The sequence below is a fragment of the Coenobita brevimanus genome, chromosome 23, assembly GCF_032717465.1.
Source record: "Coenobita brevimanus isolate Jiangsu-jjx chromosome 23, ASM3271746v2, whole genome shotgun sequence".
NCBI lineage: Eukaryota > Metazoa > Arthropoda > Malacostraca > Decapoda > Coenobitidae > Coenobita > Coenobita brevimanus.
This window is the reverse complement of record NC_136976.1, coordinates 48,611,927-48,900,284: the sequence shown is the minus strand read 5'-3', so window position 1 is coordinate 48,900,284 and position 288,358 is coordinate 48,611,927. Positions and strand designations below refer to the sequence as shown.

The window sequence follows — 288,358 nt, the reverse complement described above, 5'->3', positions numbered from 1 at the left end:
ATTGGAGGAGAATGTCAGAGAAAAGAGTTCTGCTTCCTAAGTAGAAAAAACAGTTACAGGGCTATCAGAGCGGAAAAGAGGAGGGAAGGAGGATGAAGTAAGTTGTTAGAGAGATTTTTGGCAAGGTGGCAGAAGGACTGGGAAGAATCTGAGTCGGAGAGTTCACTGCATTTGGTAAGAATTAAATTATTCTTAGAAGAGCTGAGAACAAACTAGCACAGTTTCGAGCAGAGACAATAGAGATGAGATGTAGGGGTGGGTTGGTTCTGCTAACATTCGTAGGCCCTCTTGGTGTGGACAGCATTAGAACAAGAGTGATTAAACTTTTTTTTTTTTCCCCATTAGTCACAGGATAAAAGAAAGGTATGTATGCTTCCATGTCCAAAAGAATAACCTCCGTAATACGCAAGGTACACTCAGATTGCTCTCGGCCATGGAAGCAATAATCATTTCAGGAGAAATCAAAGAAGTACTGCCTGAGGGCCTCTCAATCAGTAGCTCCAAAAGGGCCGAAGCCACAGCTTCTTTGGAGGGTCCACAGGCCTTAGTGGAGCAATACGACAGGTTACGGTGATAAGGTTGTGATCGGAGGAGCTCAACAGAGAGCAAAGATTAAGACAGTAAGCAGAAGGAGTTGTAAGAAAGAGGTCAAGTATACTGGACTAACTCTAAGGCGGTCAGGGATATGGGTAGGATGCTGTACAAGCTGCACTAGGTCATTAAGGATAGAAAAGATGTAGGCTTGTTCACCTGTTGGATCAGTGAAAGTAGAGGAGAGCCAAAGGTGGTGGTGAACATTGAAATCTCCTAGAGTGGAGAGTTTAGAGAAAGGAGAAATAGATATGATGTGTCCCATCTTAGAAGTAAGACTGTCAAAGTATTCTTCAATGTCAGTAGAATTAGAGGATAAGTACACAGCACAGATATATTAGAATGAGAATGACAGGAAAGCAGAAGTCTGAGAGTAGAAAATTCAGAAGATTCAAGTTCTGGAACACGAGAGCAAGATATGTCGTTGCATACATACACACAACAGCCACCTTTGGCTTTGAAGTGAGCATACAGAAAGTAGGATAGTACAAAGCAGGGTTTGCTATTAGTCGCCTCAGACAGCTGAATCTAAGTGAGGAAGAGAATGTGAGGTTTACAGGAGTGGTGGTGTTCAACAGAAAGAAAATTTGAGGAATGGCCACGAATGTTTCAAAAATGAATAAGGAATGAGTCAGACAATGGTTTCATGCATATCACTTGGTCGTCACCGGGAGAGGAGTGGATTGTGTGTGTGTGTGTGTGTGTGTGTGTGTGTGTGTGTGTGTGTGTGTGTGTGTGTGCACGCGCGCTTTCTCTACCCCATATCAAATCTACCCTCCCAAGAATCGCAGAAAGTGAAAGTGTAGAGAGGACAAACCCTCCAGAAAACACACCAACACACGGTCGTAAAACCCAGTCCTGCTCTCACCGCCAGCACGACACCCCAGCCTTCCCGCCCCTCCGACACCCACACTGTGTCAATCCAAGGCTCGCATTCTAGCTGCCACGGGAAGCTTCGAAGCACTTGTTCCTTAGCTACTTATTTTGCATATTATAGCATCATTTTATCCTCTCGCAAGTTACTAAGGGAATTATGTCGACACCAAAGACAAATAAATAACATCAAAGGGAATATCAAGGTGTAATTTGCATAATAAATCAGTAAGAAAAGTTTGCTACGAACCCTGCAGTGTTCACGGATATTCGATGCCAAGACCTGGGTAACTGTGTATCCAGTGACCTTCCCTCCCCACACGCCACCACCACCACCACCACCGCACCTCGCCTATCATCAATAATTATGTGTTCATTATATCAAATTACACCCGCGGCCCTGCTTAGCGTCCTCATTATGCATGGGTTGTGTGTAACCCTAAATTCCGCGTAGACAGTTTTCGCTAATACGTTCTGTTGGAAGTAGTAGTAGTAGTTGTAGCTGTTGTTGTTGTTATTGCTGCTGTTGCAGCAGTATTATTATTATTACTATTATTATTATTATTATTATTATTATTATTGGAGCGAAAAGCCTCTTTGACGTCTGGCTGTCTTTAAAACTGACCCACGATACAAACGAGACGAGGTTCTGTACCATATTAATTGACTGGGTGGTCCGTGTGAACCAAAGGATGAGCGATCACTGCCATGAACTAAGCATATCACGAGCTTAAAGCATATCACGAGATTAAAAACATATGTGAGGAGACCAGTACTTTCATCATGAGTTTGTATTGCATGTAATCTAATGTTTCGAACTCGTACACTGAGTTATGAATTTATCCGTACAAACGACAGAACTCATGATTCACACGCTTGTAGCTGCTGATATTACGTGATGTTTTAAGAAAACAATCCAGATTAAACGCCAGGAATCCAGCTGTCTTATCTAGACAACTGGTGCAACACAGTGTAATTACGTCTGCCAAGGAAGTTGTACAAAGTTAGGTATTCACACTTATTTATTCCATGCTGGAATTGAAAGATTCGGCAAGCATGCTGGTCAGTTCCGAGTGTTTGTCTGTCTGTCTGTCTACAGGTCGCAATTTTGCGCCAATCGTTCCGAAAAAAAGAAAAAATCAGAAGGCAGATATTCATAAACCTTGGAAGCCTATTGTTTTTTATGAAAATTGGTCAAAGGCCCTAGGCTGGGTGGGGGGCTGAAACCCCTCAATGGCCGTGGGTCCGGAAATCGTTGGGACCCACTGGCAGGCCCCAGCATCATTTTTTTTTTTTTTTAATTTAAAAACATTTTTTTCTTCTTACCAAATTGAAGAGAAACGTCTGGCGCACCTGGCAGTGCAGTTTTAAGCTTCCTAAACCCATCCTGTGCTTCGCAATGAAGCGCGAAAAAATATCGCCAAATGACTGCCTACACGCCGGTGAAAACTAAGCAGACAAACTCGGATCCATCCGGCAAGCCCTCTGCCTATTGCAGTTTCATGTTTGTTTATTTATTTGTTTGTCCATATCTCAAAAATTTATTGATTGATTTCAATTAAATTTTGTGGATGTGTGGGTCATGGACCAAGGGAGAGATGATTCAATTTTGGTGGTGATCTGAGTTCGAGTCCCGGGTCAGGACTTTGTGTGTGTGTGTGTGTGTGTGTGTGTGTGTGTGTGTGTGTGTGTGTGTGTGTGTGTGTGTACAAAATATATCCTAAAAAGTTACTGATGGATTTCAATGACTTTATTTTTTTCTTTGCATATGTGGGTCACGGGCGAGAGAAGAGCTGATTACATTCTGGTGGTTATGTGAGTTGTCTGGTTCAAGAGTTGTCGGAGGTATGTCCCCTATGAGTGCACTGAACTTGTATTAGTACTGCTATGAATCTGTACTGTTCAGCATAGCTATAGTCTGAAAGTAAATGTAGACAAGAGTAAAGTGATGGTAATCGAGAGAAAGGGTGACTCCCAGTGCGATGTTAGAGTGAATGGAGGGAGACTGGAATTAGTGCGAGAGTTCAAATGATTGAGTACAGATACAATGATAGGAAAGCGAGGAAATTGTGTAAACAAACTGGAAAGTAGAGCGACACAAAGAAGGGAAGTAGCTGGTGCTATGAAGGCCTTGATAAGAAACAGAGACTTGAGAGTTGCAGCTGCACGATTCTTACATGAAGGAGTGTTAGCGCCAACTGTAACATATGGATGTGAGACAATGGTGTGGCATGAAAATGAAGAGTCAAGAGTGAGAGCAGTAATGGGACTGCCGAGGAATGTATGTGGAGTACAGAGAGTGGATAGGATATGAAATAATGTGATTCGTGAAAGATGTGGAGCGAGGAAGTCTGTGGACACCAGAATCGAAGAGGGTGTACTGAGATGGTATGGTCATGTGGAGAGAATGGATAACAATAGAGTGGTGAAAAAGTTATATCTGATCGTATTTGAAGGAGTGAGGAGGCGAGGTAGGCCAAGAAGAAGGTGGAGGGATATGGTGGAGAAGTGTGTGAGGAAGAGAGGTATGGAAGTCGGTGAGGCCAGGGACTGACAAGAGATCAAGCAGGTGGGATGAATGTTGTTAGAAGTGCATGATCAGGGACTTGACACCCCTTTTTAACGTGACAGTGTTAGGACTGACTATTGGATACGTTTGTGAAGCTACAGAATGTGGTGAAAGTTTTTTGGAGTATTAGAGTTCGGATTCCGGGGGTTTGATTGATGAGGGCATGGAAGCGTGGCCCATTGGATTGGGCAAACTTGGGCTGTCTGGACACACACACACACACACACACATATATATATATATATATATATATACCAGATGAGCCACATTGTTTGTCCTTTAATCACGCCCAAACCAAGGGCCAGAGACCCCCAGACCCATATATATTCTGAATCAGGGTGACCAAGGATGGCTTTAGGGGGGTCAAAATTCAGATCTGGGTAATTTGAGGTCACCGGTAGTGGTTGCCCTTTTGGCCCAGGCAACGTCGGGTACCCCTGCAGCTCAATTTTTAACATGGAGACTGATATTACTTCCAGTTCGGATATAGGCTATGTGAGGTTGACCTCCGCGGTCATTTGAGGTCACTGGTCGGAGGTCATTTGAGGTCACCGGCAATACACGCTCGAACGACTGGACCCAGCAGCCCAATTTTTGGCATGGAGACTCACATGACCTCCAGTTTGGACACAGGCTATGTGAGGCTGACCTCCGAGGTCATGTACGGACACCGGTCGGAGGTCATTTGAGGTCACTGGTAATGGTAAACAAGTGCGCACAAATACTGTGCGTTAGTCTGCTAATGCTGAAACAGAAAGTTCCTGGACCTCTTATAATCCCTCTTCAAAAACACAAGAGGTACTTGGTCTTTCTAGAGTGGAAAGAAAGATTGAACTAGAACAAATAGAATTAGAGTGTTCGCCTTTTTGGCCCGGGCAACGCTGGCTACCCCTGCTGGTACATATAAAACAACTTGCTGTCTTGGCGCTGGGGTATTAATGCCCATAATTACAAGGCAAGACCCTAGTTCCGGCTCCGGCAGGTAGACTAGAGAAATCTGGCTCATGTGTCTACCTGGCAGGATGGCACACACACACACACACACACACACACACACACACACACACACACACACACACACACACCATTCACTACAGCCGGGCCTCTCACACGCTCGCAATTTCTTTAGTAAGTTAATGAAAGATCATATCAGAATTTAGTCACGAAATTATGCGTGGTATTGCTAAGCGTTATGGGAAGAAATCTCTAGGGTGGCGCATGCAATAGTTTCAATTTCATTATAGTTCTTTCACCTTAGTTTGGCGGAGATTTACATCCTTTTGCAGCTTATTTCCCGCAGCTTAGTGAGAGAATAAGACAATACTAGGTCTATACATCCTTTCCACCGAACTTCTCTGCGATTATCAACTATTCTGATATTCATTTCTCGTTACAGCTCTACTTTCAAGACAGAGTTGGCTTTTTTTTTTTAAGTTAAACTGGACAGAGTACCGGCAGAGGTTATGAAGCGTCAAGGCTACATTGAAACAAGCAAGATACAATTACCACTTCTTCACAATGAAGTATTATTAATTTAATCAAGCTACCGACACATGACTTCATTCAAGGGAGACTTCTTGTAGTGATGGAGGTAATGGACACATATGAAAGTCTAAGGCAGCCAAATAAACCAAGATTTTTTTTTTCTTCTTTTTACTCTTGGAAGTGAAGGGGCATAGAAGCTGTGGTTATTTTGTAACCTTACAGAATACAGTATGGGAAAGAAAATTATTCACTTCTGTACCCCAGTTTACTCTTGTTTTCGCATGTGAAACTCATTTAGGCTACACAGGCTTTAAAAAATTTACAATAGTTCCACATCCAACCACACGAAAAACTCGGTAAGAACGTGTTTCAGGGAAGAGATAGACAAAAGTATCTTGAAAGTTAGCGTAACTTGGCTTAACGACACCGTAGGTTTTTAGTTACAACTATAGTCTATTTGACTGACCTGTGCACCTGAGATGTATGGGGCAAGTAGGGTGTGTTTGTTTCGCGGCTGCTGATTGGCCGCTGATGATGTCACTGAAGTAAATGCATTCATGTATTGTAGTGCAACATGCGACGTAGGTGTGAAGTAAATGCATTCATGTATTGTAGTGCAACATGCGACGTAGGTGTGCACCGTGAGTGGATGTTATAGTGCAACATGTGGACGCAGGTGTACACCGTGGGTGGATGTATGCAACATGCGGACGTGGGTGTACGCCATGGGTGGATAATTTGCTTCAAACATCACCCATCGTTTAAAAAAAAAACTTTATAATCAAGTTTAATTTTCTTTGATAACAGTAAACTTTTAAAGCTAATTTTGACCTCCAGCTTCAGAAATTATTCCATATTTAATCTGGCTGCTTGTATAGAAGGCAATTTAAATGTATAACTTTATATATATATATATATATATATATATATATATATATATATATATATATATATATATATATATATATATATGTGTGTGTGTGTGTGTGTGTGTGTGTGTTAAAATAAGAAGAGGTGTAGATTTAAATTATAGGCGACCAATCAGCAGCCGCGATTCAAACACACCCTACTCACCCCATACATCTCGGCTGCACAGGCCAAACAGGATATAGTCTGTTACTTTCTGACACATCCTCCAGCATTTTCATCGATCTTCAAATGAAAGCAACAGTCAAGCTTAGTCTGAGGCGCTGAAATGAGAAGGTAAGGAGAACGTGAGAAATAACAGCAGCCACGATGCAGGCGGGGGGGGGGGGGGGAACGAAGAGTCAGTTAATAGGCAGATTGGCGGGCGATGACGGCGATATGTGGCAGAAGGAGGAGGGAAAATAGTGCGAGAAAGGAGAATGATGATAGAATGCAGAGGAGGAAAATGGGTGATGGGAAGTAGGAAGAGAGGAAGTGCGTCAGGGGAGGAGGGAGAGTGTGTGACCTTTTCATCATCATCATTACCCCTTCAACCCTACTTCCCTCTCACTGTGCTGGGGGAGAGCCAGATACTGGTACAGGTCAGCACAAAAACAAGAACACTGAAATAATACCTCCAGTGAAATAGGTCATGTCATAGGTCATCCACAAACATATCCACACACACGCATCATTCAATCCCTCAGTGTTATCGGCTCCACCTTAAACTATTTCATTTGGCTCAATCACTGTTGTAATATTTGTGAGTTAGCCCCTTCCTCGGCCTAGCAGAAGCTGAAATAAGCGCTGTCGTACGGAATGAAAAGAGCGCCAAATACTTTTTTCCCGATGTACTAGCCTAATAATAAAGCCTATGTCTAATACCATTTTATTAGCGTCTAAAAAATAAGTCCAGAGCTATGATCTAATACCCGCTAATTCAAGTAAACTGTGAACTTACCGATGGCTGCCTCTGTGCAAACCAGAAATCCAAAGTATTGTTTGGCTGAATGTCTAGGACGAGGACTTAATATCAAGAGTGCCAGGAGTGTGGAAATGTGATGTGCAACACACCCACAGTCCTCAGTGGAAGGTAGGGACCTGCTGCATATACAGTATATATATATATATATATATATATATATATATATATATATGAAATTAACGTCACAGGTATCCTACCAGCTTCATGTAATTTACGGTAAGCATAATCCGACACACAAATAAAATGGTCGAAAAGATTGACGGTGAGGCCTTACTGCTATGGCGAATGGGTGTGGAGCGTGTGTTTTCTAATTTTATTTACATTCCTTATTTACCATTCAGTACACGCCCCAACACCGAGGAACGTGGTCGCTGAAGGCCAAACAGGAATGAGGATAAAGTAAGATATAATTGCACATACGAGAACATGGTTAAAGAAAACTAATATATATCGTTTATACAGTACAGCAAGGACAAGAAGTACATACCGTGCTATGAGGATGAGATGTGATGTGGAGGTGATGTGGAGGCGGGTGTGGGTGTGCTTGTGGGCTGGCACGGCGAGGGTCACCTGCACCCAGACGGGAGGCACCGCTAATCCTCACATGGGATTGACATATTATCGCTTTCGCCTTGATCATCCGCTGCACAGAAATGCGTTCACTCAGATAATTAATACATTAACAGTTGGCGCTTTGTCCGTTATAAATGTTACTGTTTTTTCATCATAGCAGAAGTTATGGCTACAGTAGTGTGTGGCCGTGTGGACGCATGCGAGGTGTGGTGGCTGAGAGAGGTCCTGCACCTAACCTTGCCACTGTGGCGGCTGGATAGCGACTCCTGCAGGCCCACCCGACACACCGACACCCAGTGTCACATCACCGTTTTCTCTTATACATAATCAACAGTCCGATTTTCTTTCAAGAATTTGGCGCTAATTCATAAAATCCATAGTAAACTGTCTTTACGCGCGTAAAAATTCTCCAAAATAAGTACCGGTATTTAATATCTGAACTGGTGATCAGGGTAATACATCAGTAACAACGGTGGATAGTGACTCCAGTCATTACCAAGGCATTTATATCTATATCGAAGCGAAGTAACGAGAATGACATTCTGATGCATGGCATGTAACACCAATGATTATCCTTTCCTAGATGAATCAGTTACTAGACGATGAATCACAAATTTGCTATCAACTCCCTCTTATAACTAAATCTGTTTTATGCAGGAAGGACAGGGAAGGCAGAGTGCAGAATCTTCGTCCGTCTTTTGTTCTTCCTATACATCAAAACTTTGTTACGAAAAGAATTTTTTTTTTTTTTTTTTTTTTTTTTTTTTTGTCAGCCATGCATCGCGGCCTCTCAGCTGCATGTGTCAGCAGTCAAGGAGTGTAAATTACAGCCTCTCAATAATCAGTTACGTTTCGTTTATGACAACCAAGTTCTAGAAAACATTGTGACTCCTTCATTGCAAGTGAAAACTGAAAAGACTTTCATTTTCACTGCACACACGTACCTGACTTTATTCTTGCCCTACCTGCCTACAATCCTTCCACAGCTTAACATGAAATTCAGTCATCTACAGTTATCAGTATATATATATATATATATATATATATATATATATATATATATATATATATATATATATATATATATATATACTGAATGATCTCATGTTCTGAAAATTTGCTGTATTTATTCACTGTATAATACTGAAACACGAAGCGATCAAAGGTGCACAAAATATAACGTTTCGTCAGTGTGCCAGAACATCCAATGGCAAAGCTTGGCGGGAGAAATCCTGGTGTTCTGAGTGGCCAGTCGAGCGTGACGTCACAGTGCTATTGATTACTACGCCAAGAGGTGCAAGAGAATGATCTAAAATGTGGTCTCTGAAGAACGATATTGATCTCACCCACTCCAGAAAATAAATACCAGTGTTACGAGATTTCAAACATTATTCTAATGAGTGCCTGCAATTTTATGCGAATATAAAATAAGACGGTGAACACATTAGCACCAGATTCCTCCACGAGTAGTCTACGAGGAGGTCTGGTGTGGAGAGCGACTGCGTGACTTCTCTTCCAGATCCAATAATTGCGGCCGCTGCAGAGCTGCTGCGGTAGACGGGAAAGTTGCCAAAACAGACGGTGGGACGCGGAGCCTGGGGCCGCCAGGTGGTCAGCATGAGACTAGGGGATGTGAGGCCGCTGCCGCTCCCTGTAGAAGCTGCCCACTTCCAAGGTAGTGTCCTAAGTGACAGTGCTGGCAAATTTCTTGGAAAGAAACAAGTGCTACCTGCACACTTCGGCTTAAGAGACTTTCCATTTCCCCAGTTTGAAGTTCGGTTTTGCCACTGTGTAGGCTACAATTGTGCATCATTCGGTGTGTTTAAATTAGAAAAGAAAGTGTCTTGTATATAATCTGCTCATATCAAATGATGCTATTGTGTTGCGTGCCATTTTCCAAGTACTTGAGATGTTACCTGAATCATGTCGATGACCTTTAAACATTTTAAAGCAACAGTCACTGAACACGAATTATTTCCTGGAAATGGACAGGGAATCAAAATTATCTGGCCACAGTTTCGGTGATAATAAGAAAGAAGGGTGAAGATTCGTCTGAATACCCCTTTCGTTCTCGATTGTTACTTTTCTATTTTCGCTCTGATATGCACACACTTTTTTTTTTTTTTTAAGCATTTTGTATAGTTTTATTTTTGGGAAAGATAAAAATGAATTTGTCAGGCTTAAGCTCAGTGAGTCAATGGATAGCAAAATTATGTCTGAGGGATACCAAGGTTTGTATACTGTGTAAGGTGCACCCAGTCAAAAAGTATCAGTGCATACTTCACACCAAACAATCTGACAGGACAGACGATGGGTATTACACAATGCCCAATTATTCTACCCCACGCTGATAGCTGTTTTTATAGATGCCCTATATTGCTTTCTCGTGACTTTCTGTACTCGGTACTCTTATTATATACACATTCAAATGATAATAGTAGGCATATATACTCTTTTCTTGGGACATCACAAGGATATCATCATACCCCTCCTGTTCGGTACTTTGTTTTATATATATATATATATATATATATATATATATATATATATATATATATATATATATATATATATATAGTGTTCGTTTGTACAAAGGCTGCAACGTTAGGTCCGAAGGATGGTTACATGAAGAAAGAATGACTGCAAGCTTAGGTTTCAAGGATGTCCTTTTTGGACACATTTACAGATACTGAAAATAGGATAATGCTTCCTCCAAAACAAAGATTTTACCGAAAAAATGAAACTTGGATCTGAGAACAATACATCAGAAAAAAAAATCTTTTGTGTGAAATAAGAGGGTCAATTACAACGATTACGTCCACTGCAAGCCTTTATCCTGCAGTGGGTTTACTCTTGCTGATACATACATACCGTATAGATAGACTGAGATATTGTATATACATAGTGATCAGTGGTGAAGTGTGGAGTATTTCAAATAAGATATGTACTGTCTGCTTATAGTAAACATTAGCTTCGCAATCTGGTTCAGAAATTTGTGAATTGAACGGCGTACAGGTGTTTTGAATGTGAGAGTATGTAAAAGTGAAGTAACGGTTGCTGAGAGGGAAACAGATATTCTGATAAGCTAGGAATGATTTTAAGGACATTGGTGCTGTAACAGAAAAAAAAGTAAACATACTGTAAAAGAAGTTGCTGAAACTGAAGAAAAGTGAATGATGCCACGAAGGTTGTTATGAAACAGGACTGACTTCAGGGGCTAAAAGAGACCCACAGAAAAGTATGAACGTCAGATTATGGTACGGTATGATTTGAGTGCGTAAAGTCAAGACTGAGAGCAGCGGAAATGGGATTGTTAAGGAATGTATACTGGTAACGTAGACTGTATGAGATTTAAAAAAAAAAAAAAGATTCGTCTAAGATGTGAAGCAACGATGTCTGTCGATAAAAGGTTAAAAGTGTGCTTATAAGATACTGTCAAGTACAGAAAATGGATGGTGGGTATATGTGGCCGGGTCTGACGATAGGAGGAGCATGGTAGGCCACGAAGATGATAGACTGGTAAATGTATGAGAAAAAAAAAAAAAAAAGCAAGGTATTGAAACTGAGAAAGCTACAGCCTGACGAAGAGACAAAGGATCAAAATGGATGTAAGGACGGAAAAGCACATGACAATTGTTGAACTTCTTTTTTAACTTACTGTCCCCAAAATGTACGTGAAATACATCTAAAACGGAAAAGAAAAAAGTGCAGATAACCGGTTATGCTTGTGAGGCGGAACCAAGGTTTCGAGGGTTTCGATGATGTGTGAATGAATGTATGACCCCATCTCAAGTGTTGTTTGTAGAAGGGACGTACATATGGGACGCCACAGTGCTGCAGATAGATTGCAAGATATAACTATGAGTGTGCCATACACGCGGGATATCGTGTAGTCCACCAGAGGATGGAGGATATTACAGCAGAGATACCGGCGTTTACCCCTTGCAGCCTGGGAATGTCTGATCTAAGGTGAATATACTATTCTCTGGCAGCAGTCAAAATATACTGTAGTATACAAGAAGTCCTCGAGCCGTGTGAGTCATTGCTTCTATCCCGTAAAGCCCAGGGATATCTCATCTCAGATAAATATAATCGCCGAACGTTGTCAAGAGCAAAATTAAAATGGTGTCCCATGGTTGGCTGAATAGTGTCGACAAATTTTGCTGTGACTAGCTCACGGAGTTATGTACAAACCAACTCAGCTGCAAAAATCATTGGCCAAAAGAAATTTAGAGCTGTTGCCCTACTAAGCAAGGGCTATTCTCTTTGTTTGCTGTCTATATTACATTCATTCTTATCTTTTGCTTATGTCCCCTGTGTGGAGTTGTCAAAATTAAAGTTTCTCCCAACGCGTTCTCAAACCCATCCCGTCATGAGCGTTGAGACCCGGCATCAGGCTACTTGGTCACTCCTGTTGTAAGTGCTAGCACTAAATAACCTGGTCCCGAGTACATATGCTCATGATGGGACAATAAAGGAGTGGATAATGAATCGAAGGATGAATACGTTAAGTGAAACTGTAAGTATTACCACTACACACAGAAAAGGGGCAAAAGCTAATACAGAATGTAATACAGAAGGAAAACAAACCCAATCACTCCTCGGATGTAAACTCTTATAGGACATATCTGGTTGAAATAACTTACTAGACCACCATACGTCTGTTTAATTGTATATATGGTTACCACGCAAAGCAGTAGCCTATGATTTCCAGAGTTACAAAAAACCCTTTGACTTATCACTCGATGTAGTAACCTGATTACATCAGGTGATGCAAGGTGTACCACACATCAGATCCAGCATATCACATTCCCGTAATCAGTAAACAGTACAACCCCTTTAGACCAAATACATCTTTTATTTTATGTCAGCTAAGAACAGATAATTATACTCAGCTCTGGTACGCCACCCATGGAATCTAAGGGTTATAAACAATGCTAGTAACCCGTTCAGCCAAGATATGTCTACTGTATTTTCTCATGGATAACACCGGACCGTTTCATTCAGCTTTGGAATGACGTCCCCTGGCTGTCGGGGTTAACAATATAAACAGCCAAATATACTGATAATATATAATAAAGTGACGTGCAGCTTCATCCTGCACATTCAGAGAAACCATGGAAACTGTATACCCTGTGTTAATGCCGATTTCTTTTAAATCCACATTTTTTTTCTTTTTTATATATCCGACTCTGGGCATAGGTCTCACAGCCCGTCACCAAGGCCCAGTAGTCCTCCTACGTTCATACACCTCCATATGTCACCACTTCGTCGCTAACACCCTCCGTCTATATTGAATACATGCTAGGTCTATTTCATACAGGACTGGTGCACTGGTGTTAGCGGGGGTATTTTTACATGTCGGTGGGACATCTCGTAGATCAGTAAAGTCTGCTTTAACGAAATTCAAATCCTTAAACTGTTCCCTGCCTTGGCGGGGATTCGAACCTGGGTCCAATAGGACTGCAGACCAACTCTCTACTGATTCGGCCGCCGTTATATTTCTGTGAGGTGGCTGACCCCCTAAGAATCATTGGTGGGGCCACGTTCCCCAAATATCGCACTACGGATGAAAGTCCACTGTACAGCATGTAGCCTACTAGAGGCCGCGTCACACGATCAGTGAGCAAGTGTGGTGATTCAGCATGGGAGCGGAGAATGCGTGGAAATTTATCGTGTAGACGTGCGGAAATGAAGCACCATCCTTGCTCGAGCAGGTTCGTCAGCGACACAAAACTCCAGCTGAACCACGCTCCTCGGCACCAAGCTTGGCCACCACACTTGCCCACTGACCGTGTGACGGGGCCTTAAGCTATCAAAGCCATACCTGCCCTAGTTTCACTTTTTTTTTTTTTTTTTTTTTTTTTTTTTTTTTTGTGAGGAGCTGACCCTCCTAAAATATCATGGTTGTAACATTGTATGTAGTGGAAAATCTTCCCAGTAGCCAGATGAACTCGCCTGGGAAGTTTAATATAATTCAGATCCATCAAACAGCCTTCGAGGAATTAAAGCGCGCGCGCGCACACACACACACACACACACACACACACACACACACACACACACACACACACACACACACACACACACACACAGCCTGAGTCTAGCGAAACGGTACAGGGCGCGTTGCCAAAAATTATACCATCCTAGTTTGCAGAATGATAATAATAATAATGATGATAAAAATAATAATAATAATAATAATAATAATAATAATAATAATAATAATAATAATATTATTATTATTATTACTATTATTATTATTAAAATGGCCAAATGATAATTCCATTAATTTTGGGGTACCAGTACAGTAATAGGTTCGTTTCAACTTGGGCTGTCATACTGACTGAAGACCTTTTTAATCTAACCTTTTCTTATGTCATTCCAGGCTGAGTATAATCCTCACTGGACACGTATTGGAGCTGTATGTGGGGGGGGGGCATAATGGGGTCGGGGGCACTGAGGTGACCATTTCTTGACTTAGAATTGGCCAAGTCTACATACTACATTCATCATAAAGTCTAGCTGTTTAGCACGTGTTTGATAACGCATACACGACACTATGTAGGGCACCTAGACACCAAATCTGGTAGCACGGTCACAAATGAACCATGCTAAAATTATAACAACCTTTCTTATTTCTTGCACAGCTTTAAATAACAGTGATTACTGGAGCAACGCAAGACACTGATATAGTATTACCTATGTAAGCAATTTTTTTTAGTTTTACTTTGTTGTCATGTGATGATATGACTAAATGTAATATTGCAGGTTTTGGAAGGCGGTCAGCAAAGCAGATGGTGGGTGTGTGAGCGACAAGCAGTAATGGTGTGGACGCGAGCATGGCGTCGCTGGCAACGGTGGGCGTGTGTAGGGGGGGCAGTGGTGGTGGCGGCCTGGCTACTCCTGGCTGCTCCCTGTGCCCTCCTGGCCTGCCCTCCTCAGGAGTCCAACGAGGCTCCTCTTGACCAGCCTCACCAGGAAAAAGATGCCCTTCGCTTACTGTGTGCTTCTTTATCTCTGGTGCCGACGGGCCGTCAACAGGAAGTTCAAGGCTCCCCTCAGCTGGGTGAGGTTGGACCCTACAAAGTGGTGTATGAATGGCTGCCTTCCGCCCATACCTTCACCATCAACGAATCTGTCACATATAGTACTCACACTACACCTGAGATGATAAACCATATAGGAGAACTAGCCTCTCGATGGTCAGGACCAATTTCTGTGGCTGTTTTTGTCCCACACTCAGATTTCTGTCTTGCTGCAGCCCGGATTGCTCACCTCCGTGCCTGTGGCCACCCTGCAGTACGAGAACGGGTCGCGTGGCACCTGTTCTGGCCTCAAGATGCACCGCCGGCTATAGACTGGCACTTGGCTGTGGATGAAGACAATGACTGCACTGACAGAACCACATCAGTGCGTGGTTTTAGAGCAACTGAAGGTCTCCCCTACCCAGTTAATGTAGGACGCAATGTGGCGCGATCAGCAGCTCCCACCTGGTTTATATTGCCATCAGATGTAGAACTGTATCCATCACAGGGGCTGGCTGAGCAATTCCTGGCCATGGTGCAGCAGGAAGGGTGGCAGATGGCAGCAATGTGGCCACGGGTCTTTGTGGTGCCAGTCTTTGAGGTAGCAACTCTTGTGCCTGCTAATAAGGAGGAACTGATTCGTCAGTACTTCCGTCATGAAGCCGTCTACTTTCACCGTCACGTTTGTCCGCATTGCCAGCGGTTTCCTGCCCTTGCTCAGTGGGTGCATCAACTTGGTGTGCCAGGCACCTTGCAGGTACGTCACATAACGATAACACTTTCTGCTATATTTATACTTAGGTATAGCCGGCATCATCCATTCTGTCGCCTCACCTGTTTTTCTGTCCATGAATTTTGAAAAATTTGCCAGATCAATCCACAGCAACCGACAGTAAAAACTCTGATCTGCAGTAAAGCCATCAGTACCAGTTGTCGCAGATTAACCACACTGATTTTCAATTTCATGGAGAGAAAGGCTAGACAGGCAACAGGACATGTGATGTCGACTGTACATTCAAGGCCAGTGACCTTGTTTAAGGTCATTTTTCCCTCAAGAAATTGTAAACATACCTTTATTTAATCATCACTATAAACATCATAAATTGTTTTCTTTAATGTTATACACCACCATCATGTGAAACCTTACTGCATAACTACGTTTGCTCTTGTTGTCTTTACTGGTTTCAGGTTTTCTCTGTGGTGAAGCGAGAGTTTCCATTCCATCGCTGGGAACCAATTTATATCTGCACGAAAGAAGAACCCTTGTATGATGAGCGTCTGTCATGGGAGGGTCTGCAGGACAAAATGACACAAGTAGGTTCTTCACTGGAGTCGGATAGAACAACCTGATTGATTTCTTCGTGTGCGTAGATTATAATTATTAAAGACATTATGTGTTGGGATGCGAGTGCATATCAAACAGCTGTGGCCGGTATGTTGGGTCATTATATTGTGTTAAGAATGTAACGAAATTAGCAGCACTAAGAGAAGCAAGAGGCTGGGGAAGAAATGTTGAAAGTGGGGAAACTGTGAATAATAAAGAATGACTGCGAGGTTGACGCTAGTGTACCAACATGATATGAGATATCGAGAAAAACAGCAGAGTTGAGAATTTATTAATTTTTGGAATAGGTTTAGGGAATAAAAGCGGGGCACTAAGAAAAACAATCATCTAAGGATTAACAGGGTAATGAGTGAAGTGAGGAGGATGAAAGATGAGTTCAGGAAAAAAAAAAAAAAAAAGGAAAGCAAGAGTGAAAAAAGTGGATGATATAATTATTATAGTGGTAATACGAGAAATTATCCTTTCACTGAGTAAATAACAAAAGGTCAACCAGGTAACAAAGCAACAAGAGAGACGGAATAAGAAAAAGATGTAGGCACAGAAGTAGACAGAAGGATAATATCCCTATTTTTCTGGTCTTGGAAGAAACAGATTTACAGCTGATATGTGAGGACTTGAGAGGATTGAGAAAGACAGTGTTACTGCAGTGCAGTGACACAGGATGTTAAGGATATGAATAAGGATATTCATGGTTCAAGAAAGCATCGACACGCAGCAGTGTAAATTTCGCTGTTCATTAAAAAATAAAAATAAATAAATAAAGAAAGAATAAAAAATACAATAAAAAGTCAACACTTGTGTAGTGATGCAACAGTTCTGTAGAGAGATGAATGATAGTCAGAGATTTTAGTATGAGAATTTGTGATCAGCCCATTCTGAGGCTGAAGTTCAACAGCATCTCCGACGCCTTTTTCCGTCCTGGGAACCCCCGGACAGGGAATGACCGTGACAAGTGCCTCCTGATTACATTTTCCTCACACACCTTTCTCGCCTTCTCAATCACTTCTCTTCCTACTCTTTATTTACTATTCCACTCTCTTCTTGCACACTACATAATACCTGCCTCTACCAACACTGCCCTCTTTATCATTTTCACAATTTTTCTGTTGGCACCCGATCTACATGTCCATACCACCTCAGTGTATTCCTTTTTATCCACTCGGCAGTTCCACACCTCACTCCAATACTTTTTCTTCCTTTCCATAATGCGCATATATTTCACTATTTCTTACACCCTCCATCCTCCCCATGCCTGCATTTTTTTTTTTTTTTTTTTTTCAGCTGTCACTCACTGCCCAGGTTTCGCACCCAAACATGAGTGTCGGCCGTAAGACACTTCCACACATGGGCTCTCTTAACCTCCACGCTAATTCCCCCAAACTTCAAAATACAGCAAAGCTTTCCAATTATTCATCTCCCCTAAAGACTCTCTCCTCAACTTCACCCTCCATTTTGCCATATTTACAAAATACAACTCCAAGATACTTAAAACTATCAACCTCCTCAAGTACTTCACCTCCCATCTGGACCCTGCAATTCACTGCGTTGCTTCTTTCTATCATGCACTGCCTGGCAAAATCCATTGTCACACTCTTTCCTTTCACATACCATTATTGTAATGCTAGGTGTTTTAGGGTCGGCTTCCCGTCCCTCTAACGCCTAGTGTGTAGCTGGGTTCTAGACCGGAGCTGAAACAAATAAGAGAGAGGCAAGACAAAAACTCAAGGCAACAACCTTACACGTGTATTGCTATTTTCTACAAGTGGAACGGGTAGATGTCACAAGAGTAATTATTCTGAGCAATTATAAACTTTAGGTCTAGATTGTGGGTATTAGTATCACGCAGGATAAAGTGAACAGCACGTTAACTAAGATCAGGAGTCCTAGGGCAACGAAACCAAATACTGTCACTCGAGGGAAGTTCAGGCTTTATCAGGTGGAGTTCTGTTCACTGGGGCCGCGGCACTGTTATCATTGTTGGCAGTCTACTTCGTTTGTCTGCCATGTTATTAATTATTACTATGGCACTGGGAGCCTCCGACTGATCTCAGCGTGAGGCTATGTCACCGTGATGGTGTTACGTTCACTCAGACAGACACTTTACTCACTGCCCGGCCGTGTTCACTGTCTACGATCACCTTATCTATTCCACCTTTCTTTTATACTAACACTGACGGGTTGTATCTCTAACTTCCCGTGTCTTAATAACTCACTGTTCTGCCCTCGCTTCACTGCATCACTCTTACTGTGCTTTCACTGTCACTCACTATCAGGGCTGGGTGTGGTGGCGGTCAGGTACAAGGGCGGCGGGAACGACTCAGCCTGACTACTGATGGGGCTGAGCTCCGCCAAGGGCCTCCGTGTTCAGGGGCCACGGGATCACTCGTAGGGGCGTCCTCTTTCGTCCGGGGCTGTGGGTGGCGAAGGGCCCCGAGCTCTCAGGGCTCGGGGCTGGAGTCTGGCCCACTGGGCTGGGGCCGAACAGCTGCCTGAATCGTTCACTCAGGACGAGGACGAGGGTCTCCGGCGTCGGGGTGTGGGGATGTCCCACCCGGGGGTCCTGGGGCAGGTTGCCAACTTAGCGCTTTTGGCGCTAGATTTAGTGCTTTTCATAATAATTTAGCGCAAAAAAGTGTTAGATTTTCTTCTATATCTAGCGCGTTTTGAAGTCCAATTTAGCGCGAAAATATGAACTGTTTACGTATAGTTTAGCGTTTTTTTAAATTGAGCTTAGCGCTTTTGAAGATTTCTGCTTGGCAACACTGTCCTGGGGGCGGTCTGGAGGTCCTGCAGGCTGTGGTCTCTGGTGGTCGGGGATGCCGTCAGGAGTGGGCTACAGCGTCGGCCTCCGTCGGGGTCCGTCAGGCGAGGCCTCTTGGGGACCGGCTGTAGTGAGAAGAGCCCGGTGGTGGTCACGGGGCCTCTCCAGTGGTCCTCCAGGCTGAGGCCTCCCTCTGGGTAGTCGTCTCGTGGAGGGGAGTCAGCACCTGACGGAGGAGCAGCTACCAGCCGTCTCCTCTCGTAGGGCCCGGCTACTGGCCGTGGCCTTCTAGGGGTGCGGCTACCAGCCGTCGCAAAGACCTGGCTACTGGCCATGGCCTGTGTAGGGGAGCGGCTACGGGCCGACCCAAAGGCACCTTCGGAGTGGCTGCCGGCCATCTCCTGACGAAGGCGGAAGCGGTTACCAGCCGTCTCCTGATTACCTCCAGAGCGGCTACCAGCCATCTCCTGTAGGAGGGTCAAGCGGCTACCGGCCGTCTCTAGGGCACCTTCGGAGCGGCTACTGGCCATCTCTAGGGCACCTTCGGAGTGGCTACCAGCCGTCTCCTGATTACCTCCAGAGCGGCTACCTGCCGTCTCGTGTAGGAGGGTCGAGCAGCTGCTGGCCGTCTCCTGACGAAGGCAGGAGCGCCTCCAGAGTGGCTACCAGCCGTCTCCTGTAGGAGGATCGAGCGGCTACTGGCCGTCTCTTTTAGGGCACCTTCAGAGTGGCTTCTGGCCATCTCCTGACAAAGGCGGGAATGGCTACCGGCAGTCTCCTGATTACCTCCAGAGCGGCTACAGGCCATCTCCTGTAGGAGGGTTGAGCATCTACCTGCCGTCTCAGGGGTGCTGACTGGAGACGGAGTAATAGTTCCACCCCGATCCTGTCGGTGGTCGGCTCACCCGGATGTTAGTCTCTTTTTTCTGCTATGGTGGCGGCGGGCGAGTTCTGGGTCATACGGGCGCGGCCTAGGCGGACTTACGTCCCTGTAGCCAGGAGTCAAGTCGCGCTCTATTCGCCTCTCCATAGGCTCCTTCTGGGGGTGTTGGGCTGCCCTCAGTAAGACTATTCAGCATTTTATCTTACTTTTTCAAATTCAGTTTTAATTTTCTTCTCGTGCTGATTCACTGAATGTCATTCACTACCTTTTGCCAGCGAGTCTCACTTTCTGCCATTAAAACATCATCAGCGCACAAGCAGATTACAAAGCTCCATTCACTGGCATTTAGCTTTAGTTTTGCTCCTATAGCTGCTGGCCGCATTTTAATTTCTTTCACTACTCTATCCACATAGCTATATGCTGAACAACCAACGTGACACAGCACATCCCTGTCTTACACCTACAATAATGTAGGTACCCCACATTCATAAAAGAGTTTTGCTGCCCTTAGTAAATTCCCTTCTGCATAATATATGCCTAACATTTTCCATAAACCTTCCATATTCACTCATCAAGAGCCTTTTCCAAGTTTATAAATGCAAAATACAGTCACTTATCCTTTCCAATGTTCTTCTCCACTAAATCCACCCTGTTCCTCACCTATGTTCTTTTAAGCTGTGCATCCTGTCTGTAAGTACCCTGCCATACACCTTTCCTGGTACATTCAATATACTGATCTCTCTGTGATTCCTACTCTTCCTGACTCCCCTTTCCTTTATACAATGGAACTATTATCGCTTTCCTCCAATCTTCTGGAACTTTCCCTGCCTCCCATGCCAAGTATACACACTGTACATTAAACTGACAGCCTTATCACCATCATACTTAACATTTCTCCACTGATGTCATCTACTCCTGGTACCTTTTGTAACTCCAGCGTTTTAATTGCTGCTAATTGGTCCCTGTTCTGCTGGTTTACCACCTCTCTATCTATGCCCTAACAAGTAAGAACCAAGTCTTTCTTATCTGCCACCACCAGAGAGCTAAAATACTATCTCCATCTGCTACCTATATTAACATCATCTTCCAGCACACCCCAAAGTTTGCCCCCCACTCCTCCCTTCAGCTTTAAACCTCTAGCTTCCTTGACTTTCTCATAGTTTTTCTTTTTATAATTCTTGTACTGATCACTTATCTTTCTTCCATACTCATCATCCACTCGCTTTCTGGGTTCTTTTATCATTACTTTTATTCTCTGTTTCAATCTCCTGTATTCTTGTTTCCTTCTTACTCTCGCTTCCCGAGGTACACTTCTCTGAAGCATCTTCAGTGCCTCCTTTTTTTCCTTCAAAAATACACCTATACCATTGTTAAACCAAACATTTTCCTTCTTCCTACATCTTTTCACAATGTTCTTATCACATAACACCTTCTGCTACTTAAGTCATCACCTTCACAACCTTCCACATTTGCTCCTTATCTTCCTCCTCATTTAGTCGTGCTCTCAGTGTTTCTGTTTGTCAAAGTTTGAATCTAAATCTTTCAGCCACTTCCATTTTCCTCAAGTTCTCCAGCCTTATTCTCCCTTCCAGCACTGGTTTCTTATTTCTTTCCTACCTTCCATTTATTTCTAATTCTGATTTTTGCCAGTACTAGAAAGTAATTAGTACTTGTTAACAATCCTCTGATTGATTTTACATCTACAACTCTCTTCTATAGTGGTAGGTGGTGGCGACCATCATTCACTCACTTGATGTAGTACTGCCTACTTCTTCCTTAGCCTGTATCATTCTCTTTCTGTGCCTGCCCTCCTCTCTTCCTGTTTCTCCCATCTTTCCTGTCACTTCTTATTGCTTTTCTTTCCTTTACGGGTGGCTTTACATTGAGTGACAAGCCAAATGGTTTCCTGTAAGCCAAGAAACCATTTACAACGCTGGGTGGTAACCATATGACCAAGCCATACGTGCTCCCTACGTATCAGCAATTGGGTTGGTGGGGGGTTAGTGCCCCTCCCCGTAAAACAAATAATTCAAAGTCAAATGGCCACCCCTTACGGGATTATGGCGTCTGGCAATAGATAGATAGATAGATAGAACTCTCTTCTAAACTCTTCATCTACCATTACATAGTAATGGAAAATAGATTACCTACTGAATATTACCACAGCGTAACTCCAGATGTGATCACTACTAACATGATGTAAAAGAAATGGTAGTAACAAATGAAGAGGTTTTAAACAAGGCCCCACCTAATGTCAAGAAAACATTTCCATTAACACCAATAAAATCCAAAATGAGCTAGTCCTATCACAGTAGAGATGGTGGGTAAAAGCACTCATGCAATTATGCTTGGAAGTTGATGGGAGCCGTCTGTACTATGGATAGATGACTCACTGGACCGCGGGAATGGGCCCAGTGTTAGATGCACTCCAGACTCTCAGTAAACAAACATGCACTTTGTAAGTACTCGTGTGAAATCCGGCACACAGTTTATTTAGCTCACAACAGCCCAAAAAACTGGAGCACATCCAGATTCGACCTCTGGCAGAAATGGCGGACGTATTTTAAAACGACTTACAGGCAAATTTTCAGTCTCATTTCTTTCTTCAAAGTACTGAAATAATACCCGTAGATTTTTACTTTCAGTGTTCGAAATGCAGGGGGGTCTGGGAGGATCTGACCCCCTCAATTGACCCATGGAAACTGACTATGCAGAATGACTCATCTTGGGCCTTCAGACCCTCTCGAATAAAATGTATACATTATTGTTATGAGGAATATATTTTGCATATGTATGAGCATTCAAAAACTGAACAACACGCAGTCTGTATTGTTGGGGACTTTCAGTGCCGTCTGCTACCTAGCTGGCGAGTGTAAATCAGTCCAGTGTTCTAAACAGTAACGTAACTATCGTAACTATTCAGTATGTCCGGGTAACCTTATGAGATTTGGCAAGAGCATAGGCCACCCAAGTCACTAAAATACTCATTAATAAAAAATACAACACATATAAAATTAATGAATACTTTTGACTGGCTATTTTGCATTTGTGTAAACTGATCTATCCGGCAATTCCTTTTATACTGTACAGCCTTTCATTATACTCGTATTACTGTTCAGTGGAGTTGACTTTCATATATAAATTTGTATCGTAGTTCTGAGTATGAGTATTGCTTTATTGAAGCCTGTCATTGCCTTTGTTATCTGTAATTTAATATTAACCAAATATCGCAACTTGAAATTTATTTACACACTTGGACGACCGTCCCCAGGTCAGAATAATACACAGCTCACTTTTTACTAGCTGTCGGTGTTGGTAGATCTGCCTATTGTTCATCGAGTAGGAAACCAGGCCAGTGATCAAGGTTTTTTATCTACGTACTGCCAGACGCCTTAATCTCATAAGGAGTGGCCACAAACAAATCTCCTCCAAGCCACCCTGTCCCCCGCCATTTCACTGCTCTCTCCCAGAGCTCACACACCCCTCTCTCATATACCTCTCCACTCCATCTCATCCTTGGCCTCCCCCTCCCCCCTCCACTTCACTCACATATACTCTCCACGTTAGTTTCTCTCTCCATTCTCTCCACATGGTCAAACCACCTCAGTATATTGCTCCTAACGCTTTTTACCACATCCACATCCACACCACAACGCTCCTTCACGTCCTCATTTGTCAGTCCGTTTCTCCATGTAACTCCACATGCTCCTCTCAAATAACTCATTTCCACTGCTCTCACTCTTGACTTGTGTCCTGCCAACAAAGTCCAAATTTCACTTCCATACGTTTGAGTTGGTATCACAATACAGCGACTTTCTTACTTCCATGCTCACTTCCCTATTTCTTATTAATACTTTCAAAGAACCAGCAACCTTTCATCGGTGTTGTACCCTTTCAAGCACTTCATCCTCCAAACTTCCATCCTTACTCATCACACTACCCAAGTACCTTAACACACTCACATTTTCCATTTCCTCATCATCCAACCTCACTACATTCAGTGACTTCATTTCTCTCGAAGACCATAACTTTACTCTTCCCTACTTTCACCTTTAGATTCCGTTTCTTACACACTTCCAGACTCATTCACCAAGCCTTGCTCATCCCCATCATCTTCACTTCACAATACAGTATCATCTGCAAATAACAATACAAGAAATTTCCAAACACTGCCCTTTTTCATTAGGGCCGCTCCAACATCCCATGCTGTACCTTGTATCCCTTTTATATAACCCCGTCCATATACAGATTGAACAACCATGGAAACATGACACATCCCTGTTTCAGTCCAACATTCAGACAGAAAACTTCACTATCCACCCGCACTGCAGTATTAGCACTCTCATACATACTCTTCACAGCATTCGACAACTTCCAGTTTACTCCACATATTCTTAATATTTTCCACATTCCTTGCCTGTCCATTCAGTCATATGCTTTCTCTATATCCACGAAAGCCGCATACAACTTCTTTCCCTTCTCTAGAAACTTTTCCACTAAAGACCCAAGGATGAACATCTGATCTACAGAATCTCTTCCCTTCCTAAAACGTCCCTGTTCTTCCCCAACTAATTCCTTTTATTTCCCTAACTCTGTCAGTATCGTACCATATACTTTGCCTACTACACTAAGAAGACAAATGCCCCTATGATTACCACACACTTCTTTTTCCTCTTTTTCTTTGCTGACTTCCAATCCCCCGGGACTCTACCTTCCTTCCAGGCCAATCTGCACATCCTCCATATCCATGCTACTACTGTCTCTTCCCAATGCTTCAATATTTCATCACACACTCCATCAAATCCCATTTTGACTTTCATCACTGCTTCTGCTACTTCCTTCCTACTCATCTCTTCGTCCCTTCTCACCATCCTCCTTCTCCCAGCCATTCCCCAGCCACTTGTACTCGCATTACCTTCATTCCCTATATTGAACAGTTCCTTAAAGTGTTCTCTCCATCTGCTCACTTTTTCTACCTTCTCCACTATCAATCTACCATTTTAATCTTTCACTCCCCTACCAACTTATTTATCACCCCAACTCTCTTATTTCCTTCCAAAACATTTTCTTACTTTCCACTTAACACTCAAATTCCTTCCAAATTCCTCATCCACTCTCTTCTTACTCTCTTTCTCACTAATCTTTTCACCTCTCTCTTCCTCTCTGCATATACCATAACTCTCGTTTCCATCTCTCAACTTCCTCCATGCCTATGCATCCCATCTAATACGCTGTAGCAGTAGCCGTGTGTCTGTGTGTGTATTTTGGGCAGCCAACTCTACACATTCAAATCGCACCAAAACTGGCATTAAAATCGCAAAAAATTCGCTGATGTGAAAGAACTTGGTCCCATCACGATTGAAAAACTTTTACTTTATTTAATGAGCGATAAAATTTTGACCAAAAAAACGCTGCTCCCGGCGTCTGGTCAATTGTCGCGGCCGAGTGGTTAATAATCTCGGGCTTGCATGCGGACAACTTGGGTTCCATTCCCGAAGCTGCAGATAACACAAACAATGAGTAGTTGCAAAAAAAAAACAGTGACAGTGTTAGACTGGAACAGCACATAAACGGACCATCATGGGCCCTTTGATGTTGCCTTGATGGCCGATAGTGACAACGTTAGACTAGAACAGCACATAAACGTGACTTGGATTACCTGAAATGATCGCAATGCGCATGCAAAGTGTGAGGAAACGAGTGAGAAGCACAAAAAAACGAGTGCGCAGTGTGAGAGCCCTCCACAGGAGCAAGTGCCCACGAGCACTTGTCCACTCACTATACTGGTATGCTTTCTTCTTTTGTGCCACAATTTGCCTCACCTCTTCATTCCACCATGCTATTCCTTGCACCCCCTTATGTCTTCTCTTTACCCCACACACCACTTCACATGCTACACAAATTTCTTTTGTGAAAATCTTGCACACACCTTCCATCTCTCATGTGCTCCAAATCATATTTACCCATTCGCTCCTCCACTTTTCTTTTGTATATTCTGCCTTTGTTCCATCCTCTTGCAACCTTTCTACCCTCCTTGTATGGACTATTTCCCCCTGTCCTTCCCTCCTTCTATTCCTCCACTGCACTTGAATCTTGACTTTCACCACCACCAAGTAGTGGTCAGAAAAGTCACTCTCCCAACTTCTGTATGCTCTTCCATCCGTTACATACCATCTCATTCTACCATCCACACACACGCACATAATAATCAATCATTGCCTTTCATTCATTCAGTTCACCACCCACCCTTCTCATCACTCGCCACATATACCTGTGGATCATTTTGTGCTTAAAGAGGGTATTGGCTATCACCAACCCCCTCCCCGCACAAATTTCCACTAGAGCACTGCCATTCATATCCATTTCTGTAGGCACAGCCCACTCACCAACTACTCCATCAACTTTCACATTCCTTACTTTTCAATTCATATCTACAATCAAAAACAATCTCATTCCTCTCAAACTTTTCCATGCATGCGTCCACATTTGCCCAGAACTCTTCTTTCACTCTGCTTCCACTATCTTGTGTTGATACATACACACACGATTACCCACGTTTGTATTCCCACTTTCATTCTTACCCACACAATCCTTGAACCAACTGATCCATACTCTCTTATATTCTCCTTCCATCACTTGCACACAACAATACATGCACCCTCTTTTGCCCTCTCAGTCTCACCTACTCCCACTCATATACCCCATCCATATCCCCACTCTCACATTTTCACCTCTCCATTTAGTCTCAGTTAATCCACATATGTCCACTTTTGCACCCTCAAGCACCTGGACAATCTCAATTTTTCACCTCATCATTCTCACCTCTTACATTCCATGTTGCTGTCCGTACCATGTCCTTTGTCCGGTCCTTGGTCATCATCTGTTGGTCTGACCTAATATGAGGCTTCTTGATTGTATTTTTAGTTACCGGTAGTTGTTTTCCAGGGAGGGGTACTAACCCTCCACTAACCCATTTGTTGATATTTAATATGCTGGGTTACCACCTGGCGTATTAAATGACTTCCTGATTAACATGAAATCATTTGGCATGTCACTCAATGTAGGGTTACACAAAATAGAGTACCGCAACACTGAGTGGATGTACAGTCGCGTTCATGAGTCCCGATACGCATATAATCGTGTTGTCTTTTGTTGTGTCCACCACTGGTAGGGTGTTGAACTATTTCACCTGCAACCCGGTCAAGTTAAGTTCAGTGTACCAGGCAGTAACCCAAGCGCAAAAGTTCCATATTCCAAAAGCAGTGAGCACTACAACAGACAACATGCCCGCATGTGTATCTGGACTCATGAACGCGACTGTACACAAAAAGTATCGGTGCACACTGGCCTGAAACAATTTGACACCACAGACGATGGACTCTCGAAATGTTTGATGATTTTTTCCCCCTTGTCAAACATTCTTACATAAGTATGTCAAAGTTTCTTGCGACAATTTATGGCTGATATTGTTACGGGATTCATATTCAGATGATATATAATCAATTGATTTTTCAAGTACAGTACTACACAAGCTATATTGATCATTTCAGATATCGTACCCCTCCTGCGAGATACTTTTTTTCTTTTTTTTACCGTGAGTACATTATTTATACAATGCTTGAGGGCAGAAAGTGAGACAAAAATTACAAGTTAGCCTAGAACATGGGCAGTATGAGCTTATTTTAACAACTTCCTTCAGCATGATGATGCAAATCATATTTTCTTTATCCTGACAATTCGGTTCAACTCCGGGTAGACTGACTTGGATGATGATATCGCCTTCAGTAACCTTTTCGCACGTGGATAAGTTAATAAGTTTTGTGGGACATGACGCGCCTGCTTTTCACCCTTCTTCCCTGCCCGCTCCAAATATGTGTATTCTCGGCTTATTTTCACCACTCAAACATTCAAGAGCATACATTTCACTTCCCAACATCATAAATCGAATGTTTACTATTCACTCTCCACATGTTATACAATCAATGCAAAGAGAATTTTATTAGCTTTCGAATGCCGGAGGTCCCAGTTTGATACGGGGTATCGTGTTCGAGTAATAAGCGAAAAAGTAAAACCAATTTCCGACAGACAACAGATTTTTTTTATTCGGGGAGCTCTAGTGAAAAACTTTTCGTGTCACTGTCATGTTTTTATTTTATCATCCTATGCAGAATTTAATTGGCTTTCATTTGAGCCCAAACGGTGATCCTAGGCCTCATAATTTTCGAGAAAAATGCAAAAAAATATGGTGCACCCATGCCGTGTCGTGACTGTAGGGCAGTTTCCTGCCTTCCTCTAAGCTACTGCACTATTTCACCAATTTTTTGTATACTAAATATGCATACTATAGTCACCTGATTCACTGTCACTATTATTATAGCTGAATACTCACATTTGGTGCAGGGTAGAGGCAGTGTAGTTGATTAGACACAGTAGCATAATCTTCGTTGGGCCAATGGTTGATAACGACTAGGATTGCTTCACAAACACCAAATATCCTATTGCAAATACCAAATCACAACAGTGCACAAACACTATACACAAGCACTACTAGTATAGTGAAATGTGTTGCATGGCCGGGACAGGAGTAAGAGTGGAAATTTAAAGGGACAGTGCCACGCAGTACCTTCCCCACTTACAGCTCATTTAGTACTGAATAACCTTTCTGCTCTCTTGCTGGTATCAGGACCCACAGTTGCCAACTCATTACTTTTGACAAGGAGCAGGGAAGCTATGACACCTCCAAAAATGATGCCGATCGGCCAAAAACTTTTCCTCTGACAAAAGTTTTTATGCTTTAATGACGCCAAAAGCATCAACGAGTATAGTCGCGGCCACACCCATATGACGACAAACGCTTCATCATGTATGAAGGGGTTAATCCTCGTCAATATGAGTGTTCTAAATGGAGTGAAATCCTCTGGTCGTAGCAAGAACAAAACCAAAAGTATACCATCATACTAAAAGGGTTAAGTTCTTGGCATCGCTTTCCCATTCAGAGGTGATAAAGGTTCATGATCGCTGAACACAAAGGTCGATCTGCACGCACCAGTCAAGCCTTTTCTTCCCCCCTCATTTTCAGCTATTAGAGCCCACTCACATTATTTTGACCACCCATTTTCTTTAAGACTTCAAACTTCGTAAACAAGCCAAAGGTTCCTCGGATCTTAAACTGCTAGAATCATTACATATAATGTATTGTTAAACAATTCCTATAGTATTGTATATTATTCTTACGCTTGGTTGTTCTTCCTCTAGCCTAATGATGCCAGTTGTGACTGGCGAAATGTTGCACAATACAGGAAACTCCCCTCCCCCCTTTCCAAGTCTGTGTATTGCTGCCCTGTACCATGTGCTACACGAGGTCTGTCCAAAAAGAAGCCGAACTTATTAAATAGCACACCAACCAGCCAGTATAGCGTGATTGCGGTGGGAGTTCTGTGTAGGCGACTTTGGACTTTCGTCAAACACCAGCCTATCAGGCCACGTCACTTTAGTATCGAGGCACATGCACTTGAGTGAACATGTGTTTATACTGCACGTGCATAATTTCTTCTTCTTTCGTCTAAAATCTACGACTTCTCAGGATAGAATCTTTAGGGGGGGTAGGGGGGGTCCACAGGGGCCAAATGGAGAGGGTTGCCAGCTCGGAGAGTTTTCAAAACCGGAGATTACGCATGAACCCGGGGCCTACAGACCTACTATTCCCGATTTGACATGTCCCGGAGCTGAGAGTGGGGTATAGGCCTATGTACCGTCTGTGTGTGTGTGTGTGTGTGTGTGTATATATATATACACACACAGTATATATATATATATATATATATATATATATATATATATATATATATATATATATATATATATATATATATATATATATATTTAGTATATATATATATATATATATATATAGTAGTATATATATATATATATATATATATATATATATATATATATATATATTTTATATATATATATATATATATATATATATATATATATATATATATATATATATATATATATATATATATATATATATATATATATATATATATATATATATATCTATATTTTATTCGTTTGTTTTTCCTTCCTGTGTTCTGTTATTAAATATATACAGTATATATATATATATATATATATATATATATATATATATATATCTATATATATACCGGTATATATTGCCGTACAGTGCCAAGTGGAAAGAAGTGAGAATTCCCATTCAGTGCATCAGTGACAAGCCATCTGTGATCTCTCTCTTCCTCCCCCCTTGTGATTGTGCCAATCAACCGTGCAACTTAGCTCTCCCCCCCCCGGGGACCAGACTTCAGACTCGGTAAGACTTTTAAAACGATTGTTTAACAGTGAATCAAGGAACTACCACAGAACCGGATGCCACCAAAGCAAGAGACGGTGTGCAGGGAAATATCTAGATCTAACCCCCCCCCCCAGCATACGGCACTGAGAGACAGTGAACTATCCCCACACGCACTCACCCTGATTTTCTCGTATCCCGCGCGATACGCTCAAACTGATCAGCAGTCCAAGGATTGATGTAACATAAATATTGTGACTGCCTGCCATTCCTGTAATTTAGAATTGGTGAATACACATGTAGGTTGTTGCCCGGAGTTTTTATGCCCTGTTCCTCTTATGTTTGTGTTCTAGTCCCGGTCTAGAAAAGGACCCAACTACACGCCAGCTGTTTCTAGGACGGGAAGCTGACCTAGAATCTATCTATCTATAGCCCGACGCCCTAATCCCGCAAAGGGTGGCCACAGACAAAACGCCTCCAAGTCGCTCTGTCACCCACCATTTGACTACCCTCCCCTCAACTCACCCCCCCCCCTCATATACCTCTCAACTCCATCCCTCCACCTCATCCTCGGTCTACCCCTCCCTCTCCCTCCCTCCACCTCACCTACATACACCCTCTTAGTCAGTCTTTCATTCTCCGTTCTCTTCACATGTCCAAACCACCTCAGTGTATTTCTCCTAATCTTCTCAACCACATCCACATCCACCCCACAACGTTCCTTCACTTCTTCATTCGTCAACCTGTCCCTCCACGTCACTCCACATGCTCCTCTCAAGTAACTCATTTCCACTGCTCTCACTCTTGATTTGTTCCCCTCTTGCAAGGTCCACGCCTCGCTTCCATACGTCAGGGTAGGGATCACAATACTATCATGCAATGACTTCTTAACTTCCATACTCACCTCCCTATTTCTCATCACTGCTTTCAGTGTACCAACAACCTTCCTTCCCTGCTGTACCCTTTCATGCACTTCATCCCCCAAAGTTCCATCCTTACTCATCACACTACCCAAGTACTTGAATGTACTCATATTCTCCATATCCTCACCATCCAACCTCACTGCACACTCTGTGACTTCATTCCTCTCAAACACCATAACTTTACTTTTGTTTACATTAACTTTCAGATTCCTCCTCCTACACACTGTCCCAAATTTATTCACCAAACCTTGCAACTCCCATTCATCTTCACTCAACAATACTGTATCATCAGCAAACAGCAACACCGGAATCTTCCAAATCTTACCCTCATTCATTAGAGCCACCCCCACATGCACTGCCCTACCTTGCACCTCCTTTACAACCCCATCCATGTATATATTAAACAGCCATGGAGACATCACACAACCCTGTTTCAGTCCCACATTGAGATCAAAGAACTCACTCTGCTCACCATCCACTCGCACCGGAGCTCTAGCTCCCTCGTACATACTCTTCACAGCTCTCAACAATTTCCCCTCCACTCCATATATTCTTAATACCTTCCACATACCTTGCCTATCTATTCTATCATAAGCTTTTTCCAACTCCATGAAGGCAGCATACACTTTCCTTCCCTTCTCTAGATACTTCTCCACTAAACATCTTAGAACAAATATCTGATCTACACACCCTTTTCCCTTCCTAAATCCCCCTTGTTCTTCTCCAACTAGCTCCTCTGTCATATGCCTAACCCTATCAGTGAGTATTCTACCATAAATTTTACCAGTCACACTAAGAAGGCAAATACCCCTATGGTTACCACATATTTCTCTCTCCCCTTTTCCTTTGTATAAAGAAACAATTATACCTGATTTCCAGTCCTCTGGAACCCTTCCCTCTCCCCAAGCCAATCTACACAACTTCCATATCCACTCCACAACACTCTCACCCCCACACCTAAGCATTTCACCACACACTCCATCAATTCCTGGGGCCTTTCCCAACTTAATCTTCTTCATCGCTTCCACTACTTCCGCTCTACTGATCTCTTCCTCCCTCCTCTCATCTCTTCTTCTCCCAGCCATTCCCCAACCACTTATACTCGCACTGCTCTCACTCTCTACATTCAACAAATCCTCAGAGTGCTCCTTCCATTTCCTCTATTTCTTTCTCTTCTCTACGAACAATTCTATTATTCCTATCTTTCACTCCCCTACTGTTTCCCCTTTCACACTGCCTTACTTTCTTTACCTCCTTCCAAAACAATTTCTTACGCTCCCTCCATTTCACACTCAGATCCCTTCCAAACTCTTCATCCACCTAGAAACACCCAGCATAATAAACAGGATACAAACAGCTGATGATAACCATATACTCTCACCTGCATTTATGCTAATGTTTGGGCCGGTGTTTGGCGAAGTTGTATTTTGAGTTGCTCATTGCAGCTTTCAGAAGAGAATCTTGATCTTGATCACAGAGATACTCGAAAATTGTAGAACATGTCATTCCATAGTTAACTTGGACGCACAGCTCCGACTTAACCGAGTCTAGTCTCATGCGATTTCGGCTATCAGTCCAGAGATTATTCATCAACGAAAATGTTCTCTCAACAAATGCATTGCTTACTGGAATTGCTAACATTCTCGAGACAATGCTGAGTGAATTAGATGCCTTACAGCCTGAGAGGAATGTTGCTCATTTCTCATCTAATGTTTGCTTCTCATTCAACTTTGCCATAACGCTTCTGAGTGACACAACTTCATCGTACAGAATATCCTCGTCAAGCGATGCATGAAGAACTTTGGCAGCACAAACGAAGTGTTGATAAATCAGCTCCTGATCACTCTTCAAGTCGAACACAGTGAGTTTTTCCAGGGGTGAATTTTCATAATCATATCACTGTTCCAGATACGATAATGCACGCTGGTAAACTAAAAGAGCTTCCCTCAAGAACAGATCTTTCTGTGATGAGCTCAGATGCTTCAGGCCTTTAGTTGCTTTTGCCCCAAAGAATTGAATTCTGTCTCTCAGTTTACTTCTGGTTTCAGCCATGATATCATGTGGCTACAATATGTATGCTGCCTCTCAACTTTAAGAACTGTCTTATGAAAAATGCCATAATGTGATGCACAAAATACAAATAACATTCCCCAACAGTCGCTTCTCCCCCAAGATTTTGGTCGTTATTTAGAGAATGCTCTTCATCTCGCAAAAATTTCCACACTAATTTGGAGCAGTCATCCTCTTCCAGTTTAATGAGGTGCACTTTTACAGCTGGCCAACAGTGTATCAATCTCTCACTGCTGTAAAGGGTTAACCACTGCACACATGGCGAAGGAGATTGTCATATTCTTGCTTTACAAACTCAAAGCACTGCTCCAGCTCATCTGCTTTTTTTGGCACTAGATGAAAATTCATTGAAGATTTTTATGACAAGTGTTTCTACGTCATGTGACTGTTTTGCAGGCATGTCTTGCAGCGTTATGAAGTATGTGACAGTAACAATTAGCTTTTAGGAACTGGATTATAGTCTCTAAGCTTTGTAAATGCTGAACTGTGTTTGCCATAATCAACCGAAGCATTATTACGTATCAGAACTCTAAGCCCTTGGCCACCCCATTTGGGATACATGGCGTCTGGCAATGGATGGATGGATGGGAGAACCATAAGCAACTATTATTGGCATCAAGACCAGCCATGTCGATAGTTTCCAATTTCTCAGTAATTCCATCAGCACTCTCATTACTGTCTTCATACACATTTAAAAGCTTGTTTTTAACCCCAGCTCCAGCATCAAAGTATCTAACAGCTACGGGATATATTTTTGTGTTTCCTTTGTTTATTGCATCTGTACTTATTGAAAAAGGTTTTACCCCATAATCATCATGGACACCTTGTAAGTCTTTAACCACAGATTCAATTGTGGAAGGAAGCAGCACATTTGCTTATATGGCCTCTGCCTTTGTTCTTCCACAGTGAACAAGTTTAGCAATTTTTGCGTCACTAAATTTTGGGATGAAGCTTCACTGAACAATCCAAACTTGTTTTGATGAGGTTTAACAGTATGGTAGACATGAGTTATTCCAGAAATGGCAGCCTTGCGTGAGTCTGGTGAGAATTTTTGAGGAATGTCTCGATTGTACTGCTCTGTGAACTTTCCTTTGCGCGATTAACGTGAGTTATATTGTTGTTTCCTCACAGCACTAAAACCATCATGCTTAACTGTGAAAGTACTTTGGCAGAATTTACACAGAACAGTTGACTCAACCGCTTTCTGTAGCTACCACTGAGCTCTGTAATATGTAGAGGCTTTTTCATGGCTAACACAACGTAATTGACGTAGCCGCCGCCAGGTCGGCGCTGGTGTAGCGGCAGCCATGTTACACCTCGCCCGATGCCCACGGATTTTGAACTGAGGTGTTCGTTGAGTTTTTGAAGCAGCCGATGATTCCGTAATATATAGTGCCATGGTCAGCTGTGCAGCCTCTGGATGTAAAAAATGGATACAGGAATTCATCAGAGAGAGATGGCATTACATTTCACAAGAAATATATCTTGTTGTTAAGATTATTGCCCCCTGGGGTGGGGCGGGAAGATTCTTCCCCGGTATCCCTGCATGAATGAGGCCACTAAAACGGGCCCATTTATCTCCAGTCTTTCTCTCCATGTCCTCTTCTGTTCTGTTCACACTCTCTTGTAGATATTTCCATGTTTCTTCCGGCCTTTATCAATCTAGACATTCGGTTTCATGACATGGATAGTGCCATAAAGGGTAAGTTCTGCACTGCAGCAACCTATGGCGTTGTGTTATACTCATTGGCTAAATGTACCCGATATAATTCGTTGAACTGGACAGAAAAAAAAAAAATTATAATCCATATATGTTTTTGTGTTATAAGCAAAAAGTGTCTATTAATAATCACTGCTTAGTGGAAATGAAGTATTTGAATTTGAATTTAAGTGTCGGTGTTTCAATATGGCCGTCAAAATCACACGCCCGCGGCGGAGATAGCCTCTCCATATTATAGAGCTCAGTGGTAGCCTCCCACTAAATTCCTTCTGTTTTATCCAATTTTCATTGAATTTACACAAAAAAAAAAAAAAAAAATCTGTTTTCTTTACCGGATTAGCTACCTTATCTGCCATTTCAGTGTCATACTGTAGGTGTTTAAGGGTCGGCTTCCCGTCCCTTGAACGCCTATTCTGTAGCTGGGTTCCCTTTCTACACCGGAGCTTAGGAAACTGAGAGAGACACAGGGCACAAAAACTCAGGACAACAACCTTACACGTAAGTATACTGGTAAATTCTAAATGTGGAACGGGTAGATGTCACGAACAGGAATCTAGGCAATTATATAACATGTACTGAGATCAGGAGTACTATCCCGCAGGATACAGCTGTTAGGACAATAGTTCAGGATAAAAGTGAATAGTACAATGAACAGCACTTAAGATGTTGAGCAGGGGAATCGGTCATTGTCGCTTTGAGGGAAATTTACTCTGTGGTTGGAATAGGCAGCTTGACTATAGGTCTTATGTCGCGGAAGAATTATATTACTATAGTCGCGGTGCACGACTCTGAGGTTGTCATTATCGTACCCTGGCAACCTACCATTCAAAAGTGCGTCCGATTTCGTATCATATTATACACGAATCATATTATTATGCATGGATATATTATACACGAATATTATTATACACGAACATATTACATACGAATCACTTGCGTCTTATGTTATACACGAAATGGGATACACTTTTGAATGGTAGGTTGCCAGGGTACGATAATGACAACCTCAGAGTCGTGCGCCGCGACTGTAGAGCCGAGGTATACATTCACTCAGGGGATGGCGGGAGAGCTCACAGCCTGGCTCCTGAAGGGGGGTGAGGTCCACCACGGGCCTCCATATCCTGCAGCCATGGGATCACTCATAGGGACGTCCTCTCTCGTCCAGGGCTGCGTGTGGTGAAGGCTCTGCACTGTCGGGGCTGGGAACTGGGGTCCGACCCTCGGGACTGGGGCCGAAGAGTTTCCTGAAGCACTCAGGTGCCTGACGGAGGATGAGAGTCATCTGCGTTGGGGTGGAGAGAGGTCTCGCCCAGGGAACCTGGGGGCAGCCTTGGGGGCCCATCAGCTGTGGTCTCCTGGTGTCGGGGATGCCGTCAGGGGTGGGCTGTGGCATCGGCCTCCGTAGGAGTCCGTCAGGTAGGGTCCCTCTGGAGCTGGTTGTCAGAGAATAACCCTGGGGATGTACAGGGCCTCTCCATGGATCCTCGAGGCTGAGGCCTTCCTCCCAAAGGTTGCCTCACTGGTGGTGGACAGTAGGGTTATCTGTGCCCCCACCGGTCAGCAGGTCTGATGGTAGAATGCCCTCTCGTAGTGGAGTCACGGGGTGAGGGGCTTTGGTGCTCCTCCCTGGCACGGCTGCCGGCCATTGCTGGGTTCCCATGGGCAACGAAATGAGGGCGGCTACTGGCTGTCCCTTCGTTGTAGGCGCAGCTACCGGTCATCGCCTGGGCCTGACTCCCTGATGGGGACGCAGGCGAAGTGCAACTACCAGCCGTCACTTGCCTGTCAGTTTGGCTACCAGCCATCGCTTGAGCCCCGTGTGGAGGACGATGTGCCGATGAGGAGTGGCTGCAGGCCGTCTCCTGCCAACGGGCATGGCTACAGGCCGTCACCTGTGTCTTATCCTCTGAGGCAACTACAGGAGGAGAGGGGACATACCTTTCTCTCCCCAGCGTGGCTACCGGCCATTGCTGGTTCCTGTAAGGGGGTATAGCAGCACCTGATGGGGGAACGGCTACTAGCCGTCTCCTGCTGTATGGCCATCTACAGGCCGTGGCCTTTTAAGGGCACAGCTACCGGCCGTCACCTGAGCCCAGCTACAGGCTGTGGCTATTAGGGAGGAGCGGTTACTGGCAGGGCAGTGCAGCTGCAGGCCGTCTCTGGGAAGCCTTCCAAGCGACTACCGGCTGTCTCCTGAAGGTCTGAGCAACTACTGGCTGTCTCACAAAGGGCTACTGGCCGCTGCTGGGGTGCTGCTTAGAGCTAAGGTAGTAGCTCCACCCCAATCCTGTTGAGGGTCAGCTCGTCCGCAAGGTAGTCTCCGTTTCCTGCTATGGTGGCGGCAGGCGAGTTCCGAGTCATAGGGGTGCGTGGCCCGGGCGGACTTATGTCCCTGTTGCCCGGGGTCGGGTCGTGCTCTGTCTGCCCCTCCGTAGGCTGCTCCCGCGGGTGTTGTGCTGCCCTCGGTGACTATTCCTGGCATTTTATTCAGAAAATATAACAAACAGTTTAAGCTCGATAATAGTATTTATAAACAAAGCAGAAACACTGAGAACAGATTACACCAGAACATCGCACCACACATCACCCGTGTCTCAGTAAATGATGTGTACTGGCATCTGAAGGATCACGGAACATACAACAGAATAAGCGGTCCCCACTGCTTTACAGGAATCATACGTGATCACACTGCGCAGGAGGAGTACAATGACATCTGAAATGATCAGTATAGCTTATGCAGTCCATGGGTAATAAATTAATTATTATCTGAATATGCCTTCAATAACAATATCAGCCATAAATTTTCATATGAAACCAACCTATGACTGTTATGCTAGGTGTTTTTAGGGCGGCTTCCCGCACTAGAAACGCCTATAGTAGGACTCGCGTAAATTTGTGCCTGTGGTGTGGCCTGCACCTGTGTACAGTGTTGCCACGTTTTCTATACCGTTATCTCTCTCTCTCTCTCTCTCTCTCTCTCTCTCTCCTGGCGGGAGATGTGAGCCACCCTGAGTACTTTTGATTATTTTTATAAGTTGTTTATAATTGTGCTTTCATTTGTTAATTTGGTTTTGTTATATTTAGCGATATTTATCATTTTTTGTATACGGCGACAGATGACCCGTTATTGCAGTACCATGATTGATTTTCATTCATTCATTCTCTTTCCCCTTCCTCCATCTCTCTCTCAGCCTGACAATGCCTCCACCACCACCACCCCCTGTCATGCCGACAATGCATTCAACCTTGCCCCTCTCCTGCCTGCCTGCCTCTCTCTCTCTCTCTCTCTCTCTCTCTCTCTCTCTCTTTTATTGCAAGAGACATTTTGGATATTTTCTTTTACATAATATTGTATATATTGTAAATTTGACATTATTTCCACACCATCCCTGAGATCAAGGCCACCGACTGAGTGTGGAAGTGTTGCCGCTCGCGAGTGAATAATGTTTTTTTTTTTTACTTCGGTATTGGCATATGCCTACTATTTTGTCCTACATATTAGCTTATGATTATAAATGTGATTATTCCTCGCCCTTAAAATTACGGTAAAAGCCAGTAAATGTGAGCATTCTTCCCTAGCAACACCTGTACAAGCTATGCTTGGGTCTATGGAGGGGTACGTACTTTACCTTAGGCCAGACTGGGTGTGTCAGTGTTACCACTCACAAGAATTATATGAATTATTTCTTTTACTTTGGATATTGGCATATTTCTTCTTTTTTCAGGCTCATTATCTTATATCCATAACTGTGATATTATTACTGAAATGCGTGGGTTTGAACGCATCGGTTCTCCGGAGCATTCCGGAGAATACCGCAGTCTCCCCGACATCAAGGCGGACCAGGAGCAGTGGAGTCTGCCCTCAGAAACGCCGACACCCCCACTCGGACTCCCCCCACTCGGACTCCCCGGGGTAGCCGCCGCCAGCCACCATCACTCCGGGCAACAGCGGCATACGTCAGCCCGGGCCGTGCGCCCTTGTGAAACGCAACCACCGCGCCGCCGCCACCGTAGGAAAAAGACACTACCTTCGCGTGGCGGAATTACCGAGTTAGCTAGGGGTGGAGTCAGAAATTGTACTCCAGACAGCACCCCTAAGGTAGAGACGATCTATGGTCGCTCTAGCAGTGGTAAGGTAGAGACGATCGGCGGTCGCTCCCCCCACAGCAAGGTAGAGACGATCAGTGGTCGCTCCCATAAAGAAAATACAGAGACGATCTATGGTCGCTCACAACAAAATCAGGTAGAGACGATCAGTGGTCGCTCCCTGAAAGCTAAGGTAGAGACGATCGGCGGTCGCTCCCTCAGCACACTGGTAGAGACGATCAATGGTCGCTCCCCTATAAAAAAGACAGAGACGATCTATGATCGCTCACAACAAAATCAGGTAGAGACGATCGGCGGTCGCTCCCTGACAGCTAAGGTAGAGACGATCAGCGGTCGCTCCCTCAGCACCCGGGTAGAGACGATCAACAGTCGCTCCCCTATAAAAAAGACAGAGACGATCTATGGTCGCTCACAACAAAATCAGGTAGAGACGATCAGTGGTCGCTCCCTGCAAGCTAAGGTAGAGACGATCAACGGTCGCTCCCTCAGCACCCCGGTGGAGATGATCGACGGTCGCTCCCAGGGTATAGTGAGGAGGAAAGACCTCCCTGTCTCCCCCGGCCTCTGTTCCCTGCGCGAGGCCCTTGAGAAGATCCACCTGTCGGGCCCCCGTGACAGCCGCTGCCGCAGTCCTTCCCTGCCGGCGCCCCTGTCCATAGGAGACCGCAGTCCGTCGCCTCTTCCGGCCCGCCCCAGGACACCCGGGCGAGACCTCACCACGCCCCCACGACGCCGGGACCTGACCCAGAGGTTCCTAGCCCTCTTCGGCCCCAGTCCGGAGCCCAGTCCGGAAGCCCCCGGACGCGAGAGGACGCCCTAGTGAGTCGCCCCGTGCCCTCCTGGCTCGCTCTACCCTGGCGACACCCTCAGCCGACCGGATCATCGCCGAGGTAACTGTGTCTCTCTCTACCAGAGATACGAGGATCCACAATTGTGAAGTAGGTTAAGTGTGACTCCTTTTTCTTAGAATAAGACTAGTGCAGTGATTTCATGTACTTTCCATTGGGGTAACCCAGGACATAATACTACATTAACGGGTGAGAATAGGGGTAGAGACCCCAAATGAAGATACGTGCGAGTATCATCCCGAGTTTACTATGGACTTCTCTCTAGAGCCCGAGGAAAGGATAATACATCATTAGAGTGCTATTGGTTAAACTCTGAGTAATACAGTGAAATAGAATTCACGAGTGTTCCGACTTTGTTACGCGTTGGGAAGTGCGAACCTACATAACCTACCAGAGAGATGTGTAGTATATAAGTTGTGCTGACGGAAATCTAGTGTTATCAAACTACGAGGACCGCGAGTGATAACTGTACTCTCTTGTTCCGCACGCTATCCCTGAGAACCCTCCCCACTCCTCACCCACGCTCTTGAAGTCCAAATAAGAACCAGAGTTAATTATCAAAGAATTCTTGCCAATAGAAAACACCTAAAACTCCCTTGTTAATATCGGGCCTCATTAAGTATTACCATAACTTCTCCCTCGCCGTTCTAAGTCACTCTCTGTGTCTCACTACCCCCCCCCTTTCCTGGTAGACCACAAACCCCCCCTCTCTCTCCTCCCGCGCTCCGCGCGCACGGGTATTTACTGTACTAAGATTTGTTGTATTGTCATTAATATCTAGGAAGCTAGTATCCTGCGAGATACACAATATTTTAAATAAGGTTTTGTATTGCTCTATATTGTGATGTAATGTCTGTTGAAATGTCTCGTGTCTAACTGAAATAATATACGTGTATGGTGTTGCCGAAAGTTTTTATGTCCTGCCTCTCTTCATTGCACTAGCTCCGGTCTCGAAAGAGGACCCCGCTCAGTGTTGAGTTGATTTGGAACGAGAGGTCGAGCCAAATTCTACTCAGCATTACAATTACCCACCCTAAAACTACGCTAAAAAACATTAAAAGTGACTACAATTTCTTTTAGCAACACTGTACAATATGTATGCCATGTTTCTGCGTTATTGTATAAATATTTTATGCATAATAAGATTACTGTTGATTCATCCATCAAAATACACAAGTGTAAGTTTTATTCATCTGAATTTATCGTATTTGTGTTGCCTTGTACATAAATAGCGTCCGTTTCACATCGCAAGTTGGGGAAACGTGGCACCGTTGTACACAGGTGCGGGCCACACCAAAGCCGCAAATTTACGCGAGTCCTACTATAGGATGTGGCTTTTTTCTAGACCAGAGCTTAAGTACCAATAGAGAGGCAGAGCATTAAAACTCAGGGCAACAACCTTACACGTATATCGACAAATTCTAAGCTTAGGAACAGTCAGACATCACAAACAGTAATCTAGACAATCATAGGACATGTACTGAGATACTGGGTGGCAGGATACTGATCGGACAATAATTCTGGGTCAAAGTGGACAGTGCACTGAACAGCACTTGTAATCTTGGACAGGGGGAATAGTCACTGGGACACTAGGGAAAATTAACACTTGGGTACATAACTTAGTCAGGCCCTTTTAGGCTGGGGATTTTTATTACTAGGGCTGGGGTGCGGATCTTGCTTATTCACTGAGGTCACTGTGTTCACTTCTGGGCTCTTCCTCGTGTCACTGTATTCGCTAGAGGTCTACATTTAAGTCATTGTATCACTGGAAGATCTTTTACTTGATTTCCCTTCACTTATTCATACGCTGCCCTGTCTGATAGTCACTGTTTCATTGTCATTGCACTTGCACTGTCACTCATTGTTGGGATCTGGGGAAGGTGGCGGTGATGGCAGAGGGCGGCAGGGAAGCTTACAGCCCAGATCCTGATGGGGGCTGAGCCTCGCCAAAGGCCTCTGTGTCCCACAGCCACGGGACCACTCATAGGGGCGTCCTCTCTCATTCAGGGCTGCATGTGGTGAAGGGCCCCTCACTGTCTGGGCTGAGAACTGGCGTGAGGCCCTCGGGACTGGGACCAAAGAGGTTCCTGAAGCGCTCACTCAGGCACCTGATGGAGGACAAGTGCCTCCTGCATTTTGGTGGAGAGAGGTCCTACCCAGGGGTCCTGGGGGCGGCCTGAGGGTCCCATCGGCTGCGGTCTCCTGCAGTCGGGAACGCCGTCAGGAGTGGGCTGCAATATCAGCTTCTGTTGGAGTCCATCAGGTAGGGTCCCTCCGGAGCTGGCTGCAGAGAATAGCCCTGGGGATAGGGATGGCACAGGGCCTCTCCAACAGTCCTCAGGGCTGAGACTTTCCTCCTGAAGGTTGCCTCACTTGTGGTGGACAGCAGGGTCGTCTGCGCCAAAGGCCTCTGTGTCCCGCAGCCATGGGATCACTCATAGGGGCGTCCTCTCTCGTTCGGGGCTGCATGTGGTGAAGGGCCCCTCACTGTCTGGGCTGGGAACTGGCGTGAGGCCCTTGGGACTGGGGCCAAAGAGGTTCCTGAAGCGCTCACTCAGGCACCTGACAGAGGACGAGTGTCTGCTGTGTTTTGGTGGGGAGAGGTCCCACCCAGGGGTCCTGGGGGCGGCCTCAGGGTCCCATCGGCTGCGGTCTCCTGCAGTCGGGAACGCCATCAGGAGCGGGCTGCAGTGTCAGCCTCTGTTGGAGTCTGTCAGGAAGGGTCCCTCCAGAACTGGCTGCAGAGAATAGCCCTGGGGATAGGGATAGCACAGGGCCTCTCCAACAAGCCTCAGGGCTGAGACTTTCCTCCTGAAGGTTGCCTCACTCGTGGTGGACAGCAGGGTCGTCTGTGCCCCCGCCGGTCAGCAGGTCTGATGGCAGATCGCCCTCTTGTAGTGGAGTCACAGGGGGCGAGGGGCTTTAGCGCTCCTCCCCGGTGCAGCTACCAACCGTCGCTGGGTTCCTGTGGGCAACGAAACGAGGGCAGCTACTGGCCGTCCCTTTGTCATCGGCACGGCTGCTAGCCATTGCCGGGGCCCAACTCCCTGAAGGGGATGCAGGTGAAGTGCGGCTACTGGCTGTCACTTGCCTGTCGGCACGGCTAACGACCGTCGCCGAGTTCCCATGTGGAGGACGATGTGCTGACGAGGAGCAGCTGCAGACCGTCTCCTACTGACGGGCGTGGCTACCGGCTGTTGCCTGTGTCGTGTCCTCTGAGGCAACTACAGGAGGAGAGAGGACGTACCCTTCTCCCCTCAGCGTGGCTACCGGCCGTTGCTGGTTCCTGTAGGGGGGGATAGCAGCACCTGATGGGGCAGTGGCTACCAGCCGTCTCCTACTGTGTGACCCGGCTACAGGCCGCGGCCTTTTAGGGGTGTGGCTACCGGCTGTCGCCTGATCCAAGCTACAGGCCGTGGCTGTTAGTGGGAAGTAGCTACAGGCCGTCTCCTGAAGGAAAGAGTGGCTATAGGCCGCTTTCTGAAAGCCTTCCGAGTGGCTACAGGCCGTCTCCTGAAGGGCTGAGCAGCTACTGGCCATCTCACAAAGGTTGTGGCTGCTGGGCATTGCTGGGGTGCCACTTGGAGCTGAGGAACTAGCTCCACCCTGATCCTGTCGAGGGTCAGCTCGCCCACAAGGTAGTCTCCTCTTCCTGCCATGGTGGTGGCGGGTGAGTTCCGGGTCATAGGGGCGCGCGGCTTGGGCGGACTTACGTCCATGTCACCTGGAGTCGGGCCACGCTCTGTCCGCCCCTCTGTAGGCTCCTCCTGGGGGTGTTGTGGTGCCCTCCATGACTATTCCCGGCATTTTAATGACATACTTATGCAAAATGTTTGACAACATGGGAGGACAATAATCAAACATTTCCAGAGTCCATCATCCATGGCGTCAAATTGTTTAGGGCCAAATGTGAGCAGATACTTTTTTTATCGTGTGTACGCATGATACTGTCATTACAGGCCATGTTCTAGGTCATCTGTGAAAATAGTGTGTCATATACTAAAAACCTCCAGTAGTTTCTGTGATAGTTGAAATACACGTCCTCATGGAGACACCCACCCTAGGACAGACCCACAGCCCCACACCCACCCCAGAAGGAGACCATGGAGGGGCAAGCAGAGAGAGTGCCAGGCCTGAGCAAGACTGGCCCAGGTGTACCACGGCCCTACGCCCCTCTTCTCAACACAGCCAACGACAACTAAACAGTACCGTCACACTACATCAGAGCCGGACCAACACTCACCAGCATTGGGGTGGGACTTGTCCACAGACAGTCCCAAGCAGCACCACGGTATCAGCCACTGTATGTACCAGGGAAGGGTCAGCCACTGTATGCCCTTCAGCTGTTGCCCCCTCCAGCACTGTGGTAGCAGCCACTGTACGTACCTGGGAAGAGTCGGACACTGAATGCCCTTCATTTCCAGCCACTCCTGGAACCAGCCTCGTGGTGGCGGCCACTGTATGCCCTGGGTTGGACATGACAGCCACTGGACGCAGATCGGCTGGCAAGCCAGGCAAAGGCAGTACTGTGACGTCGGCCACTGTATGTGTTGGGGAAGGGTCGGCCACTGTACGTCCTTCATCTGCCTCTTTCTCAGGGAACAGCACCGTGGTATCGGCCACTGTACGTACCAGGGAAGGGTCAGCCACTGTATGCTCTTCAGCTGTTGTCCCTAGAGCCTTGGAACCATGACGTCAGCCACTGTATGTGTCAGGGAAGGGTCAGCCACCCTTCTTCCACAGTCTCTGGGACTACCCCTTTGGAGAAGTCTCTGACTTGGCCCACCTGTCAACCCGGAGGCCAAGCGGGATGCCCCTTTCACTCCCCTCACAGGTATAGACTGCTGGAGGAGCTGCCGTTAGAGGAGTGGTGGCAGGGCCCTATCCCGGGAGAGGGGATCCATGCCCTACAGGTTGCCCCTGGACAACACCTGGTGCTAAAGGACGCCACCTGGAAGGAATGCTGCAAGCAGCTTCTGACAGCGGTCCAGCCCAGTGGTGACTGCAGACCCCAGACACCCAGGGACGTCCCCAGAACCCCGGGGTGAGACCTCCCAAGCCCGTCCCGCCGACGACCCTCCACCAGGAGCAGGCAATGACAGGCACGTCTGTTGGTTTTGTTTGGCCCCAGTCTCAAGGGCCACCTTCCAGGTCAAGGCTCCACCAGGAAAGGGCCTCCCTGTACACCAGACCGCAGCCACCCCCAGACGACCTCACCCCCTGCAGTAGTCCCGTGCCCTCTACGGGTGGGCATGCCTGACAACCAGCCTCCCACTCCCTGGCACCACTTATGATTAGCCCAGGTTTCAGCGGCCTAAGAAGCCCAGTAGTGTAATCACAGTGTCACCATATGAACCAGGGACAGACAGTGTCTGTGTCATGGTTTATTCACCTGTGGTACAGTGAAGGCTGATAGTGTCCATAGTCAACATAGTGGGACCTCTAATGTACAGTGAGAATTGCCTAAGTCTAGACCTGACGAGTGGTACACTAGGACTGTATGGTAAAGACTGTTCAGACTGTGCCTACAACCAATGTGTATTGTTGATGAATAGTCCTGGCTGACGGTGACTACACTTGTATATATTGTGTGCAGTAATTGTTGTATACCAAATCCTGACATTGTCCATATAACCTGTATTGTATATAGTTGGTGTATACTGTAAGGAAATCAAATTAAGGCAATATATGTGTAAGGGTGGTCTGCTGAATTCTATGCCCTGTTCCTCTTGTTGCGTGTTCTAGTTCCAGTCTAGAAAGAGGACCCCACTTAATAGCTAGTGTTCTTATGATAAGTCAACCTAAAACCACCTAGCATAACACTGGTGGCCAGTGGTGGTTCTTGACCCAATCAGAATACAGAGAGGAACAAAAACAGGGAAATCTAGCACAATGGTGACCAAACCCCACATCCAACTGCGAAAATTTTATCCCAAGCTATATGACATTAATGTATACCTGGCCATGGTTAAACCAATACTGGACATAGGCTTCAAAAATGACAGAAAAAAAAATAGCAGTCACTCTGCCATACCTGGGCAAGGCAGTATCAAGCATAGCCTCAAAGATCATCCTGGAACTAAAATGGGAGCAGTTTGTACAAATCGTGAAACAGGCAATCATGCCATCGCTGGGCAAAGTTGTAGTTCTATTGCAACTTGACGCGCTCACCTACGACAGAAACCTGGACGACACACTCATCCAGGCCAGGCGACTTGTCACTGCCGCCTACCCAGAGACCGGCGCAGTCACACGGGAACAACACATATTTAACACCCTGTTGAGGATCCTCTCTAGCATCATAAGGGAGCATTTCACCATCTATGATCCCTCAGGAGACCTCGACCGGGACATGCAGCTTGTGCGGCATCTCCTAGCCGCTCGCCTTACCCCCAAACCGATCAATGCTGTAAGCAGCTTCCCTACTCACAGGTCGGCTCAACATCAGAAGCAACAAACATCCCCCACCCAATCCAACCATGAACCAACACCATCTGTACCCAGAGCACACCCTATGAAGAGACGCCCCAACCCCAAAGAAAACCCAAACTTAATATCCATTAACCCATGGGAATTCACTGCCTGCAGCCGTAGCTGCCCCCTCCATGACTTAAGTGAACAACTAAAGGCTGCACGGCGCAGGGCGACCATACAGGGGCGTCACAAGGTCTTGTCTTTAGAAGACAAAGGCCCCGAGGACGATGCTTCACCCACCAACTACGCCGATCCCAGGAAAATGGAGCCTGAAGTGGAGGACACCACACAGCAAATGGATTTTTTAGGTCCACCCCCGCACCTCCCCATGGTGGCGCGGGCCATTTCTCAGAAATATCGCCCCCCAGTCTACGACAAAATGAGGCTGAACGGCGTGAAGGTGAAGCTGCTGGTCAACATGGGAGCAGCCAAATCTTGCTTGCATTTCTACTCTCGCCACACCTCCCCCTTCGGCCCGCTCCTCCCCACCTCAGCCCACCTTGTAGATGTGGGGGATGGTCCCTTGCCAATACCTGGGGAGACCCGGGCCCTATGGACCGACACCCACCAACAAGTCTCCACCAAGTACAAATTCATCGTGTTTGACTCTACCTGCCGTGCCTATGATGGCTACCTGGGGCTGGATCACTTACAGAACCTTCACGAGAACATCGACTGCCACAAGTGGCGCCTCCAATTTCAAAAACCTCCAGCCCCCCCTGCCCAGACACTCTACACTTGCACACCACCCCCCTTGCCCCCCCACCCAGTCCTTCACCCTACTCCCCATCCCTGCCCAACAACCCCCCCACCCCACCTTTCCCACAACCATTGCTTCCACCATAACCAACCCCCCCCAAACACGAGGCCTGGCTACAGCTGAACAGACCCAGTGGCACCTACGTCCTGTTCTCCCCCAGCCTACCACCAGGGGCCTTCTCCTCCTTCCTACTGTCACCCACTTTCCTCCCCCCCCCCAACCTCCAAGCAGTACGCATTGCAAATTTCACCATCATGCCGCTCACCCTCCCCCAAAGGTTAGTGGTGTGAGATATGGAGGAAGCCGAGCCTTGTGAAATCCACCCCCCCTTTCACCTGCCACCCTACCCTCCCTACCTGAACACCTCTTACCTCACCAAGCTAACAGCCTTCGATGACTTCTCCTGGACTTCTAAGACCTATTCTCCTCAGGCCCAGGAGACATTGGCCACACCACATACCTCCACCACGAAATCCACACCAAGGGACCACCTATCCGACAACCCTGACGGCGAAAAAAAAAAAAAAAAAAACAGCAGATGGAGGAAGACCGGCAGGTCCAGGACATGCTAGATGCCAGTGTTACTTCCCCCTCCACCAGCCTGTGGTCCTCACCTGTCATCCTCATCAAGAAAAAGGACGGCACCATGCGTTTCTGTGTGGACTACAGAAGACTTAAAGGTGTGACCACGAAGAACGCCACCTCACTACCAAGGATAGACGACTCCCTCAACTCCCTACACAGATCATCATGGTTCACCACCCTAGATCTCCAGTCAGGGTATTGGCAAGTCCCCGTCCACCCCAAGGACAGAGAGAAAACAGCCTTCTCCACCAGTAACGGCAAACATTACTAATTTAATGTCCTCCCCTTCAGGCTCTGCAACCCCCTGCCACATTCTCCCAACTGATGGAGTCGGCCCTCAGCGGCCTTACCTGGGAAATCTGCCTGGCGTACCTAGACAGTGTGATTGTTTTTAGCCGGACATGGGTCAACCACCTCCAACGCCTCAAGCAAGTCTTCACATGCATACACCAAGCAGGACTCAAGCTCAGACCCTCTAATGCATCCTGGCTGAATGATCTGTCTCCTTCCTACGTCACAATCTTGGCAGAGGGCATTTCTCCCGATTTTGACAAGCTGCAGGCCAACACAGACCTCCCACTACCCGAACACGTCCATGATGTGCGCATCTTCCTCGGACTAACTTCCAACTATCGGCGTTTCGTGAAGGGCTTCGCCAACATCGCTAAACCCCTCCATGACCTAACCAAGAAAGGCAGACCATTCCTCTGGACCAATGCCTGAATCACCGCCTTCAACACACTGAAGTCAAAACTCATCACTGCCCCAATCGTTGCCTTCCCAGACTACACCCTGCCTTTCTGTCTGTACACAGACGTATCTCTGGTTGCATTTGGTGCCGTGCTAGCCCAGGTACAAGAGGGGCGAGAACGTATCGTCGCCTGCACCAGCCGCACCCTCAATCAAGCTGAAAAAAACTACGCAGCCCCAAAACGTGAATGCCTTGGCATTATATGGGCATTAGAACATTTCCGAGCATACATCTCAGGCACCCACGTCACGATCATCACAGATCATCAATCCCTTCAGAGGCTACATCAGTCTAACACCAACAATGCCCAATTAATCAGATGGAGAGAGCCACTCGAGGAATCTGACTTCAAGATCGCATACAGACAGGGGAAACTACACACCAATGCCGATGCCTTGTCATGACTCCCCATCAACTCCATCCGTGCTACCCCTGACCTTATGCAAAAATGGCAGGACAGGGAACAACCACCCTGGATACCACCCCAAATATTCTCTAAGCTCTACCGGGATGGCGACCACCTGTTTACCCAGGATGGACATGTAGTCCTGGACCCTGACTCCACCCACGATGCCATGACCCACCTCCACTCCAATAACGACATCCACCACGGCACCAAATAACTCCTGCAAGTCTTTAACGACATCTGTTGGACACCTGGCCCCTCCAACCTGGCCAAAAATATTATACAAGCCTGCTGTGCCTGCTCACTGGTAAAAGACATCACCCACACACCTGGGCCATCAGGAAAAATCACCACCCACAAACCATGGCAACTGCTATCTGTCGACATAGTCGGGCCCCTACCACCCAAAGCCGGTTACAAATATATCATTTGTCGATGTATACTCAAAATAACTCATCGCCTGCCCTGCCAAGGAACACCACGCCGTGGCCGTAGCCGAAGCACTAGTCCACCACGTCTTCTCATACTTTGGAATCCCCCAGGCCCTACTGTTCACTCGGACAACGCCCCAGAATTTACCAGCAAAGTTTGGGAAGAACTAGCCACCCTGTTTGGCTACCAGATCTCACACTCCTCTCCCTATTGGCTACCAGGAAAAGGAGTATATGAGAGTAGCCATCGTTCCCTTCTCAACCAGATACGAACAAGAATACAAGAAACGGGCAACGAAGACTGGCTGGCACATATCAAAATAATACAGTGGGGCATGAACACCTGCCCGAGAGACAATGGTATCACCCCACACGAATGGGTGTTTGGAGAAGCTCCCCTCCTCCTACCCCTCAGACACCACCTCCAGCCCCCCTCCCCACCTCCCACCTCTGATCCCCTCCACCACCTTAAAAGGCAGTTGCACCACCTACAACAGCAACAGGATCTCCAACCTGACATTGCAACACCCAACCCCTACAAAGCGGGAGATTCAGTAGCGGTAGCACACCTGCCGGGTCCAAATAAGATCTCACCAGTTTGAGAGACCTTACACCGTCGTCAACGTTCCCAACCCCTACCAAGTCACTATACAGCACCACGGTAACACACGCACATATTGCAACCATCATGTGCGACCATTCCACACAACACCCAACCACACTCCCCCAGGCCGCACACTCCACCCCTAAAGCCTGTGGAACCGCAACATCGGCCACTGTACGCATCGGGGAAGGGTCAGCCACTGTACGCCCTTCATCTGCCTCCTCCTCAGGGAACAGCACCGCCATATTGGCCACTGTACATACCGGGGAAGGGTCGGCCACTGTAAGCCCCTCAGCTGTTGTCCCTAGGGTCTTGGAACCACGACATCAGCCACTGTACATGTCGGGGAAGGGTTGGCCACTGTACGTCCTTCATCCACAGTCTCTGGGACTACCCCTTTGGAGAAGTCTCTGGCTCGGCTCACCTGTCATCCGGACGCCCCTCTCACTCTCCTCACAGGTATGGTCCCCCAGAGGAGCTGCCGTTTGAGGAGTGGTGGCAGGGCCCTCTCCTGGGAGAGGGGATCCATGCCCTACAAGTTGCCCCTGGACGACGCCCGGTGCAGACGGAAGCCACCCAGAAGGAACGCCGCAGGCAGCTCCTGACGGTGGTCCAGCCCAGTGGTGACTGCAGCCCCCAGCCACCCAGGGACATCCCCAGAACCCGGGGGCGAGACCTCCCGAGCCCATCCCGCCAACGACCCTCTGCCAGGAGCAGGCAATGACAGGCGCATCTGTTGGTTTTGTTCGGCCCCAGTCCCAAGGGCCACCTCCCAGTCAAGGCCCCACCAGGAAAGGGCCTCCCTGTACACCAGATTGCAGCCACTCCCGGATGACCTCACCCCTTGCAGTAGTCCCGTGCCCCCTACGGGAGGGTATGCCTGACAACCAGCCTCCCACGCCCAGGCGCCACTTATGGTTAGCCCAGGTTTCAGCAGCCCAAGAAGCCCAGTAGTGTAATCCCAGTGTCACCATATGACCCAGGGACTGACCTTGTCTGTGTTATATGTTTTATTCATACCTGTGGTACAATGAAGGCTGATAGTGTTCATAATCAACATAATGGCACCTCTAATATACAGTGAGAATTGCCTAAGTCGGGAACTAACAAGTGAACAGGCTTAGTGGCCAGAGACAAGATGAACAGGCTTAGTGGCCAGAGACAAGATGAACAGGCTTGGTGGCCGGAGACTAGATGAACAGGCTTAGTGGCCGGAGACAAGATGAACAGGTTTAGTGGCCAGAGACAAGAAGGACAGGCTTAGTGGCCAGAGACAAGATGAACAGGCTTAGTGGCCAGAGACAAGATGAACAGGCTTAGTGGCCAGAGACAAGATGAACAGGCTTAGTGGCCGGAGACAAGAAGGACAGGTTTAGTGGCCAGAGACAAGAAGGACAGGCTTAGTGGCCAGAGACAAGATGAACAGGCTTAGTGGCCAGAGACAAGATGAACAGGTTTAGAGGCCAGAGACAAGATGAACAGGTTTAGAGGCCACAGACAAGATGAACAGGCTTAGTGGCCAGAGACAAGATGAACAGGTGTAGTGGCTGGAGACAAGATGAACAGGCTTAGTGGCCAGAGACAAGATGAACAGGTGTAGTGGCTGGAGACAAGATGAACAGGCTTAGTGGCCTGAGACAAGATGAACAGGCTTAGTGGCCAGAGACAAGATGAAGAAGTGTAGTGGCTGGAGACAAGATGAACAGGTTTAGAGGCCACTGACAAGATGAACAGGTGTAGTGGCTGGAGACAAAATGAACAGGCTTAGTGGCCAGAGACAAGATGAACAGGTGTAGTGGCTGGAGACAAGATGAACAGGCTTAGTGGCCAGAGACAAGATGAACAGGTGTAGTGGCCAGAGACAAGATGAACAGGTGTAGTGGCCAGAGACAAGATGAACAGGTGTAGTGGCCAGAGACAAGATGAACAGGTGTAGTGGCTGGAGACAAGATGAACAGGCTTGATAGCCAGAGACAAAATGCAATTATCACTCAGTTTCAACACACCATACCCCAACTCAGTACTCCTTTGTAGGGGATGGTTTTGACGGAAGTCCATGCTTTTCTGTCTTAATGTTTCTTTTTTTCAGTATAGGATGTTCTTCCAGTCAGCTTTCATATATAAACTGTTCTCTTCCATGTAGGTGGAGGTTTTCATGTTACAGCATCACAAACTAGCAACCTTTCACTACTCTCCTTACTACATTTAGTTTCCCACATTTGTCCACATGTTCATTCCACCTACGAGCATTTCAGTTAATTAATTTCCAGTTGCACACCTACTTATCTTTCTCCTTACTATATATCCACAATAATTCTAACCCATGTAGCTGTACTTTGTTCATTTAAATCCTTCATATATGACATATCTTCCTCACTCACTGTTTACATTTCATAATTGAAAATTTCTCTCATATTTCACCAGTTATGCCTCCAAATTTTTTATATTACAGCACCTAAGCACATAAAACTCATCTCCTCCTCCAACATCTCATTCTTTATTCTGATATTCTCTAATATGATTTGAAATCAGTACTTTTACTTATTTTGCCCAAATACAACAACCTCAACTCTGCAAATCCTATGAAATTTTTTTCAGCATCCCTGAAGTTGCTTCTCACTGTGCCAATAATGCAGCACCATCAACAGACAGAAAGACAAAGATTTCCCATACATTGCCACTTTGGTTCACTTCATCCCAGTACCTGGTGTCCTTGTTTGGTGTCCTTGTTTTGAATATCTCCTAAATCGCCTTCCATACAAATTAACTGTATTAACAAACAGGGTGATTAGACCTACCTTTGTTTCACACAGACTTTGTTCAGCTTTTTTTTTCAGCGTAAAGTTTATGTGATTTTTTTTTTTCTTTTTTTCCAATAATCCAAATATGGGCAAAAGTCAGTCATTTACAGTTCAAGGTTCTGGACTGTGGTAGCCATTTGTATGCCTCTTCACCTTGCAACAGTTGGCAGGACTGAATCTTTGTATTCTAATTTTCCTTGTGGCTTCCCATAATACAAAGTTGAAGAAATCTAATCTGTCCAGCACAAGTGACCCTCGGCTGAATAAACTCATCTGGCTAAGCCAGACTTTAATGCATTTTTTAGTTCCTATCCTGCAAAGTGCTAAACGATATAGTTTTGTAACACTTTATTGAGTAGGGGTATCTTTTAGCTGAATACAGTTGTTTGATAGCCAAAATAAAATCATTTTGCAATAGTCAGAATAATAATCAGTACTGTAGGTATGTGACATCTTGCCTTACAGCAGTGAAGTGCGTACAGTTATCAATGACTTCTTGTACATATATAAATACCAGCATCATCCTTTGTCACCTGCACCTGACCTTGCTTTTTACTATCTTATATATTAAAATTTTCCACTGCCCCAACAGATGCACGAGCTGTGTTTGCGGGAGTACAACCTAGCCATTCTGGACCGAGCTTTCCTTGTCCACTCACCAGGTATCAAGAGAAAAAAGACCAGCAAAGCTAAGAGTGAAGCCTGGAGGGAGCCTTTTGTTGCAAAGAATTCAAAAATATATGATCTCATTATGGATGAAATGCATAAAAAATTTGGCCCAAGTGAAAAATGCAGGCGCCATTGATGTGAAGGAGTTTCTATATATTTTCATCAGAGAAAATTACACTGACTTCAAGCTTATCGACAGTAATTACACTCTGTGAATATGTAAATGAGATTTTTTAGTACAAGGTTTTACCTGAGATGTCATTATTTTTCCAGTGATTGTGATGAAATTGATGCGGGTATCAGAGGTGCTTATCACATGGTGTTCTTCACCAAATAAGGAAACCCTTCCTAATATACTGTTAGAAATCTCAAGCAACCTCAAGTTGTTTTGATGCTGTGGTTTACATTCCTTTACTTTATATCCTTTCCTGATAAAAGGCCAAAGATCCTTCTCCACATGCAGTGGTGTTAATCAGAGAGTTTATGTACAGTACTGATATGATTCTTATTAAAACCGGTAAAAAACAGTACTAAATGAGGAAGCACTTATGTAATTCAAATGACTGTATGCAGTTCATGCACACAAGATGTGAACACTAATAAGCATCCCACAAAGAAACTATGAAACACAAAAAACATGCATCATGTCTATGCACATGTGACTGCAGCTAAGTGGCTCATTCAGTATCTCAGTCAAGATTGATTTACATGAAACAGAATTGCAAGCAAATAGTACAAGACATGAACAGAGATAAAAAATACTGTACCCCTAAGTGCTCTGGAACACTGAGCAAATCTGACGGGTTACTACAAAATGAGTAGGGCACTGCTCGTACTGAATATCATATTAGTTTTATAGTCTTCAATGTCTGAACACTCAATGCTTTGCAATGTCTTATTTCAACATCAGAAATTATAACACTGCATATGGAGAATGTACCAAAGATTTTTTTTTTTTTTAATAAGTTCATAGAACCAACTTCAACGCATAAAATACTTTACAGTAACTACAACGTATGGATGCATTAACGTTACTTTTGGCAGTTAAGTGGTTGTTAATCCTTGCAGTTTTTTTTTTTTTTTTTTTTTTTTTTTGCTACATTCAAACAATTCTATTCAGCTCAGGAAAGACCTCCAGGACAGAAGAGGTTAATGAAGGCTATATGCAATACCTTCAGTGTGACAAATCTTTCCTAAGCTGAATGAAATCATCAGAAGGTAGCAAGAATAAAATACAGTACAGTATAAAAAAAAAGAAAAAAGTAATCATGGTGAAGGTTTTTTCAAATTGATACTGAAGTTGAGAGAAGTACTGTGCAGCATCATAAGAGGCTGTACATTCCTTAAATCCATGCTCAATGTATGCTAAGTCAGTTAGGTAATCAGTCATTTAAGTACAGAGTGGCAGAAAAGTTGCACAACATAGGGATTGTGTATTAATGAGACATTTTATTTAACCCTATGGTTCACTGGTCCATAAATACTTCTGGTGATATGTGCACACTTTGGAATGCTGTACTTTAAACATTTTTTTTTTTTTTCTACAACTAAAAAAATAATAATAATTCTCCACCTATGAATTACTGTACACCCTCACCTTCAGCAATTATTGGTCTTTCTTGAAACCATGTAAATTATAAGAAAAAATGCTAGAAGATTTTTTAAAAACTACAAAAATCACATTTTACAGCTGTACAGATCACAATTTCACAAGCATTTCACCCGTGGAACTTAAGTTCTTTGGTATCAAAAGATTCAGAATTTCACTAGGTTTACAATGACAGTTTGGGAATTTTGATACCTCTAATAGTTTTTCAAGGAAGTAAAGAAAAACAGGAAAATTAGCAACATTTTGTATTTTTACTTTTTCATGATATAAATTCTTATTTGTACAGAATTATTCACAGCTGTTATAGAGATATTAATTACCCACCAGTGATTGAAAACTGAATTATCATGTAGCTGTGGAAAAAAGTATTACTTTACTTTTTTTTCCCTATTTTAGAGAGAATTTCTATACACATCTCATATATCAAGGTGTCCCAGAGGGTTAATTTATAATTATAAAATGAACGATCACAATAAACACAACATAATGAATAGTGTCATTGTTGGATATCCATTTCACACATCATCATCAGAATCAATAGATGCTGGAGCGGGAAGCCATCATGCAGTAGCACTATTATAAGTGGGTAGTTTTGCTGCCCAGTATTGCAAACGCCCCTCATGCACTGATGTGAAGCATACATGCAATGGTGCTGTGCACCCAGGGTAGAACAGCTACAGCATTCGTCCAGGAGCCAAACCTCCTCATATTTCCCAGCACCTCAACATGGGGAAGGACCCTGGCCTGACCTTAGTGAGGTTCTGCCTACCACAAGAGGGCACTGGTTCCTACATGGTTTATGTAATGTACCAAACATGTAGGACGGCCCCACTGAAGCAGTTATCTGCCTGTGATCAACAGTTTTGTTCAGCCATTTGGTCTGGGATTAACCCCTAAACTGGGGGGTTGTTTTGGCTCTCCTTGCATGTCCCGTGGGGGTTTTTGCGCTCCGACAGACTTTGTAAAAATATTTGCCAAAAATCAGTTATTAGTCCTAGAATATTATAATTATATATGCTTATGGCACATACCTTTAGCTTTCTTCTGGGATTTTTGTTGAGCCTTCGTTGAGTACCGTAGGACTTGTGGAGACTTCTGAAGTTGGGTAATGAAGTCTCCACTTTACACTTCCTGACACCCCGTAATATGATTACCACAGCCTGATATTATCACTAAAAACACAATTCTATGATTTTCAAATAGTTTGGAATCCATACTCCAAAAAAAAAAAAAAAAAAAAAACACTGTGAAAGCAATGAAAATTACGAGCACGAATGACCTTCCCACTTGCACTCGTTCGCCGCTGGTATTCTGTCATTTATTATTCATAAAAACACTCACACTTTATATTTCTATTACTATATAACACTTATATATATCTGCAGTCTTTATCCATAAGTTTCCTTCAGTAATAGTAGTTTATTGTCACTGTAGGCATTCAATTTCTCTTTCAGTAAAATACATAGCATTCACTTTCTCGTCCTGTATACTAGCGTTGAGAGCGAATCTGTCACTTTCACTTCCACTTTCATAACTCATAGTATTCATACATGCTAGAGTGAAACGTTCACTTTCATTACTCCTAATATATATACTCGTATTCTTATATTACTAATCATTTACATTTCTATTTACATTCTCTATTTTATTTACATTATTTACATTTCTATTTTATTTACACTGTGTTATGCACTGTCACTTGCAGTAACTTATAAAACTATTTTCCACTGTTCACTTATACAGTATTTACATTCATTGCTTTCACTTGCTGTTTACACATTATTTACATTTCCACTTGCGCTGTTTTACTCACCAGAAAGATCGTAGTCACTGTCCATCATTTTCATTGATAAATTAGCCAGTTCACATTCCACAGCAGTCACTTAGCCCTTTACCCCTTTCCACAAGAGGTTTAGTAGGGGTAGAGGTCACAGGGCCCTTTGGATAGAGGTCACAGGGCGGAATTAGACAGGCGCGAATCCAACGTGGTTTCACCTTGAAAGACGACAGTAAACTGAATGCTGTGGTGGTCTAGGGGGAGTGCAATGCTGCCAATGTCAGAGTGGTGACAGCTGCTAATATTTACGCTATGAAATGATTGGCAGGAAATCTAGACAATACATAAAAAATTAGGTAGTTCCAGGTGAATGTAAATATCACTTAGGCTTCTCTCTTCCTTTCTTATATATATTTTTATTATGAGAATAGATTATACAGCATATTTCAAGGGGAAATAAACAGGGAAAATTAGCGAACGAGTGCACATGAGGTGTTGTCAGGTGATAATTAGCCAATTCCAGGTATATGGCACTATCACTTACCTTATTTCTTTTTTGTATATATTATTTGGTATAAGAATAGGGCATAGGGCTTATTTCAATGGATGAAATCAGTGGAAAATTCCAGGGAAGATTTACTTAGCACAGCCTGGCCGGGCAGGCGAGAGGAGAGGATAATGGAGGGGAGGTAGGGAGGGGAGTCAAGAATGGGGAGAAATGGCTAAATTGTCAACAATGGATGGGAGTACAGATGAGATTAGGAGTGCTGACTCGTGTTGGAGATTGGCAGTACTGATAGACGATACAAGCCACCACTTGAAAGCCCGGGCGAATTCAAAATAACACAGAATCACAAAAGTGACACCCTGTGGTATGACCCCTTGCTCCCAAGCGTCACAAAAGTGACGCCCCGCGTTAAGGGGTTAAGCACCAACAAACACCCCTTAACTTCCTCCTATTCCCGAAAAGGAAGATAGTGGACTGCCTGCAGTCCACCAGGTTCATGTTTAAATGAGCCTGGAGTCACATCATCATCACCATCATTATCATCATTATCTCCAAAATCCTGCTCCCTCTAGGAATACGCTATCAGAATGGCTGTGACAGAACCACCTCCATGCTATTTCTCACTCCCAAGATCATTCCTTATCTTCTTCCTTCTCTCTCACCAGTATATTGTTTCACTCTTTCAAACTGTAGACACTCCACACTTAGTTTAAATATATCAGCTCTATTTCAGTGCATTTATTTTTTCCCCATCAGTTGTATGAATCCATTTAAAGAGTATTTATAAATTTCTTCACCCTGCAGATGTATGCAGTTGTTTCAGGAAAGGTAATTTCCCCAGCTTGTAACCTAGAAAGCTTCTCTCAGGTTTACTTTACCAGAAATAACACACTTTCATATAGGGACCTTTTCCTCTTCAAATTACCCATCTTACCCTTCAGAATACTGTCTAAGGTCTCCAACTGCTCTTCTCTGAAGTTATTTCTCAGTAACCTCGCACTCTGTTTTATTAAGTTTGCATAATATATTCAGCTAAAACATTTAAACCAATTATTGTCCCCAACCACCTGACTCCCGGTTGTTATTTTCTAAAGTTATTATGAAAATATACTCAACTTAGCCTCAGAATCCCCAGGAAACGGAACCATAAATATCCCCACTACTGGCCCTGTCGTAGTGACAATCACTCAAGATGTCATGAACCACTGTCTGTCAGTTTGTGAAAGTGCTTATAGCTTTTTTCCCATGATTTCCATTACAAAAGACATCTCCTCTAAACCTAACAGCCATTTCCTAACCAAAACTTTGCAGACTGAGTCTGCTGATAGCAGTCCTTATTCAGTATTATCCTATTTTCTTTATACTCATTCCATAGCCAAAGAGAGCTGTTATATGTATGTGCCCAACAGTATTACTTGTTCCTGAAATGAAATCTTCTGAACTTTCTACACTTGGGCTATCCTACCAGTTTTAAAATATGGTATGTCTGTCTTGTTTGCATACCAATTAACTCTACTGACAATCCAGAATTCTCTGTCCATCTTGATTCTAAAGTATAACTCATTATTTTCATTCTTCCATACTCTGAAATATCCATTTTCAGTGTTTGTCACCACCTCTGACTCTCTTCCTCATTTGACTCCATCTATTGAGCAAACCATTTTTTTTTTTTTTTTCTTTAATCTCTGTTGATCTTTAGTACTATAATTTATACAGCACCCTACACCATACCTCCCTGAAGAAAGTTAACATAATTTGACTGCTTCTTCAGCTCCTCTAATCACTGTCTTATTTCAGTAAATTGGCCGGTCACTCCAGTTAAGCCTTTAGACACTTTAAAGAGGCAGTGTCTGTGGCATGGTGTTGGAAAATAGAGACTTTCAGACAGTACTTCTTTAAATTTCCCTGGAATGATTAATGCATCTATGACCAACAGCAATCTCACCTCTTTGCCTGTTGCAAAGATTATCCTCATGGGCATGGAAGTAAATATTCCTTTTTCTTGCTTTCTAAAACAGTGCCAAAAAACCTTAATCACACTGACTGTGATGGGGAGGTGTTACTCGTGCCATCTAAACTCTGAATTGCATGTGTTCTATGTTTCTGCTTGGAATCATACTTTGTTCCTAATCCTGCCCAAAAACTTTGATCCGTTCTTATTCCAATGAACATTTACAAATTCTTCCTGCTCCTGGAACCTTGCCAAAAAGATTTCTATCATTATTCTTTCTCGTTCCTTCCTCTTTAGCACTAGGATTATTCTGTTTTTTTTTTTTTTTCTCCCCCTTGATAAAATCGAGCTCTGCTTGATTATACTTATGCCTCTGACTTCCTTTAAAAGAGTCAGGCATTGTTTCTCCATCCCCTTCCCAGTCTGGTCTTGTGATTCTTGACATTAAAATTTCTTGAAAATGTGTACTCTCTGCCCTCACTAACCTGAGTTCTTACGCATATGGCATACAATCCTGATGGGATCACTCATGTTGCTTTTAAAGAACTGTGTTCTGCTTACATCCTTTCTAGGGAAACTATTTGACTTATGTATCAACTGTTATCTTCCATTTTTGCTGGATGTTTGCTCTCACTCATCATGTCCTGAAAAAAGGTGACCACTGCCAGCCTCCTAAACTAATGCAGAATTACCTTAATCTCTCTGAGTTTATGCTCAAAGATTTTTTTTTTTTTTCTCATACACTTTTTCTTGGCGTGTTTGGCCATGTGGAGAGGATGGAGAGTGAGAGACTGATGAGGAGAGAGTATGTGAGTGAGGCGGAGGAGGGGAGAGGAAAGGGGAGGCCAAGGATGAGATGGATGGATGGAGTGGAGAGGTATATGAGAGAGGGGGGTGTGAGCTGGGAGCAGGGCAATGAAATGGTGAGGGACAAGGTGATATGGAGGCAATTTGTTTGTGGCCACCCTTTATGGGATTAAAGCATCTGGCAATAGATAGACAGACAGACTTTTTTTTTGGCTGCCAGTATGTGCGCACTGGCAATCATCTTACATGCCTTTAAGAATGCAATGCATACTTAAGGAGATAGCCTCTACAGCCATCCAAAATCATCAGCCAAAATGCATCCTTCTTGAACCACCACCAATACCCCACAGAAACTACCCTGGCCAGAGAGCCAGACTACATTGCATCTGTTATCCTACACTGCTTCACTGCCAACACAAAGTACACTTTACTAACAATACACTATGCCTTAACAGCATTGCAATCCCCCACACAACACACTCACCAAATATACCTCACTGGCACAATACAGACAATCCCTCAACATAAGTTGAACAAAAGTTTTTTCAGAGCACCCAGTTCAAGTTGAAGTTACATTCTGAGGCTCATCTAGATTTGCAGCCAGATGAGCCTCAGGATGTAACAAAAACAGATTCCTAGCCACCTTCCCTTCTGGATTTTAATGTTTTCTCATCCCTCTTTCGGGATTTCAGTGAAATATTTACTGCTGCACTACACATCTCAAAGGCAATTCACAGATTCTGGCACACATCTTATATTCCTGAACTGCTCTTCTACATTTATTATCCCACTTTCTGTGCCTTCATCCCAAGTTTCCTCTCAAGCTTTTTTTTACAAAAGCTGCTGTTGTAGGTCGTCACTTTTTTTTTTTTTTCCCCTATGAGTTCTGCCTTGTCTCTAATCATTCCTCCCCTTTATCAGTGACCTACTAAGCTGTGCATCTAACAAAACAACTCTTACAGAAATGACTTCATTGGTTCCTTATCCATCCACTTCTCACAGCCTCTATCACAACGGTTACTACAACAGTTATGACAGGAGGTTTTGCCACACCTGGCTTCTAATTTGTTCTGTATTTTTGAGATGATCAAATAACATTTTGTTTTTAATACCTCAACAACTCAATTCCACAATCTTTAAACTTTTCAGGCATTAACATGATTATACCCTTTCAGCAACACAATACTCAGTCCTTCATTCTTTTATCCCTGGTGTTTTTTTCTCATGAGCTCTCATGGAAAGTATCACATTACCTGTCTTGCAAATTCAGCTTCACAGAGTTAGGCATGCTCGCTATGCTTCTTTAACTCTTACCAGCTGCAGACTTTATATGAGAGGCCTTATTCACCAATATGTAGAATACAGCTTCCATGTGTGGGGGAACTTCAAATCATATAGCATTTCGAAACAGGATGGAGTCAAAGTTTTTTTTTTATCCTATCAATTCTCTAATTCTCTTGTCACTACTACTCAGATCAGTACTTTTCAAAGCTGTTTGCACCCCTCCCTTATTACTGTGGGCATGCATTAACAGTGAGCCTACATACTCTGATCTGTATTCTCAGTCTTTTATGTAGTTAAATGATCTGTTTTGGAAGTTTTTCCCACTACCTATGAACTCCAGTCTTTTAAATCAATTGTGTCCATGCTTCTCTAAATCAACATATCGATTTGAGGTCTCCTTTATTTAACATTCTTTGAGTGGAACAAGTGTAGCAGGTTGTCAGCCCTTACTACTGGTACTCTCTTGATAGCCTTTACTACTGGTACTATCCTTGATAATAGCCACCTTTTGGTGGCTACTATCAAGGATTAAAATTCAAAATAGTGAAGTCTGAGTGTAGAAACATACATGAGCATCGTCACCTTGGAACTGACCCAGAGACCAACATGTTCCTGCACATGCGCAGCTCTAGGAACATTTGAAAATGGACAGGTTTAGGCAGCTAGCTTGAATCTGATAAAACTTTTGATTTGTTTAAAATTTAGAAGTTCGAGTATGAGATGGTTGACTGTACTACCTTCACTGAAGAATTTTACAGCCTCCTACAATGCTCTCCTAAACCAAATGTGTCCAGCACTCCCCAGCAACACTCCCAATCCACCCTATTATCATTTTTCCAATATGATATGCTGATTCAAGTTTAGTTCTTCCCACACTATTTATTAAATACAGCTATTCCCGAACACAACAAAATGTTTATGAGATGCCATCCAGTACAATGATCACAGTATGAAATATAAATACCATTAATTCACCAAGGTTAACTTTGGTTTGTGTAAGGTGAACAATCTGTAACTGCCAAATATTTAGTGAGGTTTTATTTCATTCCTAAAGAAATGCTGAAGTACATTACTGCTATAATTTACCCGACACCTTAATTTTCTCATGTCAGTAGCACTTCCTTTCATACTTTTATATTAGCACTGTATCTAACTACAGATCTGTTAGATTATACTGTACCTTAGTCATGGTATAGTGAGGATCAAGTGGCTAAGTTTTAACTAGAGACAGATTTGACAATGCCAGAGTGCCAGGAGGGCAGCAGCATGCAGTGAGGACACTGTATTGCTACTATGGATCTCCAGGAGGTTCAGAGTAACATGAGAAAGGCAAATTTATTGATACAGGATTTAACAATACAGTGCAGTGTACAATGCTACTGTGGTTTATTTATAAAATGGCACAGTTGGCTGAGTTAATTCACGGACATGTGAGAGCATACATAAGGGACTCCATAGAGAGGCTGCTAGAGATCAAGCAGTGCGGAGAGCTTCCATTAGGTGACCATAGCTGGTGCAAGCAGGCATGTTGGAGCCTTTATAAAGAAAAGAAATGAAACAAACAGTAGGACATGTGATATGGTAATGGTGCAAAAGTCTCCTCAAAATGCATTGTTTTGGAAAGGTGATTGATGTGGCTAAATGTGCTTTACATGGGAACTCAATATGGTAAGGTCAGTAGCCCCACTTGTTACTTATTAATGTCCACAGATTCACAAAGCCAACAGTGCCAAATAAGTACACACAAAGATCATCAACACACCATGATTCAGTCTGGCTATGGCAGTCTTTGGAAGAGCATATGATGTGGATTTTCTCCCTTATAACACTGCACACTTCATTCACAGATTTTATAAAGGATGAGTACTTATACTATTAACAGTACAGTCCTCTTAAGTATTGCTGGCCCCTGCTAATACAACAAAACATAATTATGTTCAAGTGGTATTTAATGTTCTGACCATTCCCGTTAACCCTTAGAGCTTAAGTTTCCCAGCGGCAAGTAATATCACCTGGCATTAGAATGGGTTTATGTTCTTGTTGTTGTTGTTGCTCAACCCCAATCTGCTCAGCTGAACACATCTGCCCACCACAGGCAACCAACTGCTCCTGTGGGACCATCCAATAAGTAAAGTACAGTACCGTATACACATTGCACAGGGATGCAGCTCCCCTTTGTAGTAGATGGCACATCACCAGGGTTGGACTAGGGTCCTTCCTATGATGAGGTGCAGGGAAATATGAGGTTTGGCTCCCAGGTAGATGCCGCAGCTGTTCCACCCAAGGTGCACAGTGCCAACACATGTAGGATCCTTGTTCTGAGTAAAATTGATAATCATCCCTTGAGAGTTAAGAGTTTAATCATGACAGTTTCATAACCCTAAGATCTCGGAAGGTTGCACAGTGGCAACGAAATCATCCGGTGTTAGCCAGTGTAAAACAGATGTCATTCCCCAAAGTTTAAGGGTTAAATTTTTACAGTCTAATGAGACTCATTAGAATTATTATTACAGTAAATTGTATTAATCATTCCCATATTACTCCCTTCAAGATACTGTATAAAGGCTGGAGGCAAGGCTGCTGGAGCCTAAACTACTTAAAGAGCAGGAGAAAGATCTATACCCCTAGAAGCATTAGAAGATCAGAAACTTCAAAATAATCTCTGGGAGACTAAAACCCACTTGTGCAATGCAAGGTCATCACTGATTGTTGTGAAATGGTATACCGTCAGGTTCTATGCATAATAATAATAATAATAACAATAATGGTTGATCTTTTCTTTCTCAAATGTACTATACACATTATTGTAATGTTGCGGAAAACTGCAAACCATAAGATATAGAGAGCCAAAGTGATGACATCACGTTACCATAGCAATAATCTGTTGGTTCTACACAAACATCTGACATTGTGACTTTTACAATATCATCTCTTGTTTCTTTCTTCTGGGAGGAAGGAAATCAATATGTAAGTGAAAAGACACTATAAATGTATTCATTCACCAACCTTCTCTTATTCTAGTGGTGTAATATTAGGTAAAGCTAAGGCTGGCTTCAAAAACAGTCTTCAAACCTAGTATAACAACCTTCTCTTTCTCTAGTGTTGTAATATTAGGTCAAGTCAAGGCTAGCTTCAAAGTCTACAAACCTAGGGTATCTGAAATGTGTCAGGTTTGGCTGCACACTTTTTCTTAATATGTATCTTATCTCTGTTTTATGGTAATATTTATCATTGATGGCAGAAATAAAGTTTCTTTATGCAGCCATCATTTTTTCTGACTTGCAAGGAGTAGGTCGGTGAATATATTATCAGATTATAAGTACCAGCATTGTACTTTGGTTCTGTGACACATAGGTAGAACACCAGAATTCAGTACAATATAAATTTGAAAGAAAACTCTGAGTTATGCAAAATGCTTATCAATCTAGCAGATACTGTAGTTCCAATTATCTTTTCAACTGCTTAATCTGATTTTACCTTCTGCCACAGAACAGTATGTTCACTGGGTTACATTGTTGTATATATACTGTGTGCCCAGTAGCCAATTTAAGGTCCATTTGCTATTACTTCAGGTTGTATAGGTTTCTGTGGGTTTTGTTCACTGGCAAACCTACAGTAAGTTAGGTCAGGTCAATTTTTGGCATAGGTGGGTTTCATGGCAGTCTGTGTTAGTTAGGCCTAGTGGCAGTCTGTGTTAGTTAGGTCTAGTGGCAGTCTGTGTTGGTTAGGTCTAGTGGCAGTCTGTGTTGGTTAGGTCTAGTGGCAGTCTGTGTTGGTTAGGTCTAGTGGCAGTCTGTGTTGGTTAGGTCTAGTGGCAGTCTGTGTTGGTTAGGTCTAGTGGCAGTCTGTGTTGGTTAGGTCTAGTGGCAGTCTGTGTTAGTTAGGTCTAGTGGCAGTCTGTGTTAGTCTGGTCAAGTGCCAGTCTGTGCTAGTTAGGTCAAAATTTGATTTGGTTAGGTTAGCACCAGCAATAGTCTTGATTAGTCACCCAGGTTGATTTGTTTGGTTTGGTATGGTGGCAGGCTAGCAGTATGATGAAAAACTGTTTTAGCCAACGCTATCATTAGTACTGAATTCTACTTTAGAAGGTATAAAACTCTTGCATACGGTTTTACCAAGAGTTTTGCATAGCACCTGAAACATGTTGATACTGTACTTACTGTATTTCAGTATCTTACTTGTTCAAGCATGAATTTACCTATTTTGTATGTTTTCTGCACCCCGGAATTCTTTACGCCATTTTTATGTAATTGACACTAAATTGTACTTTACTGTGGAATGGAAGAACAATTTTAATGACCCTTTCAGGGATTATGCCAAATCAAGAAAAAGTATACTAAAAGGAAATCACTGCATAAAGAAACTACTTCTGCCAGCAATGATAAAGTAAATATTACCATAAAATAACAGAAAGGTATATACGGTGGATTCTCAAATTTCGACAGTTTAGAATTCGATGATTCGAATTTAGATGCATTTTGGAGTGGTCTGCCTACCTCACTTTTCGATGCAAAATCGCAAATTTCGATGCTCTCAGGGGCTTCATAAGCAGAAACAGTCAAAGCTCATGACCTTCTTCAGGCCAATTACTAGGGTGTTGCAAGATATAACTATCCAAGAGGGTGAGGAGGAAGATGTTGAAACTGCAGATGTCCAGATACTCAAGGATGATTTTCATTTTGAGGAATCTGAGTTGGATACCTCCACAGAGGAGGTTACTTGAACTAAGTGGTCCACCCCTGCCACACACCACCAACACCAGCCAGCCAAGTGATAATATTCCATAACCCAAGGTTAGCACTTTACAGGGTACAGTGTGCTATACTGTAACTACTGTAATAAAAACTGTGACAGGATACTGACAAAATGTAACAAATTTTGCTGTATTCTGAACTACAGTACAGTATGGCAATACAGTGCAAAACTACAGTTATGTAACCACATTTATAGTTCACAAAGTTTACAGGGAGTGTGGGCAAAAAATGATTTTACATAGTGAAGTTGGGAGGCCCCAGACCCAAACTAATTTTTCCCATAAGAAGTTCAGTTTAAATTTCGATGTTTTGAATTTCAGTATGTTTTTTTGGTACATATCCCCATCGAAACTTGAGAATCCACTATACTGTATAAAGAAAAAGTTTGAGGTCAAACCTGCTGACACATTCCAAACACCCTAGTTTTGTATACTTTCTTTGAGGGTAACCTTATCTATACCTAACATTAGACCACAAGAGCACGAGAACGTTGACATATAAATACATTTAAAGTGGTTTTCGCACTTGCATATTGATTTCCTTCCTCCCAGAAAGAAACGGGAGACGATATCTGCATACTGATTTCCTTCCTCCCAGAAAGAAACAAAAGACGATATTATAAAACTCGCAATTTCAGATGTTTGTTTAGAACCAGCATGATGGTAGTCATGGTTACATGACATCACACTTCGGCTCTCTACTGCATTCATGAATCTCTGAGCTGGCACTCAGTATGCTGACTGACTAAGATACATTCTCACCAACTACCTCTGTTTCTTTCACTAGAATTCTCTTAATATGCAGATCTTGAATATGGCTTTCCCTTTGATAAGTTTTCTTTGGAATGGATAAAGTTAGTAAACTTTGAACTTTGTATTCTTTCTTTTTACATTAAAAAAATGCTGAGTTACATTTGAATGTTTAAATGATGTCTTGGATATATCAGATTATTTTAGAATACACGTATAGATAAACTTAACCTGGCGAATATCCAGTCCTCCATACTCTTTATGCTGAGCTTGAGGTAGCCTGTCTTTATCAACTGAGTGCTACTTTCTGCCCCCAAAATGAAACATTAAAACCAATCCTTGCTATATCCAGACAATCAAACAGACCTGGCCCAATTTTTTAAATGAATACATCCCTCTGTGCAAGGTGGCTAATATGGCATCTGTGATTTGGAATGGGCAATTACTTTGGCATACCTTGCACTGCAACCTTCAAATAGTATCTTATAAAACATTTTAGTGAGCAGGGAAAAAAAAAATCCAGTTATTGGATATTAGTTAAAAGCATAGCATAATCCACAAAGACAAAGCTTAAAGCACAAGCCATTTGCAGCTAGGTAATTACTTATAACATTAAGAGCTAGGAGTGAAAAAAAATATGCTTGATTTAAAACCTGCCAAGCTTCATCTGCACTAGTCAGGAAAATATAATGCACACGTAGAATTCCAGTGATCCACATAAATCTCTTGAAATGTGAATAACGTCATATAGATAATAATTTTTTCCTTTTCCTCACTCTCTAGTGATGATAATATGCACAATGAATATTAAGATGTGCTCTAGTCTCCTAAATAGTACAGCCACCTCACTAATTATTCATCTGGATAAATAGAACTCTACTGTACATCGTGGTGTCCAAAACAGTGTCTATACAGCATGTTGGTATTATTTGCAAGTGACCTTAGACTCAACGCACAATCCTGAAATGTAGAATATGATGACTTTATGTATGCCAGACATAAATAAATAAATCATTATTCTACAGTCCACATTTCATCACTGTGAAATCATACCAAAGCCTTCCACTAGTGTACGGTACAACAGTAACATCACCAAACATATTTGTCTTTATTCTATAGAAAATTTCCCATAAAAAAAAAAAAATAGTAGTTTTATTATCCCACATCTCGTGTCATTTGAAGGTGAGGACAACAAGATTAGAACTGGAGTTACTGGTGACAGGTAGTACTGTATGTGGAAACTTTATGTGCTGATAAAGCAGTTTTTATGGCAGTATGTGTGATCTGCAAAAGGTATTGAATGAGTCGGAAAGAGTTAGCACATGACGAAACCAGATTCACTGCAAACAAAAGCAACTGAATAGCAGGTGAAAACAGAAAATATAACACACTGAGAGAATTCATAAATAATATGATATACAAGTTGATGTGGAAAAAAAAAAAAAAAAAAAAAAAAAAAAAAAAAACTGGGATGGGTCAGGTATATGGAGCGAATGGAAGGTGTGAGACTATTAGGAAAATGGAAGAGACAGGTGGCTTGAAGGAGGAAAAAGAGTCCAAGAAAAAGGTAGACAGATGACAAGTGTTGTTACTGAGTAATGCCTGGAGGTCATGAATTTGGAGAAAGCATATGACAGAGCTGATAGACAAGGAATGTGGAAAATATTAAGAATATATTATATAGAGCAAATAGGAAGATGATGAATGTCGTGAAGAATATATATGAGGATGCTAAGGTTGCAGTGCATGTGAATGGTGAACTGAGTGAATTTTTCTATCTGAATGTTGGACTAAAACAAGGATGTGTCATGTCTCCATGGTGGCTCAGTCTGTCTATGGATGGGGTTATACAAGAGATACAAGGTAGAGCAGTGGATGTTGCAGCGGCTCTAATGAGAGAGGGCAGCGTATACAAACTTCTTTTTATATTGTTTACAGATGATACTGTATTGTTAAGTGAAGGCGAAGGGGAACTGCAAGGCTTAGTGAATGAGTTCGGGCGAGAGTGTAAGAAACAGAATTTAAAGGTGAATGTAGGAAAGAGTAAAGTTGTGATCTTCGAGAGAAATTAAGTCACTGAATGCACAGTGAGGCTGGATGGTGAGGAAATGGAAAATGTGAGTGCATTTAAGTACTTGGATAGTGTGATGTGTAAGGATGGGAGTCTGGAGGATAAAGTGCTTGAAATAGTAAAACAGGGAAGAAAGGTTGCTGGTTCTTTGCAAGCAGTGATAAGAAACAGGGAAGTGGGCATGGAAGTAAAAAAGTCACTGCATGATTGTATTGTGATACCAACTCTAACGTATGGAAGCGAAGCTTGGACCTTGTTGGAAGGACAAAAGTCAAGAATGAGAGCACTGGAAATGAATTATTTGACAGGAGCATGTGGAGTTACATGGAGAGACAGACTGACAAATAAGGAATGGAAGGAGAGTTGTGGTGTGGATGTGAATATGATAGAAAGTGTTAGGAGAAATGCACTGGGGTGGTTTGGCCATGTGGAAATGATGGAGAGTGAGAGACTAATGAGGACAGTGTATGTGAGTGAGGTGGAGATTGAGGATGAGATGGAGGGATGGAATGGAAAGATATATTACAGAGGGGGAGGGGGAGCTGGTGGGAGAGCGGCAAAATGTCGGGGGACAGAGCAACACAGGGGCGATTTGTTCTTGGCCACCCCTTATGGGATTAAGGTGTCTTGCAATAGATAGATAGTGGTGACATGTGGAAGTGTGTGGTATGTAGGACTACTGGGCCTTGGGAGCAGGCTGCGAAGCCTATGCCCAGAGTCGGACACATTAAAAAAATAAAAAATAAAAATAAAATAATAATAAAAAATAAACCCACTAAATACATCCATAATATGATGGAAAGTATCAGACACATGCCTAAGCCTGATTAGCTTAATCAATAATGACAAAAAGGGCAAAATAAGGTAGAAATACATACCATAGAACTGATATGGGCTTGAGGTAATGGGTTTTGAGGTTAGAGAGTGGAGAGTCAGAGATACCACCTGTGACTTCCTCTTAATGTAGTGCCTCATCTTTCAATCCGTCCAAGCCATTGGAAACCACAGATTTTGCACCACCATTATTGGCAGAAACCAGCTCAGGTGCACAATAACGAAGTTTTTTCAGCCAAAAAATGCACAATAATGGCAGAAGTGCAGAGTTCATATAGCAGTAATGATCAGGGGATCACTGTACAGGACAGGTGACTGGAGAACTTAGTATTATCCAGGGTAGGATGGTTAGCATGCAGATGAAGAGAATCAAGCATGAAAATCTGTTACTAATTGCATTTTCATATGGGAGTGAAATCTGCTAAGAGAATGATGTCCCATGGTTACTTCATAAACAGACTGATATACTGTAGATAGGCAAAGACATAGGTTTAGATACAGAGACACAGGTAAACAGCACATGGCTGAAGCTGGGGTAAACTCTTGGTTTTGGAGAGAGAGAGAGAGAGAGAGAGAGAGAGAGAGAGAGAGAGAGAGAGAATGATTATATTTTATAGTAATGAATGGTGAGGGGTGAAGCACCTGAAATATGCAGATATATTCTGTACTACATGCTGACAGCGAGCAAGAGATCTGCAGGCTGGTGCAGAGTTTTGCTGATGCCTATGTGACTAACGTCTGTTACCATCATGCTTTGATAGAAAATATACTGAAGATAAGGGTAAAGTGATTGTTGAAGACAGGGGTGATTCTCAGAGTAATTCGCTGATGAATGGAAACTTAAAATCGTAAGGGAATTTTAGTACCTGGGCATAGAGATAAACATAGGTTACACAGGTAAATGTGCAAAAGAAGTGAAAAGTAAACTGGTACAGGGAAGGAAAGAGGTTTAGGTGTGGGAGTTGCAAGAGGATTGCATGAAGGAGTTTTTGTGTCCACATTAACATACAGGTGTATGAATTTTGTTACATTAAACCAAAAAGTCAAAGAATCAGAGCAGCTGAGATGGGGTTATTATGAAATGTGTGTGGAGTGCACAGCGGATAGGATCAAAAAAATAATGTGATAAAATGATTGATAAAAAGAAAGTGTGCACATATGGTAGGATCATATGGAGAGAAATAATACAGAGTGGTGTAAAGTGTATACAGTATGTGAATAAATCTGAAGATGGAACAAGGTGTAGTATGCTGAGAAGGTGGATAGATGAGGTAAATGAATGTGAGAAAGTAGGATATGGAGGATGGAAAGATGTGAAAAATGACAAGAGACTAAGGTTGTTAGATGGATATTGTATGGAAGTGTGTGTGACAGGGGTCTGACATCCCTTTTACAACTTGATGGTCAATGGGCTGACTCTGTCTGATAAGTACCGCAATATAAAGCACACGTCAATGGTTATTCCTGTGAGTTGGAGTTAGGATTCTGGAGGACTGCACTGTGAGTGAATGAATATGTGTCCCAATTCATTCAGCATGTTGTTAATTAGTTCTCACTGTCATTTTTATTTTTATTTTCTTGTTTTCTAGACCCAAACTCACCCCACTAGCAGGTGGAAAAAGAGACAGGATGATGACAGTGGGGATGATGGTGAATGATGGAGGGCATTCTACAGTATAGTGGTACAGTATGTACAGTAGCTTACAAATTGCCATTTTTGAAACAGCCACATAAATATGCAGGATATAGCCTATATTACAGAGGATTTACAAGTATTATAGAATGGAGGCAAGGGTGACAGAAGTGAGATGTGGCACTACCGAACAGACAAAAGGAAATATGCAGAGGCAGTATCGACATGTTCAAAGACAGCACAAAAGTATATTGGCAAAGAAAATCTTTGCAAGAGAGATCATGGTTAATGAGAGAAAGGAAGGCTACATGTTTCATGGAAGAAGAGAGTGGAGCAAAAACTGATGAGTGAGAAGGAAGAGGAAGATGTCTGGAAGAGTGAAAGAGGTTTGTGAGGACAGAGCAGCCTAAAGGAGGTTCCATTAAGGGGTTCCCAGAAGGGATCAAGTTACTGGAAATTATAATTACTGATGACACTGACAACACTAGTGACAGTGATGACCATGACAATGGTAACAGCGAGCGATGGCCACAGCAATGTCAATGACAACAAGTGGCAACAATGATGATCATGATCTTGATCATGAGGGGAAGTACCTCACCTAAATGAGGTCTCATCATAAACATCTAGACTCTACTGTCCCCCCAACTGGGTGGATGGCGTTCCATCAGAAGGCATAAGAAAAAGGAACTGTCTCTACAAACCACTACATCATGTTCTGTAACAGTTCAGCCCAAGAATTGTTGCGAGGACTGAAGCCAGAGAGAGGCAAGCTACACACAGTCAACATACTGTTGCCATCATTTGAAATGACAGAGTATGGACAGAAAGCAGAAGACAGTATCAGTCGTGGGGTGTGATGTCTGCAGTCAAGGAATCAGAGCTCAGAGGAGACATCCCTTCATCACAAGGTTACATTGTATCAAAAAGATACCAAGAACAGACTAGGGAGACAAACCAAGTCTATATTGCACTCCCTTAATCACATGGCAAAACCAACTAGCTAGAAACAGAGTAAGAAATTGCTGAACATAGAGACACAGAATCAGTGAATATATTACATTATTCATCCATCTCTAATCCATTTCTAACCCACAACAAGCATGGGGACTGGAGGCTAGGCTATTTGATCCTAATATTTCCGGTGTGGGTGACCAGCCTCACTCACCTGAGTGGCATTATGTGAGCAATAAACCCTAACCATCCCTCGGATGTATCCCCTGTGGACTCCGTTCAGCTGGAGTGTCTTAACTATTAGACCACCAGATGCCATTTGGTTATACAGTTACTGCCCAGCACTGTAAATGGTTTCCTGTACTATAGTGAACAGCTTAGCTTGACACTCAGTACAGAGGTAATGAGCCACCTGAAAGCATCACTGTATCTTAAACATACTTGAAAATAGGTATACTTTTCCATAGTAAATACTGTAGTGTTTTTTAAACCTCTCAAATGCCACTGTCTTATGTCTCTTTCACCTCTAAATAGTAACATATGTCTATATACAGTAAAACCTCGATATAACGGACTTCAATAGATCGGAATTCGCTTTTATCAGACTTGAGGATCTACCAGACTAAATTCCTGTATGTCGGAAAAAGTCCGATAAAGCCAGAAGCAGTAAGGACTGCCTGACCACTTCAGCTATGTTCACCACAATAAGGTAAATAAAAGATGTGTTTATCAGTGTACGGTACAGTATTATTATATGTATTATACCATTTGATTAATGTAGTGAAGTTATAACAAAGTACAGTACCTCAGTGGTAGTCAAAACAGTTTAAGAACTGTTCATGCAATCTGGATTAGTGTCTGATATATCGGAAAAAGTCCGGATTAGCAGGGGGAAGTCCGGATGTTGCTTTTGTTGGAATTTCGCATTTTTCGGAATCGTTAGGGCACCAATTAGTCTGTTATAGTGAGGTCTTACTGTAATGCATATCAATACTGTATGCAAGTTTGGCTATACAAGGAAGGAAGTGAGAGTCTGGCTACAAATGATGGTAATACATTAGGCTCTACATGAATGATGGGTTTCAACTGTCTGATTTGGGTAAATCCAACTCACGCAGAACCCTAGGTTAACACTGGGTGCAACATTCAGGGGATATCTGTACTGTACAGTGGCACCTCCAGTAACGCAATGAATTCTGCCAGGGTGCTGTGCCAAAAAAAAATGCATTATAAGTACCGTATTGGAAATCCATTATAAAGACCTAACCTGCTGTTGTACCTCTAACATATGGTTCCCAAGTGCTTTGTTAATGCACAAATGTTGTAACAATGTAACACACACACACACACACACACACACACACACACAATGAGGCAACACCAGAGGTAGCACGTCTGTCACCTTGCTTTGCGCTGCACACCCTTGGCCACAACTAAATAGTATCTTTATATGAGTCAAGCTCTGTACTAGGTTAAACTAAATGATGTTCTAATGTAGTAGAGCATGTATAAGCAAAAGTGTTGTCCAGATAATAGAATACATCCAATTAGTGCAAGAATCCGATGATCAACGCATCATCAACTGAGTGTCATCTGTCCCCAGGCGGGTAGCAGGAAGATGCAAACTTTGTAATTAGAACTGATCATTCTAAGTGAAATACCACACAAGATAAGTATCTTTAGTCAAGTGAATAAGGAAGGAGTTAAGAAAAGGGATAAAGGTAGAAAACAGGATGATGATTTCTACCAAGAACTGATTGAAATGGAAACATAATAAATTAATAGAGAAAGTGAATAACTGGAGAAAACTTTTCAAAATGAAATAGATGAAATTAAGAAGCAATTACGCATGCAGAATGAAGAAAATGAAAAATCAGTAAAGGACTTAAAGAAGACACAACAATGGATGACCTGTCAGTTGAGGTGGGTTCACTTAGAAGGAAGATTAGTGAAATGGCATGTACACTTGTCAACCATAATAGTATTTTGGAGGAGTTCAGAAATGATACAGAGACAATTAGGCAAGCAAGCAGTCTGATAGACCAAAGCAATGATAGTGAAAAGAAGATACCCACATGAACGAAGTGATGCAAAGTTACAAAGATGAAGTACAAACTACGTATGCTGAAATGGTGAAAGTAATTAAAGACTTAGAAAAGAAAGTTGAAGAAAAAAGCATTAGAAAGGAAGTGAAAGAAATCACTAAAAACAACCCAAAACTGGTCAAAGATTCAGCAGATATCAACAAATCTATGGTAACCACTGGTATAAATAAAGAAGAAATACGAAACAAAATTTCGAGAGACAAAAAGGAGACGGCAAATATAATGAACGTATTGAAGGAGGTATCACAAGAAATCTGTGATAATGACATAGAGGAACATAAAAGGCTAGGGAAATATGAGAGAAATAAGTCAAGGCCCCTGAAAGTAACCTTGCGGAGTGTGAACACTGTGGAAGAAATACTAAAAAATGCAAACAAACTCATGGAAAACGAGGAATTAAAAAAAGTATGGATAAAAAGATCCCTAACTCAAGAGGAAATGGGAATACTAAAGGAGAAGAGGGAGGAAGCAAACAAAGAACCATGGAAGATCAAAGGCAGAGAAGAGTAAATCTTTTTACAAAGTACAGGAGAAGCTTGATATATTGGAATAATAGAGCCCACCTGTTCCGTTCACACTTTCCGTTTTATCAAGCTTCTGTTAGAAAACCATAGATAAAACGGAATTTTCCCGTAAATTGCAATTTTTCCAATATTTTTCCCCTCCCTCGTGACCTAAAGCCTACACAAAGATGTTACACACAGTTGCTACTAAATACCTACTTATGCTACACACAGATGCTGCCTATGCTAGTCACAACCCATAACGATACACACAGCAGTCAGAACCCACAATACAGTAATATATAAAACAGTAGAAACATCACCTCCAAATGTGGGAGTTATGCACTTGTTTGCAGAATTGTGCCTGACACAGGTAGCCATACAGCACCCCCAAACTTGTGTCAGGTGTGATGGTTGGCTATTCACAGTCTAAGTCTCACTCCATCAGCATTAGGGGAGGCACTGGGGTGATGGTGGGGCTGGGGATCCTCAGGGATGGTGTGAATGAGGGTGTCATGGCCAGTGTCCCTTGGGAAAGATTCTGTGGAGGGAAGGCTGCTGGTGGATGGCATGGAAATATCGGAAGTCCAGCTGTTCTTCCTTTCCTTGGGTGGACGTGACGGTGGTGGTTTGAAGAATTTGTGGATCTTGGTCTGCCGTGGTTCATACAGATCCCTTTGAATCTTTTTTATTTTAGTTTGCATTTCCCTCAGGTGGGGGTAGAAGTTCTGCAGATCCTCGTAGTTGGAGTCAAGGATGTAGTCAAGCACAGCTTCTACACAGTCTGAGGCATGGGGGGCTCTTTTCTTCAGATCTGCAAACTCTGTCACATCTTCCTCAGGTGGAGGCTCCTCTGCTGTCACCTCGGCCACGATCTCATCCTCGGTCTGGGTGTGGAAGCTAGGGTCACCAGCGTCAAGATCCAGCCACTCCTGGATCTCCTCCAGCTCCACCTCAGCCTCTCCTGCTTGGTGGAAGGCCTGCCTGCAATTCTCTGCCATGAACCCTTCGTAAGGTGGCAGCCTCGTCCTCCACCCACTGAGCCACGTCCCTCTGCCCGAACATGGCATTCCACCCATGCATGATGGTCCTGTTGGCTATGGCATCCCATGCTTTCCGGATGTTAATGACTGCATCGTGCATGCTGTATTTTTTCCATGCCTCCACACTCCTGCCTCAGGCTCCATCTCCACCACCAAGATATCATCCAGCATTAACCTCCTGTAATGCCTCTTGAAGGTGTTTATGATACTCTGGTCCATGGGCCGTAGGATGGAAATGGTGCTGGCAGGGAGGAACATGGTATGAATCTGCCCGTTGTGCCAGGATCTCTGAGGGGTGAACTGGGGCCTGATCAAGGGGAAGGAAAACCTTCACCAGCCCCGGTCGCACATTATGCTCCCTCAACTGGTAGTTCTTCACTGACTCAACAAACTTTGTGAAGAACTAAGACCTGGGTATGGTGCCAGTAAACTAGGCCTTGGCATTGCTGTCACAGTCAACAGGCAGATTGTCCATAATTGGCCACATCGCATGTGGTCTCTTTGCATGTGGGCTGCGGTCTGTGGGTCGTGTCTGCATTCACACACAGCAACACAGACACTTGAGACTTGCTTTGTTTGTGGCCTGGGACACTGGACTGGCTTCTTGCTGCACGTGTGCTGTTTGGCAGTGACTGCCAAAACAGCCCAGTCTCGTCAGCATTATAAATCTGTCAGTCCTGAAGGCCTGTTTCACTCTTAATTACCCTTATTTTGTCAATGAATGGCTGCACGTTCGCAACATCAGCACTGCACCCCTCACCCACTATCTTATTATGCACGATATTGTTCCGTTTTGAAAAGTTTGAGATCCAACCATCACTCGCATGGAAATCTTTTATTTCCACTTCCGCAAACCTTAAAGCAGCATTCTTTTACTCAGGCCCATGCACTGACATACCCTGGGCTCTCTGCTGCTGGTACCACTTAAACACAGCCTCCTCAAGTTTTTCATATTAAGGCTTCTTTAGAGACCACTATTCCAAAAATGAAGGTTTTCCGAGAAAACTAGCACTCGCGTCTGGCACCACTTTCAGTTTCTTAATATCTTCCTTATGCTTTTAGATTTCATACACTTGGGTTTTCTGGACCCCATACTCGGTCACAAGCGACCCCACAGGCGTACCATGCTCTATTTTCTCGATTACTTCCAATTTCTGGGCCAGAGAAAGCCTCATGCTTTCTTTATTCTCCTGCACTTTAGGCATGGCGAACAATTGTTTTGGTTATTTTCACAAGAAAATGCACAAAAAAAATTTGTAATGGCAAGGTAATCATGCACACTCGGGGAGAAGATGCAAACAGTACGGCGATTGCTAGGAGACTGAGACTGGGTGAGTGGCCTGGGATAAAGCAGCTAGTTTCCGTTAGTGACACCCCATGCCTCGTAATTGACCAGAAAAGTTTCGGTAAATTGTGAGTACCTAACAGAAAATAATAGTTCTCCTTGGGAGAAAGCAGCTTGTTTTGTTAGTGACACTCCACGTCACATGATTGACTGGAAAAGCTCTGGTACATTGAATGTACCTAAAGGAAAAAAAATAGTTCTGCTTTTTCAAGCTTCTGCTAAATTCTGCTTCCATTAAATTGAGCTTCTACTGTAACTGGATTGCAGGTGTGAAAGTGGTACATAACCAACAGGGAATACAGAGAAGGAAGGCAGTAGACTCAAGCTATGGCAAGTATGTAAACAAGATGATTAAGTTGAAGTACTCAAATGTAGATGGAATGGTGTCTAAATTATTAGAGATGAAAGACTATACCATAGAAAAGGAACCAAATATTATCTGCTTTACTTAAATAAATTTAACCCCAAAGTTATCAAACAATAACCTAAATGCGGAGGAATACAGTAAATGGAGAAGAGACAGAAATTTAAGAAAAGGAGGAGGAATTGTAATCTTAACAAAGAAAAAACTACAAGTCAAAGAAACAGAAGTACCAGTAGATATACCCTCACATGTAGAACTGATTGTATTGGAGATTAACACACCTGAAGGGAAAGTACTTGTGGCAAATATATACATGCCACCCAAAACAAACAATTCACAGTTTAAGAACATTACTGCATAGAATGGAAGAGAAATCTGAAAGAATTATATTAACTGGAGATTTTAATACAAGTATAAATTGGAATACTCTTGATGTAAGATGCTATGAAAGCTGTTGGGATCAAAAGCTCCTAGATCTTGTGCAGAGTTTTTCCTAACACACCACGTAAAGTAAAACACCAGAAAGAGAGGACTTGGTGATCCATCAGTACTAGACCTTATACTTACTAGGCAAGAAAATGATACTGACAATATACTGTACCACCCTCCATTCGGCAAAAGCGACCATGCAGTATTAAATTGTGACTTCAGGATTGCATATGACATAGTTAACAGTAATGATAGTTACAAAAAGAGTCTAATCTACAAAAAGGGCATCTATCATGACCTGAAGAAGTACCACTTAGAAACAGACTGAGAAAAGGAGCTTAGAGGACAAGATTTAAATGTCATATAGAGAAAATTCTGTGACTTTTATGAAACAGGAGTCCAAAATTGCATTCCTCAGCACAAAGAAAGAGAAATGAAAATAAAGAAATGCTTTAATACAGAATGTAACAAACGAAAAAAGAGAATTGCTGTGGAACAGATACAGAAGACACAACAGTGAGAGGGCATATAACAACTATAAACAGGCAAGAAATGATTATACTGTACAAGGTTAATGAGGGAGGCTCAAAGACAGTTTCACGAAGACAATATCAATAAAAGTTGTGATCAACCAAAGCTATTTAGGTATTGTTTTTGTGTCCAGTGTCATTTTAACCACAGATATAATATTATGGTCAACAGACTTCCTATGTTTTAGTTCAGGTTTCTTTTCCTTTTAAGATAATGAACAGGATGTGGGGTACAACCATATTTTTGGAAAATAATTATTACAGTCTTATTTCATACCTAAAAAGGTTGAGAAATGAGTGCTAGAAGACTTATAAAGAGTCTAGGGTCATTGGGTAAAACAAACATCTGTTCATTTTTCATTACTCAGCTGATTCCGCTTATTGTATAATTTTACCTTTCTAATAGATACCAATATTAATTGGGTTTTGTTTGCCAATTTACAGCATTCATTACATTTAAAATATTATGTGCCTATCTCTAACTGTAGTACTGTGCTAGATGAAGATCCTGTATGTGTAGCAGTATTATATGTGGATTATTTATCAAACACCATGAATTTGGAAAATTTATTTTTTAACAAAAGATACAATAAAAAATAAACCATATTACAGTAGTTAATTCTCATAACACCTATATTTGTGTTAAGTGAATTTTAACAAAACCTGTAGCTTCATGAATAACACAAATATGAAAACATTTTCAACCAAACAAAATACTGCAATTTGACGAATTAGGTTACGATTCATGATAAGTGGTCCTTTGAAAACTAAATTAGATTTTTTTTTTTGGTAAACTGACTACAAGTACCTATAGTTACAGTACTGATATGAAGAGCAATGGTACATGACAAACATGTTAACTGTGATGCTCAGACTGACAAGTACAATAGAGCAGACCACTGAAATGAGTTATCAGTGCAGCTGTGACTCAGTTCTCCCACATTAGGTCAGATGTTGAACTTCTTCATCCACATCCTCAACAAGCGTCTTGAGTTTATTCCACTGTGATGCATTCAATGATATACCTGCCGACAAAGACACATTTCAGAAGGTTGCATTCAAAAATAAAAATTACATATTCTACAGACAGAAAACAGAAAAATATCCTGCACGTACAGTTACATAATGCTGAAAGTAAATACTAACTCTGTGCATACCTGACAACTTTTTTAATATGGGAGCTGGGAAAGTAAAGTTAACTTTTGCAGAATCACTGTTCCATAGTATATGCAACTCCTGGTATCTGAAGGTATTATGTCATGTAAAACTAATTCAAATAACGATAATTCTGATAGCAACGTGGCTCTACATGGGTTAAATGAGGTTTTGCCAGGTAGCCACAGAGAATTACTCTTTTGTGATTTTAGCCATCCTCCCTAAGTTCGGATCCAGTCATAATATACTAAATATACACTTACAACAGAATTTGGATAACACTAAATAACATATGGGTTAAATAGAATTATGTATTATGTCTAGTGGCCATAGAAGGTTTCTTATGTATGACTTTCATCACCCTCCCCAAAGTACAGATGCCATCATATATTTTGTGGCCTTATCTGTTTTTCCTTCCATGGACTTCATGCCACAGCAACTGGCACAGAAGGCACTGATTTGCAGCTAAATAAAGCCATCAGGATCAGATGCTGTGGATTAACCACAGTGATCTGCAAAAGTCATGGAGAGAAAAGCTGGAGGGGTGACAGGATGTTTAATGTCATCTGTACACATCCAAACATATAAAATACAGTACACAGTGCAGTCAGGCCTCATTATACGGCTTCATTTATGTGATAAATCGCTACAATGATAATTCAAAAGTTAAACTCTGTCTCAGCATAATATACAAAAATTACAGGTAATCACGATTTCTGTCTACCTTTTGCCAGACGCCTTAATCCTGTAAGGGGTAGCCACAAACAAATCGCCTCCATGTCGCCCTATCCTTCGCCATTTCACAGCCCTGCTCCCAGCTCACACCCCTCTCTCTCATATACCTCTCCACTCCATCCCACCATCTCATCCTTGGCCTCCACCTCCACCTCACTCGCATACACTCTCCTCTTCAGCCTCTCTCTCTCCATCCTCTCCACGTAGCCAAACCACCTCAATAAGTTTCTGCTAACACTTCCTATCACATCCACATCCACATCCACATCACAAAGCTCCTTCAAGTCCTCATTTGTCAGTCTGCCACTCCATGTGACTCCACAGGCTCCTCTCGAGTAACTCATTTCCACTGCTGTCACTCGACTCTGTCCCTCCAACAAGGTCCAACATTTTCACTAGAAGGATATTTTCGACAGCCACCCCCAATTATCTCGTGAGGACGTGGTTACACATGTAAGCCAAGATGGCTGCTCAATGTTTACATAGTAAAGTTGAACATCGATTTAACCTCGTCAGGTAACCCTGGGTCTCATAGACCCCAGCTCCAATTTTTTTTTTCATTTTCATATATTACCATAGCCCCAGGGATTTGTCCTCCTATCTATCTGCCTGACTAGTTAAGCAGTTTAGGGAGGTGATGGGGTCATTCCTGGATCTGGCTCTATTTTTGGTCTATAGAGCTGATGGGGTCCTATACACCCCAGGTTACCTGACGTGTGACATCATCACAGTCTTGTCAGACCCCAGATTACCTGACTTGTGATATCATCAGGGTATGTCAGACCCCGGGTTACATGACGTGTATGTGTATGTGTATTTGTCTATATATATGTATGTATATATATATATATATGTATGTGTATATATATATATATAAATATACATCCATTCATACATATATACAGTGCCTGGAACCACTGTCTGACTCTCTTCTTCTTCATTTCTGCAACATTCGCGGCCTTTCATCTAACTTTCGCTCTGTTGAGCACCACCTCTCCTCCTCTAAACCTCACCTTCTTTTTCTGACGGAGACTCAGCTGTCTGAGGCAACCGACAGCAAACCCTTTTCTGTATCCTCCTACTTTCTCTATACTCATTTCAAAGCCAAAGGTGGCTGTTGTGTATACATACGCAACGACTTATCTTGCTCTCGTGTTCCTGAACTTGATTCTTCTGAATTCTCCACACTCTGGCTTCGGCTTTCCTGTCATTCTCTGACTAAATATATCTGTGCTGTTTACTTATCCCCTAATTCTACTGACTATCAAAAATTCTTTGACTATCTTACTTCTACGATGGAACACATTCTGTCCATTTCTCCTTTCTCTGAAATCTCCATTCTTGGAGATTTCAATGTTCACCACCACCTTTGGCTCTCCTCTCCTTTCACGGATCCACCTGGTGAACAAGCCTACATCTTTTCTATCCTTAATGACCTAGAGCAGCTTGTACAGCACCCTACCCGTATCCCTGACCGCCTTGGAGAGAGCCCCAACATACTTGACCTCTTCCTCACAACTAATCCTTCTGCTTACTCTGTTAATCTTTTCTCTCCGTTGGGCTCCTCCGATCACAACCTTATTACCTTAACCTGTCCTATCACTCCGGTACGGCCTGTGGACCCTCCAGGGAAACGTCGTCTGTGGCACTTTGGAGCCGCGAACTGGGAGGCCCTCAGGCAGTACTTCTTTGATTTTCCCTGGAATGATTATTGCTTCCATGGCCGGGAGCCATCTGAGTGTGCCTCGCGCATTACGGAGGTTATTCTCTCGGGCATGGAAGCATACATTCCTTTCTCATATCCTTTGACTAACGCAAGAAAGCCTTGGTTTAATCACGCTTGTTCTAATGCTGTCCTCAACAAGGAGAGGGCCTACAAAAGGTACCGGAGCCAACCCACACCTGAATCACATCATCTTTACGTTTCTGCCCGGAATCGTGCTAAGTCTGTTCTTCGCTCTACTAAAAATAATTTCATCCATACTAAATGCTCTCAACTCTCCAACTTGAATTCTTCCCGCTCCTTCTGGCACCTTGCCAAAAATCTTTCTAACAACTTTACCTCATCATCCTTCCCTCCTCTTTTCTACTCTGATGGTTCTGTAGCTATTTCTTCTACTGATAAAGCAGATCTCTTCGCACAGACTTTCTCCTCCAATTCCACCTTAGACGATTCCGGTGCTGTTCCTCCATCACTTCTCCCCTCTGACTTCCTCATGGCTGACATTAAAATTTCTTCAGTTGATGTATTTTCTGCCATCACTGGCCTCAGTACTAACAAGGCATATGGGCCTGATGGGGTCCCTCCTGTTGTTCTCAAGAACTGTGCTTCTGTGCTTACACCCTGCCTAGGCAAACTCTTTCGCCTTTGTCTGTCAACTTGTACCTTTCCTTCTTGCTGGAAGTTTGCTCTCATTCAGCCAGTCCCAAAGAAGGGTGACCACTCCCAACCCTCCAACTATCGTCCAATTGCTTTAACGTCCTGTATTTCAAAAGTTTTCGAGTCAATTCTTAATAGAAAAATTTTAAGGCATCTTTCCTATCACAACCTTCTTTCCGATCGTCAGTATGGGTTCCGTCAGGGACGCTCCACTGGCGATCTTCTCACCTACCTTTCAGACTCCTGGTCATCCTCCTTTCGGGACTTTGGCGAAAGCTTTGCCATTGCACTTGACATCTCAAAGGCTTTCGATCGAGTCTGGCATAAATCTTTAATTTCCAAACTGCCCTCCTACGGTTTCTATCCTTCTATCTGTGCCTTCATCGCTAGCTTCCTTTCTGGTCGTTCTATAGCCGCTGTTGTAGACGGCCATCGTTCTTCTCCTAGATCTATCAACAGTGGTGTTCCTCAGGGCTCTGTCCTATCACCAACTCTCTTCCTTTTATTCATCAATGATCTTCTAAGCTGTACATCTAACCCTATCCACTCATACGCTGATGACTCCACCCTTCACCTTTCCATTCGGTTCCCGCAACGCCCATCTCAACAGTTGCTTCAAGAAACAAGGGATGAGGCTATGGCACACCTAATGTCTGACTTGGCTCGTATCGCTGACTGGGGTAAAAATAATATGGTTGTCTTTAATGCATCTAAGACTCAGTTCTTACACCTATCAACCCGACAAAATCTTCCACAGGTATACCCATTAATGTTTAATAATATTCAGCTTAATCCTGCATCATCCTTGAACATGCTTGGGGTTTCATTTACTCGGGACTTATCTTGGAAAGATCATATTACATCTCTTGTAAAATCTGCTTCTAAGAGATTGGGTGTGCTAAGCCGACTCCGCTCTTTCTTTACCCCTGCACAATTGTTGACTCTATACAGAGGTTTTATCCGCCCCTGTGTGGAGTACAACTCTCATGTGTGGGGAGGCTCCCCACATACAGCTCTTCTCAATAGGGTGGAGTCAAAGGCTTTTCGTCTCATTAACTCTCCTCCTCTTACTGACTCCCTTCAGCCTCTGTCTCTTCGCCGCACTGTTGCATCTTTATCTCTTTTCTATCGCTACTTTAATGGTCACTGCTCCTCTGAACTGTCTGCTTGCATTCCTCCACCTCTACGACGGGCGCGTAGCACCCGTCTGGCAGCAAACTCTCATCCCTTTTCTGTCCAACTCTCTAATGCAAGAGTTAACCGTTACTCCCAGTCTTTCATTTATGCAACAGGTCAACTCTGGAACTGTCTCCCTCTGTCTGTATTTCCTGCTGCCTATGATCTCCAGTCTTTCAAACGCAGTGTGTCCAGGCATCTCAAAATGATCGGATCTTGAATTTGGCTCTCTATTGTATTTTGTTTTTCTCTTGGAGGGAACTGTTACTGCGGGCCATGGCCTTTGGTTCCTTCTTCCTCGCATAAAAAAAAAAAAAAAAAAAAAAATATATATATATATATATATATATATATATATATATATATACAGTATATACATACAGTACATCCCCACAGTATCCAAGTTCCGAGTATGCGATTCCCCTTGTATGCGAGGACCTATTTTGTGTGTGTGTGTGTGTGTGTATTTTTTATTAGTCAGCAAACTGAACCCCTTGTAAGCGAGATGGGGAGTGAATAGTGGCCTAAATCCGGGGTTACCTGGAGTACGCGACATCCCCCCCCCGAGAAGTGATAACAGTTACTTACGCTCCACCCACCTTGTGACGATGCTGCTCACTCATCACTTGATGCCCATATGCGCTGCTTGAAGGGTGGTGAGGTGAGAATCCCAACAGAGGAAACACACGCGCACAGAGGGTACACTTGCTGTTCCAGGTACGTCCCCGTGTACTCCAAAACTATTATTTCTGTGAGCCAGGATGTCTGCCCCCTCCCCAGGAAGAAGTGCATCACCCATGCCATGAGGATGCAAGTCATTAGGAAGGAGAGTGGGAAGGGTAACACAGCCATTGGCAAGGCACTAGGCTTGGCAGAATCGTCCGGGCGAACTATATGTGCTAACAGGGAGGCCAAAAAGAAGACTGTGAAGACATATGGGGCGCAGGCATTCGACAGGAGAAGCAGGCTGACCAACCAGGCTATAATTCTTATGGAGCGGTACCTGGCTACATTATCCTGAGGAAGGAGAAGGAAGGAATTCCACTAAACAGGCACTACATCAGGGACCAGGCCAAGATTTTCTACAAAGCTGCAGCTCTGAAGCTTACTGTAAAGAAACCATTCAAAGCCTCCATGGGATGGCTTTGCCGCTTTCTGAAGAGGAAGGAGCTATGTCACATTCGCCTCACAGGGGAGCGTGCATCAGCGGATGAAATGGCGGCCAGGGATTATCCAGCCATCCTAAAGGGGATAATCGAGCAGGGTGGCTACAGCAGGAATGAAATTTATAACACTGATGAAACAGCCCTATACTACAAGGCTATGCCGAAGTGTACTTATATTAGTAAGCACCAGCGCCAGGCCCAGGGCTGAAAAATCGACAAGAGCAGGATAATAGTCATGTTCGCTGTGAACTTGTCAGGCTCACACAAGATGCGGCCTGTTGTGGTGCATACCGCAGAACACCCCAGATGTTACAAGAATTTGTGTTGCATGGATGACAGCGGTCTATACTGGTACAGCAATTCCAATGGTTGGAAGACAAGTAGCATCATTTCCGAGTGGCTGTTGCGGCATTTCATCCCTAATGCCAAGGCAAAATCCCGAGAACTTGGCATCCCCTTCAAGGTGCTTCTAATCCTTGATAATGCCCTCAGTCATCCAACCTGGCTAGCAGACCTCAGCAAGGAATGCAAGATCATTTTTCTGCCCCCAAGAACGACCTCTCTCATCCAACCGCTAGACCAGGAGTTGATTGCAACGGTCAAGCAGCTATACCACCAATGCCTCTACGATCACCTCTGTAGCAAGATCGACAGCTGTGAGGAACTGCAGGCAATTCTTGACTTGAACACAGTTGGGAGTGATGTCATGGACGCCTAGGATGGTTTGGACTCGCCACCCACTTCACTCTCACCACGCACAACCAACTTCAACTCCTGAGATGACTATTATGGCTTTTTGGCAGTCATTCATCCTCAAGGATGCCATCACTCTCTTGTTGGCCTCTTGGACAGATATAACCACTGCAACAATTAACCATGCTTGGCATCTCCTCGTACCGCATTTGTGTACAATTGCACCAGGAAGCCGTTTTCAGTCCCTGGCCGCTGCCGAGGCAACCGCTCTCATAAGTGCACAAGCTGTGCCCAGGTTTCAGGCCGTCTCGCTGGAGGAGATCAGGGGTTTACATTCGGCAGCAGCAGAGCAGGATCCCCAGGAAATCGTGCAGTGAGTGGACAAGACCGACGCAGTGCAGGAGATCGCAGCAGAAAAGGCAGCAACAGCAGTGATGGAGAGTGAAGATTTGTCCATGATGGAGATCAGCCAGGTACTATGTGCCCCTGATAAATTCAAGGAAGAATTCAAGGACATCGAATGCTCTCAGTTGCGAGTGGAGGAGGTGATGTCTTCACTGGACAAAACTTTCCGCTAGTACACCGACAAGTACAACCAGGAAGTAAACTGACGGAAGCAAACACTCATCACCTGTTACCTTCGGCTTGAACAAAGTGAGGAATCACTCCCTTCAACATCAGAAAAGCCATATCCTGAGGAGGATCAAGAGACTGATTCGATGTTTGAGGTGTCAGAAATAGACTTTGAAGGGTTTATGAATGAAGCGAGTGCATTACCTAGTGAAAGAGTCGAAAGTGGTGAGGAAGGTGGTGTGGTGGGTGATGCAGGAGATGCACGCTAGGTGCCTCATCCTGCCTCGGATCCTCTTTTTACCTCCACCTCTTGGGTAAAGGTGAGCAGCCACATTCTTGTTGGTTTAGTTAAGCCATATCCTTGTTGATTTACATAGTAAAGCCATAATCTTGTTGGTTTACTTTATCTTAGGTAATATGTCTTAGATAGTTTCCCTGTATAGTACAATACTTAGGTCTGAAAGGGGTCTCAAGGGCTGCCCATGAAGGGGGCGTGCTGCCCATAAGTAATTTTTCCCATAAGTTTATGTATTCACAGTATGCGAATTCCTAGTATGCGCCGTCCTCTGCCGCCCATATACTCGCGTAGTAGGGGGATGTACTGTGTATATATGTATATATATATATATATATATATATATATATATATATATATAATATAATATATATAGTATATATATAATATATAGTATATATAGATAGTATATATATATATATATTGCCAGATACCATAATCCCGTAAGGGGTGGCCACTTGACTCTGAGTTATTTGTTTTACAAGGAGGGGCACTAACCCTCCACCAACCCACTTGTTGATACGTAGGGAGCACGTATGGTTTGGTTATATGGTTACCGCCCAGCGTTGTAAATGGTTTCTTAGCTTACAGGAAACCATTTGGCTTGTCACTCAATGTAAAGCCACCTGTAAAGGAAAGAAAAGTAATAAGAAGTGACAGGAGAGATGGGAGAAATAGGAAGAGAGGAGGGCAGGCACAGAAAATGAATGATAAAGGCTAAGGAAGAAGTAGGCAGCACTACATCAAATGAGTGGATGATGGTTGCCACCACCTACCACTATATATATATATATATATATATATAAGGGGATAAACATGACAATGCTTTTTTTTCTTTTTCTTTTCCCTGGTGCTTCTACATCTGCTGCCAACCACTTGATCAAGCTGCTGTATTGGGAGGCCTGAATGTATACTGACATTATGTAAGAAGTACTTGATGTATGTCTTTCTGAGAATGCTGAAAAAAACTCCAAAGTTATTGTGTCATTTTCATTGTCTATGCCTACAATTGTTTTTATTTGCTGTGGTTCTACTTTTTCTTACTGATAGTTGGGGCATTGTCTACCGCAAATGATGATGCAAAACAGGTTCATGATTATTAATTTTAGTCAGACAACTGCTATAATCAGTATACCATAAATTTTCATATTTTTTCAAAAATTCATCTTTCTTTCCATTATGGTCTCACATTTTGCATTAGCTGTGTTTCAGTGCAGATTTCAATAAATATACCACAAGCATTTTTTCTGTACTTTTTTTAACCCTGGGGTCTATCAGACCCCGGTTTATCTGACTCCAAAGTTATTGTGTCATTTTCATCATCTATGCCTACAGTTGTTATTTATTTGCTGTTGTTCTACTTTTTCTTACAGACAGTTGGGGCATAGGTCTACTGCAGATGATGATACAAAACAGATTCATGATTATCAGCTTTAGCAGGCAAATGCTATTATCAGTATACTATAAAATTTCATTTTTTTTTTTTTTCTTCTTCAAAAATTCATAAAAAATATATACAGTAATCCCTCCACTATCCGACGTAATAGAGCCAAAGGCATGTCCGGAAAGTGGTCCTGTCCGGATAGTGGGCACCAGCCTCCTGGACTTGTACTTATGGACCCTAACTCAAAAAAACACCTATACAACTCCCTCTGGACATGCATAGCACCTATTTAGGACCCAAATCACACCAATAAGGGACATAAAAGACTGAAATAAATGCAAAAGAACCATAAAATTAGGGTTCAGAGGTGAGTTTATACAATATTAAACATTCTGGGTACTTAGAACAAGTCCCTGGCTCCTGGACTGGTACTTATGGACCCTAACTCAGAGAAATACCTCCCTACTGCACATGCATAGCACCTAATACCCTATTCACACCAGAAAGGGACATAAAAGAGTGAAATGAGGTGTTACAGGTAAGTACAGTATAGAAAATACAGTACAGTACAATATGAAACATTCTGGGTACTTACAGCAAGTCCCTGGCCATCTCGATGAATAACTGCCTCCTCTCAGACTCTGACAGTAAGAAGGATTTCCTGAAGAACTTGCAGTACATTGTTCATGAAGTCTTGCACAGAACTTAGTCATTTGCACTCATAATTCCATTCTCTTAACTGCGCACTCTTATCTTACTTGCGCTCAATTGTACCTTAATGAAATAAGTGTTGCACTCTGCACTTTAAGTCTTTCCACTCTTGAAACCATTTTCTAAACAAAACACACTGAAGTTAATTTATGTTAAATTTACAGTCCATTAAATCTTTGTCTTTTCACTCAGAACCCAAATTCCTTAACACTATACACTGTTTTTTTCACTGCACAACACTCTAAATTCCCGTGTGGTCTAGTGGAGAAGTTCTTGGCGTCTAATCACTGTCAGAGTCTGAGAGTAGCACATGCAGGTGACCTAAGGATGCGTCGCTGGGTCGTGGTGATAGCGTACCCACTGCAGACGACTCTGAAGATAGGCACAAACTCACGTCATGCGGTGACTCCACCGTGGATGATGTGCTGGGCTGTGGCTCGGAGCATGAGGGCCTGTCTTGGGGAGGCAACGGAGTGGAGCCAGGGCTGGGCACAGCGGGGGTCACGGGCCTGAAAAAGCTGTCAATCGTTGATTGACGCAAGGAACGACGATTCTGACGATTTATGATGCACTGCCTGAAAGCACGCACTTCCTCCACAAGTCCTAAGGGCCCCATTTCCCTGTCGCAGTCAGGGTGTTCCAGGTAGTCCAGAACGAACGCTAGGTGTTCCTGGAGTGCGCTCAGCTTGGGGATGGCTGGAGTAGTGTCATGCTGAGAGGAGTCCGCATCATCGTCGCCGGCCTCGTCGGAATCTTCAAGCTGGGTACTGACACCTGCAACTGAAGATGCGATCTTGACATCAGACAGGGTCTGATACCCAGGATCGCCCTCGTCGTCATCCAACCACTCACGCACTTTGTCCACATCAACATCGTCCCCATGCGCATGGAGATATGCATGGAAGTCATCCACGTCAAAACCTAGGAAATCGTACTCCACATCCGTTCTGAGAAGCAGAAGAGACCAACCATTTTCTAGAGCCTTGACAGGGACTTCCTTCCATGGCAGACTTGATGTTGTAGCAGCGAAGGTTTTCCAAAGTCCACTGGCCTCGCGTGTCCCGTCCCTTCCTGCGCTCGTCCTCGTCCTCGGGAACAACCATCACCTCGTCCAGGAACTTCCGTCGGTATAGCCGCTTCGTTGCCACGATCACTCCTTGGTCCATTGGTTGGATGAGAGCAATAGTATTAGGTGGCAGAAACATGCACCTAATGCGGCCATTCTCAGCCACCAAGTCCTTGTCGCACGGGTGGGCAGGTGCATTGTCGAGGAGAAAGAGGGCCTTTACCTGGTCGCGTGGGATGCCCAGTTTCTCTGTCTGGAAATGTATGACCTCCTTGACAAAATGGCAGTGGAACCAGTCTTTGAAGATGTGGCCTGTGAACCATGCCTTCAAGGAATGGTACCAAACGACAGGAAGGAACCCACGAAGACACCGAGGCTGCTTTGCACGGCCAACAATAACAGGCTTAAGCCGGTGCATGCCAATATCATCAGCACAACACAAAGCAGATATCCGTTCCTTGGAAAGCTTGCGACCAGGTACACGCTTCTCCGTCTCCTCGGCTAGAGAGTTCGTAGGCAAAGAGCGATAGAATAAACCAGTTTCGTCTGCATTGTAGACTTGACCGAGAGTGAGGCCCTCCCTGTCAATCAAGCCCTTCACCTTGTGCCGAAACTCCTCTACTCCATCCTCGTTAGTGTCCAAAGCTTCGCCATGAGATTTACGATTGGTAAGGCCATGTTGTAATTTGAACGCGAAGAGCCAACTCTCAGATGCCTTGAAGTCTACGGCATCGTGAAGCCTTGGGAACCTCTCAGCAGCAGCCTTCAGCTCTGTCCCACGCACCATCACACCAGCAGCACGTTGCTGTCGATACCAAATCAACATGGAGCGGTCAACTTCAGCATACTTGGGAGTAAACATCATCTTCCTCTCCACGTTGTTTGCTTTTTGATGAGAAGTCAGCCGTGTACTGCATGAGTTTGTCTCGGGATCTCTTAATATCAAACAATGTAGATTGGGCCAGGTTGAACTCACGAAGGATGCGTGACAAAGACCATCCCGCATCCACTTTCTCCAATATCTCCCTCTTCTTCTCCAGAGTCAAAACCACTCTCTTCCTCTTCTCAGGCGGCGGGGCCATCATCACACACATGAAGGAGAGGCACGAGAGCAGGAGAGCCTGCAGCAGGTAAGGCACCACCACAAAAGCGAGCATGTGGGCAGCCATGATGACGATCGTGCACTCGCAACAAGAGACAGGCGGTAAGTGGGGAGGATGAAGGGGGGCTATAGTGGACGTAAGAGGAATGACACACCAAAACAAAGCTGTCCCGCGCCAAGTTCAAATTACGGGCGGGAAAATGTAGTTTTTTTTTTTTATTTTTTTGCGGTTTTCGGACCATTTTGGGAATATTGGATCCTGGGACGATAATGTCCAGTAAGTGGGGATGTCCAGAAAGTGGGCGTCCACATGGTATGGGGATTACTGTATATTTATTTTTTCAATTGTGGTCTCATACATTTTGCATCAGAAGTAAGAAGACATGCTATGTAAGTTGTGCTTCAGTGCATATTTCAGTAAACATAATGCAAATATTTTTTTCTGCATTTTTTAACACCCCTAAAATGCTAACACGATCGATTAATCCTTTTTCAGAATTACGTAAGATACAGAATGTGATTGATTGAGGGCCTCAGGGAAAAACTGGGGAAAACATGCTCCGCCCCGATTGACGTATATCCCTTCCAACCACTCAGAACTATGTGATGAATCGGCTGGAAGGAGGGAGGGGAGGAATGAGGGATGAATGGGGTGAAAGCGCACAGAAAACTGGAGTCATGCCACCTGGAAGGGTAACTTTTTTCAACTTTGACGGGCTATAGCTCATGAACAAGTTGGTATAGAAAGTTCTGGTTTGTGGCATAAGGTGTGTAAATTCAAGTTCTAAACCTTGGGCATAAAACTTTTTACTTCTGTAAGAGTCGAAAAATCGGCTCCATATACAGATTTTCACACCAGTATGGTCGATCGAACTGCGTATCCTACAGGTTAAGTTGGGGTCTGTCAGACCCCAGGTTACCTGACATGTAATAAAAAAGAGGGTTACCTGAGCAGGGTTAATTAATGCAAATCAGTTTTAAATTACTAATTTAAAACAACACATACAATTGGAGTCATTACTAATTCTAGTTTGTGGTAGGTGGGGGCGCTCACCATCCACTTGCTAAATGTAGTGCGGCTCTCGGGTGTCTGCCCTTTCCTCTCTTCCATCCGTCTTTCCTTCCGTCCTCTTCTGTCTTTCTTTCCTTCATTTTTTCTTTGTCCTTCTGCCTCTGGGTGACTTTACACTCCCTCTTCTGTCTTTTCTTTCCTTCATTCTTTCCTTTTCCTTCTGCCTGTGGGTGACTCTACACTGAGTGACAAGCCAAATGATTTCCTGTACACCAGGAAACCATTAACTACACTGGGTGGTAACCATATAACCAAATTTTGGCACCTGGTGGTTTAGTGGGTAATTATTGCGCTCCAGTCGGATTGAGCCGGTGAAGGTTTATATCCAAGGGATGGTTGGGGTTGATTGCTCATGTAATGCCACGCAGGGATGAGTGAGGCTGCTCACTCTCATCTTAAATGTCGAGACCAACTGCCTAGCCCCGGGCTCCTACGCTCCTCATGGGGCAATGTAGGATTGGATGATGGATGGATGGATGGACTAATTCTAGTTCATGGTCTAGCCCGCCAGGCGTCCATAGTGTCTTTCTCAGAAAATGGAGACATGGGGTGGTAGAGAGTAATCACTTATGGATTTTTATTTTTCTTGTTCTTTAGTTTCAACTATACTTGAAAGTAATTCTCATTATTCAACATATATATAATGATGTAGTATCTAATATTAATAAAAACATGTTATCCTTGTGTGAATACTGCAAAATTTGTAAGGAAATTTAACAAATACCAATTTAGGGCCCTTTCACACATTCCAGAACAGCCAATGGTTACTGAAGTGACTTTTTCACACATTCTAGAACAGCCAATGGTTACTGAAGTGACTTATGTACCCAGACTCTATAGTAAGATTATAAAAGGGGACATAAATGCATGTCACTGTCTGTGAATATTGATATATATATTGGCCACGATATGAAATTAGGAATCTCTAGCATCTTTATGCAGATGCCTGCCACGCTGCCAGGAGAACAATTATCATTCTCGGGAAGAGTCTCGGACCGTCAACATAAACACAGCGATTCTCAGGCATTTGCTGGGACGATGCCTGGGTTTGTTTGTGCAGTGGTGGGCTGCTCATCGGATTCAGGAAAAATGCTAATCAGTATTTTTCTATGGCTGAAATTAGATGCTGGGTGAAATTTCCCTCGCAGCTACGAAGGAACCAAAATGAAGAAAGCTTTGGGAAAATAGATGTGGAAGGCTACGAGATTCCATGCAATATGCTCAAGACATTTTACTGACTGGATAGGAAATGGGCTATCATCCCAATTTGTTAATAAATGGGGATCGATTCACCTACACTCTTGCCATTAGTTGCCTCCAGTAAATTGAGATGTTCAAGAGTTTCTCACTTGCTGTATTAGTTTTCCTTTACTATATCCCGAATGTGGCACTGATCTTTGTCTTAAGTATTGCTTAAGCTATGCAACAGTCCATTTTTCAAACCAATTTAGCTCCATACTGCACAGGGTGAATCATGCTGCTGGTGTTGTATGCATGGAGTGACTTGCATAGAAAGTTACTGTTCCCTTCTTTTAGCCTAATTAACCTAACCTAACCAAACCTGAACTAACCTTACCTAACCTAACCTTACCTTACCTTAGATCAACCTAACCTAAATACAGTACACTTAAACTCAACTGACCTTAATTAACGAAATGACTGATTTCACAATCTGCCTGTAACATACATATATTCATTCATTTTTTTCATTCATTGCCAGACGCCATGTATCCCAAACGGGGTGGCCAAGGCTTAGAGTTAATTGTTTTACAGGGAGGGGCACTACTCCTCCACCAACCCCACTTGACACGTAGGGATATATACAGTATATATATATATGTATATATATATATATATATATATATATATATATATATACATATATATATAGAATGACGGGGAATCGTCTGGGGTGCGAATTGTCCTGACGGTATATATATATATATACAGGTTATCCCTTAATTCACGCGAACTTTTTTCACGCAATTTCGGTTATCCACTAATTTTTCGTAAAATAATTAAAACAAAATTATAGTATTCAAATAAGTAATTTCAATATATACAAGAGAAATAAATAAAATATAAAAAATGCCTACCTGCTGCCCATGTGCACACATATATGTATGTGTGTGTGTGTTTATGTGTGTGTGGGAGCCTGGGAGATCGGTCTACCACGCACCACACAGTCAGTTTGAATCCGACGGTCGAACCATGCATGACTTGCAAATCATTATTTGTGGCTTATTTTTCTGCCTTCCAGTAATTGCTTGCCTTGTCTGTCAACATGGGGCATAAGCGTAGTGCTAGTGATGCATGTGGTAACACACCAAAACTGACTTGTAAAGTGATGTTGCTGACAGAGAAAGTTAAAGTGTTGGACAAACTTCAGGGAGGAATGTCGGCGACAATTCTCCGTCAGGACGATTCCCCGTCATTTATTTACATACCAGTTTATTTAGCAAGTACAGTACACTAGTTTTTTACTTATATGAGTTATAAAATCCCCCTGAAAATTAGTTATTAAAGTATTAATTAATCAATAATAAGTATATTAAAAGAATGACAGGGAATTGTCCATGTTTTGATGGTGAATTGTCTCAGAACCGTATGTTTGGAGTGAGTCAACTGTTCATACAATAAAGGAGAACGCAGCATACGGAAGACAGTGAGGGCTAGTGCACCAGACTGCTAAAGTGTCTCCACCTACGCCTGTGAATTGTCTTGTAACCACATGTTTGGGGTGAATGAGTCAACTGTTCATACAATAAAGATGGCAGAATGTAGCATACGGGAGGCAGTGAGGGCTAGTGCACCAGACTGCTGAAGAGTCTCCACCTACGCCTGTGCTTGTCAGGTTTCAGTTTTAAATTTGTAACATTTTTGTTGTTTTTAATACTTAATGCTAGTTTATAAGGTGTATGTAGTGCATAAACAGTATTATTCAGATGTAATATACGTATAGACATGCGTAATTATGTGCACACAAGGGCAGAACATATACGCGAATTTACCACATACACGAAGGGTCTGGGAACCTAACCCTCGCGTGAATTAAGGGCTTACCTGTATATATATATATATATATATATATATATATTCCTCTCTCTCTCTCTCTCTATATATATATATATATCAACCTATAATTACCTATTGGTCAGTAAGACATCCAACCATCTTCATGACACATGTATTTCATGAAATGCTGTTGATAAATGGCACAATACGAGATAACATATAGATACTTTCAGCATAGCAGCTAAAAGGGCACTCAATGCATATGCACTGTGCGGAATGGTAACTTCCAGCATGTCACTCCGTGCAGACGACACCAGGGGTCGGTCAGCTGGGCTGGCTTTGTTATTGTTCAAGCCGGGAAACTTACTTCAATGTAAGTGCGAGATAATACATACGGTGTTACCAAGATTTGGAGACTGTCATGTAATGGAACGTACTGCAACGAAATACTTGGGCGAATCCACTGAATGCTGCTGCTGGATTTAAAGAAAAATGAGTGAAGTATGTACCGAAGATAGCCCAAGATGAACGCGCTCAACAATGAACACAAGGACAAAGAAGCATTTGTAGTTATTGTACAACAGTGCATATATATTACATGTTATAAAGAAAATAAATGAGAAAAATACGTTTGTCAGAAATATTTAGAAATACAGTATATACATAGTAATCCCTCTAATATCCGAACGCCCAATATCCGAACATCCCCACTAACCGGACATAATCCTCCTGGGATCCAATATTCCCAAAATGGGCCAAAAAACGCAAAAAATTCGAAAAAAATCTGACTTTTTTCCCTCCCATAATTTGAAATTCCCGCCTGGCGCCAAACAGCTGTTACACCATGGTCCCTTCACCCCTTCCTTCCTCCTCCTCCCCCCTCCCCTGTTAGGTTGCCATTTGGTATTTTTCATTACCAAGTGTGGGCCAATTTGGTAATGAAAAATTCGTTTGGTAATGAATTAGAATAATGATTTACCAAATGGATTTTTCACATGTATGAGGATACACAGGATGGAGATGGTGGATTGTTTGCTCTCTCTGATTAATCTGCTACCCTACATAGTGTGAAAATAATCAACATGGTGTTAGTTATAAGGAGAGTGATTACATGTATTTCCACTTGTATATATAATTAGTGAAGAATATATGCTAGCTTTACGAATTTGGTAATGAAAAGTTATATTTGACAATGAAAGTTGAGGAGATTGGTAATGTGGCTGTTGCAATCTGGCAACTCTGTTACCCCACCAACATCAACAGTCACAGCTTAACTCCGATGGAGAGCAGATACTCATAACAGTGCAAGCCACAGGTGTTTGTTTTTTGTGAATAAACAGTGAATAAACTGCAATACCTTGCCACTAGAACACACGGGAATTTACAGTGTTGTGCAGTGTTAAGAAATTAGAATTTAGAGTGCAGAGGATTAACTGTGGACTGCAAACTGGCGGTTCAAACCAGTCCAAGAGCAAGGGACTTGTAAGTACCCAGAATGTTTAATATTGTATAAACACCTCTAAAACCTCATTTTATGGTTCTTTTGCATTTATTTCAGTCTTTTATGTCCCTTATAGGTGTGATTTGGGTCTTAAATAGATGCAGTGCATGTCCAGAGGGAGTTGTATAGGTGTTTTTCAGAGTTAGGGTCCATAAGTACAAGTCCATAAGCTGGGGCCCAATATCCGGACAGGACCACTATCCGGACCTGCCTATGGCTCTATTGATCCGGATATTGGAGGGGTTACTGTATATGGATATTTCGAGCTGTCCACAGTTTCAATTTTCTGTCCAGAAGCTACACTATGGACACATGGCAGGCTAGGCCATGAACTAGAATTCGTGATGACTCCAGTTATATACACATTTTCAATTTAAAGCAAACCCTTCCAAATTTAAGCATTAAATCTGGCAAATCAGTGTAAACAAGCTTTGCACCTAATGTTTCCTGCCAAACGCTTCTCTGGGCATGCCTCCCGAACCCTGGCCCACGCTCATCACCCATCACAAAGCCTGTGTTGCTGTTTCATGGCATTTTGTCTGATAATGTGGTGCTTAAGGGTGCATAAGTGGATGTATGTGGATTAACCCCTTAACCGCGGGGCGTCACTTTCATGACTCATGGGAGCAAGGGATCATACTGTGGGGCATCACTTTTGTGATTCTGCGTTATTTTCAATTCGCCCAGGCTTTCAAGTGGTGGCTTGTATCATCTATCAGTACTACCAGTGTCCAGCTATACTCAGTTCTGCTAATGTCATCTGCACTCCCAGCCACTGTTGACAATTTAGCCATCCCCCCCCCCCCGGTCCTTGACTCCCCTCCTTTACCCTCTCCTCCCGACCGCCCAGCTACGCTACGCTACACAAATTCTGGATGGATTTTTCCGCTTATTTTATCCATTGAAATGTGCCCTATGCCCTATTCTTATACATAATAATGCATAAAAGAAAAGAGAAAAGGTAATTGATACTGCCATGTGTCTGGAATGGGATAATTATCACCTGGCAATGCCCCAGGTACACTCATTCGCTAATTTTCCCTGTTTATTTCCCATTGAAATATGCCGTATGACCTATTCACATAACAAAAATATATATAAGAAAGGAAGGGAGAAGCCTAAGTGATATTTACATTCACCTGGAACTACTTAATTTATTATGTATTGCCTACATTTCCTGCCAATCATTTCATAGCATATAAATTAGCAGCTGTCACCACGCTGACGCTGTCAACCCTTCCCTGCCCCTAGGCCACATCATTCAGTTTACTGTCGTCATTCAAGGTGAAACCACGTCGGATTCGCACCTGTCCAATGTCGCTGCTTTTTAGTCCCCTGCAAAGGGCCGTGTGACCTCTACCCCTACTAAACCTCGTGTGGGAAGGGGTAAAGGGCTAAGTGACTCTGTTGTGGAACGTGAACTGGTTAATTTATCAACGATAATGATGGACAGTGACTACGATCATTCTGATGACTAAAACAGTGCAAGTGGAAATGTATATAATGTGTAAGTAGCAAGTGAAAGCAATGAATGTAAATATAACTGAACAGTGGAAAATAGTTTTATAAGTTACTGCAAGTGACAGTGCATAACATAGTGTAAATCAAATAGAAATGTAAATAATGTAAATAAAACAGAGACTGTAAACTGAAATGTAAATAGTTAGTAATATAAGAACATGAGTATAAATACTTAGAGTAATGAAAGTGAAGGCTTTGCTCAAGCGTGTATAAATACTTGGAGTAATGAAAGTGAAAACTTCGCTCTCTACGCTAGTTTACTGAACGAGAAAGTGAATGCCTGGAGTGAAAATAAACTACTAGTGCTGAAAGAAACTTACGAATAAAATTTAATATTGTATATATAAATAAGTGTAATAAAGTACTACAAATATGTGTTTATGAATAATAAATGACAACTCCGCCTCAGAATACCATCGAGGAACGAGCATGGGTGAAAAGCTCATATGCGCTCGTATTTTATGTTGCTTTCACATTTTTTTTTTTTTTTTTTTAATATGGACTCCAAACTACTTGAATTCAGAGAATAGTGTTTGTAGTTATAATATCAGGCAGTGGTAACCATATGACAGGGTATCAGCAAGTGTAAAATGGAGACTTCATTACCCAACTTCAGAAGTCTCCACAAGTCCTACGGTAGTCGACGAAGGCTCAATAAACATCCCAGGAGAAAGCTGAAGGTATGTGCCATATGCATATATAATTATAATATTCTAGGACTAATAACTGATTTTTGGCAAATATTTTTATAAAGTCAAAGCGCGAATATCCCCGCGGGACGTGCAAGGACCGCCTCCGACATGCCCGCGGTTTAGGGGTTAACTGAAACTAAATAGAGAGGTGAGAGAATGGGAGTATGGATGGGGTATATGCACGGGAGTGGGTAAGAACGAGAGGGCAAAAGAAGGAGAGTGTATTGTTGTGTGCAAGAAAGAGTGAGAATATAAGAGAGTAAGGATCAGTTGACTCAAGGATTGTGTGGGTAAGATTGAAGGTTGGACTACAAATGTGGGTGAGTTTGTGTGTGTATGTGCCAATGCAAGATCATGCAAACAGAGTGAAAGAAGAGTTCTGGAAAAATGTGGAAGCATGCATGGAAAAGCTTGAGAGGAAGGAGAGAGTGTTTTTGACTGGAGATATGATGAAAATGTAGGGAATGTGAAGGTAGATGGAGTAGTTGGTGAGTGGGGTGCTCTAGTGGACATTTGCCAAGAGGGGGTTGGTGATAGCCAATACTCTCTTCAGACACAAAATGATCCACAGCTATACGTGGCGAGTAATGAGAAGGGTGGATGGTGAACTGAATGAACGGATGGCAATGACTGAGTATGTGTGTGTGGATGATAGAATGAGATGTGTAATGGATGCAAGAGCTTACAGAGGTTGGGGGAGTGGACTTTCTGACAACCACTTGGTGGTGGTGAGAGTCATGGTTCAAATGAAATGGAGGAATAGAAAAAGGGAAGGACAAGAGGAAGTAGTTCACACAAGGAGGTGGAAAGGTTACAAAAGAATGGAAAAAAGGCACAATGTAAGAGGGAAGTGGAGGAGTGATTGAATAAATATGGTTTGGAGCTGATGGGGGATGTGGAAGGTGTGTGTAAGATATTCATAGCAGAAATTTGTGCAGTATGCGAGATGGTACAGTAAGTGGGGTGTAGAGAAGACGAAAAGGGGTGCAAGGAACAGCATGGTGGCATGACGAGGTGAGACAGGCTGTGGCACAAAAGACAAAAGCTTGAGTGGATGAGAAACGGATGTGGAGGAAGCTGAGAGATGGAGGAGAGAGTTATATGTAGAGTGGAAGAGAAAGGTGAAAAGATTAGTGAGAGTGAGAAGAGAGTGGATGAGGAATTTGGAGGGAATTCAAGTGTAAAATGGAGGGACTGTAAGAAAATGTTCTGGAAAGAGGTAAAGAGAGTTATACAGAATGTTAAAGAAGTTAGTCAGGGAGTGAAGGAAAAAAAAATGGTAGGTTACTAGTGGAGAAAGGAAAAAAAATAGTGAGCAGATGGAGAAAATATTTTAACTCCTACACGCCGGAGTTTTTCCGAAGTCGTCCACTCCTCCCTACGAGGGATTTCCATGATTTTGGAAAGAATACCCATAATTCAAACCCTAATATCTGCCATATTATGATAGCTTGAGAAAAAATTAAAGACATTTAAGACTCAACAACTCTTCCTCTTTCAAATGAAAGTATCCCCACATCTCCAAGTGGTCCCATCAATGAATAAGGATAAGTTAAAGATGACTGGTTTTCCGTGTTTTGGCTGGCTTATCCGTGTGCGTGCCACTGCCAGTGACCAGGACTCACTGGCTAGCATTGGCAGCAATGACCGGAGTGGTGATTTTAACACTGCCTGGCCTTTCTTCGAAAAACCCAGAATTTTCCACTCAATCCTTGACTTTTCCTTACTCACTGTCGTAAGGATGAATCATCATCCTGTTCATGTGGCTCTCCATGGGGTTTTCCACCCATTTCATAGCACCACTATGCCCTGTAAGTGTGTGGGAAAAGAATAGCTCTTTGATTTTCTGTACTCGCTTTTTGTGTCAATTATAATAATTTCTCTCTACTATGGCATTTATATTTGCACTTGACGTTCTCCCCACGTGTCGAGTGGGGTTGGTGGAGGATTAGTGCCCCTCCCTGTAAAACAATTAACTCTAAGCCGTTGGCCACCCCGTTTGGGATACATGGCGTCTGGCAATGAATGATGATGAACATCATAATGACAGGTAATTGCACTTTGAGAAGTAAATGCAGTATGGTTGAGCATGAGGTAATTACTTGTACTAAAATTGACTAATTTGTACTAATCAGAGGCATTGTGAAAATACTACTGATGTTATGCACAATTTTCCTTTTTGTACTTCAAATCACAAATACACTAATTCTCATACATTCACCATTACTTTCTGAGTAACAAGGGAAAAAATTTAGTTACAGCCAACCAGGTCATTTTCTTTCTAGCCCGTGCACTCCTGGTTTTCTTTCAAGTAGCTGGCAGGGTTAATCAGGGTATTTCCAATCATTGTTTCACAATAAACAGTAAAGCATATTGCACTTCACTTGTAAAACTTATTATAAAACACTTATTTCATAACACTTATTAGATGTAACTTGTAACATTGTACATTTCTTAAAAAAAAAAAAAAAAAAAAAAAAAAAAAAAAAAAACCCACACACCTGCTCAGTTATTGAGCCCTTTCCCCAGCAGTAAGGGCAGAACTTTTATGGGGGTTGACGATGCAATTGGCCCTCCATGTGGGGAAGCGGAAACAGACGAGGAGGATGCGGAAGACATCACTCTACACTCTACCAGTGTTGTGCACAGACTGAGCCGTGCATTAATGGGGTACCTTAGGTTCCTACCTACCCTATGGTTGTCGTAGAAAATGGTCGCGGGGTCAAAGGGTGGCAGGAAGACGCTTCCAGCTATCAAGTCAACCAGCGTTGCTCCACGCCCAAAATCGTGACGGCTATACACATCAATCGACGTGTTTGGGTTTAGGAATTCTTGAACATAGACATTGAAAGTAATGCGAGTATAGGTGGCTGGGGAATAGATGGGAGAAGGAGGGACATGAAAATAGAGGAAGAAAATCAGTATGACGGAAGTTGTGGAAGCAATGAAGAAAGCCAAAATGGGGAAAGCCTTCTTGTCATATTGAAGAGTTCCATTGCATCTGGCAGTGCAAATTTCAGCTTCCTAGACCCGTCCAGTAGCATGCAATCGAACACAGAAGTTGAATAATTTAGGCAGCTGATACTAGTCACATGTAGGTACTGCAGTAAAGCAACATTGCACTTTTTTTTTTTTTACCAAAAAAACATTGTCAATGGTGCTGAAAAGGTGTGAAATAACTAGATACAGTAAAAGTCCCATTATTCGGCATCTATGGGACCGGGATGATGCCGAGATATTGGATTTGCCGAATAATAAAAAACTACCCACTCAGTACCTTAAATATATTGGTGAACACTGTCATCACCACTTATGGTATTACAACTGTGTTTGGAAAGAGTACTGTATACTGTACAATACTGCAATCAATACAGTACTATACCTGAATCTGAAATATATAAATAAATTAGTGAACATATACAAGTGTAATGACACAGTAGGCATACAAGTCAGATAACACTACCTAGATGGGTGAAATGATACGGAATATTACCTACCAGCTCAGTACATCACTTGTATTGGTGAACTAATCACTAATTATATTATTACAAATATGCTTGGAGTGAGTACTGTATACGGTACTTTTTCCAAACACAAAATAAAATAGTCGGAAAATTGCATAAAATAAAGTGAAGGAATATGAATTGGTAAGGTCTTTCTGATGAAAGTTAAACGTACATTTAGCACTCATTCTTTTGTTCGTTTTTTTGTTTACATGTGAAAGGGAGAGTATTGATGGAAACAGTAATGTATTCCATTAACCCCTTAATAATCTCCGGCATTGAACAACACTTTACAGTACCGATGTCAGTGATGTGGAGTTAGTGAGCTATGAAAAAACTGTGAACAATTATGGGAAGGGAACGAAGGTCACTGGTATGTTTACACGACTCTACGATACGATTCCAAGCAGTCAGAGGGTCGGTTAATCTCAGATGTTTTCGGCCATTTGGTAAATGCACCGTAACTTTGTAACTTCTCCCGTGAATCACAGCATGGGTTTAGGAAGCTAAATAACACATTGTTAGGTGCGCCAGACGATTATCTTCACACTTTAAGAAAATGGAAGAAATTTAATCCCTCTCTGAGTACGTAGAGTAAGTTTCTTCCATTCTTCTGAAATCAATTTGTTTTTCTTAAAGATGTGAAGATAATCGTCTGGCTCACCTAGCAATGTGTTATTTAGCTTCATAAACCCATGTTATGATTCGCTATGAGTCACGGAAAAATTGATAAAGTTACGGGGCATTTACCAAATGGACGAAAACATCTGAGATTAACCGACCGCCTGACTGTTTGGAATCGTAGCGTAGAGTCATGTAAACATACCAGTGACCTTCGTTCCCTCCCCATAATTGTTCAGTTTTCTTTATAGCTCACACTAACTTGATATCACTGACATCGGTACAGTAAAGGGTTGTTCAGTGCCGGAGGTCATTAAGGGGTTATACAGTAATCACTCTAATGTCCGGATGCCCAATAACCAAACATCCCCACTACCCGGACATAATCGTCCTGGGATCCAACATTCCCAAAATGGTAAGGTTCCCCCCCCCCCCCAAGGTCCGTATTTTGAACTCACCGCGCGTGCCGCGGGAGAGCATTGTATTGGAGCGTCATTCCTCCGACGTCCAATAGAGCGCCCCTGCATCCTCCCCACTTTCCGCCTGTCTCTCGCTGCGAGTGCACGTTCATCGTAATGGCTGCCCACGTGATCGCTTTTGTGGTGGTGCCCTACCTGCTGCAGGGCCTCCTGCTGCTCTTGGGCCTCCTCTTAGTGTGTGTGATGATGGCCCCGCCACCTGAGAAAAGGAAGAGAGTGGTGTTGACTCTGGAGAAGAAACAGGAGATACTGGAGAAAGTAGGTGAGGGGTGGTCTTCTTCCCGCATTCTCCGCGAGTTTAACCTGGCCCGGTCTACTTTGTTCGATATCAAGAGGTCCCGAGACAAACTCATGCAGTACACAGCTGACTTCTCGTCGAGAAGCAAACGCAACGTGGAAAGGAAGGTTATGTTTACCCCCAAGTTTGCAGAAATCGACCGATCCACGTTGATTTGGTATCGACAACAACGTGCTGCTGGTGTGATGGTACGTGGAACGGAGCTGAAGGCTGCTGCTGAGAAGTTTGCCAGGCTTCACGACGCCCTAGACTTCAAGGCATCCGAGGGTTGGCTCTTCGCATTCAAGTTGTGGCATGGCCTTACCAACCGTAAAGCACATGGCGAAGCACTGGACGCTAACGAGGATGGAGTTGACGAGTTTCGGCACAAGGTGAAGGGCTTGATCGACAGGGAGGGCCTAACTCTCGGTCAAGTCTACAGCGCTGACGAAACTGGCCTATTCTATTGCTCGCTGCCAACGAACACTCTAGCCGAGGAGACGGAGAAGCGTGTACCTGGCTGCAAGCTTTCCAAGGAACGGATATCTGCTTTGTGTTGTGCCAGTGCTAACGGCATGCACTGGCTTAAGCCCGTTCTTGTTGGCCACGCAAAGCAGCCTCGGTGCCTTCGTGGGGTGATGGATGTCCTTCCTCTCGTCTGGTACCATTCTTTGAAGGCATGGTTCACAGCTGTGATCATCAAAGACTGGTTTCACCGTCACTTCGTCAAGGAGGTCATCCATTACCAGACGAAGACACTGGAAATCCCGCGCGACCAGGTAAAGGCCCTCCTTCTTCTCGACAATGCACCTGCCCACCTGTGCGACAAGGACTTGGTTACTGAAAATGGCCGTATTAGGTGCATGTTTCTGCCACCTAATACGACTGCTCTCATCCAACCAATGGACCAAGGAGTGATTGTGGCAACAAAGCGCCTATACCGTCGGAAGTTCCTGGACGAGGTGATGGTTGTTCTCGAGGACGAGGATGAGCACAGGGAGGGACGGGACACACGAGGCAAGCGGACTTTGGAAAACCTTCGCCGCTACAACATCAAGTCTGCGGTGTACAACTGGGCTAGTGCATGGAAGGAAGTCCCTGTGAAGACTCTGGAAAATGGTTGATCTCGTCTGCTTCTCGGAACGGATGTGGAGTACAATTTTCTAGGCTTTGACGTGGATGACTTCCATGCACGTCTACGTACGCATGGCGATGATGTAGATGTGGACGATGTTCGTGAGTGGTTGGATGACGACGAGGGCGATCCTGGGTATCAGACGTTGTCTGATATCGAGATCGCATCTTCGGTTGCAGGTGTCAGTACCGAACTTGAAGATTCCGACGAGGAAGGCGACGATGATGCGGACTCCTCTCAGCAGGACACTACTCCAGTCATCCCCAAGCTGAGTGCACTCCGGGAACATCTAGAGTTTGTCCTAGACTACCTGGAACACCCAGACTGTGACAGGGAGATGGGGCCCTTGGGACTCGTGGAGGAAGTGCGTGCTTTCTGGCAGCGCATCATCAATCGTCAGAATCGTCGGTCCTTGCGTCAATCAACCATTGACAGTTTTTTGAGGCCCGTGACCCCCGCTGTGCCCAGCCCTGGCTCCACTCCGTTGCCTCCCCAAGATAGGCCCTCATGCTCCGAGCCATAGCCCAGCACATCATCCACGGTGGAGTCACCGCTCGACGTGAGTTTGCGGCTGTCTTCAGAGTCGTCTGCAGTGGGTACGCCATCACCACGACCCAGCGATGCACCCCTAGGTCGCCTGCCAGTGATACTCTCGGACTCTGACAGTGAATAAACAGCAAGAACTTCTCCACTAGACCACACGGGAATTTCGAGTGTTGTGCAGTGAAAAAAACAGTGTGTTGTGTCAAGGATTTAAAGTTGTGAGAGAAAAGACTCTATAGAAACAAAATTTAACGTAAACAGACTTGTTTGTTTTGGCTTTGGAAAATTATAAGAATGGGAAAAGTTAAAGAGCAACACTTAGTAAGTTACAATGGAGCATTATTTAGACAAAAGTGCACACTGTGAAGTGAACACACTTCTGTATGTTATTGACTAAGTTCAGTGCAAGACTTCAGGAAGAGTGTACTGCAAGTGCTTCAGGAAATCGTTCTTACTGTCAGAGTCCGAGAGGAGGCGGTTATTCATCGAGGTGGCCAGGGACTAGCTGTAAGTAGCCAGAATGTTTCATACTGTACTTTTTTCCAAACTATACTTACCTCATTTCACTCTTTAATGTCCTTTATTGGTGTGAATAGGGTGTTAGTAGCTATGCATGTACAGTAGGAATGTGTTTTTCTGAGTTAGGCTAGGTTAGAGTCCATAAGTACCAGAATGTTTATTAATGTATGAACATACTTCTAAACCTTCATTTTATGTTTCTTTTGCAATTATTTCAGTCATTTATGTGCCTTATTGGAGTGATTTGGGTCTTAAATAGGTGCTATGCATGTCCAGAGGCAGTTGTATTGGTGTTTCTCTGAGTTAGGGTCCATAAGTACAAGTCCATAAGCTGGGGCCCAATATCCGGACAAAACCAATAACCGGACCTACCTATGGCTCTATTACGTCGGATATTGGAGTGATTACTGTATTACTGTTTGCATCAATATTCTCTCTCTCACATTAAACACAAAAACGAACAAAAGAATGAGCGCTAAATGTACACTTAACTTTCATCAGAGAGACCTTAGCAATTCATATTCTTTCAGTTTATTTCTAAGTATTTTTCTGACTTTAGGTTGGGTTAGGTTTGGTTAAATTATTAGGTACAGTTAAACTTGGTTAGGTTAGGTTTAGTTAAACAGGACAGTCCCTTCCACCATTATGCTGAGGAATAAAAATACCAGAGCTGTCACAGCCGTACAGCTAAAAACAACGGGAAACTGATTTAACAAGCACCATTTATTTATGGGTAATGCATTACAGTATCAGTGGTTCATGGGCTACGCAATTACCGGTAAATGTCACTTTCAGGAAGGCGTCAAGAATGAACGAATTTCAAGAATTAGTGAGGGAGCTTGGAACGTAACCCACGCTAATTTGGAGGGGGTGGTTACTGTACTGTATGATACTGTGCAATATTGTAATCAATACAGTACTATACCTGAATCTCAAAAAATATAGAAACTAGTGAACATACAGAAGTGTAATGAAACATTTGGCCTACAAGTCACAGATAACACTTCCTAGACTGCCGAGATGATTCCGGACATCTGCCAAACAATCAAAGATTTTCGTAAATGGGACTATTTCTCAAAACTGCCGAAATGTCGGATCTACCAAATAATCAGCTGCCGAATAATAGGACTTTTACTGTATGCGTATTTTGAAGTTTTTCAGTACATAATATGCGAGGTTTGAATTTAAAAAATTATATTATGAATTTATTTTGCATTTTGGGGTGTTTATTGTGTTTATGGTAGTATCTACTTATTTTTTAAGTCTGGGTGGTGAAGTTTATTGGAAAAGGAAGGCGACAGTTTCTGTTTTCAGAACTAAATAAGATAAACGTCATCCCTTGAGTGTACAGGCTGGACAGCGAGGGTTGAAATGCGAGACGACCTGCCAATCGCACCTCACACGAGCTGATTAGCAGGAAGGGAAGAGAGGCCTTTCCACCCACAAAAGCATCACGTGAACATGGAATACTTCCCTGTTATGCTTGTAAAAGGCAAAGAATAAGTAAAATGATTCAAAACAGTACAACAAACCTGAACAAATATGAAAAGATATCAAACAAAAATTAATTTTTCTTTTATTTTCATGTCTTTTTTGTTGATGCCTGTGTTTACTTATAATCATAAACAGGGTGGTTGTGTGTGTTTCACAAGGGAGGACAAAGATGATATTTTCTGTCTGGGTCTACAGTAGGTAATGGGTATAACTAAGTGTGTTTAGGCATGGCCATGAGCAAAAAAAACTGTACATCCACTCTTCATGGCAGCAGGTGGTGAACTGACAAATTAGATGTGAGAGCGTGAAATGAAGGTCAGTCTCATGTCCCAAATGTTCATTCACCTCCCAAAAGTTTTCACAGTTTTCTACAAGTCGCACTGCATCGAATGATCCAGACCAGTACAAAAAACCTGACAGGATATGGAGGTGTTGGTGTGATGGTTGCGGAGAAATGGGTGGAATATGTTATGAATGTTTTGAGAGTAAGCGATAGGATATTGGTAGTGAAAATTCTGTTGGGATGAAAGATAGCTGTGATTATATCGGCATATGCTCCACAGGCAGGATTGGATGAATCAGAGAAAGATAGATTTTGGGATGATTTAATACGTGTAGTAGGTGGTATGCGGGATGATGAGATAGTGATTTTGGGAGGGGACTTAAATGGTCATGTAGGTGAAGCAGCACAAGGTTATGAAGGAGTGCATGGGGGATGTGCATATGGTCTAAGGAATGCAGAAGGGGAAAGGATACTCGAGTTTGGGGAGGCAACGGACATGATTGTGTGCAACACATATTTTAGGAAAAGAGACAGTAGGTTAATTACGTATGAGTCTGGGGGAAATAACAGTCAGATAGATTATTTTCTGGTTAGGAGGGCTGATAGGAGGTTAGTGAGGGATGTTAAAGTTATAGGAAGTGAGGAGTGTGTGCAGTAGCACAAAGTATTGATTTGTGATATGGTGCTTAAAGAACAAGTGATGAAAAAGAGGACTTATGTACCTAGGAGGAAAATATGGAAGCTGAAAAACCAAGTAGTAAGGGATGCCTTCTATAGCGAGTTGAGGAGAGTGGTGGCTGAACAGGGAGCTGTAGACAGAGGCGTTAATGAACAGTACAGAGCCCTCAAGAACAATTTCTTGAGACTTACTGATGTAACATGCGGCTGGACAAGAGGACCACCAAGACATAAAGTAACTTGGTGGTGGGATGAGGGTGTAGAAGCTGCAATTAAGGAGAAAAGAAGGCTTTTCTGGGAATGGAAGAAGGGTGGTAGCAAAGAGGAATATTTGGCTGCCAAGCGTAGGGCTAGGAGAGAGGTATACAGGGCAAAGTCTGAGTCACAGAGACAATTACTTGATAACCTAAATCATGGGGAAAGGAAAAATATATTTAGGGTGGCAGGTCAGGTGAAGAGGGATAATCGGGATATCATAGGTGAGCAGTGTGTGAAGAATGATGAAGGAAGGGTAGTGGTGAACAGTGAAGATATTAAAGAAGCATGGAGAGAGCATTATAACCGGTTGTTGAATGAGGAGTTTGACTGGGACAGGGAAGGTTTGGAGCCAGCAGATCCAGTGTCTGGCCCTTGGCCTTTGATTGATACTGCTACTGTAAGTGAGGCAATAGGCAGGATGAGGGTGGGGAAGGCAGCAGGTGTGTCTGGGTTGACTGCCGAAATGTTGAAGGCCTCAGGCGATATAGGGGTGAGTTTAGTCACTCACCTGATAAATAGGATTATTTATGAGTGTGTTGTCCCAGATGATTGGCTGAAGAGTGTAATTGTAAATGTGTATAAAGGGAAGGGTGATGCCCTGGAAAGAGGAAATTATAGAGGTATAAAGCTTTTCGATCAGATAATGAAGGTAATGGAGAGAGTTTTAGAAGGTATGATTAGAGAAAGAGTGAATATTGATGAGATGCAGTTTGACTTTATGCCAGGTAGGGGGACCACTGATGCCATATTCATTGTTCGACAGCTTCAGGAAAAATATATTGGTAGGAGAAGGGATCTTTATTTTGTTTTTGTTGATTTGGAAAAGGCCTTTGACAGAGTCCCTAGAGAGGTGGTGAAGTGGGCAATGAGAAAGCTTGGCTTGGAGGAGTGGCTGGTTAGGGTGGTTATGGCCATGTATGTGGGTGCTCACACCCAGGTGAGAGTGAATGGAGATTTGAGTGATGAGTTTTCCGTGAATGTTGGTGTGCATCAGGGGTCAGTCTTGAGTCCCATGTTGTTTATCATGGTACTTGAAGCCCTTTCACGTGACTTTAGAAACGGACTCCTGTGGCAGTTGTTGTATGCTGATGATTTGGTGTTGATTGCAGAGAATGAAAGGGAGGCAGAGGAAAGGTTTAGGAAGTGGAGAGATGGTATGAGGCAAAAGGGTTTAAGGGTAAATGCAGATGAAACAAAAGTGATGATATCTAGGGTTGGTGGCGGTACTGTCAAAGACGAGGGAGAGTGGCCATGTGCAGTTTGCCGCAAGGGCGAGGGAAGTAATTCCATCTTGTGCGGTGTGTGTGATAAATGGGTACATAAGAGATGCAGTGGTATCAGAGGTAGACTGCGAGATAATGCTGATTTTATGTGTACGGCTTGCCGGGGTGAGCAGGTGGAGATCATCAGACGTGAAAGGATTGAACTTGCTGGTGAATCTCTTGAGTATGTGGAAGAGTTTTGTTATTTGGGAGACATGTTGTGTGCTGGAGGTGGGGCTGGAGCTAGCTCTGTGGCTAGGGTGAGAAGTGGTTGGAAGAAGTTCAGGGAGCTCTTGCCTCTCCTGACATTGAGAGGGCTCTCTCTACGTGCTAAGGGGTCTTTGTATGCAGCATGTGTTAGGAGTGTAATGTTGTATGGCAGTGAGACCTGGGCAGTGAAGGAGGAAGACATTCGCTGGCTCAGACGTACAGAAATGACAATGATTAGGTGGATGTGCAGTGCGTCCCTGCGTCCAAGGCCTGGAGGGGCTGGGTTTACAATGGAAGAGTTGAGAGGTAGGATGGGACTGGAGTGTATTGGTGTTGTGATGAGGAGAGGTAGATTGAGGTGGTTTGGACATGTGGAGAGGATGGGGGATGATAATTGGGTGAGGAAGGTGAGAAGTGTTAATATTGGGGGTGGGGTTATGAGGGGTAGACCGAGAAAGACATGGGACGAGGTCATTAAGTGTGACCTTAGGGTTAGGGGACTGAACAGGGAGGCTGCAATGGATCGTGCAGCGTGGAGAGCCGCCATTAGGTGACCAAGGCCGACACATGCAAGCATGTTGGAGCCTTTAAAAATGAAACGAAACGAAACGTCAAGATATGAAGACAAAAATTTATTTTTCTCTTATTATCATCTCTTTTTTGTTTATGCCTGTATTTATTCATAATCGTAAACAGGGTTGCTGTGTATGTTTCACAAGGGAGGACAAAGATGATATTTTCTGTCTGGGTCGAGGTAATGGCTATAACTACCTGTATGTGTGTTTACACATAGCCACGAGTGAAAAAACTGTACATCCACTCTTCACGGCAGCAAGTGGTGGTGAACTGACAAATGAGGTGTGAGAGTGTGAAGTGAAGGTCAGTCTTGTGTCCCAGATGTTCGTTCACTAAAAATTTTCACAGTTTTCTATAAGTCGAACTGCATCCAATGATCCAAACCAGTACAAAAAACCTGAGCAAACAGGTAAAGATACCAAGACAAAAATGTATTTTTCTCATATTATCATGTCTTTTTTGTTTATGCCTGTACTTATTCAAAAGTATAAACAGGGCAGTTGTGTGTGTTTCGCAAGGGACAACAAAGATGATATTTTCTGTCTTGGTCAAAGTAATGGGTATAACTGTGTGTGTTTAGGAATGGCCAAGAGCCAAAAAAATCGAAAATCCACTCATCGCAGCAGCAGGCTTAGAACTGCTTGATGGGATGTATGGGGGTGTAGTGTAGGTCAGTCTGAAATTCAGAACGTTCGTTCACTTCCCAAATTTTTCGTCGTTTTTTATAGGCCACGCTCAAACGACGCCTGCAGCCATTTATCGGCTAAATGTCATTCAACGTTGGTGGCCAAAGAGGGGTTAAGTGACTGAATGGAGCAGCAAGTGTGAGCATGAATATGCTTCTGTAAGCTGGTCTGAGGCAGGTGAGGGGGGAGAAATGACAGTATTTGTGTATATCCTGTGCTGGATGTTGTATTGATGTTCGTTGGTGTGTGTGGATGTGCTGCCATGTAGTGTAGTGGATGGTGGGGGTTTGTGGAGGCGGCGACAAAAATTTGTGTGCCTCTCGTGTCTAGATGATCCTTAACTTTGAGGACTTTGGTTTCTTGGTGTAGACTGGTCTGTGGGTGTAGTAGCTGTGCAGCTTATGATTATTTTGGGGGTCTTGTTCTGTGTGGTCTGTAGAGTGTTGTAGTGTGTTTTAGTAAGGTTAGAAGTCCAAGCAGGACTTGCATAATTCATCAATGAACCTATATATTGTTTGTATACTGCAGTGGTGGTTTCTTTGTTGTGTCCATATGTTGTATGGGCAAGTGACCTTCGGGTATTGAGTCTTGGTGTTAATTCATTTTTAATGTTTGTGATGTGCTGCTTAACTCCTTAACCGCGGGGCATCACTTTCGTGACGCTTGGGAGAAAGGAATCATACCGCGGGGCGTCACTTCTGTGATTCTGTGTTTTATTGAATTAGCCCAGGCTTTCAAGTGGTGGCTTGTATCATTTATCAGTACTACCAGTGTCCAGCTATACTAAGTTCTGCAATGTCATCTGTACTCCCATCCACTGTTGACAATTTAGCCATTTTTCCCCTGTCCTTGACTCCCCTCCTTACCTCCCCTCCATTACCCTCTCCCCCCGCCTGCCCAGCTGTGCTGCGCTAAGCAAATCCTAGACGGATTTTTCCACTCATTTTATCCACTGAAATGTGCCCTATGCCCTATTCTTATACATAATAATATATAAAAGAAAGAGAAAAGGTAATTGATACTGCCATACATCTGGAATGGGCTAATTATCACCTGGCAACGCCCCACGTGCACTCGTTCGCTAATTTTCCCTGTTTATTTCCCATTGAAATATGCCGTATGACCTATTCTCGTAACAAAAATATATATAAGAAAGGAAGGGAGAAGCCTAAGTGATATTTACATTCACCTGGAACTACTTAATTTATTATGTATTGTCTACATTTCCTGCCAATCATTTCATAGCATATAAATTAGCAGCTGTCACCACGCTGACACTGTCAACCCTTCCCTGCCCCTAGGCCACATCATTCAGTTTACTGTCGTCTTTCAAGGTGAAACCACGTCGGATTCGCGCCTGTCCAATTCTGCCGCTTTTTAGTCCCCTGCAAAGGACCCTGTGACCTCTACCCCTACTAAATCTCATGTGGGAAGGGGGTAAAGGGCTAAGTGACTCTGCTGTGGAACGTGAACTGGCTAATTTATCAATGATAATGAAGGACAGTGACTACGATCTTTCTGGTGACTAAAACAGTGCAAATGGAAATGTAAAAATGTAAATAGCAAGTGAAAGAAATGAATGTAAAAATATATTTGAACAGTGGAAAATAGTTTTATAAGTTAGTGGAAGTGACAGTGCATAACATAGTGTAAATAAAACAAAAATGTAAATAATGTAAATAATACAGAGAATGTAAATAGAAATGTAAGTACAGTAGTGAGTCCTTGAAATACGAAAACTTGATGTACGAATTTCCGATGGTACGAAAGCGATAAATGTAGGACAAATTCCACAATACGAAAGTATCTGTCTCGATGGTACGAAATGCGATACGAGAGGAAATATGAAAAATTCAAAATGGGCGCCCTGCACAGCACCACACTCGCTTGCTGCGAGAAAATGAACTAACTCCTCTCTGGTAAACACATTTCCGCGCGCTTCCCAGTCGAGTCATGTCGGTCCTCTCCACTCAGCTTTGTTTTACGTTACGCCATTTTTCGCTGTTCTTCACCTTTTCATATTTTCACCGTGCCTCCCAAGTGTCCTGCATCATCTTCAGCATCCAGGGAAACAGCTGCCAAGAAAAAACAACACCGTACTCTGACTCTGGAGAGGAAATTGGAAATTATTAGACGCCATGAGGAGGGACAGGGAGTCTCAGAGATTGGGCGAGCTTTAGGCCTTGCACCATCAACCGTTGGGACTATGACGAAGAAAAAGGAAATGTACAAGAAGATGGCCACCTCCTTCTCTTCATCTTCAGCCACCTGCCAAGCCACGAGGTCCCGCAGCTGTCGCATGGGAAAGATGGAGCAGCTCCTGATTGTGTGGATGGAGGACTGCTGGCAGAAAAGCATCCCTATGTCTCTGCCCCTTATTCAAGAAAGGGCTGTTGAAATCTGGGAGAGGCTGGGAGAAGAGGAAGAGGCTGGGAGAAGACGAAGAGGCAGGGAGTTCTTCACCAGCAGCGACTCTGGGGTTGCTCCTTCAGTGCCTTCCTCTGGTGATTCCTCGACTGAAATGTTTAAGGCCAGCCGTGGGTGGTTTGAGCGCTTCAAGAGGAGGGCCGGTCTCACCAATTCAAGGGGAGTCTGCTAGTGCTAACATCGACGGTGCATCTTCCTTCCCAAAACACCTGTAGAAGATCATCGAGGAAGGAGGATACTCCCCCAAGCAGGTGTTCAACATTGATGAGACTGGGCTCTACTGGAAGAAAATGCCTTGCAGGTAAGAAAATGTCTTAAAATTGATGTTTAACAAGTAAATTTTTGGCATGTTATGGTGATAAAGTGCTATGTGTAAAGGGCAGCATTGCCTTCTGTAAAGGAGGCAGTAGCACATGTAAAGGTAGTCCTGCCATTAAAGGAAAATTCATGCAGGTTATTCTTAAAAATGATGTTTTGGGGTAAATTGTAAATGCTCCTTGTTTATGTAAGGTCTGTGAACTTGTTTACTTCATAATTACACTGCCTGCCATTAGAATGAAGTTAAATTTATCCATGTGTGTCTCAAAAGTGATGTTATAGGCAAATTTTACAAGGATGAAAAATAAATGTTCCATGTTTATGTGGGGTAGGCGCAATGTCACACTGGAGGGAGTTAGGTTAGGCCTGTGTTTTTCGGGGGTGAAATTTACTTCATTATTACACTGCCTACCATTAGAATGAAGTTAAATTTATCCATGTGTGTCTTAAAAGTGATGTTATAGGCAAATTTTACGACGGTAAAGCATACATGCTCCATGTTTAAGTTAGATTTCTTAATTGGCGCAAGGTCTCATTAGACGAAGGTAAGTCTAAGATACAACTGTGTTTTTCACAGAACCAACATGCGTGTGTGTCTCCTTGGAGGGAGTTAGGGTAGGCACATGTTTTTGGGGGGATGAAATTGACTTCGTAATTACAGTGCCTGCCGTTAGAATGAAGTAAAAATTATGCATGTGTGTCTAAAAACTGATGTTACAGGCAAATTTTACAACGATAAAAAATAAATGCCCCATGTTTAAGTTAGATTTCTGAATTGGCACAAGGTCTCATTAGACGGAGGTAAAATAGGACTGTGTTTTTCGCAGAACCAACATGCATGTGTGTCTCCTGTGAAGGAGTTAGGATAAGCCTGAGTTTTTGGGGGGTGAAATCAACTTCGTAATTACAGTGCCTGCCATTAGAAGGAAGTAAAAATTATGCATGTGTGTCTTAAAAGTGATGTTATGGGCAAATTTTACAGCAAAACAAAATAAAATAAATGCCCTATGTTTTAGGTAGATTTCTGAATTGGCACGAGGTCTCATTAGACAGATGTAAGATATTTTTCGCAGAACCTACATTTTCAAGCGTGAAAAGTCTGCTTCGGGATTCAAGGCAGCGAAGGATCGGCTGACTTTGGCCATAGGGGGCAATGCAGAGGGTGATGTTAAGCTTAGACCACTGCTGGTCTACAGCTTATAAAAACCCCTGGTCACTGAAAAACACATCAAAGCCTTCTCTGCCCATCTACTGGAAGTCCTCCAAAAAAGCATGGGTCACTTCTTCAATCTTTTACAACTACATCTATAACTATTTCTCCCCCTTCATCTCCTGCTACACGAAATCTAATAACCTAGTGAACAGGGCCCTGCTGGTAGTCGACAATGCTCCAGCACATCCACCAACCATGGTCGACTGGTGTGATAACGTCCAGGTAGTTTTCCTTCCCCCGAACACCACATCGCTGTTAAGCCATGTGATCAGAGGGCAATTGCCACCTTCACACGATATTACACAAGACGAGCCATGTGTTCGCTGTTGCATGCTCAATGGGAAGGCGAGCCAATGGACTGCAGGAATTCTGGAAGGCCTTTGATATTAAAAAAGGCCTTCAGATGATAGATGAAGCATGGCAGATCTCCTCTTCTACTATGAATGCTGTTTGGGGGAAACTGTGGCCAGAGGCAGTGCATGACTTCACTGGTTTTGCAGTGCCCAATCCTGTCGACCTCGACAAGGAGATTGCTGCCCTTGCCAATGAGGCCGCGCTAGGAGATGGTGCAGAGGAATTGAGGCCAGAGGACATAACAGACCTTGTGGAGTCTCACAACCAGGAGCTTTTAACCGAGGACCTCCCAGAGTTGAAGGAGACGAGGACAGGTGCTCCAGAGCCCGACTCTCCAGTCCCACCCACCCTGACCATTGCGGCACTTGAAAGGATTCTGGACTCATTTGAGCAAGCTACGGAGGTGGCCTTTCAGTTTGACCCAGGGATGGACAGAAGCTACAAGGTGCGCAATGCTGTCAAGGATGCGGTGAGATGTTATGATGAGCTTCTTCGAACAAAAAAATAGGCGGCCAAGCAACGCAAAGTCACTGATTTTTTTGCTCCTAAGGCTCGGCCTGCTGCACCTGCCGTACCACGAGCTCCGCCTGCTCCATTTCCCTCAACTTCTTCCCAGCATCACCCCACTCCTTCGTCAGCCCTGGGGTCTCCTGATGTTCTGCCTTCATCACAACCACCTGCACCAGCACCATCAACAGCTTCAAAAACACGGAGCAATAGGGTCCCACCATGTGACTTAGCACCATATCAACGACATGAATCTCCAGCCGCAGCACAGGTCTATATTTAACTGTTCAGTGTACTAATACTACAATAATTAGCTGTATGTTTTATTTTTTTATGTCTGTACAATAGTAGAGTACTGTATATGTGTATTGCATACTTCTAAATTGGAGGGGTAAAGTTTTAGTGGGAGGTCCAATGGGGTCCTGGAATGCATCCCCCCCTTTATATGTATATTTCAATGGGGAAAATCATTTCGATATACCAAATTTCGGATTACGAAAGTTTTTTTTGGTCCCTATCCCTTTCGTATAACGAGGACTCATTGTAATTAGTAATATAAGAATATGAGTATAAATACTTGGAGTAATGAAAGTGAACGAGAAAGCTTTGCACTAGCGTGTATAAATACTTGGAGCAATGAAAGTGAAAGTGAAAGCTTCACTCTCTACGCTAGTCTACTGAATGAGAAAGTGAATGCCTGGAGTGAAAATAAACTACTAGTAATGAAAGAAACATGGAAAAATATTGTATAGATAAATAAGTGAAATAAAGTACTACAAATCTAAAGTGTGAGTGTGTTCATAAATAATAAATGACAGCTCCGCCTCAAAATACCATCGGGGAACAAGTGTGGGCGGAAAGCTCGTATGCGCTCATAATTTACATTGCTTTCATTTTTTTTTTTTTTTTTTTTTTTTTTTTTTTTTTTTTGAATATGGATTCCAAACTACTTGAAATTCATAGAATAGTGTTTGTAGTTATAATATCAGGCAGTGGTAACCATATTACGGGGTATCGGGAAGTGTAAAGTGGAGACTTCGTAAGTCTCCACAAGTCCTACGGTAGTTGACGAAGGCTCAACAAACATCCCAGGAGAAAGCTGAAGGTATGTGCCATAGGCTTATGTAATAATAATATTCCAGGACTACTAACTGATTTTTGGCAAAATATTTTTCAAAAGTCAGTCTGAGCGTGATTATCCCCGCAGGACGCGTACGGAACACTCCCGACATCCCCGCGGTTAAGGAGTTAAATGACATCAATGTATTGTATACTATACCAAAGCTTGTGCCTGTGTGTGTGTGTGTGTGTGTGTGTGTGTGTGTGTGTGTGTGTGTGTGTGTGTGTGTGTGTGGTGGGGGAGTGTTGTTGAAGGTGAGGTATGAAATGTGACAATGTTCTGTTCCCCAGTTTGTGAGAAGGGTCACTGCAGATTTGGCTGGGGCTACTGTGAGTCTGTTTGTGATGAACAATTCGTGCGGCGTGTTGAGGTATGGTTGAAGAATGTGTGCAGCTATGTCTGTGTTTTGGTGTGTACAGTATATGTCAGTGTTATGTCATCTGCATAGGAGGCTATCGGTATGTGTATTTGTGGTGTGTCTGGTGGGGGTATGTTGTGCATGTATAGGTTACAGACAGCAAGGGACAGAACAGATCCTTGCGGGACTCCGTCTGTGAAGTTTCCGATGTTCAATGACTGACTGGCAAATGTTACATGAGCACATCTGCCTGCTAAATAGTTTGCCAGCCATCTTTTTGTGTTATTGTGCATGTTTGTGTTGAATATTTTGTTTGTGAGGTTGTGGTGGGGGACGGCATCAAAAGCTCTGCTGATGTTTAGTGTGAGTAGAAGTGTTCTGTGTGGTGGCTTAGCTGAACTGATCCCATCAAAAACTCTCTGTGTAAGGTCTGTAACGAGAGTGTTTGTGAAGTGCAGCAGCCTAAAACCAAGTTGTGATGAAGCTAGGGGTATGTGAGGTATGGGGGAGGAGGTGGCTTAATCGGTAGAAAGGTGGCCTGCAGTCTTACTGGACCCAGGTTCAAATCCCGCTGGGGCAGGGAAAAGTTTAGGGATTTGAATTTCATATAAACAGACTTTACTGATCTACCAGAAGACCCGCCGACATGTCATAAAAATACCCCCACTAATACCAATACACCAGTCCTGTATGAAACAGCCCTAGCATGTATTCAGTATGGACAGTGGGTGTTAGCGCAGAAGTGGTGACATGTAGATGTGTATGATATGTAGGAGGACTACTGGGCCTTGAAAGCAGGCTGTGAAGTCTATGCTCAAAAAAAAAAAAAAAAAAAAAAAAAAAAAAAAAAAAATACCAATCATTCAATGACTTTGGAGGGGGTGCACAGGAGTGTGATGGGGCGGTATGAGTTAGGTTACCAGGAGGCCTTGTTGGGTTTGGGTATTGTGATGACAGTGTCATGCTTCCAGATGTTAGGTATTACATTGTGTGAATAGCTGTAGTTTGTTATGTTGGAGAGTGCTTGTATGCCTTGTGGTCCAAGGTGTTTAACCCGTTAACTGCTCTATACAGCCTAGGCTGTTCCAAGTGCGACTGCTCAATACAGCCCTGGCTGCGCAAGTGAATTTCAAATATAGTGCCACGGTGACCAAGACTGACCCATACAAGCATGTTTGAGCCTTCAAAACCGAAACCGAAAACCATACATTCCAAGAGGGAATCAGACACTTCGATGTTCATCCATGGCTTTACCAAGGAAAATATTGAGCTAATATTTCGTTACTACATACTTTGGCATCTGTTCTCTCAATTCCTAAGACAAAATTTGGCCTATGAGAAATTTCATTTTTACCCCTACGTCTGCACACCACGGACACCTCCAAATAATTGCCATGTGCAGTTAACGGGTTAAGGTGATGTTGTTTATGTTGTCTGGGCCACAAGCAGAAGAGTGTTTAAAGTTGCTAATGATGTGCTTCATCTGGCTGTAAACGAAAGATGCGAAGTCTGGGTCTGTGGGGAACTGTCTCTTGTGTCGTATAACACATCCTGGTACTAGTGCATGTTCTGTAATTCGGGTACTATAGTTGAAATGCTTCTCTGAGTAGGAAAACGTCCATTCCCAATTAATATAAAGCACTTTGATGCTTTTTGGGGAAGAAAAGGGAATTGTACTTTGTTTTTGATGATTTGGAGATGGCCTTTGACACAGTGGGCAATGAGAAAGCTTGAGATCGAGGAGTGGATGGTTAGGATGGTTATGGCCAAGTATGTGGGTGCTCGTATCCAGGTAAGAGTGAATCGAGATTTGAGTGATGAGTCCTCCGTAAAAGTTGGTGTGCATCAGGGGGTCAGTTTTGAGTCCCCCCGTTGTTTATCATTGTACATGAAGCCCTCTCACATGACTTCAGAAATGGACTCCCATGGGAGATGTTGTATGCTGATGATTTGGTGTTGACTGCAGAGAATGAAAGGGATGCAGAGGAAAGATTAAGGAAGTGGAGAGACGGCATGGGACACAAGGGCTTAAGAGTAAATGCAGATACAACAAAAGTGATGATATCTAGGCTTGGTGACGATACTGTCAAAGAAGAAGGAGATTGGCAATGTGCAATTTGCCAAAAGGGCATAAGAAGTAATTCCATCTTATGCAGTGTTTGTGATAAGTGGGTGCATAAGAGATGTAGTGGTACTAGATGTAGACTGTGAGATAATGCTGATATCATGTGGGCAGTGTGTCAGGGAGAGCAGGTGGTGAATGTCAGGCATGAAAGGATTGTACTGAACTTCCTGGCGAGTCTCTTGAGTGTGTGAAGTTTTTTATTTATTTGGGAGACATGTTGTGTGCTGGAGGTGGGGCTGGAGCTAGCTCCGTGGCTAGGGTGAGGAGTGGTTGGAACAAGTTCAGAGAGCTGTTGCCTCTCCTGACACTGAGAGGGCTCTCCCTACATGCTAAGGAATCTTTGTATGCAGCATATTTTAGGAGCGTAATGCTGTATGTTAGTGAGACCTGGGCAGTGAAGGAAGAGGATATTCGCAGGCTCAAACATACAGAAATGACAATGATTAGGTGGATGTGCAGTGCGCCCCTGAGTGCATGGCCTGGAGGGGCTAGGTTTACGATGGAAGAGCTGAGAGGTAGGATGGGACTGGAATGTATTGGTGTTGTGATGAGGAGAGGTAGATTGAGGTGGTTTGAGCATGTGGAGAGGATGGGGGTTGATAACTGGGTGCAGAATGTGAGAAGTGTTAATATTAGGGGTGGGGCTGCAAGAGGTAGAGCAAAAACGACCTGGGATGAAGTTGTTAAGTGTGACCTCAGGGTTCAGGGACTGAACAGGAAGGCTGTCTGAGAATGAGCAGCATGGAGAGCCACCATTAGGTGACCAAGGCAACACATGCAAGCATGTTGGAGCCTTCAATAATGAAAATTGGTGCATAATGCACTTGTGTACACCTTCTCCTTTTGGAGTTATGACTGATGACGAAAGAAAGGAGGAAAGAAAGAAGGGCAACAAATATTTTTGTGACCCGATTTCGCAACTCCTATGAAGGTTAGCAGGGCTGTGCGGGTAGTCTGTATTTATAAAGCAAAGGGCATCTAGTCTGTATGCTCCAGTCTGGAGGCTTTCATGGTGCATAAATGACTACAGTAGAACCTCTTTGGTCCGGACCCCTTTGATCCGGATTTCTGTTAATTCGGACAAAATTTAAAAATAATAAGCTCCAAAAATATGTTGAAAGTAATTCTAAAGTCATTTTCAGTATTGGCGTGAAAGCGATCGTCATTCGTTTAGTCTTGGATCATGCTAGGTCGCAACATGGGCGCCTGTTTAAACACATGCTATGGTGGTACCAATCTTAAGTGGCGGTATAGGTGGGGCACGAACCTCTGTACAGTGTTGCCACGTGTTCCATACCCGCTATGTGAACGGCTCTGATATATGTAACAGGCATCACGATAAGATAAACACATAAGAATATAATGGTAACGTGTGTATTATAATATATGAAAGAACAGTAAACTTATTATGCATAAAATATTTATATGGCAATACAGAAATGTGGCATAAATATTTTACAGTGTTGTTTAAAAAAAAGTAGTCACTTTTATTGGTTTTTACCGTATTTCTGGGGTGGGTATTAATGTCACGATTATGATTATAAGATAATGTGCAGGAATATAAGTAAAAATATGTCAATTTCTTAGTAAAAAAAAAAATAATACATTCAACCCTCGTGGGCGGCAACACTCACACACACCCAGTCCCACCTGGCCAGAGCTTCCTCTATCCTAGGCCTGTTTGGGGATCTATCTATCTATCCATCTATTGTTTGGGGATATCTCTTAAAAAAAAAAATGCGCCAAGACTTTAACCACCTGGGTGGTGTGGAAATAAAGTCAAATTTACAATACGTACATTTAAAAAAAAAAAAAAAAAAAAAAAAAAAAAAAAAAAAAAAATGTATCCTAAAATACCACAGACGAGAGAGAGAGAGAGAGAGAGAGAGAGAGAGGGGGGGGGGGAGAGGAAGACCAGGGGCAGTGTTGAGTGCAGCTGAGTGAGAGATGGAGGAAGGGAGGGAATGAAGGAAGGAGAGAGTGATTGAATGAAAACAAATCATGGCACCACAATAGTGAGGTCATCTGGCGCCATATGTAAAACAATAATATTTTTAAATATAATTAGATATAATAAAAACAAAATAAAGAAATGAAAGCACAAGTTTATGTCACACATAAAAGAAACAAAATTCCCAAGGGTGACGCACATCTCCCCCCAGGAGAGAGAGAGAGAGAGGCATCGCAGGTATGGAAAACATGGCAACACTGTACAGAGGTTGGTGCCCCACCCAAACCGCCAGTTAAGAATGGTACCACGCTAGCATTCGTTCCATAAACTAGTTCACCAACCATTTATATTTTTACGCTGTATTTCAAAAGTTAATCCTCTTTACCATGCCCCTTAATGCAAGTGTAGCTTCTACAATGAATAAAGGTGTTAAAAGGAGGAGTTTGCTTACACAAAAAATGGATCAGAATATTCTGCAGTGTTTAATGATTACTGTAGGTTATTTTTTGTACTTAAATGTGCTTTACTTGTACATCAAACATTAGCTTCTTGCCCTTATGGGCGTTATCAATATGCCAAAGATGATAATGTATTTTTTGCCTACATAAGTTTTATTTTTATTCCAAATATTACAGTTAATTAATTAATTATTTTTTTTGCCTACACAGGCCTTAGTCCCATACTACAATTTAAAATGTAGGCTAGTTTCTTGTCATGGCCTTACCTGTAAATTATGCAATACGAAACTATCGTACATGATTAGTTTGGTTATTTTAGTATCCTTTCATCTTTTGCAGTTATGTAGGGTTGACATATGCCACATATGTTAATAATTAACAAACATACCATATGTAGATAGTTTTTGGTATGAACTGGAGATTACCCTGATGGTCCGGACAATCTGCTAATTCGGACAACCCTTCCCCCCATATAGTCCGAATGAGAGAGGTTCTACTGTATTTATGATCCAGTTCACTGTGTTCTCTGTGTGCTAGTTCTAACTGTACTTTCACTATCACCGTTTCTGGATCCTATATCACTCAATTTCACGCACATTATGCTTGGAATGATGATTCTGCAAAATCCTATATGACATAAAGTCAGTCTGTGGTGTTTGGGGTCTACTTACGGAAACAAAACAACAACATGGGCACAATTTGTTACTTAAATATCTGAGGTCATCTTAACACTGCTTACAGGTTTTTATACAACTGACATAATTACTACACACAGCTGACAGCCACAGCAACACCTGCAGTGCTATAAGACATTGAGCAGTTCACATAATATATGGTGAAATGCGTTACCAATGTACGAAATGTGAAAAATCTACTTGGATAATGAATGGTAAGGGGAGAAGACAACACAGCATGACATGAAGTGGTTAACAGTAAGAAGCTAGTATAGCACAGAAATATATAAAGCAAAACATCATGTCCTTACCTTTCTTCCCAGGCAGTTGCTTGCCATCCTTCTCATAGAATTCCCTGATATCAATATACAATTTGTTTTTGAACTCTCTGATGGTTACACGCTTGTTGCCAGTTAGATCAAAATACGTGTACCCTTGATCATCCTTGAATTTCTGTGCACCAGACTTACTGGACTTTGAAACTTTCTGAGGTGGCCCATTCCTCTGAAAAGAAAACAATTTTAAGTCATTACAATACACTGATAATAACCTCTTCAGTTCACAGAACTTCATTAAGTCAAAAAAGTAAATAAATAAATAAAATTTAAGACAACAGCAATTATTGATTACAAAAAATATACCACACTGAATGAGTAAACCAAGCTGCTAGTAAACACTTCAGTCTAAAGGGTTTGTATGAAGAGATGTGTACGTGGGTTATTAAGCACCTGTGTTGTAAGTGAGGGTGTAACCAAGCCTTTTGATACTCTAAAAGAGAATCTCCAGAAAGCCACTGATCTAACCTATGGGCTGCAGTTGCACAAGGAACCCAACATGGTCTTGGTGATGGAATGGAAACTGAGACAGCAATAAGAGAGAAGACTAAGAAACAAAAAAAAGTGGTCATGACCAGAAGTACTTTGTTTCTAAACACAGAGATGCAAGTGTACAATTAGTCCCAATTTATGAACTTTTAAGCTACAAACTCTTTTCTAATACACACTTATAGAGTTACTCTGTCAGCATTTAGAAAATACTGTATAAAGGATTTACAGACTTAATGGTCCTGCAAAAATGAAAATTCATTTGAGGCAATTTATACAACTAATTTGTTTCCACTCAAGTTCATAATGTTTACCAACGGTATGTATACATTTGGTCTCAGATATTCATGAACTTTGACTTTAAAGCTTTTCAACTTACATACCAACTCTCAATCCCAATTAGGTTCCTAAGCAGGGAAGTACTGCACAGCATGGGGCTAAACACTTGTTCTGGAACACTTATTGCTAGGTTAAACATTGGTGGCAGGAATGAAGTGACCTGACTATAGTGCTGTACATCTTTAGTGTTTACAGACTATTTTCTTCACAGTTTTAGCTATTCGCAGGCTTTTGACTTCACTTTTGACTTAAGAATTTGTGCCACAAAAATTTCTGCTGCAACCCACCAGGAATCTCACACTCACTCCCCCCTTGCAGTGAACCAAGCATCACTCTTTCTCCCTGTGTTCATACAGTAAGCATCCATGAGTTAACTGTAAAATTCCTCTTGCACTTTGCCTCACCCACAGGGAGAGTCATATATTGTGCTTGTCCCCATGTCACTCAGTCACTTAATAACTGAGCTTCTCTAAAAAATCGGGCTGAGGCTTTATGGATGGAGTGTGAGGGGGAGGTGGGGGGGAGTACAACAATTGACCTCTCCCCTGGGACAGGTTTAAAGCAGGGTGGGACCTCCACGATTACAGTTTTTAACCAAGGTATTGGTGAGCGTTTACCCCAACTAAATTTCTCGTAGGATGGTAGCCCTGATGATCACTCCCCATGAAGGGGGATGGGTGGGGAGGGGCAACCCACTGGGGGAACGATGCTGTAAGTTCTTGCCTGACAACACACAATTTTGAAGTGACAGATCTTTACTGGAGTCACATTTTAGGTGGGGTGAGACCCCCAAAGGCCACTCCCCATAAAGGAGGGAAGGGTAGCCTTGAGGGGTCCAAGCCACAGCCTTAATGTACTGTCAATGTTTTTAACCTATGAACACAAAATTTTCTGTTCATTGGAGCCTGCGAACATCCTCTTCCTTTACTGAGACCAGGGCCGTAAAGCTGGAGGATATTTGTTGACTCAAATGTAAAGAAACGACAATGATCAGATAGATGTGTAGTACATCCTTGAATGCGGGGCCTGGAGGAGGCTAGAGTTACGACTGAAAAGTTGAGAGGAAGAATGGGTCTGGTGTGTAATGCTGTTGTGATGTGGAGGGACAGACGGTTTGGGCATGTTGAGAGAATGGAGGATGACAACTGGATGCAGAACATGTGAAGTTTGAATGTCAGGAACAGGGCTGCGAGAAGCAGACCAAAAAACACCCGGGATGAGGTCACAATGTGTGACTTCAGGGACAGGGAACTGAAGAAGGAGGCTGCCAGAGATCAAGCAGCATGGACAGCTGCCATTAAATGATCGAGGTAGACACATGCGAGCATGCTGGAGCCTCAATAAGCAATCGATAGGAATGGGCAGTGATGGTGCGGACAGTGGGATGGTTCAAACAATGCATTCCCTGAGAAACGTATGGGACCTAGGGCCATGTGATCTTGCGTGAAAATGGGAGAGTTTGTTTACTTCAACCACACAGAGCCCTCAAGAACAATTTCTTGAGAGTTACTGATGTAACATGCGGCTGGACAAGAGGACCACCAACACATAAAGTAACTTGGTGGTGGGATGAGGGTGTAGAAGCTGCAATTAAGGAGAAAAGAAGGCTTTTCCGGGAATGGAAGAAGGGTGGTAGCAAAGAGGAATATTTGGCTGCCAAGCGTAGGGCTAGGAGAGAGGTATACAGGGCAAAGTCTGAGTCACAGAGACAATTACTTGATAACCTAAATCATGGGGAAAGGAAAAATATATTTAGGGTGGCAGGTCAGGTGAAGAGGGATAATCGGGATATCATAGGTGAGCAGTGTGTGAAGAATGATGAAGGAAGGGTAGTGGTGAACAGTGAGGATATTAAAGATGCATGGAGAGAGCATTATAACCGGTTGTTGAATGAGGAGTTTGACTGGGACAGGGAAGGTTTGGAGCCAGCAGATCCAGTGTCTGGCCCTTGGCCTTTGATTGATACTGCTACTGTGAGTGAGGCAATAGGCAGGATGAGGGTGGGGAAGGCAGCAGGTGCGTCTGGGTTGACTGCCGAAATGTTGAAGGCCTCAGGCGATATAGGGGTGAGTTTAGTCACTCACCTGATAAATAGGATTATTTACGAGTGTGTTGTCCCAGATGATTGGCTGAAGAGTGTAATTGTAAATGTGTATAAAGGGAAGGGTGATGCCCTGGAAAGAGGGAATTATAGAGGTATAAAGCTTTTAGATCAGATAATGAAGGTAATGGAGAGAGTTTTAGAAGGTATGATTAGAGAAAGAGTGAATATTGATGAGATGCAGTTTGACTTTATGCCAGGTAGGGGGACCACTGATGCCATATTCATTGTTCGACAGCTTCAGGAAAAATATATTGGTAGGAGAAGGGATCTTTATTTTGTTTTTGTTGATTTGGAAAAGGCCTTTGACAGAGTCCCTAGAGAGGTGGTGAAGTGGGCAATGAGAAAGCTTGGCTTGGAGGAGTGGCTGGTTAGGGTGGTTATGGCCATGTATGTGGGTGCTCACACCCAGGTGAGAGTGAATGGAGATTTGAGTGATGAGTTTTCCGTGAATGTTGGTGTGCATCAGGGGTCAGTCTTGAGTCCCATGTTGTTTATCATGGTACTTGAAGCCCTTTCACGTGACTTTAGAAACGGACTCCCGTGGCAGTTGTTGTATGCTGATGATTTGGTGTTGATTGCAGAGAGTGAAAGGGAGGCGGAGGAAAGGTTTAGGAAGTGGAGAGATGGTATGGGGCAAAAGGGTTTAAGGGTAAATGCAGATAAAACAAAAGTGATGATATCTAGGGTTGGTGGCGGTACTGTCAAAGACGAGGGAGAGTGGCCATGTGCAGTTTGCCACAAGGGCGTGGGAAGTAATTCCATCTTGTGCGGTGTGTGTGATAAATGGGTGCATAAGAGATGTAGTGGTATCAGAGGTAGACTGTGAGATAATGCTGATTTTATGTGTACGGCGTGCCGGGGTGAGCAGGTGGAGATCGTCAGACGTGAAAGAATTGAACTTGCTGGTGAATCTCTTGAGTGTGTAGAAGAGTTTTGTTATTTAGGAGACATGTTGTGTGCTGGAGGTGGGGCTGGAGCTAGCTCTGTGGCTAGGGTGAGAAGTGGTTGGAAGAAGTTCAGGGAGCTCTTGCCTCTCCTGACATTGAAAGGGCTCTCCCTACGTGCTAAGGGGTCTTTGTATGCAGCGTGTGTTAGGAGTGTAATGCTGTATGGCAATGAGACCTGGGCAGTGAAGGAGGAAGACATTCGCCGGCTCAGACGTACAGACATGACAATGATTAGGTGGATGTGCAGTGCGTCCCTGCGTTCAAGGCCTGGAGGGGCTGGGTTTACAATGGAAGAGTTGAGAGGTAGGATGGGACTGGAGTGTATTGGTGTTGTGATGAGGAGAGGTAGATTGAGGTGGTTTGGACATGTGGAGAGGATGGGGGATGATAGTTGGGTGAGGAAGGTGAGAAGTGTTAATATTGGGGGTGGGGTTATGAGGGGTAGACCGAGAAAGACATGGGACGAGGTCATTAAGTGTGACCTTAGGGTTAAGGGACTGAACAGGGAGGCTGCAATGGATCGTGCAGCATGGAGAGCCGCCATTAGGTGACCAAGGCCGACACATGCAAGCATGTTGGAGCCTTTAAAAACGAAAACGAAAACGAACGGAACCTTCAAGCTAGAAACCCCTCACTTTTTGATGCAGGTTAGATTTTATGTTTGTTTGCATCTCCTCAGTAATACAGTAAGACCTCACTATAATGGACTAATTGGGGCCCAAACCATTCCGAAAAATGCGAAATTCCGATAAAAGCGACACCCGAACTTCCCCTTGCTAATCTGGACCTTTTTTGTTACATCAGACATTAGTCCAGATCGCATGAACAGTTTTTAAACTGTTTTGACTACCACTGTAGTACTGTACTGTGTTAAAACTTCACTACATTAATCAAGTGGTATATTTGATATATTAATACTGTCCTGTACATAAACATGTCTTTTACTTACTTTACTGTGGTGAACATAGCTGATGTGGTCAGGCAGTCCGGACTGCTTCTGGCTTTATCAGACTTTTTCCAATGATGTGTATATATATATATATATATATATATATATAAATATATATATATATATATATATATATATAAATATATATATATATATATATATATATATACACACACACACACACACACATATACAGGTCTCCCTCGTTTTACGATTGGTATGCGTTCCTAGAAAGGCAATCATAAACCGAAATATCGTAAAGCGAAATTAAGGTTTAATGGGATAAATAGGGATGCGTTCCTGGACTCGTGTATAAGGAACCCAAGACCCATACATGTGATCTAATATGCAATAATAATGATGATGTTTTATGTATTGTAGAGTCGTGCTTGTCTCACCAGCTTTCTTAATGTTGACAGTATGCTTTATAACAGTCGATACAGTCGACTGTGCAAGACTCATGGAACGAGTGATGGAGTTTGCCCCCTCACCTGCTTCGTATTGCTTCACAATATTAAGCTTAGACTCCAGGGTTAAGAACGTTCTTGCTTTCTTTGGCTTCATATCACCAGCACCAGATGTTGCAGGGCATTTACAAGACATCACGGTGGTGGCACTAGGGGTGCAAAATATGAAGAACAGGAGAAATAGTAATATCATGGGCACTGATGCACACAGATGCACAGAGGTTGTATGCTGAAGAAGCATGCGGGTGAGACTGGCAAAAGCGCGGGAAACTGTGTGGGTGGGGCGGGTATGCCACGCATCTCTCAGCTGATCTGCCTGTGAGTGCAGGATTTCCACATGCCCAATCGTAACTGCGAGGGAGCTCAATCATAAAATGAACACTTGGTACTAATGAAGAAGGATCGTAAATGCGAAATATCGTAAAACAATACAACGTAAAACGAGGGAGACCTGTACAGTAATACCTCGATATACGATACCCCTAGATGCGATATCCCGGCTTAACGATGGGGGTAGAAATACCACCATACCCTGCCTAACAATGGCCAAACCCTGGTTTAACAATGTTTTTTTTTTTTTTAACCGATTCTGATGATATTTTAGACTAAAATTGTGTTCAGGTTGATTTATAAACTGTTTTTAGACAATGTGTTTTAGCCATAGGTGGGGTGAACATTCATTTTGGGGTTAGTTTACCAAGCTTGATTTTTTCCAGACTTATATTTGACCACTGTCAGATTTCATTTGTTGGTTATAGTCAGTTATTTACTGGTGTTAGACTTATATCAGCTTCCTTGACAGCTGTTGGACCATTTATATCGGCTTTAAACTTGTTTTTGGGCTCATTTGGGTGGGTTTTAGGCTTAGTTTGGGGGAAACCCAAGGCTGGTAAACGCTCCACATTATATGTTAAAAGTACCCCGATATACGATACCCCACCTAACAATGGGGTTTTACCTAACCAATTAGATCATTAAACTGGGGTACGCCTGTATGCACACACGTGTGTGTATATATATATATATATATATATATATATACAGATAGGGGAGGCGGTGGCTCAATCAGTAGAGAGGCGGCCTGCAGTCCTAACAGACCCAGGTTCAAATCCCCACTGGTGCAGGGAACAGGTTAAGGATTTGAATTTCATTAAAACAGACTTTCCTGATCTACCAGAAGGCCTGCCGACATGTCGAAAAATACCACCGCTAATACCAATACACCAGTCCTGTATGAGACAACCCTAGCATGTGTTCAATATGGATGGTGGGTGTTAGCGCCGAAGTGGTGACATGTAGAGGTGTATGGTATATAAGAGGACTACTGGACCTTGGTAGCAGGCTGTGAAGCCTATGCCCAGAGTCGGTCACACACACACACACACACAAAACAGTTTAACAATCTAATTGGTTAGGTAAAACCCCATTGTTAGGTAGGGTATCGTATACTGGGGTACTTTTAACATGTATTTCAATGTGGACTGTTTACCAGCCTTGAGTTTCCCCTGCAAACCAAGTCCAAAACCCACCCAGATGATCCCCAAAACAGGTTTAAAGGCAATCTAAATGGTCTGACCCTGCAAACCAAGTCCAAAACCCATCCAGATGATCCCCAAAACAGGTTTAAAGGCAATCTGCATGGTCTGACAGCTGTAAAGGAAGCTAACCTAGCCTAACACCTGTAAATAACTCACTAAAACCAACAAATCAAATCTGAATATCAAATATGTCTGGAAAAAATCAAGCTTAGTAAACTGTACCCCAAAATGACAATGTTCATCCCACCTATGGCTAAAACACATTAATCGAAGTCTAAAAACAGTTTATAAATCAACCTAAACACACAATTTTAGTCTAAAATAGCATCACAATCAGTAAGAAAAAATCAAAACCCATCGTTAAACTGGGGTTTGGCCACTGCTGGGCGGGGTATGGTGGTATTTCTACCTCCATCATTATGCTGGGGTATCATATCTAGGGGTATTGTATATCGAGGTATTACTGTGTGTGTGTGTATACATATATATATATACAGTATATATATAAATAAACTATATATATATATATATATATATATACAGTAATCACTCTAATATCCGGACGCCCAATAACCGAACATCCCCACTAACCGAACCTTATCGTCCTGAGATCAAACATTCCCAAAATGGTCCGAAAATCCAAAAAAAATAAAAAAAAATAAATCGATTTTTTTGCCGTCCGTAAATTGTACTTGCCGCGCGCGCCGCGTGAGAGCACTGTTTTGGTTCGTCATTCCTCAGACGTCCGATAGAGCGCCGCTGCATCCTCCCCACTTCCCGCCTGTCTCTCACCGCGACTAGACCTATGCTGTTCGCCATGGCTGCCCACGTGCTCGCTTTTGTGGTGGTGCCGTACTTGCTGCAAGGCCTCCTGCTGCTCTCTGCCCTACTCTTAGTGTGTGTGATGATGGCCCAGCCTCCTGAGAAAAGGAAGAGAGTGGTGTTGACTCTGGAGAAGAAACGGGAGATATTGGAGAAGGTTGATGCGGGTTGGTCTTCTTCACGCATTCTCCGCGAGTTCAACCTGGCCCGGTCGACTTTGTTCGATATCAAGCGTTCCCGAGACAAGCTCATGCAGTACACGGCTGACTTCTCGTCAAGAAGCAAACGCAACGTGGAGAGGAAGGTTATGTTTACCCCCAAGTATGCAGAGATCGACCGCTCCACGTTGATTTGGTATCGACAGCAACGTGCAGCTGGTGTGATGGTACGTGGAACGGAGCTGAAGGCTGCTGCTGAGAAGTTTGCAAGGCTTCATGACGCCCTTGACTTCAAGGCATCCGAGGGTTGGCTCTTCGCGTTCAAGTTACGACATGGCCTTACTAACCGTAAAGCACATGGCGAAGCATTGGACGGTAACGAGGATGGAGTGGACGAGTTTCGGCACAAGGTGAAAGGCTTGATCGACAGGGAGGGCCTCACTCTCGGTCAAGTCTATAACGCTGACGAAACTGGCCTATTCTATCGCTCGGTGCCAACGAACACTCTAGCCGATGAGACGGAGAAGCGTGTACCTGGCCACAAGCTTTCTAAGGAACGGATATCTGCTTTGTGTTGTGCCAATGCTAACGGCATGCACCGGCTTAAGCCCGTTATTGTTGGCCGTGCAAAGCAGCCTCGGTGCCTTCGTGGGGTGATGGATGTCCTTCCTGTCATATGGTACCATTCTTTGAAAGCATGGTTCACAGCTGTGATTTTCAAAGACTGGTTTCACCGTCACTTCGTCAAGGAGGTCATCCAGTACCAGACGAAGACACTGGGAATTCCTCGCGACCAGGTAAAGGCTCTCCTTCTCCTCGACAATGCACCTGCCCACCTGTGCGACAAGGACTTGGTTGCTGAAAATGGCCGTATTAGGTGCATGTTTCTGCCACCTAATACGACTGCTCTCATTCAACCAATGGACCAAGGAGTGATCGTGGCAACAAAGCGCCTGTACCGTCGGAAGTTCCTGGACGAGGTGATGGTTGTTCTCGAGGACGAGGACGAGCGCAGGGAAGGACGTGACACTCGAGGCAAGCGGACTTTGGAAAACCTTTGCCGCTACAACATCAAGTCTGCACTGTACAACTGGGCTAGTGCATGGAAGGAAGTCCCTGTGAAAACTCTTCAAAATGGTTGGTCTCGTCTGCTTCTCGGAACAGATGTGGAGTACGATTTCCTAGGGTTTGACGAGGATGACTTCCATGCACGGCTACGTACGCACGGCGACGATGTTGATGTGGACGATGTTCGTGAGTGGTTGGACGACGACAAGGGCGATCCTGGGTATCAGACGTTGTCTGATATCAAGATCGCGTCTTCGGTTGCAGGTGTCAGTCCCGAACTTGAAGATTCCGACGACGAAGGCGATGATGATGCGGACTCCTCTCAGCAGGACACTACTCCAGCCATCCCCAAGCTGAGCGCACTACGGGAACATCTAGAGTTCGTCCTAGACTACCTGGAACACCCGGACTGCGACAGGGAAATGGGGCCCTTGGGACTCGTGGAGGAAGTGCGTGCTTTCCGGCAGCGCATCATCAACTGCCAGAATCGTCGGTCCTTGCGTCAGTCAACGATTGACAGTTTTTTCAGGCCCATGACCCCCGCTGTGCCAAGCCCTGGTTCCACTCCGTTGCCTCCCCAAGATAGGCCCTCATGCTCCGAGCCACAGCCCAGCACATCAGCTACAGTGGAGTCACCGCTCGATGTGAGTTTGCGGCTATCTTCAGAGTCTTCTGTAGTCGGTACGCCATCACCACGACCCACCGATGCACCCCTTGGTCGCCTGCCAGTGATACTCTCGGACTCTGACAGTGAATAAACAGCAAGAACTTCTCCACTAGACCACACGAGAATTTTGAGTGTTGTGCAGTGAAAAAAACGGTGTGTTGTGTTAAGGTTTTGAAGCTGGGAGAAAAGACTCAGTAGAAAAGAAAATTAACGTAACTAACCTTCTTTGTTTTGGCTTTGGAAAATTAAAGAAACTTGGGAAAAGTTAATGTGCAACACTTAAAGTAAATGGAACATTATTTGGACTAAAGTGAACACTGTGAAGAGAACGGACTTCTGTGTGTTAGTGACTAAGTTCAGTGCAAGACTTCAGGAAGAGTGTAGTGCAAGTGCTTCAGGAAATCGTTCTTACTGTCAGAGTCCGAGAGGAGGCGGTTATTCATCGAGGTGGCCAGGGACTTGCTCTAAGTAGCCAGAATGTTTCATGTTGTACTATTTTCCATACTATACTTACCAGAATGTTTCATATTGTACTTTTTTCCATACTATACTTACCAGAATGTGTCATACTGTACTTCTTTCCATACTATACTTACCTCATGCATGTGCAGTAGGAATGTGTTTTTCAGAGTTAGGTTCGGTTAGAGTCCATAAGTACCAGAATGTTTATTAATGTGTGAACATACTTCTAAACCCACATTTTATGTTTCTTTTCCATTTATTTCAGTCATTTATGTGCCTTATTGGTGTGATTTGGGTGTTAAATAGGTGCTATGCATGTCCGGAGGGAGTTGTGTAGGTGTTTCTCTGAGTTAGGGTCCATAAGTACAAGTCCATAAGCTGGGGCCCAATATCCGGACGAAACCAATATCCGAACCTACCGATGGCTCTATTGATCCGGATATTGGAGGGGTTACTGTATATAAATTCCTTCATTCTTTCCTCGTCTTTCTGCCTGCGGGTAACTTTACACTCCTTCTTCTGTCTTTCATTACTTCATTCTTTCCTCTTCCTTCTGCCCGTGGGTGACTCTACACTTAGTGACAAGCCAAATGGTTTCCTGTACACCAGGAAACCATTTACTACACTGGATGGTAACCATATAACCAAATTTTGGCGCCTGGTTGTTTAGTGGGTAATTATTGTGCTCCAATCGGATTGAGCCGGTGAAGGTTTATATCCAAGGGGTGGTTGGGGTTTATTGCTCACATAATGCCACTCAGGGATGAGTGAGGCTGGTCACTCTCATCTTAAATGTCAGGACCAGCTGCCTAGTCCTGGGCTCCTACGCTCCTCATGGGGCAACATAGGATTGGATGATGATGGATGAAATAAATAAACTATATATATATACAGTATATATATATATATATATATATAGTTTATTTATTTCATCCATCATCATCCAATCCTATATATATATATATATATATATATATATATATATATATATATATACATATATATATACAGCAACCTCTCAAATAATGCGAGGGTTAGGTTCCTGGAGAGGTCGTGTTAGTTAAAGACGTGTAATTTAAACATAATTTTCCCACAGGAAACAATGGTAATATTGGGAGTTACATTCCTGGACTCTGTGAAAGTCTACCCATTTGGGGAGTTATGCTACTCTAAACTTAAAAGCAACAATAATAATTTGAAAGAAAATCCACATAATAAACAAAAACAGAATATCTGGGGTGAAATAAACAACATTTGAGCCCTAGTTGGGCCGAAACGTTGTTTACTTCTCCCCAAATACATACTGTTTTTGTTTTTTATGTGGATTTTCTTTCAATTCTGCTTCATTCACGGCATTGTGAAAGTTCCTTAACATTATTAATGCATTAGTAGGTCATAAACACACTACAGTAAAAGCAACATTTTCATTACAGTAAGTAGGTCACAAACAATAACAACACACAGCCTCACTTCATCTATGCATCACTCGTCGTCTGCTGCTGTCCCTCCTTACCCCACTCCCCAACCTCCCGCCGCTCCCCACCCTAAATTTGTTGTCCCTCCTCGCACTGCTGTCCTTCCTCTTCCTCTGACTCCCTTGCTACTTGTGATGAAGATAACTCCCTTGAGTTTTCTGTCTTCTTCATAAAGAACTGCTCTATCTTGGTCTGAGTGGTTTTCTTCTTTCTGTTCAGCAGCATCAAGTTGTAACAATTTAGATATGTCATCACTTTCCTGGCCAAATTTTGTCCGAAAATGAACCAAATTGCTCAGAATGGGGCCAAACTTCATTTTTTAATATTATAGTTCGAATAAAACCAGTTTAAGCAACAGGCAAATAAAATATTGTATTTATGCATAAACTGCCACACACGGTCTATCAGCTCAGGACTGTCCAAGGTGCGCGCGGCTAATTTGAAATCATCACGAGTCGTGTTAAATGGAGAAACCCTTGTTAGTTAAACATATCTCCTTAAATATTTGCTTGTGTTAAAACGAAAACGCGTTTTTTTTTAAACTTGCGTTAGTTGAGAGGTTACTGTATATATACAGTACAGTGCTCGACAAAAGTATTGAGCGTGCTGCGTCCCTCCTACGAAACAAACCTTTCAACTATGGAAAAACATGTAAATAATGCATTATATTTACCTTTAATGCTTTGTAGGGTATCCTTTGCGCTTCTTCACAGACCTGAGACGTCGTGGAAGTGAAAGGGTGAGGTTCCTCAGGTGCTGGGGTGATATTCTTGCCCAGGACTTACGAATGGCTGCTTCAAGCTTGGGCAGAGAGCTCACGTCCTTCCCTTGGAGATTCTTCTTTACGAGGTACCAGAGGTTTTCTATCGGGTTGAGGTCTGGGCTATTGCCTGGTCAGTCTTTCATGAAGGAGGCCTCGCAGTCACGAAGCCAGTTGGTGACAGATTTGGCTTTAGGAGCAGGTGTACCGTCCTGCTGAAACACTCGTGCACCTGTGAGCTCGAAGGACTCAGGTAAATGATCACAAAGAATCTCCAGGTAAACGTCCTGATTCACTCTACAGTTCTTGGGAAGCACAACAAGCTTCTCCAAACCCTTCCCAGAGAAACAACCCCATACCATTAGTGAATCAGGGCATTTAACTGTGCTCTCCACGTAACAGGGGCCAAGCGGGTCACTACCTCTGAGCCGGTACATGCGTGCTCCTCGATTACAGGTAACGGTAAACGTTGCCTCAACAGACCACAACACTGACAACCATTGGGCTTCACCCCAGTTAAGGTACTTGTTTGCAAAGGCAAGCCTACGAAGACGCTGGTTACGTGTAAGAAGAGGCTTTCTCACAGGCCTGTGGCTTGTGTAACCAAGTTCATAGACTCTTCGAGAAACCGTATGCACTGAAACCTCGCCAAACACATCCGGGTTGCTCTCCTTAATTTTCCTTGCACTCACACGAGGATTAGACTCCACGTTTTTGTTTTCATTTTTAAAGGCTCCAACATGCTTGCATGTGTCGGCCTTGGTCACCTAATGGCGGCTCTCCACGCTGCACGATCCATTGCAACCTCCCTATTCAGTCCCTTAATGACCTCGTCCCGTGTCTTTCTTGATCTACCCCTCATAACCCCACCCCCAATATTAACACTTCTCACCTTCCTCACCCAATTATCATCCCCCATCCTCTCCACATGTCCAAACCACCTCAATCTACGTCTCCTCATCACAACACCAATACACTCCAGTCCCACCCTACCTCTCAACTCTTCCATCGTAAACCCAACCCCTCCAGGCCTTGGACGCAGGGATGCACTGCACATCCACCTAATCATTGTCATTTCTGTACGTCTGAGCCGGAGAATATCTTTCTTCACTGCCAAGGTCTCACTACCATACAGCATTACACTCCTAACACATGCTGCATACAAAGACCCCTTAGCACGTAGGGAGAGTCCTTTCACTGTCAGGAGAGGCAAGAGCTCCCTGAACTTCTTCCAACCACTTCTCACCCTAGCCACAGAGCTAGCTTCAGCCCCACCTACCAGGGTTGGCACCAAAGTGGGTAACCCGGTTTTACCCACCCGGATTTTTTCAGTAAAACCCACTTGAAAAAACCCACTATTTTACCCACTTTACTGGGTTTTTTAAAAAATAATGTATTTAATAAATTCAGTTTTATCTGATTAAATGTTATATTTTTGCACACAATATCAGAAGTAAATAATAGATATCTGCCTATCTATCTATTGCCAGACGCCTCAATCCCCACAAACAAATCGCCTCCACGTCGCCCTGTCCCCCGCCATTTCAATACCCTGCTCCCAACTCACACCCCCCTCTCTCATACACCTCTCGACCCCATCCCTCCATCTCATCCTCGGCTTCCCCCTCCCCCTCCCCCCCTCCACCTCACTCTAATACACTCTCCTCCTCAGTCTCTCACCCTCCATCCTCTCCACATGGCCAAAACACCTCAGTATGCTCCTCCTTACGCTTCATATCACATCCACATCCACACCACAATGCTCCTTTATATCCTCATTTGTCAGCCTGTCTTTCCATGTGACTCCACAGGCTCCTCTTAAATAACTAATTTCCACTGCTCTCACTCTCGACTTGTGTCCTTCCAACAAAGTCCAAGCTTCACAGCCATATGTTAGAGTTGGTATCACAATACTGTCATGTTGTATCTTTTTCACTTCCATGCTCACTTCCGTTTCTTATCACTGCTTTCAAGGAACCAGCAACCTTTCTTCCTTGTTGTACCCTTTCAAACATCTCACCCTCCAAACTTCCATCCTTACTCACCACACTACCCAAGTACTTAAATATACTCACATTTTCCATTTCCTCACCATCCAACCTCACTGTACATTCATTGACATCACCTCTCTCAAAGACCATCACTTTACTCTTCCCTACATTCACCTTTAGATTCCGTTTCTTACACACTCTCCCAAACTCATCCACCAAGCCTTGCAGCTCCCCTTCGTCTTCACTTAACCACACAGTATCATCTGCAAACAACAGTACAGGGAGTTTCCAAACATTACCCTCTCTCACCAGGGCCACTCCAGCATCCACTGCCCTACCCTGTACCTCTTTTATTACCCCATCCATGTACAGACTGAACAACCATAGAGACATGATACATCCCTGTTTCAACCCAACCTTCAAAGTGAAAAATTCACTCAGTTCACCATCCACATGCACTGCAGCCTTAGCACCATCATACATACTCTTCACAGCATTCAACAACTTCCCATCTACTCCATATATTCTTAATGCTTTCCACAATCCTTGTCTAGCCACCCTGTCATATGCTTTCTCCAAATCTATGAAAGCCGCAAACAACTTCTTTCCCTTCTCTAGAAACTTTTCCACTAAAGACCTAAGAAAGAATATCTGATCTACACAACCTCTTCTCTTCCTAAAGCCTCTCTGTTCTTCCCCTAACTCTGTCAATAGGTATCCTACCCTACACTTTTCATATTTCACAGGTTAAAAAAGCACAACACTGCCAAGCATTTGTAATATTTTGGAAGCATACTCTTAGTGGGGAAAAAAAAAAAAAAAAAAAAAAAAAAAAAAAAGATTATACATTCCCATCACCAACATAAGTAAAACATGGTCTTTGGGAATATGAATGTTGTTCTTTGATTTTTTCAAAACTATTAATAATACTTCTGTTTTTCTAATAGCTTTTATAACCAATATCCATTTCTTTTGAAATGATAGTATTTTTGTGTCACAATAAATTATAGTGCAGGCATAAAACCAGTGCAGGTATACTTTGGGGAGAGAACAGGATACTTTTGGATTTAGATTATGCAGATGATATAGTTTTGATTTGTGATGGGCCAGAAGAGATGCAGAGAGTGTTGGACTGTTTGGTGAGTGAAGGTCGCAAGGTGGGTTTGGTTATTAATTGTGGAAAAACTGAAATAATCAATATGAATATGGAAAATGCGCAGGAATGTGTAATTGGAGGTATGGTTGTAAAGCAAGTTGATAGGTTTAAATATTTAGGTACTTATTTAGCCAAGGATGGTTCTTTGAACTTTGAATTCGAGGAAAGGTTAAAGAAGGCTAATCAGGCAATGGGAATGCTTAAAAATATTTGGAATAATAACAATTTTTCTGTGCATACAAAAATCAAACTTTATAAGGTAATGGTTAGGAGTATCTTAATTTATGGACACGAGTCTTGGTACAGCACAGTGACTATGGAAAATTAATTCTTGGTGTTTGAAAGAAAAGCACTTACAAGAATATTAGGAGTTAAGTGGTGGGAAAGGATACCAAATAGTAGAATTAGGTGTTTGTTGTGAGACAAGTGTGTGAAAAGTATTTAGCGAAAGGCAAGGATGTGTTTTGGGCATTCATGGATTTAGAGAAAGCGTATGATAGAATTGATAGGGAGGCTTTGTGGACTGTTTTAAGATTGTATGGACTTGACGGTAGGTTACTAAAAAGGGTGAAAAGTTTTTATGTAAATAGTACAGCGTGTGTAAGTGTGGGAAATGCTGTGAGTGATTGGTTTCCCATGAGAGTGGGGCTGCGACAGGGATGTGTAATGTTGCCTTGGTTGTTTAATATTTACATGGATGGTGTTGTAAGGGACGTGAATGCAAGAGTTTTAGGTGGAGGTCTGAGTCTGGTGAATGTTGATGATGGAGAGTGGAATCTCCAGCAGATGCTGTTTGCAGATGATACTGCACTGGTGGCTGATTCGGAGGAGAGATTGAGACAGTTGGTAGAGGAGTTTGGAAGGGTGTGTGAAAGGAGGAAATTGAAAGTAAATGAGAATAAGAGTAAAGTGATGAAGTGTACGAGGTTTGTAGATGGTAGGGGGATGAATATAGTTTTGAATGGCGAGTTGCTTGAGGAGGTAGAGTGTTTTAAATATCTCGGGTCACATGTTGCTGTGGATGGAAGAATAGATGCAGAAGTGAAGTTTAGAATGAATGAAGTAGGAAAGGTGCTGGGAGGAATGAAAAAGGTGTTTAGATGTCGTTTGCTTAGAATGGATGTAAAGAGAAGGCTGTATGAGGGTGTTGTGGTACCGACTGCGTTATATGGGGCTGAAACATGGAATATGGGTGTAGCAGAGAGGAAAAGTTTGAATGTAATGGAAATGAGGTGTCTGAGGAGTATGTGTGGAGTGACACGTATGGATCGAGTGCGAAATGATGAAGTGCGAAGGAGAACTGGAGTTGTTCGGGAGATGGCTGGTAGAGTTGAGCAGAGGGTGTTGCGATGGTTTGGGCATATGGAGAGAATGGACAATGAGCGATTGGTGAAAAAGATAACTAGATCTGATGTGAGAGGTGTAAGGCTGAGAGGAAGACCACGAATAGGTTGGATGGACAAAGTGAAGAGAGCGCTGGATCCGAGAGGGATGTCTGTTGAGCAAGGAAGAGTGGCTATGCGTGACAGAAATAAATGGAGAGAAATTGTAAATGAATAAGTGATGACGCAGCCCTGAGGGGATATTCTCCCGCATTTGGTCTGATCAGCTAGTCAGGTCAGGTGCGGGTAAGGGGATGGGTCTGTTATGATGTGGCAGGGGTAAACCAGCTCTGCTGTCGGGCCCTGCTGCGGATGTCACTGGTTGCATTGCGCAGTTGACCCTTGTGCGGTGTGGATCTGTCCGTTCTCCCCTTTGGGGCTAAGATACAAATGAATGTGTTTGAATGGATGCGTAAATGGGGAGTGTGTCGTCCTGTCTCGGCTACCTCTCTTTCCTTGGGGGAAGCAACATAGGTATACAGATAGATAGACAGACACCTGCAACGCACCAACAGTGCAGCCCCAGGTTTCGCGCCTAACTGTTTCTGTGAAAGGCACCACGAACCATGAAACCGCTAAACTTGGGGTGCTGATCCAATGGGAAATAGGCTAAATGGTTCTAGGTCCCATGGCAACTCCCCCCTAAAACACCTATGTAAAATTTAGCAACCACACCTGAAAAGAAACTAGTATCGATACAAAGTACATAATAGGCAAGGAAACTCACTTGGAAAGCTGAAGTAAGGTGCTTAATGGATTTATTTTTTTTAATGCATGGAAGAAGGAACCAACGGCCAGGAGTCAGCAAACCGTTCCTTCAAGAGAGAGAGAGAGAAATTCAAGATCTGTTCATTTCGAGATGCCTGGACACACAGCATTTGAAAGACTGGAGATCATAAGAAGTAGGAAATTCAGACAGAGGGAGACAGTTCCAGAGATGACCTGATGCATAAATGAAGGACTGGGAGTAACTGCTGACACTTGCATTAGACAGCTGGACAGAAAAGGGATGAGAGTTTGCTACTAGACAGGTGCTACGTGCCTGTCTAGTGGTGGAGGGGTACAAGCAGATAGTTCAGAGGAGCAGTGACCACTGAGGCAGCTACTGAAAATGCAATAAAGATGCAACAGTGCAATAAGGAGACAGAGGTTGAAGTGAGCCTGCAAGAAGAGAGTTAATAAGACAAAAAGACTTTGATATCACCTTGCTGAAAAGAGTTGTGTGTGGGGAGCCTCCCCACACCTGAGAGTTGTACTCTACACAGGGGTGAATACAATCCATGATAAAGTCAACAACTGTGCAGAGGTAAAGAATGTATAAGTTGGCTTAGCACACCTAATCTCTTTGATGCAGATTTTACAAGAGAGGTAATGTGATCTTTGCAAGATAAATCCTGGGAGAATGAAACCCCAACTATGTTGAAAGATGATGTAGGATTGAGCTGAATATTAATTACACATTAATAGAAGTTGTGGAAGCAATGAAGAAAGTTAAATCAGGGAAAGCCCCAGGAATTGATGGAGTGTGTGGTGAAATGCTGAAGCATGGGGGAGAGATAGTAGTAGAATGGATGTGGAAGATGTGCAGATTGGCCTGGGAGGAAGGTAGAGTCCCGGAGGATTGGAAGTCAGGTATAATTATTCCCCTGTACAAAGGAAAAGGGGAAAAAGAAGTGTGTGGTAATCATAGGGGCATTTGTCTTCTTAGTATAATAGGAAAAGTGTATGGTAGGATACTTATTGACAGAGTTAGAGAAAGAACAGAGAAATTAGTTGGAGAAGAACAGGGAGGCTTTAGGAAGGGAAGAGGCTGTGTAGATCAGATATTCATTCTCAGATCTTTAGTGGAAAAGCTTCTAGAGATGGGAAAGAAGTTGTATGCGGCGTTCATGGATTTGGAGAAAGCATATGACAGGGTGGATAGACTAGGATTGTGGAAAGTGTTAAGAATATATGGAATAGATGGGAAGGTGTTGAATGCTGTGAAGAGTATGTATGATGGTGCGAAGGCTGCAGTGCGTGTGGATGGTGAACAAAGTGAATTTTTCTCTTTGAAAGTTGGGTTGAAACAGGGATGTGTCATGTCTCCATGGTTGTTCAATCTGTACATGGATGGGGTAATAAAAGAGGTACAAGGTAGGGTAGTGGATGTTGGAGTGGCCCTGGTGAGAGAGGATAGTGTTTGGAAACTCCCTGTACTGTTGTTTGCAGATGATACCGTGTTGTTGAGTGAAGACAAAGGGGAGCTGCAAGGTTTGGTGGAGGAGTTTGAGAGAGTGTGTAAGAAACGGAATCTAAAGGTGAATGTAGGGAAGAGTAAAGTGATGGTGTTTGAGAGAGGTGAAGTCAGTGAATGTACAGCGAGGTTGGATGGTGAGGAATTGGAAAATGTGAGTATGTTTAAGTACTTCGGTAGTGTGATGAGTAAGGATGGAGGTTTGGAGGGTGAAGTGCTTGAAAGGGTACAGCAGGGAAGAAAGGTTGCTGGTTCTTTGAAAGCAGTGATAAGAAACAGGGAAGTGAGCATGGAAGTGAAAAAGTTACTACATGACAGTATTGTGATACCAACTCTAACGTACGGAAGTGAAGCTTGGACGTTGTTGGAAGGACACAAGTCAAGAGTGAGAGCCGTGGAAATGAGTTATTTAAGAGGAGCCTGTGGAGTCACATGGAGAGACAGGCTGACGAATGAGGATATAAAGGAGCGTTGTGGTGTTGATGTGGATGTGATAGGAAGCGTTATGAGGAACACACTGAGGTGGTTTGGCCATGTGGAGAGGATGGAGGGTCAAAGACTGACGAAGAGAGTGTATGTGAGTGAGGTGGAGGGGGAAAGAGGGAGGGGGAGGCCGAGGATGAGGTGGAGAGATGGGGTGGAGAGGTATATGAGAGAGGGGAGTGTGAGTTGGGAGCAGGGGAGTGAAATGGCGGGGGACAGGGCGACTTGGAGGCGATTTGTTTGTGGCCACCCCAAATGGGATTGAGGCGTCTGGCAATAGATAGATAGACATTAATGGGTACTCCTGTGGAAGATTTTGAGGCACTGATAGGTGTAAGAACTGAGTTTTTGACGCATTAAAAACAAGATTACTTTTACCCCAGTCAGAGGTGTAAGCCAAGTCAGACATTAGGTGTGCCACTGCCTCATCCCTTGTTTGTTGAAGTAACTGCTGAGATAGATGTTGCGGGAACCGAATGGAAAGGTGAAGGGTGGAATCATCAGCATATGAGTGGTTAGGGTTAGATGTACAGCTTAGAAAGTCATTGATGAATAAAAGGAAGAGAGTTGGTGATAAGACAGAGCCCTGAGGAACACTACTATTGATAGACCTAGAAGAATGGTGGCTGTCTACAACAGCAGCTACAGAACGACCAGAGAGGAAGCCAGAGATGAAGGCGCAGACAAAAGGACTGAAATCATAAAAAAAGCAGTTTGGAAACTGAAGATTTATGACAGACTCGATCCAAAGCCTTTGAGATGTCAAGCACAATGGCAAAGCTCTTGCCAAAGTCCCGAAAGGAGGATGACCAAGAGTCTGAAAGGTAGGTGAGATTGCCATTGCAGCGTCCCTGACAGAACCTATACTGACGATCAGAAAGAAGGGTGTGATAGGAAAGATGCTTTAAAATTGTTTTTTTTTTAAGAAACAACTCAAAAAACTTTGAGACACATGATGTTAAAGTAATTGGGCAATGGTTAGAGGGTTGGGAATGGTCACCCTCCTTTGGGACAGGCTGAATGAGAGCAAACTTCCAGCAAGAAGGAAAGGTACAAGTTGACAGACAAAGGCAAAAGAGTTTACCTAAGCAGGATGTAAGCACAAAAGCACAGTTCTTGAGAACAAGAGGAGTGACCCCATCAGGCCCATATGCCTTGGTAGTACTGAGGCCAGTGATGGCAGAGAATACATCAGCTGAAGAAATTTTAATGTCAGCCACGAGAAAATCAGAAGGAAGTAGTGACGGAGGAACATCTCCGGAATCATCTATGGTGGAATTGGAGGAGAAACTCCGAGCCACGAGTTCTGCTTGATCAGAAGAAATAGCTACTGAACCATCAGAGTAAACAGAGGAGAGAAGGATGATGAGGTAAAGTTGTTAGAGAGGTTTTTGGTAAAGTGCCAGAAGGAGCGGGAAGAATTCGAGTTGGAAAATTCAGAACAATTAGTACCAATGAAATTACTTTCAGCAGAGCAAAGAACAGACTCAGCACGATTCCGGGCAGAAACACAAAAAAGATGACATTCAGAGGTGGGTGGCTCCAGTGCCTTTTGTAAGCCTTCTCCTTGTTGTGGAGAATGTCAGAACAAGTATGATTAAACCAAGGTTTCTTTACATTAGTCAAAGGATATGAGAAAGGAATATATGCTTCCATGCCCGAGAGAATAACCTCCATAATGCGCATGGCACACTCAGAGGGCTCTCAGCCAAGGAAGCAATAACCATTCCACGGAAAATCAAAGAAGTACTGCCTGAGGGCCTCCCAATCAGCAGCTTCAAAGTGCCATATCTAACATTTCTTTGGAGGGTCCACAGGCTGTACTGGAGCAATAGGACAGGTTAAGGTTAAGGCAATAAGGTAATAAGGATGGGGTGTAATTTCTGAGGCAGGTGGTGAGGCTAACGCATCGTGCTTCTTCCTCGTGCTTCTCACTGTTGACTCAGGAATCTACATTTTACATTCATTCATCATCTAATCCAGTGTTGCCCCACAAAGCACATAGGGGCCCAGGGCTACGCAAGTTGGTCCAGACATTTAAGATGAGGGTGACCAGCCTAACTCATCCCTGAGTGGCATTAACTGAGCAATAAACCCCAACCATCCCTTGGATATAAGCCTACATAGGCTCATGCCAACTGGAGCACCTTTACCCGTCACGTCCCGAGCTATTTCGCACCTCCGACATCCCCCAATCTTGTTTTTTTTTTTTTTTTTTTTCTAAAACCTCCGCTTTTGATGAGAAATATCGAAAATTCATAGGGAAATTGCTCACCTGAGGTTTAAAATACTCGATCCAGGTAGCAGTACCTCCTTACCTTACTGGGTTTTCTAATAAGCTGGCACCAAAGAAAAAGAGTTCTATGGGAGGGTAACTATTTCACACCACTCATAAATGGTACAGTAATCCCGCATTTTTTGCGGATTTTTTGTCTACGGTTTTGCCCTCTCGCGGATTTTCTTAGCATTAATAAGTTCAACAAAAATATCCTTGAATATACAGAAAAAAAAAAAAAAAAAATGAAATTCCCGCAGCTTCCAATTGTAGCGCGGTAAACTCACGCCACCCTCTGTCCCTTTCCCGTGGCCCCTCTGCCAGTGTTACCATATCTAACATAATTTTATTCTTTTAGCATAATTTTGATCAAATTTTCGAGTCTGGAATATTTTTTAGCATATTAGAAGTTTTAGAATCATTCTAGCATAATTTAGAATGGAATGGAATATTTTTAGAATAATTTTATAAAAACTACAAATCAGAGAGGGAGAGAGAGAGAGAGAGAGAGAGAGAGAGAGAGACGAATAAGGTAAGATGATGTTTGAATAGTTGATTACTTTCAGTTTGGGCTTGGTTGGGTTGGATTAGGTTAGGTTAGGTTAGGTTTTAGGTTAGGTTCGGTTTGGTTAGGATAAGTTTGAGCTTTGTACTTTACCCATGAAACCTAGGTTTTTCCGATGGATTTTGGTATGATTCATTCGATTTTCAGCTTCATTTCAGTCGGAAATGACCATTTTCTGTGTTTCCCCCCCTCCCTATAACCCCCGATTCCCCAAAGATCCCTCATTATTTCAGGGGGATGGGGGGGGGTCATATCTCAAAATCTGGATATTTCCGACGGAAATGATGCTCAAAATCGAACGAATCACATCAAAATCCATCAGAAAAACGTAAGTTTCGTGGGAAAAAGCAGTATGGGTAGATACCGATATTTATCCTCTTACTGTATGTAGGTTCATTTTAATATTTTCATAGTAAACAATATATAATTAATATGTTGCACGAATATGTATAGAATTTTATCATTTAGCGTCAAGTTAGCATAATTCATTTTTTACTTGGAACAAATATGCTCAATCTAGCATAATTTTTTCATTGCCCTAGCATAATTTCGTTGTTTGGATATGGCAACACTGCTCTCTGCCCTGCATTCTTCAGTCCACGCCTGACTGCCTTAAGTGGCTGTTGTGGTTGTAACCACACTATGATATGAGCCTCTTGCCTCCCACTTGCTTTCCACATGGCCCCAGGACGTAAGCCAGCCTCACCAAAGGCTAATAATACAATTAGTAAGAACTCCAAAGTGACAAAACGATCAAGTTATGACCTTAGCAGAGAAAATTGTGTTACTGGACAAGCTAAGAAACGACCGTGCGAGTGTTTGCTATCACCAGTTAATGCATCTTTTTATTTTGTACTGTTTTGTTAATAAATGTGTAGATAATTGTGTATTACAGTACGGTGTTTACGTTTTTCCTTCATAATGGAGTATGTGCTTTCAATCTTGTAAGAAGGTATTTCGGGATGAGTATGGAGGTTTCGGGACAATTCGCAGTCACAACAAACACAAAACAATTCGCCTTCATTAATGAAGATAGCTGTGGGTGACGCTAGAATATAATTCAAAGGCGACTACAGCGAGGAAGAAGTTAATTATTGACTAAAGGTGCAACTAATAAATAATATCCAGAACCTACGCTACTGAACATAGACTTTGCTGGATCCCCCTGAAATATAGTTATTAAAGTATTGATTAATTAATAATAAGTATATTGATGAAAGTACTGATTAGTATATTTATAGAATGGCGGGGAATCGTCCAGGGTGCGAATTGTTCTGAAGGGGAATCGTCCATGTTTTGACGGGGAATTGTCTGACGGCGAATTGTCTCGCAATCAGTATGGACATGGACTGTGTGATGGGCAGCATGGTGGACACAAGTGCAAGTTTTCAATTGTTAATAGAGTATTCGCGGAATTGACTTTTCGCGGGGGTTACAAGAACGTAACTACCGCGAAATATGCGGGATTACTGTATTTATTTATTTACTTGGTACGAAGTTATATGTAGTACGAGAGTATATTGGTTTTCAAACAGTAATACAGGTATTATAAGCATTGTTTCACTCACTAACTCATCACCATACCTGACCTTTTTTTGCCACATTACCTGATCATCATTTCTGACTGATTCTTCCTCTAATGCTATGTAAACTTTGTCCTCCACATTGTCATCGATTGGGGAATCACTCTGGCCCTGAATGTCTTTATTGGCCAGATCACTGGTAACAGGTGAATTGCTGAGACAATGGCATTGGGGGGGGGGGGTTATGTGGTGTAAGGCATTGTCCCTGCTTGGCATCTTGTAGAGGAATAGAGAAAGGTGTCCCGTGTATACGTACGAAAAATCACACGCGAAAATTGAAAATTGTGCAAATTATGAACCTTGCAATTGCGCGACGTACCAGTATGTCGACAGGACTGGCAAATGCAAAATGTTGCAACGTACCCATACGTCGACGGGACACCTCGGGTTAATTACCCACCAAATCTCCAGGCGTCATAATTTGGTGATATGGTTACCACTCAGTGCAGTTAACGGTTTCCTGGTGTACAGGAAACCATGTGGTTTGTCACTCAGTGTAGAGTCACCCATAAGCAGAAGGAAGAGGAAAGAATGAAAGAAAGACAGAAGAGGAAGGATAGAAAGAAGGATGAGAGGAAAAGGCAGGCACACGAGAGCAGCACTACATCGAGCAAGTGGATGTTAAGTGTCCCCATCAACCACTAAATATAAGAATTCTTAGCCCTTCTGCACCCAATTAATTGGATAACTGGGTGCAGAAAGTGAGAAGTGTTAATATTGGGGGCGGGGTTGTGAGGGGTAGACCGAGAAAGACATGGGACGAGGTCATTAAGTGTGACCTCAGGGTTAAGACTCTGAACAGGGAGGCTGCAATAGATTGTGCAGCATGGAGAGCCGCCATTAGGTGACCAAGGCTGATGCACGCAAGCATGCTGGGGCCTTCAAAAACAAAAACAAAAACAAAACTGCTCCACCTGCATCACAATTTTACGTGTCAAATTACTGTCATACTCACACATCTTAACACCAACACAGCAGTCACATTTCACTTTCCCCTTACCTTTCTGACTTGGCAGTTCTGACCTCTTACAATCTCTTCCCTCACCCCCAGGACTGCCTCCCAAACCTCCAGAGCAGCAGGACGCCATAGCCCAAGAGTAAAACCAGGAAAACAAGTAGCAATGCACAGAGAGAGAGAGAAATAGAGAGAGAGAAAGGCACAGGAGCAGGTTTAGACAAGGCACACGAAGCACAGCGAGTCTGTGGCAATGGCGGCAAACAAGTGACATCGCTTTCCTTGCACGCGTTTTGTTTACGTTTTCTCGCTGCGAAGAGGGGTTTTTGGCACTAAACCAAGAGTTTGGGAACATTTGCAGGTGACTCCTAACCACGAAACCGCAAACAAAAATGTCACTAAACTTGGGACTTTACAACTACACTACACTTAATGGGTAAATTGGAAACACACAACCACACACACAAAAATTGTATTATTGTAATTTTATTTACTTTATTAATGTTTGGGGGGTGTTTGGGGGGCTTTTCAGAGGGCCTGTCCACCAATCCGGAATTACCGATAATCCGAAACTCCCAATGTCCCCAGCATTCCAGATTAAAAGACTTTGACTATATGTATACAGTATAACGATGAACTAAGTACTGCAAGAATACTTACATCTTCAGGGCCTGAGTCTGAGTCAGAAGAGTCTGAATCATGCTTTGATCTCTTTTCAGCCATTTTCTCCTCTGTGGGCTCCTCAACCTGTGCTTTCTTCTGTTTGCCTTTTCTAGCCGTAGCTTTATCTCTTGCCATACTAGAAAGTAAAAGGAGATTAAGTTATAAATTATAACATTAAACCATAATTATCATCCATACCTCTATTCCAACTCATAAACAGCAGCAGACTAGGAAAAAAAAGGGAGGGAGGGGTCCATGTTTGTTTTCCTGCCTAGCTGATTGACACTGGGTGTGATAAAGTATCGTATATCAATTTTCAGGTCGATAAATGCCATAGTTTAGCTGCTACAGTGTTTTAGTTTGGTAATTTCAGACAACTGAAAAAATATGCACATACAGTGATCCTCAATTATTCGACGTAACAGAGCCATTGATAAGTCTAGATAAGGACGAAATCTGGATACGGTGCAATACCCTACCAACCTATACCCTACCTATATGTACAGTATCCCTCTTAATTGTAGCAGTGTCCTTTGGTGTTTCAGTTACTTGAACATCAAAGCACACATGGGAACATCCAGTATAATGCACGACACTAAGAAAACAAAGCATATACAACAGAAATCCACAAATACCCAACCTATACATACCATACCTCTCCTAATTGCGGCAGTGTTCTTTGGTCTTTCAGTTATTTAGACATCAAAGCACACACAGGAATATCCAATTAAATGCTAGACACTAAGAAAACAATGCATAAACAAAAAATACACAAATAAATAAATGATGAGGATGAAGGTTACAAAAAGAATTTTAATAAAGTACGGTACTGCATTCCCCGCTGTGAACAGTGGAAGAGCGTCGTAACCTGCTAGCCTCTAGTTAGTGTACAGTATGGTAATCCTGTGTGGTACAGTGGCAAACGTAATCACTAGTGGTGGCCATATCGATACCAAAATATCAATACTTCCAATACTAACTGATACTAATGGCTAGGTATTGATTACTATGAGTACCAAAACAGACTTTCCAATTAAGTGAAAACATATTTGACACAGAAAAAGAATGATAAAGGCTAAGGAAAAATAGGCAGCACTCACTTGATGTAATGATGCCTACTTCTTCCTTAGCCTTTATATTTCTTTTTCTGTGTCTGTCTTCTTCTCTTCCTATTTCTCCCATCTTTCCTGTCACTTCTTATTGTTTTTCTTTCCTTTACAGGTGGCTTTACATTGAGTGACAAGCCAAATGGTTTCCTGTAAGCCAAGAAACCACTTACAATGCCGGGTGGTAGCCATATAACCAAACCATACGTGCTCCCTATGTGTCAAGAAGTGGGTTGGTGGAGGGTTAGTGCCCCTCCCCGTAAAACAAATAACTAAAAGTAAAATGGCCACCCCTTACGGGATTATGGCGTCTGGCAAGATAGATAGATAGATATTTTCAAGAATACTATTTCACTGGGAGGTGATGATTTTATGATTTATTAGCACACTGAATGGTAGTTTGTGAGCTCACGTTCCCCTAAAATATAATTACAGTAGTCCCTCAATTATCCGATGTAATAAAGCCAAAGGCATGTCCAGGTGGTGGCAATGTCTGGATAATGAACAATATCCCCTCTTCTTTACCCACACCCTACCTATACCCAACCTCCAATATATAACTAACCTATTTGTACAGTACCTTTGCTTACTACAGTATGGTAGTTCTCCAGTCATTCAGGCAAATTTAGAGACATCAAAACACACATGGGAATATCCAAAGTAATGCTAAACACCAAGAAAACCATTATTACAAAAAACTTATACACTATTATAATGTTATGTGCAGTGTCCCTACTAATTTTGGTAGTATTTTCTGGTTATTCTGCCATATACTGACATCAAAACACACAGGAATATCAAAAAAAAAAAAAAAAAAAAAAAAAAAACCCTACCTATACACTACTGCTATGTGCAGCATCCCTCCTACCTTTGGCAGTCTTTTTCAATCATTCTGCCATATTCTGACAGCAAAATACAGCTTAAAAAAAAAAAAAAAAAAAAAAAAAAAAACCCTACCTGTTCACTACTGTAGGTAAATTACTCCTAATTTTAGCACTGTTTCCAGGTCAATCTGCCATATTTTAACATCAAATCACACATGGAAATATCTTAAATAAATTTTAACACCAAGGGAAAAAAAAAAAAAAAAAAAAAAAACTAAAGTCCCCTGCCAAAAACATTCGATTGGGGTACTTACCACCCAGTGCACTGCAGACGGGCCTCATAACCTGCACACCTCCAGGAGGTGTACAGTTGTCCCATGTGGTCTAGTGGCTAACCTTCGCAACTAGCAAAGGTTGAAGAGCTCCTCCTCCTCCTGTGACTGCTGGAGCTGGGTGACGAGTGGTGACGTGTGGCACAGTGATGGTGGTCTACTCACCTCAGGAGACTCCAATGACAGCGGCAAACTTACATCCAGTGGAGACTCAACAGCTGTCGATGCGCTCGGCTGCGGGTCCATTGGTGAAGGCAGGATAAGAGGTAGTTGTGGTGAAAATGGACTGGCACTCATGGGGGTGACAGGGTTGGAGAAGGAGTCGATCCTAGTTTGACAACAGGACCAACAATTCTGTTGGAGGATGACAGTGTCCCACACTGCCCACAGCTCCATCGCCAGGCTTAGCAGCACCAACTCCCTGTCACAGCGCAGGTGCTCAGCGTGCTCCAACACCCCCTCCAGATTGACAGAATGGACCCTTAGACAAGGGAGTGAAGGGGTTGTAGGCGGCAGCGAGTCAGGGTTCTCATCCTTGTCCTCGTCCTCATCAGTCTCGTTGTCCTTTTTCGTGCCCGCAGAGGCAGCAACAGTGATCTCCTCATCTGACATGGTCTAATAACCAGGACTGTTGCTGTCACTGTCCGGCCAATCCCTCACGTCATCAATGTCCACCTGCTCTCCTGCTGTTTGAAGATAAGGGTGAAAATCATCTACGTCAAACCCCTCAAAGCTGTACTCAGCCTTGATTCCCTGGCGAAGACAAGCCCACAAGCTTTCGAGGATGTTCACGGAGACTTCCTTTCACATGTTCAACTGGTTGAACACTCCAGACATCAGGTCGTACAGCCGAAGATTCTGCAACATCTGCTCCTCACTGGTGTTTTCAGCCCCATCCTCATCCTCCAACAATGCCATCACGTCGTTCAAGAACCTCCGCTGGCACAGTCTCTTGGCAGCCACAATAACACCCTGGTCCATTGGTTGAATCAGAGCAGTTGTATTAGGTGACAAAAACATGCACCTAATCTGCCCATCAAAAGCTGCCAAATCTTTCTCAGAAGTATGTGCGGGTGCACTGTCCAGGAGCAGGAGTGCCTTCATCCCGCTGCGAGCGATATCAAGGACATCCGTTTGATAACAAATAACCTCCTTGACGAAGTGTCTGTGGAACCAGTCTCTGAAGATCTTGGGCAGTAAACCAGGCCTTCACAGGATGGTACCACGCAACAGGCAGGCTATCCATCAACTCACGGGGACAACGTGATTGTTTTGCACGCCCAACAACAATGGGTTTGAGGCAGTGCATCCTGTTAGCACTGGCACAGCACAAAACAGAGAGACATTGTTTGGATAACTTCCGACCAGGCACAGTCTTCTCTCATTCCTCAGCCAGGGTGTTCGTGGGCAATGAACAGTATAATAGACCAGTTTCGTTAGCATTATGCTCTTGACCAAGGGCAAGGCCCTTGACCTTATTCAGGTCCTGCACTTTCTGGTGAAATGGGTCTACTTCCTCCACTGCCATGTCTATGGCCTAGCTATGTGCCTTACAGCTGGTAAGTCCATGGCAAAGCTTGAAGCAAAAGAGCCATCCTTCTGTAGCCTTAACTCACCGCATCTCATTGATGTACATATGTGCCTGAACGTTTTGTCACAGTGACGCCCGTTGACGTTTATAAACGTGCTGCTATTGCAAGGTCCATCATTCGCACATTTTTCAAATTTCGTGCATGATTTTGGTACGTATACGCTGGACACCTTCCTCTACCCGAGGGCTGGCGGGGACAATGCCTTACCCCACGTGACCTCAGCCTCCCCATCCTCCCGCACGCCACTGTTTCGGCAACTCACCTGTTACCAGTGACCTGGACAAATTATGTTGTGCCATGGTATGAAATTCAAGGCCAGAGTGATTCCCCTGTTGATGACAATGTGGAGGACAAAGTTTCTGTGGCATTAGAGGAAGAACCATGCAGAAGTGAAGGGCAGGTAATGTCGCCAAGGAAGGTGCAGTATGTTGATGTGTTTGGTGAGTGAAACAACACTTATATCACCTATATTACTGTGTGAAAACCAATATACTCTTGTACTACATATAAAATTGTATCAAATAAATAAATATCTACCTATTCTGAGTGGTTTGGAATAGTTACCCCTCCATAGATATCGTCTTCTCTGGAGCCGGGGTTCGATAGAACATGGTACCAGGTGAGGGTAGGATCACCTGTACCAGGCATTTCTAAGCACAGGTGAGCACTTTCTCTCTGAATTTTCAATGTCTCTCATAAAAAGTAGAGATTTTGGATTTAAAAAAAAAAAAAAAAAAAAAAAAAAAAAAAAAAAAATTTAAAACCTGCCGGGATTGGGGGAGGTCATCCGTGAAAAATCTGCCAGGATGTAGTGGGTTAAAATCGTGTACTTTGTGCTGGCATGCAATTTTCTCAGCTGCAGCCTCAATCTCGGTCCCACGCACTAGCAAACCGGCAGCACGTTGTTGGCGAAACCATATCAATGTCGACAAGTCGATAATGGCTTGCCGGGCCTTGGCCATGACCTTCCTGTTGCCCCTATGTGTGCTTTTGCCGAAGTCCTGTTCTTACTGCATAAGCTTATCCTGTGACTTCTTGATATCTAACAATGTTGAACAGGCTAGATCATATTCCCACAGCATGCGTCCCGTAGTCCAGTCCGCATCAACCTTGCTCAATGTCTCATGCTTCTTCTCCAGGGTCAAAACCTTCCTCTTCCGCTTCTCAGGTGGTGGTGGGGCCATTATCAAACACATGAGAATGCAGCAGAGGAGGGCCACAATCTGAAGAAGGTAGGGAACCACCACAAAAGCAACAGCACTCAAAGCCATACTTGCAAGCGTTACTGCTCCTGGGCAAGACAGAGGCGGGAACTGAGGTGCAGGCTTGTAGGCCAGCAAGCAGTACAGCGCTGCCATATCGCACCCTGTGCTTGCATCCGACCACAGAGGAAGCAATACGCCGCAAACTGACATCTGCATTTAAGGTTCACTTCCGTTTGCCCAGACAAGGGTTATCATGTGTCCTCCTTCCTCCGAGATTAGTGTGGAAACTCCCCACCATGCGCGCCTGTCCGCCTCCCTACTGAATGATCCGAGTTGCCTGGTAGGCCAGATTAGTCATACACTGCCTAAGGCGGTGATGTGCTGGTCATCCACTGTTGTCGTCACTTCCACCACTCGGTGTAGAGGTGGACGTGCACTTTCACTGTACATTTACTTGTGGTTTACGGTCTGTGTTAATGCCCAGTGGCCATGCAGAAACGCAACTCCCGGTGACCGGGCAACTTTAGATGTCCGGTAGAGAGGCGGACAGCCGCTGTCACCATCCTCGAGGCTTGCGGTCTGTATCACAGGCTCGGTGGCAGTTCAGAAAGACTCAGCCCAGTGACCGTGTGACTTTGGACACTCATTGGCGATGAGCAGAGACGTTTTGACACCGCTCATGGGTTACAGTCGTATTCCTTGGGCGCTGGAGGTTCGTTGGGAGTGATCAGACCAGTGCGTGAATTTGACCTTTCAGTACAGGGGCGGACGGACATTTTAGCTCTGGTTATGAGTTACAGCCTACTTGCCGTTCACAGCTCGAGCCCAGCGGCCATGATACCAACTGTCTGAACACGTCATCTGGCTGGCCAAAGCTCTCGGGGACTTTCATGTCCAGATAAGAGCAAGTAAATTCGGATACTGGTTTAACAGAGCCAAGGTCCAGCGCCCAGATAATGAACACATCCGGATAAATGAGGGACTACTGTATTTTACCCTGGACTGAGCCAGTTGAGAGCAATTTTATTATATTTTTAAGTAGTTCATCGGACTGAAAGGTATTAACCCCTTCTGTACCGACCCCTCCCCCCAATGTAAACACTACGTTTACCCCCCATACCGACCTGATAGCTCCTCCTCCCGTAGTGTGAGGTGTAGTGTATATTTTTTGCCACGTCAAAACTATTCACGCTTTGTGATTTGTTTGTATACTGATGATCACATAAACCCAGCATGATGTTGGTAATAAAAAAAAGATTATAAAATAAATCATTACGGTATATAAGTTTACATATCTTATGCTGAAGTACAGTACTGTTACCCAGGTAACTACTGTACAAACTGGTTTGAAAAAAAATGTTCTGCACAGATGGATGGCGTATTTATTTACCTTGTAAGCTGAACTAAGTGAATTTTTCTCTTTGAAAGTTGGTTTGAAACAGGGATGTGTCATGTCTCCATGGTTGTTCAATCTGTACATGGATGGGGTAATAAAAGAGGTACAAGGTAGGGTAGTGGATGCTGGGGTGGCCCTGGTGAGAGAGGATAGTGTTTGGAAACTCCCTGTACTGTTGTTTGCAGATGATACTGTGTTGTTGACTGAAGACGAAGGGGAGCTGCAAGGCTTGGTGGAGGAGTTTGAGAGTGTGTGTAAGAAACGGAATCTAAAGGTGAATGTAGGGAAGAGTAAAGTGATGGTCTTTGAGAGAGGTGAAGTTAGTGAATGTACAGCGAGGTTGGATGGTGAGGAATTGGAAAATGTGAGTACGTTTAAGTATTTGGGTAGTGTGACGAGTAAGGATGGAGGTTTGGAGGGTGAAGTGCTTGAAAGGGTACAGCAGGGAAGAAAGGTTGTTGGTTCCTTGAAAGCAGTGATAAGAAACAGGGAAAAGAGCATGGAAGTGAAAAAGTTACTACATGACAGTATTGTGATACCAACTCTAACGTACGGAAGTGAAGCTTGGACATTGTTGGAAGGACACAAGTCAAGAGTGAGAGCAGTGGAAATGAGTTATTTAAGAGGAGCCTGTGGAGTCACATGGAGAGACAGGCTGACAAATGAGGATATAAAGGAGCGTTGTGATGTGGACGTGATAGGAAGCGTTATGAGGAACACACTGAGGTGGTTTGGCCATGTGGAGAGGATGGAGGGTGAAAGACTGACGAAGACAGTGTATGTGAGTGAGGTGGAGGGGGAAAGAGGGAGAGGGAGGCCGAGGATGAGATGGAGGGATGGGGTGGAGAGGTATATGAGAGAGGGGGGTGTGAGTTGGGAGCAGGGCAGTGAAATGGCGGGGGACAGGGCGACTTGGAGGCGATTTGTTTGTGGCCACCCCAAACGAGATTGAGGCGTCTGGCAATAGATAGATAGATAGTAAGCTGAACAAGAAGTATGTGGACACACGTGAGGGTGATGGCGACCTTGATCCACTTGTTGCCGAGAGTGCAGCGTCACTAAGCTCGCTACTAATTTCCTCCTCCTCCTCCTCACTCACATCAACCTCGTTATCATTTTCAGGATCACAGTCATCTACTGACACATCAGACACTGCTGCATCATCATCTGATACATCTAAATAAGTATCCTCATGAGGAATAAACTCGTCACTATCAGAATCCACCAGAGACGACATGAGAGAAAAATATCCTGTACACCCCCTCTCATGGTCAAGTGTGTGGGAACTGACTCTCTCAGGCAGGCCAAGGGGTGTAAATTTTGCCGTGTCAGCAGAAAATATAGTGCGATATCTGTAGTAGAAATTATAAATAAAAGAATGATTGGTCTAAAAGAGGTTACATCACAGATGAGTGAGCAAGCCATTGGTGCCACCGCAACTCAGTCATGACGTATGATGTCAGATTTCGTCAGAACTTCGTCATAGTCTTCGTTGTCAAAACACAGAGCTGTTGCTAACCGAGGTCCTCAGAAACAGCCTTACCGGGCTACCCTGAGGCCCATAAGCTGCCATTCATTAGAGGGTGTACCAACGTACCACCGTTGCGGTTCCGGTGTCTCACGGGTGTTTACAGGCGATGTACGGGGGTACATTAAAACACATTTTCGGTAAAGAAGGGGTTAATTATAAAACTATCTAGGTATCGGTATTGGTAATCCATACCACCAATACTGACCAACAAGGTAAACAGTCTTGAATATAAATTTAATCAAATGTATTGCCCACCACTAGTAATTATTTAACAAATGTCAGAAAACTCCTCCTCCTCCAATCACTGGAGTTGGGACAATTAGTGGGGATGTGTGATAACCACCACTGAATACAGCATTGCCATGTCTCTACTGGCAGGCCAGGCATCTCTGATCATTCGGTACGGAGGTGGACGGCCATACCTGCTCTGCTGGTGGGTTATGTTCTTTTACCAGTGCGTGGCTCAGATCGAGAGGCTGGCCAAGCAACTTTGATCATTCGGTAGGGAGGTGGATGGCCATTTCTGTTCAGCTGGTGGGTCACATTCTTTTACCAGAGCGTGACTTAGCTCGAGGATACCCAGGCGACTCTGATGACTTTGATCATTCAGTAGGCAGGCAGATGGCCATTTCTGCTCAGCTTGTGGGTTACGGTCTGTATTACTTGCACGCGGCTGTTAGCATCCGAGTGATCCGGGCAGCCAGGGGACCTTGACCGTTCAGTGAGGAGGCAGGCAGCCATTTTTGCTCAGCTGGTGGGTTAGGGTCTCTATTACCTGTGCATGACCATTAGCATCCGAGTGATCCAGGCAGCTGGGGGACTTTGACCATTTGGTGAGGACGACCGTTTTTGCTCAGCTGGTGGGTTAGGGTCAATTAACCAGCACACAGCCAGAGAGGCTGGCTGGCCACCCAACCAATATTTTGAATTTGCATGCAACCTAACCGATGATGTCAGAAATTTTATGTTCAGATACAAACATAATAGAGCCAAGGCCTAACATTCGGATATGGAGCATGTCCAGATACAGAGCATCCGGACAATAAAGTGATTACCACACAGTGATCTCTTCGTTGTCGTGCATAAGTGGTACCAAACACAGTGTGTGATAATGGGCCTGTGATAACAAAAGCACAGAACTTTGGGGATTTTTCCTAACTGATACCAGACATCCTAAATGAAGGCTCAAATTTTCCCTTTAGGACAAAGTTTGACCCAATAAATACATACATATTGTTATGGTAAATGTCAGGAACACTTTTTTTCTTTTTTTTTTTTTTTTATGTGTCCGACTCTGAGCGCAGGCTTCACAGCCTGTTACCAAGGCCCAGCGGTCCTCCTCCATCCATACACCTCCACATGTCATCACATAGGCATGGTTAAGTTAAAAGAGACCTGATATTGGCTTGAGGTAAGAGGTTCTAAGGCCCACCATCTGGATTAAACTCCTCAATTAGGGCCTCATCTCTGAGTCCCTCAAAGCCATCAGAAACCACAGACACTGCACCATCACTGGCATTAGAAACAAGCTAAGTTGTGCAACAATGATGCTTTTGAGCCAAAAAATGTACTATAACAGGAGTGCCAATTTTTAACTTGCAGTGATAGGAAGCGTTATGAGGAACACACTGAGGTGGTTTGGCCATGTGGAGAGGATGGAGGGCGAAAGACTGACGAAGAGAGTGTATGTGAGTGAGGTGGAGGGGGGAAGAGGGAGGGGGAGGCCGAGGATGAGATGGAGGGATGGGGTGGAGAGGTATATGAGAGAGGGGGGTGTGAGTTGGGAGCAGGCCAGTGAAATGGCGGGGGACAGGGCGACTTGGAGGCGATTTGTTTGTGGCCACCCCAAACGGGATTGAGGCGTCTGGCAATAGATAGATAGATAGATATTGAAAACCACAATAATCACATGATTACTGTATGGTAAACTCTTTCATATACATTACCGCATCATCCAGCATGCATCATTATCCATCACAGCAACTGGAGGCAAATTTTCTGAAATCCAAGGTAAGCCCAAAATTTGAAATCCATGCCATTTGGCAGGAGGTCTGGCACCCAAACACTGCTGAAAGCTGCATCACCAAAACACCACTTTCGATGTTGCCAAATTTGGTATTTTTCTTTCTGATACCTGTATGTCCTCATCTTTAATTTTCTTCTCACACTCAGTATTAATTATATATATCCCTTCTCTTCAATATATTTCATACTCTTATTTCCTTGTGTATCTCATCCCCAAATAGATAATATGTCAGTCTCCCCATTTCCCCAAGGCTACCGCTCCAGACTCCCCCTACACTACTGTAACACCACATGGCACCTGTGCATATGATGGTGTTTGTTTTGTGTTTTGTCATCTCTGTCCTTCTTCACGTTGTGCTGGCCTCCGGCCTTCTAATGGCATATGTTTCAATGGCCTCTCCACCTGCCAAGTGCACCAAGAAAGTCCTATCCCTTCAAAAGAAGCAGGAAATTCAGAACTCTGGATGAGGGATAAAGCATAGTCAGGCAGAAAAGGAAGTGCAGTGCAATGGCATCACCTATGCCAACAGACCACATGGGACCTGAAGCGGTGGAGTCAATGCCGTGGGTCTACTCCCCAGAGGCTGTCAAAGCAGATGATGAGAACAGAATGGGGGCCAAATCACCGCAAACCCCCCTGGCCCCTCACAGGGCCTGAGAACCTGGGAGTGGCTTCAGTTGCCCGGGCAAGTACCACATCTCTCAACAAAACAAACACAACAACACTTTTTTTTCTACACCATGAAATGACTCCCCAGTGGTCATTTCTCAAAGACTTCTTCTAGCTGGTGACATTGAAAGCAAGTCAGAACCCACCAACAAATACATATGTCCAACATGCTCATAACCTATCACATCAAGCTGACAGACAAAGGGTTCAGTTCATTGCTATTCCTGCAAGAACTGGACCCACAACACCTGTACAACACTTGCATCCAGAAAATATTACATAAACACCAGGACCTGCTCCTTATGCTCCTTCCCCCCCCCCACCCACTAACCCCCCCACCAGCCCCATTCCTACTTCCTCAACACCTCCTCAGTCAAATGCTCCGACCATTCCCACACCATCCAATCCCCCAACCCCTCCCATTCCACCCGATCTAATTCATCCTAGCCCTTACCTCCATCACGACCTTCTCCTACCCCTTCCCCTCCACCCACACTCCAACCTCCCCCCCCATGCTGCAGCACCCAAGATACATCGTACATACAACACAAACATTCTTCAAATAAACATAGATGGCATAAACACCAAAAAATAAGAACTCACACAATTCATCTAACAACAAAACATACACAATGCCATCCTACAAGAAACAAAACTACGCAAAACACAAAAAACACCTACATTTCATTATTTCACCACCATTAGACAAGACCAGGCCGACGGCGGTGGCAGTGGACTCATCACCCTGGTACACAAATCCATCAACTTTTCAGATACTAAAGCACACACAAAGTCACTTCTCCTCCCACATGACACCACAACACGAATATCTATCTATCTATTGCCAGACACCTCAATCCCGTTCGGGGTGGACACAAACAAATCGCCTCCACGTCGCCCTGTCCCCTGCCATTTCACTGCCCTGCTCCCAACTCACACCCCCCCTCTCTCATATACCTCTCCACCTCATCCTCAGCCTCCCCCTCCCTCTTCCCCCCTCCACCTCACTCACATACACTCTCTTTGTCAGTCTTTCACCCTCCATCCTCTCCACATGGCCAAACCACCTCAGTGTATTCCTCTTCACACTTCCTATCAAATCCACATCCACACCACAATGCTCCTTTATATCCTCATTTGTCAACCTGTCTCTCCATGTGACTCCACAGGCTCCTCTTAAAGAACTCATTTCCACTGCTCTCACTCTTGACTTGTGCCCTTCCAACAACGTCCAAGCTTCACTTCCGTACATTGGAGTTGGTATCACAATACTGTCATGTAGTAACTTTTTCACTTCCAAGCCCACTTCCCTGTTTCTTATCACTGCTTTCAAGGAACCTGCAACCTTTCTTCCCTGCTGTACCCTTTCAAGCACTTCACCCTCCAAACCTCCATCCTTACTCATCACACTACCCAAGTACTTAAACATACTCACATTTTCCAATTCCTCACCATCCAACCACGCTGTACATTCACTGACTTCACCTCTCTCAATGACCATCACTTTACTCTTCCCTACATTCACCTTTAAATTCCATTTCTTACACACTCTCCCAAACTCATCCACCAAGCCTTGCAGCTCCCCTTCGTCTTCACTCAACAACACAGTATCATCTGCAAACAACAGTACAGGGAGTTTCCAAACACTACCCTCTCTCACCAGGGCCACTCCAACATCCACTACCCTACCTTGTACCTCATTTATTACCCCATCCATGTACAGATTGAACAATCATGGAGACATGACACATCCCTGTTTCAACCCAACCTTCAAAGTGAAAAATTCACTCAGTTCACCATTCACACGCACTGCAGCCTTAGCACCATCATGCATACTCTTCACAGCATTCAACAACTTCCCATCTACTCCATATATTCTTAATACTTTCCACAATCCTTGTCTATCCACCCTGTCATATGCTTTCTCCAAATCCATGAAAGCCGCAGCATAATACACGTGCAAGCCTTGCCGAGTTAGCCTATTTGCCGAGTTGTAGGAATCAACTTTAAGTTCCCCCCAGGACACACACACAAAAAAGAAAAAATGGAAAAAAATGGAAAAAAATGAAAAGTTTTTACAATAAACAGTAAAAGCTGCCTTGCCATGATTCCATGCAGTTGTAGGGGGTATTCCAGGCATGGCGGACGACTTTAGGTAGTTTTTGGAGGTGTTAGGGGGGCTCAAGATCAGTTTTGAGCACATCTTTACTGTACTGTACTTGTCACTGTACATTATGTAAAGCACAATTAACACTATAAAGGCCATTACTGTAATGTATTTATCACTTGTACTATACTGGAGAACTAAACATCAAAACTCTTAAACATTACTGTACAACTTGGCATCTTACTGAGTTGGGGGGATTTTTGCCGACTCTCTTCCTCTCATATGCATATTTTTGGGAATTTTTGATTTTTGGTTTTTTAAATGAATATTTTGGAGCCTTCCCGAGTTGTAGAGGTTTCCGACTTGAAGGATGCCGAATTGTAGAGGTTTTACTGTATCAATAAAATAGACTCCAGCCTGGCTAAAAATTCATATTTAGCTAACAATTCTTGTCATCATTTAGGCATAGGATTTAGGCAAAGGCTTTACATTTGGCTTAGGGCAGACCCATACATGTTTCTTCTTCGCTTAGGCTAGGCCTATGCACACTTTTCTTGGCCTGGGCTTGGTCTATGCACATTTTCCTTGGCATGGGCTAGGCCTTTACGTTTCTTCCCTGCATAACACAAGGCCCTTGTTTGCATGGTCTGGACTAGGTTAATAAATGTTTCTTTTTATTCTAGTAAAATGCCAAGTTTGGGCTCTGGAAACAACACACCCCAAGAAAGAGCCCACGGAGAGGTAGAAAGCGCGCGGTCCAGCTCTGTGCAAGAGGGACATAAGTCTGCCTGGCCTGTGCGCCCCTATGACCCGCAACTCGCCCGCTGCCACCATAGCAGGAAACTGCAACTACCTTGCGAGCAATCTGACCCTTGACAACATCAGGGTGGAGCTGTTTCTCCAGCTCCTGCCAGCACCCCTGAGACGGCCTGTAGCCACTCAACCCTCCTGAAGGAGACAGCCTGTAGCCGCTCTGAGGAAAATAAGGAGACAGCCTGTAGCCGCTCCCACCTTCATCAGGAGACGGCCTGTAGCCGCTCCCACCTTCATCAGGAGACGGCCTGTAGCCACTCTGAAGGTGCCCTTCTCGAGACGGCCTGTAGCCGCTCAACCCTCCTGAAGGAGAGGGCCTGTAGCTGCTCTGAGGGAAATCAGGAGACGGCCTGCAGCTGCTCCCGCCTTCGTCAGGAGACGGCCTGTAGCTGCTCTGAAGGTGCCCTCCCCGAGACAACCTGTAGCCGCTCAACCCTCCTGAAGGAGATGGCCTGTAGCTGCTCTGAAGGTACCCTTCCCGAGACGGCCTGTAGCTGCTCAGAAGGTGCCCTTCCCGAGACGGCCTGTAGCTGCTCTGAGGGAAATCAGGAGACGGCCTGCAGCCGCTCCCACGTTCGTCAGGAGACGGCCTGCAGCCGCTCCCACCTTCGTCAGGAGACGGCCTGCAGCCGCTCCCACCTTCGTCAGGAGACGGCCTGCCGCTCCCACCTTCGTCAGGAGACAGCCTGTAGCTGCTCCGAAGGTGCCTTTGAGTCTGCTGGTAGCTGCTCCCTTCCCCAGGCCACGGCCAGTAGCCAGGCCTTAGCAACGGCCTGTAGCCACACCCCTAGAAGGCCACGGCCAATAGCCAGGCCCTACGGCAGGAGACGGCCAGTAGCCGCTCCTTCGTCAAGAGCTGAATCCTGTCCTCCCACCCATGACTCAGAGGGAGTCCCCAGCCTGGTGAAGTACTGGAGAGGCCTTGTGATTTCCCCTGGCCTCTTCTCCCTGCAACCGCCTCTGGAGAAGACCCACCTGAGGGACCCCGATGTAGGCCAGTGCCGCAGACCCTTTCTGATGGCGCCGCCAAGCACCGGGGACCACAGCCCTCAGGAACCCCAGACTGCCCCCAGGACCCTGGGCGGGATCTCCCCACACCTCGACGCCGGAGATCTTCATCCTTCGTCAGGCGTCTGAGCGAGAAGTTCAGGCAGCTGTTCGGCCCAAGCCCTGAGGGTCGTACTCCTGCCCCCAGCCCTGAAAGCGCAGGACCCTTCGCCACCCGCAGCCCCGGATGAGAGAGGACGCCCCTGTGCGTGATCCCGTGGCCTCTAGACGCTGAGGCCCCCGGCGGAACCCAGCCCCGTCGGTAGTAAGGCTGTGACACCTCTGTCACCCTTGTACCTGACCGCCACGACGGCTAGATCAGAAAGGAGTGACAGTGATAACACAGTGTCCGTGACTCAGTGACATGAAGGCAAAGCAGTGAACTAACCACATAACGGAAGTCAGTAAGAAAGCACAAGTGGTAATAGCAAAGTGGTGGAGCGAGTAAAAGTGACAGTGCAACCGTGAACACGGCCACGCAGTGAGATATGGGTCTATTATAGTGAATACGCTACCATCTGATAAAACCTCCTAATACTAAAACTGCACACAGACCCCAGTGCTAAAGTAACACTTACCAACAGTGAAACAGTACCAGCTACTCCACGAATATATAAAACTTAGACATCCTGTAACGAATAATACAGAAACCCCTGCCCCAGGTGCTATTCATTTTGACCCGAGCAGTATCCTGTGTGATACTGATAACCTATATCTAGACGTAACAGTTATAAATGTCTAGTGTATCTGTATCTGTGACATCTACCCGTTCCACTGTACAGCTTAGCAATACACGTCTAAGGTTGTTGCCTTGCGTTTTTGTGTCCTGCCTCTCTCCTATTTATCTAAGCTCCAGTCTAGAAAGAAAGCCCAGCTACACATTAGGCGTTTATGGGATGGGAAGCCGACCCTTAAAACACCTAGCATTACACTGGTGGACAGCGGTGGTTCTTGACCTGGGGATACAAGAGAGGTAATCAGGAAATACTGAAAAATGGCAACCAACCCGCATGTGCAATTACCTAATTTCGACCCCGAACAGTATGATGTTCACACATACCTGGCAATGATTAAACCTTTGCTAGATATCGGTTTTGAGGATGACAAGCAGAAAATTGCAGTCACACTCCCACTACTGGGCAAAGCGGCAGCTAATATAGCACCCAAGATTGTCCCGGGGCTCACCAGGCAGAATTTCACGAAACTCGTGATCCAAGCCATCACCCCATCACTAGGTAAAGTGGTGGCACTATCCCAACTGGATAGTTTAACTTTCGATGGCAATTTGGATGACACTTTAATCCAGGCCAGGCGCCTGGTCACCACTGCCTACCCGGAGGCAGGTGACGAAACCCAGGAACAACTCATGTTTCACACACTTATCAGGATCCTCCCCAGTTTCATCAAAGAACATTTTATCATACATGAGCCTACGGGAGACCTGGAGAAAGATATCCAAGTAACAAGGCGCCTTCTAGCCATCCACTCCACCCCTCAACACATCGGTGCAATCGATCAGTTTCCCACAGGCATCATCACGATTGACCTGTGGGAATTTTCTGCTTGCAGCCACGGATGCCCCATTCACGACATCCGCAAGCAGCTCAAAGCTGCCTGGTGCAGCAGAACAACCCAAGGGTGCCCCACCACACGCCAATTGCCCCGAGCTTAGGGGAAACAGAAACAGGAAGAAAAAGCAAAGAAGGCACCCACCACCACCCCCTCACCCCCCTATCCTAGCAGGGGCCACCTCCCATTCCCCCCCAGTCTACGACAGGGGGAAACAGAACGTTTCCTTTCACTTTCCTCCCTCTGTCTCTTCTCTTTTACCTTCCTCTTTTTCTTACCCACCCTCACCCACCCCCCTTTTTCATTCACCTCCCCTACCCCACCCTCAACCTCACCATCCCCATGAACCCCCAGCTCGTCCCCAATAACCTCACCAGATGCCTCACCATCCACCACACCCCGCACCTCATCACCCACCACTCCATCACGAGCTCAGCCCCCTGCCACCGCCTACACCGCCACATCACCGAACAGCCAGACAACACCGCAAGGCCACAACTCCCCCCCACCACCAGATCCTTCATTGCCCACACCTCACTCCACCTTGCCTCGCCTCCGACGACACACACCCCACTCCTCAGCCCCTGCCACCCCACCACCGCTGCCAATAAAACCACCTCCAACCAAGCCACCACGGTTCCACCACCGCACACCACTCCCACACCCGCACCATCCCCTGGCTTCGTACCCACCGCCCACCCCACACCGTGAGCACAGAACCCTGCCACTGCCCAAACCACCCCACCACCAAACACCGGAATGGCGCCACAAGAACGCACTCCCTCCTCACCACCCACACCTCAAGCCACCTCACCTGCCACCCCACCACCGTTACCGACCTCCAGTGCCAGAGCACCCTCACACCCCCACACACCACCCACCTCAAGCCCCACCGCCTCGCCCATGCCCACCATCGGAGCGCCGACCAAAACTACCCCACCCTGGTGCACCACCTCCACTGCCATGCCACACGCAGCCACAGCACCAAAGGGCCGCACACTCACATCACCACCCACTCCCACCCTAAAACCTGCCATCACCCGCTCTGGCCTCCTTCCACCCCCGCCTGCAAGATACACCACCACCTCCCCAACCCTAACTCCGCCTTCCTCACCGCCAACCCTCCCCCTGACTCCTATGACGGCTACATCTCACCCTCGCTTTCTCTACCTGCCTCCCCTTCCCCATCGCCCCCCACCCCGACGTCTACCACACCACATCACACCTCACCTGCCGGCCCGCTGACACCATGTACTCCCGACTACTCACCCACACCCTCACAACCGCCCTCCCCGCCCCCTCTGCCTACCACCCCGTTCCCAACCTCCTCACCTGTCATCTCAGGCCACCTCCCCCATGCCTGCCCTTCCTCACCTTCCACCCCCACTGCCTCCCCCAAACCTGCAGTCACACCACCGCCCCAGCACGCCGCCACAATACCTACAGCCCGCACCGCCCCAGCAACACAACGCCACATGCCCGACTCACCATCCACACCCACGCTCAAGACCACCATCACGCCTATCCCCAAGATGCGTCGCCACCTCCACCCCTCCCGCCTCACCACCAAACCCTACTCCTTCCTCCAATCACACCCCCAACACTCGAACACCAGCAACACCTCGAACCATGAGAGTTCGGGGTCCTACATGGGCGCCGCCCTTCAGGCGCATGCACTGAGTCCGCAGCCCCCTCCACCTCCTGCAGCTCCTCCACAACACCGACGACATATCCACCCTATTCATGATCTGGGACCCGACCTCTCCTGAAAACCCAGCCACCACGGCCTGGACAGCCCTACTACAGTGACTACAACTGGCCCACCACACCAACACCATTCAAGTTTATCACCTTCAGTCACAGAGTCGTGACTTTTTCCCCGATGAAGGTGGTAAAATGCCAGGTTTGGGCTCCGGAAACAACACAACACCCCCAGAAAGAGCCCATGGAGAGGTAGACAGCGAGTGGTCCAGCTCCGTGCGAGAGGGACGTAGTCCACCCGGGCCATGCACCCTTATGACCCGCAACTCGCCCGCCGCCACCACAGCAGGAAACCGCAACTAGCTTGCGGGCGACCCAACCCTCGACAACATCGGGGTGGAGTCTCCAGCTCCTGCCAGCACCTGAGACAGCCTGTTGCCACTCAACCCTCCTGAAGGAGACGGCCTGTAGCCACTCCCGCCTTCATCAGGAGACAGCCTGTAGCTGCTGTGAAGGTGCCCTTCTCGAGACGGCTTGTAGCCGCTCAACCCTCCTGAAGGAGATGGCCTGTAGCCGCTCAACCTTCCTGAAGGAGACGGCCTGCAGCCGCTCAACCCTCCTGAAGGAGACAGCCTGTAGCCACTCTGAGGGAAATCAGGAGACAGCCTGCAGCTGCTCCCACCTTCGTCAGGAGACGGCCTGTAGCCGCTCTGAAGGTACCTTTGGGTCTGCTGGTAGCTGCTTCCTTCCCCAGGCCACGGCCAGTAGCCGGGCCTTGGCGACAGCCTGTAGCCGCACCCCTAGAAGGCCTCGGCTAGTAGCCGGGCCTTGGCGACAGCCTGTAGCCGCACCCCTAGAAGGCCTCGGCTAGTAGCCGGGCCCTATGGCAGGAGATGGCCTGTAGCCACTCCTCTGTCAGGAGCTGACTCCTGTCCTCCCACCCATGACTTAGAGGGAGTCCCCAGCCGGGAGGAGTACTGGAGAGGCCCCGTGACTTCCCCCGGCCTCTTCTCTCTGCAACCAGCTCTAAAGAAGACTCACCTGAAGGACCCCGATGTAGGCCAGTGCCGCAGCCTCTTCCTTGCGGCGCTGCCAAGCACTGGGGACCGCAGCCCTCGAGAACCCAAGACTGGGGACCGCAGCCCTCGAGAACCCAAGACTGCCCCCAGGACCCCCGGGCGGGATCCCCCCACACCCTGATGCCGGAGATATTCGTCCTCGGTCATCTTACTGAAGAGTCTCTTGAATGTGGAGGAGCTTTGATAAATGGGGGATATTATGATGGCAGGAGGTGGGGCTCAAGCTAGTCTGATGGTAAGGGTTAGGAGTGGTTAGAAGATCATGGAGTTGTGGCCTCTCTTGACACTTAAAGGACTACTCCTCCAAGCTCTGGGGTCCTTGCAGGGAGCATGTCTTAGGAGTATAATACTGTTCAGTAGTGAGACTTGGCAGTAATGGAGGAAAACATTCACAGGCTCAAATGTACGGAGAAGAGAATGATCAGAAGGATGTGCAGTGTGTCCTTGTATGACAGGCCTAGAGGAATTAGGACTAGGAGTTGTTGCCACTCCTGAAATTAAAATAGCTCCCCCTCCATGCTATAAAGTCCTTGTATGCACCATGTGTTAGGAGTGTAATGCTGTTTGGTTGTGACTCTTGGGAGTAAAGAAAGAAGATATTCATATGTTCAAATGTACAGAAATGAGAATGATCAGACAGAGTTAAGAGAAAGAATAGGACTAGACAGTATTAGTGATCAAGCACATTTGAGCCTTTATACACAATACAAACAAATGATGATGAAATGGACACGTGGAGAAGATGGAGGATGACAGCTTAGTATGGAGGGTGTGTGGTATGAACACAGGGTGGAGCTGTGAGAGGCAGACTGAAAAGGTCTTGAGACATGGTCATACAATGTGACCTCAGGGATAAAGGATTGAATAGAGAGTCTGCTACAGACTGAGCACCTACAGACTGAGCTGTTCCTCCATCACTTCCCCCCTCTGACTTCCTCATGGCTGACATTAAAATTTCATCAGTTGATGTATTTTCTGCCATCACTGGCCTCAGTACTAACAAGGCATATGAGCCTGATGGGGTCCCTCCTGTTGTTCTCAAGAACTGTGCTTCTGTGCTTACACCCTGCCTAGGCAAACTCTTTCGCCTTTGTCTGTCAACTTGTACCTTTCCTTCTTGCTGGAAGTTTGCTCTCATTCAGCCAGTCCCAAAGAAGGGTGACCACTCCCAACCCTCCAACTATCGTCCAATTGCTTTAATGTCCTGTATTTCAAAAGTTTTCGAGTCAATTCTTAATAGAAAAATTTTAAGGCATCTTTCCTATCACAACCTTCTTTCCGATCGTCAGTATGGGTTTCGTCAGGGACGCTCCACTGGCAATCTTCTCACCTACCTTTCAGACTCCTGGTCATCCTCCTTTCGGGACTTTGGCGAAAGCTTTGCCATTGCACTTGACATCTCAAAGGCTTTCGATCGAGTCTGGCATAAATCTTTAATTTCCAAACTGCCCTCCTACGGTTTCTATCCTTCTATCTGTGCCTTCATTGCTAGCTTCCTTTCTGGTCGTTCTATAGCCGCTGTTGTAGACGGCCATCGTTCTTCTCCTAGATCTATCAACAGTGGTGTTCCTCAGGGCTCTGTCCTATCACCAACTCTCTTCCTTTTATTCATCAATGATCTTCTAAGCTGTACATCTAACCCTATCCACTCATACGCTGACGACTCCACCCTTCACCTTTCCATTCGGTTCCCGCAACGCCCATCTCAACAGTTACTTCAACAAGCAAGGGATGAGGCTGTGGCACACCTAATGTCTGATTTGGCTCGTATCTCTGACTGGGGTAAAAATAATATGGTTGTCTTTAATGCATCTAAGACTCAGTTCTTACACCTATCAACCCGACAAAATCTTCCACAGGTATACCCACTAATGTTTAATAATATTCAGCTTAATCCTGCATCATCCTTGAACATGCTTGGGGTTTCATTTACTCGGGACTTATCTTGGAAAGATCATATTACATCTCTTGTAAAATCTGCTTCCAAGAGACTGGGTGTGCTAAGCCGACTCCGCTCTTTCTTTACCCCTGCACAATTGTTGACTCTATACAGGGGTTTTATCCGCCCCTGTGTGGAGTACAACTCTCATGTGTGGGGAGGCTCCCCACATACAGCTCTTCTCAATAGGGTGGAGTCAAAGGCTTTTCGTCTCATTAACTCTCCTCCTCTTACTGACTCCCTTCAACCTCTGTCTCTTCGCCGCACTGTTGCATCTTTATCTCTTTTCTATCGCTACTTTAATGGTCACTGCTCCTCTGAACTGTCTGCTTGCATTCCTCCACCTCTACGACGGGCGCGTAGCACCCGTCTGGCAGCAAACTCTCATCCTTTTTCTGTTCAACTCTCTAATGCAAGAGTTAACCATTACTCCCAGTCTTTCATTTATGCAACAGGTCAGCTCTGGAACTGTCTCCCTCTGTCTGTATTTCCTGCTGCCTATGATCTCCAGTCTTTCAAACGCAGTGTGTCCAGGCATCTCAAAATGATCGGATCTTGAATTTGGCTCTATATTGTATTTTGTTTTTCTCTTGGAGGGAACTGTTACTGCGGGCTCATGGCCTTTGGTTCCTTCTTCCTCGCATTTAAAAAAAAAAAATGAATGCATTGAGAGTCTGTTAGAGATCAAGCAATGTTAAGAACCACCATTACGTGATCAGGGCTAACATATGCAAGTATGTTGGAGCCTCTGTAAACAGGATGAAGTGAAACATTAAATCAGAGCCCTGATGTACCCCAATATTAACTGAGAATTCCTAATTTAACTCTCTCCCTACTGGTGATGACATAATTACCTCCATCAATGAAGGTGGAGGTTATGTATTCACCTATGTCTGTCAGTAGGTCTGTTTGTCCAGACAGTATCTCAGAGTTCTCAATGAATTTCAATGAAATTTTGTGGAAGTGTAGACCATGGGCCAAGGAAGATGCTATTCAATTTGGGGGTGGATCTGGATCCGAAGAATCCCACACAATATCTCCAAAAGTCCTCAATGAATTTCAATGAAATTTTGTGGATGGGTGGGCCATGGACCAAGAAAGAAATTATTATATTTGGGGCAGGGTTGTATGATTTAAATCAAATGATTTTTTAAAAATAATTATTGATTTAAATCAAGATTTTATTTTTACAGGACAATACAATAACCTCTCAAATAACACGAGGGTTAGGTTCCCGGAGAGGTCATGTTAGTTAAAAACGCGTTTTTTTTAAACATAATTTTCCCATAAGAAACAATGGTAATATTGGGGGTTACGTTCCTGGACTCTGGGAAAGTCTACCCATTTGGGGAGTTATGCTACTCTAAACTTAAAAGCAACAATATTAATTTGAAAGAAAATCCACGTAAAAAACAAAAACAGTTTATCTGGGGAGAAACAAACATTTTACCCCTAGTTGGGCCGAAGTGCAGTTTACTTCTCCCCAAATACATACTGTTTTCGTTTTTTACATGGATTCTCTTTCAATTCTGCTTCATTCACGGCATTGTGAAAGTTCCTCAACATTTTTAATACATTAGTAGGTCATAAAAACACTACAGTAAAAGCAACATTTTCATTCCAGTAAGTAGGTCACAAACAATAACAACACAGCCTCACTTCATCTATGCATCACTTGTTGTCTGCTGCTGTCCCTCCATAACCTCCTACCCCACCTCCCGCTGTTCCCCACCCTGAATTTGTTGTCCCTCCTCGCTCTGCTGTCCTTCCTCTTCCTCTTCCTCTGACTCCCGTGCTACTGGTGATGAAGATAACAGTTTTCTGTCTTCTTCATAAAGAACTGCTCTATCTTGGTCTGAGTGGTTTTCTTCTTTCTGTTCTGCAGCATCAAGTTGTAACAATTTAGATCTACCATCACTTTCCTGGCCAAATTTTGTCCGACAATGAGCCAAATTGCTCAGAATGGGGCCAAACTTCATTTTCAAATATTATAGTTCGAATAAAACCAGTTAAACCAACAGACAAATACAAAATTGTATTTATGCATAAACTGCCACACATGGTCTATCGGCTCAGGACTGTCCAAGGCGCGCACGGCTAATTAGAAACCACCACGTACGTGTAAAGTCACATTAAATCAAGAATCCCTTGTTAGTTAAACATACCTCCTTAAATATTTGCTCGTTAAAACGAAGACGCGTTTTTTTTAACTCGAGTTAGTTGAGAGGTAACTGTAATATGGAAGGGAAAAATAAGCAAAGAAAACACATCATCTTAGCATACTGATTTCTGAGCAAAATACAACATACTGAAGCATTTCCTTCTGAATTTTCTTTTACATGATAACAAAAACTTCATTCTATTTTTCACAAATAATAATAATAATAGTAACAATAATAATAATAATAATAATAATAAATAAATTTAAATTAAAATAAACTCAGGAAGTCCAGTAAACTTTTTTTTTAAATAATGGACTGTACTTATATTCTAAGCTATTTTCCTCAGCCTCTGATTTAAACAAGAAAATATTTCTACCCTGCACTTAAATCATATAAGCAAATTAAAAACATCATACTTGACATAATTTTCTTTAATATAAACAGAATAATTGATGTTAGAAATAAAATGTAAAAATCTTTTACAAAATCAAAGTTTCTTAATTCCTCTGATGATACACATATCTTTTTGGTTATTTTAGGCATCCTGATCCTCATTATCATCATCATATGTATCAGCAGTGTGTGCATTCGTGGTTTTAAACAAAAACACAAGTTTTGCTGCTTTTTGTGTTCCAAGGCGGTTTCTCAACCCTGAATGTACGAGTCCATAGCTTGTAAAAACATGACATCTCTACTGTCCCACAACTGGGCTATTACTGAGTGGTTAAGAGCCAAACTACTACACAGTCTCAGACAGGACACATCCTATGATGTGATCAAGTTGGAGAGAGTGATGGTGCAACACTGGCCAGTGGCTGTAGGGTCAGTCCTAGGATAGGTTCAAACATGTTGTAACCAGGTAAGATAAGATGATGTAATATGATGCAAGAATACTGCAACATGTATTTTAAACTAACGTATATACAATATAAAGGTGTATATTCATATACAGGTATTTATATTCATTATTAAAAAATAAAATGATTTTTTAAAAAATCATTTTTTTTTTCTTTTTTTAAAGAAAATCAACAACCCTGATTTGGGGGCAGATTCAGATCCGGATCCTTTTTAACAACAATGGCATTAGTGGGAGTATGCGTTCTCTGAGTGCTTTCTAGTTGCATATTTGTACAACTTCATCATCAACTAACAATTGCTTAATCAAAACACAACTTTCACATAGCCCATTTTACCACCACCCTTGGAACCCCAATAAACACTTTCTTTAAGTCCACAAACATGAAGTACAGCTTTCAGTTCTGAAATACGGTAATCCCCCAATTATCCAGACAATCCGTATCCAGACGTTAGGCCTTGGCTCTACTATTTTTGCATCCGGATTTCCTTGTCAATATCTGATCATACAAGTTCTGATATTGGCGGCTGGGTGGCCTACGAATTCAAAAGATCGGTTGGGTGGCCAGCCAGCCTCTCAGGCTAAGCACGGATAATAGTCCGAACCCACACGCTCAGCAAAAATGGTTGTCCAGCTCCCTACCAAACAGTCAAAGTCCCCCAGCCACCTCTATCACTCAGATATTTCTGCCAGTGCGTGAGTAATACATTATAAGCCCATAACCCACAAGCTGAATAAAATGGCTGTCCAGCTAACTACTGAGTGGTCAAAGTCCTCCAGCCGCCCAGATTACTCGGAAAGTTCAGCCAGCGCTTGAGTAATACAGGCCCATAACCCACAAGCTGAGCAAAATGGCTGTCAGCTCCCTTCCAAATGGTCAAAGTCTCCCACGTGCCTTCAATTCTCACCCCCCATCCCTCCTCCATCCCCCTCCACGCTCAGGGCTGCCAGGCATGTCTCCCTCCCCATCCCTCTGCTTAGCGTGCTGTCTCTCCCACCACCCCTGCATCGCCACCAGTGAGCATCCTAGTGTTTGGCAAATGACTGAAAACTACTGGGTGTATCGAAATTCCAAAAACACCATGAGAATGCTTGTGAAATTCTACAGCTAGACATATGCTTAGCACTTGCACTGTGCGGCCAAAATATTGTGCTAGGATGTTGGAAAGGTATTTGAAGCTATGTTTATTCTTGAACAAGTTTATTCCCACTGCATCTCTGTACTATTACTCCTCAGTTTTGTGTGTTTATATTAGCTATCTTATAATATAAACATCAGCAAAGATGATGGTATACAATTCATACCAATACAACCAAATTCTGGGAGTAAATTTGGCCGTGGAAATGTTTTTCTTTGTGCCGAGGAAGCAGCCATTGCTGGGTTCTCCACTCTCTTGATGTCCCTGACACTTACTGAAAACTTACGGCTCCCAACAGGGTTAAAATTCTTTTTGCAACTGTCATCTTCATTTATTTTTATTTTTTTGTCGATTTTTGTTGTTTATGCACTGTTTTCTCAGTGTCTAGCATTACACTAGATATTCCCATGTGTGTTTTTATGTCTAAATACAGCTGAAAAACTTGACAACACTGCCAAAATTAGGAGGGGTACTGTGCATTATAGGTAGGGTATTTGTGGATTTTTGTTGTTCATGCATTTTCTTAGTGTCTAGCATTACACTGAATATTCCCAGGTATATTTTGATGCCTAAATGCAGCTGAAAGACTGGGGAACACAGCAAAAATTAGGAAAGGTACTGTACATAAAGGTTGGGTATAGATAAGTATGGGTACAGCCGAGGATATTGCTCCGCATCTGGATTTTGTCCATATCCGGACATGCCTTTGGCTCTACTATGTCAGATAATCGAAGAATTACTGTATTCCTCTTGCAGCGGACCTGGTATAAATCTAAACCGCATTACATTTATACAAACTTTCTCTTATACCAAGCTCTCTCTCAGTGATTTTCCATAACCTTTACTGTCAAGTCTAGCAACTTCAACTATTGTAATTCCCCCTCTTCATTCATTCACATTATAAAGGCTCCAATGTGCTTACGTATTTTGGCCTTGGTCACCTAATGGTGGCTCTACACACCGCTCGATCTCTGGCAGCCTCTTTGTTCAGTCCCTTATTCTTGAAGTCACACTCTATGACCTTGTCCCAGGTCTTTGTCACTTTGCCTCTCACAACCCTACCCCTGCCACACTTCTCACCTTCCACACCCAGTTGTCATCCTCCAACCTCTCAACGTGCCCACCATCTCATTCTACCCCTCCTAATCACAACACCAATACACTCCAGTCCCATCTTTCCTCTCAACTCTTCAATCATAATCCTAAACCCTCAGGCCTCAGATTCAAGGACGCACTACTGTACACATCCATCTAATCATTGTTGTTTCTGTACGTCTCAAGTCTGCAGATACAGTAAGCTCGCCCCAAACACGTTCTCGCTGAACGCACTCGCAATTATACACGGTAAGTGCTGGGATACATATAAGACAACGTAAGATTAAAGAACCATTATGAAAACTATAAATTTATGCGAGAGGCCTTTGAATCGCCAAATCCCCGAACATCAGTGCAGCACGCACGGTTTGTTTTGATCACGTGACCATGTGATTCACTGTACTGCTTTTCCACAGTACTGTATTTGTAAGTTAAATATTTACATTACTGTTCTGGTAAGGTTATGTACAAGTTAAAGTACAGTACTATTAAATAATGTTAAAGCAAGAAATAAAGTCTTCTAACCAGTCTACCTGATAGGCATCAGAATATTGCCTTTTTTATTTGTTTGTTAAAGATTTGCTGTGCTGCTTTTCCACAGTACTGTATTTGTAAGTTAAATATTTACTGTTCTGGTATGTACTTGTAAGTTAGAGCACTTAAATAAAGTTAAAGCATTAAATAAAGCCTTGTAACCAGTTAACCTGATTTATATGATTACTCATGATCGTTTCCGAGACAATTCGCCATCAAGTCAATTTGCTGTCAGACAATGCCCCGTCAAAACATGGATGATTCCCCGTCAGGACAATTCGCACCCTGGACGATTCCCCGTCATTCTATAAACATACTTATTAATTAATCAATACTTTTATAATTATACTATCCATCCATCCATCATCCAATCCTACGCTGCCCCATGAGGAGCGTAGGAGCCCGGGGCTAGGAAAGTTGGTCCCGGCATTTAAGATGAGAATTATTAATTAATCAATATTTTAACCCGTCATGTCCTGACTGATTTTCCACCACTGACTCCCCCCAGTCCCGACCAATTTTGTAAAAAATTTTTTTTGGTTCAAACCTCCACTTTTGGTGAGAAACATCGAAAATTCATAGAGAAATCGCTCACCTGAGGTTTAAAATACTCAATACAGGTAGCAGTACCTCCTTATCTTACTGTGTTTCCTATCAGGCTGGCTCCGTAGAAAACGAGTTCTATGGGAGGGTAACTATTCCACACCACTCATAAACGGTATTTATTTATTTATTTGGTACGAATTTATATGTAGTATGGAAGTATATTGGTTTTCAAACAGTAATATAGGCAATATAAACATTGTTTCACTCACTAACACATCAACATACCTGACCTTTTTTGATGAAATTACCTGATCATCTTTTGTGACTGTTTCTTCCTCTAATACTATGCAAACTTTGTCCTCCACATTGTCATCAACTGGGGAATCACTCTGGCCCTGAATGTCTTTATTGGCCAGGACACTGGTAACAGGTGAATAGCCGAGACAATGGCATGTGGGGGGGGGGGGGGTGTCATGCGGGATAAAGCATTGTCCCTGCCTGGAATCTTGTAGAGGAATAGAGGGTGTCCCATGCATACGTACCAAAAATCACTCAGGAAAATTGAAAATTGTGCAAATTATGAACCTTGCAATTGCGCAACGTACCAGTATGTCGATGGGTCTAGCTGTGACAAAATGTTGCAACGTACCCATATGTCAATGGGATGCCTCGGGTTAACAACAATATTTCAGATGGATCCATCAAAGTCTATGTTCAATAGCACAGGCCTTGGATATTATTTCTTAGTTGCACCTTTAGTCAAAAATTAATTTGTTTCTTTCTCGCTGCAGTTGCCTTTGAATTATATTCTAGCATCACCCATAGCTGTTTTCATTAATGACAGCGAATTGTTATTGTTGTGATGGCGAACTGACTGTCCGGCAAATTGTCCAAAAACCAATCGGCGTCAGAATGTTGCTTTGTGTTTACATATTTGTAGAAGTTTCACAATGCAGTACTGTATTTGTAAGTTACAACATCAAATAAACCTTCTAACCACTTAAAAGTGATTCATACTGATTACCAATGGTAGACAGCAGCAAAACACCACATTTAAGGGGTCTAGCTTACGCGGTTTCGTGCCGAACGTTCCACGTTTGGAACGAAACCCACACGTTTAGGGCGAGCTTGCTGTATCCTCTTCCTTCACGGCCCAGGTCTCACTACCACACAACATTACACTCCTAATACACTGCCACATCATTTCATTTACAGAAATTCACAATCACATTCTTCAGCCAGTCTTCTGAAACCATTACTTACTTTACAAATGCATTTATCAGCTCTGTAACCATCTGCACATGTAAATTACCAGCAGCTTTCAGCATTCCAGGCACAATCTCAGACACTAGCAATTTCACCCATCTTCATCCTTGTAACCGTTTCTAACTGATCTACATATCTGTCAATAAATTCTTATTTACCTATATAGAAGCATAGGAACACAGGGCAAAGCTATTAATTCCTGACATTTAAGGTGAAGGTAACCAGGCTCCTTCAACCCTAAGTAACATTATATTAGCAATAAGCCCCAACCTCCCCTCAGACATACCGGTAAATCTTTATATGCTCCATCCAGCTGGAGTAGCTTAACCCACTAAATCACATGGTGTCATGTGATGGTTATACCATCTAACAGTAGTATATGGTTTTCTGGGTTACAGGAAACCATTCCACTTGTCACGCAGTGAAGAGTCACCTGCAGGCAACTCTACTGTATATTAAGTGGGTGAATACAGGATGCCCCTACCTAACTTCAATGAAGTTATTTGTGCTTAAAAGATTACAGTACTAAGCAATAACCACGGTATGCACCCAAGGTAGTCACTTAATGCAACACGTGGATCCTGCTTGAATTAGCACTCTACTACTAACACTATACTACTACTACTACTACCACCACCAGGATGAGCTCCTCCAAAGCTGAACTTAATCGTGTGGCAACAGTAAGTATGAAATATAAAAGTGCGCTGTTGTAGTGTCCTAGCTAACTGTGAGAAATGTACCATAAACACTCACACAAGGTAAAGTGAATGTCTCATTTAGTGTGATGAATTCTACCATTTAGTAAGGCCAAAGGCAGTCTTTAAAAAAAAAAAAAAAAAAAAAAAAAAAAAAAAAAAGCCTGCGTGGGTAGGAAAGGCAGCTCACACAATCCCCACAAGCTAGGGACTAATATCTCAATCAGTGATTCCATACTGGTGGTGGTTGTTACCCAGGTTTTTCTGGCCATGAACCCAGTGGAGTGCATACTGAAACTGCCATCATGCAGTCCACCATCCTCGTCAGGGAACAGGATGGAAGTTGAAGGATGTTTTTGTAACCAGGTAGCAGAGTCTATCTACCTATCTATCTACAGTCAGATGCCATAATCCCGTACAGGGTGACCATTTGTCTTTGAGTTAGCTGTTTTATGGTGAGGTGCACTAACTCTCTGCCAAACCACTTGTTGACACGTAGGGAACATGTATATGTTGGTTATATGGTTACCACCCAGTATTATAAATGGTGTTCTGGCTTAACACAAACCTATCTGGCTCGTCATTCAATTTAAAGCCACCTGAACAGGAATGAAGGGTGATATAAAGTGACAGGAAAGATGGAAGAAATAGGAAGAGGGCAGATACAGAAAATGAATGATAAAGGTGAAGGAAGCCAGATTATACCAGTGCTACACTGCTACCCAATGAAAGCGTCCCTCTCCAATACTGGCTCCATAGTTACAGGTGAAAAGGCTAATAGATCAGGACAGTCGGATACCAAGGACCTTCCATAAAACAAGAAAAATCATGCATTGAAAGGATTTCCATGCTCGATGTTATAAATTACAAAACACAACCGTGCAGCAAAAATAAGCAGGATATTCCTCTTCAGCTATAAATGAAGTGCATTCTTTTTTTCTTTTTAAGCACAAAAACCACCATATGCAGTGGTCAGTATAATACAGTAATTTCTCATATTCAGCGCATGTAATTTTCCTTATGTTTCATGAACACAATCACTACCCTTTCTCATAATTAGTGCACAAGTTCAAAATTTGGAATGTAAAACATTCACAGTGCCCACGTACAGCTTCCCAGAGAACATGCAAACACTGAAGCAATAGGGGGACCACATAAAACAGCAAAAAATAAGAAAGAACTTTTGGGGGAAGGAAGGAATGCAGACTTACAGAAATGTTAGCATTTCCATTCTGTGGCTTCCTAAACTAAAATGGCCTCCTTGGCCCCCTTCCAGCTTACTGCAACTTTCTTTGAACAAGCATACAGTGTGCTTGAACAGGGATATTGGATATGAGACTGTTCAGATTACAGTTTTGCTATCAATTAGGTGATCAGTGACTGAGTCATAGTCATAGCACTTAAGGTGCTCTAACTTCATGTTCAACATCTCGAAGAACTGTTGGTTTGCAGAGACAGGTACACAAATTTCAAAAACACCCAGATGGCTAATTATCTGGTGACAAAACAGCAATCATTTTATAACCAAAACTCTGCCAAGATTTTCTCTGAATGTCTTTAGTAAACACTCAAATAATTTATATCTCCAGGAAGTTACTATGCTTCGCATGCAGGTATGCTCTCTACAAGAAAGCTGACAAAAAAGGATTCCTCAAAAAATTCTGCATGAGGAAAATCACTGGGAAATTCTTTCATCCCCAGATACTTGACACCACATGATATCTAGACTGGGAACCACTGATATGGAAGATGATAATCTTATTGACAATCCCACGGCCACATCCATTCAAGGATTTTGCAATCTATATTGTTCTCAATTCCCTTATATCGCTGCTCGTTTACAGTTAGCAGCAAATGGCGGTTCCCCACTGGGACAGGATCGGATAGATGATAATTTCATCCCTCACTGAGTTTGACCAGCAATTCTGACCCACAATATTCTGGACTGAATATAGTTTTTGGCCCCACCAGATTTCCTGTCTTGGAATCTGAGTGCCTGTAAAACATTTCCATTTTCCTTCTCATGTACAATGGACTGAAAGCATCAGGCCAAACTCACTAAGGGAAAATTCCACTTACACAGCACTGACACCATAAACAATGAGTGTATGCTGTGATTTCTAGCCTTTTGTTAAAAAAAAATAAATAAATAAAAAAATAAAAAATAAAAAGGTAAACACTATACAGTCCAACAATAATGGCTTACAACAGTCGCAATATTCTCAAGTCTATTTAAAGAAGAAAAAGCAATAGAAAAACAAGTCGTTTATCATAATAATAGTAAAATCCATAAATGTGCTGTTCTCCAGGTTTACTGATACAGTACCTCAAGTCCTTCATTTTTCCCTTATCATTTATTTATTTATTTAATTTATTTTTTTTTTTTTTACCATTATCTTGCTTTATCTACTCTACTTTCTTAGTTGACTGTTACACTGAATAAACACAGGGAATAATGTCAAAGTGTTACAAACTCAGTCAAAGCTGGAAGAGGTCCAGACCCAAATTAATTTTTCTTATGAGAAGTTCAGTTTTTTATCAATTTCAAATTACCAAGGCTTGGGTGGTACGAAAAAGTGCTAAAATTGAGAAATTACAGTAGCACTGTATCTTTTAGCAGTAAATCTTTAATTACGGTAAGAGCATAGATACCAATTCTCTGCAGAACTCCCAATCTTGAGCTTCTCCCACTCAAATCTGAAAGAGTATCAGACCAATTAATACATATTTCATATAGAATTAGTGGCCTACTCTTTAATTACACAATAAGGAAAAAACTACTGAAAAAAATACTGGTATTTAACTAGACTACAATGTTATTTATGGCAAGGATACAACTGTGAAAGAGACAGACAACACTTGTAGATTATAAGCTTCCATCTCTTAAAAATTTTAAGACAACTTACATTTCGCAACTGTATTTGAATACAGTTCCAAACTACATAAAGGTACAATGCATACTGTACATGAAGGTATTTCAACAGGTATACAATACCATAGTCCTCTACTGTGAGAGAAATATTTTTCAATCTGCAACACTATCAAAACTGGACAGGCTTGGAAATAGCAAAAATTCATTTTAATGCAGCTATATTTGCTAACTCTGAACACAAAAATTTCAAGGTATTAACTCTATATACACTAACACCAGTTATCCCACAAAATTCTAGGGGGAAAATAAGTTTATTACATACAGACCTTATAAACATCATGAACTCAAAGCCCTTTCATCTCAACTCCCCCTCCCCATTAATTCCTTTCAGTCTCTCTCTGCCATGACACTGCATTATTCTTTCCTGACAGCTCCTATGAAGTTAGGTATCGTTGTTCTGAACTCTGTCTACATACTTCTCTCATTACATTATGCACACAGCACCTACCTTTCCATATGTACTCACTCCTCTGACCAAATCACCAGTTTTAAAAAGCAACAAATATTCTCAGTCCCTCATGAAGCTGCTGTACACAACTGGTCAACTCTGAAAGTCTGTAGAGGGATGCCTTCATGTGGTGACAAATATAACCAGGCAGCTCCACTGCCCAGTAATTCAAACTAGGCTCACTATCCCCTAAAAGGAGGCAAATGAACTGAAGGAGGACAATATCAGCCTGCAGTCCACAACCCCAAAAATGCAGATGGTGAACTAAAGAGCAACTTTAAGCCTGTAGTCAAACAATTTGCTTCCAGATGATCTCTGGGCCACAACAACAACCCCTATGCTCCAGATGATGATCTAGAACATCCCAGTGATACTATAAAATACAGGCCATTCACTTAATGCACGAGAATTCGGGCTTTAGATGACCTCGCTCTCCAGAAATTTTGTGCTTCACAAATACCATACCTTATGGGGAAAATTCTAATTTGTGGGGTGGCTGCCTTAAAAGTCACCACTTAGGCCCCTAGTCTGTCATTCTGTCTAAGTATTATGGGACATTAAACACTTATACACAGTAAGTATAACCCATACAATTGCCCCTTCTCTAAAAATCATTGCAGGAAGGACTTGAAGAGATGAGGTTCCAAACCAGGACGAGGCAGTTCCAAACCAAACTCATTAATATAACAGAAAATTAAGGAAACCTGCTAAATCTAAGCATTGGTATAATACACATTTAAATTATAAGATCAGTCCTCACCTTTAAAAAGTACCAAAACTCTGAATAATTAAAAATTCCAATGAAAAGACAAGTTCTGCGGGGAGGGAGGTTTGAAACAATCGTGAAATTCAAAGTTGGCTAAAGGAAAACTATTTCATTGTATCTCCTCTATTATCACAGTAAGGACTGATCTCAAATTTTAAATGTGTTATACCAACGCTCAGATTTAGCAGGTTTCCTTAATTTTCTGTTATATTAAGGAGTGTCGGAGATTTAAAGGAATTGTTCGATGCTGACCTTGACTTGGACTGTTATAATACTTTGTTGACTCATATCTCTACCTTCCTACGAAAATTTCATTGTTGTTAAGTATATAACGGATAACTTATTGCTTTTGACGACTGTACTTTCGACAAATTCAGTATCACATCTGATAATAAAGAGTACCGGTTTCTGCAACAACGAAATCGAACAACCACCTCCAGCCAATCAGAATCTCGGCGGGAACACTGTTGCCATACATGCCTGGCCAGATTAATTGGTATGAGGTATAGTGCCAACTTTAACATATGGCTGTATGACTATGGCTTGGTATGAAAATGAAATGTCAAGAGTAACAGCAGTGGAGATGGGACTGCTGAGGAATGTACGTGGAGTACAGATGGTGGATAGGATACGAAAAAATGTGATTTCTGAAAGATGTTGTGGTAGGTGGGGGCGCTCACCATCCACTCACTCAATGTAGTGCCGCTCTCGAGTGTCTGCCCTTTCCTCTCCATCCTTCTTTCCTTCCATTTTCTTCTGTCTTTCTCTCCTTCATTCTGTCCTTGTCCTTCTGCCTACGGGTGACTTTACACTCCCTCTTCTGTCTTTCTTTCCTTCATTCTTTCCACTTCCTTCAGCCTGTGGGTGACTCTACACTGAGTGACAAGCCAAATGGTTTCCTGTGCACCAGGAAACCATTTACTACACTGGGTGGTAACCATATAACCAAATTTTGGTGCCTGCTGGTTTAGTGGGTAATTATTGCTCTCCAATTGGATTGAGCCGGTGAAGGTTTATATCCAAGGGGTGGTTGGGGTTGATTCCTCATGTAATGCCACTGGGGGATGAGTGAGGCTGGTCACTCTCATCTTAAATGTCAGGACCAACTGCCTAGCCCCGGGCTCCTACGCTCCTCATGGGGCAATGTAGGATTGGATAATGGATGAATAGATGGTGAAAGATGTGGAGGGAAGACGTCGGTGGACACTAGAATAAAAGAGAGTGTACTGAGATGGAATGGTCATGTGGAGAGAATGGATAATAGAGTGGTGAAAAAGGTATATCTGGGCGAATCTGAAGGATGAAGGAGACAAGGTAGGCCAAGGAGAAGGTGAAGAGATATGGTGGATGAGTGTGTGAAGAAGAGAGGTTTGGAAGTCGGTGAGGCTATGGATCTGACAAGAGATTGAGCTGGCTGGATGAATGTTGTGAGGGGATGTGCATGATTAGAGATTTGGCACCCCTTTTAATGTGGAAGCGTCCGGACTGACTCAATCAGATAGGTTTGTGAAGCTACAGAACGTGGTGAATGATTTTGATGTATCCAATAGAGCCAGGATTCCGGGAGCTTGAATGATGAGTGAATGGATGCGTGGCCCATTTGACTGAGCAAATTTGGGCTGTCTGGACATTGTTACTCCTCACACTGCCCTACAGCTACCGCAAATTGACTTAGGACCTCCCCCCTCAAGGTACCATATTAAAGAACACAGAAATCATAGTATGTCACAATGTTTGTTCACGAAATGCCATTCATTAATATGAAATCATGTTTCCCTTGTTTTTCAGGACCAGTTGCATGCATTTTGGCACGGAATCACTTAGATCTCTAAAGTAATCTAAGGACATTTCTTTACACCAAACATCTGTCAGTTCAGTCTTGAGGTTGTCCAGATTGGGTGTCTTCTTCTCTGCCCTGATTTTTTTCATCTTTGCCCAGCAGTTTTCTATCAGGTTTAGATCTGGACTGTTGCCACACCAGTCGAGGACCTCAATCCAATTATCCTGAAGCCATTTTGTCACCTTTCTTGACTTGTGACACGGAGCTGAATCGTGCATGAAAAAGTCTCACCCATGAACAGCAAATATGTTTAACAGATGACCTTTCAGAATTTGAATGTACCGGCCACCATTCATCATCAAGTTCTTAGGAAGAAAGTAGACGCCTCCCCTTCCCATTTCACCAGAGAAACATCCTATACCATTACTGATTGTGGGTGCTTAACAGTCGGCATCATGTAAGCAGGGTCATATCGACTACAGGAGGAGGGCGATGAACCTTGGCAGAACACACCTGGAACACTTGAAATGTGCTTTCATCGGACAACATAACTTTTCTCCACTAATCCGATGTCCAGTGTGCATACTTCCTGGCAAAATGAATGTGCTGCTTCTTCATGCAGTAAGTGAAAAGTGGTCTCTTAGCTGCGGTGCAGCCTGACAAACCCAGCTCCTTCTGCAAGCGGTGTTGGATAGTTCGAATTGAAACGTCTTGTAACAGCTGGGGATGCATTCTCTTCAATTCTGCTGCTGTCAGTCAAGGATTCTTGATTACTTCCCTCTTCAGAAGCGTATCTTACCTCTGGGAGTCGTCCTCTTCTTTCCACCGCCATGCCTGTGCTCTGGTACGACATCGGGTGGCAGGCCGCGCGCTGCAGCAAGAATCTTCATGACGTTCGACTTAACACGTTCTGTACAGTCACAAATCATTGATAGGGACATTATCTTGCCTCCATGCAATGATACAGACCCTCTCATCCCTTGAGCCGTACTTTCCAGGCATGACAACTTGACTCTAGGAAAATAACAGGGCAAACAGTAATTAATACGAAAAAAGTGGGAGGTGAAAGTTCAGAGCGACTGGAACAATATTATACTCCCACTCTTACTTCTGGGCAAGCACTGATGTGCTGTGTGTTTCACCACCTCCCGCCAACGCCAGAGGAGTTGCCAGTTACTTCTTGCCCAAAAAATTCACTTCGTAGAGGTGGAAACACAAAGCAAAGACAGACAACTCTCCCATAGCAATTGTGTGTGTGTAGGTCCAAAGTCAATTTGTGGTGGATGTAGGGTGGGAAAGGAGGTCCAGATGGTGATGATGATGACTTCCTTAGGAAAGTGTTCAAATTATCTAATATAGCCCACTAAAATGGTGATCTTTACCAAGAAATTACTTCCTAAAACCTAAGAAATTACTTCCTAAAACCTAACTTTACCATAATTATCCCCACCATATACAGGAATCGCCCCTGTCCATCCGTCTGTTGTCTGGGCCTGTATCTTGGAAACAACCAGATGGATTGGCTTCCTATCACAAAGAGAGAGTGTGTATGTGTCATATTTGATGCCCACATATGTAAAATTGCCATTTTCTCTCTCCTTTACGAGCCATGACCATACAGTAGAAGCTCAATTAAATGAACTACTTCAGCCAACCCCCATTCTGTTATCTCAAATTTTCTGCTAAATCAATTTCCATAACCAAGGCTCAATATAAGGGAAAATTTTCCAGTATTTCATGGTAATTTCCACCAAATCCTTGATGGCAACCCAAACCTAGCAAACTATGCTAACTCTCAATGCTGCACACAGCAATCTGAACCCATAATTAATACCCCCACAAATGAATTATTGTACAGTATACAGAATTTCCATAACGGAATTACACCTCTCCCCCACTATTCAACAGGGATGCATTCCATGTAAAGTGGTTGAATAACGAATTGGTCAAATAGTGAACCTATTTTTTCTCTTAAGATTGCTAAGAAATGAGGGGGTTAGGTTCCTGACCATATTCGTCACTAAAAAAATATTCAATAAAGATGGGAAAAATTCATTACCAGTATATTAGAATGAAAGTGACAGGGATTTAAGTTTTCTTACAGACCTACGTTCTCAAGGAAAATTATTTTAGTACTCAATACATCTCAGATGATTGAAATTTGATTTAAAAAAAAAAAAAAAAAAAAAAAAAAAAAAAACTGTACTGTATAATGACTTAGCGATATTAAAGAAAGCAGCCTGAATGCCTTCGATAGCGTATTTACTGCTGATCCCGCCAATTGAACAAGATATCACCACTCCAAAGTTTAACAAACACAAATGTATTCAATTTAACACCATAAATAGCAGTGGAAGCCTAACTGGAAGCGCTGAAAGTTAACTGGGAGGCTTCGCTCCCAGGGCCCCCAATGATTATAACCTACCTTACCTAGTGCAAACTAACTAAGATGTGCATTCTGTAAAACTGGCACCAAAACAGTATCATGCATTAAAAGCATTCATTAATCATGGGCACAATCGTCACCAGGGTTGCCATTTGGTATTTTTCATTAGCAAATGTGAGCCAAAATAGTCATGAAAAATCATTTGGTAACGAATCAGCATGATTCATTACCAAACAGATTTTTCTCATGTATGAAGATACAGAGGATTTTGATGGTGGGTTGTCTGCTCTCTTTGATTAAGCTGCTAGCCTATAAAGAGTGAAAATAATCAATATACTGCTAGTTATAAGGAGTGATTATTTCCATTTGTATACTGTATAAAATTAGTCAAGAATAAATGTTTGCTTTAAGAATTTGGTAATGAAAACTGAGGAGTTTGGTACTGTAGCCAAATTCAGATCTGGCAACTATGATCACCACCCGACCATGCGATGGCGAAACATTCGCTCAGGTTGGTGAGCACATGACTACGCTTGACGGGTTATAATAGGGGTCTTGGGTGGAGCCACTGTGGTGCTGTAGTGTTCCACGAGGCCAAAAAGAAATGCAGACAGATGAAGAGACAACCGACCAGCAGGGCAAAGTGCAGACGACGGGCAGCTCAGCCGGTCTGTCTTGTGGTGTGCGGTTTGAATTGTCGAAATGGCAGGGATAACCATGTCAAACAATGAAAAAGGGTACAGATTTATTAACGTTGAAACAACAAATTGTCGAAAAACAAGGGCTTGGTGTACACTCATTTTAACGGAAATTTTCCCTTAAACAGGACAAAAAATACCAGGAAAACATTACAGTCATCTTTTAACTTCCACATTTTTAACATAAACGGTTTTAAATATCCATGGGTGTATATAACATAAACGGTTTTAAATATCCGCAGGTGGATACAGTACCGGGACCGGATTCACTGAAGCATTTTATCTCAAACTCTGCTGACACTGTTCATGCAAATGTAACATTATCCCAGGCACAGTTCATGGCTGTTTTACTGACGGCATTATCCAGTGAATCAAATATAACACTCTTCCTTTTGGTCACGTCATTTATTCTATCTATCTATATACCTAGGCTGCTTCCCCCAAGGAAAGGGAGGTAGCCGAGACAGGACGACTCACTCTCCATTTACTCATCCATTCAAACACATTCATTCGCATCTTAGCTCCAAAGGGGAGAACGGACAGATCCTCACCGCATCACACCGCTCAAGGGTCAACTGCGCAATGCAATCAGTGACATCCGCAGCAGGGACCGACAGCAGAACTGGTTTACCCCTGCCACATCATAACAGACCCATCCCCTTACCCGCACCTGACCTGACCTGCCATAAATCCATCAGGGGAAAAGTTAGTTCCATGTTCTCCTTTGCAATCTTGGCAGCGAAGGGCTTTGTTGTGTTTACCAACTGATACAGGGGGAAAGCTCCGTGACTGGTTGGTCATACCAAAGCTTTGCATGTAAGAGCCTCAGTCATTAGCTTATCGGAAATCAGCTGGTAACGGTTGAAACGCCTGATGAACTTGATGACCCTCCTCCCATCACCAAGAACAGGTAAAGTGAAAATTTTAACTGTTTTTATAGCTTTTCTTGCCCTTATTACTGTATTGTTTGTAAATACACCTTGGTCCCAATTAAAGCACCTATGTGGTGGATGTGCGAGCGAGCACTATTTGTTATCGCACAAATTGATACACATAGCTTATGGGGAAAAATTCATTTGGTGGATGAGTGACTCCAACTTTAGGGGTTAAACTTTTAAACACTGACAATTATCCTAGTACTAAATAATAGTACTGTATACAAACCCTCGATGACCTGGTTTAATCCAGTTTGCTGCCCCTCCCCCTCTCTCGTAAATAATACGAAGCAATACGCACCCAAATCACACTGAAATCATACCAGAGTGGTTGAAAGTGTTATTTTATGTTATACTGTGAATTAGCTATTGTGATAAAATACAAGTGATTTAGTGATACCACACTAATTGATACACATAACTTATGTGGAAAAATTTATTTGGTGGATGAGTGACTCGAACTTTAGGGGGTTAAACTTTAAACACTGACAGTTACCCTAGTACTAAATAACAGCATACGTACATACAAGCACACGTGTACACAAAACCTTGATGAGCTGGTCTAAACCGGTTTGCTGCCCTCTCCTCCCCCCCCTCTCTCATAATACGAAGCAATACGCAGCCAAATCGCACTGAAATCATACGAGAGTGGCTGAAAGTGTTATATTATACTATACGACCTCACTATAACAGATTAATTGGGGCCCAAGCCACTAGGAAAAATGCGAAATTCCAATAAAAGCGACATCCGGACGTCCCCCTGCAAACTCAGACTTCTTCCAATATATCAGACATTAGTTCAGAGAGCATGAATGGTTTTTAAACTGTTTTGACTATCATTGCAGTACTGTACTGTGTTATAACTTCACTACATTAACCCCTTAACCACGAGGCATCACTTTCGTGATGCTTGGGAGCAAGGGACCATACCACGGGGCGTCACTTTTGTGATTCTGTGTTATTTTGAATTCGCTCGGGCTTTCAAGTGGTGGCTTGTATCATCTATTAGTACTGCCAATGTCCAACACTAGTCAGCACTCCTAATCTCATCTGTACTCCCATCCATTGTTGACAATTTAGCCATTTCCCCCCGTTCTTGACTCCCCTCCCTACCTCCCCTCCATTACCCTCTCCTCTCGCCTGCCTGGCCAGGCTACGCTAAGTAAATCTTCCCTGGAATTTTCCACTGATTCCATCCCTTGAAATAAGCCCTATGCCCTATTCTTATACCAAATAATATATACAAATAAGAAATAAGGTAAGCGATAGTGCCATACACCTGGAATTGGCTAATTATCACCTGACATCACCTCACGTGCACTCGTTCGCTAATTTTCATGTTTATTTCCCCTTGAAATATCCCGTATAATCTATTCTCGTAATAAAAATATATACAAGAATGGAAAGGAGAAGCCTAAGTGATACAGTAGAACCTCTCTCATTCGGACTATATGGGGGGAAGGGTTGTCCGAATTAGCAGATTGTCCGGACCATCAGGGTAGTCTCCAGTTCATACCAAACTCTATCTACATATGGTATGTTTGTTAATTATTAACATATGTGGCATATGTCAACCCTAAGTAACTGCAAAAGATGAAAGGATACCGGTACTAAAATGACAAAACTAATCATGTACGATAGTTTTGTATTGCATAATTTACAAGTAAGGCCATGACAAGAAACTAGCCTACATTTTAAATTGTAGTAAGTGACTAAGGCCCATGTAGGCAAAAAAAAAATAATTAATTAATTAACTAATATTTGGAATAAAAATAAAACTTTTGTAGGCAAAAAATACATTGTCATCTTTGGCATATTGATAACACCCATATGGGCAAGAAGCTAATGTTTGATGTACAAGTAAAGCACATTTAAGTACAAAAAATAACCTACAGTAATCACTAAACACTGCAGAATATTCTGACCCATTTTTGTGTAAGCAAACTCCTCCTTTTAACACCTTTATTCGTTACAGAAGCTACACATGCATTAAGGGGCGTGGTAAGGAGGATTAACCTTTGAAATACAGCGTAAAAATATAAAAGGTTGGTGAACTAGTTGATGGAACGAATGCTAGCGTGTGTTTAAACAGGCGCCCTAGTTGCGACCTAGCGTGATCCGAGACTAAACGAATGACGATCGCTTTCCGCGTCAATACTGAAAATGACTTTACAATTACTTTCAACATATTTTTGGAGCTTATTATTTTTAAATTTTGTCCGGATTAACAGAAATCCGGATTAAAGGGGTCCGGATTAAAGAGGTTCTACTGTATTTACATTCACCTGGAACTACCTACTTTATTATGTATTGTCTAGATTTCCAGCCAATCATTTCACTGGGTATATATTAGCAGCTGTCACCAAGCTGACATTGGCAGCATTGCACTTCCCCTAGGCAGGCCACCACACTATTCAGTTTATTGTCGTCTTTCAAGGTGAAAGCATGTCGGATTCGCGCCTGTCCAATTCCGCCGCTTTTTAGCCCCATGCAAAGAGCCCTGTGACCTCTACCCCCTACTAAATCTCGTGTGGAAAGGAGTAAAGGGCTAAGTGACTGCTGTGGAACGTGAACTGGCTAATTTGTCAATGAAAATGATAGACAGTGGCTACGATCTTTATGATGAGTAAAACAGTGCAAGTGGAAATGTAAATAATGTGTAAACAGCAAGTGAAAGCAATGAATGTAAATATAAGTGAACAGTGGAAAATAGTTTTATAAGTTACTGCAAGTGACAGTGCATAACACAGTGTAAATAACATAGAAATGTAAATAATGTAAATAAAATAGAGAATGTTAACAGAAATGTAAATGAGTAGTAATATAAGAATATGAGTATATATACTAGGAGCAATGAAAGTAAGTGTCACTCTAGCATGGATGAATACTTTGAGTTATGAAAGTGAAAGTGACAGATTCACTCTCAACGCTAGTATATAGGACAATAAAGTGAATGCTTCGTATTTTACTGAAAGAGAAATTGAATGCCTACAGTGACAATAAACTACTATTACTGAAGGAAACTTATGGATAAAGACTGTAGATATACAGTAGGCTCACACAGTGCGCGAGAGATTGGGCGGTCCACGACCTCGCGCACTGGGAATTCGCGTACTGGGAACGCACAATCTTATGGGAATAATTACATATGGGAGGTACCCCCTCATACCTGGACATTTTTTGGCCCTTAGAGACATAATAAAGGTCATATTTTTCAGACACTGTACTAAAGCTATAGCTACAATAACAAAAATATGGGTAGTCACCTTAACAACAGTAGACAACAGGCCTGATGACCTTAAATAACATGGGTTCCGAGGCGCCGCAACACTTACAGTGCCGCACTCCTCACCGCACCAACACTTCCCTCCACGGACTGCTCTTAAGCACCTTCCCCAGGAGCATCAAAGTCACTCACTTTGGCCTTCAAAGTCCAATGCAGACACTTCTAACATTGCATCCTCTGTGCATCAACATGACGACACGTGACACGCTGTGTGAGGGGCGGTCGCGCACTAATAGAAAATGGCATTTTTGAGCCACTCCTTGCCTCTGCCTCACGTTCTGTGCGGTAAACTCGCGCATTCAAGGGTTTTTGGTTATGATTTTTGGTCACTCGCGCACAATGCGAATCGCACACATTGATGACGCGCACTGTGCGAACCTACTGTACAGTGCTCGTCAGAAGTATGGAGCGCCCTGCGTCCCTCCTGAGAAACAAACCTTTCAACATTGAAAAAACATATAAATAATGCATTTTATTTACCTTTAGTGCTTCGTAGGGTAGCCTTTACGTTTCTTCACGGACCTGAGACGTCTTGGAAGTGAAAGGGCGAGGCTCCTGAGGTGCTGGAGCGGTATTTTGTCCCAGGAGTCACGAATGGCAGCTTCCAGCTTAGGCAGAGAGCTCACGTCCTTCCCTTGGAGACTCTTCTTTATGAGGTACCAGAGGTTTTCAATCGGGTTGAGGTCTGGGCTATTTCCTGGCCAGTCATGAATGATACCTCACAGTCACGAAGCCAATTGGTGACCGATTTGGCCTTGTGAGCAGGTGCACCGTCCTGCTGAAATACTCGTGCACCTGTTAGCTCGAAGGAGTCTGGTAAATGATCACACAGAAGCTCCAGGTAAACATCCTGATTCACTCTGAGGTTCTTGGGAAGTACAACAAGCTTCCCCAAACCCTTCCCTGAGAAACAACCCCATACCATGAGTGAATCAGGATGTTTAACTGTGCTTTCTACATACCGTGGGTCAAGTGGGTCACTACCTTTGCGTGCTCCTCTGTTACAGGTAACACTAAACGTTGCCTCATCAGACCACAACACTGACAACCATTGCTCCTCACCCCAGTTTAGATATTTATTAGCAAAGGCAAGCCTACGAATTCTCTGGCTGCTAGAGAGAAGAGGCTTTTTCACAGGCCTGTGACTTGTGTAACCAAGCTCATGCACCCTACGAGACACTGTTCTCACTGACACCTCACCAAACACTTCTGGGTTGCTCTCCTTAATTTTCCTTGCACTCACATGAGGATTAAACTCCACTGCACGTTTTAAAACATTAACAGACCTTGGGGAAGTTTTCCTAGGCCTACCAGACCTCGGTTTCTTTGTGGGAACTTCACCACTGTTTTCCTCCCGAAACCGCGCACACCAACGACGCACTGTCGATCGTGCCACACCAACCAATTCACTAATTTCCTTTGTCTGGTGGCCTGCCTCCTTAGAGCAATGATCTGGGATATGATTTCACTCGATAGTTCACGGGTAGGTGCCATAACAAAGTTTTAAAGGCCAAAACACTGCGGGACACTCGGTAAAAAATGGCGCAATTTGAGAGGGACACTCGGCGGAGTTCCTCTCTCTCAGGCAGCCCGTGGGCGACTGAGGCGGGAACCAACCAGCGTGTCGGAAGGCCTCAGGCTACCGTGACGTCATGCTCGGAGCTCAAACTTGTGGCTCAATTCTTACCCCCAAAAATGGGTGATTCTTTTTGGGCCATAAGTATTGCGCGCCCGGCGGACAACGCTGAATACTTCTGACGAGTACTGTATATCAGTGTCATATAGTAATAGAAATATAAAGTGTGAGTGTTTTTATGAATAATAGATGACAACACCAGCGGCGAACGATTGCAAGTGGGAAGGTCATACGCGCTTGTAATTTTCATTGCTTTCATAGTGTTATTTTTTTTTTTGAGTATGGATTCCAAACTATTTGAGAATCATAGAATAGTGTTTCTAGTGATAATATCAGGCTGTGGTAATCATATTACAGGTTGTCGAGAAGTGTAAAGTGGAGACTTTGTTACCTACCTTCAGAGGTCTCCTACGGTACTCGACGAAGGCTCAACAAACATCTCAAAAAGCTGAAGGTATGTGCCATATGCATATGTAATTATAATATTCTAGGACTAATAACTGATTTTTGGCAAATATTTTTAGAGAGTCTGTCGGAGCGCGAATATGCCCGCAAGACACACAAGTCAAGCAAAAACAACCCCGTGCTTTAGGGGTCAATCAAATAGTATGATACATATAATAAAACAGTACTGTACACTGACAAACAGGTCTTTTCTTTGCCTTATTGTGGTGAACATAGCTGAAGTGGTCAGGCAGTCTGGACTGCTTCTGGCTTTACCAGATTTTTTCCGATATACAGTATATACAGGAATTTAGTCCGGTAGCTCCTCAATTCCAATAAAAGCAAATTCCGGTCTAATGAAGTCCATTATATCGAGGTTTTACTGTAATGTGAATTACTGTGATAATACACAGTACAAGTAATTTTGTGATATTTTTGCAATAAATCAGAGAAGTCATGATGCTACGCGTATTAGCTACTGAACATTTTTGCAGTTGTAAACTGTGCAGCTATGCTATGAAATGGTTCATGACATTATATCAATATGTTTTATAAAAGTATGTGGTAATAAAAGTCACTCATGAAGTCTGATAAAGTTTGTAATGATTTTCCTAACACTGTTACTGTTTTACTAAAGTCCAACATAAACACTGGAATATAATAACAAAATCATAGGAGACTAGCTACAAGTGTTTTAATTTTATTATTACTGCAATTACTGTGATGAGATAACGTGGCTGTAACCCTATTTTGTATGGAGAAAATCTTGTGGTTTGGTGGAAAGTTCTGCTTCCCTGGCCTATTTCCTGCATCAGTCAAAACACACCTTGTATTCTCTCAAATCGTTCTCCATGCCTGGAGTGCCTACGAACATGCAGTTTGTTGCAAACAATAGCAGAAAGATTGACGTTTGTCTGACAAAAATTTTAGTTCTCAAGACTAACGATAAGTGGGTTAAAACACGAGTTTAAAATAATTTTTTTCCTCTTTCTCTGCATTGAACACTGTCAGTATGTTGTCATCACAGCCGCTGCAGCCAAAGGGTTAAGGGGGGTTCAGGTGTGTTTTTAAGAGGAGCAGCAGATATTCGCGGATTTTTAACATACACGGGTGTCTCTGTTACCTAACCCCCATGGATGTTAAGGGAGTACTGTATTCCATTATCTCTGGCTTCTGCTAAATTGGCGTTCATTTAATTGAGCATCTACTGTATGAGGAAAAATCTGCTTTGTGTTCTCTGTCTTTCCATCTGTGCATGTATCTTGGAAACTAACATGTGGATTGGCTTCATATCACACAGAAAGACAGAGAATGTGTTGTGGTTGAATACCGTTCAGGTAAAAGTAAAACTGTCATACAGCACTGCCTGTACTTATGAGCTTGTGTTATCAGTCTGTCCATCTTTCCGTCAGGGCCTGTATCTCGGAAACTTGCTGGTGGATTGACTTCATATCACACAAATATAAACTATGTGTTGTCATTGATGCTCGTTTATGTAAAACTGCCATACTATCTGGATCACCCAAATAAGTGATCACTCACCTTCTTTAAGTTTCGGACAAAACTCCTTGAGTCTGGCAATTTTTTTTTCTTTTTTTTTTTTAAATAGGGGTTGGATAACTTGCCTATTCTACACACATAATGTACTGAGTTAAGAAAAAAAAAAAAAAACTTTCAAAAATACAGTATAAGTAAGGTTTAATGTTTTAGTTTTTAGATCAAAACAGTAATCTCTCGATCATCTGGACGACTACTACCCGGGCACTGTGATCCAGCTGTTCCAAACCATTATTCATACATTTTTTCCCACTATCCGGATAAAATGCTTGCGTCCATTTGTAAACTATGGTCACAAAAAAAAATTCCACCCAGACACGCGAGAACAGCCCAGAGGCGCCGCCATGTCGGGCTGGTTACTTTACCCAATGTCCTCCACAGAGACCCCCTTCACTAGCTCGCAGTTACTGCACATTGACTGTGTACTGAGCAGCTCTTCCTGGACAGTTGCTACGGCGGTGCACGTTGCAGCTTTCATAGTCGTTCCCTACCTACTTGAGGCCTTGCTATTCCTTACATGCCTCTTTCTAGAGTGTGTGATGATGGCCCCTCCACCAGGGAAGAGGAAGAGGGTAGTGATGACTCTCAAGAAACAAGAGATCCTGAGTAAGATTGATTCAGGATGGTCCACTTCCCACACCCTTAAGAAGTACGACCTGGCCCACTCAACCCTACACAACATCAGGAAAGCCTGTGACAAACTCACTCAGTAAACGGCAGACTTTGGTCAGACGAACATATAAAATACCAAACTGAAGACTATTAGTCTGCCCTGGCTAGCCCAAGTCGATCATTCGACACTGATCTGGTTATCAGCAACAACAGGCTGCAGGTATGCTTGTCAGAGGCACCGAGTTGAAGGCTGCTGCCAAGTTCTCCCACCTTTACAATGTCCCAGACTTCACGGCATCCAAAGGTTGGTTGTTCAGGTTCAAGCTCTGACATGGCCTTACAAATCATAAGACTCATGGTGAAGCTTTGGACACTAGTGAGGAGGGAGAGGAGGAATTTCGGTAGAATTTGTTAGGCTTGATTGAGAAGAAGAACCTTGCTCCGAGACAAGTCCGTAAAGCCAACAAAAGTGGTCTCTTCTACCGTTCAGTGCCCACCAACACTCTGGTAGATGAGAAGAAGCGTGTGCCTGGTCACAAGCTGTTTAGGCAAAGGGTATCTGTTTTGTGCTGTGCTAATGCTAATGGGTCGCACTGGCTGAAACCCATCATTGTTGAGCATGCAAAACAGTCCCATTGCCTTCATGGGCTAATGGATGTCTTTCCTGTTGTGGTACCATTCTGTGAAGGCCTGGTTTACCTGCAAGATCTTCATAGATTGGTTCCACAGGCATTTCATCAAGGAGGTCAGCCGTTATCAAATGGAGGAATTTGCAAGAGGAGTCCCCACAAACTCCTAAAAGTTGCCAGTGTTCACCGGATCATTAAACTGCGTGGGGTCTCTACCCACTCAGAGCTGGTATACCTTCCTTTAAAAAAATTTATGTCGGGATTATTACTCATGTATAAAGCATTATACCAGTATTATATTCATTGTAGATATTTTACTGCTGCTGTAAACGAGATTTAAGCTGAAAAGCTTTCCATGGAGTTTACTAAAAAGCATGAAAGCTTATTGTGTATTTTTGCATTCAGCACATTTTTACCAAGTGTTATGAATCTCAGTTGTTGGAAAAATATATCATACAGTTTCCAAAGATCGTCATCTTTCATCTGGCAAATCCTGACATGATTCTATCCATTATACACTTAATAATTGTAAGAACTGTATGGCTGAAATCGTACGGGGCCGAGATCAGCCAACACGAATTTTTAAAGGCATGTTATTCCTCTTGCTTTGAGAAAACGTCTCAGTTCTGCTACAGTCTATTTTTCCACATACATTTTCCCTGCACAGTGGACCATGACACTATATTTTCCAGAATCATCGGGTAATTTCAAAGGACGCGGGAGTCAGGTGTGGTGTATACACACCAGCGCCGTCCTGGGCCCCTGGCGGCGGGTGCACAAACTACACCATGCTGCCCATGAGGAAGCGCCTCCATATGAGCTGAGTGGGTTCATATGATCTTCGATTGTTTAAGTACCATATTTCCCTCATTTCTTATGTAAGATACAATTTCTTTATACACATATACAATTTTTCCTTACAGATGTTGTTACATAGCCTATGATTTCATCATCCTTTGTGTAATTCTAACGTACAGTATGCTGCATGTTTGATCACGAGCGTGTTCTACCTCACTCCCCCCGTCCTCCCTTATAGTAGAGTAAGTCGTTCTTTCTGTTGTTCAGAGCAGGATTGTCAACTCTTTGTCCCCTCTGGCTTCATTTGCGCGTCCTTACAAGTTGTATCAAGCTCTGCCGGCCCCTATATAATGAGCTCAGTCTCTACATTAATTGCCACTTAGATCTACTCCTCATTTTGTTCACATCTCTGTCCTCCCCTGTACAGTTGTTATTATTGTGAGTGCTCAGGAAGTCTCCAACCATCTAGCAGCTGTGTAATTTGAGTATAAGTGTTGTTGCATTTTTTCTTGTACTGTGTAGCATGAGGTGTTGATTCTTGGGCTTAGTAAGGTTTTTGTGATTAATGTAAGGTTATGTCAGCCAATTGTTAATAATAGTTTGTATCTGTAATAATTTATCTTGCATTAACTGAGCATTATTCAGTGTATTTTCATTTTATCAGGGCTGACTTAGATAAATTTACTCTTGCTAATTTCGTGTTAATAGAGGCTATTGCAGTTAACCATATATTTAACCTGTTTTTTGCCATTACATTATCCTTATGAGTCCTGAATGTTTTGTTGTAAGTTTGAGCATTAAACTTTAACTTGTAATTTTACCTAACTCTTTGTTTTGAACCTGGAACTTTGCGGGACAGTTTTCTCTGTTCCGTAACAATGTACATTCACCACCTAAGAAAATGACTGTGATCAATACTCAGGCAACATAATAATCACATGTAGACAGTCCCTAAACTGAGATGGACGCAACCTTCCATTTCTATTATACTGTATTTTGGTAAAGAAACCATTCTTTCTCCAGTATTATATGTAGATAAATAAAAAAATATCCTATTTTCAGGAAAGTAACAAAAAAATTGTATTACAGAGCGTAATTCAAGTTGACCCCACTTTTGCATTTTACATTAAGTTATCTGGCGAGCAGTGGCATCTTTTTCCAGTTTGTGGGGGCTCCTATCCCTCATGACCAGGTAAAGGCTCTTCTTCTCCTGGACAATGTCCCCGCACATCCCACCGAGGAAGAATTGGTTGCAGATGACAGTCGCATTAGGTGCATGTTTTTACCACCTAATACCACTGCTCTGATTCAACCAAAGGACCAGGGTGAGAATGTAGCCATGAAGAGGCTGTATCGACGGAGGTTCCTTGTCAACGTGACGGTTGGTCTCAAGGACAAGGATAAGGCTGGACAAACGAGGGCAGTGGACACTGGAAAACCTGCAGCATTACAACCTGAAGTCTGCTGTGTACAACTGGGTGAGTGCACGGAAGGAAATCTCTGCAAAATAGTTGGTCTCGTCTCCTTCAGAGACACGAGAGCAGACATGACTTTCTGGGCTTTAACATGGGCGACTCCTACACTCGTCTTCGTAACGCTGATGAGGCTGTGGATGTCGATTATGTGCAGGAGTGGTTAGACGATGATGGTGGCAATCCCAGCTATCAGATTGTCCAACTTCAAGATCACCACTTCTGCTGCTGCTGCCCTGCCAGAGTAGAGAGATGAGGATGATGAGGACAATGTGGATGACTTGGAGAAGTGCAGTGCTCCAGCCTGGGCACATTCTAGGCACATCTCAAGCAGGTGATTCAGTATGCTGAGCACCCAGAATGTGACAGAGAGGTGGTGCCTCTTCGCCTCGTGGAGGATCTGCATTCCGTGTGGGAGAGTGTCATCTGACAACTGAATCATTGTTCCTGTTGCCAGTCCAAGATCGACTCCTTTTTCAGGCCTCTGACCCCCACTCAGTCCACCTCTGCTCTGCCACTATCACAATGTCAAACCACACCTTCAACGACGGATCCTAAATTTAGCACGTTGTCAGCTGCTGTCTCTCCTCTGGACATGAGTTTGCGGCTTTCTTCATAGTCACATGAAGTAGGCAGTCCATCATCACGTCCCACTGCCGCTCCCCTGGTCCGACAGCTGGAGATCCTCCTTGACTAACTTCAACTAAGCTTTTCAGACTACACAATTAGAACACACGGGATGTACTGTACAGTGCAACAACTCTGCCCTAAGTGTGTGAGGAATGAAACATCCCTCTTCCCCTCCCATGCCTTATACTGGTTTAAAAAAAGAAGGGGGGGGGGATGTGGAAAAAGTAAAATTAGCACAGAACCCCAACTTCCCATCATCACAGTTTCAACTGTGGCCCTTTACATACACCAGGCTGCATTTCCATGCAACAAGTACTCCATGCATCCATCCACTCCACACCAAAATGGACTATGGTATCTATCCACACCAGCCACTGATGGTATCTGGAAGTAGTCATCTGACGCGAATCTGGGTCAAGCCGCACCGCCAAAGATATTGTGCTTACTCTCAACTTACGGTCAAAGTTGGAGAACTTCCAAGTGATGAGCTGACTGATGCATAATTGTGTCTATAATGAAAGTAATATAAGTACCATAAATGTCAGCAAAGAGAAGTAAATCGTAAATTCAAGTAATGTAAGGAAAATAACGGAAGAAACGTGATATGCCATAATTAATGTGACTGTGTGCAGCATGAGTGTTTAGCTATTGTGCTTTATGCCAGTGTTTATAGTGCCTTACACCAATGTAATCCAAAAAACATGAATGTAAATGTACATAAAATTAGCATGGAACCCCAACTTCCCACCAGCATAGTTTCGACTGTGGCTGCTTTACGTAAACCAGGTTGCATTTTCATACTACAAGTACTATAGTCGTGGCGCATGACTCTGAGGTTGACATTATCTTACCCTGGCAACCTACGTGTGAAAAATGCATTCAATTTCATATCCTATTATACATGAATCAATTCATTATTCACAAATATATCATCATCATCATCCGGACCTCCTTTCCCATCCAAGGGCAAAGGAGGTCCGGATGATGATGATATTCGTGAATAATAATATGATTTGTGTATAACAGGATACGAAATTGGACACACTTTTCACACTTAGGTTGCCAGGGAAAGATAATCTCAACCTCAGAGTCGTGCGCCACGACTATAGTACCGGGTACTTGTAGTATGAAAATGCAACCTGGTTTACGTAAAGCGGCCACAGTCGAAACTATGATATTATACACGAAACAAATATATTATAAACGAATGTTACTATACGCGAACATATTATACATGAAACCGGAAGCACTGTTGATGGGTAGGTTGCCAGGGTACGATAATGACAACCTCAGAGTCGTGTGCCGCGACTATACATGCATCCACACACTCCACACCAAATTGGACTATCTATCCACATCAGCCGTTGGTGGTACCTATCTGAAAGTAGCCATCTGATGCAAAGCTGGCCGTGCTGAACCAAGACACCAGTTTTCGGGCAGAAAACAGCTGTAGTGAGCACTTTTACTAACACTGGGCTTATTTTGACTGCTTTTCAGGTATATTCACAGGAAAAAAAAAAAAGTTGTAAATGGCTGACACTGTGTCACACAGCCTCCCAAACCCTCAGCACTGGGGGCCAGAAAGCCGACAAAGGCTCCGCCACAGAACGGGATAACGAAATTACCCTTACCACTGCCTATTTATCCAAACATAATCTAAATTTTCCTAACAACCCAACCTCATCCTAACCAATTCTATACTAACCTAACCAAACTTTTTCTATATTTATTACTAAGAGGGCCGTACTCACTGCACTGGTGATCGGGGTCATTTTTCTAATTCTTTTTTGTTTCCAAGTGTTATCCAGGGCATGGTGACCATCGCATTTCTTATAAAAATTATGTCTGACGACATTTTTGGATCCACAAGAATAAACCCACCGTATCCAGTATCAAGTGGGGAGGCGGTGGGGCGATCTATCTTACCTCTCTCCCACAAGGCCTGCGGCTAGACTGATGGCTGTGCCATCTAGTGGCGCCTTTGCTCCAATCAGCACTCGTTTTCACTTCACTTGCACGGGAGCAGCACATCAGTGAACTCAAATTTCCTATTAGGATTCCATCCTTGAATTCAAATTTACTTTCAACATGGTGCGTCTTTGTGCTGGCTGTTCCCCTCTTCCACAACAGATTTTGAAGGACTTCTATAAAGATAATGAAAAAACATTAGAAATTTTAGCTGCACATGGTGTCCTTCAATCATCTGTGAGGTGTTCATGTTGTTTGTGACCCTGTAGATACCGTAAGTACAAAAGACAACGGGTTTGTGACGTTACATACGTTATTCCCAAAACCAAGAAACGCTGTGGCTTTACTGTTGCTCATTTCAAAGGAACATTTTTGGAAGAGACCAGCTCTTTCACATTCTCACTTAGTAAATTTAGTTAGGTTATGTTATGTTATGTTAGGTTAGGTTTGGATTGGTTAGGTAGGGGTTGGTGGTTAGGTTAGGTTTGGTTAAGTTTGGTTAGGTAAGATTTGGTTTGCCCGGGTTAGGTTTGGTTATGGTTAAAATGTTTTTTCCGATGGTTATTTTTTGTATGATTTTCACATAAATACCCGGATTTGCTTTGTTTTCCCTCATTTCCCCACCCAAAACCCCACATTCCCACAGATCCCCTAAATTGTAGGGGAGGGGGGGTGGAGGGCAAACAAAGCATTTCCGTCAGAACCGAAGGTCAAAACCACAACAAAAACCTTCAGAAGAAACATGTTTTAACCATAAAATCAAGTACAGCCCTCTTAGTATATTTACCACTTTTCTAACCTATTTTCTGTAACATTTTCATTGTTTATTGACAGTTCCTCTTCATACACAAAAATGCACATGTGTAAACCTTTGCAGTCACTGCATTAATCCAAAGGTAGGTAGAAAATTTTTGTTAGTTTTAAGAAAGTGGCCTTATGTTTCCTTAAGGGTTACCCTAACCTAACCCAACTGAACGATCTAGAGACGAATGAGGTTTGGATGTAAATTGATCCATTGCCCTCTGTAAAAAGCTAATGCCGACATCAACAAACTTAACTTTGAGCTTTTGAGTAACGTGTTTTTGCAGAATTTAGGTGTCCTGAATGAATTACCGTACATGATCTTTACTAACAAATATTTCTGCAGAATCTGGGTGTCATATAAGAATTTACAGTTATGGATGATAATCTGTTACTAAATTTTCATAATGTATTAAAGGGACCTCTCCTGCAGTTTGATCCTACCTTAACTGGCTAATAAAGTACAGTGACTGGCTACACTACAACAGCGGAGTTGACGCGGCTCGCCAGTCTCATGCCAAACGGATTTTTACCAGTCATGACAATGTCATAACCGAAGTCATACTTCTTCATACCTACTGCAGGTATGTATGAAAATGGGTACACCAACGTACTCTGGTGAATTACCAAGAAACCGAATATTCGGGTAAGTTCAACTTCCATAGGGCTCTTGCTCCCTCGATTCGGTAGTCATTAGACTGAAGTTTGATGCCTAATTTCAATATAGAAGCGCCCTATGATTGTCTGCACATTCCAAATATTCTGCATTATCTCGCGGTGACTAATTAGGGATATGTGATGCTGCCTGACAACCCACCTTAAAAATTTTTGGAATGCTATGCCACAGCGTCACTCACGCCTCTTGTCGATGTCGGTTTCAAGCTGCATGGCGCCCACGTACGGGCCGCACGGCTCTAACCGATTTTTTTTTTTTCCCTTTAACTTTGTAATTTGATAATATTTCATATTTCAATGTGTATGAAATTTTAAGTTGCATATTTGATGGAAGAGCCTTTAGTTTGACTTTAGATATTTCTGTTTCAAGACGCTTCATGAAATGCTTGCATGGGTTGGCTGGATCTTCTGTTTGCTTCATTTTCGCAGAGTTTTATGTAAATTTCTTCACTAATACAGTTTTTTAAGTTGTTTCCAAAATTTGAATTTATTTTTTGGGAGAAATTATTTTCCTTCTAAAGTAAGGTAAGGATAGGTTTTTATAGGTGTTTAAGGCTCGACTTCCCGTTCCTAAAACACCTAACACATAGTGGGGTTCTCTTTGGAGACCGGGGGTAGGACAAATAAGAGAGAGGCAGGACTCAGGACTGGGGCCGAACTTCTCGTTCAGGTTCTTGCCGGAGGTAGAGGTCCTCCGCCGTCGAGGCGTAGGGAGTTCCCGCCCGGGCGTTCTGGGGAGGGCCCGTGGTTCCCGAGGGCTGCGGCCCTCAGAGCTAGGCGGCGCCGACAGGGAGGGGCTGCGGCACCTGTCTGCGTCAGGATCCGTCAGGTGGGTTCTTTCCAGGGCCAGTCGTAGGGAGCAGAGGCCGGGAGAAGCTATAGGGCCTCTCCAGTACTCTACTTCCTGTGCGTCGGGGGTCAGGGAACTTGCCTCACGCTGGGGCGGCGGGGCTGCTCTCTGCCACTTCCGGCCGTGGGGCCCGGCTACTGGCCGTGGCTTTCCTAGGGCGCGACCACAAGGCGCCGAGGCCCGACTACTGGCCGTGGCCTGAGAGGGTGAATAACTGCCAGCAAACCCAGGGACACCTTCGGAGCGGCTACCAGCCGTCTGACGAAGGCAGGAGCTGCTACAGGCCAACTCCTGCAGGAGGGGTGGAGAGCGGCTACAGGCCGACTCAGGGACAACACCTTCAGAGCGGCTACCAGCCATGTGATGAAGGCGGGAGCGGCTGCAGGCCGACTCCTTCAGCAGGAATGAGGAGCAGCTACAGGCCGACTCAGGGGCAACGCCTTTGGAGCGGCTACCGGCCGTCTGACGAAGGCGGGAGCAGCTACAGGCCGATTCCTGCAGGAGGGGTGTGGAGTGGCTAGAGGCCGACTCCTGCAGGAGGGGTGTGGAGCGGCTACAGGCCAACTCGGGCAACACCTTCGGAGCGGCTACCGGCCGTCTGACGAAGTTGGGAGTGGCTACAGGCCAACTCCTTCAGGAGGGGGTGTGGAGCAACTACCAGCCGTCTCCGGAAGGACACCTTCTGATGAAGGCAGGAGAGGCTACCGGCCGTCTCCTGGTTACCCTCAGGTCGGCTACTGGCCAATTCCTTAGCGAGGGGCGGGCGGCTACTGGCCGTCCCAAGAGGGAAGACACCTTCAGAGAGGCTACTGGCCGTCTCCTGAAGAAGGTGGGAGGGGCTACAGGCCGGCTCCTTAGGGGCACTGGGAGGAGCTGGACAGACAGCTCCACCCCGAGGTTGGTTGGTGGAAACTTGCCTGGAAGGTAGTGCAGGATTCCTGCTTTGGCGACGGCGGGCGGGCTCCGAGTCACTGGGGCGTACAGCCCAGGCTGACTTGGGCCATTGTAGCACCAGGTCTCGGTGCGCTGCTGTTGCTCCGCCGTGGGGTCCTTGTGGGAGTGTCTGGGAGTTCACAGGGGCATTATACTGAATTCCTGGTGGAGGTGGTTGGGGATTCCAAGGGACACTATGCTGTATTTCAGTTCTGAAGTACTGAAACTGAAATGATAAGAGCAGAAGACATGATAACTGTAATGCCCTGTTTTTAGGTTTGGCTTCTCGTCCCGTAAACGCCTAGCGTATAGCGGGGCTCTCTTTCGAGACCGGGGCTTGACAAATAAGAGAGAGGCAGGACACAAAAACTCCAGGCAACAACCTTACACGTGTATTACTTAGTTGGACGGGGGAAGGAGTAGATGTTACAGGCACAAGTACACTGGGCGATTACAAACTCATGTCTAAATATGGTTAGCAGTATCACGCCAGATGCTGTTTTGTGTCACAGACAGTGAATAGCACTTGAGGCAGAGTGTCCTTAATTAGTACACTTATCACTTAAGTACACTTAAGTACATTTCGCAGACCAGTCGAGAAGACGACTCTATGCTGCGCTGTCAGACATTAGGCTGTATAATGGCTGTGGTGGTGGTGTGGATGGATCAAACTTAAATCCTGCATTCTTCCAGTGGTCGTCCAGGCGTTTCTTGAACAAATTGACTGATTCAACTTTGGCAACTTCTGATGGGAGACCATTCCATTTATTGACTGTCTGATAGTAGAAGCTACTGCGTTGCACACCGAATACCCCATCAGCAGGGATTAATCCCCGAACTAGACCTCATCAGATCATATAGCCCTGCTAGGGTTACAGGAGAGCGCTACCCCTCCCAGCACGGCAGCCACCGGGTGGGGTGAGAACTCGCAACCTCACGATTACGAGCCCGACACCCTACCACCGAGCTACCGCGCTCCCCCCCCCCCATCAGCAGGACGATGCTGGAATAACTGTCTGTTGTGCTGACGGCTTGGTCTGTCCTGGGGCTTGAAGGATGCTGGAAGTATTTCTCATTCATAAATGCTGAAGTGCTTCCAGAGCTCTATCATGTCCCCTCTATGCCTTCTATATTTCAGTGTTGGTAAAGTTAGGTACCTGAGTCTCTCTGGACAGTCAAGATGTCCAAGTCCATCCATCAACTTAGTAGCTCTTATTTGTACATGTTCTATCTTGTTTTCTAGGCTCTTGCTGATGGGTGACCAAACGGCTTGTGCATATTCCAGTTGGCTTCGAGCAAAGGCTGTGTACAGGGGTCTGAACATGCTTGGACTGAGGTGGGAGAAGACCCGTCGAATAGGACCCATAATTGAGCTGGACAGCTTAACCTTTCCTAAAATGTGCTCCTGAAATTTCAAGGTTGCGTCCACAATTACACCAAGGTCTTTTTCTGATTCCACATGCTCCAGCTCAAATCCACAGATTGTGTAACGGTGGGCATATATAATATTCTCGAAAGCTCCCAGGGAAAGTACTTTACATTTCGATGCATGGGTTAAAATTAAGCAGCCACTTCTCAGACCAAATTTGCATTTTGACTAAGTCACGTTGCAACTCATAAGAGTCCTGAAGGCTTGTGATTTGTCGGAGAATTTTAGTATAATCCGCAAACAAGTACGAGTTGGATTCTATAGCCTCAGGGAGGTCATTGATATATATAATAAAGAGGGTGGGCCCCAGGACACTCCTCTGGGGAATACCACTCAGTACAGGAACTCTGGATGACCTTACACCATTGACAACGATTGATTGGTGCTTTGCGGTTAGAAAACTATTAATCCAGATAAGAATTCTCTCTCTAATGCCGTAATTCACAAGCTTAGACAGCAGGCGACGGTGGGGGACAGAGTCAAAGGCTTTGGCATAGTCCAAGTATATCACATCGATAACTCCACCCCTGGCAACAACTTCAGAGCAATGATCGAGGTAGTGTAGCAATTGGAGCACAGTGGAGCGACCATGTATAAAGCCAGATTGTTTGTGGGAGAGGGCATTATTATCAGGTAGGTAATCAGTTATTGCCTTGCAAATGATGGATTCAAGAATCTTGCACAGAATTGCCGTAAGACTTATGGAGCGATAGTTAGCAGCCGAATTCTTAGAACCTTTCTTGTAGATAGGGGCAACCAGGGCCTCCTTCCAGTCCAGAGGCAGCTCTCCAAATTCAATACTCTTGCGGTACAGGACAGTAATGGGCTCAGGTAAATGGGTGGATAGCTCTTTAATGATTCTGGGACGAATCTCGTCTGGGCCACAGCGTTTACTAACATTAACCGACCTCAGCTTCTTAAGGACACTTGATCTGGATACATGGGGTGTGACAATGCAGTTATGTACCTGTACAGGAAGTTGTGGGATGGGTCCAATGGGTTCTCTAGTGTATACTGAAGCAAACTGCTTCTGTAGTATCTCCGCCTTCTGCTTATCGTCATGACATATGGTTCCGGGATCCCCTGGATCTGCCAGCAAGGGCGCCACTCCTGATTTTGTTTTTAGTTTAGTCTTGGTAAACTTCCAAAATGCCTTAGGCTGAACCTCGGCTTGCTCTGCGATCCCCCTCTCATGTTTCCTTTTAACCTTGCGGCACATTTGCTGATATTTGTTTCTCAATTTTACATACTCAAGTCTGTAGGTTTCTGTATCCCTATGATACCGGTTAGTGTTCCACTTACGATAGGCTTTATTCTTTTTCTTAATTAAGTTTCTTAGCTCTTCAGATATAGGGAACTCATATTTCCAGTGAGGTTTATTTCCAATTACAGCTGTAGATATAAATTTTTCTCTCAGTTCCAATAGTTTTTCCTTAATCAATTTCCAGGTTTCTTCTGTATTCAGATTATAGGTGGTTTCTTCAAAATTGAGTAACCAGTCAGATTCCACAAGGGATGCTCTCATGGCATTATAATCACCTTTATTATATAAGAATACTTTTTTCATCCGAGGTATTGATTCTGTATAACAGTGAAATTTGAAAGTCAGCAGTACATGGTCACTTGATCCAAGAGGCGCGAGATATTGAATGTCAGATATCATGGCCACTTCATTAGTTAGAATTAAATCCAAAAGTGAAGGGGTATCGGTTCCCCTGACTCTAGTAGGTTGGTCAACATGTTGGTACAGAAAACAATCTTGGATGGCCTGTATAAACTTTGATTCAAAAGAGTTTTCGGATTCAGATGAGGTCTGCAGATTCCAGTTAATATGAGGGGCATTAAAGTCACCCATCAAGCATACATGAGGATGAGGGCCGTTACAAACTGTATATACTGTACAAGGTTATTAAGAGCTTCATTGTTGGAGTCTGAAGCATTAGGACTTCTATATACACATCCAAGTAGTGGCCTGTCTCCTCCCCTCAACTACATCTCAAGAAGGATTACTTCACTAAATGTCGACAGGATGCTGATCTGGGAGACTGCCTTGTCAAGGGTTTCATGAAGATATATTATTATGCCTCTATCATTACTAGGCTCCAGACAGCAGGCATAAAGTATAAAATTATCAATAGTAAAGTCCTGTATTAATCTCTCGTTAAAATGTTTGGGTTTCACCTCTGTTATAGCCACGGCTGGATTAAGCATGTGGGAGGCCCCTTTCCAACTCCCCCAGTGGCATACACCACAGACTGGTAACCTAAATCCTAATATATAGATAGGACACTTTTAGTTAGGAAATACTGAACGGGGACTATTCATCCAATGCTGTAATATGTAATGCATAAACACGAAATGAAATGAACACAAGTTGCTCTGGTGGGAGGCCCCCTCTTGGTGGGTGGCCCAGGGCCCGGGCCCCTTGGGCCCCCCCCCTTAATCCGGCGGTGGTTATAGCTATGATGTGGGGTTTGATTTCGGGGATTCTAGCCTTGAGCTCGGATAATTTGTTTGATGTGAGGGTATCCCCATTTGTGTAGGCCACCGTTAAGGAGTATAATCCTGACTCACAAAGTATGGTGTTATTTGTGGATTTAAGGCTAGAATACATAGATATGTCTCTATTAGTTACACTTGCTATTTTGTTCTTATTACTACTCAGTTTGTCTGGTAGACCTCCTCGTTTATACTTAATACTTAATTCCAAAACCATGTCTTGAATCAGTGGGCTCATTACTTCGATTCCCTCAATATCGTCAGGCTTGCACATTACATTGGATGTTATTCTAGCAGTGACAAAGGTCCTGAACAGGCAGTGAATATGAAAATAGTATTTTATAAAACTTTTGAATTTTGAATTATATGCTTGCTTATACATTCTTATAGTCCCCATTGTTATGGTAACCTTGCACATCCTACATTTAGCCCGTCCCGAGATTGCATGCTCAATACCAAAGTTCTTTAAAGACACATTAACCTCCTTATGAGACACTGTGTTGTTACCCTCGACTTCCTCAGTTAATGTTGGGCCTCCTGGGTCACCTTCTGCAGCCTCATGTTCCAAGGGGGCCCCCTCACCAGCCACCTGATGCGAGCATCCACTGGAAGTTGGGTATTTAGTTTTTTTGCCTCCTCCAAAAGAGACTTTTTTTTCTGTCCTCTGATCATGGGTCATATCATGAACTATACTAATGGAGGGTTTACAGGCTGCAACATCTTCAGGGCCTCTATTCACCTCTTGGCATTTTCTCCATGCACCTAGTTGTTAAGGTTAAGGTTATTCCTCGTTGGGGAGTGTTGCTTATGACACTGGGGTCTGATTATGGTCTTAGTATTATGAGATATTTTCTGATGGTAGCGTATTTACCTCGTTAGACTCGACTCTTACTGGGTGGCCGTATTTGTGTTTAAACTGTTACTGTCACTCACTCCACCACTTTGGTATTATCATTGACTCTTATCGGAGGGGTAGCTCACTGCTCCGTCTCTTATACCCCTTGGTCACATACTGTACACTGTTCACTGTAGTTATTATTCACTCCACCACTCCGGTATTATTACTGACTTCCATTAGAGGTTTAGTTCACTATTCTGCCTTTGCATCATTTGATCACTGACACTGCACTAGTATTGTCACTCCGGTTGAATCTGGCGCCGTGGCGGTCAGGGGCACGGGCGGAGGGGCAGCACAGCTCCGCTACTGTTGGGGCTGGGCACCATCGGGCACCCCTAATACAACCTCCATCACCCTCATGCTACATCAGGCCTAATTGAAATATCCATCTGCCTCTATCCCTGGGGAAAACGCCTGCACCTGTCCTCAGCATAAAGCTGCCACCCTCACCGGTCGCCAGCATGCGGCTGAGGCCCTCAGAGTAGCGACCATCTCCAGCTGTGAGGATACGACGTGCCACCTGGGCACCGATCTATGGCAGAAAGCAGCACATCCATGGCGCCCATCACCTCCTCCAGTTCCTCTACACAGCCTCCCAAGCATCCACTCTCTACATCACCTGCATCCCTCACCACGACCAAAACCTGGCAACCACACAATGGACCACCCTCCTCCAGCAGCCGACTCCAGCCCACAGCACTGACACCATCAAGACCTACTACCTCCAGCCACGGGGACGTGACTTTTCCCACCAAGACGGAGGTGAAATACTAGCCGTGGCAACTGGGGGCACCACAACACCCCTTGGAGGCGACTACGGAGGGGTTTTGAGGGTGCGCGCACAGTCCATGCAATATGGGCATATGTCCCATATGGCCCTGCACCCCTATTCCATGGAGCGCGCCTGGCACAAACATCTCAGTCCGGATGCATTACCCTCCGGCCGAGCCAACCCTCGCCAGGATCAGGGTGGAGCTGAGAATTCAGTTCCAGGCAGCACCCCAGTGACGGCCTGTAGCTGCACAATAAACGAGACGGCCTGTAGCCGCTCAGGTACAGTGACGGCCTGTAGCTGCACAATAAACGAGACGGCCTGTAGCCGCTCAGGTACAGTGACGGCCTGTAGCTGCACGATAAACGAGACGGCCTGTAGCCGCTCAGGTACAGTGACGGCCTGTAGCTGCGCCTAAAAGGAGACGGCCTGTAGCTGCTCCCGGTGCTGCCCACCCCCCCTGCAGAACCAGTGACGGCCTGCAGCCGCACCTGGGGAGAGAGTGGTACGCCCTCTCTCCTTCAACAGTTGCCTCGAGGGATATGACACCGGTGACGGCTGGTAGCTGCACCAGTAGGCAGGAGACGGCCTGTAGCCACTCCCTGCCTTCACGTCGCCCCTCATACGGGACTTTGGCAATGACCTGTAGCCGTGCCCATGGACAGGTGACAGCCTGTAGCCGCACTTCACCCACTGTCCCATCAGGAATTTGGGCCCCTGTGATGGCAGGTAGCCATACCTACAGGAAAGGGATGGCCTGTAGCCACCCTCCTCCTGTTGCCCATGGGACCTTTTGATGATGGCCTGCAGCCACATTAGGAAGAGACACCTAAAAAGTCTCTCACCCCCTGTGACTTCACAACCTGAGGGCTACCTTTGCTCAGCCTGCCCCTCCTGTGGCACAGCAGGTCGCTCCTCCACCTCCCCGGACCGAGGCAGCCCCCAGAAGGAGAACCTCTGCCTAGAGGACCGGTGGAGAGGCCCTGTATTGTCCCCGGGAGTGTACTCCATCCAGCTGGCGCCAGAGAGAGAGCAGAACCTGACACACTCCTGCCAGAGGCAACGCTGCAGTAAGACCCTTAGGCAGAACAACGGGAGAGAGACCACAGCCGACAGACCTTCGACGGCGCCTCCAATACCCCGGGGCGTGACCTTTCCAGTCCCAGGCGACGACAACACCCTTCCCAAACCAGACACAGACAGGAGTGCCTACAGGAGTTGTTTGGCCCCAGCCCAAGGGGCCAGACTCCTATACCCAGCCCCACCAGTGAGGGGCTTTTTAGCATGCCCGACTCCAGTACACAATGGGCGATGACGCCCCTGCTGGTAGTCCTGTGGCCTTTGGCAGAAAGGACACCTGAAGGGACTCTGCCGACACCTGGCCGACACCTGCAGGTTCCCAGGACTCCTTTGTCCAGCCTGAGCCCTCGACCCTTTCCCACCAAACTGTGACTACTCCAGAAAGACTGAATATAGTGCCCATACAGTGAATGGTGAAGATACTGAGTGATGAAGGCAGTATTCGAATCATTACTCCATGGACAGTGCATACCTGCCTATTTACAGTGTCGGAAATAATACTCTACCACTACTTAGTGTAAAACGGGACACTAGCACCAAGACTGTGAGATATTCGCAGCCCTAGACTGAAATTGTGTGCGACCTCAACTTAATTATTTTACAGTGTCTGTCCTATATCCTCGTGACAGAGTATCCTGCGAGATTCGTATAATATATCTGCCAGACTGAGTCCTGTCTAACACCCCCTGACATGGTATAGAGTACTGAGTGTTTCCGTTTGTATTGTACTGAAGAATGTAGTAATATACGTGTAGGGTAGTTGCCCAGAGTTTTTATGCCCTGTTCCTCTTGTGGTGTATCCTTGCTCCGGTGTAGATAAAGAACCCGGCTATATCAGAGGTGTTCCTAGGACGGAAAGCCTACCTAAAAACATCTAACATAACATGTATAAATAGTGTTATGCTACGTGTTCTGAGTCCAACTTCTTGTTCTCTGGACACGAGCGATTGATCTGGGGTTCCTTTGAAGACCGAGTCTAGAGCATGCAACTAGAGGAACAGGGCATAAAAACTCAGATCAACCAACCTTACACGTATATTGCTACAAAGTCAACACAATGCTTAGTACAACTTAATACTGTTATGCAGCGTAGTCCGACCGCGACTCCTTGGGTTCAGATACGGTGCGGCCTTGGCTTCTTTGTTCTCGACCGGGCCAGAGTATGCAGACAAGGAGGGGAACCCAAACACCAGCTGGTCAAAGACACATGTATATTGAACACAGAACAAAATACAAAGATAGGTACAACGATATACGAAATGGTACATGACCAAACCTATTCAATACAAATACATTAACTAATACTGAGAAATACAGTTCACACTTACATTAATACCTCCACGATACAATACACATATGCACTTACAATATACTGAGTATATCTCACTAGAATACACATAGAGGTGAGGACACAATAGAACCTCTAACACAGTCTATCTCAGTGTGCATACATGCGCATGGTGGAAGCGGCGATATTCCCTTATTTTACAACACATCTGCGTGACATAGACGCAACTTTATATCACTGAAATACCTGCTCGGCGGAGTCAGCTAGATACTACCACCCCAGGAGGAGGGTACAGGGAGGCGACACCCACCCCACGAGATGATGGGGAGGCTTTTTCATCTGCCGAGCCTTCCAAGTGGGAACGAAATATCTCCCCCGTGACTCGACTCCCCTCTTGCTCACAGCCAGACGACCAGGCAGTACGCAGTCTGAGTGCACTACATTCCTATGGAGGGAGCACTTGCGAGAATCGGGGTGGGACTTACAACCCTCAAGTCCCAAGCAAGCCCTAGGACGCCATATCCACCGGATCAGCCTTCATAATAGAAGAGAACTCCACTGAAGCCTCCAGTCCTGCTATACTCCAGGGGAGCAGCGGCACAGTAGCATCCACCAGATCTACTGTGGGTGGAATGACCACTGGTTCTCCACCCTCTGCCACCCACCTTCAGGAGCCAGCACATCTCACAGACGACCTTTGTTGGATCTCCCCAGGAGGGAGGCGGGCCCAGGGGTAGACTCCACCGGAGCTACCTTCGTGAGACAGACTACCGGTCGTCTCCCAAGCTGCCCCAGCCATGACGGTGGGAGGACAGACTCCACTGGAGCTGCGGCATTAGCCAGGAGAGCCCACAGGGCCTCCCCCTCCCATAAGCCCCGGGACAGGTGCCCCAATCTCGATGGCATAAGGACAGACTCCATTGGAGCTATGGCAGTAGCCAGGAGAGCCCACCGGGCCTCCCCTTCCCGCTGTCGTCAGGTTCAGCTGTACCTGAAGGAGCATACCCAGGACCTCCTTCCACCTCTGTCCCGAGTAGGAACTTAGGCAATGCCCACTGGGTCTGTCTGTCTGGGGCACCCAGCAGGCCTCCCTCTTGTGCCCTGGTCCAGAGTTCTGGCAGGGACCGTCGGGCCCACCAAGCTGGGGAGCAGACCACCGGTCGCTCCCCCTCCGTGACCCTCGGAGTTCCTACTGATGGTGACGCCCCTTGCTCAGCCTGCCCTTCCAGTGGCAGAACGAGGCACTCCTCTCCCCACCCCTCTTCCCCGGAGAGTGGGAACTGCTCCCCCACAGGTACCCTGCCAGAGACCAGCCAGGGTAAGATGATCCCAAGGACAGGTGTCCTATCACTGCGGCTCCACCCTCACCACCCACGGGCACTGCCGGACTCCCCCAGAGAGAGATAGGCAGCAGACCACCTCCTCCTCCAGGCGAGGCCGCAGTCCCCGGAGCATACAGAACACCTCCCCCGCCCACCGTAGCCGCCGGACCCCTCCCAGCGTAGGTGACTGCAGCCAGTCCCTGATGGCCGCCCCTGCCAGATGGGACCGTGGCCCCGCAAGGGCGCTGCCTGACCCGCAGCCGACCCTCGGCCTGGCCCTAGCCAGGTCCACCCCCAGGACTCCGACCACGACGAAGGGCCAGCACCGTGCAGTGCGCCTCCTGGCCCTATTCGGCCCCAGCCCCAAGGGCCCCACTTCGCCCAGGGCCCCTATAGAAAGAGGGCCGCCCACCACCCCGCCCATCAGCTCCCGTAGGACTCATGGTGATCCCAACAATGACCTACACCAAGAATATTTTCCTGACAGCCCACCCCCTATGCCCGGCCGCCACCTGTGGCTGCCAGTATAGGGGCCTCCTCCCTGGCCCCTGTACCCGTGAGTAGAAAGACTCTGAGGTTATTGTTTGTCCCCTGGTAACGTAAAGATACAATTCCAAGCGAGACAGACTACCCCCCAGTGTCCCCAGTGCTACCCTCCCCTTCCCTCTTCTCTTGCTGGACAAGTGAACTAGCTACTCCAGGGGAAACCCACGTTGACTGCTAATATTGGTATAAGGTGAGAGGCCCCGGCCGTTCCTCAGTGTGACCCCCCCCCCCAGTGCAATACAAGACAAACTCCCTCCAAGTATCAGTGTTGCGCCCCTGTCCCTGTAATTACCGTATATCCCCCCTCTGGTTAGTCTTATTCCGTACACACGGAGTACATACACTTAGGGTATACTTTCTGTGTCTGGCCCATGTAGAGATACTGTGTAACAATAGCCCCCTTCGTCCCTGTCACACGAGTAGGTAATAGGTGGTATGTTCTTCCACCCCATGTCACGCGGGCATAATATAAGATAGCTGGGATTTCATCCACGTCACGTGGATGTGTATAACTAGCATAAGGTGCCGCCTATGTCACGCGAATGTGTATTGGAATGAGAATATACTTCCGTCTCTATCATGAGCTGTGTATACTGAAATAGACTATTATTGGGAGTGTTATGCATACGGGAACAGGACGCACCTGGTATATGGTATGAGATACATATGTATTGCCGTGTGGATTTATTCTGTATTAGTAGAGACATAACTCTGTCTGCTTTGGTCGAAACCCTGTATGAACTAGGTGGAGATATTTAGTGTAAGGTATAGTCTTCTGCGTCATAGTAATATTCTCTATCATTTAGGTTTGGTCTTGGACTGTAGTGTGCAATTTGTTGTTGTTAATATATATGTATGCCTTTGATCAGTCATGCTTGGACTTCCCTTCCTTGTCTGTGTACTCTGACCCGGTCGAGAACAAAGAACCCAAGACCGCCATACCTGGTCCTGAGAAGTCGGAGTCCAGACTACGCTGCATAACAATCACCTATAACACATCCGCGTGACATAGTCGAGATACAGGCGATCTTATGTTACACTCGCGTGACATGGGACGTGGGGATATATCATTTCTTATATACTCATGAGACATGGACAAGAGATGACACTATTTCACAGTATTCTCGTGTGCCATGGACGCACGGAGTATTATCCTTAGCACACTCGCTTGATATAGATGGGATATCACTATGAGGTACGTATTGCATACAACAACTCAGGGGACAGAGACACAACACTGATACATCTGTGGAGTTAATTATGTATTGCACGGGAAGGGGGGAAATGCACACATGAGGTGGCTGGGGCCTAGCGCCTTTGTACCAATGTTAGTACTCAGTATGAGTTCTTTACTGGGTTCACAGTTCACTGGATAAAGGGTGGGGGCCGGAATATCACTAGGGACACTGAGGGAATTTGCTTCACACAGGGTCGTACTCTATCATGAAAGGGGGAACACTGATGAGGGATATAACAACAGCCTAGAATTCTTTTACTCACGGGCACAGGTGGTGAGTAGTGCTAGGGTGCGCCTGGGCCCATTATGCTGGCAGCCGCAGGTGGCAGCCGGGCATAGGGGGCAGGCCATCACGAGTGTGCTTCCAGTGTGGGTCACTGTCAGGATCTCCAGGTGTCCAGGCTGAGCTGAAGGGCGGAGTGATAGGCAGCCCATTCCTAGTAAGGGCCCTGGGAGAGGAGTGGCCCTCAGCGTTAAGGCCGAACAGGGCCAGGAGGGGCGCTGCATGGAGCCTACCCTTTGTTGTGGTGGGTGTTCTGGGGGCGGACCTGGCCAGGCCTGGGCCAAAGGTCAGCTGCAGAGCTGCGGTTGCGACTGGAGGAGGCGTCCATCAGGGGATGGCTGCGGCTGCCTGCACTGGGGGGGGGGGGAGTCCGGGAGCAGCAGCGGGTGACTGGGGACACGCCGATGCCAGGGGCCACGATCTCACCACAGGGAGGTGGCTGTCACGGGTGGTCTGTGGCCACTCACTCTGGGGGAGTCCGGCAGCGGCTGTCGGTGGCGAGGGTGGTGCCACAGTGACAGGATGCCTGGCCTTGAGGTGGTCTCACCCTGGCTGGTCTCTGACACTGTATCTGTGGGGGAGCAGTTCCCACTCTCCGTACAGGATGAGTGGGGAGAGGAGCACCTCGATCTGCTGCAGGAGGGGCAGGCTGACCAAGGGACGTCATCCTCAGCAGGAACCTCTCGGGTCACGGAGGGGGAGCGACCAGTGGTCTGCTCCCCGGCTTGGCGGGCCTGACAGTCCCTGCCAGAACTCAGTGCCGGGGCACAAGAGGGAGACCAGGTGTGTACTCCTCCGTCCAGACAGACCTGGTGGGCACTACCTAGGTTCCTACTCGGGGCAGTGGCTGTAGGAGATCCAGAGGACACTCCTTCGGGCGGCCACTTGTCCCGGGGATGACCAGAGGGGGAGGCCTGGTGGGTCTCCTAGCTGGTGCCACAGGTCCAGTGGACTCTGTCCTCCTGCCGTGGGGGCTGGTGCAGCTGGGGGGCGACCAGTTGTCTACCCCTCGAAGGTAGATCTGGTGGATACTACCCCAGGCCCGCCTCCCTCCTGGGGAGATCCAGCGAAGGTCATTTGGGAGATGAGCTGACGTGCTGGCTCCCGAAGGTGGGTGGCAGAGGGAAAAGAACCGGTGGTCACTCCTCCCACAGTAGATCCGGAGGACACTACTGTGTCACTGCTCCCCTGGGGTATTACAGAATGTGAGGCTCCGGTAGAGTCCCCTCCTCTTGTGAAGGTTGATCCAGTGGACATGGCTTCCGAGGGCCTGCCTGGAACTCAACTGTTGCAAGTCCCACCCTGATTCTGGCGAGTGCTCTCTCTGTCGGAGTGTAGTGCACTCAAACTGAATACTGCCTGGTGGTCTGGCTGAGTGGAAGAGGGACGTCGGGTCATGGGAGAGATATGCTGTTTCCACTCAGCACGGGAATATCTCCCTATTGTCTCCTTGTGGGGTGGGGGGCTACCTCTCTATGCCCTCCTCCCGGAGTGGTGGTGTTGAGCTTGCTCCGCCGGGTGGATATTTCAAACACAATACACTGTACAGATTAGATGCACAATACAAGACAGGAGGACTCTGGCTGGGCTGCTGGGGACTGGGCTATAACAGGTGTCATCCAGATGTGGGAGGACTGCTCATTGGTGGGGCTGGGGAGGTCACACCCTGGAGTCCTGGGGGTGCCCTTAGGTGACTGAGGGCTGCAGTCTCACTTGGGTTGGGCTGCCATCAGGGGCTGCCCGTGGCGTCTCTTCCCTCGGGAGTCTGACAGTGAGGGGCAGCATAGGGTCGCTGGCTGTAGGGAGCAGATCCCCAGACTCACCATGAGGCCACTCCAGATCTCCTCCATCAGCAACTCCGCCAAGGGGACTGGCTCTGTGGAAAGAGTGAGAAGGATGTCCCACTAGGCCTCTGGATGGGTGAGGCAAGCAAGGAATGTCCACTGTGAGGGGCATCACAAGGGTAGCAGATGAGGGACGTACGGTGGCTGATCCCTCCCCAGCGTGGATGGTGGCCATTGCTGAGGTTCCACTTACCCCTGGAACCGCAGGGGAAGGGCGTACGATGGCTGATCCTTCCCCAGCATGGATGGTGGCTGTCACCATGGTTCTGCTCCCTGTGGAGGTGGCAGACGAAGGGCAAACGGTGGCCGATCCTTCCCCGGCATGGACGGTGGCCGTCGCCACAGTTCTGCCCTTCTCTGGGATTGCAGCTGAGAGTCGTACGGTGGCCGATCTCTCCCCAGCATGGACAGTGGCCATCACCATAGTGCTGCTCCCAGCGGAGGCTGCAGGTGAAGGGTGTATGGTGGCCATCCCTTCCATGGTGAAGACAGTGGCCGTCGCCGCGGTCCTGCAGGGGGTAGTAGCAGAGAAGCGTACGGAGGCTGACTTCTCCCCGATGCAGACTGTGGCCATCATTGTGGTGCTACCTGGGACTGTAGGAGTACAAGTCCCACCCCGATCCTGGCAGGTGCTGGTCGGGCTGAAGAGTAGTCTGCCGGGGTGGTGTTCCTCTGGCTAGCTCTGTTGAGGGGAAGAGGGGCACAAGGTAGTGCGGGACGTAGGCCCGTCTGGCCTGGGCTCTTTGTGCATCCTATGCACCTCCCTGTGGTCTCCCTTTGGGGTGGGTGTTGTGACACCCTGTCTGTGGTCCCTCCTTGGGCTGGGTGTTGCGCCATCCCGTCCGTGGTCTCTCGTTGGGGTGGGTATTTCACCACGGTCATGGAGGAAAAGTCACATCCCCGTGGCTGGAGGTGGTAGGTGTACAAGGTAGTGGTCCGGTGGGTCAGTGCAAGGTGGTGAAGGAGGGCAGTCGAGTGGTGGCTGGGAAGGTTTGGTTCCTGGTGCGGTGCATAGGTTATGTGGAGAGTTGAGGTTTGCAGAGTCTTCAGGAGGAGCCGGAGGAGATGAGGTGTCCCCCGGATGCATTGGCTCATAGGACGTGATGTCATCTGGCTGGGGGCAAGTATTCATTCCCCACTGTATCATTTTCCCTTGGGAGGGCCAGTCCTTGGTGCTGAGGACGATTAGCTTGATTCAGGGTTGGCTGGCGAAGCTACGGTAGCTTCTCTCACAAATGGCATTCCCCTGGGGTGGGTAAAGGGATAAGTGGGAAAGGCAGTACTCGAACAGCTTGGATAATTGTTCCCAAACTTGGCCCAAGAATTCAGGGGCATTGTCAGAATGGAGGGCCTGCTGTGTGCCGAAATAGAGGAAAACGTCGATGATGAGAGCCTCAGCAATTGCGGTTGCAGAGTGGGACTTCGCGGGGCAGGCGACTAAGAATTTTGAATAGGTATCCACAAGGCTTCTTAATAATCGAACCACTGATTTAGATGGGAGGGGGCCCATGACATCCATGGCCAACAGCTGCCAAGGTCAGATGGCTGTTAAGTGTTTGGTGGGTCCTGGGGTTTGCGAGGTGTCTTTTCCAAGGGCACAGGCCTGGCAAGCTTCAATTACCCGTTTGATGGCAGCCAAACAGTGTGGTGTCCAGTAGACATCTCAGAAGGTTTGAAGCAGATTCTGCTGTCCGAGGTGGATGCCGTATTTGTCATGTAGATGGTTCAGAATGCCGTCATCCTCCTCTGGGTAGATGATGATGTGGCCATAAGGGGTGTACACATGGTCTCCTATTCTTGCCAGCTTGTTGAAGATATGGGTGGGCATCCACACGAATTTTTGATTAGTCTCCCATTGCTGCATCAGGGTGTTCCTTGGTGCGTGGTGCCCTGTTGTCTGTCTCGAAGAGCAAGTTAAAGGGTAGCCTCGACCAAGCACCAGCGTTGGTATGGAAATTGCCGGGGCAGTATGCAATGTTGATGTTAAACTCCTCCAAAGTTTCCCACCATTGCATTAAGAGGGCATTGGTAGTGTGGGACCTCCGCAACCACTGTAGTGTCTGGTAGTCTGTAATGATGGTGAGTGGGGTCCCCAAGAGGTATGACCTGAAGTGCTTCAATGCTCAGATCACACTAAGGCATTCGCACTTCATGGCAGCATAGTTGACTTCCAACTGGGTCAAGGTCCAGCTGGCACATGCTGTGTTCTTTCCCTTCCCTGACTTATGTGAGGACAGCACCTATCCCAACCAGAGAGACGTCGGTGTACAGCCGGAAGGGCTGAGTACAGTCGGGAAATGCAACTATTGGTGCCGTGGTGAGATGGTGTTTGAGTGCCACGAAAGCCTCAGGCCTAAGGGCAGTCCATTGGAAAGCCTTACCTTTTCTTGTCAGGTCGAGTAGGGGTTTGGCGATGGTGAAATTCTTGACAAATTGCCTGTAGTAAGGGGCGAGGCCAAGGAAAGCACAAACTCCTTTGACGTCAGTAGGTGGGGTGATCTCCGTGATGGCTCAGAGCTTTTCAGGATCTGGGGCGAGTTCCTCACGTGAGATGACATGGCAGAGGAAACTGACGGATTCTCGTGCGAGGTTGTATTTGGACAGTTTGAGTTTCAGACCCACTGCTTGTATACAGTGCAATGCCTGTCTTAAGAAGTTGAGGTGTTCTTTCCAGGTGCGCCCAAATACAAGAACATCATCCAGGTATGCTAGGCAAGTCTCCCAGTGGGTTAGCCCTCATAGGACCAACTCCATTAGGTGGGAGAAGGTGGCTGACCCATTACACAGACCAAAGGGGAGGACAGTAAACTCATAGAGCCTTCCGCCGCTGGTGGAGAAGGTTGTCTTGCTATGGTGCTCCGGTTAGATGATAGGTATTTGCCAGTAGCCCGACTGCAGGTCTATGGTAGAGAATCATTGAGTGCCGTATGGAGAATCCAGAGAGTCGTCAATTTGAGAAAGTGGCATGGCACCTTTTATTGTGACGTCGTTAAGCTGGCAGTAATCAACGCAAAACGTCGTGGATCCATCCTTTTTCTATATCAAGACCATGGGGGAAGACCAGAGGCTGTTCAAGGGCATCACAATCCTCGCATCACGCATACCTTGGACCTGGCGGTCTTCCTCTTGGCATTGCGCTGTTTTTTTCTGGTGCTATGGCTGACGTATGAAGGGTCCCGTAGTGTGGATGGGGTGGTGTAAGACCTCGGTCCGGTCCAGATCTCCCAGACGCGAGGTGAAGACCTCCTGATAATGGAGGAGCAGCTATTCCAGGTCCTGTTAATGTTGGGGCAGGAGGTGGGAGGGGATGTGGGATAGAGAGGGGGAGTTGAGGGCGGGGATGTCCGTCGAGCCCTGAAGTTCATGAAGGATGTCGAACATCTCTGGTTCTCCCACAAACAACCCTTTAAGGAGGGTAAAGGGCTCACTGGAGACGTTTGCGATTCTAATGGCATTTACTGTAGGTGGGGAGGGATGATTGCTTGGGAGACCAGGCAATTGGTGGCAAATGGTTGGTCCATTTGCGGGGAAAAACATAGAGACTGCTGGGCTGAGGTACTCAGTGGTACCTAGGCCTGGTGGTGGGGTTGTATGGTGGTCATCTTTTTCTTGACTGCCTGCACGACAGTGTGCAAGCCAGCTACATGATCACAGCCTCCGAAGCAGAGGTGCCAGTGCTGGTAATCGATGGCAGCTTCCAGCTTTTGTAGAAGGACCAACCCAAGATATCCGTCATATGTGGTACACCTCGAGTCGAACACAATGAAGGGGGGGTTAGTGCAGGCCCACGGCTCTTGAGTGGTTACCAAGAGTGGAAGGGTTTCGCCCTTCAGGGCCAAGGGCTCGCCCCCCGCTCCAATGAGGTTGGTGGATGAGGCCTGGAGGGCATTGAAGGCTGCCTGATTTTGTCTGTAGAACCACGTGTACAGGAAGGAATGCACAGCACCAGTATCCACCAGAAGCTGCACTGTGACTCCCTGGAGTTTGATTTTGGTGAAGATTGGCATTTCGGCCTTTGTGTCACTTGCACCCTACCAGGGCCAAAGCTGATGGGGGTTCGTCCTGGGGTCCTAATTCGGTGTTGTCTATCCAAGTATACTTGTTGACCATCCAATGCTGGCTGGGGCAGAATTGTGATGGTGGACTCTAGTGGTCAGACCAGTTGTGGTGGGCCTCGATTTGTTCCCGCCGGTTGTAAGGCGTGCAAGAACCCTTACAGGCCCGGAATTCTGAGGGGTTGATATGAATTGGGCTGTCTTGTCGAGCCTGTCCTTCTTGTGGGGATGGGAGGATTCGGGGATAGAAGGGGCAGTTCAATTTTTGTCCCTCTTCCATCTGCCGACCAGTGGGAGTATGGACGTGGTGCACCGTCCTAATCTGTTTCTGCTTCTCTGCCTGCACTGACAATGGTCGTCGGATTGTGAGGATGTCCTGGTCAAACCCTTCTATATCATGCATAAGGAAGTGGTCCAGGATATCACACCGTAGGATATGTAAGAGGTGTGTGAAAATGTGTTGGTTTTGCTGTTCCTCATTCGACTGGACAAACTTTCACAAGTCTGCTAGGTTAGCGTCCAGGTCTCCCACAAATTTTACCTCATTCAGCTGCAAAAGCGTGACAACTGACCCGAGGGATGGTTGGGTGGCATCGATTACGATTCTATGGAACTGTGCCCATGTTAGGGCCGCATTCCCGGCTACAAGAGCTTCCCTAAATGAGGCAGTAATACTGCGATTTTCTGCTTGTCTTCCTTGTTTATCAAATCCAACACTGGTTTGACGATTTCCATATATGTTGGAATATCGTACAATTAGGGATCGTACTTGGGAATGAGGATGTGGGACCTTGGTGCAGCCATGTTCGCACCTGTTTTACTGTGTACCCCAGAGAGTAAACCCCTGCTTTGCCCTCCCTCTGTATTTAGAACCACCGCTAGCCACCAGTGTTATGCTGGATTCCTAATGGTCCAGCGGGATTCTTCTAAACAGGGAGGAATACCAAAGCAGTCCTCAACACACCTTAAGAGTACAGGGTAGACACAGAAACTCCAGATGGCAGGACAAAGATTTATTTTTCCATAAACCTCTATATACCATCTTACATCCAATATTGTGAGATTTATGTACAAGAAATGGTCAACTGGGGTGAAGGCGAATTGGGAGGGGAGATCTGGAGGGGAGGTCCTGCATATAACACTGACACCCATCACAGAGACCTCTCAGGAAAAGGATGGGGCCGGGTTTTGTCTATACGTCTGTAGGGGATGTTGGGGTGTAGTGAATTATTTGAGGTAGGACCAAGGGGAAGACAGACTACGACTCTGGTTCCGGCAGAGTGGAGACCCGATGTCCGTCTCTCTCTCTCTCTCAGCCTGGGGACAGAGTAATGTGGTCCGTGCCCGGAGTGGGTCTAGCGGTGAAGTTAGAAGGGACCCGAGATAGTCGGGACAACAGGTTTATATTACTATGCCAGGGATTCCTTTTCATGGGGTAGGAGGGCGCTCTTTAAGTGTGGGGGGGAATGTGGGTGTGTGTGTGTGGGGGACTGACTCCAGCTTCAGTGTCAGGCTGGGGAAGCCTGCCGGACTCTGGGGAGCGTTTGATCTGGAACTCCTTCTGTGTTGCCAAGCCACCTCTGGCAAGCTCGGTTGTGCCGCATCTAGCAAGCACACTGGAACATTGGAACTCCTTCTGCATTGCCAAGCCGCCTTTAGCAGGCTCGGTTGTGCTGCATTTAGCAAGCACACTGGAGCGCTGGAACTCCTTCTGCGCTGCCGAGCTGCAAGTTAGCAAGCTCGAGTGTGCCGCCTGTAGCAAGCACGGGTGTTCCCAGGCCGCATCTAGCAAACCCGGTAATGCTGCCTCTAGCAGGCACCAAGTTGACGAGCCCCCACTGTCGGTGGCGGTGCGGCAGCTCCAGGCTAGAGGGATTTCTGAACCCTGGGCGTGTCGGCTCTTTGTGTCCTTCTGGTGCGGACACTCGTATTTCAGCTACTCGATGGTGGCTCCTTGTGGTGTGTTGTCCATCAGTGGTCGCAGTTAGATCGGTCCTGGTTATTTTTAATAACCAAGTCTCAGTCTCATGACAGTATAGCAGAGTCCATCTCTTTGGCCATATGTTATCTGTGTATTCTGAGACACATTAACATAAAGAAGAGAGCTAGTACTGCCATTTACAATACTAGCATGAAGTTGTCTAGTTATATCATGACTGACAAGAGAACTGATCGTACTTTTGGCAGAGGTAGAGCTATATTCAGCATGTTATCAGGAGAGTCCAAAGGCAGAGCTTTATGGGATAGATCGTCAGCGTTTTCATTGAAGGGTATCCCCTCATAGGATGGTTGATAGACATCTATTGACTACATGACAATCAGTGGGTGTAGTAGAAAGTAATTCCCCGACTGTTAGCAAAGAAGTAAACATCCTTAGAAAAAGATACAGCACAACCATGCTCCTCTTCTATAGAATATAGTTCAGCCCTTGTAGAAGAAAGACAGTCAGGGAGTCTTTCTGAAATTACAGTGTCCATGTGTGGGAAAGTCATAGCCCCTGATGAATATCCCACACCTATAGTTGTTGTCCCATCAACAGACCCGTCACAACAGACGTGTACAGACTGCTGAAGACTTACTGTCTCCGACTTTTTCATGAAGAGGGATTTAAGTTCACAAGGCAGCCAATGAACCTTGGACTTGTGGAGTTTTTCTAAGTCCACAGCCACTCTACGAGGACTCCAGGTGGCCCGACCGTGTGTTTGTAATAAACTATGCTAGAAGTAATTACATTAAAGTTGCTCAAGAGTTTGTACATACAACCGAGATACGTGTTTGGAGGTGAACGGGTATTGTTATGAAAGTACATCAGGGAGTGTTTTAGTTGTTCGGACCACAGATATAATTATGCCTAGATGCCGCGTGACACTATTTTCGATCCGTCTGTGCGGCCACCATCTTGGAACGGTCAAGGCAGTCGATGTCGTGTTCCTGACAATGAGCAAAGTTGACCACTATTTACCTAGAAATGCTGCAACACTGTGATGCTTTTGGGTGTAGAAAGTGTGGGAATATATCAATGGTGGTACCGATAGCACGAGCGGCTCAACTGTCTGGTTATGCAAGCGTCCCTCAGGTACTTCCCTATCCTACGAAAGGAGGATTGTGGGTTGCAAAAGGGAAACTTAAGCCTGCACTCCACCGAGTTCACGTTTCAGTTGAACCAGGAACCACAACAACAACAACCACCATAACAACCATTACCACAACAATAACAACAACAACCATCACAACCACAACAACCACCACCACAAAAACCACCACCGCAAAAACCACCACCGCAAAAACCACCACCACAAAAACAACCACCACCACCATCACGACGACAACAACCACCACAACCACAACAATCACCACAACCACCACCACCACCACAACAACCTCCACCACCACAACGATCATCACATCCACCAGCATCACAACAACCATCGAAACCACCATCAAAACCACCACCACCACCACCACCATCACAACAGCAACAACAACAACCAACACCACCACAGCAACAACCACGACCACCAACAAAATAACCATCATCACAATCACCACAACAATAACCACTATCACCACCCCACCACCACAACAACATTCACTTTCAAGGCCTGAATTCACTCTAAAACAAGCGCTAGTGTTACATGTTTGACCGCTCCAAGATGGCGGCAGAGTAGACGCATCGCCGCTATACTGAAGAATGGGCATGCTTATTTATATCTGTTATGCTGGGTCAATTCTGGTCTGGTGGGGTTCTTCTAAAAATGGAGGAACACAATGCAAGATTCAACACACCTTAAGGGTACAAGGTAGACACGTAAACTCGACATGGCTCTACAATAGTGTTATTGTTACAGTTGATCCTGTACACACCTTTGATACAACAAAGGAAGTTATCTAAAAGAAATAGTCAATCAGGGGGAATGGGGCTTGGGAGGTGGGTCTGGAGGGGGATGTCCCCGGCGGAACACGTGTGATTGTCTCAGGGGTACACTTTGGAAAAGGAAGGGACTGGGACTCGACGCTACATCTGTAAGGAGTGTTTGATGTGTGTGATTAAATTAGGGTAGGAGTAAGGGGAAGATACGCTACGATTCTGGCTCCGTTAAGTGGAAATCTGATGCCTGGCTTATTCTCTCTCTTAGTCTGGGGATACAGGTGAGTGTAGTGTGTGCCCCGAGTGGGTCTGGCGGGGAAATTAGAAGGGACCCGGGATGGCCAGGACGGCAATACTAGTCTGTTGGTCCCGGGATTCCTTTTCCAGGGGTAGGAGGGCGATATCCGAGAGTGTAAGCGGAAGGGCTCCACTTCAGAGGCCGTGACAAGGTGGGGTAGTTGGCCTGGTTCGGGGGAGCATCGTGGCCCTCGGGTCCCTAGACTATTCATAGTCTCAGTGAGTCCGTGGGTCGAGGATGAGGTCAGGAACTCCTGCAATGCCGAGCCGCCTCTAACAAGCTCGGTTGTGCCACCTCTAGCAGACACGGAGGGTACAGGAACTCCTTCTGCAATGCCAAGCCACCTCCAGCAAGCTCGGTTGTGTCGCCTTTAGCAGCCATGGAAGGGTACAGGAATTCCTTCTGTGTTGCCAAGCCGCCTCCAGCAAGCTTGAGTGTGCCACTTAGAGTGGGCACTGGATTGATGACCTCCCGTCGTCAGCGGTACTGGTGGCTCGGGTTGCAATGATAGCTAGGTGGCGACTCTGGGCTAGAGGGTCTTCCAGGAGCGGTGCGCGTGGAATTTTTGTGTCCTTCTGGTTCTGACACTCGTACTGTGGCTATCTGGTAGTGGCTTCTGGTGGTGCACTGAATTTCTGTGGTTGCAGTTGGAGCAGGAACTGAGGTGCATCTCCTTATTGTCGTCGTTGTCCCGGGCATAATAATATCTGAGGTTCTCTTGGAGGGAACTCTTATTGCGTGCTCATGGCCTTTGGTTCCTTCTTCCTCGCATTAAAAAAAAATAATAATAATAATCATCCTGACTACTATACGTGACGGAATTTCTTGTATGCTAGTTACGATACTTGGTAGTTCCAGTTCAACCCACATCACCTCAATTAATGTTTTCTTGGGACAACCTAGGACAATCCTCATGGCCTTATTTTGTACCATATCCAATTTCTTAAGGTGCTTCCGACTATATTGTACGAAGACAGGGGCTGCATAATCTATCAGGGATCTGACAGTACTAATGTACATCTATCAGAGAACTGGGATGCCAACTCATCTTCCCTGGTTAACCATGACTCGCAATGGGGCAGGTCTAGGGAGGCATACATTACAAACATAAATGCATTCAGGGCCTTTATGATAGGTAACCTGGATCCCAAGTATTTGTAGGAACTTACTCTTTTTAGTTTAACAGAGTTAATATTAGGAAGTTTGCACCTCTTATCCCATCCCTGAACTTTGGTTTTTGATTCATTAATAACGAGTCCCATATACACATAGTCTCCAACTGTTGCAGGGCTGTACATAAAATCGAAGAGGATTTGCACTGGAGTAAGATGTCATCAGCATAGATAATTACCTCCGTACCTGGAGGGACAACCGAAGATGTGAATGAACGTTGTGGGATGGGTGTGATTGAGAATATTAGGAGAAATACACTGAGGTAATTTGGACATGTGGAGAGAATGGAGAATGAAAGACTGATTAAGAAGGTGTATGTAGATGAAGTGGAGGATGGGAGAGGGAGGGAGAGACCGAGGATGAGGTGGAGAGATGGAGTTGTGAGGTATATATGAGAGAGAGGGAATGAGTTGGGGGGAGGGCAGTCAAATGGTGGGTGACAGAGCGACTTGGAGGCGTTTTGTCTGCGGCCACCCTTTGCGGGATTAGGGCGTCAGGCTATAGAGGGAAAGTGTGGCGTGCAATTTTGTCCATTAATATTGTTACGTCCCCGTCCCACGCTGCCACAGGCTCCAACAGCAGTAGTTCAGTGTAGGAAGGACGTTGCCTAGTGAGTTCTTCCTGGAGGGAGCCTTTCGGTGTACAGTACACAGGATCGGCTCAGGTGTAGTAAATAAACACTGGCTTCTTAAGTTCACTGTCTTTATTTTCCAAATAATTACACTTAATGCTCTCCAACTTCATTGTTTTCACAAGCACCGAAGATACACGAACCGCAATAACACTTCACTGTTTGCCAACAACACTTCACTATTTTCGCAAGTAGGCCTACTGATGATAAACAAACTTCACTGACACTGCACAACACTCAAACTAAACTGAAAACCGACTCAAACTGCTCCAGTTTCTACTCCATATTTATATAAGCTTCCTATATTCTCGAGTGTTCTACATTCTAGTTGAGGCAACAGTTGCCAACTCGGAGATATCCAAACCGTGCCAGAATTTTCTTACACTGCATAACAGTCTAAATTATTTGGCACACAAATTTAAATTAAACTGCATACTTTAACAAACAATGACATAAATAAAAGATTATAGAGAAAGAGGACACAAAAGTTGAATGTACAACTTACAAGATAACTACGCTCACAAACAGCAGGCTAAATGCCAACTCTGACTCGTAACGGAACTACGGTACGAGAAACATCGGGAAATGTCAGAGTACTCTAGCATTACCTAACTGACGAATCCTGCTTCTCAACACTTCCCCCTCCACAGTCCTTTTTCATCCCGACAAAACTACCCAATGTATACAAACATAAACCTTAATCCTAATGAAACATCTAACTATACACAAAATAATCCTCCAACTTATCAAGTTAGTCTTCACCTGTGCCAAGTCTGACGACATCCCTGCACCTCCAGACAGTCCATTCCTCCTGGAATGTCTTGATCCTCTTCCTGATACACTTCTTCTCTTCGGAAACTGTCACCATCCTCTTATACTTCAGCTCGTTGGTCCTCCTCAACATCCTCGGCTGCAGGAGAGCAAGATTCCTTGGAGAAATCCCAGCTCTACTGTCCTGGCCCATGGTACTGCCACAGACGATTCACGTGTACCACCTTCGGACGAGACTTCCTGCCTCCCCGAATCCGGTACGTTACGTCTGATAGGCGGTCCAACACAATATAAGGTTCGTCCCATGGGCTCTGCAGCTTCGGTGACTGTCCCTTCTTCCACTGAGGATTGTATGACCAAACTCTGCCCCCATCCTTGAAGCTCACCTTACTTGGCTTGGCATCATACTTGCACTTCACCACGTCACCTGAAAACTTCAGGGCTCCTCGCACTTGATGATGTACCTCAGCCAGCCTTTCCTGAAGATGCGTCACATACCTGGAGGTGTCTGTAGGCAGCTCTTCACCAGGTGGTCTTCCCACTAACAAGTCAACAGAGAAGAGTAACTCGTGGCCCAACATCAGTTTTGCAGGAGTGTAGCCGGTAGACTCATAAGATGCAGACCAATACGCCATCAGCAAAGCAGGTAATTTCTGTCCCCATTCTGTTTGTCTCTCTATACAGTACTTGGCCAGTTCTCGTTCCAGGGTCCAGTTGAATTTCTCCATCATCCCATCTGACTGTGGCCTTAGTGTGGTCAGCTTGGTCTTCTTGATCCCCAATAACTTGCAGCATTCACAGAACACAGCAGACTCGAAGTTTCGACCTTGGTCTGAATGTAGCTCTTGTGGCATCCCAGAACGACAGAAAAATGGTCAACCAACACCTGAGCAACAGTCGCAGCTCCTTGATCGGGGATGGCATAGGTTTCTGACCACTTTGTAGTCTATCGTGACGCATATATACCGGTTTCCTCTTTCAGTGAGTGGCAGAGGTCCAGCAATGTCCAGCGCAACTCTTTCCATCGGTGCATCCACTTGTTACAGCTGAAGAGGGGCGCAACCACGTTTCTTGGGTCCCTTCTTGGCACAGCATACATCACAGGCCTGACACCACGCTTCAACATCCTGACGCATGCCAGTCCAGTAGAACCTCTGTTGCAGCCAACTTAGAGTTTTCTTCACTCCCAGGTGCCCACTAATGATCTGGTTATGAGACCATCTAAGATCCCAGATCTCATTTGCTTTGGAACCACCAGTTGCCAATACTTGCTGAGGCCATCGGGCGTCTCCTACTGACGATTCAGTAGTCCGTTGTTCAAATGAAGAAGGTCCCACTGAATCCAGTAGCTCTTGGTCGCAGGGCTTAACATGGAAGCTTCTTCCCAAGATGGTCGCGCTGTACTCTGCTGCAGCCACTCTAGCACTGGTTGTAAGTCCTTATCCTCCATCTGCATCCTCTTCAGGTCTTCTTCCTCTGACGCTGGCCCTGTTACTAAAGTACGGAAGCATTTTTTGCTAATATTCCCATTCCTACTACACTCCTTGCTGTCTGTTCTTCCATCTTCTCGCACACTATTTATCAAGGTTCTCCTGCATTTCCTCAGTGGTGGGGCTTATTGGGAAAAACTGGCTGGTTGTTGCCTCTCGTCACCAGCCTTCACTAGTTTACCCTCATCCTTCTCATTTGGACACTAACAGCTGAAGCGTTCCACCTCACCACATGTCCAACACCAGTTTGTTGCAATCGTGGGTTTCCTTGCACTGCACCATTTTTGCTCCTTCTTCCATTTGTAACAATCCACTTTCTTGTGTTGCAGCTTCCTGCAGAACCAGCAACCTCCTCTGATCTTCCCCTGTTCTCTCTTCCACTTGTTGCAATCCACTTTCCGATGTCCTGGGTTCTCACAATACCGGCAACTTCCTCTGATCTTCTGTTCCCTCTTCCACTTATAACAATCCCCTTTCTTATGTCCTGGCTTTTCACGGTACCAGCATCTTCCTTCAATAAATTCCACTTCACGTACTTGCGCCTTTCTTGCCTTGAATCCTGCACTACGACCTGTATGAAAAGTGGACGTACTGGACCTGACATCGGATTCAAACTCTGCTTTTTGCATGCTTCTGGGTTGTGTCTGCTTCACTTGCACTTTCAACTCTGCGCTGTCAAGAGCATCAATGAACTGGTCCCAACAGGTTTGGTGCTGCTCCAGGGTATGCCTTGTATGCCATAATCTCCAGATCATGAGCAAGTTGCTGGAGGGATTCGCCTCAAGCCCGTACACGGATCCGGAATCTTGCCTTGTAAACCTCAGTCTGGTACATGGTCCCGTATCTGTGCTCCAGCACTTCTACTATAGGGACTGATAATTGTTCCTCACTATTACTGACATCTGGCCCCAAATTTCCATTGTGGCACCCATAAGGCTAGTAGCAAGCTGCACTGTCCTCTACCTATCATCCTGTTAAGAAGGAAGCTAGATTTGCCAGTTAGGTAGCCGAGATGTTTCTCGACGTTTCCCGATGTTTACAGTAGCTAAACTGCTAAAGTCCGTGCAATCAGGAAATATCAAAAGGCCACTCCCCTTCCCGGCTGTACTTCCACGGCTGGCAGCGCTATCTATAACACTATCGATAATTACTAAGAATATTTGAGTACACTCTTTACTAATTTTCGCTTCTTAACATGTTTACAGTTTTCAACAACTCGTATTTCAATTTCTCATGTGTCATTGATTACACTGAGGATGACATCAGTGATCGGAAACTTTACATAATAGTCTCACTGGACTGGGCAGTGATAACTTTTTTTTTTTTTTCTAGTACGCAAAGGCTTGAGGCTAGAGGTTAGGCTGCACGGCGCCGGCAGGCACCCGCGGCGCCAGTGACCCCGAGGCTCTGACGGGGGGGGGGGGGGATGGCTTCTTCCATCCATACCCAAACCCTCTACCCCTGGTAGGCCAGCCGGTGCAGGAAGACTTGTCAGCCAAGCCAGGAATATCGTTCTCAACGTCTTCCAGTATTTCGATAAGGACAAGAAAGAGCCAATAGCAGATGTGGTGAAGAAAACCTCTGAGGCAACGAAAGTTTCGCAGCCTGTAGATTTATTTATTTATTTATTTATTTATTTATTTTATAATGAATGGAGGAAGGAAAAAAAATAAGTCCATGTGCCTAAAGGCATCCTCCATTCATAAAATACTTATAACAATTTGGTTTAAAATCGAGAGGATTAAATGTTTGTGGGAAGCAACTCCCAGGAAGTGAATTCCAGAGAGTAGTAGTTCTGGAGATAAATTAATTTTGATAAGCAGAGGTTCTGCATTGTGGGGGAGAGAGTGTGAGCTCATGGGCGCTCCCAGCTGCCCGAGTATATCGGGAGAAAATGTGAAGACGAGGCACAATTGAAGCCAGTTCGTTAGAGCACTTACAGTAAAAATATCGATAAAATAGTGCTAAAGAAGCAACATCTCTACGTACTGATAACGGAGGAAGGTCCTTCGTTATGGCAGGATTATTGATTAATCTAATGGCTTTATTTTGAATTTTGTCCAACTGCCTCAATGCAACCGCTCCACATCCACTCCACAGTGGCGAACAGTATTCGTTCTGAGAACGCACATAACTTTTGTATATTGTGGCCAACTGCTCGTCAGTGAAGAATTCACGAACTGTACAAAAGTCCCAATTTTTTAGAAGCATTTTTAGCAAGGGATTTAACATACAGTAAGCTGTCCAGCTTAGATTAGTGTTTAGTGTGACACCTAGGCTATCAGTTGTAGTGGATATGGGAATATTGACATTATTTAAAATTTAAGTGGGAGTCTGAGGGATTCTCTTTGTTGGATAAATTAATGTATTTAGTTTTCTGAGCAATAAATGAGGCCAGATTTGTTTGTTCCCATTGATTAATTTTAGAAAGGTCCTGGTTCAGAGAAATTGCTGTGTTTCTTTGGGAATCCATAATATCAGATTGTGTAAAGGAGGTACTAAATGTGAAAGAACTATGAAGTGTCGAGTCATTAACATAAGAGTGTATTGGGCTGTGAGTAACAGATAGGAGGTCATTTATATGAATGAGAAAGAGGGTTGGGGCCAAAACCGATCCCTGAGGTACGCCAGCATTTATGGAATGAAATTGGGAATAAATTCCATCTACCATGACCCGTATTTTTCTGTTATGAAGGTAAGAATAAATTAGAGGAACCAGTGATGCAAGGCCATATAGTGTGACATCTTAGACAATATGGCCCGGTGCCATACCCGGTACTCTGTCATATGCTTTTGAAATATCAAGTGCTATTGTGTGTGTTTCACCATGTTGGTCTATTGTTTTGTTAATTTGATGGGTAAGAAGGCAAAGAATGTCTACAGTTGAACGTTCTTGTCTAAATCCATACTGCCGATCATTGTTTAATTTATTGATTTCTAGGTGCTTGACTATGTGTTTGTTTATGTCTCAAAAACTTTACCGAGAACAGAAGTTAAACCGATTGGTCTGTAGTTTGATGGATCAGAAGTGGCCCCCTTTTTAGGAACAGGATGGATAATTGCTTCTTTCCAAGAGGCTGGAAAGCTTGAGGTATAGATGCATAAGCGGAAAATTTTTGCCAATATAGGAGCCAACACTGGAGAGCAGTTATTAAGTACTACTGAAGGAATTTCATCTGGACCAGTAGCTTTGTCCACTGAGAGATTCTGTATTACAGCTTGTACGTGTATCTTGGGTGAATCTTGAAATGGGGTAATTGAGGGGAATCAAAAACAAGTACAGGAATACTGTGATTTTCTGTATTTAGGGTTGGGTGTGTTGAAATAAAAAATATCAACAAGAAGGTTGGCTTTTCCACGAGGGTCACTTACTAGATTTCCATTGGGGGACTGTAACGGTGGAATGGAAGAGGTGGTTGTGAAGTTTAATTTGAATGAATTATGGGTACACCAGAATATTTTGTTATCATTTGGATTGTTTAGTAGTTTGTTAGCTTGTCCATGAAGAAAGTTTGATTTAAAAAGATTGATAATAATTTTCGCATGGTTTCTGGTATTTCTATAATAGTTAAAGGCTTCCTTAGTTTTGGTCCTTGTATAAGTGTTGTAGGCTATTGTTTTATGTTGTTACTCTAGCACAATTGTGGTCAAACCATTTACGAGAATTACATATTTTTCTGTAACCATGATGGGGAATGAATGTTTCCATGCCGACTTTAATGAAATCCTGTATGTGGCCCAGTGTGTTGTCTGCATCTTGTGAGAAAAAGGAGGTCCAAGGAACATCCATGAAAAAATTTTGGAGACCCTCCCAGTCTGCCCTGTCGTAGTGCCACTTAGTCACCACGACAGGTTCAGAACAGGAGGGTGTGGTAGGTGTTAAACTGGTGGTTTGTATCAGACAATGATCCGAGGGGGGACTTCACTTCGACTTTCTAATTACCGGTATCTGAATTGGTTGTTAGAAACAAGTCCAATAGGTGGGGAATTTGATCGGGGTTGTCTGGTATATGGGTAGGTTGATTGAGTAACTGGGTGAGATTAAATGAGTCTGCAAATAGCTCACATTCAAGACCAGAGTCATCAGTTCTAGCTGTATAAGTGAGTCATTCAGCATTATGGGCATTAAAATCACCCAGGATAGTAATTTCTAATGCAGTATTAATGTTGAGGACATTTAGTTGTGAAGACAGAAAGTCAAATAAACTCGGCTCTGGAGGGGCATTAGGGGAACGATAAACACAACAGAAATACTTAATTTTACCAAAGTCCTTTCTGATGCAGTGTCAACGACCATTGGGCATGCTGCTCGCTCTGTCTCACTATCCCCCTCTCTGTACCTCTCACTAGCACCTGAGGGATGTGCCGGGTGCTGACCCTCAACCAAACACTGTTCAAGGACTTCGGCTCTGTTACTCATTTCCTGTATTTCGCGTCTCACTTTATGCTCTACTGTACTGGAAACCTCTTCCTTCACTTTTCGTACCTGGTCGCACATTCTCTCTACCTTGATGCGCGCCACCTCTTGTTTGAGTTTCCTGGTCCCATCCTGCAGCTCCTCACACAGCTGGTGAACCTCCTGTCTGTGCCCACTTAGCAGTTCCTCTGGTTTTGCGTGGTGTTGTCTTTGGGCTTCTTCCAGTTCTTCTTGATATTTGTTTTGTTCTCAGAATTTTCTTTTTCTTCTAGATATATTTGTTCTTGCTTTGCTTCTTGATATTTCTTTGTATGACGATATTTGTTTTGTTCTTGCAGTGTTTCCCAGTATTTCTTTTGTTTTTGCCATGCTTCCCAGTATTTATTTTGTTCTCTCTGTGCTTCCCAGTATTTCTTTTGTTCTTCACACTGTGCTTCCCAATATTTCTTTTGTTCTTCATAGTATTTCTTTTGTTCATCATGATGTGCTCACAACACTGCAAATATGTCTGCCAGAGATATGTCCGCCGTTTTGGCAGCCTGTCCACGCATCTCCATCTCTCAGCACGTATCCCTACTCCTGGCACCAATTTGTTATACCATAGGGGAGTTCATTGATACGTCGAGAATGATGCGTACACAGGCCAGGATGCTAATCAAAGGCCGCTGAATGTTTCAGGGTTTTATTACTTCCAAGCACAATAGAGATATAGCCTACTTGCAATACGCTGTGGTCTCTCTCTCTCTCTCTCTCTCTCTCTCTCTCTCTCTCTCTCTCACTGTCCCATCACTGACTGATTGACTGTCATTCACTGACTTTGACTACTCCGTCTTTCACTGATTAATTCTTACTGTTTGGCTCACTAACTCACTGACTCTTTGTCACTGTCCGTCCACCACTGATTCACTGACTGTCCGTTGCTGACTGACTCACCGTCTGACTGGCTGTCGCTCACCTGCCAATGGCTCACTGACTCGCTGTCGCGCACAAAACTCATTCTGTCCATTACTGATTGGCGAGGCAGTCCATTTACTATCTCCCCCCCCCCCCAACACCACCTCCAGCACAGTCCTGAATATTCTAGAGCCTGGGAGATAACTCGCATTTTCTCGCGCAATAATGAATTTTCTTATCCCAAGGAGAGAATTCACGCTTTCTCAGTCAGTAATGAATATTCGACACTCTAGGAGAGAACGCACATTTTCCTACGTAATAGTGCACTTAAATTAACAGTACACCATAATAGTACTGACAAGACTAATTCCTAAGGTAAGAGAGGAAGAAAATAAAATAGACAAGTCCATGTAGTTCTCTAGAATGTTCCTTACATCAGTTAATACAAAACATTAACCTTATCCTATGGCATAACACGTACTCTCTAGAATGTTCCTCATATCGCCAGATATAAACGACAAACCTAATCCTACTGGCATAACAGTATTAGCTGGCAACATCAACAGAATTATCCTGTGCACCTGAATTTCTACGCAGGAAACTAAATGCACTTGTGTCATATCTTTTTTCCTATATGCAAGGAACAAGGAACCAAAGGTTAGAAGCCCACAAACTGATCTCTTCAAGAAAAAATCCTAAAAGATAATAGAAAGCTATATTCAAGATCCATTCATTTCGAGATGCCTGGACACTGCATTTAAAAGACTGGAGGTCATAGGCAGCAGGAAATACAGACAGGGGAAAACAGTTCCAGAGTTGTCTTGTTGCAAATATGAAGGAATGGGAGTAATGGTTAACTCTTGCATTAGAGAGCTGGACAGAAAAGGGATGCGAGTTTGCTACTAGACGGGTGCTACGCACCCGCCGTAGTGGTAGTGGGATGCAAGCTGAAAGTTCAGAGTAGCAGTGGCCACTGAAGTAGCGATAGAAAAGAAATAAAGATGCAACAGGGCGGTGAAGAGACAGGTTGAATGGAACCAGTAAGAGGGGAGAGTTAATGAGCAAAAAGCCTCTGACTCCATCTTGTTGAGAAGAGCTGTATGTGGGAAGCCTTCCCACACATGAGAGTTGTACCTTGCACAGGGGCAAACAAAACCCGTGCATAGTAAAAAAAACTGTGCGGGGGTAAAGAAGGCGTGGAGCCGACTTAGCACACCAAATCTCTTAGAAGCAGATTTTACAAGGGAGGTGATATGATCTTTCCAATTTAAATCTCGAGAGAATGAAACCCCAAGTATGTTCAACGATGATTCAGGATTAAGCTGGGTATTGTGTGAGATTAGAGATTATTACTATGGTAGATTTTGACGGGTCGAAAGATGTAAGAACTGAGTTTTTATGCATTAAAAACAAGATTACTTTTACCTCGATCGGAGGTGTGATCCAAGTCATACATTAGGTGTGCCATAGCCTCATCCCTTCCCTGTTGAAGTAACTGCTGAAATGGATGCTGCGAGAAGCGGATGGAAACGTGAAGGGTGGAGTCATCAGCGTACGAGTCAACAGGGTTAAACGAACAGCTTAGAGGGCCAATGATAAATAGAACGACGAGAGCTGATGATAGGACAGAACCCTGAGGAACACCACTATTATAGCATTACACTCCACGTGCTGCACACTATAATTATTTTTGGTACAGTCTCATCTCCCATCACATATTTAAATACTTGCCATTCAGGCCGTACCAAACAACTCTGGCTCATGCAGCTTTACCAGATCAAACAGTTCATAGCATGCAGGCTGATAAGGACAGCTGTAACTTTTAAATTCTTTCAAGTATAGAAAAATTTGTGTTACAGTAAGTGTGGATCTCACTCAAGGCCTAGAATGTGTAATCAGCATACCTTAATCATAAGTAGTTAACTCAGGAGTACATGAACGCATCGTTTTTAACACTGATAAAACATCTCAACAGATGAGCGCCATAGAGATAAGCTCAAGTTTCCACGTGTCACCCACTTGTGTTGGTCTCCCCCAAGTGTCAGTACATACAGTATTTCACACACACACACACACACACATATTATATATATATATATATATATATATATATATATATATATATATATATATATATATATATATATATATATGTACACACACACACACACACACACACACACACACATATATATATATATATATATATATATATATATATATATATATATATATATATGTGTGTGTGTGTGTGTGTGTGTGTGTGTTGAGAAGCGGGATTTGGTAGTTAGGTAGTCCGGAAGTTTCTCAAAGGTTCTTGTAGTTCCGGTACAAGTCAGAGTTGCCAGTTAGCCTGCTGTTTGTGAGCGTTGTTATTTTGTAAGATGTACATTAACTTTTGTGCTGTTTCTCAACAATGCTTTATTTATGTTATTGTTTGTTAAATTATGTAATTTAATTTAAGTTTTTACGCTAAGTAATTTACAGTGTTATGTAGTGTATGAAAACTTTGGCAAGTTTTGGATGTCTCTGAGTTGGTAACTGTTGTAACTGTTGCTCCCTTGGGAATACACGAGAACTGTGGAGACGTGTAGATAGGAAGCCTGTATAAGGCTGGGCACTGCACTTAGTGACGGCCTGCCTGACGCACGTGTGCCAGCCTCAGCTCTCACTCGGTGACGCCCCCAACTCTCACTTCGTCCTACTTTAATCATCTGAATCATATCACCTAATAAACCATCCCTATAAATCACCCCTCCTACCTCTTTTCCTGTCGTCTTCTAACTTCCCTATCTGTACTAACCCTGCTTTCTGGTGAAGTCGGAGATATTTTCTGGACCCCCCCCCCCACTACCTTGTTGGGGCCACGGCCATAGCAGTAGCCGGGGGTCCAGGAGATATAGCCGTGCGCCTGAAAGACTCGGCCTTTGCTCTCCAACTTCCTTCCCATCTTGCTGGTTAAAGATTGGGTAGGACTGCGGTCCTAACAATCTGAAACCACCCTGCTCTTACAACAAGTTTCGTGATCAGGGTAAAGGCACCAACACCTCATCCTGCACGCCCATTGCACCCCGGGACCTGTGCAAAAGTGAGGTGTTTGGCTTTTTCCTCCCCTTTTATTAACAACATGCACTACACTTCCCTCCCCCCCTTTATTTAATTATGGCTCTATCAGTTAAATTCAAATGCACCCTCCCATCCCTACCCTCAGATCCTGGTCAGACCTTGTTTGCAATAACCGAAACCCCTTTTGTTAACCTTTTCACCAACAGCAAAGACAAAATTGTTAAAGTTACCCTTGCCTCTCAGACACATCTTGATGCTTACCTTTCCCCCACCAACCTACCCAAATTCTTGGATGCTGGTTATGAGTTGATCTCAACACCAGAACTGAAGGCAGCCTGTACCATCCTTGCAAGACGTGTCACCAGACATGTCCTTAGCCAAGACGACACGGACCTGATGACCGAACTCTCTCGACAAAATGACGTTAACGTTGCCCAAATTCTTCGTCTGGAAAACTCATCTTCTATCAAAATTCGCTGTGCCTCCCCCCAAGAAATTCAGAAACTTTTCATTCATGGCATCAAGGCTTTTCATTCAATCATCCCTCCCAGCAACCTAAAAGCCGAGCAGTGGTTTGATCTTGCCCAATGTTTTCGATGCTACGGCTTTGGACATCAAACCAGATCATGCAAAAAAAAAGACTTGTTCCAAATGTTCTATGCAGGGCCATTTTTACACCAACTGTACCAGTAGCACCATCAAATGTATTAACTGTGGCGAAGGCCACACTGCGATTGTTGGTAACTGCCACACTAAGAAAAACCTATTAAAGAATGCCCGAGCTAGCCACCTACCTACCCAGAACACTAACTCACACCAACCCCTCACTGCACCTCAACACTCATCCTCCATTTCATACGCTCAAGCAGCCCAATCATCCTCTCAGCCTTCAACTCACGCACCCAACACTCACTGTACTCCTCACTCCATCACCACCACCCCTAACCCCCTTACTTCCCCTCACACTTCATCCTTTGACCCCCTCCTGTATACTAAAATCACCATTGTAATGCAAGCCACCCTACATCACTCTCAGGCTACAAAAATCCCCTTTGCAAACCTCATCAATGAGGCACTGACTGCAAACGACCTACCCACCATTGTCATACCCCCTTCATGGCAATCCCACATCTCAAACCCTTCCCCCACTGTAACCCCCTCCTCATGGTCTCACAACAACTCACACCCTCCTACCGCAACCCCTCCCATCCCCCCCACCCCCGCCATCACTAACTCACCAACTCACGCATCACCCCACCACACTGCCGCTCCCCCCCAGGTATCTACACTCCTTCAATCCCCCCGTCCCACCCCACTCCTCCCCACCCATCCTCCCCAACTTAGTCCCAAGACCCTTCCTCCATCTTCCCAAACCCCCTAACCCTCAACCTCAACAACACCAACCAGCACTATCTCCAACCCCATGCTCCCCCCACCAGCCCCCATTACCACCTCCATCAGAGATCGCAGTGCTTCCTGCAAACGGAAAGCCTCAGAATCCCCTGAATCCCTCTCCCCACACTTCCCCACATCTCACAACGCCCACCAGTCACGACCTAGAAAACGTAGTCTCCCTACGCACTGAAAGAGAACCCCATCCTTCTCCTCCGCCTCACCTCATAACACCACACATATAACACACTCAGACTCACCCTCACATCATCACGAACATGATTAAAGTCATACAGTTTAACATCAGACACCATTACTCAAACAGGCACATAGTCACCCAACTCATACAAGAACACGACCCAGACATAACACTACTCAACAGCACTTCACCAACAACATCAGGAAAATCAAACACTACGGCTACACTACACTCCAAACCGACGAGGGTCCACACGATGGAGTAGCCATTATGATCAAGGGCTCCATTAAACACGAATTCATCACAACATGGAGACATAAACACTTTTTAGCAGTCAAGACATACACCACCCTCGGCCCCCTCATAGTCTCCACCACATACACCAGACCCAACACTGGCATCCCCTTCACAGACATAAACAGACTCTTTAACAACACAGCTCCAACATTATTCATTTCAGACTTAAATGAACTACACAGAACATTCCAACACAGCACAAAAAACAACCACGGTACACAAATGTTTGCTATTTACAGCCACAAAAGACTCAACTTTCTTGGACCTGATTTCAGCACCACATTCACACCTAAGGGATCAGGAAAACCCGACCTCATTTTCGCCAACAGAGCATTTAACATCTTTCATCACCACATTGCTCCTGGCCCAATCTCAGGGTCCGATCATATTCCCATAATCATGACCATTTCCGCCAACCCGTTCCTGATCCCCAGCACACTACATTATGATTACATACATGTAGACTGGGATGCCTTCAAACAAACACTTTCAGAACAGGAATATATCACTAACTATGAGGGGAAACATCACACTGACATCGAAGAACAATGCAAACACCTCCATACATGTATACTTAACACTGCCAACCTTACAATTCCCAAAACTACACACACACCCATTTACACAGTCATACCTTCAATACGAACACAGAGACTCCTAGTGTGTTACCGTCGCCGGTTTTAACAAAACTAACACAACTTTGACCAAGTACGGTTCGACCTGTCCCACCTTCGGACGCACATAATTAACAGTCTTGAATCCGACCATAATGCACGCTGGAGACGCCTCATAGAAAATGCACAACAACACAGGAAAACAAGACCCTGGGAGTTTTGGAAACACATCCGACGTCTAAAGGGCGTTAGCACACCATCAGTATTGAAACTAACTGTTAAAAACAGAGAAATTACAGACCCCAGGGAAATCACAGACACCTTCAAAAACGCCTGGCAACAAGTATACTACCCCAACCCTCCTCATCCTGCCGCAACACGACACATAAGACATATAGAACAACACCTCAACACCATTCATAACCACGTTACAACCAGACGCAAACATACACCTGAATAACTGCACCCATTCTCGACGACGAGGTCAAATCTATACTCGCTAGAACTCCAAAAAAGGCGCCGGGTGCCTCAGGTATCGGTTATCACATACTCAAACATCTCCCAGACACATTCATAAATGCACTCACACACCTATACAATGCTGCCCTAGCATCCGGCTACTTTCCGGAGACCTTTAAGACTGCGGCAGCTACCCTCATCCCTAAAAAAGACAAAACAACAACTGATCCCCTAAATTACAGACCCATTAGTCTACTTGAAATGCTATGAAAATTATTCGAACGCATCATTAACAACAGATTACGCCTACACTTAGAAGACGAAAACCTTCTCTGGCCCCGACAATTTGGCTTCAGACCTAGACGCTCCACACAGGACGCCCTCAACATAATTACAAACTACATCCACATTAATCGGAACACCCCCCGCCCTGCATACAAGACCGCGCTCATTACCCGTGACGTTAAACGAGCATTTGACTCAGTATGGTACGTAGGCCTGAAGTGCAAAATCTGCGAACAGTTTCATTTCCCAAGACCTATTCAAAAATTACTTTGCAGCTTTCTGGACAACCGCACTATGCGTATAAAATTTAGAAATAATTATTCTGATTACTTTCAGCTTCATGCAGGTGCACCTCAGGGCTCCGTCCTCGCTCCTACTCTTTACACCCTATATACAAATGACATTCCCCCCCCCCCACTTCATGACGACTCATTAACCATACAATACGCCAACGACATCACTCAGCTTGTACGTGCGACTACAATTGACAGATTGACCACAAAAGCAAGTATAGAGCTTGACCGCGTCGCCTAATGGGAGCAGAAATGGCGGATTCAAGTCAATCCCTTGAAGTGCAGTGTTACATAGTTTCGCACAAAAACAGCCAACCCCCGTCCACTTTTTTTAAATTCGCGTGACCCTAACCGCGTTCCCATTCCTATTAAAAACACCAGCGCCGTACTTGGCCTTACATACGACAGAAATCTGACACTTCACCATCATATTAAAACCAAGACAGCCATCGCCCACAATGCTCTAACACAAATTTACCGCTTTCGCAGTGCTGAGCCGAAAACTAAATTCCATCTGTATAAGGCACTGATCAGACCACTGCTCACATATTCACCATTAAGCATTTCTCTTTCGGCCAAAACTAACATCCTAAATTTACAAAGAATTCAAAATAAAGCCATACGTTGGGCACTATGCATACGATGGGATGATTTTCATACCAATATCAGCATACACGAACGCGCCAACATCTCACCCATTAACACATACCTACACTTCTTACAGGAAAAACAGATCACCAAATTCACCAACACTCATCACGACTTCACTGACTTCTTTACACACATAACATCACCCACAAGACCTCACGCCAACCTTTTCCATCCTGACGCAAGACCTGCACCGACCCCCTGTTCTAAGTATTTATTCACCTCACTATTTTTTATTTTTTTGAGTGTGTGTACGTGTGTGTGCGTGTGTATATGTGCGTGTGTATATGTGCGTGTGTGTGTGTGTGTGTGTGTGTGTGTGTGTGTGTGTGTTCTTACCTAATTGTTCTTACCTAATTGTATCTTTACAGGAATGAGTCAAGCTCGTACTGTCCCGTGTCTTAAACCATATTTATCGTACATATCCTTAAATTTGTGAATTGTTTTGGCACACACTATTTCATTCGGTAGTGCATTCCATTGATCAATTGCTCTGTTTGGGAAACTGAATTTCCTTACGTCTTTATCACCTCTCTTCTTATGCAGTTTTTTGCAGTGTCCTCTTGCTGATGCTTCTCCATATGTTAAGTAATCATTTATGTCTATTTTCTCCTTTCCTGATATGCACTTATATAGCATTATCATATCACCTCTTTTCCTTCTCTCCTGTAGTGTTGGTAGATTGAGTTTATTTAGTCTTTCTTCGTAGCTTAGGTCCCTTAAGCTTGGTATCCATCTTGTAGCGGCCCTTTGAACTTTTTCAATCTTGTCTATATGCTTTTTGAGATGAGGACTCCAGACTACTGATGCATATTCCAGGGTTGGTCTAATGAATGATGTTATTATCCTTCTTAGCATGTCTTCATTTATGTATGTGAATGCTATTCTCATATTTGCAAGCAGTGTATACATGTTCCGTACCTTCTCGCTGATGTGGTCAGCCGGAGATAGTCTGTTATTGATAATCACACCTAGGTCTTTCTCTCTTTCTGATGTGTATAGGGTTTTATTTCCTATCTTATAATCCCAATCAGGTCTTTTTCCACTTTTACCAAACTTGATTACATGACACTTGTCCACATTGAATTCCATTTGCCATGTACTACTCTATTCATGAAGTTTATTTAATTCTTCTTGTAGCTCCCTACAAGAGTCTGTGCTAGTAATTCTCCTTTGTATTTTTGCATCATCTGCAAACATATTCAGATAGCTCTCATTTCCAGTGTTACTGTTTATATCATTTATATACACTAAAAACATGATTGGTGCCAGCACCGAACCCTGTGGTACTCCACTAGTCACTTCTTTCCATGATGAGTAGTTTCCTCTTAGTACTGTCTTCATTTCTCTTTTTATGAGAAAGTCTTGCATCCAGCAAAACAGTTTGCCTCGAATTCCTCCTTGATGGTACAGTTTCCATAAAAGTCTTTGGTGTGGTACTGTGTCAAAAGCTTTCTTGAAATCTAAATAGATACTGTCCACCCATCCTTCCCTTTCCTGTATTGTGTTTGTTACTCTGTCATAGTAGCTCAACAGATTAGTAACACATGATTTTCCTTTTCTGAAACCAAACTGTCTTTCTGTTATCATACTGTGTTCTTCTAGATGATTTACCCAAGCTTTTCTTATAAGTTTTTCTAATACCTTGCTTACAACACTGGTCAGTGATACTGGTCAGTAGTTAAGAGGATTTTGTCTATTTCCTTTCTTGAATAAGTGGACTATATTTGCTTTTTTCCAATTATCAGGTAGTTTCCCTTGACTCAAGGATTTCTTGAAAATTAAAAATAATGGTTTACTTAACTCCTTTGCACATTCTCGTAATACCCAACATGAAATTTCATCAGGACCACTTGCTTTTCCTCTGTCTAATCTACTTAACTCCTCCTGTATTACTTTTTCTGCTATTTGTATATCTGGTAGTATGTGTGGACATGCGTGTTCCACATAGTCCCTCTCAAAAAATTTTTCTTCTGTAAAAACTAATTGGAAATTCTTATTTAGTGCTTCACAAATATCTTTTGTGTATAAGTGATTCCCTCGTCCGTAATGGATTGTATTATATCTTTTACTTTGGTTTTGCTTCTGATATAGCTGTAAAACAGCTTTGGTTGATCACTACTTTTATTTATTATATCCTCCTCAAACTGTTTTTGGGCTTCCCTCCTTATTCTTGTATAGTCGTTTCTTGCCTGTTCGTAATTATTATACGCTCTTTCACTATTGTGTCTTCTGTATCTATTCCACAACAAATCTCTTCTTTCTTTTGATTTTTTACATTCTGTATTGAACCATTTCTGTATTTTCTTATCTGCTTCTTTGTGCTGTGGGATGTACTTCTGGACTCCTATTTCATAAAATTCACAAATTTTTTTATATACAGCATTTAAATCTTGTCCTCGAAGCTCATTTTCCCAATCAACTTCTAAGAAATACTTCTTTAGCTCTTGATAATTTCCCTTTTTATAGTTTAGGCTCTTTTTGTAACTGTCATTGCTGTTTACTATGTCATATGCTATCCTGAAGTTATAATTTAGTACTGCATGATCGCTTTTGCCGAGTGGAGGGTGATATATTAAACTGTCAATGTCATTTTCTTCCCTAGTAAATATTAGATCTAGCACTGAAGGTACTTCAAGTCCTCTTTTTCTGGTGGTTTCCCTCACATGTTGCGTTAAGAAAAACTCTTGTACGAGATCCAGGAGCTTTTGGTCCCAACAGCTTTCTTGGCTATTTATATCTAGAGTATTCCAATTTATATTTGTATTGAAGTCCCAGTTAGTATGATTCTTTCCGATTTCTCTTCCATTTTATGTAGCAATGATCTTATACTCTGAATTGTACTCTCTGCCAGGTCCTCATATTCGTCTCTTTCCCATGTGTTTGATCTGGGTGGCATGTACAAATTGGCTACCATTACTTTACCTTCAGATGTGTCGATCTCTACTGCAGTCATTTCTATTTGTGATGGTATATCTAGGTTTATTTCCTTGACTTTTAGATTTTTCTTAGTTAATATTATAATTCCTCCTCCTTTTTTTTAAATTTCTGTCTCTTCTCCATATATTGTATTCCTCTAAGTTTAGTATGTCATTGGATATCCTTGGTGTTAATTTTGTCTCAGTTAGGCATATTATTTGTGGTTCATTTTCTCTGACATAATCATTCATCTCTAGTAATTTAGATACCATTCCATCCACATTTGAGTACATCAACTTTATCATCTTGTTTATATACTTGTCATGACATGGTTCTACTACCTTCCTCCTTTTTCTTCCATCCTGTTTGTGTACCACTTTCGTACCTGCAATCCTATTACTTTGTAAAAAAAAAAATTCTTCTTCTCCTCTTCTGATCTTCCCTCATTTTTTGCTTTTGCTTCCTCCCTTTTCTCTTTCAGTAATTCCAGTTCCTCTTGTTAGGCATCTTTTTATCCATACATTTTTGAACTCCTCTTTTTCCATAAGATTCTTTGCATTTTTTAGTATCTCTTCCACAGTGTTTACACTCTGGAAAGTCACCTTTAGAGGTCTTGTCTTGCTTTTCTCGTGTTTCCCTAACCATTCGTGTTCCTCTATGTCTTTACTACAGATTTCCTCTGATACTTCTTTCAGTCAGCTCATTACATTTGCCATCTCCTTTTTGTCTCTAGTGATCTTGTTTTTAACTTCTTCCTCTTCTATACCAGTGATTACTATTGATTTATTTATCTCTACTGAATCTCTGACTAACTTTGGATTGTTTTGGATTATTCTTTTCACTTCCTTTTTAATGCTGTTTTCCTCCACCCTTGTTTCTAAGTCTTTCTTTACTTTCACCATTTCAGCATACGTGGTTTCTACATCATTTTTGTAGCTTTGCACAGCTTCATTCACCTGTGTTATCTTCTCCTCAATATCACTGCTCTGGTCCATAAGACTGCTTGCTTGCCTAATTGTCTCTGTGTTATTTTTGAACTCTTCCATAACACTCTCGTGATTGACTACTGTACTTGCCATTTCACTCACTTTTTTCCTAAGCGTACTCAATTCCACTGTTAGTTCACTGATGGTTGTGTCTTTCTTATTGGCCTCCCTTCCTAGTTTTTCTATCTCTTCCTTTTGCAAGTGCATTTGCTTCTTTATTTCATCAATTTCATTTTTGAAAGCCATTTCTAGTTTGTGTACACGTTCAACCAGTCTATTGTGAGTCTCCACTTCAACCAGTTCTTGGTAGAAATCATCATTTTGCTTTTTACTTTTATCCCTTTTCTTTTCCAAATTTGTTTTACTGAAGCATGTATCCATTTTGTAATACTAAATGAACAGAGTATGTACTTACAGAGTATGTACACTTTCCCCGTGTTGCTGTAGTCTAAACAAACCCAGCTGACTCAGCGCATCGTGGTTCTTTGTTCTCTTTGAACCAGTCTTATTTAAACTTATTATTTCTTTTCCTTTTAATAATGAATCATTTAGTCTAACCTGGTACAGAGCTTGACTCATTCAAAGATACTAATTTACGTAATGCCACTGGCCGTGTTGGTCTGGTACGGAGCGCCGATGACGGACGTCTACCTCCGATGACTCCCTGTGTGTGTGTGTGTGTGTGTGTGTATGTGTGTGCGTTACCCCATACAATCTGCCCTCAACTCATAACCAGCAACCTTCAACCTCAATCCTAACAACCTACCGTAAAGCCCACCCCACTGCCTACCGTACCCTTTCCCCCCGTCACACTCCTTCCTCATTGTCACAACAACCTTACCCAACATCCTCATCCTACAAATCCCCCTACCCAAGCTCCGGGAGCCATCATGATCAAAATGACAGTCCATAAGCAATGCTTGACAGAGCCTGTAGCGTAATCCCCCTACCCTGCCTCCCTCAGTAAATAATAACACTTGCACGTGCGGACCCTCCAGTTTCTAACAATCAACACACACATGTTGGGTCAAGCCCCGACTCTCTTTCTCTCCAACTAAAGTCCTTCCTCTCCCACTAAAAAAAAAAAAAAAAAAAATAAAATAAAATATACACACTACACTATGCAACCAGGGTTCCTAAACTCTCAGTAGGACCGGGAGTATAAACTATGGCCTAGTTCCTGTTACCATCGTCGTCGTCGCCCTGGTTGCATAACACTCACCACATATACACAATCATTCTTTACTTTCCTTCCTTTCCCCCCCTTTTCTATACGTCATTCATTCATTCATTCATTCTGGAGGAGTTTCAGTTGGTTTTCAGTTCCGTTTGAGAGTAGTGCAGTTTGTATATCATCGGTACTTGTGAAAATAGTGAAATGTTGTTCGCAAGCATTAACTGTTATTGCAGGTAGTAAAGTTTGTATAGCTCCAGTGCTTGCAAATACAGTGAAATGAAGTTGTAATTATTTGGAAAATAAAATAAAGACAGTGAGCTTAAGAAACCAGTGTTTATTTACAACGCCTGAGGTGATCCTATGTACTGTACACCGAAAGGCTGCCTCCAGGAAGAACTCACTGGGCAACGTCCTTATATGGCTGTTGAAGCCTGTGTCAGTGTGAGTCGGGGACGTAACAATATTAATGTTTATATATACCGTATATATATTAATGTTTATATATATATTATGGTATGTAAGAGATGTACACAAAAATTCAAACTCCCACACGAATATGCATTAATCATTTGAGGGAGTTTTCGAAGTGCTCACCCTCAGCACTGATGAGAAGAATCCTACGATAGCAATCATCCAAAAGTGCAGTTGATTTATATATATATATATATATATATATATATATATATATATATATATATATATATATATATATATATATATATATTGCCAGACGCCATAATCCAGTTAGAGGTGAGGTGGCCTTTTGACTATTTGTTTTATGGGGAGGGGCACCAACCCTCCACCAACCCACTTGTTGACCCGTAGGGAGAACGTATGGTTTGGTTATATGGTTACCACCCAGCGTTGTAAATGGTTTCTTGGCTTACAGGAAAGCATTTGGCTTGTCAATCAATGTAAAGCCACCTGTAAAGGAAAGAAAAGTAATAAGAAGTGACAGGAAAGATGGGAGAAATAGGAAGAGAGGAGGGCAGGCACAGAAAAAGAATGATAAAGGCTAAGGAAGAAGTAGGCAGCACTACATCAAGTGAGTGGATGATGGTCGCCACCACCTACCACTAATATATATATATATATATATATATATATATATATATATATATATATATATATATATATATATATATATATATATATATATATATATACATATAATGTGTGTGTGTCTGTCTATATGCATCTCTCTCTCTCTCTCTCTCTCTAAAATCATCATCATCCTTTGATTGTCCAATGTAGGACCAGCCTATCCTCACCGAAGCAGGGACGATACAGTCAATGTATCTCTACCCGGTGGCTTAGGCTGTCTGGTAGTGACTGTATGTACAGTAGGGTGAGAAGTGCTTGTAAGTGTGATTGTAGTGGCTTTGGATGTGCGGGAAGTCTGTGATCCAAGTGTAATCGGCCTGCCTTAAGCCGACTGGGTGCAAGCATACTATCATGCTCGACACTGGTTCAACTACAGCACTCCTTATTTCCGCCAAAGCAGTAAGTGGCTCGGTGAGCGTTTCCCAAAGTTTTTACAACTCTGGTGGGAGGCGAACCTGCGCCCATCAGCGTGCGAGACGCACACTCTACCACTGTACCACATAAATTCCATATATATATATATATATATATATATATATATATATATATATATATATATATATACTGTACCGTATGTGTAATACATATTTCTTTGACAATATTCCGTACGTAGACGTGGAAGAGGCGGCGGGGCATTTCCGTAGAGTTTTACGTGCCTTTGAAAAGTGAGAGAGACGGGGGGGGGGGGTTGGACATCTACAGTCCAATGTGTATTACTTTATTGGGGCTACGAACAGAATTTTATTCAGCAGAATTCGGTGGTAGTTGTTGTGATGATGGTGGTGGTGGTGTTGGTGGTAGTGGTGATAGCTGTGATGGTGGTGGTGGTGGTGATGGTGGTGGTGGTAGTGGTGATAGCTGTGATGGTGGTGGTGGTGGTGATGGTGGTGGTGGTAGCTGTGGTGGCTCGCCATTACGCCGTAACCACTACCTCACCCATCAGTACCAAGTGTGCATGCACGGGGATGGTTATATTGACGTTTCGGGGATATTGTATTATGTATTTGTTTTGTATTAACCGTAAATGCCATATCTCTTACATTATGGTATAAATACACAAACGGACTTGCCCAAAGAAGTTACTTGCATATGCTGATGCGGAGCCTACCTTTGACCCGGGCTGATGCCCAGCAATCGATTTGTTTCGTTTTTAAAGGTTCCGTCATGCGTGCCTGCGTCGGCCTTGGTCACTTCATGGTGGCTCTCCATACTGTTCGATCTCTTGCAGCTTCCCTACTGAGTCCCTTATCCTTGAGGTCACACTCAATGACTTAATCCCAGGTCTTTTCGGTCCACCTCTCGCAGCCCTACCCCTAACGTTAACACTTCTCACTTTCTGCACCCAATTATTATCCCCCATCCTCTCCAGATGCCCAAACGAACTCAGTCTACCACTCCTCATCACAATACCAATACAGTCCTGTTCCATTCTATCTCTCAACTCTTCCATCGTGAACCTGGCCCCCCCAGGCCTCGCACTCGGGGACGCACTGCATATCCAGTTAATCAGTATCATTTCTGTACATTTGAGTTGCGAATATCCTCTTCCTTTACTGACCAGGTCTCACTACAATACAGCATTACACTCCTAACACATGCCGCATACAAAGATCTCTTAGCACGGAGGGAGAGCCCTCTCAGTGTCAGAAAGGCAACAGCTCCCTGAACTTCTTCCAACCACACCTCACTCTATGCCAACCACAGAGCTTGTTCCAGCCCCACCTGCAGCACATAATATGTCTCCCAAATAACAAAACTCTTCCACACACTCAAAAGACACCAACAAGATCAGTCCTTTCACGTCTGACAACCTTCACATGCTCTCCCCGACACACCGCACACATGAAATCAGCATTACCTCGCAGTCTACCTCTAATGCCACCGCATTACATGCTTATCACAGACACTGCACAAGATGAAATTACTTCCCACGTCCTTGTGGCAAATAGCACGTGGCCACTCTCCCTTTTCTTTGACAGTACCGCCACCAGCCCTAGATACCATCACTTCTGTTTTATCTGCATTTACCTTCAAACCCTTGTGCTCCCTGCCCTCTTTCCACTTCCTAAGTCTTTCCTCCGCCTTCTTTTCTATCTATCTGTCTATCTATCTATCCATTGCCAGACGCCTTAATCCCGCAAGGGGTGGCCGCAAACACATCACCTCCATGTCGTCCTGTCCCCTGCCATTTCACTGCCCTGCTCCCAGCTCACCCCCCCCCCTCTCTCATATACCTCTCCACTCCATCCCTCCATCTCATCCTTGACCTTCCCCTCCTTCTCCCCCCCTCCACCTCACTCACATACACTCTCATCGTCAGTCTCTCGCTCTCCATCCTCTCCACATGGCCAAATCACCTCAGTGTGTTGCTCCTAACGCTTCCTATCACATCCACATCCACACCGTGACGGTCTTCCAGTTTTTCATTTGTCAATTTGTCTCTCCATATGACTCCACATGCTCCTTTCAAATAACTCATTTCCACTGCTCTCACTCTTGACTTGTGTCCCTCCAACAAGGTCCAAGTTTCACTTCCATACATTAGAGTTGGTATCATATTACTGTCATGCAGTAACTTTTTCACTTCCATGCTCACTTCTGTATTTCTCATCACTGCCTTCAAAGAACCAGCAACCTTTCTTCCTTGTTGCACCCTTTCAAGCTCTTCACCTTCTAAACTTCCATCCTTACTCATCACACTACCCAGGTACTTAAACGCACTCACATTTTCCATTTCCTCCTCATCCAGCCTCACTGTACATTCAGTGATTTAATTTCTCTCGAAGACCATAACGTTACTCTTCCTTACATTCAGCTTTAGATTCCGTTTCTTAAACACTCTCCCAAACTCTTTCACCAAGCCTTGTAGTTCCCCTCCGTCTTCACTTAACAACACAGTATAATCTGCAAACAACAGAGCAGGGAGTTTCCAAACACTGCCCTCTCTCATTAGGGCCGCTCCAACATCCACTGCCCTACCTTTTCTTTTTTATAACCCCATCTACATACAGATTGAACAACCATAGAGACATGACACATCATGTTTCAATCCAACTTCAAATAGAAAAATTCACTCAATTCGCTGTCCACACGCACTGCAGCCTTAGCACCCTCATACATACTCTTCACTGCACCCAGCAAATTCCCATTTACTCCATATATTCTTAATACTTTCCACAATCCTTGTCTAGCCACCCTGTTATATGCTTTCCCCAAATTCATGAAGACCACATACAACTTTCCCTTCTCCAGAAACTTGTGTAGATCTGACACAAGGATGAATGTCAGATCTACACAACCTCTTCCCTTCTTAAAACCTCCCTGTTCTTCTCCAACTAATTCCTCTGTTATTTCCCTAATTCTGTCAATAAGTATCCTACCATATACTTTTCCCAAGAAGACAAATGCCCCTATGATTCCCACACACTTCTTTATCCCCTTTTCCTTTGTACAGGGGAATAATTATACCTGACTTCCAATACTCCGGGACTTTAGTTTCCCTCCAGGCCAATCTGCACATCTTCCACATCTTCCACAAAGCACTATTGTGCTTTAGCATTTCACCACGCATTCCATCAATTCCGGGGTCTTTCTCCATTTTGACTTTTTTCATTGCTTCCACAACTTCCATCCTACTGATTCCTTCATCTCTCCTCACATCCCTACTTCTCCCAGCCATTCCCCAGCCATTTATACTGGCATTACTTTCATTCCCTATGTTCAACAATTCATTAAAGTGTTCTCTTCATCTGCTCACTTTTTCTCCATTCTCACTAGTAATCTACATTTTTATCTTTCACTTCCCAACTAATTAATTCTAGTACCCTGTCTAACTCTCTTTGCCTCTTTTCAGAACATTTTCTTCCTTCCTTCCACTCTACACTCAAATTCCTTCCAAATTTCTCATCCACTCTCTTCTCACTCTCTCCTACTAATCTTTTCACCTCTCTCTTCCTCTCTACATGTAACTCTCTCTTCCGTCTCTCAACTTCCTCCACACCGCTGTTTCTCATTCATTCACTATATACTTTCTTCTTTTGTGCCACAGCCTGTATCACCTCTTCATTCCACCATGCTGTTCCTTGCACCCTCTTTCGTTGTTTCTTCACCCCACACACCACCTCACATGCTGCATAGATTTCTTCTGTGAATATCTTGCACACACCTTCCACGTCCCCCATCTGCTCCAAATTATATTTAGCCAATCACTCCTCCACTTCTCTCTCATGTTGTGTCTTTTTTTCCATCCTCCTGCAACCTTTCCATCCTCCTTGTATGATTTACTTCCTCCTGTCCTTTCCTGCTTTTATTCCTCTATTTCCTTTGAACTTTGACTCTCACCACCACCAAGTGGTGGACAGAAAGGCCACTTCCACAGCTTCTATATGCTTTTACATCCATTACACACCTTATTCTATCATCCACACACACATAGTCAGTCATTGCCTTCCGTTCATTCATTTCACCACCCACCCTTCTCATCACTCGCCACGCACACCTGTTAATCATTTTGTGCCTAAAGAGGGTATTAGTTATCACCAACCCCCTCCCGGCACAAATGCCCACTAGAACACTGTCATTCTTATCCACTTCTGCAGGCACACCCCACTCACCAACTATTCCATCCACATTCACATTCCCTACTTTTCCATTCATATCTCCAATCAAAAACACTCTCTCATTCCTTTCAAACTTTTCCATGCACGCTTCCATGTTTGTCCAGAACTCTTCTTTCACTTTGCTTGCACGATCTTGCGTTGGCGCATACATACACACAATCACTTACATTTGTAGTCCAACTTTCAATCTTACCCATACAGTCCTTGAGCCAACTGATCCATACTCTCTTATATTCTCCTTCCATCTCTTGCACACAACGACACACACTCCTTCTTTTGCCCTCTCATTCTCACCCACTCCCGCACATATTCCTCATCCATTCTCCCATTTTCTCACACTCTCACCTCTCCATTTATTGTCAGTTAATCCATACATCCACTTCTGCACCCTCAAGCACCTGGACAATCTCTCTCTCTCTCTCTTTCACCTCATCATTTGCACCCCTTACATTCCATGTCGCAATCTGAACCATGTCCTTTGTTCTGTCCTTAGTCGTCACCTATTGGCCAATACTGGTCCAAGGCTTTTTGTTCGTATTTTTAGTTAGTTGTTTTCCGGGGAGGGGCACTAACCTTCCGCCAACCCACTTGTTGCCACGTAGGGAACACGTGTTGGTTAGTTATAAGGTTACCACTCAGCATTGTCAATTATTTCCTGGTTACAGGAAATCATTTGGCTTGCCATTCATTGTAGAGGTACCCCCAAAACAGAGTACCGCAACACTAACTGGGTGGATGATGGGCGCCCGCACCTACCATTCTCCGCAATTAAGTTGTAATATTGGTATGGTTGTAGGAGGAAGTAAAAAATTCTACCATAATTGGCCGCCATGCTCCACCATCTTTACCTGATTAGCAACCCCTGCCAACGAAGTTGGAGGACGATATGTATTCATGTATGCTTGTCTGTTTTGTTGTTTGTCCACAAGATATCTCCAAAAGTTCTCAGATGAATTTCAGAGAAATTTGGTGGAAGGAAGGGCCATGGGCCAAGAGTGTATTGATTACATTTGGGGGCGGATCCGGATCTGAATCCTATGTACCGGTATCCCACACAATATCTCCAAAAGTTCTCAATGAATTTCAATGCAATTTTGTGGAAAAGTGGCCCATGGGTCAAGGAATAGATTAAATTTGTGGTTGGGGAGATCCTATGTATTCCACACAATATCTTCACGGATCTGAATACAGATCTGCATCTTTTTTAATGACAATGGCACTGGCGGAGGTATGCGCTCTCTGAGTGCTTTTAAGTATATATATATATATATATATATATATATATATATATATATATATATATATATATATATATATATATATATATATATCCCATTGGAGCCCAGTGTCCAGAGTATTGGACAAAACTGGGATTTTTCAAGTCTTTATAAAGTAGGGAACTCCCGGGTAGGGACCTATGAGCTTCGCGACTATGAGCCGATAGGCGGAGGGTGGTACGCTTAGTGCCCTCCCAGTGCAATGCCTCGCCCAGCACCGCTTGGATCCAATGGGTTAATGACTGGCAAACCTATCGGTCTCTTTAAATACGTATGTGTGTGTGTGTGTGTGTGTGTGTGTGTGTGTGTGTGTGTGTGTGTGTGTGTGTGTATCGTTGAGAAGCAGCATTTACTAGAAGTTTCCCAATTTCTCGTAGTTCTGTACTTACATCACAAGTCAGAGTTGCCAGTTAGCCTGCTGTTTGTGAGCGTAGTTATTTCGTAAGTTGTGTATTAATTTTTTTGCTCTTTTTCTCTGTAATGTTTTATTTATGTGACTGTTTGTTAAATTACATAATTTGATTTAAGTTTGTATGCTATATAATTTAGAGTGTTAAGCAGTGTAAGTTCTGGCATGTTTTGGATGTCTCCGAGCTGGTAACTGTTGTAACTGTTGCACTCTCTGGAATACACTAGAACTGTGCAGAAGTTTAGAAGACTCTGGAATACAGGAAGATTATATAAGGATGAGGAAGAGACTAGTGGAGTTCAGTCAGTTTTCAGTTCAGTTTGAGTGTACTGTACGGTAACTTCTCGTATTTGGACGCATTTTACTTCGACGCCTCATTTTTTGCGCAAGAAAAAAGTTTCCAAGTTGTCTCACACTTCGCTGATTTCCCTACATTTCGCTGCTCCCAGCTGGCAGCCGACAGCGACAAAGTTACCCTAGCCACTATAGCACACAGGTGGAAGAAACTTCCCTCACCTGACTGTGGAAGGTGAGAGCAGAGGAAAGACGACACTCTGGTGGCCACTGTGGAAGCTATAAGAAACACAAGCCAAGACGCATCAGTGGTGGACGAAACGGCTGTAAGACAACACTTGACACACTACGACCTAGACTCAGGTGTGGTAGACATAACAGAGGAAGAGATGAACTTTAGTGAAGAGGAGAACGATAGGCCAGAGCACACTGCAGAGGGCAAGATGATCACACAGAAATTGTTCCAGACCCTGTCCACCATACCCGACATGGCAACCACCTTCAGTGCATACACCAGGACTATGCCTGAGGCTACAAACATCCTATCGACCTTGACTGATCTGAAGTCTCAAGTGATGGCTGTCTACAACAGAAACATACAGGAGCAGAGACAAGCCCGGATCACATGATATTTTCAGGAAAGACAGAATGTGGCTGCTATTCTGCAAGACTTGGACGTGCCAGCAGGGATGGATGAAAGAGAAGTGGACAGAGAGGAAGTGGAGATGCTGGAGCCTGAGTTCGACTTCGAGGACTTCGATCTAGGTGTCGGAGCTTCCCCTGAGAGGCCATGTCACCTAGTAACTAGCCCATCTACCCTCAAAACACCTTTACTTGATAGGGTAGGTACATGTCCCACCGGAACACTCCTCTATTTTTTCCTTTGATTCTTAACTTCACACTTCGACGTTTCACATTTCGCGCGGTTTTGGCGGAACATCCAAGCAGCGAAAAACGAGGAGTTGCTGTAGTTCAGTCTCGGTGCAGTTTGTATATCTTTGGTACTTGTGAAGTGGGTGAAGTGTTGTTCGCAAGCATTAAGTGTGATTGCTGCTAGTGAAAAATTGTATATCTCCGGTATGTGTGAAAATAGTGAAGTGCAGTTGGTAAGCATTAAGTGTAATTATTCGGAAAATAAAGACAGTGAACTTTAGTAGCAAGTGTTTATTTACAGAGTCTGAGCTGATCTTGTGTGCTGTACACCAAAAGGCTGATCATAGGAAGAACAACTCACTGGGCAACATCTTGCCTATACTAATCTACTGCTGTTGGAGCCTGTAGCAGTGTGGGCTGGGGACGTAACAATATGTATGTATGTATCTATGTATGTATCTATCTATCTATCTATCTATATCTATCTATCTATTTATCTATCTATATCTATCTATCTATATCTATCTCTCTATCTATCTATATCTATCTATCTATCTATATATATATACTAGTATATATATGAGGGGTCGCGCGTTTTAAGGGCCCAACGTGCCATTAAAAAAAAAAATGCCAGAAATTGCCTCCCAAGGGAGGTGATATCTGGCATTTTTGTTTATGGCGCATTCAGCCCTTAAGACACGCAACCCATGTTGCACGTCTTATGGGCCCATCGTTCCATCAGCAAAAAAAACGCCAGAAATCATATCCCAAAGAGACGATATCTGACTTCTTTTTTTTTATGGTGCATTGGGCACTTAAGATGCGCGACTTATCATATATATATATATTACCAGAAGCCTTACTTCTATAAGGGGTGGCCACAAACAAGTTGCCTCTATGTCGCCCTGTTCCCCGCTATTTCACTGCCCTGTTCCCAGCTCACACCCTCTCTCCTATACCTCTCCACTCCATCCCTCTATCTCAGCCTTGGCCTCCCCTCCCTCTTCCCACCTCCACCTCACTCACATACACTCTCATCATCAGTCTCTCACTCACCATCCTCTCCACATGGCCAAACCACCTCAATGTATTTCTCCTAACTCTTCCTATCACATCCACACCACAAAGCTCCTTCACTTCCTCATTTGTCAGTCTGTCTCTCCATATGACTCCACATGCTCCTCTCAAATAACTCATTTCCACTGCTTTCACTCTTGACTTCTGTCCCTCTAGCATGGTCCAAGCTTCACTTCCACACGTTAGAGTTGGTATCACAATACTGTTATGTAGTAACTTTTTCACTTCCATGCTCACTTCCCCGTTCTTCTCACTGCTTTCAAGGAACCAGCAACCTTTCTTCCTTGTTGTGCCCTTGCAAGCAGTTCACCCTCTAAACTACTCATCACACTACCGAAGTACTTAAACGCACACACATTTTCTATTTCCCCCTCATCCAACCTCGCTGTACATTCACTGACTTCACTTCTCTCGAAGACTATAACTTTACTCTGTCCTACATTCACCTGTAGATTCTGTTTCATACATACTTTCCCAAATTCATCCACCAAACCTTTCAGCTCCCCTTCGTCTTCACTTAACAGCACAGTACCATCTCCAAACAACGGTACAGGAAGTTTCCAAACACTGCCCTCTCTCATTAAGGCCGCTCCAAGGTCCACCGCCCTACCTTGTATCTCTTTTATAATCCCATCCATATACAGACTGAACAACCGTGGAGACATGACACATCCATGTTTCAATCCAACATTAAGATAGAAAAATGCACTCAGTTAACTGTCCACACGCACTGAAACCTTGGCCCCGTCATACATACTCTTCACGGCATTCAACAACTTCCCATTTACTCCATAATTAATATTTTCCACATTCCTTGTCTATACACCCTGTCATATGCTTTCTCCATATCCAGTGAGGCCACATAAAACTCCTTTCCCTTCTCTAGTACCTTCCACTAAAGATCTAAGCATGAATACCTGATCTACACAACATCTTCCCTTCCTAAAGCCTCCATGTTCTACAGTAACTAATTCCTCTGTTATTTCCCTAACTCTGTCAATAAGTATCCTACAGTATACTTTGCCTATTACACTAAGAAAACAAATGCCTCTACGATTACCACATACTTTTTCCCCTTTTCCTTTGTACAAGGGAATAATTATACCTGACTTCCAATCTTCCGGTATTCTACCTTCCTCCCAGGCCAATCTGCACCAAACTACATGCACAGCACACACTACACTACCTTTTCAAAACTCAAAAAAAGAACAATGACATCAATCAATCATGCCTCGGAGTCCCAGGGGGGGGGGGACCATAAATTCCCCCACCATCTGCCCCTCTCCCGGTGACGACTCAAGAGAGATGCCTGGAACCACTGCCTGACTCACTTCTTCATTCCTTCAACATTCTCGGCCTTTCCTCTAACTTTCTCTCTGTCGAACACCACCTCTCCTCCTCTAAACCTCACTTTCTCTTCTTGACAGAGACTCAGCTTTCTGAAGCAATTGACAGAAAACCCTTTTCTGTTTCCTCCTACTTTCTTTATACTTATTTCAAAGCCACAGGTGGCTGTTGTGTATACGTACGCAACGATTTATCTTGCTCTCGTGTTCCTGAACTTGATTCTTGTGAATTCTCCTCTCTCTGGCTTCGGCTTTCTTGTCATGCTCTGACTAAATATATCTGCACTGTTTACTTATCTCCTAATTCTACTGACTATAAAAATTCTTCGACTATCTTACTTCTACGATGGAACACATTCTATCCATTTCTCCTTTCTCTGAAATCTCCATTCTTGGAGATTTCGATGTTCACCACCAACTTTGGCTCTCCTCTCCTTTCACTGATCCACCTGGTGAACAGGCTTACATCTTTTCTATTCTTAATGACCTAAGCAGCTTGTACAGCATCCTACCCGTATCCCTGACCGCCTTGGGAAGAGCTTCAACATACTTGACCTCTTCCTTACAACTAATGCTTCTGCTTACACCGTTAATCTTTCCACTCCGTTGTGCTCCTCCGATCACAACCTTATTACCTTAACCTGTCCTATCACTCCAGTACGGCCTGCGGACCCTCCAAAGAAACGTTATCTGTGGCACTTTGGAGCTGCATATTGGGAGGCCCTTAGGCAGTACTTCTTTGATATTCCATAGAATGATTATTACTTCCATGGTTGGGAGCCATCTGAGTGTGCCTTGCGCATTACGGAGGCTATTCTTTCCGGCATGGAAGCATACATTCCCTTCTCATATCCATTGACTAATACAAGAAAGCCTAATCACGCTTGTTCTAGTGCTGTCCGCAACAAGGAGAGGGCCTATAAAAGGTACCAAAGCCAACTCACCCCTGAATCACATCTTGTTTATGTTTCTGCCCGGAATCGTGCTAACGCTGTTCTTCGCTCTGCTAAAAATAATTTCATCCGTACTAAATGCTCTCAACTCTCCAACTCGAATTATTCTTCCCGCTCCTTCTGGCACCTTGCCAAAAACCTTTCTAACAACTTTACCTCATCATCCTTCCCTCCTCTTTTCTTTTCTGATGGCTCTGTAGTTATTTTTTCTACTGATAAAGCAGATCTCTTCGCTCAGACTTTCTCCTCCAATTCCACCTTAGATGATTCCAGTGCTGTTCCTCCATCACTTCCCCCCTCAGACTTCCTCATGGCTGACATTAAAATTTCTTCAGCTGATGTATTTTCTGCCATCACTGGCCTCAATTCTAACAAGGCATATGGGCCTGATGGAGTCCCTCCTGTTGTCCTCAAGAACTGTGCTTCAGTGCTTACACCCTGCCTAGGTAAACTCTTTTGCCTTTGTCTGTCAACTTGTACCTTTCCTTCCTGCTGGAAGTTTGCTCTCATTCAGCCAGTCCCAAAGAAGGGTGACCGTTCCCAACCCTCTATCTATCATCCAATTGCTTTAACATCCTGTGTCTCAAAAGTTTTTGAGTTAATTCTTAACAGAAAAATTTTAAAGCATCTTTCCTATCACAACCTTCTTTCTGATCGTCAGTATGGGTTCCGTTAGGGACGCTCCACTGGCGACCTTCACATCTACCTTTCAGACTCCTGGTCATCCTCCTTTCGGGACTTTGGCGAAAACTGCCATCGCACTTGACATCACAAAGGCTTTGGATCAAGTCTGGCATAAATCTTTAATTTCCAAACTACCCTCTTACGGTTTCTATCCTTCTATCTGTGCCTTCATCTATAGTTTCCTTTCTGGTCGTTCTATAGCTGCTGTTGTAGACGGCCATCGTTCTTCTCCTAGATCTATCAACAGTGGCGTTCCTCAGGGTTCTGCCCTATCACCAACTCTCTTCCTTTTATTCATCAATGACCGTCTAAGCTGTACATCTAACCCTATCCACTCGTACGCTGATGATTCCACCCTTCACCTTTCCATTCGGTTCACGCAACGTCCATCTCAGCAGTTACTTCAACAAACAAGGGATGAGGCTATGGCACACCTTATGTCTGACTTGGCTCGTATCTCTGACTGGGATAAAAAATAATCTTGTTGTTTTTAATGCATCAGAAACTCAGTTTTTACACCTATCAACCCAACACAATCTTCCACAGGAGTACCCACTAATGTTTAATAATATTCAGCTTAATCCTGCATCATCCTTGAACATGATTGGGATTTCATTCACTCGGGACTTATCTTGGAAAAATCATATTCCATCTCTTGAAAAATCTCCTTCCAAGAGAAGAGAGAAACCTGTACTGTACACAGGAAAAATCATATGATAAATTACCAATAAGCTGGGAATCGAACCAGGGACTCTCACGTGAGAGCCAGGCAGCATACCACACACCACGACCAGGTAAAAGTTAACTCACGTTGTCACAATCTTGTAACCAACGTCCCTCCGCCCCCACTGTGGGCATCAAGAGGATGAGTTAACCCCCTGGCACTCGGGCAAGTAGATGCTTTTAATCTATCCCAAGCACTTACGGCAAGTCACAATGAAGAGAGAAACCTGTACTGTACACAGGAAAAATCATCTGATAAATTACCAATAAGCTGGGAATCGAACCAGGGACTCTCACGTGAGAGCCAGGCAGCATACCACTACACCACGACCAGGTAAAAGTTAACTTACGTTGTCACAATCTTGTAACCAACGTCCCTCCGCCCCCACTGTGGGCATCAAGAGGATGAGTTAACCCCCTGGCACTCGGGCAAGTAGATGCTTTTAATCTATCTCAAGCACTTACGGCAAGTCACAATTTATCAGATGATTTTTCCTGTGTACAGTACAGGTTTCTCTCTTCATTGTGACTTGCCGTAAGTGCTTGAGATAGATTAAAAGCATCTACTTGCCCGAGTGCCAGGGGGTTAACTCATCCTCTTGATGCCCACAGTGGGGGCGGAGGGACGTTGGTTACAAGATTGTGACAACGTGAGTTAACTTTTACCTGGTCGTGGTGTAGTGGTATGCTGCCTGGCTCTCACGTGAGAGTCCCTGGTTCGATTCCCAGCTTATTGGTAATTTATCAGATACTTCCAAGAGATTAGGTGTGTAAAGCCGACTCCGTACCATCTTTACCCCGGCACAGTTGTTGACTTTATACACGGGTTTTATTCGCCCGTGTTAAGAGTACAGCTCTCATGTGTAGGGAGGTTCCCCCCATTTAGCTCTTCTCAACAGGATGGACTCAAAGGCTTTTCGTTTCATTAATTCTCCTCCTCTTACTGGCTCCCTTCAACCTCTGTCTCTTCGCCGCACTGTTGCATCTTTATCTCATTTCTATCATTACTTCCATAGTCACTGCTCCTCTGAACTGTCTGCTTGCATCCCTCCACCACTACGACGGATGCTTACGCAACATACTATCATCCCTTTTCTGTCCAGCTCTATAATGCAAGAGTTAACCGTTACTCCCATTCCTTCATTTATGCAACAGGTCAACTCTGGAACTGTCTCCCTCTGTCTGTATTTCCTACTTCCTATGATCTCCAGTCTTTGAAACGCAGTGTGTCCAGGCATCTCGAAATGAACGGATCTTGAATTTGGCCCTCTTTTGTATTGTTTTTCTTTTTCTTGGAAGGAATGGCTTGCGGGCTCCTGGCCTTTGGTTCCTTCTTTCTTGCATTAAAAAATAATCTACCATATCCATTCTACTACTGTTTTTCCCTCGTGCTTCAGTATTTCAAAACACACTCCATTTTGACACTTCATTGTTTCCATTACTTCCAATCTACTGATCTCTTCCTCCCTTCTCATCTCCATTCTTCTCCTAGCCAACCACTTATACTCGCATTACTTACATTCTCTATGTTCAACAATTCCTTAAAGTGTTCTCTCCATCTGCTCACTTCTCCACTAGTAATCTACCATTTTTATCTTTCACTCCCCGACTAACTTCTTTATCACCCTGTCTAACATTCTTTTATCTCCTTCCAGAATATTTCCCTACATTTCCTCCACTTTACACTCAAATTCCTTCCAAATTCCTCATCCACTCTCTTCTTTCTCTCTCTTACTAATCTTTTCACCTCTCTCTTCCTCTCTACATATACTGTAACTCTCTCCTCCGTCTTTCAGCTTCCATACCTCTGCTTCCCATCCTCTCACTACATGCATTCTTCTTTTGTGCCACAGCTTGCCTCACCTCTTGATTCCATCTTGCTGTTCCTTGCATCACCTTTTGTCTCCTCTTCATCCTGCACACCACTTCACATGCTGCTCAGATATCTTCTGTAAAAATCCTGCACACACCTTCAGGCTTCCCTATCTGCTCCAAATCATATTTACACAGTTGTTCATCCACTTTTCTTATATTCTAACTTTTTTCCATCCTCTTGCAATCTCTCTGCTTTCCTTGTATGGACTACTTCCTACTGTCAGTCCCTCCTTTTATTCCTCCAATACAAGCAAGAGGAGTACAATTATTTAGGGCAAATACTAAAACTAACGAAAGACCATGATAACGAAATAAAAAAGACGCATTACAGTTGGATGGAAAGCTTTCGGTAAACATAGAGACATTATGAAAAGTGGTTTGCCAGTATGTATTAAACGAAAAGTAAATAATGAATGTAATTCTAGCTATGACGTTCGGTTGTGAGACCTGAAAACTGACAAAATCAATGGAAAATAAACTAATCCGTTCTCAGAGAGCAATGGAAAGGTCAATGTTGGGAATATCTTTGAGAGACAGGAAAAGATCAACTTAGGTGAGAGAGCAGACTAAAGTAGAAGTCATTACAGAAGTTATAAGTGAACATAAATGAAGGTGGGCAGGTCACGTAGCAAGAATGAGGAATAACCGATGGAGCAGGAAGCTGACTGACTGAACTCCAAGAAACTGTATGCATAGTAGAAAAAGGTCAGACAGTAGGTGGAAAGATGAGGCTGAGAAGTTTGCGGCAAAACGTGACAGAGATTGGCTCAGTCAAGGAATTCATGGAAAAGGATGGGCGAGGCCTTTGTTCAGCAGTGGACTTGCAATGGCTGATTATCTATTTATCTATCTATCTACATTATATATATATATATATATATATATATATATATATATATATATATCATCAGCCGTTTGAGTATCCACTACAGGACCGGCCTATCCCGACCAAAGTCGGGACGATACAGCCATGTGGCTTAGGCTGTCTGGTAGAGATTGTATATAGGGTGAGAAGAGCATGTAAGTGTAATTGTAGTGTTGGAGTGGCTTTGGATGTGTGTGTAGTCTGTGAACCAAGTGTAATCAGCCCGTGCAAGCCGACTGGGTGCAAGCATACTTTATAGTATGCGACACTGGTTCAACCACAGCACCCCTTGTCCGCCAAAGCAGTAAGTAGCCGGGTGAACACCCCCGAAGTTTATTACCCTAGCGGGACGCGAACCCTGGTTCACCCGTGTACGAAACGCACACTCTACCACTGTACCACAGAGCAGGCTTGGGTTCGAGTACATTTTTCTGTACTCGAGTTCAAGTACGATTACATTACGGTATCACGAATCCAAGTACAAGTACTCCGTTTTATAGCTGAACTCGAGTCCAAGTACGAGTACATTTGTGCTGTACTCGAATCCAAGTACGAGTACTCCTTGCAATTAGTACCAAGGTGCTAACATATTAAAAACAGCTTATCAGTAGTTAGTGGGCGTGGCTGTACACCACTTGACCTCAGTGACTCACCAACCCAGGCCATCTGGCCTCTCCAAGGACACACCATTGTTACCCTCACCACTTTTATATATCATGGTTGTACTCGAAAGTGCTCGTAAAATTGTCGAGTACTTTGAGTTCGAGTACAAGTACAAGTACAAGTACTATGGAAATTTTAAACCCGAGTACAAGTACAAGTACAAGTACATTATATTGTGTACTTAAGTACGAGTACGAGTACGAGTCCATGTACTCGGCCCCAAGCCTGCCACAGAGGCTCCTACACACACACACACACACACACACACACACACACACACACACACACACACACACACACACACACACAAGGTGTCTCGGGAGGAAAGGACATAATTTCGGGAAATGATATATCAGGGAATTTTTGTTCCCCCCCAAAAAATAAATCTCAACCATTTTGAAACAGCAGTTACTGATGGCCTTATATGTTATTAGTTTATCACAGTTGTAAAGATGTTTGATCGAAATGTGAGCGTTTGAATTTTAGTAGTATAAGGTTTTTGGAGACTGAACATAACTCAGTGGCACAGAGCACTTAAAAATGACTTTAGAATATGCTATATTTATGTCGTATACCCATTCCATATGGCCTCAAATGATCTTAAAATTGGCCAAAATACCAAATTTTCTTGGGAGAGGGGGCTTCCAGCAACCCCCCGAACCCCCCAGCTGTACAGGCTCGCTGCACTCTCCAAAGTCATGGGCTGCACTGTTAAAAAGATATATATATATATATATATATATATATATATATATATATATATATATATATATATATATATATATATATAAAGCCCCCCCCCCTCCTTTTCAACTTTCTGGGAGCGCCACTGAGTAAGGGGGAGGTGGATGTGCTGACCAAGGCGGAGGAAGGGGAGTGAAATTGTGAACCAAGGCTAAGGGAGGCGAACCTGAAAAAGGTTGAGGACGGCACAACTAAAGTATGAAGCACAGTGGCGTGGAGTCATTGCGCTGGTTGGATGGCACTTAAATAATATTGCTAGGCGATAGTCCTTATGAACTGAATAAAACTGTATGGCGTTACCATGACCAAAACAAACAAGACGTCATCATACTGAATGAGTTAAGAAAATAACACTTCTTAAGAGTTCATATGTCCAGCTGAACTAACCCCTTCGGTGCCATGACGCTCGCCCCCCATCCAATCACCCGAGGTAGTGCTACCTTTAGGTGACTGCGCTAGATTATATATATATATATATATATATATATATATATATATATATATATATATATATATATATATATATATATATATATATATACCATTTACTGCGTTTGATGGTAATCATATAACCAAAGAACGTTCGGTGATGTAGTATACAGCTATCCATCCTAATGTAACCTGTCTTTACACCTAATGTAAGATTTGGGTTAATCGCTCATATAATGCCACTCAGAGCAGAGCGACTGGTCACTCTCACTTTACATGTCTTGACTAGGTAGCCTAGGCCCGAACTCCTACGTTCCTGATGGGTCATTAAATGACTGGATTATAAGTATATGAATATAATTCTTGTCACTACCAAGGACCCACCTGACTCACAATGCTAAAAACTGTTTCGCCCAACTTGTTCTTCACGATAGAGTCATGATGACGTTATTCAGACTATTGCAGCTTAGAAAGGCCCCAAAGTTCTTAGAGACTGGAACAATACAGTGCCACAAGTACCAGCCCTTGCATGACCTGGACTCACAAACTAACGATCAGATCCCCCGCCCAACTTTGAACTGGTATTAAACGAGGACAATGAAAGACCTGTGCAGAGTCTTCTCACGTTTCTGGTCCTTACTGCTGTAAGTCCAGGGCTCATATTTATAGAAGTTTCTAACCCACACCGACGACAAACAAGTCTCCTTGGCTGTAAAGTATTATCAGAAATCATGCTGTTTGCGTGATTTTTTTTACTTTAACGTTCATTCCAGTTTGGCTGTGAGGTGTTTGGTAATTATATGAGTGACTGGGATAGTATAGGCAACTAATCTATCACGCGCCTTATGCTGAGAACATTTTTCTTCCCCGGGTCCCGCCATCCTCTCCTGCCGCATCGTGAGAAGGAAAGGCTACGGCTAACAGCCACAAATGCGCTTAAGCTGTCGTTCCTCTCGTAACTAAGATTTGTTGTTACAAGAAAAACAGCATGGGATTATTCTGCATGCTCTTTTACTTGCCCTTCTATCTGTCTGTTTGTCTATAGCAAGACCCCATAATCCTGTAATGGGTGGCCGTTTGAGTTACTTGTTTTACGGGGAGAGGCACTAGTCTTCCGCCAACGACCTTGCTGACAAGTAGGAAACACGTATGGGTTGGTTATATGGCTACCACCCAGCGTTGTATATGGTTTCCTGGCTTACAGGAAGCTTCCCTTGCCTGCGAAAAATGTAATGATAATTACAACAGGGAAATGATCGTAAGTTGTTTGCGAACCAGTATCTAAACACAATGGTCTGTGATGTATTTGACTGTAAACTTACGGTAAAGGAAAATAAATAGCATCGTTGTACTGTTGTGTAAAACAAAAATATCCTCACTGTTCATGAACAAACAAGTAAATGAACATGATATTATTGTGGTTCCAGGCTCCTCGTGAACTCAGCAAACCGTAGGCTGAAGTTGTCCTTCTCGGGTAGTCCACCATTCTCCTTTTGAAGAACAGAGTGGGAGTTGAAAGATGTTTATATGACCAGGTTGCAGTGCCGCCCGATTATATCTGCGCCACCACGTGAAGGCGCTCTTCTCCATCTTCGTATAGATCAGCCATCTAATGCTTTAATTGTCCCATAATTATCACATAATGCATTTTACATACAGGCTGTCTGATGAACATGGTTAATCGCCAATCAGCAATGAAAATTAATTACAGAAAAAACAACGGTTATGATTCAGTCGCAACTCAAATGCCAAACATGGTAAAAGCAACGGTTATGATTCAGTCCCAACTCAAATGTCAAACATGGTTTAATCTTACGACATGTCAGCACAAGGAAGGAAAAAATCAATAACTGGGAATTCAAACCTTAGACTTTCTTAGTGTTTCAAGGACATATTCACCTATCACTTATCACACGCTTATCAACAACACTCGCGGCTCTCAGCACTGATGATAAAATAGACCATATAACCCTTGCACAGCGAAGGGTAACTCCTAAGATAACTAAAATGTGAGGCGGATTTGAAGAATAAAATGGGAAATCGGCAATATAAAGTGGCTGTCAGTCCATCTCTACTTAGCCATGTGAAATCATCTGGTGGTGGAACCGATATGACCTCAAGAACAGGGTCAACCGGTCCGCTCTGGATACATTATCTTCTACTCCAGTAACCTTGACCTTTGTCCCCAAGACCTTCATACTGGACCTAGATATGTCCAATACTTACCAGCCCACAACATTTGAGATTCTAGGTCAAAGCTGTTAAAAATCAGAGCCCGAACAGGTAGACAGAGACAGACAGACGAAGAGGAAAAGACAGATGCCACCCGCAACGCAGCCGGTATTAAAACAATTAAAGTGTAACCCCACTGAAAGGATGAAATCAGAGAAGGGAACTTTGCCCAGCACAGCCGATGTGTACGAAGCTGTAATGTATGAGTTACGAGTCGGACACGTACAGTATTCTACTCCTGATGTGTTCAAAGAGGCTATTGTGTTAATTGCCAACAGTAGTCCCATAGTACTCTCTAAGACGTATAGAACCCTAGGCTAGGCTCCCGTAGTCCGTAACATGTAGAGGGAAGTAGGCAGATTACGGCTGTTTTAACAATTCTTGATCGAAATGAGTATGACAACACAAAATGCTACAGAGATTGAATGACAAAATTATAACACCAGCATTCTTTCAGGCAGAGCAGATTAGCATGTTGTCTGGTCGGAACTTACTATTGCACTGTATAGCAGAGTCGATGGATTGCAGACACCACTTTAAAGATGTTAATTAAACGGTAGAAGACAGTGCTCTCAACTATTACGGTCACAGGGAGTGAGGGAAATGATGAGTAGGACTGTGAAGTCAACCATTTCTTGAAATGATGTCAGTTCGTGAAACGAAAATAAAATGGTCTGGACTATTTTAGGTTAAGGTTACAGTAGGCTGGTATAATCTGCAGTAGGTTAAGCTAGGCTTAGGTTAGGTTATTTCAGATCAAGGTTAAGATTATAGTTAGGTAGTTTAATTACGGCTGTTATGGTTATAGTCAGAAGTTAAATAATTCTTAATCTAAATTAACCGAACCTAACCTAACAACCTAACTTTAACCAAGATTAGGCTATACCAGCCTACTGTAACGTTATAACCTAAATTAACCCAGCCCAGTTTAACCTCATTTCACGAAACTACTGATTTCACAAAGATAAATCACAGCATTCATTAGACCAACCCTGGAGTATGCATCTGTAGTCTGGAATCCTCATCTACAAAAAAAAAAAAAAAAAAAAAAAACGCACAGATAAGATTGAAAAGGTACAAGATGGGCACCAAGCTTAAGGGATCTAAGCTATGAAGAAAGACTAGAAAAATGGATGGGTCCAATATGATGTGGCAGGGGTAAACCAGCTCTGCTGTCGGGCCCAGCTGCGGATGTTGTTGATTGCATTGCGCAGTTGACCCACGTGCGGTATGGTGCGGTGAGGATCTGTCCCTTCTCCCCTTGGAGCTAAGATACAAATGAATATGTGTGGGGGGGATGAGTAAATTGGGAGTGTGCCGCTCTGTCTCGGCTACCTCTCTTTCTTTGGGGGAAGCAGCCTAGGTAGCCTATATAGACAGATAGATAGACCAACATTACAAGAGAGAAGACAAAGAAGAGACGTGATTATGCCATATAAATGCATCACAGGAAATGAGAAAATAGACAAAATTAGTGTATAATCCATGGGGAAGCAACAGCATGAAGACACTGTAAAAGCTTACAAAGAGAGGTGATAAAGACATAAGGAAATTCAGTTTCCCAAACAAAGCAATTGCGCAATGGAATGCACTGCCGAATAAAATAGCGCGGCGTTTCCCAACCGGGGTTCCTCGGAACCCTTGGGTTCCGCGAGAGTTCGCTAGGGGTTCCCAGAGAAATAGTGATAAATAGGCTAATCATATGTAAATGCATTTTTGAGTCATTTTTGTGTTTAATTTCATATTCGTAATTTTACTATATACGTACGGCATATTCTTGGAAAATTCTTAGGTATTATCTTAAACTCTTAACCTGATATAACATTTAAAAGTATAACAATTATAGGGAATATACTCAGCGACGTCTTTACGGCGCCAGTGTGAAACCGCCTTTAGTGGTCAGCAGACAGGAGCTTTATGTGACGGATTCATATATCATCGTGACTCACTCGAATACAGGACACATGCACGGTCTCCATCAGTCCAGTATGTAGGCTACTTCCTGCCGTGCTGGTCGAGTCCCTCATTCACCCACATTATTTAGTAAATGTTACGCATAATTTAGGGATTTTTTATGAATTTTAAGTTTAAGGATGTTTATGATTTTGTTTATGAGAAGTTTGTGTGTGTGTTTTCTCTCTCTTCCAAGGTTAGTTCTTCTATTTTCCTTAATTTGCTTCAGTTTTATTTAAGTATTATTTATGAAGTTATTGTAGTAACACTAGTAGTTATTATCTGTTTTCGTTCTGTTTATGTGTTAAATAAGATAATGGTTATGTATGTTTTTGTGAATAAAAACCTCTGTATGTGGTCTCTTGAACAAGTAATTTTATTTTACTTATTTTTTATTTATTAATTTTTATTCATTGTCAATAAACTTGAGATAATCGTAAGTTATTTTTGCTTTAACTAGTTATCAGAACAAATATATTATGCTCTCCTTGTGAACTTTAAGTTTATACAAGAGAAAGATATTAATAACGATATTTAGTAATTTTTATGAAAGGGTTCCCTGAGACATGAAAATTATTTCAAGGGTTCCATAAGGGTAACAAGATTGAGAAACGCTGAAATAGTGTGTGCCAAAACTATCCATAAATTTAAATATATATATGATAAAAATGGTTCAGAACACTGGACAGTACGCTACAAGCATGACTCAATCCTGTAAAGATTCAATTTTACACACGTGTAAAAGCGAAAAAGTGAAGTTCAAAGAAGGTATATCCAATATCAGAGCCCTAAGGAATTTGCGAGGTTAACAGACAGCCGCCGGGTCTCAACAGACAGGGCGCCGGTTAAATTCAAACACTGACATAACGGATATGCTAAGCTGCAAGTAAAAAGTATATTTCTGTAAGTATTAGGCCATGAGCTGAAGACCCCGAAAAGAAGTTATCGGTACCATTCTATGGACGAATTCTCATGCTGATTTTTTGAAAGGTCAACACCTCTACTAAACATTTTTATATGATAGCCACCCTGGATCAGCAGCTTATTTGTTATCAGATCATTTCTATGTGTACTGTCTAGTCGCAGTTCGTCACCCGTGATATGGACAAAGATATGGATAAGATAAGAAACTTTGCGTGATAATCTGAAATAAAACTTGTCGTTTTAGGCATGATTTTTTATCATTAATAATAATTGCAAAATACTTTTTTCATAATTTTTGATGACTGACAATTTTTTTTTTTTTATCTTTCTAACACTTCAGTCTTTAATAATAACAACAAGATTGTTGTTAAAACTGACTAGATAATATTATTACATGCAAATTTATACTGGTTGTAACAAACAGAACTCTTAATGCTACGTTAATAGTATTATAAGTATGTTACATTATAATACTGTGATATCAAACATGAACCTGCACATGTAAGTCTGTACTGCAATAATATATACATGAATCCCCAGACAGAATGCAGAATATGATACAATATAGTAACTAACATTTCACTGCACTTAATATTAACCATCATCAGTGTCATAATCTTTGTCTGTGCTATCAGCATCTGATGTATCATCTGGTGTCTGGTTGTCACATGCTTGTAGTTTGTAGAAATATGTACATTTCAGACCATTCGCCATACATGGGTTGTTCCCTGCTTTGCATGACCTTGAGTATTTACATGACAGCAAGTACAGCACTGCATCTGGTGCAGGAGTGCCATCCATCCAGTCAATCAGAAGGCTCAATACTTCGCTTCGTCTTTTTGACAAAGGTAGCCTACTTGATGCTGATAGTAGTCGTTGCGTTCCTTCTCGTTTTCTGTTGAATAGCTATACCATTCACCCTGTGGGATGTACGTACCAGATCCAGACAATGTCTCCTTCAATCGGTCAGTATTGTCCCACACAAAACTGGTGAAAGTGAATGGTCGGATAGTCTAGTGAAGCAATAGCACCTTCAGATGAATTAGCCAGATTATTGAGACACAACGTTGTTTCTGTTTCTTCACACTGTGCATAAGAGGCCATAGCCTAGGAGATTAAGAAGCTGGTCCAACTGAACATTGACAGTGAGAGTTTTCAATGTCATAGGCAACAAAACATGCTTCGGTGTCTTCGCCAGTCCACAGCTTACTCCATGAATAAGGTCTTGACCATATGATGTAACAAGTCGTTGCACTCCCTCTGTTGGTGAGTCTGCTACTTTTCCTGTCAGAACAAGCTCCATGGACTGGTAGACATTTTCTGGAACCATAGTTTGAACATTGGCCATGTCTGATGCTTGTGTCGCCCAACTGTGATCTGTCTTCACATCTTTGATGCTACTTCTGATGTGGTATGCTGCTGCTTTCATTACTTCATCAGCATGAAATTTGTGTCTGACAAGCTCAAGCTGTCTGTCCAGTTCAAAGTTCTCAGTCACTAACTGTTCCATGGAAAGATCATCAGGGTATACTAGCAGTTTCCCTGTTGTGTCAGAAACAATGTTCAGTGTATCTTGAAACTCTGCCTCAAGTTTCCGACGTATGTGTTTCGTTATGGATGATTTTACTTGACTAATACTCATTTCAGTCATGTGCTGAATAAGATGGCCTGTCAAGTCAGTCACTGGGACAATCTTCGGATCATGCATGATGTCTGTTCTTATAAAGGTGAAGAGCTTTTCGTATGCATCACTCTCCGCCCTGGAATATGTTGCATCAGAATCTTCACTGGGAGCTTCAATGGCTGTAGATGTGATGTGAGTGAGGTGACTACATGTATATAGTGACTTACACGTATATAATCACGCTAACAAGTATGGTGATTGTTACGCTAGGTGTCTTTAGGCGGCTTCCCGCACTAGAAACGCCTAGGATGCGGCTGGGTCCTTTCTGGACCGGAGCTTAATTATCAAGAGAGAGGCAAGGCACAAGAACTCAAGGCAATGACCTTACACGTATATTGACAAATTCTGAGCTTAGGAACAGGCAGACGTCACAAAACTAATCCAGACAATTATAGCACATGTACTGAGATCATGGGTGGCAGTATCGCTCAGGATTCTGTTTGGACAATAGTTCTGGGTCAAAGTGAACAGCACACTGTACAGCACTCGTGATGTTGGGCAGGGGGAATTAGTCACTGACACACTAGAGAAAATTCACACTGACACGAGGGTGTGTGGCTCGGTCTTAGGCCCTACTACACTAAGGAACTTTATTACCGGGGCCGAGATACGGATCTTGCACATTCACGGAGGTCACTATATTCATTACTCGGCTTTTCCTCACGTCATTGTTTTCACTGGGGGTCTACACTCAAGTCACTACATCACTGGCAGATCTTTTACTTAATTTCCCCTTTCACATATTAACACACTGCCCTGTCTATAAGTCGCTGTTTCACTGTCAGTGCACTTGCGCTGTCACTCACTGTCGGGATCTGGGTAAGATGGCAGTGAAGGCAGAGGTCGGCGGGGATGCTCACAGCCCACTTCCTGATGGGGGCTGAGCCTCGCCAGGGGACTCTGTGTCCCGCGGCCACGGGACCACTCGTAGGGGCGTCCTCTCTCATCCGTGGCTGTGTGCAATGAAGAGCCTCGCACTGTCGGGGCTGGGAACTGGAGTGTGGCCCTCAGGACCGGGCCGAAGAGGTTCCTGAAGCGCTCACTCAGGCGCCTGACAGAGGACGAGTGTCTCCTGCGTCTGGGTGGGGAGAGATCCCACCCGGGGGTCCTGGGGGCAGCCTCAGGGTCCTGTCAGCTGTGGTCTCCAGCAATCATGGACGCCATCAGGAGCTGGCTGCGGCGCCAGCCTCTGTTGGAGTCCATCAAGTAGGGCCCCTCCGGAGCTGGCTGTACTGAAAAGAGCCCTGGGGATAGTACAGGGCCTCTCCAGCTCCTCAGAGCTGGGACCTTCCTCCTGAAGGTTGCCTCGTTCGCGGTGGACAGCAGGGTCATCTGCGCCCCCACCGGTTGGCAGGTCTGATGGCAGATCACCCTCTCATAGTGGAGTCACAGGGGGCGAGGGGCTTTGGCGCTCCTCCCGGCACAGCTACCGGCTGTCGCTGGGTTCCCATGGGCAACGAGACAAGGGCGGCTACAGGCCATCCCTTCGTCGTTGGCGAGGCTGCTGGCTGTCGCCGGGACCCGACTCCCTGACGGAGGCGCAGGTGAAATGTGGCTACCAGCCGTCACTTGCCTGTCAGCGCAGCTACCAGCCATCGCCGAGGCTCTGTATAGAGGACAACGTCCCAACAAGGAGAGCAGGCCGACTCCTGCCGATGGGCGCGGCTGCCGGCCATAGCCTGTGTCATGTCCTCTGAGGCAACTACAGGAAGAGAGGGGACGTACCCTTCTCCCCAGCGCAGCTACCAGCCGTCGCTGATTCCTGTAGAGGAGGATAGCAGCACCTGACGGGGGAGCAGCTACCGGCCATCTCCTGCCATTTGGCCCGGCTACAGGCCATGGCCTTTTAGGGGCACGGCTACCAGCCGTCGCCTGAGCCTGGATACAGGCTGTGACTCTTAATGGGGAGCAGCTACCACCCATCTCCTGAAGGGCAGAGCAGCTACTGGCCGTCTCCTGAAGGCCTTCTGAGTGGCTACCAGCCATTTCCTGAAGGGCTGAGTGGCTACTGGCCATCTCACAAAGGGCGCAGCTGCTGGCCGTCGCTGGGATGCTGCTTGGAGCTGAGGAAATAGCTCCACCCCAATCCTGTCAAGAGTCAGCTCGCCGCAAGGTAGTCTCCGTTTCCTGCTATGGTGGTGGCGGGCGAGTTGCAGGTGATAGGGATGCGCAGCGCGGGCGGACTTTTTTTTTTTTTATGTGACCGACTCTGGGCATTGGCTTCACAGCCTGCTTTCAAGGCCCAGTAGTCCTCCTACACACCGCACACCTTTACATGTCACCACTTCGGCGCTAACACCCGCCGTCCATACTGAATACATGCTAGGGCTGTCACATACAGGACTGGTGTATTGGTATTAGCGGGGATATTTTTACGACATGTCGGCGGGCCTTCTGGTAGATCAGTAAAGTCTGATTTTATGAAGTTCAAATCCTTAAACTATTCCCTGCCTCAGCGAGATTTGAACCCGGGTCCGTCAGGACTGCAGGCCAACTCTACCAATTGACCCACCACCTACCCTGTTGTCCCGAATCAGGCCGCGCTCTGTCTGCCCCTCCGTAGGCTCCTCCTGGGGGTGTTGTGGTGCCCTCGGTGACTATTGCCGGCATTTTAGTGATAAAGACATTCTGCTGCAACAATTTTCCTTGAAGTAGCCGCCAGTATCCTTTGATCTCATTTCTTTGTTGCTACGTTTCTATCGTTTCATCTGAATCTAGATCCTTGGAAAGAATGAGAGGTTTTCTTGATTTGGTACCCTTCAGGTATTTGCATTTCTTCTCACAAAATAAGCAAATAGCCTCACAGACTCTACTAGAGATGCCAGGTTCTGTTCTGGAGGATGCTTTCCACGTAAATGTCGAGGGACCACCGCCAGTCTTTTATTTCTCAATCCTGACCAGGTCCTTCTTCATTGTGAATATGTTCCTACATTTGCTATAGGACATATTAGCTGAAGCCTAATCCTCAGCTACAGTTTGTGCAATTTGTAGGAGAGATATGTGATTTCTGATATGAGCAGCATGCAACAACGTTTTCCATGATGCCACATCACATTGCGAAACCAAGTTTGTAGAGTTACCGGTGCATTAAATTATACATTCCTGGTCTACATGTGCACGCTCGGTCTGATGCGTGGCTGTATCACTGTAATGAGGTCTATAAAAGCCCACGTTGCTTAGAGGCAAAGCAGGGCTCAGTGGCAACATGCGCGCCTATGAAGCGCGAGGGCCCAGGACCGAATCTCGGCTGGGACAGTGTGATCAATGCGGTTATTACATTGGCTGGCAACGGTGTGGGGTGTGAGGCGAGGCTTCGAGGGCAATGACGTTGTTGACGGTGTCTTAATTAGGCCTTACATCCCGGGGGTGAGCCAAGTGAGCTGTCCGGTATGGTCCGCAGCGCCTCGTGGTGGCCTCCATTGCACTACGCTACCATGTGTGTGTTCAAAACTGACCAAATTAATCACCAAGGGAGGAAAAAGTGATGTAATGGGACCTATAAAAGCCCGCGTTCCTTCAGCCAAGTGTGAATTCTCTCTTTTGCTTAGTGGTGACGTACGTGCCTATGAAGCGCAAGAGCCTGAGATCGAGTTTCGGCCGGGAAAGTATGATTAATTAGAGTCAGTGCGGCTATTACATTACCACCTTCACCACTAGCATCTTGCCACTCCATTCTTGTTAGTAACTACAGCTAAAATGATCTTCATTTGTTTTCACCTGTCTGTCTATCTAACATATGAAAATAAAAAATTAATGTTAGCATCAGCATTGATGTAAATGTATTCACAGCTCAATAAGCCTCCCCTGTGGTCTCTAATTACTGAAAATATTGCTGTAACTGATAAAATTCATAAAATTGGTTGATTATTTCCATAACTTCTCTATAGCTTCACTGAAATCCATGTAATGCAATCCAGAAAACTATTCCTGACAGCGACACATATAATAAATGGAATTTTAACTACCGATAATGCATAAAACATTAAAATGCTTGTAAAGCGGTTAAGCTACCAAGATATAATGGCTATAATATATAATTGATTTTTTAATAGGATGGTACACATTAAAGTAATATCAAGACCTTGTCCCTTTGTGTGGTACCAATGACTCCTCCTAGCACATGGACTATATGGAGTACTTTTAGGAAGTGCATCTAGATATGAGGAATTGAAACAGTAAAAAACAAAAGGATAACTACACAGACCTGGTGGAACTGGATACATTCAATAAATTAGCAGACAAAGTGAATAAACTGGAGGAAACTCTCAAACTGGAATTGGATGAAATAAGGAAGAAATTGTACCAACAAAAGGAAAAAAAGAGGAACTGGTAAAAGAATTAAACAGAAAAGATGCAACAATAGGTGAGCTACAAGCTGAGGTAGACATTCTGAAAAAAGAAAATAAACGAAATGAGAAATACAGTATTCATCCATGAGTTTTGAAGGAGCACAATAATGATAAAAAAACATGAATAGACAAGCAGGTAGCCTAATCTGAGAGCAAAGCAGAGACATTGATGAGAAGATACCTCAGGCGAATGAAGTGATGAGAAATTACACAGAGGAAGTACAGAATACATGCGTAGATGTCTCCAAAACAAGTCAAGACCTAAAAAACAAAGCTGAAGCAAAAGACATGACATGAGAAGTGAAAGACATCATAAGGAAAAACCCAAGGCTAATAAAGGAAACAGCTGGAATTAACAAATCTATAGTCATCACTGGTAAAGATAAAGAAAAAATAAGGAACAGAATCACCAGAAATAACAAGGGCATGGTAAATATAAAGAACGTATTGAAAGTAGTATCAGAGGAAATCTGTGAGAAAGATGTAGAGGGATTTAAGAGATTAGGGAAATATGAGAGAAATAAGTCAAGACCTCTGAGAGTAACCTTCCAAGTGTGAACACAGTAGAGGAGGTATTAAAAAAAGCCAATAAACTTAAAGAATAAGAGGAGTACAAAGAAGTATGGATAAAAAAGTGCCTAACTCAAGAGGAGTGGGGATTACTAAAGGAAAAGAGGGAAGAAGCAAAAAGAAAGAATGATGCAAGATCAGATGAAGAGAGAAGTAAATTTTTTTAAAAAGTAGTAGGATTGCAAGTAAAAAATGGCACATAAACAGCAGGGACTAAATAAAAGCAAGATAGTAGAGTCAACCAGTGTCAAATATGTGAACAGTATGGCTAAGTTGATATACTCAGATGTAGATGTTATGATATCTAAATTATTTGAGATAAAAGGCTATATCATAGAAAATGAACCTCATAATATTTGTCTAACAGAAACAAAGTTAACCCCAAGGATAACAAACGGCTCTTTAAATTTGGATGAGTACAATATTTGGCAGAGACAGAAATTTAAAACTAGGAGAAGTTTATGATACTAACAGAGGAAAGGTTCCAAGTAAAAGAGATAGAAAAAGACATACCCTCACAAAATAAAATTAATGCAGTAGAGATTAGTAATTCAGAAGGGATAATAACTGTGGCATTTATTTATGCCACCCAAGACAAATACCTGGGATAGAGGCGTATATGAAGACTAGGCAGAAAAGACAATCCAGAGCTTAAGAACCCTACTATACAGAATGGAAGAAAAATCTGAAAGAATTATACTAACGGGAGATTTTAACACATATATAAACTGGAGTACTCTAGATGTAAAAAGGTATGAAAGTTGATAGGATCAAAAGCTCTTGGGTCTTATAAAGCATATTTTGCTAACAACATATAAAGAACACCAGAAAAAGAGGACAAGAAGTCCCCTCATTATTAGATATATTTTCTAGGCAAGAAAATGAAATTGACAGTCCTGTATAATCTATCACCCCCCATTCAGCAAAAGCGACCATGCAGTATTAGATTACAATTTCAGAATAGCATATGATATAGTTAGAGATAATGGAAATTACAAAAAGAAACTAAACTACAAAAAGGGACAACTATCATGACCTGAAGAAGTACTCTATGGATATAGACTGGGAAAAGGAACTAAGAGGACAAGATATAAATGTTATACATAAAAAAAAAAAAAATCGTGAATTTTACGAAACAGGAGTCCATAATTATGTCCCACAGCACAAAGAAACGGAAATAAAGAATTGGTTTAATGCTGATTGTAAAAATGCAAAAGAGAAAAGAGATTTACTGTGGATCAGATACAGACGACATAAAAATAAGAGAGCATAATAATTATAACAACTACAAGCAGACAAGTAATGATTATACAAGAATAAGGAGAGCTCACAGACGTTTTAGGAGGACATCATAAATAAAAGTAATGATTACCAGAAGTTGTTTTACAGTTACATACGAAGCAAAACAAAAGGTAAAGATAAAATACAGTCAATCATGGATGATGGAAAAATCCATATCAGTGAAGAAGATATTTGTGAAGTCTATCTATCTATCTACTGCCAGACGCCATAATCCCGTAAGGGGTGGCCATTTGACTAGGAGTGTTGTTTTACGGGGAGGGGCACTAACCCTCCACCAATTGACTTGGAGTGTTGTTTTACGGGGAGGGGCACTAACCTTCCACCAACCCACTTGTTGACACTTAGGAAGCACGTATGGTTTGGTTATATGGTTACCACCCAGCGTTGTAAATGGTTTCTTGGCTTACAGGAAACCATTTGGCTTGTCACTCAATGTAAAGCCACCTGTAAAGGAAAGAAAAGCAATAAGAAGGGACAGGAAAGATTTGTGAAGTACTAAACAAAAATTTCCAATCAGTTTTTACTAAAGAAGGTAGATTTGCGAGAGATGAAAACGAACAAGCATGCCCACATATTAACAAATATACATATAACGAAACAAGAGGTCCAGGAAGAGATGAGGAAATTAGACAAGTGAAAGGTTAATGGCCCTGACTTGACTTCGTGTTGGGTACTACAGGACTGTGCAAAAGAACTAAGCAGTCCATTACATTTAATATTCAGAGAATCCTAAAGACAAGGAAAACTACCTGATATTTGGAAGAAAGCAAACACTGTTCCCCTTTTCAAGAAAAGAAATAGACAAAATCCACTAAACTACCGACCAGTATCGCTGACCAGCGTCGTAAGGTTTTAGGAACACTGATACGAAGAATTTGGGTTAATTGCCTGGAAAAACACAATATAAAAACGAAAGACAATTTGGTTTTAGAAAGGGAAAATCATGTGTCACTAACCTATTAAGCTACTATGACAGGGTTGCAGAAATAATACAGAAAAGAGATGGGTGGGTAGGCAGCATAAATTTGGATTACAAGAAGGCGTTTGGCAGAGTACCACACAAAAGACTTTTATGGAAACTGTACCATAAAGGACGAATCCAAGGTAATCTGTACGATTGGATGCAAGATTTTCCCAGTAAAGGGGAAATGAGAACAATACTAAGGGGAAATTACTCATCGTGGAGAGAAGTGACAAGTGGAGTTCCACAGGGCTCGGTGCAGGCATCAGTTATGTTTTCAGTATATAAAAATGACATAAACGGCAACATTGAAAATGGAAGCTACCTAAATATGTTTCCTGATGATGCAAATATACAAAGGGAAATTACCAACACAGACTCTTACACAGAGCTACAAGAGGAATTAAACAAGCTCCATGAATGGAGCAATACCTAGCAAATGGAATTCAGTGTGGATAAATGTCATGTAATGAAATTCGGTAAAAGTGAAAAAAGACCAAACTGGGACTGTAAGTTATAAAGTTCAATCCTACACACATCAGAAAGGGAAAAGGATTTAGGAGTGATTATCAATAACAGATTATCACCGGCTGACCACATAAATGAAAATGTAAGGAACATGTACTGTACACACTGCATGCTAATAGGTTAGCATTCACATATATAAATGAAGATATGCTGAGAAAGATAATAATATCATTCATCAGACCAACTCTGGAGTATGCATCAGTAGTCTGGAATCCTCATCTCAAAAAACACATAGATAAGATTGAAAAGGTACAAAGGGCCACTACAATATGGGCACCAAGTTTAAGGAACCTAAGCTACGAAGAAAGACTAGAAAAATTGAGTCTACCAACATTGAAGAGATGGAGAAGAGGAGACATGACTGTTATATAAATGCATCACAGGCAAAGGGAAAATAGGCGTAAATGAGTTTATATCCCTGCTTGTCGTAAAAGGCGACTAAAAGGGTTGGCGGAGGGTTAGTGCCCCTCCCCGGAAAACAACTAACTAAAAAAACAAACAAGAAGCCTCGGACAAGGACTGACCAAACGTTGACGACCCAGGACCGGACAAAGGACTTGGTAATGTGTACATGGAATGTAAGAGGAGCGAATGATGAGGTGAAAGAGAGAGAGATTGTCCAGGTGCTTGAGGATGCGAAAGTGGATGTATGTGGAATAACTGAAACAAAATGGAGAGGAGAAAGTGTGAGAGAATGGGAGTATGGATGGGGTATATGTGCAGGAGTAGATGAGAATGAGAGGGCAAAGGAAGGAGTGTGTATAGTTGTGAGTAAAAGATGGAAGAAGAGCATAAGACAGTATGGATCAGTTGGGTCAAGGATTGTGTGGGTAAAGTTGAAAGTTGGAATACAAATGTGGGCGATTGTGTGTGTGTATGCGCCAACGCAAGATCGTGCTAGAAGAGTGAGAGAAGAGTTCTGGACAAATGTGGAAGTGTGCATGGAAAAGTTTGGAAGGAGTGAGAGAGTGTTTTTGATTGGTGATATGAATGGTAAAGTTGGTAATGTGAAGGTGGATGGAATAGTTGGTGAGTGGGGTGTGCCTGCTGAGATAGATGAGAATGGGAGTGCGCTAGTGGACATTTGTGCTGGGAGGGGGTTGGTAATAGCCAATACCCTCTTCAGACATAAAATGATCCACAGGTATACATGGCGAGTGATGAGAAGGGTGGGTGGTGAACTGAATGAAAGGAAGGCAATGATTGATTATGTGTGTGTGGATGAAAGGATGCGAAGATGTGTAAAGGATGCAAGAGTGTATAGAGGTTGGGGGAGTGGACTTTCTGACCACTACTTGGTGGTGGCCAGAATTAGGTTGCAAGTAAGATGGAGGAATAGAAGAAGGGAAAGACGAGAGGAAGGAGTAGTTGCAAGGAGAGTGGAAAGGTTACAAGAGGATGAGAAAAAGGCAGAGTATAAGAGAGAAGTGGAGGAACGATTGGGCAAATATGAATTGGAGCAGATGGGAGACGTGGAAGGTGTGTGTAAGATATTTACAGAAGAAATATGTGCAGCATGTGATGTGGTGTGTGGAAGGAAGAGAAGACGGAGGGGGATGCAAGGAACAGCGTGGTGGACTGAAGAGGTGAAACAGGCTGTGGCACAAAAGAAGAAAGCATAGAATGAATGGATGAGAAATAGGGGCGTGGAAGAAGTTGAGAGGCGGAAGAGAGAGTTATATGTGGAAAGGAAGAGAGGTGAAAAGATTAGTAAGAGAGAGTAAAAAAGAGTGTGGATGAGGAATTTGGAAGGAATTTGAGTGTAAAGTGGAGGGACTGTAAGAAAATGTTCTGGAGAGAAGTGAAAAGAGTAAGACAGGGTGGAAGTGAAGTTAGCAGGGGAGTGAAAGATAAAAATGGTAGATTACTAGTGGAGAAGGGAGAAAAAGTGAGCAGATGGAGAGAACACTTTAAGGAATTGTTGAACGTGGAGGATGGAAGTAATGCGAGTATAAGTGGCTGGGGAATGGCTGGGAGAAGGAGGGAGGTGAGAAGACAGGAAGAAATCAGTAGGATGGAAGTTGTGGAAGCAATGAAGAAAGTTAAATCGGGGAAAGCCCCAGGAATTGATGGAGTGTGTGGTGAAATGCTGAAACATGGGGAGAGATAGTAGTAGAATGGATGTGGAAGATGTGCAGATTGGCCTGGGAGGAAGGTAGAGTCCCGGAGGATTGGAAGTCAGGTATAATTATTCCCTTGTACAAAGGAAAAGGGGAAAAAGAAGTGTGTGGTAATCATAGGGGCATTTGTCTTCTTAGTATAATAGGAAAAGTGTATGGTAGGTTACTTATAGACAGAGTTAGAGAAAGAACAGAGACATTAGTTGGAGAAGAACAGGGAGGCTTTAGGAAGGGAAGAGGTTGTGTAGATCAGATATTCATTCTTAGATCTTTAGTGGAAAAGTTTCTAGAGAAGGGAAAGAAGTTGTATGCGGCTTTCATGGATTTGGAGAAAGCATATGACAGGGTGGATAGACAAGGATTGTGGAAAGTGTTAAGAATATATGGAGTAGATGGGAAGTTGTTGAATGCTGTGAAGAGTATGTACGATGGTGCGAAGGCTGCAGTGCGTGTGGATGGTGAACTAAGTGAATTTTTCTCTGTGAAAGTTGGTTTGAAACAGGGATGTGTCATGTCTCCATGGTTGTTCAATCTGTACATGGATGGGGTAATAAAAGAGGTACAAGGTAGGGTAGTGGATGTTGGAGTGGCCCTGGTGAGAGAGGATAGTGTTTGGAAACTCCCTGTACTGTTGTTTGCAGATGATACTGTGTTGTTGAGTGAAGATGAAGGGGAGCTGCAAGGCTTGGTGGATGAGTTTGAGAGAGTGTGTAAGAAACGGAACCTAAAGGTGAATGTAGGGAAGAGTAAAGTGATGGTCTTTGAGAGAGGTGAAGTCAGTGAATGTACAGCGAGGTTGGATGGTGAGGAATTGGAAAATGTGAGTACGTTTAAGTATTTGGGTAGTGTGATGAGTAAGGATGGAGGTTTGGAGGGTGAAGTGCTTGAAAGGGTACAGCAGGGAAGAAAGGTTGCTGGTTCCTTAAAAGCAGTGATAAGAAACAGGGAAGTGAGCATGGAAGTAAAAAAGTTACTACATGACAGTATTGTGATACCAACTCTAACGTACGGAAGTGAAGCTTGGACATTGTTGGAAGGACACAAGTCAAGAGTGAGAGCAGTGGAAATGAGTTATTTAAGAGGAGCCTGTGGAGTCACGTGGAGAGACAGGCTGACGAATGAGAATATAAAGGAGCGTTGTGGTGTGGATGTGGATGTGATAGGAAGCGTTGTGAGGAACACACTGAGGTGGTTTGGCCATGTGGAGAGGATGGAGGGTGAAAGATTGACGAAGAGAGTGTATGTGAGTGAGGTGGAGGGTGGAAGAGGGAGGGGGAGACCGAGGATGAGATGGAGGGATGGGGTGGAGAGGTATATGAGAGAGGGGGGTGTGAGTTGGGGGCAGGGCAGTGAAATGGCGGGGGACAGGGCGACTTGGAGGCGATTTGTTTGTGGCCACCCCAAACGGGATTGAGGCGTCTGGCAATAGATAGATAGATAGATAGAACCATGGGGACGCAACATTAAGACACTGCAGGAAACTGTACAAAAAGAGAAGTGATAAAGACGTAAGGAAATTCAGTTTCCCAAATAGAGCAATTGATCAGTGGAATACACTACTGATTGAAATAGTGTGTGCCAAAACTTGTCATTAATTTAAAGATGTATGATAAAAATGGTCAAGACACGGGAGAGTACGAGTTTCACTCATTCCTATAAAGAGAAAATTATATATATATATATATATATATATATATATATATATATATATATATATATATATATATATATATATATATATATGAGAAAGGTCTGCAGCTATAGACTTGGAGCGAGAAAATCGCAGATGTAATAGGAAGAGAATCACCAGGCACAACACAAACATCGTGGCATAGTGAGGCTCTAATTTATTTGCTGACATTTCGGAAAATACTTATTCCATCTTCAGAGCAAAATCTACGATTGAAAAATATACACAGTTAATATTTTTATATGTTATAACGATCAAAACAAGACTAAAAACATGAAGGTACAAAAACAAAGTCCATTAAAATATCGTGTTCTTAAATCAGTAAGTAATAAAAACTAAAATGAATGAGGTAGGAGTAAGAAAGCAAAACGTATCTGTAAAATAGTAAGTGCAATACTGTAAAAAAAAAAATCCTACCTCATTCATTGTAGTTTTTATTACTTACTGATTTACGAACACGGTATTTTAATGGACTTCGTTTTTGTACCTTCATGTTTTTAGTCTTGTTTTGATCGTTATAACATAAAAATCTTAACTGTGTATATTTTTCGATTGTAGATTTTGCTCTGAAGATGGAATAAGTATTTTCCGAAACGTCAACAAATAAAGAGCCTAACTTTGCCACGATGTTTGTGTTCTGCCTGGTGATCCTCTCTCTCTCTCTCTCTCACTCTCTCTCTCTCTCTATATATATATAAGGACTAGTTTCTAAGTAACTTTTTCCAGACCAATGGGTTCCCTCTCAATATAGTCGAAAATATAGTTCGTAATTTCTAGCATGTGGAGTCTCATGGAGAGACAGACTGACAAAAGAGGAAGTGAAGGAGCGTTGTAGTGTGGATGTGGATGTGATAGGTAGCTTTAGGAGAAACATTGAGGTGGTTTGGCCATGTAAAGAGGATGGAGAGTGAGAGACTGACGAGGAGGGTATGTGAGTGAGGTGGAGGGGGGGAGAGGGAGGGGGAGGCCGAGGATGAGATGGAGGGATGGTGTGGAGAGGTATATGAGAGAGGAGGGTGTGAGCTGAGAGCAGGGCAGTGAAATGACGGGGGACAGGGCGACATGGAGGCGATTTGTTTGTGGCCACCCCTTACGGGATTAAGGCGTCTGGCAATAGATAGATAGATAGAATTTCTAGCATGAAAACAGAAAACCAAACCATTGTAACTATACCTAAACCAGTTCGACCTACCTTATTGAGGACATTGGCTTCACTATTAGAAAGCAATTTCATTCACACCTGAACCGATTTCATCCTGATTTAAAATCGATATTCTTCATTTCTATTATTTTTACAATAGGGTCCCTGTTTAAAGATCAAGATTCCCTTCCAGGTAACTTGATACCCTATTGTTTATGACTTTCAATGTTCGAGCTGTAACGCCCGATACCTGTATGCTCGGAAACCACAATCTCCAGCCCACTCTGGTCGTGGCCGGAGGTTAGGACCACCCATTGGTATAACAGCGTATGTGCCCGTACTGGCCGACCTTTTACCACTCTTCCTATTCAGCAGTTCTTTCTCATTCATAAGAACTTGACCATTCCTTCTTTACCAAGCACTAAAATACAACAGAAAACCAATTCACCTACAGACACTAAATTAGTATAACCTTAGACACCTCTCCCCGACACAAAATATCAAATATAATCCGGTAGCATCAACACTGTAGAAGGGTCCCTCAGCTCACATACAGGAAATTTTCTTCTACCATGGACAGTGGTATTTGAGTCATTCACCCACCTACTGCCATGGGACAGACTTAACCAAGTTCATTCGGATTACATGCATTAATAAACTTTATTTCTAGCACTATTAAGGTTTATTGCTTAACTGCACTTCATGTAACTATTAAGATTTTTTTGTATTTTAAGTTTAGGCTACCTATTACTTACCGCACGATTTAATGCCAGGATTTTACAGCAATTTGACATTATATTTCCACTGATTATAATAATTTTAGGTGTACTCAGATATATTCTTTTCTGCAGATTGCAATTCAATGGCGATTTTTACTCTTACAATGCCTTATCATGTCAAGAGAGGTGGCGAAACGTTATATCAAGAATCGCTTAAGACGATGCTTACTGCTACCCTTCTCAATCTCCAATATATATATATATATATATATATATATATATATATATATATATATATATATATATATATATATATATATATATATATATATCGTCATAGTCATCAGCCGTTTGAGTGTCCACTGCAGGACCGGCCTATCCCTACAGAAGTGGGGACGATACAGCCAATATATTCCTACCAAGTGGCTTAGGCTGTCTAGTAGAGATTGTATGTAGGGTGAGAAGTGCTTGTAAGTGTAGTTGTTATGTTGGAGTGGCTTTGGATGTGTGTGTAGTCTGTGAACCAAGTATAATCGGCCCGCACAAGCCGACTGGGTGCAAGCATACTTTATAGTATGCGACACTGGTTCAACCATAGCACCCCTGATGTCCGCCAAAGCAGTACGTGGCCAGAAGTATGCTCCCAAAGTTTATTACCCTGGCGGGGCGCGAACCCTCGTTCTTCAGTGTACGAAAACGCACACTTTACCACAGAGGCTCCACATATATATATCGTATATATATATATATATATATATATATATATATATATATATATATATATATATATATATATATATATATATATATATACTAACAAATGGCCCATACTTTGCTGATACCGATACCGATACTTTTTATTTTTATTTTTTTTTATATTTATTTTGATTTTTTGATGCTGGTAACGTGAGTGTTCTTAATGCAGGAGTATTACAGTAATCGATATATAATATTAATATATGATAATGTTACTTCATACATGTAATTATAATGTAATATAATATCATAACCATCTGTTTATCAGTGTCATGAAACATGAGTGTCTTGAATCACATAATAAACCAGAGAAGTATCGGAGTATAGGCCATAATTATACCTTGCCGATACCGATACCGATACTGCAAAAAAAGGCCGATACTGCCGATACCGATAACGATACTATCGGCACATCCCTAATATATATATATATATATATATATATATATATATATATATATATATATATATATATATATATATATATATATATATGTGTGTGTGTGTGTGTGTGTGTGTGTGTGTGTGTGTGGTAAGTCTGAGGGTAGAAAAAGACTTGGAAGGCATGACGTAGCCTACGTTAACGGTCAGTGTTGTGTCGAGTGTGTGAACTGAAGAAGCAAAGAAATTATAAAGAATTAATATCTGTGGAAGAAGTATGTATAACGTGATACATGAGAAGAGCGACATCATTTTTTTTTTTTTTTTCTCGAGTACAGTAGTTGACAGTCGACGAAATGCTGACCACCCCACCCGTATTACGTAGCATCATTTGCCGTGTGAGGTGGAGATGGAAGGCCTGCTTTACGACAGACTGGATGTGTGGCCCATTTTACAGAATGCTTTGATGGTTCTCCTGGTAGTTTATACTCCTTTTCCTGGTTCTAGCTCCTTCCCACCCCATGTGTATAGTTATGAGAAATATGGCTAGGAAAACGTTGATGATGGCGATGACAAAGGTGGGTACAGTATGTTCGCAAATAAGTATGTCATGATTTTTCTCGTGTGATGCTCGGTCTACACCCATGCTGTGCTGGGAAATAGCGCCTGTGATAACACCTGAGCTGCAGAGATCGTGCCAGACCATTGCACTGTACTCTCAGCATTCTTTCGGATATTCTTGGTACGGTATATCATCGGATTTAACCACTGCATTTTATTACAGAGCCAAAGAAAATATAATATTACTGTGAAGAAGATATACAATACACAGTACTACTATACTGTACTACATACATAAGCTGTTAATTATAGGTTAAGAAGATGTCAAATATTTGGCTGGTGGAACTGCTGTTTACAAAGGAATCTGCAAAGTACGTTGAAACTCAGTATTGGTTTACTGTGAAGTGAGTTACACAAGTACCAAATGTATGACTTTTGTGTGCCAAGATGGGTCACACGTGCGTAGGAAATACCGTAGGTTTTAGTAAGCAGGGTACGGGAGATTGGTGGTAGCAGAGGAGAGAGGACGATGTAGAAGGGTTAAGGGGGTGGGGGGCAGCCTCGGAGAGGGGACTGAGAGTGGTGTAAGGTGGTGACGAGCATCATCCACTCAATACAGTGTTGTCTACCTCTTCCTTCTTTCTCATTCTATCTCGGTGTCTGCCCCCCCCCCCTCGCTTCCTACTTCTCCCTTTCCTTATTGCCACTTTTATTACACTTCTTTCTACTTCAGGTGGCTGTACACTGAGTGATAAGCCTAATGGTTTCCTGTAACCCAGGAAACTGTTTATAGTCTTGGATGGTACATGTAACCAGACTGCAGGGTGAAATGGAACCTGCTGTGGTTCCATCCAGGAACTATACCTCCACACTATTCCTCGCGCTTCACTGTGGTGAGGCTCTGTCAGCCGCAAGGAATTTGGTTCACTGCACGGGACAATCCTTCAGGGGTGGTAGCTTGCCTGCAGGCTGCAGTTGATGGGTCTGTTGGGTCAGACAGACTGGAGTTAATGAATAACAACAACACCCACACCAGGCCCTCCTGCCCATCAGCATTCATACTGAAACTTACAGGTCGTGTCGCCATAAGAGATTTCGTAACA

General features: G+C 43.9%; 2 protein-coding genes across 2 annotated transcripts; one reads left to right on the top strand and one right to left on the bottom strand.

Annotated features, from left to right (window-relative positions):
- The first annotated feature begins 9,599 nt into the window (after window positions 1-9,599).
- On the top strand, window positions 9,600-53,605 carry LOC145392695 (beta-1,4-glucuronyltransferase 1-like). Its single transcript, XM_080266999.1, has 4 exons — window positions 9,600-9,773; window positions 14,754-15,767; window positions 16,199-16,324; window positions 53,393-53,605. The coding sequence occupies exons 1-4, from the start codon at window positions 9,600-9,602 to the stop codon at window positions 53,603-53,605; spliced, it is 1,527 nt and encodes a 508-aa protein (XP_080123125.1).
- Window positions 53,606-79,274: 25,669 nt separating this feature from the next.
- Window positions 79,275-202,789, bottom strand: Ssb-c31a (single stranded-binding protein c31A). Its single transcript, XM_080267137.1, has 5 exons — window positions 202,679-202,789; window positions 180,736-180,780; window positions 148,852-148,990; window positions 123,297-123,489; window positions 79,275-79,744 (listed from the first exon to the last, which is right to left on the bottom strand). Exons 3-5 carry the CDS (start codon window positions 148,987-148,989, stop codon window positions 79,662-79,664), a joined length of 414 nt encoding a protein of 137 aa, XP_080123263.1. The 5' UTR covers window position 148,990; window positions 180,736-180,780; window positions 202,679-202,789; the 3' UTR covers window positions 79,275-79,661.
- Between the last annotated feature and the right edge of the window lie 85,569 nt (window positions 202,790-288,358).

Excerpts from the sequence above, each read along its gene's own strand:
- LOC145392695 (XM_080266999.1), top strand. The coding sequence starts at position 9,600 with ATGAGACTAGGGGATGTGAGGCCGCTGCCGCTCCCTGTAGAAGCTGCC. Across the intron at positions 9,774-14,753 it reads AAGTTCGGTTTTGCCACTGT|GTTTTGGAAGGCGGTCAGCA; the intron begins GTAGGCTACAAT and ends GTAATATTGCAG. Across the intron at positions 15,768-16,198 it reads GTGTGCCAGGCACCTTGCAG|GTTTTCTCTGTGGTGAAGCG; the intron begins GTACGTCACATA and ends TACTGGTTTCAG.
- Ssb-c31a (XM_080267137.1), bottom strand. The coding sequence starts at position 148,989 with ATGGCAAGAGATAAAGCTACGGCTAGAAAAGGCAAACAGAAGAAAGCA. Across the intron at positions 123,490-148,851 it reads CAGACTCAGGCCCTGAAGAT|AGGAATGGGCCACCTCAGAA; the intron begins GTAAGTATTCTT and ends TTTTCTTTTCAG. Across the intron at positions 79,745-123,296 it reads GCAACTGCCTGGGAAGAAAG|GTATATCATTGAATGCATCA; the intron begins GTAAGGACATGA and ends CTTTGTCGGCAG.